At 34.8% G+C, this 264,330-nt stretch overlaps 52 protein-coding genes, 4 long non-coding RNA genes, 1 other non-coding gene and 2 pseudogenes across 79 annotated transcripts in view; 32 read left to right on the top strand and 27 right to left on the bottom strand.

Annotated features, from left to right (window-relative positions):
• The window catches only part of LOC106354680 (gamma-glutamyl hydrolase 2), a 2,642-nt gene extending 717 nt beyond the window's left edge, over positions 1 to 1,925 (bottom strand). Inside the window, exons 1-7 of the mRNA XM_013794681.3 lie at positions 1,347 to 1,925; positions 1,180 to 1,266; positions 985 to 1,074; positions 714 to 808; positions 571 to 631; positions 300 to 389; positions 153 to 215 (exon numbers count right to left, since the gene is read on the bottom strand). Coding sequence (XP_013650135.2) covers positions 153 to 215; positions 300 to 389; positions 571 to 631; positions 714 to 808; positions 985 to 1,074; positions 1,180 to 1,266; positions 1,347 to 1,661 — 801 coding nt within the window. The 5' untranslated portion in view covers positions 1,662 to 1,925. The remainder of the gene's footprint in view (positions 1 to 152; positions 216 to 299; positions 390 to 570; positions 632 to 713; positions 809 to 984; positions 1,075 to 1,179; positions 1,267 to 1,346) is intronic.
• A 241-nt stretch (positions 1,926 to 2,166) lies between these two features.
• Positions 2,167 to 4,631, bottom strand: LOC106354681 (probable gamma-glutamyl hydrolase 3). Its single transcript, XM_013794682.3, has 10 exons — positions 4,234 to 4,631; positions 3,797 to 3,883; positions 3,616 to 3,705; positions 3,340 to 3,434; positions 3,191 to 3,251; positions 2,987 to 3,076; positions 2,846 to 2,908; positions 2,628 to 2,716; positions 2,464 to 2,556; positions 2,167 to 2,367 (listed from the first exon to the last, which is right to left on the bottom strand). Exons 1-10 carry the CDS (start codon positions 4,561 to 4,563, stop codon positions 2,334 to 2,336), a joined length of 1,032 nt encoding a protein of 343 aa, XP_013650136.2. The 5' UTR covers positions 4,564 to 4,631; the 3' UTR covers positions 2,167 to 2,333.
• Positions 4,632 to 4,809: 178 nt separating this feature from the next.
• Positions 4,810 to 7,433, bottom strand: LOC106354683 (neurofilament heavy polypeptide). 2 transcript variants are annotated; one of them, XM_013794686.3, is made up of 8 exons: positions 7,275 to 7,433; positions 6,895 to 6,950; positions 6,682 to 6,806; positions 6,380 to 6,539; positions 5,949 to 6,283; positions 5,371 to 5,805; positions 5,148 to 5,259; positions 4,810 to 5,045 (listed from the first exon to the last, which is right to left on the bottom strand). In XM_013794686.3, the coding sequence occupies exons 1-8, from the start codon at positions 7,341 to 7,343 to the stop codon at positions 4,913 to 4,915; spliced, it is 1,425 nt and encodes a 474-aa protein (XP_013650140.1). In that variant the 5' UTR covers positions 7,344 to 7,433; the 3' UTR covers positions 4,810 to 4,912. The 2 variants fall into 2 exon arrangements, with proteins under 2 accessions (XP_013650140.1, XP_013650139.1); XM_013794685.3 differs by having other exon boundaries at positions 5,371 to 5,808; positions 7,275 to 7,432.
• A 426-nt stretch (positions 7,434 to 7,859) lies between these two features.
• LOC106354685 (50S ribosomal protein L13, chloroplastic) lies at positions 7,860 to 9,222 on the bottom strand. The gene is made up of 4 exons (XM_013794687.2): positions 8,878 to 9,222; positions 8,535 to 8,720; positions 8,265 to 8,435; positions 7,860 to 8,165 (listed from the first exon to the last, which is right to left on the bottom strand). Exons 1-4 carry the CDS (start codon positions 9,124 to 9,126, stop codon positions 8,049 to 8,051), a joined length of 723 nt encoding a protein of 240 aa, XP_013650141.1. The 5' UTR covers positions 9,127 to 9,222; the 3' UTR covers positions 7,860 to 8,048.
• Positions 9,223 to 9,334: 112 nt separating this feature from the next.
• Positions 9,335 to 11,817, top strand: BNAA07G34270D (protein VTE6, chloroplastic). Its single transcript, XM_013794688.3, has 5 exons — positions 9,335 to 9,781; positions 10,510 to 10,763; positions 10,900 to 11,023; positions 11,263 to 11,367; positions 11,573 to 11,817. Exons 1-5 carry the CDS (start codon positions 9,380 to 9,382, stop codon positions 11,666 to 11,668), a joined length of 981 nt encoding a protein of 326 aa, XP_013650142.2. The 5' UTR covers positions 9,335 to 9,379; the 3' UTR covers positions 11,669 to 11,817.
• Positions 11,818 to 12,725: 908 nt separating this feature from the next.
• Positions 12,726 to 15,982, top strand: LOC106354687 (mechanosensitive ion channel protein 6-like). The gene is made up of 5 exons (XM_013794689.3): positions 12,726 to 14,655; positions 14,727 to 14,850; positions 14,918 to 15,211; positions 15,280 to 15,482; positions 15,553 to 15,982. Exons 1-5 carry the CDS (start codon positions 13,025 to 13,027, stop codon positions 15,860 to 15,862), a joined length of 2,562 nt encoding a protein of 853 aa, XP_013650143.2. The 5' UTR covers positions 12,726 to 13,024; the 3' UTR covers positions 15,863 to 15,982.
• A 28-nt stretch (positions 15,983 to 16,010) lies between these two features.
• Positions 16,011 to 17,470, bottom strand: LOC106354688 (B-box zinc finger protein 22). Its single transcript, XM_013794691.3, has 3 exons — positions 17,115 to 17,470; positions 16,493 to 16,924; positions 16,011 to 16,408 (listed from the first exon to the last, which is right to left on the bottom strand). Exons 1-3 carry the CDS (start codon positions 17,295 to 17,297, stop codon positions 16,145 to 16,147), a joined length of 879 nt encoding a protein of 292 aa, XP_013650145.2. The 5' UTR covers positions 17,298 to 17,470; the 3' UTR covers positions 16,011 to 16,144.
• Positions 17,183 to 17,947, top strand: LOC125576396. The gene is made up of 2 exons (XR_007314762.1): positions 17,183 to 17,424; positions 17,458 to 17,947. It is a non-coding gene; the product is annotated as an uncharacterized LOC125576396 (long non-coding RNA).
• Positions 17,948 to 18,095: 148 nt separating this feature from the next.
• LOC106354689 (NADH kinase-like) lies at positions 18,096 to 20,114 on the bottom strand. The gene is made up of 5 exons (XM_013794692.3): positions 19,811 to 20,114; positions 19,086 to 19,331; positions 18,910 to 18,990; positions 18,687 to 18,838; positions 18,096 to 18,605 (listed from the first exon to the last, which is right to left on the bottom strand). The coding sequence occupies exons 1-5, from the start codon at positions 19,901 to 19,903 to the stop codon at positions 18,224 to 18,226; spliced, it is 954 nt and encodes a 317-aa protein (XP_013650146.2). The 5' UTR covers positions 19,904 to 20,114; the 3' UTR covers positions 18,096 to 18,223.
• A 5,391-nt stretch (positions 20,115 to 25,505) lies between these two features.
• On the top strand, positions 25,506 to 33,758 carry LOC106354691 (alpha,alpha-trehalose-phosphate synthase [UDP-forming] 1). 2 transcript variants are annotated; one of them, XM_013794694.3, is made up of 16 exons: positions 25,506 to 25,759; positions 29,070 to 29,499; positions 29,576 to 29,673; positions 30,052 to 30,440; positions 30,526 to 30,640; positions 30,731 to 30,832; positions 30,910 to 31,060; positions 31,184 to 31,272; positions 31,488 to 31,536; positions 31,623 to 31,723; positions 31,800 to 31,987; positions 32,067 to 32,184; positions 32,259 to 32,435; positions 32,516 to 32,638; positions 32,715 to 32,802; positions 32,950 to 33,758. In XM_013794694.3, the coding sequence occupies exons 2-16, from the start codon at positions 29,124 to 29,126 to the stop codon at positions 33,636 to 33,638; spliced, it is 2,853 nt and encodes a 950-aa protein (XP_013650148.2). In that variant the 5' UTR covers positions 25,506 to 25,759; positions 29,070 to 29,123; the 3' UTR covers positions 33,639 to 33,758. The 2 variants fall into 2 exon arrangements, with proteins under 2 accessions (XP_013650148.2, XP_013650149.2); XM_013794695.3 differs by lacking the exon at positions 25,506 to 25,759 and adding an exon at positions 28,396 to 28,814.
• A 113-nt stretch (positions 33,759 to 33,871) lies between these two features.
• LOC106354693 (trifunctional UDP-glucose 4,6-dehydratase/UDP-4-keto-6-deoxy-D-glucose 3,5-epimerase/UDP-4-keto-L-rhamnose-reductase RHM1) lies at positions 33,872 to 36,762 on the bottom strand. Its single transcript, XM_048736388.1, has 3 exons — positions 36,631 to 36,762; positions 34,863 to 36,431; positions 33,872 to 34,508 (listed from the first exon to the last, which is right to left on the bottom strand). Exons 2-3 carry the CDS (start codon positions 36,429 to 36,431, stop codon positions 34,065 to 34,067), a joined length of 2,013 nt encoding a protein of 670 aa, XP_048592345.1. The 5' UTR covers positions 36,631 to 36,762; the 3' UTR covers positions 33,872 to 34,064.
• A 955-nt stretch (positions 36,763 to 37,717) lies between these two features.
• Positions 37,718 to 40,594, top strand: LOC125576394 (probable sodium/metabolite cotransporter BASS1, chloroplastic). Its single transcript, XM_048736389.1, has 7 exons — positions 37,718 to 38,507; positions 39,146 to 39,239; positions 39,327 to 39,360; positions 39,440 to 39,494; positions 39,780 to 39,863; positions 39,929 to 40,216; positions 40,293 to 40,594. Exons 1-7 carry the CDS (start codon positions 38,022 to 38,024, stop codon positions 40,443 to 40,445), a joined length of 1,194 nt encoding a protein of 397 aa, XP_048592346.1. The 5' UTR covers positions 37,718 to 38,021; the 3' UTR covers positions 40,446 to 40,594.
• LOC106354695 (protein SRG1-like) lies at positions 40,574 to 42,040 on the top strand. The gene is made up of 3 exons (XM_013794699.3): positions 40,574 to 40,986; positions 41,060 to 41,632; positions 41,704 to 42,040. Exons 1-3 carry the CDS (start codon positions 40,741 to 40,743, stop codon positions 41,959 to 41,961), a joined length of 1,077 nt encoding a protein of 358 aa, XP_013650153.2. The 5' UTR covers positions 40,574 to 40,740; the 3' UTR covers positions 41,962 to 42,040.
• Positions 42,041 to 42,636: 596 nt separating this feature from the next.
• Positions 42,637 to 44,471, top strand: LOC106357371 (receptor-like serine/threonine-protein kinase At1g78530). Its single transcript, XM_013797047.3, has 5 exons — positions 42,637 to 43,003; positions 43,068 to 43,412; positions 43,532 to 43,789; positions 43,877 to 44,010; positions 44,099 to 44,471. Exons 1-5 carry the CDS (start codon positions 42,868 to 42,870, stop codon positions 44,276 to 44,278), a joined length of 1,053 nt encoding a protein of 350 aa, XP_013652501.2. The 5' UTR covers positions 42,637 to 42,867; the 3' UTR covers positions 44,279 to 44,471.
• A 362-nt stretch (positions 44,472 to 44,833) lies between these two features.
• Positions 44,834 to 45,917, top strand: LOC106357372 (glucan endo-1,3-beta-glucosidase). The gene is made up of 4 exons (XM_013797048.3): positions 44,834 to 45,136; positions 45,232 to 45,260; positions 45,339 to 45,576; positions 45,686 to 45,917. Exons 1-4 carry the CDS (start codon positions 45,082 to 45,084, stop codon positions 45,715 to 45,717), a joined length of 354 nt encoding a protein of 117 aa, XP_013652502.2. The 5' UTR covers positions 44,834 to 45,081; the 3' UTR covers positions 45,718 to 45,917.
• Positions 45,918 to 46,170: 253 nt separating this feature from the next.
• LOC106354696 (solanesyl diphosphate synthase 1, chloroplastic) lies at positions 46,171 to 48,739 on the top strand. The gene is made up of 6 exons (XM_048736387.1): positions 46,171 to 46,664; positions 46,776 to 46,906; positions 46,988 to 47,115; positions 47,188 to 47,291; positions 47,374 to 47,501; positions 47,941 to 48,739. Exons 1-6 carry the CDS (start codon positions 46,448 to 46,450, stop codon positions 48,487 to 48,489), a joined length of 1,257 nt encoding a protein of 418 aa, XP_048592344.1. The 5' UTR covers positions 46,171 to 46,447; the 3' UTR covers positions 48,490 to 48,739.
• Positions 48,740 to 50,155: 1,416 nt separating this feature from the next.
• On the bottom strand, positions 50,156 to 53,966 carry LOC125576393 (F-box protein At1g80960-like). Of its 3 annotated transcripts, XM_048736386.1 has the most exons (5): positions 52,806 to 53,962; positions 51,491 to 51,687; positions 51,058 to 51,232; positions 50,792 to 50,965; positions 50,156 to 50,608 (listed from the first exon to the last, which is right to left on the bottom strand). In XM_048736386.1, the coding sequence occupies exons 1-5, from the start codon at positions 53,076 to 53,078 to the stop codon at positions 50,300 to 50,302; spliced, it is 1,128 nt and encodes a 375-aa protein (XP_048592343.1). In that variant the 5' UTR covers positions 53,079 to 53,962; the 3' UTR covers positions 50,156 to 50,299. The 3 variants fall into 3 exon arrangements, with proteins under 3 accessions (XP_048592343.1, XP_048592341.1, XP_048592340.1); XM_048736384.1 differs by having other exon boundaries at positions 50,156 to 50,557; positions 51,058 to 51,687; positions 52,806 to 53,966; XM_048736383.1 differs by having other exon boundaries at positions 51,058 to 51,687; positions 52,806 to 53,964.
• A 2,025-nt stretch (positions 53,967 to 55,991) lies between these two features.
• LOC125576392 lies at positions 55,992 to 57,077 on the bottom strand. The gene is made up of 2 exons (XR_007314761.1): positions 56,642 to 57,077; positions 55,992 to 56,504 (listed from the first exon to the last, which is right to left on the bottom strand). It is a non-coding gene; the product is annotated as an uncharacterized LOC125576392 (long non-coding RNA).
• Positions 57,078 to 57,596: 519 nt separating this feature from the next.
• On the top strand, positions 57,597 to 59,945 carry LOC106357374 (heme-binding protein 2). The gene is made up of 2 exons (XM_013797050.3): positions 57,597 to 57,899; positions 59,418 to 59,945. The coding sequence occupies exons 1-2, from the start codon at positions 57,637 to 57,639 to the stop codon at positions 59,815 to 59,817; spliced, it is 663 nt and encodes a 220-aa protein (XP_013652504.2). The 5' UTR covers positions 57,597 to 57,636; the 3' UTR covers positions 59,818 to 59,945.
• An 891-nt stretch (positions 59,946 to 60,836) lies between these two features.
• Positions 60,837 to 62,595, top strand: LOC106357376 (heme-binding protein 2). The gene is given in 2 exon segments (XM_013797051.3): positions 60,837 to 61,256; positions 61,485 to 62,595. Coding segments are annotated over 2 exon segments (705 nt in total). The 5' UTR covers positions 60,837 to 60,981; the 3' UTR covers positions 61,915 to 62,595.
• Positions 62,596 to 69,434: 6,839 nt separating this feature from the next.
• On the top strand, positions 69,435 to 73,573 carry LOC106357377 (gibberellin 2-beta-dioxygenase 1-like). Of its 2 annotated transcripts, none has more exons than XM_048735422.1 (3): positions 69,435 to 70,492; positions 70,628 to 70,991; positions 72,926 to 73,573. In XM_048735422.1, exons 1-3 carry the CDS (start codon positions 70,122 to 70,124, stop codon positions 73,193 to 73,195), a joined length of 1,005 nt encoding a protein of 334 aa, XP_048591379.1. In that variant the 5' UTR covers positions 69,435 to 70,121; the 3' UTR covers positions 73,196 to 73,573.
• Positions 73,574 to 75,138: 1,565 nt separating this feature from the next.
• On the top strand, positions 75,139 to 75,240 carry LOC125576837. Its single transcript, XR_007315261.1, has one exon. It is a non-coding gene; the product is annotated as a U6 spliceosomal RNA (small nuclear RNA).
• Positions 75,241 to 83,587: 8,347 nt separating this feature from the next.
• LOC106357378 (gibberellin 2-beta-dioxygenase 1-like) lies at positions 83,588 to 86,445 on the top strand. The gene is made up of 3 exons (XM_013797053.3): positions 83,588 to 85,127; positions 85,565 to 85,925; positions 86,048 to 86,445. The coding sequence occupies exons 1-3, from the start codon at positions 84,757 to 84,759 to the stop codon at positions 86,306 to 86,308; spliced, it is 993 nt and encodes a 330-aa protein (XP_013652507.2). The 5' UTR covers positions 83,588 to 84,756; the 3' UTR covers positions 86,309 to 86,445.
• A 2,133-nt stretch (positions 86,446 to 88,578) lies between these two features.
• LOC106354697 (E3 ubiquitin-protein ligase DA2-like) lies at positions 88,579 to 91,471 on the bottom strand. Of its 4 annotated transcripts, none has more exons than XM_013794702.3 (9): positions 91,146 to 91,471; positions 90,645 to 90,906; positions 90,510 to 90,561; positions 90,370 to 90,415; positions 90,182 to 90,263; positions 89,809 to 89,959; positions 89,618 to 89,714; positions 89,329 to 89,395; positions 88,579 to 89,248 (listed from the first exon to the last, which is right to left on the bottom strand). In XM_013794702.3, exons 2-9 carry the CDS (start codon positions 90,837 to 90,839, stop codon positions 88,715 to 88,717), a joined length of 1,224 nt encoding a protein of 407 aa, XP_013650156.1. In that variant the 5' UTR covers positions 90,840 to 90,906; positions 91,146 to 91,471; the 3' UTR covers positions 88,579 to 88,714. The 4 variants fall into 4 exon arrangements, with proteins under 4 accessions (XP_013650156.1, XP_022545008.1, XP_013650157.1 ...); XM_022689287.2 differs by having other exon boundaries at positions 90,645 to 90,871; XM_013794703.3 differs by having other exon boundaries at positions 90,645 to 90,868.
• Positions 91,472 to 94,218: 2,747 nt separating this feature from the next.
• On the bottom strand, positions 94,219 to 94,784 carry LOC106354699 (VQ motif-containing protein 10-like). Its single transcript, XM_022689288.2, has one exon. The coding sequence runs from the start codon at positions 94,602 to 94,604 to the stop codon at positions 94,290 to 94,292; it is 315 nt and encodes a 104-aa protein (XP_022545009.1). The 5' UTR covers positions 94,605 to 94,784; the 3' UTR covers positions 94,219 to 94,289.
• A 1,954-nt stretch (positions 94,785 to 96,738) lies between these two features.
• LOC106354698 (exopolygalacturonase) lies at positions 96,739 to 99,004 on the top strand. Its single transcript, XM_013794704.3, has 3 exons — positions 96,739 to 97,542; positions 97,629 to 98,456; positions 98,539 to 99,004. Exons 1-3 carry the CDS (start codon positions 97,396 to 97,398, stop codon positions 98,764 to 98,766), a joined length of 1,203 nt encoding a protein of 400 aa, XP_013650158.2. The 5' UTR covers positions 96,739 to 97,395; the 3' UTR covers positions 98,767 to 99,004.
• Positions 99,005 to 105,819: 6,815 nt separating this feature from the next.
• LOC106354700 (9-cis-epoxycarotenoid dioxygenase NCED9, chloroplastic) lies at positions 105,820 to 108,177 on the top strand. Its single transcript, XM_013794706.3, has one exon. It carries the CDS (start codon positions 105,835 to 105,837, stop codon positions 107,971 to 107,973), a length of 2,139 nt encoding a protein of 712 aa, XP_013650160.2. The 5' UTR covers positions 105,820 to 105,834; the 3' UTR covers positions 107,974 to 108,177.
• A 376-nt stretch (positions 108,178 to 108,553) lies between these two features.
• LOC106394861 lies at positions 108,554 to 110,940 on the bottom strand. Its single transcript, XR_007314760.1, has 4 exons — positions 110,753 to 110,940; positions 110,560 to 110,660; positions 109,574 to 109,980; positions 108,554 to 108,807 (listed from the first exon to the last, which is right to left on the bottom strand). It is a non-coding gene; the product is annotated as an uncharacterized LOC106394861 (long non-coding RNA).
• A 9,303-nt stretch (positions 110,941 to 120,243) lies between these two features.
• LOC106355627 lies at positions 120,244 to 120,947 on the bottom strand. The gene is made up of 2 exons (XM_013795539.1): positions 120,615 to 120,947; positions 120,244 to 120,534 (listed from the first exon to the last, which is right to left on the bottom strand). Exons 1-2 carry the CDS (start codon positions 120,945 to 120,947, stop codon positions 120,244 to 120,246), a joined length of 624 nt encoding a protein of 207 aa, XP_013650993.1.
• A 3,254-nt stretch (positions 120,948 to 124,201) lies between these two features.
• LOC106357380 (glutathione S-transferase U21-like) lies at positions 124,202 to 125,497 on the top strand. The gene is made up of 2 exons (XM_048736380.1): positions 124,202 to 124,616; positions 124,819 to 125,497. The coding sequence occupies exons 1-2, from the start codon at positions 124,296 to 124,298 to the stop codon at positions 125,161 to 125,163; spliced, it is 666 nt and encodes a 221-aa protein (XP_048592337.1). The 5' UTR covers positions 124,202 to 124,295; the 3' UTR covers positions 125,164 to 125,497.
• A 139-nt stretch (positions 125,498 to 125,636) lies between these two features.
• LOC125576391 (glutathione S-transferase U21-like) lies at positions 125,637 to 126,702 on the top strand. Its single transcript, XM_048736381.1, has 2 exons — positions 125,637 to 126,081; positions 126,238 to 126,702. Exons 1-2 carry the CDS (start codon positions 125,764 to 125,766, stop codon positions 126,580 to 126,582), a joined length of 663 nt encoding a protein of 220 aa, XP_048592338.1. The 5' UTR covers positions 125,637 to 125,763; the 3' UTR covers positions 126,583 to 126,702.
• Positions 126,703 to 126,888: 186 nt separating this feature from the next.
• Positions 126,889 to 128,326, top strand: LOC125576390 (glutathione S-transferase U22-like). The gene is made up of 2 exons (XM_048736379.1): positions 126,889 to 127,268; positions 127,759 to 128,326. Exons 1-2 carry the CDS (start codon positions 126,891 to 126,893, stop codon positions 128,098 to 128,100), a joined length of 720 nt encoding a protein of 239 aa, XP_048592336.1. The 5' UTR covers positions 126,889 to 126,890; the 3' UTR covers positions 128,101 to 128,326.
• Positions 128,327 to 129,904: 1,578 nt separating this feature from the next.
• On the top strand, positions 129,905 to 131,276 carry LOC106354701 (VQ motif-containing protein 9). Its single transcript, XM_013794707.3, has one exon. The coding sequence runs from the start codon at positions 130,131 to 130,133 to the stop codon at positions 131,019 to 131,021; it is 891 nt and encodes a 296-aa protein (XP_013650161.2). The 5' UTR covers positions 129,905 to 130,130; the 3' UTR covers positions 131,022 to 131,276.
• A 694-nt stretch (positions 131,277 to 131,970) lies between these two features.
• Positions 131,971 to 134,158, bottom strand: LOC106354702 (14-3-3-like protein GF14 omega). The gene is made up of 3 exons (XM_013794708.3): positions 133,515 to 134,158; positions 132,546 to 132,668; positions 131,971 to 132,445 (listed from the first exon to the last, which is right to left on the bottom strand). The coding sequence occupies exons 1-3, from the start codon at positions 133,992 to 133,994 to the stop codon at positions 132,266 to 132,268; spliced, it is 783 nt and encodes a 260-aa protein (XP_013650162.1). The 5' UTR covers positions 133,995 to 134,158; the 3' UTR covers positions 131,971 to 132,265.
• Positions 134,159 to 134,362: 204 nt separating this feature from the next.
• LOC106354704 lies at positions 134,363 to 137,354 on the top strand (annotated as a pseudogene).
• Positions 137,228 to 142,280, bottom strand: LOC106354703 (F-box protein At1g78280). The gene is made up of 16 exons (XM_013794709.2): positions 142,008 to 142,280; positions 141,798 to 141,908; positions 141,233 to 141,279; positions 140,996 to 141,138; positions 140,703 to 140,900; positions 140,430 to 140,629; positions 139,984 to 140,083; positions 139,319 to 139,900; positions 139,111 to 139,233; positions 138,959 to 139,039; positions 138,548 to 138,882; positions 138,259 to 138,477; positions 138,085 to 138,172; positions 137,849 to 138,011; positions 137,605 to 137,770; positions 137,228 to 137,508 (listed from the first exon to the last, which is right to left on the bottom strand). Exons 1-16 carry the CDS (start codon positions 142,148 to 142,150, stop codon positions 137,382 to 137,384), a joined length of 2,826 nt encoding a protein of 941 aa, XP_013650163.1. The 5' UTR covers positions 142,151 to 142,280; the 3' UTR covers positions 137,228 to 137,381.
• Positions 142,281 to 142,947: 667 nt separating this feature from the next.
• On the bottom strand, positions 142,948 to 145,555 carry LOC106354705 (phospho-2-dehydro-3-deoxyheptonate aldolase 1, chloroplastic). Its single transcript, XM_013794710.3, has 5 exons — positions 145,007 to 145,555; positions 144,661 to 144,938; positions 144,095 to 144,371; positions 143,725 to 143,970; positions 142,948 to 143,430 (listed from the first exon to the last, which is right to left on the bottom strand). Exons 1-5 carry the CDS (start codon positions 145,502 to 145,504, stop codon positions 143,173 to 143,175), a joined length of 1,557 nt encoding a protein of 518 aa, XP_013650164.2. The 5' UTR covers positions 145,505 to 145,555; the 3' UTR covers positions 142,948 to 143,172.
• A 733-nt stretch (positions 145,556 to 146,288) lies between these two features.
• Positions 146,289 to 149,636, bottom strand: LOC106354706 (RNA-binding protein 24). 2 transcript variants are annotated; one of them, XM_022689286.2, is made up of 7 exons: positions 148,983 to 149,636; positions 148,770 to 148,893; positions 148,301 to 148,421; positions 147,898 to 147,934; positions 147,305 to 147,593; positions 146,565 to 146,686; positions 146,289 to 146,485 (listed from the first exon to the last, which is right to left on the bottom strand). In XM_022689286.2, the coding sequence occupies exons 1-6, from the start codon at positions 149,166 to 149,168 to the stop codon at positions 146,586 to 146,588; spliced, it is 858 nt and encodes a 285-aa protein (XP_022545007.1). In that variant the 5' UTR covers positions 149,169 to 149,636; the 3' UTR covers positions 146,289 to 146,485; positions 146,565 to 146,585. The 2 variants fall into 2 exon arrangements, with proteins under 2 accessions (XP_022545007.1, XP_013650165.1); XM_013794711.3 differs by having other exon boundaries at positions 146,289 to 146,686; positions 148,983 to 149,630.
• An 8,794-nt stretch (positions 149,637 to 158,430) lies between these two features.
• Positions 158,431 to 162,118, top strand: LOC106354707 (probable pectin methyltransferase QUA2). 2 transcript variants are annotated; one of them, XM_048736378.1, is made up of 8 exons: positions 158,431 to 158,693; positions 158,876 to 159,495; positions 159,586 to 159,715; positions 160,037 to 160,277; positions 160,366 to 160,576; positions 160,657 to 160,835; positions 161,171 to 161,474; positions 161,554 to 162,118. In XM_048736378.1, exons 2-8 carry the CDS (start codon positions 158,885 to 158,887, stop codon positions 161,852 to 161,854), a joined length of 1,977 nt encoding a protein of 658 aa, XP_048592335.1. In that variant the 5' UTR covers positions 158,431 to 158,693; positions 158,876 to 158,884; the 3' UTR covers positions 161,855 to 162,118. The 2 variants fall into 2 exon arrangements, with proteins under 2 accessions (XP_048592335.1, XP_013650166.2); XM_013794712.3 differs by having other exon boundaries at positions 160,366 to 160,579; positions 160,660 to 160,835.
• A 247-nt stretch (positions 162,119 to 162,365) lies between these two features.
• On the bottom strand, positions 162,366 to 165,757 carry LOC106354708 (annotated as a pseudogene).
• Positions 165,758 to 169,830: 4,073 nt separating this feature from the next.
• LOC106357383 (14-3-3-like protein GF14 epsilon) lies at positions 169,831 to 172,659 on the top strand. Its single transcript, XM_048736377.1, has 5 exons — positions 169,831 to 170,454; positions 170,677 to 170,983; positions 171,069 to 171,156; positions 171,228 to 171,337; positions 171,437 to 172,659. The coding sequence occupies exons 1-5, from the start codon at positions 170,388 to 170,390 to the stop codon at positions 171,636 to 171,638; spliced, it is 774 nt and encodes a 257-aa protein (XP_048592334.1). The 5' UTR covers positions 169,831 to 170,387; the 3' UTR covers positions 171,639 to 172,659.
• On the bottom strand, positions 171,876 to 175,191 carry LOC125576389. 2 transcript variants are annotated; one of them, XR_007314759.1, is made up of 4 exons: positions 174,700 to 175,191; positions 174,531 to 174,581; positions 174,182 to 174,447; positions 171,876 to 174,103 (listed from the first exon to the last, which is right to left on the bottom strand). It is a non-coding gene; the product is annotated as an uncharacterized LOC125576389 (long non-coding RNA). The 2 variants fall into 2 exon arrangements; XR_007314758.1 differs by lacking the exon at positions 174,531 to 174,581 and having other exon boundaries at positions 174,700 to 175,172.
• Positions 175,192 to 175,806: 615 nt separating this feature from the next.
• Positions 175,807 to 177,860, top strand: LOC106354709 (uncharacterized hydrolase YugF). Its single transcript, XM_013794713.3, has 3 exons — positions 175,807 to 176,617; positions 177,327 to 177,419; positions 177,497 to 177,860. Exons 1-3 carry the CDS (start codon positions 175,985 to 175,987, stop codon positions 177,716 to 177,718), a joined length of 948 nt encoding a protein of 315 aa, XP_013650167.2. The 5' UTR covers positions 175,807 to 175,984; the 3' UTR covers positions 177,719 to 177,860.
• An 850-nt stretch (positions 177,861 to 178,710) lies between these two features.
• LOC106357384 (probable protein phosphatase 2C 17) lies at positions 178,711 to 180,483 on the bottom strand. The gene is made up of 4 exons (XM_048736376.1): positions 180,056 to 180,483; positions 179,656 to 179,889; positions 179,299 to 179,584; positions 178,711 to 179,207 (listed from the first exon to the last, which is right to left on the bottom strand). The coding sequence occupies exons 1-4, from the start codon at positions 180,089 to 180,091 to the stop codon at positions 178,915 to 178,917; spliced, it is 849 nt and encodes a 282-aa protein (XP_048592333.1). The 5' UTR covers positions 180,092 to 180,483; the 3' UTR covers positions 178,711 to 178,914.
• A 461-nt stretch (positions 180,484 to 180,944) lies between these two features.
• LOC106357385 (multifunctional methyltransferase subunit TRM112 homolog B) lies at positions 180,945 to 181,660 on the top strand. The gene has a single exon (XM_013797061.3). The coding sequence runs from the start codon at positions 181,199 to 181,201 to the stop codon at positions 181,562 to 181,564; it is 366 nt and encodes a 121-aa protein (XP_013652515.2). The 5' UTR covers positions 180,945 to 181,198; the 3' UTR covers positions 181,565 to 181,660.
• Positions 181,661 to 181,855: 195 nt separating this feature from the next.
• LOC106354710 (synaptonemal complex protein 1-like) lies at positions 181,856 to 187,383 on the top strand. Of its 2 annotated transcripts, none has more exons than XM_013794714.3 (18): positions 181,856 to 182,217; positions 182,299 to 182,348; positions 182,661 to 182,868; positions 182,959 to 183,084; positions 183,251 to 183,349; positions 183,786 to 184,462; positions 184,551 to 184,799; positions 184,881 to 185,009; positions 185,139 to 185,207; positions 185,288 to 185,398; positions 185,591 to 185,698; positions 185,777 to 185,887; positions 185,966 to 186,052; positions 186,152 to 186,247; positions 186,346 to 186,453; positions 186,529 to 186,612; positions 186,710 to 186,775; positions 187,023 to 187,383. In XM_013794714.3, exons 1-18 carry the CDS (start codon positions 182,079 to 182,081, stop codon positions 187,125 to 187,127), a joined length of 2,622 nt encoding a protein of 873 aa, XP_013650168.2. In that variant the 5' UTR covers positions 181,856 to 182,078; the 3' UTR covers positions 187,128 to 187,383. The 2 variants fall into 2 exon arrangements, with proteins under 2 accessions (XP_013650168.2, XP_048592332.1); XM_048736375.1 differs by having other exon boundaries at positions 182,299 to 182,428.
• An 860-nt stretch (positions 187,384 to 188,243) lies between these two features.
• Positions 188,244 to 189,271, bottom strand: LOC106354711. Its single transcript, XM_013794716.2, has 2 exons — positions 188,951 to 189,271; positions 188,244 to 188,837 (listed from the first exon to the last, which is right to left on the bottom strand). The coding sequence occupies exons 1-2, from the start codon at positions 189,167 to 189,169 to the stop codon at positions 188,397 to 188,399; spliced, it is 660 nt and encodes a 219-aa protein (XP_013650170.2). The 5' UTR covers positions 189,170 to 189,271; the 3' UTR covers positions 188,244 to 188,396.
• Positions 189,272 to 195,949: 6,678 nt separating this feature from the next.
• On the bottom strand, positions 195,950 to 199,374 carry LOC106423812 (putative pumilio homolog 7, chloroplastic). 2 transcript variants are annotated; one of them, XM_022689279.2, is made up of 6 exons: positions 198,613 to 199,374; positions 197,385 to 198,524; positions 197,134 to 197,296; positions 196,856 to 197,019; positions 196,414 to 196,669; positions 195,950 to 196,333 (listed from the first exon to the last, which is right to left on the bottom strand). In XM_022689279.2, the coding sequence occupies exons 2-6, from the start codon at positions 198,509 to 198,511 to the stop codon at positions 196,229 to 196,231; spliced, it is 1,815 nt and encodes a 604-aa protein (XP_022545000.1). In that variant the 5' UTR covers positions 198,512 to 198,524; positions 198,613 to 199,374; the 3' UTR covers positions 195,950 to 196,228. The 2 variants fall into 2 exon arrangements, with proteins under 2 accessions (XP_022545000.1, XP_013720027.1); XM_013864573.3 differs by having other exon boundaries at positions 198,621 to 199,374.
• A 222-nt stretch (positions 199,375 to 199,596) lies between these two features.
• On the top strand, positions 199,597 to 204,260 carry LOC106423822 (uncharacterized methyltransferase At1g78140, chloroplastic-like). Of its 5 annotated transcripts, none has more exons than XM_022689635.2 (9): positions 199,597 to 199,882; positions 199,990 to 200,087; positions 200,492 to 200,542; positions 200,619 to 200,700; positions 200,958 to 201,154; positions 201,227 to 201,338; positions 201,438 to 201,545; positions 201,650 to 201,789; positions 202,012 to 204,260. In XM_022689635.2, the coding sequence occupies exons 1-9, from the start codon at positions 199,754 to 199,756 to the stop codon at positions 202,070 to 202,072; spliced, it is 978 nt and encodes a 325-aa protein (XP_022545356.1). In that variant the 5' UTR covers positions 199,597 to 199,753; the 3' UTR covers positions 202,073 to 204,260. The 5 variants fall into 5 exon arrangements, with proteins under 5 accessions (XP_022545356.1, XP_022545355.1, XP_022545354.1 ...); XM_022689634.2 differs by having other exon boundaries at positions 199,614 to 199,915; XM_022689633.2 differs by having other exon boundaries at positions 199,640 to 199,882; positions 200,399 to 200,542.
• Positions 204,261 to 205,498: 1,238 nt separating this feature from the next.
• LOC106423831 (inactive TPR repeat-containing thioredoxin TTL3) lies at positions 205,499 to 208,474 on the top strand. 2 transcript variants are annotated; one of them, XM_013864592.3, is made up of 5 exons: positions 205,499 to 206,360; positions 206,468 to 206,663; positions 206,766 to 206,941; positions 207,579 to 207,912; positions 208,019 to 208,474. In XM_013864592.3, the coding sequence occupies exons 1-5, from the start codon at positions 205,678 to 205,680 to the stop codon at positions 208,187 to 208,189; spliced, it is 1,560 nt and encodes a 519-aa protein (XP_013720046.2). In that variant the 5' UTR covers positions 205,499 to 205,677; the 3' UTR covers positions 208,190 to 208,474. The 2 variants fall into 2 exon arrangements, with proteins under 2 accessions (XP_013720046.2, XP_013720052.2); XM_013864598.3 differs by having other exon boundaries at positions 205,573 to 206,360; positions 207,579 to 207,940.
• Positions 208,475 to 209,077: 603 nt separating this feature from the next.
• LOC106423847 lies at positions 209,078 to 210,726 on the bottom strand. Its single transcript, XM_013864610.3, has one exon. It carries the CDS (start codon positions 210,331 to 210,333, stop codon positions 209,371 to 209,373), a length of 963 nt encoding a protein of 320 aa, XP_013720064.1. The 5' UTR covers positions 210,334 to 210,726; the 3' UTR covers positions 209,078 to 209,370.
• A 3,703-nt stretch (positions 210,727 to 214,429) lies between these two features.
• Positions 214,430 to 216,964, top strand: LOC106357065. Of its 3 annotated transcripts, XM_048736372.1 has the most exons (6): positions 214,430 to 215,706; positions 215,783 to 215,899; positions 215,974 to 216,129; positions 216,220 to 216,334; positions 216,415 to 216,593; positions 216,666 to 216,964. In XM_048736372.1, the coding sequence occupies exons 3-6, from the start codon at positions 216,035 to 216,037 to the stop codon at positions 216,667 to 216,669; spliced, it is 393 nt and encodes a 130-aa protein (XP_048592329.1). In that variant the 5' UTR covers positions 214,430 to 215,706; positions 215,783 to 215,899; positions 215,974 to 216,034; the 3' UTR covers positions 216,670 to 216,964. The 3 variants fall into 3 exon arrangements, with proteins under 3 accessions (XP_048592329.1, XP_048592330.1, XP_048592328.1); XM_048736373.1 differs by having other exon boundaries at positions 215,783 to 216,129; XM_048736371.1 differs by having other exon boundaries at positions 214,430 to 215,899.
• A 3,217-nt stretch (positions 216,965 to 220,181) lies between these two features.
• Positions 220,182 to 221,529, bottom strand: LOC106400052 (F-box protein AUF1). The gene has a single exon (XM_013840471.3). The coding sequence runs from the start codon at positions 221,299 to 221,301 to the stop codon at positions 220,336 to 220,338; it is 966 nt and encodes a 321-aa protein (XP_013695925.2). The 5' UTR covers positions 221,302 to 221,529; the 3' UTR covers positions 220,182 to 220,335.
• Positions 221,530 to 228,020: 6,491 nt separating this feature from the next.
• Positions 228,021 to 234,459, bottom strand: LOC111198935 (B3 domain-containing protein REM9-like). Of its 3 annotated transcripts, none has more exons than XM_048736368.1 (5): positions 234,222 to 234,459; positions 229,419 to 233,892; positions 228,656 to 229,060; positions 228,291 to 228,585; positions 228,021 to 228,199 (listed from the first exon to the last, which is right to left on the bottom strand). In XM_048736368.1, exons 3-5 carry the CDS (start codon positions 229,058 to 229,060, stop codon positions 228,171 to 228,173), a joined length of 729 nt encoding a protein of 242 aa, XP_048592325.1. In that variant the 5' UTR covers positions 229,419 to 233,892; positions 234,222 to 234,459; the 3' UTR covers positions 228,021 to 228,170. The 3 variants fall into 3 exon arrangements, with proteins under 3 accessions (XP_048592325.1, XP_048592326.1, XP_048592324.1); XM_048736369.1 differs by having other exon boundaries at positions 229,419 to 233,682; positions 234,222 to 234,455; XM_048736367.1 differs by having other exon boundaries at positions 229,419 to 233,732; positions 234,222 to 234,451.
• A 220-nt stretch (positions 234,460 to 234,679) lies between these two features.
• Positions 234,680 to 235,703, top strand: LOC106449942. The gene is made up of 4 exons (XM_048736370.1): positions 234,680 to 234,919; positions 235,111 to 235,305; positions 235,391 to 235,528; positions 235,609 to 235,703. The coding sequence occupies exons 2-4, from the start codon at positions 235,111 to 235,113 to the stop codon at positions 235,687 to 235,689; spliced, it is 414 nt and encodes a 137-aa protein (XP_048592327.1). The 5' UTR covers positions 234,680 to 234,919; the 3' UTR covers positions 235,690 to 235,703.
• Positions 235,704 to 236,122: 419 nt separating this feature from the next.
• LOC106448628 (glutathione S-transferase T3-like) lies at positions 236,123 to 236,911 on the top strand. Its single transcript, XM_022718663.1, has one exon. It carries the CDS (start codon positions 236,123 to 236,125, stop codon positions 236,909 to 236,911), a length of 789 nt encoding a protein of 262 aa, XP_022574384.1.
• Positions 236,912 to 242,647: 5,736 nt separating this feature from the next.
• On the bottom strand, positions 242,648 to 245,746 carry LOC106423856 (trehalose-phosphate phosphatase B). Its single transcript, XM_013864614.3, has 11 exons — positions 245,187 to 245,746; positions 244,958 to 245,098; positions 244,797 to 244,868; positions 244,574 to 244,669; positions 244,421 to 244,477; positions 244,210 to 244,311; positions 243,667 to 243,744; positions 243,488 to 243,557; positions 243,324 to 243,394; positions 243,069 to 243,161; positions 242,648 to 242,974 (listed from the first exon to the last, which is right to left on the bottom strand). The coding sequence occupies exons 1-11, from the start codon at positions 245,481 to 245,483 to the stop codon at positions 242,915 to 242,917; spliced, it is 1,137 nt and encodes a 378-aa protein (XP_013720068.1). The 5' UTR covers positions 245,484 to 245,746; the 3' UTR covers positions 242,648 to 242,914.
• An 8,141-nt stretch (positions 245,747 to 253,887) lies between these two features.
• On the top strand, positions 253,888 to 256,514 carry LOC106400063 (endoplasmic reticulum-Golgi intermediate compartment protein 3-like). The gene is made up of 13 exons (XM_013840480.3): positions 253,888 to 254,136; positions 254,219 to 254,292; positions 254,363 to 254,446; positions 254,517 to 254,597; positions 254,674 to 254,754; positions 254,826 to 254,918; positions 255,142 to 255,321; positions 255,394 to 255,461; positions 255,539 to 255,590; positions 255,683 to 255,736; positions 255,846 to 255,938; positions 256,030 to 256,096; positions 256,221 to 256,514. The coding sequence occupies exons 1-13, from the start codon at positions 253,995 to 253,997 to the stop codon at positions 256,310 to 256,312; spliced, it is 1,161 nt and encodes a 386-aa protein (XP_013695934.1). The 5' UTR covers positions 253,888 to 253,994; the 3' UTR covers positions 256,313 to 256,514.
• Positions 256,515 to 258,881: 2,367 nt separating this feature from the next.
• LOC106400075 (ethylene-responsive transcription factor RAP2-4-like) lies at positions 258,882 to 260,663 on the bottom strand. The gene has a single exon (XM_013840490.2). The coding sequence runs from the start codon at positions 260,158 to 260,160 to the stop codon at positions 259,174 to 259,176; it is 987 nt and encodes a 328-aa protein (XP_013695944.1). The 5' UTR covers positions 260,161 to 260,663; the 3' UTR covers positions 258,882 to 259,173.
• Positions 260,664 to 264,330: the final 3,667 nt, after the last annotated feature.

Below are 264,330 nucleotides of genomic sequence, written 5' to 3'. Positions count from 1 at the left end.
TACGGAGCTTTTTCTTTTATAGAAGCTGTACAGCAATATACCATACAATTATAGGACAACGCAATGTCGCAATGGACCACAGTGATAGCTCAGTCTAGGCGCGAAAGGACTAAACGAGAGATGTAAATTAACTTGTGAGTATATATATATACCTCAGGATGCCACTGGAAGCCGGTTACGGGATATGTTTTCGATTGAACGGTTGAAACATAAGCCTGACAATATAAAAGTAGTTTGGTTCTATGAGGTCAGAATCTAGAATCTTAGATCTTTATGGGTTCTCAGGAACATAACAATACCTTGCGGTTGCCATCAAGGCATGTTGTGACGATCTTAAAGAAACGAGACAGAGCACTATTTCCTTCAAAGTTTTCTGGCGAGATACCAAACTGGGAAACATTTTCATGTCAGCAAAGGAGATGGAATGTAATAACTTTTCAAGAAAATTACGCAGAATGGATCAAAAGTGTAAGATGCTAACAACAATCAACCGCATATTTAAAGTCAAACTGATGTCTATAGAGAAGTCATAGTATACAGTGCCCCAGATTAGAGGTTGCAAGTTCTAACCTGATGGTTTTGCATAACCAAACAGTCTGTAGTGAGTTTTTTCAACAACTCTGGGGGAAATCTGCAATGTAAAACATTTGCAATGAATATTTTGTAAAACTTGGCTTATTAGAACTTATACATCATGAAAAATCTGTACGAACCTTTGGAATACGGTTCCTTGGGTGCTAACATTTTCAACGAACTGGAGACTTGATGCAGCATTCTTGGCATCAACTTTTTCAAAAATGTCTGTGTTCTGTTACAAAGACAAACGATTAGAGGCATTTTAAAAGGAGCACACAGATCTCAAACCGTACTACATTGTAGAAGATCCTAAATTCATGAAAGGGATAGCTTAAGTTCAAATAATCTACAACTACAAAAAGGATTCATCTTTATAGCTTAGAAAACACACATTAATTAATCAAACACCTGGCTTATGATCATTGTCAGCAGCTCGAATCCTAGACAAATGGCATACACAGGAAAATGCTCTCCACCATCATTTCTTTCCAAAGCTCTCTGTGAGGATGGATCATAGAGACATCAACAAGGTCATTATACTGGAGAACTAACTATATATGAAACAGCACTCAAAAGTAATCAACCAAAACTTTTACAGCTTACAGTGAATATCTTTTTGACCACATCAAAATACAATCCTTTTTTAGCCCAACCACCAGTGAAAATCACACCATTCACCAATTCAAGCTTCTGCACAACTCCAAAATGTTAATCCACCACCAAATATGATTTTCAATTCTTAAAACCTAATTAGAGCTTAAAAAAATAACCTTAAAGAGAAGCTCTTCGGGTTCGTTATAGATGAGAGGAATCACACGAGCTCCACCAGCTTCAGCCAATTTCACATACGACGCTGCGATGTACGACGCGTTCGTGTCGTTGTTCAACCTACCCGTCGCTCCGTCTCCGGGATGGGTCAGAATCCCGATAACCGGCTTGTAATTCAGGCTCGGATCCGGCGCGGAGCATACAGAATCGTCAACTCCGGTTTGACTAGGAAGGAGAATCGCCGCAGACTTCACCATCACGATGGTATCTTTGCACATGACGAAGAGTAGGAGCAGTGACCATACGAATCTCCACATCTCAAGAGGAGAAGAGGAAGGATGATCTGAAGAATCAAATGAGAGAAGATGATTTGAACAACGCTTTTGATCATATCATTCGCGAATCCAATCTCCACCGTCCACGTGTTGCGGATTATTATTAAATTATATTTTAAGCGATCCTCGTACTCTGGCCCATTAATCTCATTACTACAGACCCTTATTTAATGCTACATGGGCTTGCTCTCTTGGCCCAATACGTCACTCTGGTTTCATGGACCTTTTCCCCGTCGCCGTCGCCGTCGCCGACGCAAATAAACTATCGAAGACTGAAGAAAGTTCAGATCCTCTCCCGTTTTGGAAGATGTTGAAACGGGGGAATGGTCGGAGCGTAAGTTCGAGTTGCCTGAGCTGTGGAAGAGTGTGGTTGGACGCACCTTTGTACGGTTCGTTGGAGTGACGAGGAGTGACGAGATTGTAAGAGTCGACATCCAAGGAATGGAAGCGTTTATGGGTTTTCAGATATTCACTTTGCAAGATCATATAGAGGACGTGAGGCTTATGAAAGTGTAGAGGACGTCATGCTCAGCAAGCTTATGATGGAAGTGTTTCCATCTTCTCTTTTTAGAGACTATTCTTTGTTAGTAATAATACTTTTCTGTTCTTTTAATCTTATTGCTATAAAAGGGGATTTTTATCTTGGAAAACTAGCTAGGTGAAAATGTAAGCCTCGTCGTTACCGCTCCTGCAAAATCAACGAGAGGATGATTCAATAAATATAATCGTTTTTAAAATGTGTAAGAAGAATCTGAGTCCAATTGCGGAGTTAGTTGGCTTTTACCCTTTGTATCCAGAGTACACTAGCTTGTAGTTGTAGATGAGATTGCTTAGCACTTTCTCAGAAGATGGTCTGTTGAGTGACTTTCTAGCTTCACTGCACCAACATTCAGGTAAAAAAAATTTAAGCCAGAGCTACTGGATCTACGTTGAATAGATCAAATTTACCTGACTAGATAGTTAGCAGCGTGCTGAGTCACCTGGATTGCGTCCTCAGAGTGTGGAATTTCAGATGATCCCCACTCAAATGCATTTTTCTAATAAAGAGTATTCATTTGTAAGGATCTTTCTTATCAAAAAGCTGTGTACTACTAAGACGGTGAATAGACCATTTAACTTAGGGAAGAGTAGTAATGAAAAGTTCATTGGTGAGGTATAATAAGTACCTCTGGATGCCACTGGAAGGCAGTCACTGGGTATCTTTTTGATCGAATAGTTGAAACATAAGTCTAGAAAAAAAAAACTAATCAGGTTCTAGAATTTGTATAATCATATTGTTTATAGGAAGAAGATCTTAATTGACTAACCTTGCCGTCTCTATCAGCGCTGGTTGTAAGGATACTGAAGAAACTAGACAGAGAAGGGTTGGCTAGAAAGTTCTCTGGTGAGATACCAAACTGGAAACAATATTTCATTTCAGTAAAAGCAGACAGTAGGTAAATTATTCTAGAACAAGAAATCAGAAATGGCAAGAACAAATTGTATAACTGTATAGGTAAAAATATTCTAACCTGATGGTTTTGCAAAACCAAACAGTCTGTGCTGATTTTTTTCAACAGCTCTGAAGAAAATCTGCAAATGTGAAAACATTACAGTTAATATATAATATGTACTTTGGAACACTGAAAAGTAGAAGAAAGCTTAAGCTATTATAATGCACCTTTGGAAAACGGTTCCTTCGATGTTAACATTCTCAATGAATTGGAGACTTGATGCATAATACACTGAGTTAAACCTTTCAAGAATGTCTCGACTCTGTTAATCAAAATACATAAATCATTAGAAGTTCAGAACGGAAAATGTAGTAGAGGATCCCTCTCCGCTCAAGAACCTCTTTCTGTAAACTATATGCAGCAATGAATCAACGCATTTTCACTTAAAATCACCAGACGTGGAAGTTATAGCTCTGAGAAGCTGGAAAGGCAAAAAGAGACACCTGACTTATGATCATTGACAAAATCTCGAATCCGAGGCACATGGCGTATACAGGAAAATGCTCTCCGGCATCATTTTTCTCTAGAACTTTCTGTGAAAAACAGAGTACAACACAAACAAGAGAGGTCAAAGGAAAAGAAAAGAAAAAAGCTCTGCTGAGATGTTGAAGGATGAGAGCTTACACCGAAGATCTTTTGGACTATATCAAAATACAATCCTTCTTTAGCCCAGCCACCAGTGAATATCACACCATTGACCAGTTCTAGCTTCTAGTGGTTCCACAAAGTAATTATTTCAATAAGATGAATTAGTTTTGGAAATTAATCCAAAGTAGACTGTTAATAATAACTGCAATAAGAGAAACAACAACCTGATTCACCAGATTAGCTACGTCAAGAGATAAAAAAAAAATATATTTTCTGCAACTGAAAACGATTTTCATATTACAGTTAAATTACAAAAAACACAATAAGATTACGGCTAACTAATACTATTTTGAGTCATACAATTAAAATGGAATTATACAGGTATCAATAATGAAGCAGGCAAGCTCAAGTGGAACTAGTGATCACTGTTGGTTAATGATCCGGTTCAAGAGAGAGGTAGATGAGAGAGCGACCTGAAACAGCCTTTCTTGAGGCTCGTTGTAGATGAGCGGGATCACACGAGCTCCACCCGTCTCAGCGAACTTCACGTACGAAGCTGCGATATACGATACGTTCTTCTCGTAGTAGCTCAGAGAGTGATCATGAGGAGCGTCAAATGTGCCGACGCCAGGATGAGTCAGAATCCCGATGATCGGCTTGTCGTTCAGGTTCGGATCCGGAGCTGAGCACGTACGATCTCCGTGTTGACTCGGGAGGAGAATCAGCTGAGTCGACGCGGTAGCTTTAGCGACAGTGAGATCGTTACAAAACAACAGCGAGAGTAGTAGGAGCGGTCTCCACATTTCTCTGATGATAAAATTTTCGCAACGTCGATGAACGAATGGTTTAGCTTCTTTTCATTTTTTTTTGCATGTCAAATCAATTCATTTATGTGGTATTTTCGTATTGGGCTTTCCTTGGCTGTTAGAGTTGGCCCATTTATTACAACTACTGACGTGTAATTTCTTATTGGGCTTTAAACGAGCCCAATATGACGACAGGTGTATATGCTAACGATGACTCGGAACTCAGAAATGGAGGTCTCCAAATTAAAGAACTGGTTCAGAGTTTTTTTTTTAATGCAGAAACGAATTCAAGCATACAATCAGATGACACCAAGTTCTTGAGAAATACAAACAAAAGAGTTTTTATTTAGACTTTCTTCTTGAAGAAAGACATAATGTTCCCTTGCTTTGGATCTTTCACGTTCCCTCCTTTCTTGCTTCCTGTTTTTCCTCCTGCGTTTGCAGCTCCCATGGCCGGGCTCTTCTTCTGAACAACAGCCCTGAAACAATGGAACTCGGATGCTTTAGCATTGTTTCCACTGGATTCAAGAAAGTTATATTGATCTTATTACACATTGGCTATGTCATCCTCAGAAACATACCTGTTAACAGCAGCGTTTGCGCTTTTGCCATCATTTAACTTCTTACTTGTATCACTGTCTTCTTCTTTCTTCTTTGCGTTTGTTTCTGTATCCTCCCAGACTACCTCAGTTACTACATATGCAATCAAAAGAGATACATGTCAGAACTCGCACTTAGCCAACTCTTGGCGGAAAGAGATATTATTGAAAACGAGATATTAGATGCTTAAGCATGTGAGTATACCTTCTCTCCCACGCTCATCAATCCGCGTCTTCAACACTTTTTTCCTTTTCGGTGAACTAGGAGCATTAGTCACTCTTCCCTTTGAGGGATTAACTCCAGCTGCAGAAGCCATAGGTTTCTCTTCTTTTCTGACACCGGAAGTATCAGCAGAAGCAGTTTTTTGACAGTCTTCTTCTTCTCTGACCTCTGGTTCATCTGTTTTGGTCTCTCCAGATACACGTTTATCAGGATTTTCCGGACCTGAATCTTTGGTTTCTTCGCTATCTGGACCCGGATTAATCTTAGGACTGCTAGGAGATGCTAAGCTGATAACATCTTCACACTCTTCGTCAGAAAAATCAAATATCACCTTCCTTTTTCTGTTCCTGATACTGACATCTGGGGCCTCATCATCGCTGCCTCCCTTGCTCTTGACATCGTGAGAAGGCTTTTGAGCTTCTGCACCAATTACAGAACATTTCAAAGAGGAACAATACTAACTAAAACAGATACCTAAGGCCGGAATAATTGCAAACTCCACTTATATAAAACTTTGAAAAAAGAGAAACTGGAGTGAATAGATTAGAAAGAAAGTAAACCTGAGTTATCCTGTTTTTTGACCTCTATTGTTGCAGATTCATCTTCTGCTTTCACAGGCACACGGCCCCACATATTTTTCAACGAACCCCCTGTTCCAGTAACGCTCTTTTGGGCTTGACCGTTCTTTTTACTAGCGGGCACAGGAAGGGGCTTTTCTTTATCATCGGAGGATTTCGCAGGCTGTTTTTGAGCTGGAGCAGTAGTAACAGTTTCATTTTTAACCTTAGGGATTGAAGGCACTGTAGTTCTCACGCTTTCAGTTCCCGGGGCTGTAACATTTGCAGTAGCTCCCTCTATATTACGCTTAACAAAAGAATTAGAGATGCCACAAAACCTGGTACCAAAAAAAACATACATCTCCAGTTTCAGTGACAAGGCCGAGTCAACAGTACTGGAAGGTATTCACGTAATAACAAAAGGGTGTGTGTACCTGTTGTCTCTCAAGCAATTATCAGCGGCAGAAGGCTCCCTGAAGAGTTCTTCTGCTTGCACAAACTCACTGTTCCATATAGCTGCTGGCTCCATCGGAATACTAGCTTGAACACTGTATATAGAAACTGAATGAGTTCCATTGAACTCTTTCTCCACCTCTGCACAAAAGCAATGACAGGGAAGTCTCAAATCATCAGGTATTTTACATTCACAGATAAAGTTTAGTAGCTTATCAGAAAAGGTGGAAACAAGAAGGATAAAGCTACAAAATTCAAGAGAACTATGTGCAATGAATGTAACCTGCAAGTTTGGAACTAGATACAAGCCTTGTGCAATGATCAGAAGGTGTGTTCTTTAGCCACCCAGACACAATATAAACAACTTCAACTCCTTTCCCATTTTTCTCGACGAATTCCATAAGCAAGCTAATAACAAGAAGAGTCACGGCCAATAGATTAAAAAAAAAACAGATCTTTAAGTAGCCAAAATCTAGTGAAGTCAACAATGTAGTACCTCTTGGCAGTTTTTGATGAAATAGAGAAATTTCGACTCAGCCATTTGTAAGATACCTGAAGAAATTGAACTAATCAGCATTCATTATAACCCCTAACCGCTCAATTTGACATGACATAATCAATTATTAAAACCTTAATCAGTCAATTTTAAATAACACCTCCTGAATCTCTGAACCAGATTAGTTCAATGGTAAAGCCCTAACCCCCACTAATGAACAGCAAACTACAGATAGAAGCTTCGAAATTAAGCAATTAAACCATATATATACGCCGATGCAAAGATAGAGAAACGATTTTGACAAGTTTTGGAACCCAGTGAAATTGTAATCGGTAACATTGAGGAATCGAGGAATGGATTGAGAAATAGTCGGTAGTTACCACTTGAAGCTGATCGGAGACGAGAGACTCGAGTTCGTCGAGGATGTTTAGGGTTTCGGTGTGTGTCATCGTTCCTCTTCTCTTCTCTTTGATTTGTTATTTTTTCTCAGATTTGGGAGGTTTTTCTTCGAGGCGATGGCTGGTCTTTCCCGCCACATCTTTCGCGGTGCTTTTAAGAGAGAGAGAGAATCTTCGACGATGTGGGCCTGCGGCAGCGAGTTTGTTTGGCCCATTAGCCCATATATATCCACTTGCTATTTCTTTATTTTTTGTTTTCTTTTTTTTTTTTGAAAAAAATGTAAAAAAATTATTTATCTCAAAAACTTTGGTACAATGCCAAGTTGCCAACAATGGTTGTAGACTTTGATCTAGTGAACTCAAATTTTCCATAAACTAAAACATAGGTGACTATTATTTTCTATTATTTGTTTTCATCTTTCTTCAACTGAGGAAAATGAAAAAGTTTTCTTGCATATAGTGTGACCTTATTGAGAAAATTTGTTTAGAGAGTTAGCAGTGGAGGTGTTGCTTATGGTGTTTTGGAGTTTAAACTTGTTTCTGAGGAAGATAGTTAGCAGCAAAAACTAAATAAAAGATATCTCACATTACAAAGCTTTAAAAAGCATAGAGTTGACAGAAGCAAGCAATGGAAACAACAATCTGCAAAGTCTCCTCTGGTTTTGAGATGAGGAAACTACAGAGAAACTCAAGAAGAAAAAAACTCTATGCGCTTGGCGATAATGGCGAGCTTAGTAGAGATGTTCCATGGAGTTTCTATTTCTGCAGCTGTATTCTCTTGTCCCTGATGGGCAGATCAAGCGGCTTCTGTGCCTCATGAGGATGGTCTGGGCCTTTGTACACCTTCAGGTGATTGAACAGAGCTCTCCCAAGCTGCCGCAAAACGATCAAACCATATGAGAGTGAGTAAGTGTGAAAACTAGTAGTCAGATTATACAAATATCGCCACAAGGATTATTATGTATATCTAACCCGTCCCTTTGGAAGCATTCCACGAACAGCATGCTCAATGATTCTCTCTGGAATCCTCTGCTGCAACTGATCAAATGTTTCAACCGTCATACCGCCAGGTCGCCCTGAATGCCTCCTGTACAGCTTCTGGTTCCTCTTCTTTCCAGACACAGCTACTTTCTCAGCATTCACCTTTAACCAAATACACAAAAGAAGCAAACATAAGTTACATGAAAAAAAAACAAAAAACAAAGTGCTTCAACAACAAGTCTTGTTTCTCATTTCTCATACCACAATCACAAAGGCTCCCATGTCGACACTGGGAGTGTAGGAGGCAAGGTTCTTCCCACGGATGTGGTTAGCAATGGTTGACGCCAATCTACCGAGAATCTTGTCAGTTGCATCGACAACGTACCAAGGCTTGTCCGTGTTCACATGGTCTGAAGCCTTTGGGTACCATGTCGTGTTCCAAATGTCCTGTAAAAAACCAAAAGCTACACTTCAAAGTCTGTAACTTTAACATACCCCATTCTCAAACACTAAGTAAATAAGCAAAAGCTCCACACTTTACGAATCAAGACATCAATTTTTCAAATCCATTAGCTTATCTGATGCACTATACAAAGATTCTTACAGGGCCATTAGCTTCCTCTTCGTCGAACATCCACCGTTGATTCGCCGGAACAAGAGAAGTAGCAGTCTCCTGCTCAGCTTCGCACTTCACCTGCAATCCCCTCTTCGTGTTCGCGTAAATGCCGACTCGTGCCGACAGTTTCGAGATGGCAGTTAGAGAGAAGCCTAGAAACGGAGACCTTCTGTTACTTCCGGAGGGTTTCACCGAAGAAGGGAGTATAACCGTTGAAGACGAACAGAGAACCGCCATGTTTGTGTGTTCTATCTCCTCTCCTCTGCTGCTCTTTTGATTTCTCGGATAAGATTGGGTTTCTTCAGTTAATAATAACAGTGGTGGCAATAACTGTAAATAAAATCATTTCCAGGACTGGAAAGATAAATATAAACCGGGTTCATGATCCGACTCATTCGGAGCTCCGGATCCGACTCAAACCGCTTTTTTATTTATTTTTCCTTTATTTTTTTTTGCTGAGGTCTTCTCGAGCAAGCAAAGTGTGAATATCATGGCTTCGATTTCGTCAACTCCACTCTTAAATTCTACATCCCTTTCACCTCTCAGATTCTCGGGCCTTTCTTCTCCGTCTCCGTTCGCCGGATCCTGCCGATTTTTACACCGTAATTTGGGATCATCTCTATCGCCGACGGTGAACAGATCCGGCGGTGCTATTATGGCTGCGGCATCGATGCAGGGAGTGGTGACTGAGGCGATGAACCTGATCCAAACGACGTCGCCTACTTGGAAGTCCGCGGTGGCTAACAATGTGTTGATATTCGTTCTCGGGTCGCCGCTTCTCGTCACCGGATTGTCGGCTTCCGGGATCGCCGCGGCGTTCTTGCTCGGGACTTTGACTTGGAGGGCTTATGGGTCTGCTGGGTTCCTCTTAGTCGCTGCTTATTTTGTTTTGGTAAGTGCACTTGTTAATGTAACTTGATCGTATAGTGTCTTAGCTGCGTAGGGATTGTGAATTAGGGTTTCAAAGGCAGAGTCTTTACTCTTTATTGAAGTGACGCTGATCATCCTGTAGTGAGAGCTTTTGTTAATAGGCAGTGTATTGTCTCTGTTGATTGAAACCTGAGATTAAGGAGCTAAGTCCTCTGATCATGCTCAAAGGCGGAGTCTTTATTATTGGTTTTGAAGTGCATGAGACGTTGGAGATTCTTGTAGGGAGAGCTTTTGTAATAGGCAATGTTTTGTCTCTGTTGAATGAAACTTGAGATTATGGAGCTAGGTCGTGTAGGGATTGTGAATCAGGTTTCAAATGCATAATCTTGAATCTTTACTATCGGTTTTGAGAACGTGAAGGGTTGGAGACTTTGAGAATGTATTGAGATTAAGGAGCTAGGTCGTATAGGGTTTTTGAATCAGGTTTCAAAGGCATAGTTGAAGAAAATGTATCGAAGTATTGGAAACGTTTGGACGTCCTTCTAGAGCTTTTGTAGTAGTCAGTGTACTGTCTCCATAGACTGAAACTTGAGATTAAGGAGCTAGGTCGTCTGATCATGCTCAACATTAAGATGATTCGTCTCTACTCTGTAAATTTCCTTAAAGCTTTAGATTTTAGCCTCGTGTTTCACGGATAGAGAGCTGGAAAGAGAAACACTAAGTTGGTTTAGATGATTTACAATGTGACAGGGAACAGCGGCGACAAAGGTTAAGATGTCTGAGAAGGAAGCACAAGGTGTAGCCGAGAAGAAAAAAGGTAGAAGAGGACCACGCAGTGTGATTGGTTCAAGTGCTGCTGGTTGTGTCTGCGCTTTTCTTTCAATATATCAAGTGGGAGGATCAGCTTTTTCTCAGCTTTTCCGCCTTGGTTTCGTTTCCAGTTTCTGCACTAAAGTCTCCGACACCGTCTCCAGCGAGATAGGGAAAGCTTTTGGAAAAACTACGTGAGTCTGCTACTGCTATTCAACTATCACATCTGCTGTAACGGTTTGTTGTTACTTGGAACAAGTAACTTGCGATGGCACAGCTTGAATGTTCTGCATGCATTTCAACCTGTTACTAACTGGTGAAAGCTTGCAGGTATTTAGCCACAACATTTAAGATAGTACCAAGAGGAACCGAGGGAGCTATGAGTGTTGAAGGAACATTGGCTGGGCTTTTAGCATCATTTTTTCTTGCCTCTGTTGGATGTTTCCTGGGTCAGGTACTACTAGACGTTAGTTTATATTGTGGTTGAGGAATGTGAAAGTTTCTATGTTATTTTGCTAGATGAAGTAGAGAAACCATAAACCTGACTGCACTGGTAGTAAGATACTAGCTGATATATATAGTTGTCTGATTACAGAGTTTCAACTCCTTATCTTATATTCATTGAACATTTTACCGAGAATCAGTGTATAATTGCAAGTTTTCTTTTTACCCTTTTTGGTCTTCTGAGAACAGATAACTCCTCCAGAAGCAGCTGTGTGTGTACTAGCTTCCCAGATTGCCAACCTTGGAGAAAGCATAATAGGTGCATCTTTTCAAGACAAAGAAGGATTCAAATGGGTATATGCTCACTAAACTTCCTTTAATAGCTCTCGCTCTGTGTTGTTTATACTCAACGAAAGAAAATGATAGCAAGACTGATAGATTAACTGGTTTAAGTGGATAAACAGATTCCATTTTATAAGACTTTTTTGAGTTCTTGTCTTGTTGATGTTCTCTCCATTGGCTGTATTTTGTCTTATTGTGGTGCTATTTTTTTTTGTAGCTAAACAATGATGTAGTCAACGTGATAAACATAAGCTTGGGAAGCATCGTGGCGATATTGATGCAGCAGTTTATACTCCAGAACTGGGTCAAGTAAAACCTGACACAGTGGTCTCATGGGGGGGGTCTCAGTAAGGGTTTAGATTAACTGTTCTTTCTGGATAATAGATTTGAGCAATCGCATTTGTTCTATGATGTGTAAATACACTCTGTTATGTAACAATAGTCCCACAACATTTTAAACTCGATTCGCCTCTGATAGATTCTCCAGTAGATGAAAGAGGAGACTCAAATCCGGAAAACTTTATTGGTTATAAACACGCTAATAAATTCATTTTTTATGAAAACAACTGTAACAAAAAGACAAGACTAATGAAGACAAGAGACGTTGGTAAACAAAAATGAACAAAGAAGAGTCGTGATTCTCTAGAACACATTTCTTTTTGTCGTTTTCCGACGACCTACTTACTTACCCATCTCTCTTTTTGCCATATTGGTGCATAATGTCTATTACGTTACATAAAAAGATAACGTTTCTGGTGACCAACTTTCAAATGTAGAAGAAGACTCTAGAGAGAAAATCATAAGCATTGACTGTGATGTAGTAGCGATACTAAACCGTTACACTCGAGAGAGTTATAGAAAGAAACACGGAAGACCATTTTTACTTTGCGTTGATTCTACGAACCGGTGGTCCATAATTAAGATACGACAATGGCCCATGGGCCGTGACATCCAATACACAGATGACATTACCACACGCGCTTGCCAAACGCGTGAATAGTACCACCGCAAATCTAACTTTTTCTACCTCCAAGTCAAATCTCCAGCTTACCTCACATACTCGCTTGTGCAGACTCCGTTTGTAACTTTCTGGTTTCTGGAACTTTTCTCTTAAAATTTTTAATGAACCACTTTTTGAACTTAATGACACTATTAAATACTCACAGTATCGATCGTTCTCGGTGATTCATCATGCATATGATATGACGAATGTACATTCCAGACCGACCAAAGATGGAAACTATTAAATTTTATAAATATTCGGTAGAATCAAATAAAATATACTAACTGATTTTTACTATAGAAAATTACTAAAACTAACTTATATAGCGAGTGTAATAAAAAATCAAGTTCTTCTCGAACTTCGCAAAGTTTGGTGAAGAAAATCAAGAGACAGAGAGAAGATGTGTGTCGTCCAAAATTCAAAGTGATGATGACGTTCTTGTTGTGTGCTAGCGATTGGTCGCCACGCGTCATACCTTCTTAAATAACATCAATTTAATTTCCTTTATTATTATTATTACTTCTATCAGTCTATATGACCAGCTATGATCTGAAAAAAATAAAAAAGCGTTTTCTCTTCTTTAAGCTTTCACAGTTACCCAAAAGTGTTTTCTTCGTAATCCCTCTGGAGTAGTATACGCGTAACCCAAACTCGCTGGATTAAATCATGGCCGTTGATTCGACTGACCGGCGAGAAGTCATCCTCAAAATCAACGATCATCCCGATAACGCAACCACCACCAATGGAGCCTCCGGAGAGACTTCCGGCAAGATATGGAGAGACGGAAGTTACGATTTCTGGACCGACGGCCACGGCAACCTCCACAAAGGCATTAACCCCGGCGAAGGCGAGAGATCCTCCGCCGCGGCCTCCGAGGAAGGCAAAGACAACGAGCCGTTCGAGTTCCGCCGCGGCGGCGAGGATCCTCCGACGAAGCTCATCGGTCAGTTCCTCCACAAACAGCAAGCCTCCGGCGAGATTTCCCTCGACATGGACCTGAGCATGGACGAGCTTCAGAATCAGTCCAAAGGCTTAACTCCCGTCTCCGAATCTCCGGCGTCGGCGAGAGCTAACAACAACAACAACAGCCGCGACGGAGAAGTCGTCGTCAAGTGTAGCGGAGCCGCCGCCGCTCCGACTCAGAGAAGCTCCACGAACTTACTCAAGATGAGAACTAGGTCACGCCTCTCCGATCCGCCGACGCCGAAGCCTCCGCTGCCTCCTCCGACGGAGATGAAATCGGGGAGGATTCCGAGGTCAGGGCAGATGAAATCAGGTTTCTTCGGGAAAAGCCCTAGGAATCAAGGAGGGGAGGAGGAAGAAGACGATCCCTTCGCGGAGGAGGATCTACCTGAAGAGTATCGGAAGGATAAGCTCAGTTTATGGATTGTGTTGGAGTGGCTGAGTTTGATTCTGATCATCGCCGCGTTGGCTTGCACGCTCTCGATACGTTTCTTGCGCGACAAGGTAATATGGGAGCTTCATCTCTGGAAGTGGGAGACGATGGTGTTGGTGTTGATCTGCGGGAGGTTGGTTTCCAGCTGGATTGTGAAGATTGTTGTTTTCTTTGTGGAGAGAAACTTCCTTTTGAGGAAGAGGGTTTTGTATTTTGTTTACGGTGTTAGAAAGGCTGTGATGAATTGCTTATGGTTAGGGCTCGTGTTGCTTGCGTGGCACTTCTTGTTTGATGAGAAAGTAGCTGAAGCTGCTAATACTAAGGCGCTTCGTAAAGTGACGAAGATTATTGTTTGTTTGTTGGTTGGGTTCTTGTTATGGCTTGTGAAGACGTTGCTGGTGAAAGTTCTGGCGTCTTCGTTTCATATGAGTACTTACTTCGATAGGATTCAGGAGTCTTTGTTTACTCAGTACGTGATTGAGACGTTGTCTGGTCCTCCTTTGATTGAGATTCAGAGGAACGAGGAGGAGGAAGAGAGGATCAGCGTTGAGGTTAAGAAGTTTCAGAACCCTGGTGGTGGTGGTGTTGAGGCTCAGAAGAGTCCTACGGTGACGGCGGTTGAGAAGAGCCCGTTGCTGATATCTCGCGTTCTCGATGAGGGAGGTGGAGATAAGAAAGGGATTACGATTGATAGCTTGCATAAGCTGAATACTAAGAATGTTTCGGCGTGGAAGATGAAGAGGCTGATGAATATAATAAGGCATGGGTCGTTGACTACTTTGGATGAGCAGCTGCAGGATCCGAACTTTGAGGATGATAAAGGAAACCAGATTAGGAGTGAGTTTGAGGCTAAGCTTGCTGCTAGAAAGATCTTTCACAATGTCGCCAAGCCTGGATCGAAGTAAGTAAAATCAACATCCAAGGCCCTTGACCATATCACTTTGTAGATATTAACCATTAGCGATTGTTTAGGTTCATCTACCTGAAGGACATATCACGGTTTCTGCCAGAAGACGAAGCTTTGAAGACGTTAAGTCTCTTTGAAGGAGCAACTGAGACGAACCGGATCAGCAAATCATCTCTCAAAAACTGGGTGGTAAGTAAGTTTGGATGATGAGTTCACAATCTTTAACATTAATGAATCTAACCAAACGTTCTTCCAGGTGAATGCTTTCAGAGAGAGGAGAGCTCTTGCGTTGACACTAAACGACACAAAAACAGCAGTGAACAGGCTTCACAAGATGGTGAACATCGTAGTTGGGATCATCATAGTCATCATCTGGCTTATCATACTTGGCATCACTTCCACCAAGTTCCTAGTGGTCATGAGCTCGCAAGTCGTGGTTGTAGCGTTCATATTTGGAAACATGTGCAAGATAGTGTTCGAGTCTATCATCTACTTGTTCGTGATTCACCCCTTTGATGTAGGGGATAGATGTGAGATTGACGGAGTCCAGGTAAAACTAAATCAAAACCAGTAAACAAAACTTTATTCTCTTATTGATTCCTTTGTGTTTTACTCCAGATGGTTGTTGAAGAGATGAACATACTGACAACTGTGTTCTTGAGGTTTGACAACCAAAAAGTTGTGTACCCGAACAGTCTCCTCTGGACTAAATCCATTGGAAACTATTACCGTAGTCCAGACATGGGAGATGGAATCGAATTCTCCATCCACATTACTACTCCAGCTGAGAAAATCATGCTCATCAAGCAGAGAATCACAAGGTACATTGCATATTACACAAGTTCTATACATGAATACTTATATACTTATGACATTCATTTGCTGTGATAGTTACATTGAGGGGAAGAAGGATCATTGGTATCCAGCGCCAATGATAGTATTCAAAGACATGGAGTCGCTAAACAGCGTGAGGATTGCGGTCTGGCCAACGCATAGAATGAACCATCAAGACATGGGAGAGAAATGGGCTCGAAGATCTCAACTTGTTGAAGAGATAGCCAAGATCTGCAGAGAGCTTGACATTGAGTATCGGTTGTATCCTCTTGACATCAATGTCAAAACTTTGCCCACTCCTACTGGTTTGCCTGTTTCCGACCGTCTTCCACCTCACTGGGCTGCTCCTGGTTCCAGCAGCAAATGAACATTTTTTATAGATTTGGATCAAGAAGACCTGTGTTTTCTCATTTTAGTTCTTTTTTGTAATACGGATTTAGAATTTTAGCAAATGATCTACTTGATGATTACTCCACTTTTAATGTAATGTACTCTGCATAGTGTAGTATATAGTCTAACTCAAAATCATGTTTTTCCATTAGTATAACAAAGAACATTCAACATGGAGGCACAAGCCAACTACAACAGCACAAGTTTCCAAATCATTTTAATGGTTTCACATCCCTTGACAACACAGGCCGGTTCTTGGTTAGAATCGTCGCCGCCGTTTCCCAATCCTTTGGTTAGGAGATGAACCGGTGTAAAGAGTTGAAGAAGATATGTCCGGAACAAACACTGCTGAGTGGTGGTTAAAATGTTTAGGCCAGTTCAGACCAGAAGCTGTTGGTGGAGAATGAATCTGTGGAACAGCCCATGATGTCTCACCTCCCAAGCAGTTACTGCTATCTTCTCCATCTTCTCCAGACCGCATCATCGAAGAGCTGTCTGAATCTCCTCGTCTACTAGTATCCGCCTGCAACAAAAAATGGATTTACATAATACGAAACCAAAACAAAGATGATCACAATCTTTACTTGTTACACACTAGATAAACTACCTTAGATGATCCATTAATCTCCATGTACTCATAGCTCTGATCAAAGTCAGTTAATCTGAAAATCTCTTCTATTTGCCACTGAGGAATGCTCCCAGCCGCTGATCCACTGCTCGCAAAAGGAAGCTTCGTCGAAATGTGATCACTGACATTAGTTTCCTGTAAAACAACCTGCTGATGATGATGATCAAAGTCCATCTTCTGAGGCTCAGATGTTGGCAGAGTAACTTGCTTTGCCTCATTGGTTTTGTCATCATTGGATGGTGAAGGTTTTGTAGAAGGACCAGTGTCCGTACACTCAAGACCAACTCTGATTCCAGTGAGAAGAAACCGCTGGTGAGCTGAGACATGAGGATTCACAGTGTGGATTGCTACATCACACTTCCTACATAGCAAAGCTCTGTCTTGCAGACAGAAGAAGAATCCAGAAGCTTCCTGTCAACAAAACACAGTAGCAAAACCATGATCATGGCCTCTCTAAAACCTATAAAGTTTAAGACTTTCTCAAAGAAAAAAACACAATATAGAATCAAGAAATGTCATCAACAGTATAACCTATAAAGATCGAAACTTTTTGGAGAAAAAAGCTCAAAAAAATCAGATCAGAAAGAGATGATGAGCAGACCTGACAGATGTCGCATTTGGGTATGGAAGAGGACGAGACAGAGAGAGGGACTCTCTGGTGTTTTCCGGCGAGTTTATTAGCTGCGTGAACTTTCTCATCGCAAGCCCAACACAACGCAGCTTCATCCGCGCAGCATAGCACCGCCGCTTCCGCCGCCTCGCACACGTTACACTGAATCTTCATCCTTTTTTTTTTAATCTTTAGTTCATCCGAAAGAAGATTCAAATCTCGAGAAAACGTGATGGTTGAAAAATAGTATTAAGAAAGAGAAAGAAGTGGAGCATGTTCTGTCTCCTCAAAGCTTTGAGAGGTTTTTTTTTTTTTTGATCAAAAGCTTTGAGAGGTTTATGGTTTAAGCAACTCTTGTCTGAAGGAGGATCTTTTGTTTTCAGAAAAAAAATGAATTTTAAAATAAAATTCTGTCTGACTAATTATCTGTTCATTTGGATTCTAGATAAGTCATTAGTGGAAAATATCATTAAAATTAATAAAATAATAAATAGTGGCGGTTAGGAAGATTTCTTTTTCGATACAAAAGTATGAAGAAGAAGAAGAGGGTCTAAGTGCACCATTTATAAGTGGTGGGGTCAAACAGTAAATAAGAAGGTCTCAAGGGGGATATTTTTAGGCTCACATGAGTGATCCATAAGAATACACATAGGGTTTGACAAAAAAAAAAAAGAATACACATAGGAGTCTAATAACATGTGTCTTAATTGCAGGAGACCATCTCTGCTGTAGTCAAGCTGTCAATTAGTAAACCATGTCTGCATCAATTGAATTTTCTTTGATTCAAAACATCACATTATATAACATCAAGATTATATTAATACACGTAGAGAAATAATTAATCAATCATTATAAGGTCCCATTTAGAAAAAGATATTTCTCCAAAATTAACAATTTGCACGAGAAAAGTGATGCGTCTAATTCTCAACATTTATTTATATTCATGAGGATCATATACATCCACGTTCTTGGTTCAAGAAAGATAGCAACTTCAATTAAAACTTGTTCAAGCATCAAAGAATCAACGAATCCATATCTATAGACAAAGTGGGTCCAAAGTGTCTCTCAATGTACCAACTCTTAACTTTTTATGAACAAATCTAGTACCTTGATCTGACCTGACTAAACCCTTGAGACAAGGACACGTTTAAGACCGGCGCATCAGATGATATCTCGATCGTATCACCGAGCTGCACGTTGTATCGAACCTGACAACCGTCCATGTAGATGGTGCCGTGGTCTGAGTACCAGTTAACATCCATGGACTGATCCGGTTTGAAGGATGAATGCATTAGAGTGGCCCTTGAACCGGGAGAGATGGGCTCTCTAACCATAAACTGGAGATCACGAGACAACATTGGCATCACGAACCCACCTGCTGACAGCATTGCTGCAGTTGAGCCAGCTGCTGTGCAGACTCTTAGGCCGCTCGAGCGGCAGTTCACTGTCTTTTGACTGGTGTAGCCATCTTTGCTCTTTATCCTGTGAACATTGTAAGAAAGATTTGTTCATAGTGTTGGATCAAGCAAACTTAATTAATTTTTCATTCTAAGAACTTCTTACTTGAACGAGAACCTTGAAACCGCTGCAGGGCATGGGTGTGCGATCAAAACGTCATTAAGTGCGTGTGAGAGAAGAGGCTCTGTGTTTAACTTCACTGATATTCTCGATACTTTCGAAGGAACTATTCTGCCATACAAAATGTCATCCAGTACCTGTGAACAAGTAGCTGACTGTTTAAAACCAAATTTGCATAGGCATTGAGTGTTCTAAGGATCAAACTCACCTGTTCAAAGTTCTCAACTGTTGCGGCACAAAGATGACCAGTGCTTCTACTAGCGTCAAACTGATCGCTCAGCTCTTCCACCTATGGTTAAAACAAAACACTTAGCTTCCTTTCACATCATTTACTAAAAAACTAATTGCTATCAGGTAATATGGGAAAACTCAAAGCTAAAAGACCTCGAGAGCTTGTGTTGGGTCAGAATTGACTCCAAGAACAGGAACAGAATCGTCTAAGAAATGACTGGCGTGCAAGAGGGTGCCGTCTCCACCAACGGTGATGACCATATCAACATCACGAATGGGATTCGATACGTCATTGCGTGAAATGGGTTTCCATTCAACCGGCTTCTTATTAAGTATATCCTGACAAACGTTGATAGCATTCCTGTGTACTTTGCACCTGCTTTCTAGATACTTAAGAACCTAAACAACCAACAACAACCACAAAAACTGAGTCCATAACAATGTAAGAAGCCATGACAAGCATACCACAACAATAACAAAGATAGTTTCCAGGCGCATACGAAACCAAAGGCTAATCCTTTATTAGTAACTAATTTGCACACGTATGAATGAGTAAACACTGAAGATAACACAGTTACATTGCTACTCATCTAGTCTTCAGATTGACATATCGCACCATTAACAGAGGAGTTCAATGCCCACAGATAAAAATGGAAACTTTTCGCAATGCGGGTATGAAGGAAGCAGAAAGATTTCTACTTTTACATAAACTAGGAACACCCACACAAAAAAAGAGTTTCTTTTCATGAAATTATCAAACGTTTTGACCTTATTCTCTTGGGAATTTCGTCGAACACCTTCTATGCGAAACGAAAAAGGCATGATCTGGCTATAGAATTTCCAAAAATCTATATGAACCGCAGTGAGGAGAGTAATACCTGAGGGTTCTTGATGAGCGAGACACCTCCTGACTGAAGAAATGGGTACGGATCAATCGGTTTCAATAGAAGCAGAAGCTTCCTGATCGCCATTCTCCTTGAACTCAATCTCTTTATTTTTCTCTCTCTCTCTCTATATATATATATATAAAGCTTTCTGATTATCTCTTCGTCACTCTTTTATCTCTCTCTCTAATCGTCGGCGCCGCGCCCACCGGACTTGTGGCAAACCACGTCTAAGAAATGAAGAAGATGTTGATTGAGAGACCTCCGTAGACCCTCTGCTTGCTTTAGAGGCTCTTCAAAGATACGCCAAAAACTATTTGGGCCTAACACATTCTACCAAACTGGCCTAACTGAAAAATCGGCCCAACTATATTCTTAACCATCTGTCTTCTTATTATCCACCCTCCATACATCTATATGAATTCATGTTTTTTTATAAAATAAAAAAAAATCATGTTTTTTTACTAGAAGGTTATGACTTTTCCCAAACTGTGAACTATAACCATGCATTATGGTCTCTTTTCAACCTCTAACTTTTACATGCACATACCCATGACAAACATGATTCTCCATAACATTTTCAGGTCAAGACGAATGTCTTTGATGAACTTTGTATCCATAAATCAGAAGTTATATTCTTTTGATAATTCAAGGTGTAGACACTTTAAAACTTATAATCACTAGGGTAAAGAACTTCCACATGTATGAGCATTTTGAGAACTGATAAATTCAAGTTCGAATTAACACTTTAAAAACCAGCTTATTCGTGTATTCAAATATTTGAGTTTGGATATTGATTCAATGTAATTTATATACATTTTAGATTTTGAGAACATATCAGCCCATAAACGTTTGTTGGATATCTATTTTTTCAGATAACATACGCATAATATTGGTAATTTGGTGTACCGAAAACATAATAATTCAAAACGTGAAAATAGGCACGTACCGTGTCCAGTCCTACACTCCTAGCCGGTACTAGTCGGATCAAACTCGGTCCCAGCGTCTCGCCTATAAGGAACAATCCCTAGTAGGATCAGATCCTCAGAATCGAGTGGGCAGTCCTTTAAAGATTGTCCGGTCTAGAATCTGATCTTGAAGTGGGGTTTGTTTTGAAATCGTACCGGACCGGTTATACTCCACGTGTTTTATTTGGTGTGATAGTGGTGGTACCACGTATAGTAGTGGCGAACCGAACCTATGAATCTGACCTCGCAAAATCCAATTTCACGTGATTGTCTCTGATATGGCCATATTTAGTAAGCTACTGTACGTGATCTTTAATTGAACAACCTAAGACATCTCTTATAGCTTGTCCAAATATATATACTATAACATATATGGTTTGAATGCGACAAACAATAAATAATGTTCTAAGGTAAGAAAATCACCAAGCATAATACAGACAAACTATGGTGGATGATTGTACAAGAGTACACATGATACTTCCTAAGAAAGAAAAATAAATTATATGTGGCTTTACATACTATGCAATTTTTTATTTTTTTTTTGCGCGAGAAAGATAACTACAAACTTAACCACATGATGGTTGGCTAGTGGTCTTGAGGTAGTTAACACACCAATACGGACCCGGGTTCGAATATTCCCTGTGGCCACGGAATACTTTACGTCCTCCCCAAGTTTAAAGTTATCGCGGCGTTGGTGTCGGGTCCTTGGGTAATGGGTATTAGTACCGGCTGATTTCGGGCCAGGGAGATTAGATGGTTGGCAATCGAAAACCACATGCGGATTACGGGCCTTTAGACAAACGGAAACCACATGCGGATTATGGATCACCTTTGAACCTCCTATTAAAAAAAAAAAAAACTACAAACTCGATCTAATTTGTGTGTGCATGGACATATATACCACTCTGTCATATCCAATGGCAGAACTATATAGAAATTAGGGAGGTGACCTCAGTCAAGTTAATTAGTATGTTAGTTGATTTAATGTATATTTTCCTTAGTTTGATGAAATAATTATTTGTAATTATATCTTAAATAATCCCAATAAATATGTATCTAATATCTATTAATTCATAAGCTATTATCCTATTAGAAAATTACCTTTTTGACATCAAAACTGCAAATTAAATTACTGTATTGTATTAAAAACACACACACACAGCTGTAAAAATGTGATAAGATTCGACACACCAAATATCTTATAAGCTAATAAGTGTAATTGGCTCAACCGAATTTGCAATAAAAGCGGAAAATGTTCGCCTGCCAGAATTATTCGCCAGACCACTCAGTATTAAGTGTGTTTTCTTCCTATTAGTGGCGAAACTATATTTGTTCTCATGCTATGCTCAAGCGTTTTAGACTAGTGAGTTAGGTAACCCTATATAAGAATCTCAAATCAATTTACATTTGATTTAGTTCGTAGTGCTTGTGGATGATCTGTCTGATAAAAAATCGTCAGAAGCTGGCAAGCAATATCATCTTTTTGTTTTTTTTTTTTGTTTTTGGTAGAAAAGGAAGCGAAATAAAGTTGTAAGAACTAGAGTAATAATGTAAAAGCTAACACTACGTGCATGGAAAGATCATACTACAAACAGTGACCATTATCTAATCGTTTTTATCCTTTTTAGCGCGTGGTATGCAGTCTCCACAGCTATTGGTGGTGATTGTATTTGAATTTGGGTTTATAAAATCAGTTTGTAATGACATATATTATCTCTCTATCGCATAGTTATAACATATTAGTCCACATAATACAAATTAAAACTCAATTTTAAATAGGAGTCAAAAACAAAAAAGGCCACAACTTGCCATACCAGAATTTCTCTGTCACGTAGTTATATCAATATATATCCAAATAATACAAAACTCAATTTTAAATAAGAGTCAAAACAAAAAGGCTGAAGAAATTAACTAAATAAAATAATAAATTCAGGACAATTTCCTTAAATTCAAACCAAATTCATTTTGACAGAACCTAATGATTGCATATCAAAACATCATTTATCAAAAATAATTTTCAAACACTTAAAGCGTTTTCCAAGGGCAAAATCTGAACTAAAAGAAAACCAAATAATTAACTTCTTTTACTCTGGTCGTTATTTTTCTCCAGATTAAATTACAGATTTACTCTGATCATTATTAAAATAACATTTTGCCCATCCAAAGTTGAAACCAGAAAACAATTATCATTGTTTGAAAAATAAAAGTTGTCTATTTTCTAAAAACTGTTTATGTAACTACGACGAAACCACTGGCCAGTGGTCGTTTCTTAACTCTCTCAACTTTAAAAACAGTGGACTTAAAGCAAAAAAAAATTGTCGACGACCACAACTACAACAAAAAAGCCACATACAAAATGTTGATTAAGAAAATCAAATAAAAAAGTTTAGCGAAAAGTGATCCATGCGACCACGAAAAGCATATCTATAGTTTATTACATTTCCTAACTTCGAATCTATGAGAAAATAATTTCTAAGCACTTTACAAGTTGCAGCCTTTGTAAAATATTCGATGATTTATTGTATAGTATTTTAATTGACGATCTAAATCTTATTAATCTGGAATGGAATTTCTTCTGCGCTGTATGCTCCACTCACACACGTTGACGCGAGTCACGTAATCAGATTTTTTAAATAATATAAAAGGAATATATAAACCGTATAGTGTAAGATAATAATCACGTTAATAACAGGTTAGTGTTTATGCGGTGAGTCAGATGATGCCCATGAATTAAAAGTTATACGCTGACGTACGTAAAGGTCCTCGTCGTGGTCTCTCATGTGGCCCAATCAACTTATTCTGTTAACTTATCTAACGTCGACATATTAAAAAATTATATATGATTAATTAAGCTTTTGGAGAAAAGCAATTTATTTTACCAAAAAAAGGATATACTGTAACAATTTGCTGACATTTTAAAATATCGAGTTTACTTTATAGTTTTCAGGGATGTTGAAACCATAAAGTTTTGCTCAATTCTAGATTATAAATTGCCATAAAGTGTTAGACTTTCGATTTATAAAAACCTAAGATCCAAACCAAGTTTTAGATTATGGGTCTAATTGAGAAAATCTTCAACTTTTTTTTAACTGTAGTATTAAGATTGCAAATTTTTTATTATTTAAAGCTATAGATTTGAATACTATAGAGAATTTGTTTGTACGTTTTCTTAAAAAAGGTTTCATACTTTGTTTATAAATTTTCAGAAGCCAAAATATAATGACGTTTTAGGTTTTTCTCACTGCCAAATCAATATTATTAAAAGGAAAGGAGTCTTAAAAAATCTACATATAAAGTTGTTTGGACATTTTCATTTAACTCATTATTTGTTGGTCTTACCTTAAACTTAGACTAACAATATGTTACCATGTATTTCTCTAACAATAATTTATTCAATTCCTTTATTTATTCAAATATCACTCCTACATCTTAATCATTACTATTACTATATTTACCATTTTAACTTTTAATCATAAAAGCATTAAAACTAATGTTTTATATTATCATTTTTATCATATAATATATGATTTAAAGCAAGAGAAGTTACACGACATATATGTGTACATTCTAACTTCTTCTTTCTTTTATAATAACGTAATCATATCATATATAAACTTTCCTACTAAAATCTCATATTATATACTAAACTTTCAACCGTCTATAGTTTGATAGATATTTTCATATTTAAAAATGAGTTTTCTAAAAATATTTCATCAACCATGTTTTTGTACAATAACATTAAAAATCTATATCAAAAGGTTGTTGGACCCGATATGGACGTAGTGGGTCCACATTTGTTCGGGTATTTAGGATCCTAAGAAAATTCGAAATATCTAAAAAATCTGAAAAATATTTGAAACACAAGTACTTGAAACTCCAAACAAATAGCCAAAAAAATTCAAATACCTAAAAATTCAAAATCTTATTCAAAATCTGTCACTGAACTGAAAATACCCAAAATTTTATCCAAATACCTGAAATCAAAAACTATAATCGTAAACCAAAAATCTAAAAAAAATATCCATAATGCTGGAAACATATTCGAAATATCCAAATATACCTAATAAACACAACATATTTATGATCGGGTCTAGGATAGGACCCGGACTCAAACAAAGACATGCGGGTCCAAAAAAATCCCAAATAGGTTATCTTCTCTGGACCTGAACTAAACCTATATTTCTGGGTCGGTTCGGTTTTTTTTTATCCGGATATAATTTTCATGCGTAAAAGAAATTTACGTAAAAGTGTACATATAAAATATCAAATAAACTAATTCATAGATTATATAACCGTTAAAAATTGTATTTTCGATATAATAAGACTTTGTATTATAATATAATCCAAAAAACCCGCGCTTTCTAAGCGCGGGTCAAAATCTAGTAAAACTTTATTTTTACAACTTGGAATTTTATAGAGCATAATTGGAATATAATAAAATTAGATTTTTTTTTCTCAAAAAATATAGCAGTAAAATTTTTCTATAGCACTGATATTAGTTTTTTTTAAGAAACTGAATACTTTGACTTAGAAAACGAAATAATTTGTGGAACAGTAGTCAGCAAGAATAATAATTAAGATTTGATATCCTTACTTTTGGTTGTGGGTGAAAGTAGTCCTTTATTTTCTTTTAAATTTTGTTGGCTATCTTTTGGTTGAGGAAGAGAAATTACAAAAAAAAAACTATATATTAAAAAAAGGAATTTAAAAGGTGAAAAAAGGGAGAACAAATTCCCTCCAAATGATTGGGCCATAAACCATAGAAGGCTGCCCCTCCTCCTCCTCCTCCTTGCATACTCTCTCTATTTCTCTCTCTCTCAGCCAAACACACACACACACACACACTCTCCTACACAAACCTTTCACACGATCTCCATCGATCTCTGCTGGTGACTCCATCGCTTTCGTCTCTCTCTCTCTCTATCAACAAAGCTTTTGTTGCTTTCTCTGGCGGCTGCTTCCTTCCTCGATCTAGGTTAGTTTTTTTCCCTCGCTGATCTCATCTCATTACAAGCAGTTTCCGCTTACGTTATTTGACTTTGATGTGCTTAACCTAGTTTTTTCCCCTTAACAGTTGTTATTAGGGTTTCGTGGTTCTACATAACTGGTGATCATCGATTGATTTCTCATGATTTGTTTTTCGATCTTGTTTGTTTGATCTCTCGTCTCTGATTCTGATGAGATCTTTTAGTTGTTGATATGATTGGATTTATAGAGATTTACTCTGTTTCTTGAATCATGATTGAACTGAAATAAGCATAAGAGGAGTCAGCGCAAGTTTCTTGAATGTACCCTTCCGTTATCTGAACCATAAGTGATTGAAACTTGATGTGAAGTAGTTGGATTCTAGACATTCATGCTATGAAAACATCATCACTCATATAACTAAGAAAGTTATTGTGCCATATAACTAACTTATTGAAGTTGAAGTAGTCTTAAGATAAACTCGATAATATTATATTGGCTGGTGTCTTGTTTCCTGATTAAGGTGCTTTACAAAACCTTTAGTTTATTGAAAAGAACATAAATAGCATTTAAAAAATTCAAGGATGCTTTTCTTTTTGCAAGATCCAAAAAAGGATAATAATGATGATAATGATCTGTGTTGTTTGGTTCATGAGTTTAAAACTTTCTAATCTCAACTTCTAATTGGATAATATCTTCTTCTATATATGAACCCATCCATGACTAAAAAAACTCGTTTGCATGTACTCTCCTTTTCATATATCACTCCAATACTTAAAACAGACCATTTTAGAGGGAAATCATAAACTTTTTGTGTGCGTGATGAATGGTCCATCTTTTTCAACTTTGTTCTAAATTTAACACAATCTTTGGTGGGGTCCTTAGTGATTGTGGATTCCGTGTCTACTTGAATAAGTCACTGCTTTATGACTGCAGTCTTCACGGGAAAAAGCAATCTTAATGCATTTCTCATACCTGTATTCTAGTTTGAAAATGGTTGATATATACAGTGCCACTTGGTTACAGGATAGTCTTTAAACGTTAGTACAAGTGCAAGGTATGTGACAGATTCTTGTTTACTAGTCCTGGGGGTGTCTAGTGTTTTTTTTTGTTGGTTATTTCTCCTTTTATTTATCTCACTCACATGTTTTGTAGGGTTATACAACTTTAACTACTAGACTTTCAACTATATTTTTTTTTTTCAAATAATAGGACATATATACTGTACATATATCAATAGCCAAAGCAAAAGTGAGATCAGCAAAATCGTATAATTTTTTTAATCGTAAATATATGATGCTTAGATTTGCTGTCTTATTAGGTGGACCACCAGTTTGTTATACTTTCTTTATCCTTGGTTGCCTTTTGTTAAATATATGATGCTTAGATTTACCGACACATATTATTGGACGCATATCGTATGTTGTTATCCACGCACACACAATATAAACATATACTAAGTCGTCTTCTTCTTCTTCTACCATATTAAAGGAACATCGTGTCCTCATGCTTGTGTTGTTGGCTTGGGACATCATGTGACTTTCTTTTCTCCTTCCAAAGTCAATATATGAACAGTAGTAACACAGAAAAAAAACGAATAATGTTTTTTTTCTCTTATGTGTTCATTGTTTTCCATTGTGCATATCATTCAAATGTTTGACATTGTTATAACTATGCAAGAGAGTGTGCTGTAGAAAGTCAGGTGTCGATTTTACTCTTTTAATAGCCACACTTGGGGTCAGTGCTATGCAAAGAAAACACTTTCTGTCTTCTGACTTAAAGCATCTGATTCCTTTTTTTTTTTCTGGTGTTAAACTATGCAAGAGTTTTGCTTGAGAGTCCTCTCTCTTCTAAACATTTCTTGAAACATAGTTTTTTTATTTGGTTTCTTTTCCTCTTTTGCATAATTTTGATTTGACTTGTTACTGTTAGTGGTTCAAAACTAGACTGAATACGATATATGTGGGGTTTTATCTTTCAGACTGTCTGTGGCTACCAAGTCTAACTCTTTTTTTCCACACCCTATATCTAGAATTTCTAACCCAATGTATATTGGGTTAATAAGTCCATATATAAATATATATATATATATAAAAGTTACAAAAAATAAAATAAAATAACGCCATATATAAATGACTTCTTGGGTTAATAATACAAAATAATAATAAAAATATTTATTTCGTTCCACAAAAATAAATATTTTGAGATTTGTATGTATTCTACAAATACAAATTCTATATTTTTAATAAATGTTTTTGTTTGTTTATCTAAGTTACTAAATATAATACTATTTTTTTAGAAAAAAAATAGAATATTATAAATTATTTGATATCATAATTTTTTTTTACAATATATATGAATAAATTTTTTATAGTTTGTGAAACGAATTACTTACATAAATAAGCTTAAATAAAAAAGCTTGGTCAGGCGGAGGAGGAGCGGCTCTAGGATCCGGATAGGCGAAGGGACCCACAGAGCTATATGTAGGAGACGATTAATCCCTTCATTAATAATTACGTCATCTCATCTTTGAAAAAACCTAGTTCTTACGTCATCTCGTGATTGCTAAGTGTGTATGCGTGTGATCTTTCTTTGCTCTTCACCGGCGGTGTCAATATAATTGATTTAGTTCTTGGCGGATTATAGGAAGATTTTTCTAGACTTTATTTTATTTTTGGGTAATGAGTGGTGAAAAGAAGAGAAGATAGATTAAAGTCTTTGGTGTCTTTTTTCAGACAAGAATCTTTTTTGGTGTAATTAACACTTGCATGGCTGTGAAGACTCTGTGTAGTCTGTAAAGCTTACACGAGGATTTTGTTGCTCCCCTCTCTCTGTGATAATATCTCTCCCACCGTTCCCTTTCTAGCTTCTCACCATCTGTTTCTTTTGGCTCTATTTACTTACCATCTCTCTCGATGATAACGACTTGAAACCCACCTCAAGAAAGTTTTTTTTTATTATATATATATATCCTCAAATTAAGCCTTTTGTCTCGTGTATAAGGATCACTGGTCCTTTTTTCTTTTGAGTGGCTGTGAAGATGTGTGATTCATGTGCCCTTCCTGGTTAGTATTGTGTATTTTTTTTCCATGTTTCTTGCTTCTGTTTCCAAGTTCTTGGCCTTTCACAACCTTGTCTTCAGTGTTTGACACTATCTTGTGTTTGTTTTGTTCTTTGCCTTTTGCTATAACTTTAGAGATGCTTATTCCTTTGCCTGATGGCTTCTTTTACATTCAGTGTATGGTGAATTGACAGTGACATTTCAAGTCTTTTTCTTATTATGTTTTGGTTTCTTAATGTGGCCTAACAATATAATGCAGGTTACTCTCTGGATTGAAACTGAGCTTCTTTAGGTTCTGTTTTGGTGTGAGCGTATGCCTGGGAACAAGTACAACCTCAGTTCTTCTCACATCCCACTCTCTCGGACAGAACGGCTCTTGAGAGAAAGAGAGCTTAGAGAGAAGAGGAGGAGCAACCGTGCTCTCAACCCTAATGACAATCCTGACAACTCTGAGAACGACCTGCGTTTAGAAGGTGACAGTTCAAGGCAACAATATGTTGAGCAGTACCTGGAAGGTGCTGCTGCTGCTATGGCCCACGATGATGTGTGTGAGAGGCAAGAAGTAAGGCCTTACAACAGGCAACGGCTCCTTGTGGTGGCTAACAGGCTCCCTGTTTCTGCTGTGAGAAGAGGTGAAGATTCATGGTCTTTAGAGATCAGTGCTGGTGGTCTAGTTAGTGCTCTCCTAGGTAAGGGACTCACTTAGCATCATTCTTGAACCAAACATAAGGCTGATGACATTATAAAACTATGTCGTTTTTGAAGGTGTGAAGGAGTTTGAGGCCAGATGGATTGGATGGGCTGGTGTTAATGTGCCTGATGAGGTTGGTCAGAAGGCACTTACCAAAGCTTTAGCTGAGAAGGTAACATTGTAATCTCTTTTTTTTTACCAATAACTAGTTTCATTAAAATTAATTAATTTTAAAAATAATTTGTTTTCTTCTATTGATCAGCACATTTTTCATTCTATTTTATTTTATTGTTGAAATAGTGTGTAAAATTGTCTTATTGTTTTGTTGAAATAAAATTATCTTACATAAAGAGAGGATGAGAAGTAAACAAGAAAGTTTTCTTTATTGTTGAAATAGTGTGTAAAGTAGAATGAAAATACGGTGATTTATAGAAGAAAATAAATGTAATTTTAAATTAATAGTTTTAATTACTGATAAGCAAAAAAAATTAAGACAATGAGAATGATCTTGTGTATACTTAGGAGTCTTATGTTGTTTCAACTTTTGCAGAGGTGTATACCTGTGTTCCTTGATGAAGAGATTGTGCATCAGTACTACAACGGTTACTGCAACAACATCCTATGGCCTCTGTTTCACTACCTTGGACTTCCACAAGAAGACCGTCTTGCCACAACGAGAAGCTTCCAGTCTCAGTTCACTGCCTACAAGAAAGCAAACCAAATGTTTGCTGATGTTGTCAACGAGCATTATGAAGAAGGAGATGTCGTCTGGTGCCATGATTACCATCTCATGTTCCTTCCTAAATGTCTTAAAGAGTACAACAGTAAGATGAAAGTTGGATGGTTTCTCCACACACCGTTCCCTTCTTCTGAGATACACAGGACGCTTCCTTCAAGATCTGAGCTGCTTAGATCAGTTCTTGCTGCTGATTTAGTAGGGTAAAGTCTCTACTTGATGACTCTAGTTATTACTAGTGGTTATGAGAGATTAAATATCTATGTGTTGTTGTATATTTTTTTTCAGGTTTCATACGTATGACTATGCAAGACACTTTGTGAGTGCGTGCACTCGGATACTTGGGCTTGAAGGAACACCTGAGGGTGTTGAGGATCAAGGCAGGCTCACTCGAGTTGCAGCTGTATGTCCATTTCATTTAAATAACACCTTGTCCTTTTTGGAAGCCTTTGTCACAGTGTTTTTTTTTTTTCTTTTTGTGTTTGGGTTTCAGTTTCCAATAGGTATAGATTCTGAGAGGTTTATAAGAGCACTTGAAGTCCCTGACGTGATACAACACATGAAGGAGTTGAAAGAACGGTTTGCTGGCAGAAAGGTATGGTTTATGGAAGCTCTTCTGAGGCAAAGTCAATGGAAGTGTTACATAGTAATTTTTTATCCTTGTATTGACAGGTGATGTTAGGTGTTGATCGGCTTGATATGATCAAAGGGATTCCACAAAAGATTCTTGCGTTTGAAAAGTTTCTTGAGGAGAACGCAAGCTGGCGTGATAAAGTGGTGTTACTGCAAATTGCAGTGCCAACAAGAACAGATGTCTCTGAATGTAAGCTTTTCTTGATTTCTTGGACTCTGTCTTTGCATAGTAAATAGCTCTCCTCAAATGGAGTTGATTAGCTTCACTCATGAAACGTAGCTAATGGATGAACTTGTGGGTGTTTTGTTACAGATCAAAAACTCACAAGCCAAGTTCATGAGATTGTTGGACGCATTAATGGTCGTTTTGGGACACTGACTCAAGTTCCAATACATCACCTGGTCTGTTTTCTCCTCTACATGCTTTGTTAACGATCTTGTGTTTATACTGTTGAATGTTAGACTTCTACGGCTGTTAGTAGAGTGTTCTTGATGGTACCATGGATAATTAAAAGATTATCTGCATCATGCTATATATATTTGGTGTTCTAGATCTTATATAATTTGAACATGCAATTCTGAGATAATGCTGATAAAATTCTTATTGTTACTGTCAGGATCGTTCTCTGGACTTTTATGCTTTATGTGCACTTTATGCCGTCACAGGTAAATGGTCTATTTACTTGTTGGTATGGTTACAGTTTTGTATGGTTTGTTACTTTCTTTTCATCTGATTAGTTTCTTTTCATCAGATGTTGCACTTGTCACATCTCTGAGAGATGGGATGAACCTTGTCAGTTACGAGTTTGTTGCTTGCCAAGAGGCTAAAAAGGGCGTCCTCATTCTCAGTGAAGTAATAACTCTTAACAATGCTTTAATTTTAAGAGAACAAAGTTTTTTTTTTTTTAATGTTGCATTTTGTTATACAGTTTGCAGGAGCTGCACAGTCTCTAGGTGCTGGAGCCATTCTTGTGAATCCTTGGAACATTACAGAAGTTGCTGCCTCCATTGGTCAAGCCTTAAACATGTCACCTGAAGAAAGAGAGAAAAGACATCGCCATAACTTTCATCATGTCAAAACTCACACCGCTCAAGAATGGGCTGAAACTTTTGTGAGGTATATGCAAATCAAATAATGATCAATGAGATGATCCTTGTAAGCTATTGTAATGCTAACACTTTCAACAAATCTTCAGTGAACTAAATGATACTGTGATTGAGGCTCAACTAAGAATCAGCAAAGTCCCACCTGAGCTTCCACAGGATGATGCTATTCGCCGGTATTCGAAGTCCACCAACAGACTACTAATCCTGGTAACTTTTTATAGAAAACTAAGGTTCATGTTATGAGGTCACTTTCTCTTTGTAACATTGAAAAAACATTTCAGGGTTTCAATGCAACACTGACTGAGCCAGTGGATAACCAAGGGAGAAGAGGTGATCAGATAAAGGAGATGGATCTTAACTTACACCCAGAGCTAAAAGGACCGTTAAAGGCACTATGCAGTGATCCAAGTACAACTATAGTTGTCCTAAGCGGAAGCAGCAGAAGCGTTTTGGACAAAGTATGTATCTCTCTATTGTTCTTTCCTTTTCTTGTTGTAACACTTTCACTTACTGACTTGGTTCTTTACATTAAAATCAGAACTTTGGAGAGTATGATATGTGGTTGGCAGCAGAGAATGGGATGTTCCTAAGGCTTACAAATGGAGAGTGGATGACTACAATGCCAGAACACTTGAACATGGAATGGGTTGATAGCGTTAAGGTAATAAGATACCTTAGTCCAGACAAAACTTATTTAAACTCAATCTGAGTTCTGTTTTCTTTCTTTTTATTTATAGCATGTTTTCAAGTACTTCACTGAGAGAACACCAAGGTCACACTTTGAAACAAGAGATACTTCTCTTATATGGAACTACAAATATGCAGGTAACTACTACTCCTATTGGTTCTGCCTTACATTAATCATTCACATTGTTTTAAAAATCGGTATAATCAATAATTCTCTATAAAACATCTTATTTGATTTCTTGAACATTGATCATTCAACAAAGACTAACTCATTTCTCATTGCAGATATTGAATTTGGGAGGCTTCAAGCAAGAGACCTGTTACAACACTTATGGACAGGACCAATCTCTAATGCATCAGTCGATGTCGTCCAAGGAAGCCGCTCTGTTGAAGTCCGTGCGGTAGGCGTGACCAAGGGAGCTGCAATAGATCGCATTCTAGGAGAGATAGTGCATAGCAAGTCAATGACCACACCCATAGACTACGTCTTGTGCATTGGTCATTTCTTGGGGAAGGACGAAGATGTCTACACCTTCTTTGAACCAGAACTGCCATCAGACATCATCCCAGCCATCGCACGGTCCAGACCATCATCTGATAGTGGCGGAACCAGATCATCATCAGGAGGAGGAGACAGAAGACCGCCTTCAAAGTCAACACACCACAACAACAACAACAGCAAAAGCAGTTCAAAATCTTCCTCCTCTAACTCTAACCACCACAACAACAAGGCCTCTTCACAGAGATCTCTTCAGACAGCAAAAAGCGGTTCCAACAACCATAGCTTAGGGAACTCAAGACGTCCTTCGCCAGAGAAGATCTCATGGAACGTCCTTGACCTTAAAGGAGAGAACTACTTCTCTTGTGCGGTTGGTCGCACACGCACCAGTGCTAGATACCTCCTTGGCTCTCCTGATGATGTTGTTTGCTTCCTTGAGAAGCTCGCCGACACGCCAGCGCCTAACTCATCTTAGATTTCTAGACTGTCTGAACTGTGAGAGTTCTTGTAACCCCAATAAGTAACCATTACCAGACTCTTTTTTAGTGGTTTTGATTCTAATCTAATAAAGAGTAGATCAAGTGATGAAAAAAAATATATAGAATAATCGAACTATAACAAGAAACAATAAACAAAACATATAGAAGATATTATTAATGATTCTAATGAAGAATTTCAACCCTTTTCTCTCTTTCAAAACCAATGGTGTGTTGAATAAACAGTATGAATAAAAAAATAAATCTCTATTACATAGAATAATCAAACTATAACACACCCTTAAAGAAAAGCTAGTGATAGTAGTAAGGGTGATCAAACAATATAACAAGAAACAATAAACAAAACATATAGTAGATATTATTAGTGATTAATCTAATGAAGAATCACAACCCTTTTCTCTCATTCAAGTCTTCTTGTTTGGCTCAAACGCATACTTGATCAAAGACTCCTTGATGGAGAGTAGCTCAGGGAACTCTTTCTTGAGCTTAGAAGCATCCATCTCGTTGTTACTTCTTGGAGCCACAATGACTTTAGCTTGCTCCTCTAATGTGAAGTTTGCCCATTTGAACTCAGGGTTGATGTAGTCTCTGTACATCTCTAGGATCTCGTTGTGACTCACCACACCTGGATTTGTGAAGTTCCAGATCCCTTTCAAGTTTCTCTTGGCCATCTCGATGGAGATTGGTAAGAGCTCGTCCAACACTGTCATGCTGTTTGGGATGTTGACTACTTTGTTGTACCTTGAGATCTTGGTGATGAAGTTGCGCGGGTTGTTTAGATCTGAAGAGATTGGCATCCTTACCCTCAATGTGCATACGTTGTCATACTCCTTTAGCAGCTCCTCTACCTGCAAGCAAGACACATTCATAACAAAGAATTAACAAATATAAGAGTTTTGTGCTAAAAACCGGATTTGAGTAAAACCGGAAAACTTAGTCAAAACCGGCCAAACTCGCTAAAACTAGTTATTCGGTTCGATATTAGAACCCGGTTTTCTCAAATTCAAGTTAAAAAAAAATTAAAAAAAGTTGCAAATGTTAGAAAGATTTCATAAATATCATATTGTTTTTAATATCTATCTAAATAAATTAGTTTTCATAATATTTTTGTATTATTTTTGAAGTTTTTATTTTATTTTCATATCCAGTTGAACTTCATCATAAGAGACACATTCATGACAGAGCAAGAGAGAGTTAGTTACCATGGCTTTGGTTTTTGAGTAGAAGGAGCCAGTGAAGTTGGGAGTGTCTTCCTCCTTGAACCCAATCCCCGAACCTTCAGGATGCTTCTCATCATACTCAAATATACAACCAGTAGCGAAGTTCATCATGAGAAGCCCATGCTCTCTGCAGACATCAGCTAGAGTCAAAGTCCCAGCTACATTAGCACGGATAGTCTCTGTCTTGTGAGACTCACACCAGTCAACATTAGGTCTCCCAGTCACACCAGCCGAGTTGAAAACATGAGTCGGCTTAACACTCATAACATCCTGCAAAAGAGAAGCTCTATCCTCCAACCTCCCTTTCCCATACTCATAAGCAATCCCTTGCTTCTCACATAGCTTCCCAAGCAGACCACCAATCCATCCGGTTTTACCATATATCAAGAACTTGAGAGAAGGCTTCTGCGGCGTGCTGGTACTGCTCCTTGTGCTTGGAACCACCATGTGGGTTTGACTCGGCTTGTCAGACACCGAAGCTGCTGAAGAAATCTCATCTGATCCATCGAAATGTCGCCCACCGGGCATCATCAGCATCCTCGGATGAGGAAGCAAAGCTCCAGAGACATCACCCCACCACTCAGGGTTCTGAGTATACCAATCCATAGTCTTCTTTAACCCTTCCTCCCACGTAGTCCTCTCCGACCACCCCAGCTTCTTCAGCTTCTCATCGTCAAGAAAGTACCTCTGATCATTAAAAGGCCGGTTCTCAACAAACTTAATACTCGCCTCAGGGTCCATGCCAAAGAGCTTGCAAACATCTCTAGCCACATCGTTCACTCTCCTCTCCTTCTTAGTCCCAATGTTATAAACATGCCCAACCTCACCCTTGTGGAGAATCACCTCAAAGGCCTCAGCAACGTCCTCACAGTAAAGATAACTCCTCACGTTCGACCCATCTCCGTGAATCGGAAGAACCTTCCCTCCCATTGCCAGCAAAATAAACTTCGGAATCAGCTTCTCAGGAAACTGATTCGGCCCATAAACATTGTTCCCACGAGTAGTAATAACTGGCAAACCATAAGATCGCCCATACGCCATCACAAGCATCTCCGCGCCAGCCTTGGTCGCAGAGTAAGGGTTCGTGGGGAGAAGCTGAGAGGCCTCGTGGTTACCCACGAGCGCATCCTCGTCAGTCTCCCCGTAAACCTCGTCGGTACTCACGTGGATAAACCTCCGTACCTGGCCTGTCACCTTACAGGCCTCGAGGAGGACGTGGGTACCGTAGATGTTGTTCTTGGTGAACTCGAAGCTGTTGCCGAAGGAGTTGTCGACGTGGGTCTGAGCGGCGAAGTGCATGATGGTGTCGATGCCTTCGGTGATGAGGAGGTGGTTGACGAGGTCGGCGCTGGCGATGTCTCCTTTCACGAACTTGAAGCTGGGGGAGTTTTTCGAAGGGTTAAGGTTCTTGAGGTTGGAGCAGTAGTCGAGCTTGTCGAGGACCACGATCTTGTAGTGAGGGTAGGTTCGGATGAGCCTGTTCGCCACGTGGGAGGCGATGAAACCGGCGGCTCCGGTTATGAGAATGTTCTTGGGCGTGTAAGAAGCCATCTAGACAATAACAACAACAACAACAACAAAGAAACGGACTTTCATGCGTTATTACAATATAAAAACGAAACCTTAGATGTTAGATCCAGATCTAACTAAAAACATCAAAAGCTATAGAGAGTTTATGAAGGTTTAGATCTAATGACGGTGAGAGATAACTATATAAAGTAAGAAACTTTAGAAATGAAACGTTACATACCTCTCTGAGAAATTTTGGGATCTTTGTGACGATCAAAGACCACAGACAAGACTCATTTGAGAGGGAAGAAGAAGACTGGAGGAGTTGTTTATATACAGATTAAAGTTACGAAAATGCCCTCTGATTGCTCTGTTATTTACATAAGCGGGGTAGTATAGTAGGTTCACGGCTTGAGACGCGTGTTTTGAGATCGCGCGTTTGGTTAAGACATTAACTTCGCATGTTGTTAAGTTACTGCTAGTGTTAATTACTGATTGATTCTTGTCTTAATTTTTGATTTAGACAATCTGCTTTAATAATTAAAAAAATTGGATATAATATAAAATTATATATATTAAAAATAGCTTTTTATATTCATAAAATTTATATATCAAAATATTATTATTGACTATATATATATTAAATAAAGTTAACCAATTTTTTTTTAATTTTTATTAAAATAGTTTAAAAATCTAAAATTATATATAGTTATTTTTCCGATCTTATTTATACAAATTAATAAATTCACAACACAAATAGAAATGGTTTATGTTAATAATTTTTGGTGGTATAAATTACTAGTTGATTAGTCTCTATGTTTTAAAATAGTCTAGTTTTTAGAAGAAAAAAAAGTAATTTTAAAATAATTTTTATATTTTTTATTAGATAATAATGATACAATGTAAATTTTAAAAATTAATTGTATTAATTTCATATTGGCTCAAAATGGTAAGAAATAATTAATCAGAATATATATATATATATATATATAATTAAATTTAAAATGTTTTATTAATGTATGTGAAAGTTATCATTTTGAAACATATGGAATATAATCTAAATTTTGATTTAGACAATCTGAATTTAATTTGAAAAAAAATCTGAATTGGGATATAAATTTATGAGATAAGGACAATGCGTTTGCGTTTACGTCTGAGCTAGTAGTAGGTACCATTTTATATGGCTCTCAAAGTTTTGAAACTCTTATTAAATACGTTATACCAAAATAAGGACTGTTTCGTAATTTGACATGGCAATTGAATTCGTATTGATAGTAATACTAAATTTCGATATGCAATCATTCAATGCAGTAGCCCATATGCAGAGATCAATCAGATCACCGACACATTCAATTATGGTCACTTGTGACTGAATTAAACTAAGAGAATATACCAATTTTTATTTGATTTTATGTTGTTCGTTAAACATTTAAAGCGCGCTTATAATACGAAAGGGAACGATTTCTGCAAAACTAGTTTAAGCTGGGTACAGCAGAGAAATAAGTTTTACACAGGGACCATTTTTGTAAAAACCAAACGTGGTAAGATCACGTGATGGCACGTGAGTAGGTTTCTTCGTCTTCTTCGTTGCTCCGATCAGAGAATCGAATCGCCGACGACGGAGAAAAAAAAATGGCCTCCTCCGTGGTTTCTCTCTCTCTGACAACGCCATTGAAAGCGAACTCCTTTAGCAAGTACAATCTCACTCGGCTGCCTTCTCTACGTCGCATCTCTTGCTGCTCAACTCGCGAGTTTACTCTCAAATCGCGTTTGGCTCTTCCTGCTACGTGTAAGCAGCGGCGAAGCGTTGAGCTTTTGACTCGCTGCGGCGTTTCGTCGAACGACTTCCCCGCTGAGAAAGAGAAAAAGAGGAGCTTTGGGGAGTGGGTCGAGTTTCTGGGAGAGGCGGTGTCGACGGCGTTTCCGGTGTGGGTTTCTCTCGGGTGCTTGCTGGGGCTGGTGAAGCCGAGTGCTTTCAATTGGGTCACTCCTGATTTGACCATTATAGGTCTTACCATCACGATGCTGGGGATGGGGATGACTTTGACTCTCGATGATCTTCGCGGCGCGTTGAAGATGCCCAAAGAGCTCTTCGCCGGCTTTGTGTTGCAGTACTCGGTATGGTTTGTCTCTCGCAATGCTCTAATCATCATTGTCTCTTGATGGAATGTATAAGTTATAGAGAAAGATGAGATCTTTAAGGAACCAGTGTTGGTATCTGTTGATAGTTTTTGTTAGGTTTGGTAACATAATGTTGTTGAGTAGTTTGTGGCCTTGCTTTGAGGTCATAATCTTGGTGGTTCAAGTGAATTAATCAATGCATGATCCAGATTCTTGATGTTATGATTAACTCTTAGAGTTGCAGCTAGCTGTTTTTTTTTTGTAATTACCAGTTATTTGGGTTGAAATGGTAGTATTAGAGCTTGGATAAGGTCATAACTTGCTTTGGAATTGTGTTGCAGGTCATGCCATTATCATCATTGACCCTTGTTGGGAATCTATAAGTTATAGAAAAAGTTAGAATGGAAATAAGGAAAGATGAGATCTTTAAGGGACCAGTGTTGTTATTTGATAAACATAATCTCGTGGAGTAGTTTTTGACCTTGCTTGAGCTCATGATCTTGGTGGTTTAAGCGAGTTAATCAATGCATGATTGTGCTTGACCTAGCCTTTTTGTAATTACCACTTCTTTGTGTTGAAATGGTAGTACTAGAGCTTGGATAATGTCCATAACTTGCTGAGGAATCATGTTGCAGGTCATGCCATTATCAGCATTTCTAGTGAGCAAACTCTTGAACTTGCCATCACATTATGCAGCCGGTCTCATATTGGTTGGTTGCTGTCCAGGCGGTAAAAACCACTTTCTTTACTTGATTTGAGTTTTAGAACATTCTGATCCATTAATGATGTGCTCTGATGCTTTCTCATTTGTTTAAGGTACGGCAAGTAACATTGTCACTTACATTGCACGGTGCGTAAATTATTTTAATTTTGGTTCCATATGTTTCAGAACAACTGTGTAATCTGATTTTTTTTTGTTCACGTTATAGTGGGAATGTTGCACTATCGGTGTTGATGACAGCAGCTAGTACTCTTTCAGCTGTGGTTAGTTTCATCTGTTTTGCCATACTTCTTCTAGATTAAGGCATCATAAATACTCTCTCCGTAAATTTTTGTTTCGAAATAAGTTTTGTTTAGAATTTCAATGCAAAATTTATTAACATTATCCTCCAATTCCGATTGGTTGAAATATGTTTAGGTGTATAGGTAATGATATTTTTATTTTGAAAATATGCAAAATTAAATAGTTTCTTAATTTTTGTGCATGCATGATGACAAATTAAATGAAACTGAGGGAGTAATAATCTTTGTCTCCATGCCGTTTTCTAGATCATGACGCCGCTTCTTACAGCTAAGCTAGCCAAACAATACGTCGCAGTAGATGCTCTTGGATTAGTAAAGTCAACACTACAGGTTTGGTTGGTTCAAGCTAGTTTCTATGTTTGCAAGTTTGGATTAACTAGCCCTTCATGTCACAGGTGGTTCTTCTCCCAGTGTTGGCTGGTGCGTTTATGAACCAATACTTCCAAAGAGTGGTGAAGTTTGTTACTCCTCTCATGGCTCCAATCGCGGTTGGAACGGTCGCGATTCTCTGCGGGACTGCGATTGGTCAGAACGCCTCTGCCATACTCGCTTCAGGGAAACAAGTGGTCATGGCTTGTGTCCTTCTTCACCTCTCTGGATTTCTCTTTGGCTATCTGTTCTCGAGGTTACTCAGAATCGATGTGGCTTCGTCAAGAACTGTCTCTATCGAAGTTGGCATGCAGGTAAGGCACAGTTTGTGAGTAAACCAGCTGTCTATAACTGAATCTCAACTGAAGCTTTTTTTGTGTAATGGTGAAGAACTCGGTGCTTGGACTTGTTCTAGCGGCAGAGCATTTTGGGAACCCGCTCACTGCAGTACCGTGTGCTGTTTCTAGCGTCTGTCACTCCATCATCGGTAGCGTCTTGGCTGGTGTCTGGAGACGCAGTGCTCCAAAACAGCTTGAAGACTGAGTCAGGACCGGTTTAGTTAAGTTTGTTGAACAAAAAAGGTTTGGTCTTGTTGTAGACTTGTGAGTGATGCGCTTTTTTTGAAAAGGCTATTATGTAATAACAACACATGTTAAGGGTAATTTTGGAAATTTAAAGTCATCTTCTCCAAATCAATTTTCTTTTCCCTTCCTGTCTGACTTGACTTCAGTTTCTTTGTTTGGTTTCTTGCTGATAATTTGGTTGTTGGGTGGATCAAAAGTTCCAAGCTTTGTACCTTTGTTTCTTTGTTTTCGTTGCTTTGTGTGGTAGAAACTCTATGGAAGCAGAAGGAGAAACACAGTGGAGCTCTCTGCTAGTACCTTCTGTTCTAGAGATCGCCAAAGAGAACACTGTTCCTCCGAGGTACCTTCGTTCTGAACAAGACAAAACAGAGACTTTAGATGATTCTTGCCTAAGCTCAAAGCTCCCAGTTATCGACATGCAGCGCTTGTGTTCTGTTTCCGCCATGGATACCGAGCTAGAGAAGCTCGATCTCGCTTGCCAAGATTGGGGATTTTTCCAAGTAAAACTCTCTTTCTAGTTCTTGAATCTTTGTATTTATATTTAAACTCTCTCTCTTTACTTGAATCTTTCAGCTAGTCAACCATGGAATAGATTCTTCTTTTCTTGAAAAGTTAGAGACAGAGGCTCAAGACCTCTTCAACCTCCCCATGGAAGAGAAGAAGAAACTCTGGCAGAGAAGCGGCGAGTTCGAAGGGTTCGGACAAGTCAACATAGTCTCCGAGGATCAGAAACTTGACTGGGGAGACATGTTCATCCTCACTACTCAACCAATTCCATCGCGCAAACCTCACTTGTTCTCCAAGTTACCTCCTTCTTTCAGAGAAACTGTGGAGACTTACTCCTCTCAAGTGAAGAGCATAGCCAAGATCCTCTTTGAGAAAATGGCGTGTGTTCTTGAGGTCAAGCGCGAAGAGATGGAAGATTTGTTTGGAGATGTTTGGCAATCTATAAAGATCAACTACTATCCTCCATGTCCACAGCCGGATCGAGTCATCGGTTTGACTCCACATTCAGACGCTGCAGGTCTCACGATTCTATTGCAGGTGAATCAAGTGGAAGGGCTTCAGATCAAGAAAGATAACAAATGGGTTGTGGTGAAACCGCTTCAAGATGCTTTAGTTGTTAATGTTGGCGAGATCTTAGAGGTAAGAGATGCAACTTATAACTCCTAAGATGCTTTTGCTTTAGTTGTTAATGTTTTGTTTATTTGTTAAAGATTATAACGAATGGGAGATATAAAAGCATCGAGCATAGAGTGATGGTGAATGCAGAGAAAGAGAGGTTATCTGTTGCTATGTTTCACAGTCCGGGGAAGGAGACGGTGATTGGTCCGGCAAAAAGTCTTGTGGATAACCACCAGCAGGAACGTTTGTTCAAAAGTATGAGTACACAAGAGTTCTTTGATGCCTTCTTTGCTCGGAAGCTCAATGGAAAATCACACCTTGATCTTATGACTTTGGACCCCTCATCATAAAAGCCATGTTTCCAACTAAAACCATATAGATCTTTCTTACAAGTCTGTCTCATATTGTAATAAAGAGAATCTTCTTCTTCTTCCTCTTGTCATTGAGAATTATACAAACTAAGGTTTTAAAAATCAGGCAAATCAATTATAACCAAAACAATTCTCTTAAAATCTGAATTAAATAGCTCAATCGGTTTAAATTATCATAATTCAGTTTAAATCGGTCTAACAAGGTTAATGAAAATTCACAATTTTTTATTTCATTTTTTGTATATCTAAATTTTTATAATTCATCTAAATAATTTAATAATTAAACTCAAAAATCAAAATATTAAATATAATAACCAAATATACAATAATTAAACTAATAATTCGTTAATACCAATCCAATTTTTCGATAGACGTATACATTGATGCAAACACTCTCTAATTAAAGCTATTTTAAGCATATTGTAAAAGCTCAGAGTCAGGCTCAACTTGATGTTAAACATTACAATTTGCAATTATTTTACTGATCTTGTTTTAGATGCAGAGCACAAAGTCAACGACAAAAGCTAGATAATAGCTGGTAACATACCAATTTTCATGAGTGCTTTTATCACATTTTTCTACTTTTTTTTTTTTTTGCATAAAGTGTGTACATCACATTTAATGTTTTCAACAAAAGCGGATGTTCTTTTTTTTTTTTTTTTTTTTTTTTTTTGAAAAAAAGGCTAATAGAAACTCAGTTTTCATTTCATACGTAATAGTAACATTATGGATATAGTTCATATGTGGCTTCGAAATGCTGGTGACTGGTAAGGATAAAAAAAAGTTGTAAACCTACTTTCTTTTCTTGTGTCCATCTCCATAACCAACTTCTTGTTTTGTCTTCTTTATCTTTTCTTCATTCAAAGGGGTTTGTGAATAGAAACAATGGCTAATGCAAAGGAAACAACTCTTTACATAACAATCTCTGTAGTTGCTTTTGTCATTGGTAAGATCATAATAGCTCTTCTTCTCTACAAGAGATGGAAGAGAAAACATACAGTTCATGAAAATGGATTTCCAGGTAAAATCTAGCTTTGATTAATATAAATGGTTTCTATAGTGTTTTGATTTATGTAATTTTTCAGTTAAAGGAGGGAAGATGGTGATGTTTAGGTCACCATTACTAAACTCTGTTTCCTCAGACTTGTTTATGAAGAAGACACATAAGCTAAGTAACAAAGACATTCTTGGTTCTGGAGGATTTGGAACTGTTTACAGACTAACCATCAATGAGTCAACAGCTTTTGCTGTGAAGAGGCTAAACAGAGGAGACTCTGAGAGAGACGGAGGGTTTCATAGAGAGTTAGAATCAATGGCTGATATAAAACACAGAAACATTGTTACTCTCCATGGTTACTACACCTCTCCACACTTCAATCTCCTCATCTATGAGCTCATGCCTAATGGAAGCTTAGATTCTTATCTGCACGGTACGTTGAAAATGAGGAGGATCAAACACAAAAACGTGTATTAAATAGGGTTTCTTGAGTCACAAGTAACTTGTATTTTAGCTATTTCTTGAGCCACAAGTTTCTTTCTGTATCTGCAGGAAGAAAATCTGGAGATAGAAAGGTTTTGGATTGGGCGGCGAGATTAAAAATCGCGGTTGGAGCGGCTAGAGGGATTTCTTATCTTCATCATGATTGCATCCCTCATATTATCCATAGAGATATCAAATCTAGTAACATACTTCTTGATCATAACATGGAAGCTAGGGTTTCGGATTTCGGTTTAGCCACTTTGATGGAGCCAGACAAGACTCATGTCTCAACGTTTGTTGCTGGAACGTTTGGATACTTAGCTCCTGGTTTGTACAACAACTTAGATTTGTTGAGTTCATATCCTTCATAACAGAAACTTACAATTGGTTTTGTTCATGTGTGTTTCTAAACAGAGTATTTTGATACGGGTAAAGCGACAATGAAAGGAGATGTTTACAGCTTTGGAGTTGTTCTTCTTGAGCTTTTAACGGGAAGAAGACCAACAGATGATGAGTTTTTTGAAGAAGGAACAAAGCTTGTTACGTGGGTAAGAAGTTATTCTTCTGTTTTCATTGTTATAAAAGGTAAATTATTACTCTAGTTCGGTTCCTAAGGACGTCGTAATTTGTATGCAGGTAAAAGGAGTGGTAAGAGACCAAAGAGAAGAGGTGGTGGTAGATAACAGGTTAAGAGGATCACCGGTTCAAGAGATGAACGATGTGTTTGGTATAGCGATGATGTGTCTAGAACCGGAACCGGACGTTAGACCGACCATGACCGAGGTCGTCAAATTGCTTGAATACATTAGCCTTTAGAAATGTTCCTTTTTCTGATTCCTCTCTTCTGACCACAAGCTCGTGAGTGTATGTTTTTAAGAAACTTAGGTTCTTGATTGAACCAATAATATTTCAGTTCCAAAATAAAAGTTGCACTTCGAGATTCGCTTCTTTGATAAGTGGACTGGAAAGTTAAAACGTAATTTAAATATTACAAATCTATAATCTTTTTCCCCGAGGAATAAAGGATTATAAACAAAAGCATGTATATTATACATACATCATCTAAGTATTATACTAAGATGCTCGTACAAAGCGAGCATTGGATCTAAACATTACCCTAATTTACAGCTCAGCTCACGTTTTGATGTCTTGTTATTTATTTGACGGTGATCTCTTTTAGGTTATTCTCACACATTAAACCTTGTAGATGAACTTCTTGGAGGCTATTTTTTTAATTTAAATATAAAAATTTTGACAAAAAAGTTATATATAAATTTAAGGATATCAAACTATTTCTAGTGTAATAACTTATGGACATATCTTTTCTTTTTTTTGTGTGTTTTAAATGGCCAATTACAAAAGATGGAATATGATTCTTTAGGTTTAACTTTAAACCAAAACCGACATGATCTCTAACAATACGGTTTATACCGTCACTTTTGCTAAAACTCTTACTTTACTTGTAAGCAATTTGCTGGATTATTCACCTCAAAAGCGTGAAAACATAAACTAAAAAATCTCTTTCTTTATAAGAAAATTCATGACTGATCACTCGCTCATCATTTATATATACAAAAGATTTGTAGAAGAATTCTCACCCAGAAAAAAAATCAAACAACATGGCTAAAGCATGGATGTGCCTTTGCTTCCTCATCTTCTTCTACCTCTCGTCAGGTACTCAACGATCTTAGTTTACTTACTGAATCGTCTTACGTTACATGTCACTAGTTTTACTTAACAGTTTCATCTTGGTATTCTTTTCCTCACAGAAATAAACTTTATCAAAGTCAACGCAGAGGTATATGATTAGACTAGTTATCATTATAAGCTAACACAATGTTCGTTCTACTTACTCTAATGAGTTTTGTTGTAATAGATGAAGACTTGGTGTGTTGCTAAACCATCTTCGGATCAAGCAGCACTTCTAGATAACATAAACTACGCATGCTCTCATGTGGATTGTCGCGTTTTATCGAGTGGATGTCCATGTTACTCCCCCGGTAATCTTATAAACCATGCTTCTGTCGCCATGAATCTTTATTACCAAGCTAATGGAAGAAACTATTGGAACTGCAATTTCAAGAACTCTGGACTTATTGTCATAACCAATCCAAGTGAGTGGATGTCCATGTTACTGCATCTCTTTTTTCTTCTTCTTTCTAAAACAAATATTACAGAAAATGTTAGACTAAAATTTTCGTTCCCCCCCCTCCTTATTTTCAGGCTATGGAAACTGCTACTATGACTACAAATGAGCAAAAATCATAAGACTTCATACGTCTTTGTTACAAGAAATCAAAGGAGCATGCTTTACGAGTTTTTAATCTTAATTATCCAAAATTCAAATTTTTGATATTTCAAGTGTTAAATGTTTAGTTATTGAAAGTTTATCAGCATGCAAGTACACTTACCCATACGGTCAAGAAAGAGTTTAACGTAAGTTTTTTTTTCAGAATTTAATCATTCGCAAGACTTGAAAACAAAACAAAAAGAGAAAAAAAAGGAGTTAAAATTAATTTCAAAACTTTGGAGCCTGAAAACGTTAATAAGTATTAATACAAGGAGCTGAATATAAAAATAAAAGGATAATAATAATACGTGGCAAGATCTCAGCTTCAGATAAGATAAGTGGAGACGATGAACTCTGTTTCAATGGTTTCCCTCTTCTCTCCTCTTCGCCTTCTGGTATTGAACAAAAACGAATACAGTCGTCTCTCTCAAAATCTTCACTTCCACATGTGGGCTCGTTTCGTCCACTCGAATCTAATTAAACCACCCCACTTGTTTTATTTTATTTTTATAATATTAAAAAGTTTGTATTTTTTAATACTTTTCTGGTTGTAATTTTTCCATACACTCAAATCTCTCGGCGGAGAAAAAGAGTTAAGCTTCTTTTTTTCATGTGTTAAAGCTTCAACCTTTACACAAGAGCTTTGATAATCCTCAAGTCATTTAGAGCTTAACTTGATTCTGGGTTCTGCGAGAATGATGATGACATCGTGTCGGAATATAGACTTGGGTACGAGTGTGCTTGATCTGATCTCATGTGGCTGTGGTCGTCGTCAGTTTCCCAAAACTGTTTGTAAGATTGGTGTGACGAGAAGCTATGGCGGCGGCGGGAATCTGCTGTTTATCCGGCGTGACGTGGGGAGGAGCTGCAAAGCTGTGCCGACAAAACCCAAAGAGATTTCTTTGGTCAACGGTAAGAAGTCTAGAAGCTCATGTTCTTGTCTCAGTCTCACTTATTGTTATTACAAATATTGTCCCTTGTTCTGCTTTTTATGCTTTTTACGCTTATGATGATGTTGTGTAGGGATAGGTGAAGCTAAAACGGTGAGTTTTGATTTGAGGCAAGAGTCGTCATCAAAGCAGCCTATTTCATTGGTGAATCTGTTTGAGGTTGTAGCTGATGATCTTCAGATGTTGAATGATAATCTTTTATCGGTTAGTATCAGAATAAAACTCTTTCTTCTTATTGTTCTTTTTTGCACTGCTTGAGATCGAGTTGTTGCTTTCTTTTATTAGATAGTGGGTGCAGAGAATCCGGTTTTGATATCTGCAGCTGAGCAAATCTTCGGAGCTGGTGGTAAAAGGATGAGACCCGGTTTAGTGTTCCTTGTTTCACGAGCCACTGCAGAGCTAGCTGGCCTAAAGTAATAATCTACACACTTGTCTTTTGTGTTATGTATCTGTCTTATAGCATGGAATTGATTGTTTTGATGCAGGGAACTTACAACGGAACATAGGCGTTTAGGTGAGATCATTGAGATGATTCACACTGCAAGCTTGATACATGATGATGTGTTAGATGAGAGTGATATGCGCAGAGGTGAGTGAGTTTTCATTCATGTTTCATATGTTTCCTGGAACAATGTTTGGTTTTAGTTAAGTATCTCTGTGTAAAATGACAGGTAAGGAAACAGTTCATGAGCTTTTTGGCACGAGAGTAGCTGTATTAGCTGGTGATTTCATGTTTGCTCAAGCATCATGGTACTTAGCCAACCTCGAGAACCTGGAAGTTATCAAGCTCATAAGTCAGGTACTTGAGTACTCTAAAATAGGCCTGCTGTTTTGAACCGAACCAATTTTGGTTGGTTCGGTTCAATTCGGTATGTTAATAAAAAAAATTTGGTTTTTGGTTTGGTAATCGGTTAGTTTGGTTTCTCGAAAAAAATTTGTTAACCAATTTCAAACCGAACTAACCAAATTAACTAAAATTTTGAATCGAATTGACCTAACTAACCGAAATTAACTAAATTTTTAACCGAAATATAACAGAAACCAAAAATTTTGGTTAGTTTCGGTAAAAAATTTTAAAACCGAAATACCCGAATACTGTACCGAAATAAACTTTTTCTGGTTCAATTCGGTGAAATTCTGGTCAAACCGACCTACCTGAACCCGCAGGCCTACTCTAGAATGTTGTCACAGAGCATTGTGTTGTGAATCTCATTTCACTAACTTATCATTGTATCCAGGTGATCAAAGACTTTGCGAGCGGAGAGATAAAGCAAGCATCAAGTCTGTTCGACTGTGACGTTACACTCGAAGACTACTTGCTCAAGAGTTATTACAAGACAGCTTCGTTGGTAGCTGCAAGCACCAAAGGAGCTGCCATCTTCAGCAGAGTCGGTACCGATGTGACAGAGCAGATGTACCAGTTCGGGAAGAATCTTGGCCTCTCTTTCCAAGTGGTCGATGACATTTTGGACTTCACTCAGTCGTCAGAGCAGCTAGGGAAGCCAGCAGGGAGTGATTTGGCTAAAGGCAACTTAACCGCGCCTGTGATTTTCGCTCTGGAGAAGGAGCCGAGGCTGAGAGAGATCATAGAGTCTGAGTTCTGCGAGGAGGGTTCGCTGGAAGAAGGGATTGAGTTGGTGAGAGAAGGCGGTGGAATCAGAAGAGCGCAAGAGTTGGCTAGGGAGAAAGCTGATGAAGCTTTGAAGAATCTGCAGTGTTTGCCTCAGAGTGGCTTCAGGTCAGCTCTAGAAGAAATGGTGATGTTTAATCTTGAAAGAATCGATTAGTTAGAAGACATGATTATTATAGTACAGTAAAGCAATACAGAGATTTGTATCACATTAAAATAGTATTTGGCTGCAATACAGAGGCTGTGTTGGCAGCAATTGTTACTTGAATTTCAAAAAGTAGTAACACACTTGGAATCCAAGGAACCTCTTATTCTTCCTTGCTCATGATGTGCCATATTGTATATGACTATGTGAACTCCAACCATACTTCTTTTTGAATATGATTTGCCAAAACTTATGTTTTTTATTTGATGTATGTTACAATAACCTTAGCAACATCTTCTTGTAAAAGGTTTTAGACTCAAAGAAACCATGATGCTTAAAGAATTTGATCGTCTCACCGATGATTTGAAACCCCATGGACCCTGGTGGTTACTTGCCAGTGTAGTTAGGATCAGGATTTGACCATTGGTACAAGAAAAAAAAAATCAAGAATTGTTTTAAAAGTAAATATAAATTATAGTTTAAAACTTTAAAATTTTAGATATATTACTAAATTTAGAGTAATTTTTAAAAAGACATCAAATATATATATATAGAGCTATAAAATTTTAAAATTATTTTATTACATGCTAAATATACTTTTAATAATTTTTTTGAACATGACCCTTAACTAATTTGAGACGGTGCTGACCTCAACTGTTAAACTTTGCTATAGCTTTAGTTAAGATTCTATAGAGAAACCCCAAGCCATGGATTTTGTATTTGAATAGATTCTATGTATAGCATCTTAATACTTACTAGAGGAATTTTTTTTGGGTCAAAACTATAAAAAATTTTAAAAAAGAAATTCTTATAGATTTATTACATCTATATAAAATTGAACATGTTACGTTTTTGTTAATTCAATTAAATTAAATATAAACTAATATACTTCACTTAATAATTTAGAAAATATAATACTACTAATTCAATCAATTTATAAAACAGTAGTCAGGAAATATTTATAATTCGATCCAATCAAACTGTTATTATAAGCAGATAGATTTATTAGTTTATAAATTAAGTTTTGTGGTTAAATCTAAAGTTGTTTAAGTTTTTGTTCATTTTCTGCTTAATGTGATGGGACCTTTTCAGAATCTATTGCTTTCCAATAAAATCTTTAAGATACATAACGTAAAAAGGTTAGAGACTTTAAGAAGCGTTTCAGAAAATGTGATAGATGAAATTGCTGGCTCAAGTCATGGGGAAGAGAGGCGTTACGAATTTTGGTTTTTTATGGGTCACTTTTTATTGATGTAAAAAAAAGGTGACTTTTATTTCTTAATAGTTCTATAGAAAATCAATTAACGAAAAGTTTGTAACGTTTTCTAAGCCGTGAGTGTGAGTAAATGACTTCTAACCAGATGAGGCTTTTTTTGCTTTTTTATTTAATACATTAAAAATTAAAAAAAAAATGTAATGGAGCTATATATTCGATTTAGTATAGTGAAATACATGTAATATGTTATTTGTAGAACTTTCTTCTAATACAGAAATTTACTATACTATTACCTACTCTCTGGCCCTTACGATTACTGAATAAGTATATATGTACCCTAACTTAACCAATTAACAAGCACATAGGTTTTGTCAACTCATGATAGATAATCCCTTTTGACAAATCATATTGCGCAAGTCAAGAACTCAACAAGACAATAAGATAATAACCAACACTCAAATAAACTTCAAGTGAACTCAAATAACATCCCAAATATCTGAAACATAAGAAAAAAAAAAAAAGAGAAATACCAAAGCAATACTTGAAACGAGACTCGGAAGAGTTCTCTAGATATATAGCCAATGGCTAGATTCAAACAACAACTCATCAGAACATCACGATACGAAGGTTCTCGTGACCTTTTGGAAGCTCCTTCAGCCTGGCTATTGCCGCTTCAATCTCCAACTTGTTAGCTGGAGAAACCGTCGATGGTTTAATGATCATACACCTTGCTACCGTCCCTTGCATTATCATACGCGAGGCTAACGCAAACTCTTCATTTGAACCGCTAAAGTTAGACAACCATACAGTATATGCACAGAACTGAGCGCTGGGAAACGGTTTTGTATCTTCCCAAAACGCGTTCTGTGTATTTCCAATGGAAGACTCACTTTCTTTCCTAGCAGCATTGTTACTCTATATAACCAAAAAAAAAAATATATATATATATATATATATATATATATATATATATATATATATATATATATATATATATATATATATATATGTGTGTGTGTGTGTGTGTCACTCTCTAGATATATAGTGGCTAATTCTATATATGATCATGTTCTAATTTGAAACATAGGATGAACGTACCTTAAACAAAATCTCAACTTCTTGCATGTCTCCAGGCCATACAGCTAACACTTGTCTGAGCATCTCAACTTCTTTTGCATTAGTTAAGTCTACACTCACCGACATTGATGCAAACATTTTCATACAAACATTGGATCCGTTCATCATGATCTCATGTCCAATGCTTGCTTCCCCCTGACATTCATATATGTGTCAAAATTGTTAAGTATTGATACCATTTCTTTCTCTATCAAAATAGTACAATAGCATCCAAAAGAAATATATACCTGATAGGGGCATGATATATAATAGCTAGTGTGAGGAAAGACTTTTCCTGTAGCCCAATAGTTTCGATTAAAATGGAGTCTAGGGCTTGCAATGATGAAGTTCTCCATCTCACACGAGAGAGATCCAATGGAGATGATATCTAGGCTGGGTGAAGACACCTCAACGCCTTTTATCCTAGAACATGATAGATATAAGAACTTTAGGTTGTGGTTATCAATCTTCAGAATACCATATTTTCTGTGGCAAGTGATCTCTAGTGCAAGCACTTCGAGAGAAGTGCAAGCCACAAGGACTGCATTAAAGACTTCAACCTCAGAAGAGATACCAATCAGTTTGAGATTCTTTAAATTCCAGCAAACCAAGAAAGCATGTGGAGCTTTTAAGTTGTACTGGCTTAGCGAGAGAGATGTGAGGCGTGGATGAGAAAATGACCTAGGAGGCAAGTCAAGTGTGACATTGGATCTGTTGTTTGATTTCGAACCGGGAGAAAAGTTTTCAAGTGTGAGATCCTTGATGTGTTTCACATTAACCAGTGACTGAATCCAAAACTCCAACATCCCGTTTTCACATTGGCGTGAGTCATGGTAGATTGTGCATCTTTCCAAATGGCCACAGTGATCCTGTATAACCTACAAAGCCAAAGAATTTAAGACATTTTTTAATTCAATATCTTACAATTATATTGCAATAAATTTAACAAGAAAAATAACTCTTTAAATCTCATGAACAATACACTAGTTACCCTATATATACTGGACTTTGCAGAAAAGGGATAAGTGATTGTATACTACTGTACTTTAAGAATGCATATCAGATTATGAATCCACAATTTGAATTATGATAGATATTAGTGTATACCTTTCTGAATGCACGTATTACTTCTAGGTGTAAATGGCAATAGATCATGTTCTCTTAGGTTTACTATTCACTACAACACAAATGACTGGTGTGTCTCAAATATCTTGATCATATAATATAAAGAAAAAATATATTTTCAGTAAAAAAAAAATATGCTAATCTCTTATAAAACAATGAATTTCAAACAAAAGAATGTAATATATTGAGTGTGCCTTTTTTTTTTATAATGCAAGTGTTTATTCTATATGAAAAAAGCAAGAGATCATGTCTTCCTAGATTTCCTATTTATTACCATAAGAATTCAATAACATATATTAGATCTCAAATCTATTGATATTTTTTTAGAGAAACATAAATCTATTGATCATATAATTCAAAAATTAAATATTACGCGCGAAGATACACAGTCTAGATCTTTAGCAAAAGCGCGAAATTTAAAATAAAACTCAATATATCTGATGTACCATTTTGAATGCAAAAAGGCAAGAGATCATTTTCATCTAGATTTACTATTCACTACAATAACAACTCACTGATCTGTAATCATCAATCTCAAATCTAACGATTGTAAATTTAAAATTTAAAACTTTCGCGCGAAAAACCGTTAACTTCAATCTTTCAGAAAAATTCAAAATAAAATTCCACCAAACTTATTTGATATCTACAATAAGTAGAACCTCTCTTTCTCAAGTGATGTTATTTGACCTAGAGAAATGTATTCATAGGTTATAACAATCAACAAACAAGATCATCTCATGGGTTATCTTAAGTGTTCATAATATAGTTAGCACCAACCAACCTAGTCCATCAATCTTAAAACCAGATCTATTCATGTAATTTTTCTTCTTCTAAAACTTATGAAGGAAAATATTAAGGAAAAGAAATAGACTTTTGTCACTGAATTAGCAGCTTGATGAAAAACACCCGGCAAAAGAGTTGTGGTTTTTACGATCCTCCGCATGTCCAAACACAGACAAGGCGTCTTCTTCCACACATTCCCCCATCTTTTCGATAGAATACTAGTTTTAATGACTTCTTCCGTCGATGATTTTGATAAGATCTCAAGCAAGAGATCGTTTGAGAGTTTACTAATATAATCATCAGTATTGATCACCTCGACATGCACCATTTCTCCTTCTGTGGATGATATTGATTTATCCATTGATTGGACCACTAAGAAGCAGATGTGGTTTTGTGCATAAGATGGACACAAAACAAAGAGAGACTGATTCTTTATTTAAGAGACTCCTAGAGCATTTTTTTTATAGGTGACAAGAAATGTGATTTTTTCAACAAAGTGTTAAAAATGAGAAAAGAGAATAAAGGAGGAGAAACGTAACTTTCACACAATTTTAAGAAACAACTATGACATTTGTCATTCGCTGATTAGCATTATTGTTTATATTAAAAATTAATCACATATTAAAATTAATATAATTAATGATAAGAAACTCCAAATTTAGTGATGCTCTAACTATATAAAAGAAAAGAGAGATAAATATGTACGTTTGATGTAGTTAATGACAATGAGATAATCATAAAACAGATTAATTAGAGACAAAAAAAATCTAGCAGTGTTATTGTCCAGTAAAAATCCCATGATTTTTATCTTTTTATTGTTTTCATTTGCACAATATCTGCCATTTGAAATATGGAAATAAATAATTTTATCTTTTTTTTGGTATATTATGTACCCAAAAAGTATATTTGCAAAAAAATAAAAATTAGTTTCTTTAAAGTATATAGTATAAAATTATGTGAATGAAAAGTACTTTAGATGTTATACATATACACAATGAGAAAAATAAAACTTGGTTTCGAAAGAAATCAAAGGATATACTAATTTTGACTATATATTCTAAGAGATGATTTTTTACTTTTAATAAAGTTCAACTAAATAAAAATACTCAACTCGGGTTTGCAATTTAAATGTCGCATAATCTCTTTAGGATAAGTTTTGCCAAAGAATGATCAAGTGATATATCTAATGTAATAAAATGATAGCGAGAATGATCAAGTGTGTAAAATTATAAAGCATTTAGTGTGTTTATGTTTCCAATCATTTTCATAAACACATGAAGTTCACGCACGTACTCCATATTCAAACCTCTAAAATTACACATTCTTTTACAAATAAAAGAATGTTAAATCAATTCATCTCCAAAAACAGTTTTACAATAGATGTTGCTCTATTTTGAAATCTGCTATCTAAAACCAAATAAATTATGACAGACAGACGAAATCAGCATATGCTTTGTGATTCAAACCACATCCTCATCGCACCCTCATACCTTAATAATTACACATTCACACTGACACAGTGTGTATACGAAATCAGCATATGCTGATTTATTTATGAAGCTTTTAGTCATACACTAGAGCATGTTGCATTTACGTTTTTCTCCAAATAGATTATAATGTTCTTTAGTGAAATTTCTTTTCTCACAAGATAAGTCTCAAGCTAAAACTCTTCATCACTTCAGTTGAGTCCATTCTTTGATATTTTTTTCAAATATCGGACATTATTTAGTTGAATTAAGGTCACTTCCTATTTAGCAATTGAAAAGTTTTAAGGCTGTTCAATTTTACTAGCACTAAATTATTCATATTATCAGTGCCGGCTTAAGTGGGAATTAAACTGTGTGACCGTCTGAATCCAATCTGATATCTCTTATTTCTTGATAGTTAATAGTTGATTTTTAAAATATATGTAGTTTTACAAAAAATAATAATATAAAAGATATAAAAATATTTTATATGAATATTTTTTTCCTCACAAAATTTATTTTAAAAAAATAAATATATTTGTTAAAAACTTTTTATCAATATTAGTTATAAAGTCCCGAAATTTCTTTTTTATCGTGGAATCTATAAATTTATTGAGCTGTCCTACATATTTTTTTTTGGTATACATGCAACTTATAATTGTTCGTGGATATCACTATTGTTGCCTTATAAATATACTATATATAGTCAATTGGGGAATATGTTTTTTCAATTAAGGGATCTGTTTTACCCAAATCTTTAAAACGATTCTTGCCATCTGACTCCCATTATAGGTCAAACTTCTTCGAAGGTTATCTAGACAAAGATATTAGGGAAAATTGTTTTTTTAGAGCAAAAAAATGGTAACTATGTCCTTTTAGACTAATCTCTATTTTGTACCATTTTAGTCTATAATACCCTTTAATATTTTTGAAAATAAATTTTATAAATAGTCTTACAAACATAAAAAATTTAGAAAAATAGTAACTATTGATAAAATACCTATATGAATTTAGTGGTATTTTTTTCAGTTCTAAAAATTTTTTAATCATAATTTTCAGATTATGTTCTAAATAAAGTAGAAATGACATTCTACGAAGTAGAAAACAAAATCCACTTTTTTCACTGAATCTACAATGTTTAGAATACGTGATCTACATAAATAAGAGTATTCTAAAAATATTTAGAATACACATTCCGCGCGTAACCTACCGATCTAAAATCTGTAGAAATCAAAATCTACACATTAATATAAATCTAAAACACTTAGAAACCGACTTCTACAGATTTACTGTAAATCTAAAACAAGTAGAAATTGATTTCAAACATGATTACTATATTCTAAATTTAGTAGAATACATATTCTACGGATAATGATAATCAGTTCCAAAAATAATGGAACAAAATATTTGAAAAATATTTGAAAATATTTTGTTTCCATATTTGAAAATATTTTATTTCCATATTTGAAAAAAATCGAAAATGTTTTTTAGATAACATCTTAATAATAAATCATTATCAATGATGACATGAAAGATATGGTAGTCCAGTGGCTGGTTTAAGTTTGATTAGCGCCCAAACCCGAGTTTGAAGGTCTACTCTAGCATTTTTGTTCTTTTTTATCATTTAGTTAAATAAAAATCACTCTTATTTCGTTATAGGATGTTGTGTTTAGAATCTCAATTCGGAAAAGTATGAGTTTTGTTCAGAATGGATTTAGTTTATTGTTTCCGTTTGAAAGTTGTGTTCAAACAGGATATTCCATCAAAACCTAAAACCGGTCGAAGATCAATGAGTTCTGAAAACTGTCTTAACGGAAATGTGCTCTCTAGATTAATAAATCATTCGATGTGGATTACATAAGAATACAAAAGCCGGTAAAAAGTACTCTGGAGGATCAAGCTTTAAGCAAATGTTTCTCAGCCTCTCATTGTTTGAAAAAGAAACAAAACTGTTAAAAAGAAACCACATCAAAGTCAAAGTAGTTACTAAGATTTACATGGTCTTCCTCTTCTCCCACCGGTTGTCACCGGCAAAACTTTTCCATTACCAGAGCGGCCGCCGCGACCACGGCCACGTCCTCTGCCACGAGTGCTTTGTTTCTTGCCATTGGCTTCTTCTCCATCTTCACTATAGTCCGTGTCACTGCCTTGAGCTTCCTTCTCCTCGTCGTTGTTTTCTTTATCACTGTCTTATTCAGACCCAACGATATCTTTGGATGCAACTTAAAGCCTTGTTTTGACCACAGAGACAGGGTAGAGAGGCTACTGTGACACCAGTGAAGAATACAGCTCCAACAACATAAACCCTCGTTTTGTCAAGCCTGAAAAAGTAAAAACCCAAATATCATATAATTTTGGATTTTGAAACAAAACAAAGAACAATGAGACTATCATACAATTTTGGATTTTTGTTAATCAAAAGAACAAAACGAAATATCAAATAGAAGAGATGGCTTACCTTCAATTTTGACAGGAGAAGAAGAGATTCACGCCGGAGATGAAGAGTTTTTCCCACACATGAAATTAAACACCAGATTAGAACACAAAAAAAAAAAATCGAAGAAGAAGAGATGAAGAGCACACCATGAGAGGGAAACCAGAGAATACACTACATCAGAGAAGAGGAGCCGTTGTTAGGGGTGGTGGCGGGAGATTCAGTATTTGTTGTCGAAACCAAAAGAGGAAGAGAGAAAGAGGGGGAGAGTTCGTCGGGGTGGAGGGGATTAGGTTTAGATTGGGGATTTTTGTTTTAAGTTTAATGTTATTTAAATTATTATAATATCAAATATATCTAAATACAGTAGACTAATTTATTAACTGTAATAACGATTTTAAAATTAAAATTTTGATTTATTAATTTTTAGTTACGAATTTAAAATTAAAAATTTAAGGGTATTATTGCCATTTTGAAAATAATTAATCTAATGGGACATAAACTATATGAGATTAGTCTAATGGGACAATGTTATTATTTTTTTGCTCTAAAAAAACAATTTTCTCAAGATATTAATACCTTGTACTCTATTATTACCAGGGAAGAGGATCTAGGAATTTATTTTGATTGAGGCACATAATTATACAATCAACTAAAAACAATAAATATAGCATGAGAAAAACAATTAAAAATATAGAAAATAGGATTTTCTGTGTAATGATTACTAAATATTTTAGGCTTAACATTCACGTCCATGTACATTGTTTTTTCCAGGAGGTTGGCCGCCTTTTCCGGGATATTTTCTATAATTTCAATTCTATCTTTGTCATGTTTTTAGTGGATTGGTTATGTTATTTGTTATGCTCTCGGTGGACTAGGAGTCTAGGACACGTGCCACATCTATTATTGTCCTGCGTCCGCCCCTGATTATTACGCCCAAAAACGCATCTATAAATATTCATTACACAAGACATGTCAAATCGTATCTACAGAGAAACCAGATTATTCACTTTTAAACCATGGAAACCGGTTTAACCATCTTAAAGCTGTCGTTCTTCCTCGGCCTAGTCGTGGTTGTATCATGTTCTCAGGCTCCTGCACCGTGGAACCCATCTATGGGGATGCGTCCAGGAACGTGTGACCACTACGAGTGCCCAACCTACAAATTGGTACAAGCCGGATACGGGTACGAGATCCGCATGTATAACTCTGCGGTCTGGATGTCCACGGATCCCATAACCGCCCAATCCATGACCCAGGGCACCAAAACGGGTTTCCAACGGTAACTTACATTTTTCAATCTAATTTTCTTATAAGTCTGTACTAGAATTTTGATTTAAATAGAACTGTTGAATTAAAAATAAATTTATTCTGTTTTGTGTATAGACAAAAAAACGCAACAAAACTAAGTAAGATTTTGTTTGTTTACGGTTTTTACGTTTCATTAACGTAAAGCATGTGATGCTTTTTGTAACAAATATATGATGTTTTTTTTTTTTTGAACACAACATACTTTCATTCAATCTCAACTCGTTTGGTTACAATAAACAGAGGGAATAAACCATCCTCTTTGATTAAAATGATAAACTACAATCACAAAAGCAGATAAGTAGGATAGTTCTTCATGAGAAGATGACAGCGAATTCAAGACCAAGCTCAAATGCGTCGATAAAACCTTCACGACCCCTTCACGACCGGAAAACTGAGAAATAGTCACAAGTGACGTTAACATCCAATCTTCACCTCAGAGAATCGCCGAAACGAAACCCGTTGCATCTTCAGGTCCCAAACGAACCGCTACGCAAGATAGCAAAACGGATATAGATATGGATGGACACTTCCATTTAATGTTTGGAAGGGAAACACTCCTTAACAAGGAGGTAGTGGTTTGCTTCTCCAAGGAGAAGGCTGCTAGTGATGATGAAGTCGAACTCGATGAATCCACCGGCAAATGAGTGAATAATAAACTCTTCGCACAAGAGAGATAAGACCATATTTGCACATCTGTTTTGGTAAAGACCCCAAGGAGATAAGAAACCTGACCTCTTCGGAAAGATGACAGTACAGCGGTTGAAGTGCAGCGACGGGTGACTGGATGGGATACATTTGGTGAGTGGTGAGTCATCGGCTCAGGCCTCAGACCAACAGATGGAGAGATGAGACACAGCGTAGGAAGATAGCTAAAGCTTTTCCTATTTCGGTGCGGAGATGGCGGCGGATCTGGCTTGTGAGGCTCAACTTGGAGAGGATGAATGGCTTCAACCCCAACAAGGGGTGGGTATTCGTCGAGGGGGAGGTGAGCATAGCAGCACGATGACGGTGATGGAAAACGGGAACTGAAACCGGCGAGAATCTCGACGGGTTGAGGAATCCCCCATGAAAAGTCAGATCCGGTGGAACCAGATCTGTAATGAGACAGCCAAGATCTGCGACTCACAAGGACAAGCTTTCTACGGGGAGAAAACTTGGCGTGAGCAGAGATGTTGACAGAGACGGAGAACCAGGTCGGAGAGCTAACGTAAACGGTGGAAACGAAACGGAAACGAGAAAGATGAGAAGAGCTAAAACGGAGGACCCGACGCCGGCGGCCAGAGGGCTCACCGGCGTCGAGAGGCGGCGGCTGCAATCGAGTCTCGATACTCGTGTCTGGGAGCTCTAGGGCGAACTAGTCTCCAAGAAATCTTTCTCTTCTATATAACAAATATATGATGTTAGTATCCTAATTTATTATCTTAAATAAAAATTGATTTAATTTTTTTTTTGGGTGGTGGGGGGGGGGGGGGGGGGGGGGGGGTTACAGATTATTTCGTTACATACAAGGAGATAACAAAAGCAAGATAAAGATGAACATGACAGCTCCGGTTATCACACAAATAACACCTGGAGCAGAAATGTACATGTACACCGTCTCCTTCTACATCCCAAAGAAGAATCAACAAACCCCACCTTTGGCCGATGACCTTCACGTGCAGACATGGAAACCAACCTACGTAGCCGTAAGGCAGATTGGTGGGTATGTGACGGATGATCTAGCAATTAAAGAAGCTGTAGCTCTAATGGATAGCCTCAACGGCACTGAATGGAAGTTCCACATCGAGAAGAGCAAAGGAAAGCAGCCAGATTATTTTGTCGCCGATTATAACCCACCATTCCAGACCACTGCTAGAGTTAATGAGATTCTTGTTCCGTTTAACATGTAATGAGTTTACGCCCTCACAATCTAAATGCAATATGTATATATGCAATTGGATTAAGAGAGTTGTTTAAGAAGCTAGACTGTAATAGCTTTTGACTAAATCGGTTTAATTAATAAAAATTCTGGTTATTATTTTCATATTTATCATTTCCTGGCTAACAAGAAGTTTAGTAAGGTACCAAGGATTGGAAATAATAAAAAGCCGTAAATGAACCGAACAAAACTGTTCAAATCGAAATCGAATCGAGAATAACTGTTTATAAATCAATTATTGGTATTATTTTTGTTATAAAACTAAAATAAATCGAATGTAATACCAATTTTAATGTAATCGGATTGCATCAAACTAAACCGAATTAGGAATGTTTTGTTTGGTTTTATTTTCCATAAACCCAAAAAAAAATATATATATATCAGAACCGAAACCAACTACAAACCGGAATTCCACAAGAAAACGTGAAAATACAAAATAAAAAAGGGTATTTGAAAGGGCAATTGTCAATAATAGCACTTTTTGAAGTTTATGTCACAAAAATAGCACTAGAAGGAGAAAGTCACAAAAATGACATTCATTAAAGGGTAAAATATCCCTAATACCCTTGGTTTAAAATTAAATAAACTAACAAAAATAAATAAAAATAAATAAAATAAAAATAAAAAAAATAAATAAAATAAAAAAAAGAAATTTTTTTTATAGTTTCAGATTATATTTTTCAGATTCGAAATTTTTATAATTTTTTTTTGAAATTTTTTTTTCGAAATTTTTTTTTATTTTTTTTTTCAAATTTTCTTTTTATAAATTAAAAATACTTTTTGAAACTGTTTTTAAAATTTTTTATTTTTTATTTTAGTATTTATTTTTTATAAAATTTTAAACCCTAATTCCAAAACCCCACCCCCTTAACTCTAAACCCTAAGGTTTGGATTAATTAACCCAAGGGGTATAAGTGTATATTTACCTCTTTAATGAAACCTATTTTTGTGACTTTGAGCCTTGAGTGCTACTTTGGGAACAAAAACTTGGTTTGGTGCTATCCTAGTCTTTTTCTCTATTTGAAAGTTTCTGACATAACCTAAGCCTGACCGAAGATGAACCACATATAAAAAGACGTATCCGTGTGTCCATTATAAGTAAAGAAGAAAAGCACCAAATAAAAAATCCGCCGTCATGGAAGCAGCTCCGAGAATCTTCACGCTATCGTTCCTTCTCAGCCTCCTCTCCGCTAATCCTGACGTCATCGATTCTCGTTCCCGACCTAATCTCGCTCCTGGACAAGTTGGGAAGTTTCCACCGTCGTGTAACCGAATCGAGTGTCCGAGCTACGAGTTGGTCAACTCCGGTAACGGCTACGAGATTCGCCGTTACAATACTACCGTCTGGATTTCAACAGAACCCATTAAAGATGCCTCTCTCGTCAAAGCTACACGAACCAGTTTTAGCCAGTACGTTCATTTCGACTTCTGAAATGAAATTAGGGTTTTAAATTTATTTCATAAGGCAACTTAATTTTATTTAACGACTAGAAGGTTGTGAGCCTGAGAGTCCGTACAATATTTTTAGGCAAAGTTAAAGTAACTCTTCTTAGGAGAACAGACTCGAACCTTTTTTTTTTTTTGAACAGACTCGAAGTTATGATCCTTTATCGCTTTTTGATTGTGGTTTGTGGGCAGATTGTTCGGTTACATTCAAGGGAATAACGATTATAACCAGAAGATAGAGATGACAGCTCCGGTTATCGCTCAAGTCTCTCCGAGCAACGGTCCTTTATGCGAATCCTCCTTCACTGTATCATTCTAAGTTCCTAAACAAAACCAACCTGATCCAGCTCCGGCCAAGAACCTACATGTACAGAGATGGGACACGAGGTATGTTGCCGTGAAGCAATTCGGGGGATACGTGTCGGATGACAGTGTCGGAGAAGAAGCGGCGGAGCTGGAGGAGAGCCTAAAAGGTACCGTATGGGGCAAGGCAATTGCTAAAAGCCGAGAAGCAGGCGGCCTTGGATCGACTTCTGCTTACACTGTAGCGCAGTACAACTCACCGTTCGAGTTCTTGGGTCGGGTCAATGAGATTTGGTTGCCTTTTCAGATGGACAAATGAAAAAAAAAGCTCTTAATATCGTTTCTCGGTGAACAAGAATTATTTTAGTAAATTATGTTTTAATAAAAAAAAATGTTTTTCATGAATTATTTTCGTAAATTACGTACATTCTTTGGTAATAATTCTTAGACCATAATTAACCTCAGTCTCTTAACTTCGGTTAAAAAATGTAAGAGTCGTTTTTTAACCGAAAAGGACGACATTGGGGAACCACTCAACGACATTGTTGTTTGTGACTCGTCGGTTCCAGGACAGCAGGAAGTACCGAGTCTCGGTTTGGTAAAGAACGTAACGTTCTACAAACATTTTTCATGAATTATTTTTGTAATTTACGTATATTCTTTGGTAGTAATCCTTAGAGAACGACTGAACGTGTTTTTTTTTTGATAAGTATGTGAATTTCATTAGCAAAGTAATGAAACAATGTGATACAATCAGTTTTGATTAAATCAAAACCTAATAGAACTAAGCATACTAAACACAGCAAAATAGTCTGAGAGAACCTCAAAAAAAGGTAAAAAAGACCATCGAAAAGACAAAAGGTTCGATCAATATCTAATGGATGCGATCAAAGCTTAACTATATTTATGTAATCATCAACAGCCATTCGAGTTTCAGTTGATCCGAGTAGAGACTTTGTAACACCCCAAAACCCAAGTCCAAAAACTTTTTGTGGACAGGCCCGTTCTGCGGCCCATTTTGATTAAAACCCTAGGGTTCCTTGCCTCTCCTATAAAAGCAAGCCTCCATCCCTTAGTCTTCCATCACAAATTTAGAAGCGAAGCCCTGCAGAGAATTCCCGGAGATCGGAAACCCTAGCCGTCGCCTCCTTCTTTCTCTCTCCCTGCGCCGCCTCTCTCCTCCTTCTCTCTCTTCGCCGCGTCTCTTCTCTCTCTCTCTCCTCGCCGCGCCTCCTTCTCTCTCTCTCCCGGCCGCGTCTTTCTCTCCTCGCCGTGAGCAGCCGCGAGTGGTGGTGGTGGCCGCGCGGTGTCATAGATCTCAGATCCCGTTTCTCCTACCCCCTATTCTCAGATCCAGATCCAGATCTAGGCTAAGGTGAGGTGTTCTATTCCAGATCTTGTTCATGATCTTTTATACTGTTGAATGAGGAATTAGGATGGTTTAGATCCTGAGTGATGTTAGGTTGATAGATCATACTGCATAAGAACGCTCATACTGATTAAGGACAGTAAATGGATTGTTTGTGGTGATTGAATAATGAATAATTGATTGGTCGATGATCTATTCTTGTTTGTGGTTGAAAGCTAGGATGCTTAGAAAGAATTAAAAGTTAGGTTAATAGTAAACATTAACCGGTTGATTAGATGAATGATAGGTCATCCGTGAAATGGTTGTTTACTGAATTGAGTGTGACACCGAGAACGGGTGGCGTCTAGAAAGGAAAGTATGAAAGAGTCTAAAGAATAAGGAAAAGGAAAAGATAAGAAAAGGAAAGAAAATGAATGATTAGAAAAGTACCCGGGAAGGGTGGAATAAGTTACCCAAGAAGGGTGGGATAAAGTACCCGGGGAAGGGTGAAAAGAAATGAAACGCGGCGGCCGTAGCGTTCAAAAACGGTGGAGATGCGGGGCCATAGCATCGGATAAAAATGGCAGGGTAAGAATAGAGGCGCCGGTAAGATTGAGTCACGCCGAGTCTTGGCGGGAAGGGGTCGTAATACACTGCAAATGCGGTCCGTACCCGAGGAACTGGGCGACGGGCCTACCAGGGCAGGCGACTTCACAGGAAGCAGCAAGAAAAGGGGAGGAATGGTCCGATTGAGCTGTGTAGGTCATAAAGTTCTAGGATGATGGGAAGTCTTAAATAATAAACTGAATTCTATGATTGAGTGATGACTGAGTTCATTACAGTGCTTGATTGTGAAATGAAACTTAATAACTAGCTGATAGGTTGCACTGACTGAGTGTAGTGACTAGACGGTTCTCGTTTCGTATTGAGCCGTATAGAGGCTCATGGGAGAGACTGGTCTAGAATCGCCTCACTGAGTATTAGTACTCACCCCTCTTTTCCCTCTTCCATTTTTGCAGAACTATAAGTGGAAATGTCAACGGTAAGGAAGGAAATGCACCTGAAACTCATGGGACCAGAAACGGGACACACGGAGATGTCGGGAAAATAGACATGTGTGTCCTAAACTCCGCGCCCTGGAACCCCGGTTGGAAATAGAGAGGGGCGGGTGTTTCAGACTTGATACTGAAACCTGCATCAAGGAACAAAGATCAATAGAGATCACAGCCGGAGAACGGTCCGACGCACCGCGGTCCATCCTGAAGGCGACTCCAAAACGGAGAACAGGCGAAGCAGGGTTGGGAATGTCCTGGTCCAGCCATTACGCCTGATGAAGTCCACTCCAGACGCTGAAACACTCCAGAAGACGATAGTCGACTCCCTGTGAATCCAAACCGAAGAAAAGAAGCCAGCAGGTTAAGCACCGGTGAACGACATTGTTGTTTGTGACTCATCTGTTGCAGGGAGTACCGAGTCTCGGTTTGGTAGAGAACATTCTACAAGCAACCGTGTTTATTTTGTGGTGGAGTTTGTCGAAGATAACAACTAAAAAACTTGTAATTCAAATATTTCGTGTCAAAATTATATGTTCTTCGTGCTCATTAGTTCTAAGAGATTTGATTAAGATAACTATATAAATAATCAAATCCAAAATGTATATGATGTTACCATGAGAATGAGAGAAAGATGTATAGGTGTTTAAAAGAGAATTAAAATCTCATAGAGTTTTTCAAATTTTCTGAGGATGTCGTGAGTTTAACTTCAGATTAACATTTTATATATTCTGGATATGTTTGGATTAACTTCGTATATTAAATATCTAATGTCTTTTAATGCAATATCTTTTAGGATTTTTTATATATGGGATAGATTTGAGTTTTTTGTCTCGGATTTGAATTTGGATTATCAAGATATTATACTCAGTCTGCAGGCCACTTGATACGAACATGTCAGACTTTAGGGTCTACTAACTTGTGTACCATCTTCTTTAAGATTCGAATCATCTTTTTGTGGGACCAGCTTTTCATAGTGTACTCACTCACTGTACTGCATGAGTATATCACAAAGTTCCATGTAAACAATTTTTCTCAAAACTTATTTTCTTATGAAACAAAATATAATAGTTTTTAATTTTTTGAAAGAGAGTATATTGATCGTGGATTTTCTTTTTGAGAATCTTAGAATAAAAATCCATCTAAAGTTTTGCATCTTCAAGAAGCTAAAACAGGCCTAACTTCGGTTTTCTATGCTACGTTCGGTCATCCAAATAAAATAGTTGTAGAATGTTATAAAAGAAACTAACAACAGCTTTTTTGGTGAAACAAGAATAATTCAAAAATAAAAGAGAACCAATTTACATAAACTCATCATAGTCTTTGCGTTTTCGTTTTGCGAGTTTCATCTCTCTAACCAGTAGATCCAGTATCTTAAAATAGTTTGGAGTGAGTTAGAGATTGTGTTGTGGAATATTTTGTTTTTTTTTCTATTCAAATCAAACATGACCTGAGCTATCAATCTACGCAGAGTCTCCGGACAGTTGCTGTCCTTGCAGCCAATCAAGATGAGAAGGAAACTAAGTGGTGTTCTTGCATCCAATCGACGTGTCTTATTTTTACACATAAATTAAAGAGCGTAAAATCAAACAACAATGGATGGGATATTGAGTACATTTTTGGCCCGACATCATTCACATAATTGAAGCAACCGGACACCCAAAAAAGACGAAACAACTTGAAGCCAGCCTTAGATACTGTCCATATATATCTTTTCTGTAGTTTATCTTATGGGATTATCGACTCATCTACTGAATAAAGACTGGAACGAGATCTTATATCTTCTTTATCAATATTCGACGACATCCATTGACGATGTTTAGAGGATAACAAGAGAGAAAACAAAAACAATCTTGATCAATTATAAAATCAATAATGTTTGTTTTGTAGGAAGCCGGAAAATTTATAATTTACTTTAGTAGACGATGAGTTCGCCCTAGAAACTCTCTCAGACCCGCATCCCAAGGCGCCTCCGATGGATCTCCCCTGCTTCAGCCACGCTGCTCCTTCCTCCTCCCTTTGAAGCAGCCATGCTCCTCTCCATGGCTATGATGGTCACTACTCCTCCGTCATGTCTCCGGCCCCCTCCAGATCCGCCGCCGTCGTCGTGTTTGAACGTTCCGCTTGAAGGTCTCTCTCCCGTCATCCCTCCGGAACCACCAGACCCTCCAGACGTTACTCTCCTCCCGATGTTACTATCCTCACACCACTCCTCCGCTCACCATGTTCCCTTCCGGGCCGGATTTCACCACGCCGTCGCCGTTTCCTCTACACTTCCTCTCGTCGCTGTTGCGTTTCCTCTTGGTGTTAAAAACGCCAGAGCTTCTCAGCTCGAGGGAGGCCTCACCGGATCTGGTCGTTCTCACCTCTTCGATTATATGCATCGCCAGCCAGATCTAATACCTGCTAAGCCACCGCCTCCTGGACCAGTCACTACCGGACGTGAGACTAGCTCTCCGCTGCGTAGTCGTGCCTCTCCTATGCAATCACCGCAAGAAGCTCTCTCATCTGAAAATCCCGACTCTAGCTCGTTCATTCAAAGCTTGTTTGAGTCTGACGACTGGCAATTTGGCATTTGTTCGGCCAAACCTTCATGGTTCCTTCACGGTAATGCTGGAACTAGAAGCTCTTGTCTTAACTCATTGCTCATCGTTGCTTTAGAACTTCTCGTCAAGCCTCAATATATTTTCAATGTCGTGGATATAGTCATCTATTCATTACTGGATTCACATAGTCCATCTATTCTAGTCAATGCCAAATCAAGTCAGTTAGGACTTTGTTTTCTATACGGTCATGGAGCTTTTCACCAAAAGCTCTTGTCGGTCATCATTCCAACCGTTGCTTACAGGTGTATCAACGTCGTCTTCGACTATCAGTTCGCTTTAGGGAAAAAGATGAAGTTTCTCCATGAGACTCTTTATACCGCTGAGCTTGACTCGCTCCTTAAAAGCTCTATCTTTCAATGTTTTGTAATGTTGTTTAGTATTATCCCATCGTCGAGCATGGCTCCGGGATCTTCTAGTTTGATTGTAAACTTTGTTGCTCTTTGAGCTTTTATAATACAAGTTGTGACAAAAAAAAAAGTAGGAAGCCGGAAAACCGAATTGGTTGTACTCTTTGTATTCTTAATTTCTTATGCATTTACATAGCAAACCCTTGATACAGTATTATTTTGGTAATCTAACCACATGTAGTTTCGTAGACAAGCAATGTACAAAACCTTTTTCTGTTCTCTTAAATGGTTTATTTCTCGAAGTAAACGAACCGACATAAGAGCATCTCCAATGTAAAACTCCATTTTTTCCTTCAAAATGGAGTAAAAGTGAAAATTGAGTAAAATTGTTTCAACCCTTCTCCATTTCTCACTCCATAATGGAGTGATGAACAAACAAAAAAGAGATTACTCCATTTATGGAGTAAATTTTATTATGGAGTGAGATATGGAGTTGGATTGGAGCATTCCTTACTCCATATTCATTTTTATTCCATTTTAGAGGAAAAAATGGAGGAAAAAATGGAGTAGAGATGGAGATGCCCTAAGAGATATCTTGTGAACTACATAAGCTTATTTGTTATATGGCCCGTATATGTCGGTTTTTGTTCGATAACTATCCAATCACTTAACTCTTATTGGCTCAGTCCAATGGTCCAATGGTCCATAGATGATATTAATCGAATCCAATACAATTATTTAAGTTACTAGTCATTATTAAAGTAATGAAAAATCTAATAGTATTGTTTTTGGTAAAGAATCCAACATTATTATTAGTTCACATCAAACTTTAAAAGGGGTGGACATGCGAGGAACCTACCAGTGTAGAGGACCAATACGAAGCTGCGTTCGTCCGAATCTTTTTCTCTCAAACAGGATACTTGTTTCTCCTCTAATATCTTCCTACGTGGCATCTCATGTACCCTTCAACTTCATTTGTAGATATCTTAATTATTTATATACTAGCTTTCGTTTTTAATAATATATCCCCTAAAGTAAAAATTGTTTCATAATTTCGTTTTCTTATCCTGTACAAAACGTGTCATTATATTTCAAATGTTTTTCAACCCCACCAACAAAGTTAAAAAAACATTATTTTATAATCCAACCGAAAAGATGAGAGTCTACAAGAACAATATCATCAAATCTAGTTTTAGAGCGAGGCTGGTGAAAACAATACTAGAAGATGTGTTACAGAGAAATATTAGTGGAAAGTATAACACAGAAAAATGTCGGATACGAATAAATTATTTTAAAACAGATATTAGCATAGACATATAAATAACAAATAATTCCATAAATTATACACAAAATGAAAACGATTTATCTACAAATAAAAGTTAAGTTTAATACTCTTAAATGTATTTACAAACATCTGCAATATAGTTAATTCCCACCTTACATTACAATTTTGTCAATTTTGTTCAAGTTTTAAACTGGTTTTGAACTGACTATAGTATACTTTTTATATATATTGCGAAAGAAAAGGCTATACAAAATTATTGATCACATTTTTATTTAGGAAGATATTTTTTCTTTGGCATTTGCCCTCCGAGGCAATGACAACAGCTTTAAGGCATTTATACCAATTGAACCAACTAAGAACATGCTTATTGTAGATCTTTTAAGTTGGGTCTCTTATCATAATATAAGATACGGTCTCTAGATTTTAACTAAAAAAACTAAGAGATATCTCTTATATCTTTTATTTAAGAAATATCTCTTAGCCTTTTAGTTAAAAACTAAAAGACCGTATCTTATATTACGTTAAAAAATCCAATCTAAGAAACCTGTAATAAATATGTTCTATACTGGTTTTTTTGAGGTGTTCTCACAATTAAGAAAAATCATAAAAACATGAAAAGTAATGAGTAAAAACTCTGAACCTGTAGAGAAACTTAAACAACCTGTGTCATTTTGTTAATATGTCAACTCTCCAAAAATAAATACATTATTATGTAATTTGAATATTAATATACTATATTTTTTCTTTAGAACTCCTCACAGTTTCTACTGTTAATACTACTACTCTAATCTCTTAACAAGTTGACCCTAACAAAAAAAAATTGTTAGCCCTGAAGCACATGTAATAGTTATCAAACACGAAATGATGATGGAATAATCAGCTGACGTGCCATTTTTTTGTGATTAACTATTTTGTGTTATTAATCAAATTATTATCTAAAAAAACAATGCAGGAAAATAACACTACATGTTGTGTCTATTACCTATTTTCAGTATTCCAAGCTTAACAATACTTTAGACACCAGTATATAATATTTATGGACCACGAATCTAATTTTACATTGTTACCATTACTTATAAGCGTTTTATGCACAAATATTTTAACGTGTTATGTAAAGATATGTATTTTGTGGTGAAATTAAGAGAGAACCACTGGGATCCATTCCAAGCCATACCGTGCGCATCTTCTCTGAAATTGTCTGTCTTGTTTTGTTAGTGGAGACAAGTATCGAAACAATATCTCGAGATTTTAATTTCGTTATTCGTTACAAACATTGATATACATATATAACTTTAGTTAGTCTAGTGGTACGGTTTGAATGGAGAATAAGGGTCACTGGATATCGACGTTTGAGTTTTGATATGCAATTCACGAAAGAACAATTAAAATATATACAAATTATCGAGCGAATTTAGCGATAATATATGTCAGCCAGATAACAGTCATAAAATCTCTTTTTAGCAAACAAAAAAAACAGTCATATTGAATTCTTAAATGCCTTTCGTTCTCAAATATTTTATGTTGAAAAGGATATGTTTTATGCGTTTATCTCGAAACAAATTCCTTAAAAATAGATTACCTCTATGATAATAGCAACAAGAAAAAAAAAACTAGAAAATGACATGACGGAGGAGATAAATTACACTTTCAATATTTGTCCCGAAAATTAATTTTATTGATGTCGATACGAGATAAACTATTGAGTTTAATTATTAGCTTAAGTTTTGAAAAGTTTGATCGTATTCGTACGTCATTTAAAGCTTTTTTATCCTCTTCTCTCCTCTGCTTATATATACACACGTCCGAATAAATAATTCGATGTCTCATCCTTCAGAGCTACTAAAGTAACACCAGAAAAGGAAAACCTCTGAAACATACATTTATAGCAATGGCGTTATTGTCTAAACCGAACGAAAAAACAGAATCCGGGTTTTCTCCAATTCCGGTTATAGATATCTCCGACCCAGAGTCCAAACACGCCCTCGTCAAAGCCTGTGAAGACTTTGGGTTCTTCAAGGTGATCAACCATGGCGTTTCCTCGGAGCTAGTCTCTGTCTTGGAACACGAGGCCGTTGAGTTCTTCTCGTTGCCCGCGTCCGACAAAACCCAAGTCGCTGGTTATCCCTTTGGATACGGGAACAGGGAGATTGGTCGGAATGGTGACGTTGGTTGGGTTGAGTACTTGTTGATGAATGCTAATCTTGATTTCGGTTCACATTCATTCTTTCCCGGTCTCTTTAATAACCCAGAAACTTTCAGGTTGGATTGAACGTGGTTCTCTACTTTCTGGCTCGTTTTTGTTTGTTTGTTACCTTTATACTATAATGTAGTATTGTTATGTGACTCCCATCATTTTCACGTTTTAAAACTCACACTCCAAGTTTCGTTCTACAGAAATGCATTGTTAGAATACACAACATCAGTGAGGAAGATGACAAGCCATGTTTTGGAGATGATAACTGATGGGTTAGGAATCGAACCGAGGAACACCCTTAGCAAGCTTGTCTCTGATAAAAACACTGACTCTATATTCAGGCTTAATCACTATCCACCATGCCCTCATCATATCAACACCAATACTAATACCAATGGTGACAACAATGTGATCGGTTTTGGCGAACACACTGATCCTCAGATCATCTCTGTCTTAAGGTCTAACAACACTTCTGGTCTCCAAATCAATCTAGCTGACGGCTCCTGGATTTCTGTCCCTTCAGATCCTTCCTCATTCTTCTTCAACGTCGGCGACTCTCTCCAGGTTCGTCTCAGTCCTCAGCTACATTTTTTGCTTTATTACCTGGAGGAAGCTCAAGATGAATGTTTCACTGAATAAACCACCATAAGTTGGTCATACTTAGGCCATCTCACCTATTTTTTTCTCAAAAAATAAAAAAAAACCTATAAAATAAAATATGTTTCTTTTCAGTGTATTCTTCAATTTCTTTTAATATCCTACTAGATTTTGACCCGTGCAACCGCACGGGTGTTTATTTTCACTTATCTATACATAAATTATTGTTTTAGAATATAAGTGGTATATATTTTTAATGTTAATCATATACTTAAAATATTTATATAACTATTTCAAATACAATAATTTTATAATTTACATGTTATAATTAATTAATTTTTTAAACCTTATGTATTTACCACTTCTTATTATATATTTATTTTATTGTATTTGCATTTAGTTATTAAGCAAATTAATATATTCATGAGAAAATATATTTAAAAAATATTTTGTATTTAATTTATGCTAAATTCTGACCCGTATTTCAAAACTGGATTTCTTTTTAGCAATATTTTTATGCTTATTCATTTTAGTTAATTTATTATTGTATATATAAAAGTGTAAGATATGTTAATTTTTAGACATGTATTATATAGTTTGTTAATTTTAAGCCGTTCTATCATCATATTATATTTTAAATAAATAGTTTATATTTATGAAAATAAAATTTATAAATTTATCAATTGAATATAATTTTATCATATTTATTTTAGTATAATAATTATATTTTAACATGATCATGACTATAAAAGTAGATAAAATAGGATATAATTTATTTATTTTCATTTCTAAACGATAACTTAAAATACATTAAGTTATTGTTTAAATATTTTTACACAGATTTATTAGAATTTTTAAAATATAATATATAATATATTTAAAATAAAAATATATTATGATTAAAGTAGTTACAAAGATTTTATATTATTAAATTTAAAGAAATACATGTTAATTTTTATAGAAGTATTATATAGTTTGATAATGTTAACCCATCTTACCAACATATTATATTTTATTTTTGAACATAAATATTTTATAATTACGAAAGTAAAATATATAAATATATAAATTTAATACAATTTTATTATATTTAGCTCAATATAATAATTTTATTTTAATATGATTGATTATGACTATATAATACATAAAATATTATAGATTTTTTATTTTTCATTTTATATAACTGAATATATTAATGTATAATAATATTTTAAACTAATTTCAAAATTAGTGAAAATATTTAAATATAATTTTGAAAATGAAGATCTTGTAAAAGTCTTTTTAAACAGATTTGTTAGATTTTAAAATAAATATATTTATATTTAAAATGAAAAGATATCAAAAGATACTATGATTAAAATATTTTAAAAATTTTATTTATTATTATTTTGAATTAAAATGTACTATGAATTTCAATGAATATGTCTATTAGGTCTATTTTTTAAAAAATCACACATGAATAGGTTGTGACTTCTGTTTTAATATATAAGATTTTAATTTAAAACTAATATGTTTTATTTATAATAGTCGAAAATTGACTTCATTTACATAGATTTTTAATATTTGCCAAAAATTTAAAAGAGAATTTTAATAAAGACTATTATGTTAATAAAAACGTGAATTTATTTTTTATAAAACTGTATTTCTCTAAAAAAAAAGCATATTTTAGTTGTAGTTATAAGATTTAAAGTTAAAATGACTATTTTGGAGAAAAAACATTTATAGAGAAATGTTTTTCTATATATAGTAAACTCTATTTTAGAAATAAAAAAGGATGAATAAATATTTCTCTATTATAATATTTTGAAGTGAAAATAACAGATTTTTTTGCATGCTTGATATATTTTTCCGATATCTTAGACCAATAAATGTATGCTTTTGTTTTTGTGTTGATCATGCAGGTGTTGACAAATGGGAAGTTCAAAAGCGTGAAGCATAGGGTTTTAGCGAACAGCAGGAAATCTAGAGTTTCTATGATTTACTTTGCTGGACCTTCTTTGACTCAGAGAATCGCTCCCTTGAGTTGTCTTACTGACAATGAAGATGAGAGTTTGTACAAAGAGTTCACTTGGTCTGAATATAAGAACTATGCCTATCACTCTAGATTATCTGATAATAGGCTTCAACCATTTGAAAGGAAAGCAGTAAAGATATCTTTGAATTATTCATAAGTTTTGTTCGTGATTCGTAGGTTTTAAGTGTGACATATAATCTATATGCATGTGTTTAAGTTATCCAATAATTTAAAAACGTGACTGTTTTGGTTTCCTTCGATCAGCATCCCTATAAAAATTTATGATCCTTTTTTGTGTAACATATTTTTTTCCTAACATTTAACTAGATGAACTAAATATCTTTAAAATTTATCTTGAACTGCTATATGTAATTGTATCTATTCAAGATAATCTTGATAGCTATAATAACTCTATGGAAGTTTATATTTATATATAATTAAATTTAGTTTATAAATTTTATACTATTTATTCACTAAATTATTTATTTAATTACTAATTTTATTATTTTAAAAATTTATAAAATATGATGTTATTTATACTAAATTTAAGACTTTTTAATGTTTTGCAGAACAAATAGAATATATGGTTAAAAATACTAATTTTATGAGATATTTGAATACCAAATATATTAATATACCAAATATCCATGTTAAATTCATGATTACTATGGTTTCTTAGTTTAAAACCAGTCGACGACGAATAGATTAATTCAAATCCTTTATATATTAGTGTCGGTTTATTTAAACTTCTGTTTTAAGATTTCAACGCGTCCCATGTTGATGTCTCAACACTTTCTCAACAAAGAATATCTTCAAACACATTGGTTTTGTGATATCCATCTCCATGAATGTCAAGTTCCATGTACGTAACTAATTTGTTCTTCAAACATATTTCTTATAGTATGAAGAATACCTAGGTTTGAAAACTAGACAGACACTATATCTACTAATAATAGCAATCCTGATTAATTCCAAAGGTTGTGAATCCCACTTATATTGAAAAATTGTGTCTTTTGAAAAAAATATATAAAGGGTTGTGTCTTTTCAAAAAGTTCAATGTTGGAAGGTTGTGTCTTCTCTAAAAATTCATATAAGTATTCTTTTAAAAGTGAAAAGTTGTGATTATTCTTATAAGTATCTTATCAAAATAACTACATTTAAATTGGAAGAGTTGTGACTATTCAGATTGAAGAGTTGTGATTATTCAGATTGAAAAGTTGTGACTATTCAAATAGATTTTTAAAATCTATAAATAGTCTTTGACATGCATTTCTCATAGCAATCTCAGTTAATTCCAAAGATTGTGAATCCCACTTATGTTGAAAGATTTTGTCTTTTCTAAAACATGTCAAGAAGGGTTGTGACTTTTCAAAAAGTTCAATGTTGGAAGGTTGTGTCTTTTTTAAAAATTCAAATAAGTATTCTTTTAAAAGTGAAAAGTTGTGATTATTCTTATAAGTATCTTATCAAAACCGGTAACATTGGTATTGTGTTTGGAAATATTTTTTTTTTCTAATTGTGAATCTTGGAATAAATGTTTCTCAAAAAAAATCTTAGAGTAAACATCCATCTATAGTTCTGCGAAATATCCCCGAAAAACGCATCTTCAAGAAGCCCAAAATAAGCCCATTGTCGGTCTTCTATGCTATTTTAGGTCGTATTCTCTTTCCCAAATTGTTCGTTATTGTCTTTTTCTTGTTGCAAAATATTTTAAAATCATCAAAATGGAATTGGATCTCAATGTCGTATCTTACTTACACAGAAAGCAGAGAGTGTAAAAAAATAAAATATGAAATACATCATTCACATAATATTTTTTTTCATCATTCACATAACTGAAGCAACCAAACACCCCAAAAAATACCTTAAACCCAGCCTTAGATATTGTCCACATATCTGTTTCTGCAGATTTATTCTATAGAGTACAGACTGAAGAAAGATTGGAATGAGATCATATATTCCTCGACATCCATTCACGATGTTAAGAAAATAACAAGATAAAAAAACCATCTTGATCAATTATATATAAAGCAATGATGTTTTTTTGGTTAACTCTTGGTATTTTTATGCATTTATCTGCCCTTGATATCGTTGTGTGTTGTCTCTTCGGGACATTCGATAAAATTGGGACGATACACAGAAAATTAGCATGGCTCCTCCGTAAGGATGATACGAACAACTCAATAAATGGTCCAAATTATTTTTCCGGCCACTGAGAAATTTACATTCGGCATCGTTAGGGATAAGGAACCGATACGTGGACTGAAAACGTAGGTTGCTAACACGTGGCTATTCTGGATCCACTTCTATAGTTAGGATACCCCTGTATAATTAAATATATATATCTTTGTGTGTAACCTAAGTACCTAACCACATGTGTCGACAAAAAAACCCACATATAAAACTTTGGTTTGTTTTTTAATTGTAGTCATAAACCGTTCAGCTCTCCCAACGAACCAACATAATTGTTTTCTTGTGTTGTATATTGATATTTAAAATATGTGAATTTTTTTTAAAAAAAACTTTTTTTAAAAATAATTTTTCTTTATTATTTATTTAAATAATTATATTTATATATATATAGAGAGAGAGAAAAAAATCAATTTTTTTTGAAGTCCAAATTTCTTTTTAAATATCTTTAAAATTATTATTTTAAATTTGAAATCTTAATTATATATATTTTTAAATCCTAAATTTCACTTCCCAGAACACCACCTTCAAATATAAACCTAAGACTAAATTAACTAATTTAAGGGTTACAAGTGTATTGTACTTCTTTAGTGAAACATATTTTACTTATTTTGATCATTGTATGTTATGTTTGTAATAGAAAATTATTTAAAGCTATCCTAGAGTTTTTTTTTTTTTTGATATATGTGTAGTTTACTTAGATCATTTCTTGTCTATTATTTAAATATTTTGATTAGAGCATATTTAACCTATTTTTATTTTAGATATTTCTATAATACAGGAAATAGTTATATTTTTAAAGCATTTCTATACTATAAAGATACACAATGAAGCAAAAAAATTATCTCTATTTTTCATAATATAAAATTTTAAAATAAAAATGAGTGAAAATAATTATGTTGAAAATATATAATTAATTTTTTTCTCTAATGTGTTTCTATTATATAGAAGCATAAACACATTGAATCAAAAAGATTATTTCTATTTTTTATAATAGAGATTTATAAAGGCTACGAATGGTAACCCGCTTCCCGCCCCGCACCGCAGTTAACAGTAACAAAAATCTCTACATATACTATATATCTATATATACGTTTTTATAACTGTTAAAACCGCACCGTAGTTAAACCGCTTGTCCCGCACCGCTCAAACCTCAGTTACCATTCGGAGCCAAAGTAGAGAACTATTTGAGATAGTTTCACAACTCTGTAATAATAATGTTGTTTGTTGTGGTCCGTACATGTCTTTATCTTTTCGAGGGGCTATCAAATCACTTGAACATTTTCTGTATATTTATTTCTTTGAATTCAAAATAATTGATCTAAAAATGGAATTGAATTTATGTACTCCATTCATCAGTTTTAGACCTTGTTCGAAACTATGTTAGGCGCTAGTCGGATAGTAACTCCGAACCTAGCACCTAATAAAAAAATCGGAGATTACGCGGGAATTAATCGAAGCCTAATTTTAGAGTTTTATATAGTTTTATAGATATATATTAGATATTTTAAATATATCCAATGGTTTTCTGATTGCCTAGTGGTTAGATGTGCTTATTTATGTCCAATACACCCGGGTTCAAACCCAGAGCGGGGATGTTTTTGTTGTTTTTAACTTTAAAGCATTAATGAGGATAAAAAAGACATTTTGTATTCATCTTCTTCCTCGTGTGTTTCTGATCCAGACCTAACAATGGCGGCCGTTCTTTTTTTCCCTTTTTTTCATTGTTTGCTTCCATTTTCCTTTGTATTTTTACGTAAAATAGATAGATATACTAGAAAACTTTCAATTTTTAAGTTTAAATGAACGAAAACTGGAAATTTTAAGATTCCCGATTTTTTGTCTGATTAAGGTCAAATCGCAGTGGCCGGAGACCGACGAACGATTTTTCGGCGACTAAGCGGGCTTGGACGCCGCGTTTTTGAAAAGAGGTTTTAGACTAAAGTTAGGACTTACAAATACAAATGTGGATAGTAAATAATAAATATAATATTATTTCTTTCTAAAGTAATTTTCTATTTTTTCTCAACTTATATATCAAATTATTCAAGTTTTGGTCGAGAGTGAGGTTGGTCTTTGAAACAACTCTACTCGGTACAGTTTGAACTATACGGAAAATAATCTTTGAACTCTAGTTTCTTTTGCTAGAGAGTCAGCACAAACTTTTCATTTAAAAATATGTATGATGCTAAACTTTCTAAGCCACTCACGAAGGAATGGAAAAGAAAGAAGCTCGGATCTAAATGCAGACCAGTTAGCTCGATAAAACTAAATAAAACATTCAGTCTATGACCTCCAAAAATCTTGAGAAAATTGCATACAAATAAGTTTCCAAATGTAAAAAAAAAATAAAAAAAAATGTTGAAAACTTTACTAAACCGCTTACATCTCCCAAAATTGTAAGGCCATCCCTGTCGTTAGCCAAACTATGATGGATCCTTGATTCATCTATTTGGCATGTCGAGCTTTGGGTATCCATGGGGAAAGCTGAATGGATGCCTATACAAGGAGTGACTTATGCATGACTTTTCATCCTCGTTTATGACATTTTCTATTTTCCAGTTTTCCGTTTCAAAATAAACTAGATGTAATATATTGGCGAAGAAGATATTTTGTTTACTGAAAATTTTGTTTTTTAAAAGAAAAAAAAAATTTGTTTTTTTTTTTAATTTTCTAATTATACCAAGAGATCTAAGGGAAAGATAATGTGTTAAACCAGAATAAATTTAGAAAAAAAAACATATCCTAACATAAAGTTTGAAATAGAAAATGATGTGAGGTTAAAAATGCTTTCAATAATGTTAAAAAAAAAGCTTTCAATAATTCAGTCCACAAATAGTATTCAACTCCAATACAGTTATTATTGTTACTAGTGATTATACAATAATGGAAAATATAAGACCATCTTTATCCCTAACACTCTTTTAGGGGTCCTTAATGAATATTTAGTAATAAATTTAATCTTTAGTGGGCTTAATAACCTCTATTAAGAAACTCTCATTTTAAGCGGTCCAATGGGGGTTTCTTAATTAGGGATTCTTAATTTTTTTTTTTGTAAATATATTTATTAAACAAAACATATTAAAATATAACATTTTAAACATAAATTAAAAAAAAAACATGAAAATAAAGATTAGTACAATAATCGAGAATATTTTGAAGCAAACTTCCGAACTTGTTGTTATCTTCAGAACTCTCCAAATTTATGCCATATGTGTTCAACCAAATCAGCTTTCAGTTGTTGATGTTTATGTGGATCACGAATTTTACTTCGAACACCCATCATATTGGTAATATTTGAAGGGATATCTCTTTCCACATCGACATAGACATGTGAACTCCCGGTGTCTTCTCCTTGTTGGAACTCTGAAACATTAAGCAGAGAATATCCATCTCGCTCATCTTCTACAATCATATTATGGAGTATGATACATGCTCTCATAATATTTCCAATTTTGGCTTTGTCCCAAAAAAGTGCCGGGTTTTTAATAATGGCAAAGCGAGCTTGCAAGACTCCAAAAGCACGCTCGACATCTTTTCGGACAGCTTCTTGTTGTTTAGCAAATAAAACCGCTTTCGGTCCTTGTGGCTCCCGAATAGATTGGATAAAAGTAGCCCATTTTGGATAAATCCCATCAGTGAGATAGTAAGCCATATGATACTCCCTTCCATTGACCGAGTAAGTGACTTGCGGTGCTTTACCTTGTATTATGTCATCAAAAACAGGTGAGCGATCAAGAACATTGATATCATTTAAGGTACCTGGAGGTCCAAAAAACGCATGCCATATCCAGAGATCAAATGAAGCAACCGCCTCTAAAACAATTGTGGGTTTTCCCGAACCACGTGCATATTGCCCTTTCCAAGCGGTGGGACAATTCTTCCACTCCCAATGCATACAATCGATGCTCCCTATCATCCCGGGAAATCCACGGAACTCACCAGCATAAAGTAGACGTTGAAGATCGTCCGGTGTTGGTCTTCTTAGGTACTCATTGCCGAATAAGTATATTATTCCTTCGACAAAGTGTTCCACACATGACCGAGCAGTAGTTTCACCGAGTCGGAGGTATTCGTCAACAGCATCTGCCGCATTACCGTATGCCAAGACACGAATGGCTGCTGTACACTTTTGAAGTGGAGAGAGACTAAGACGGCCGAGAGCATCTTTTTTTTGTCGAAAGAATTCAACTTCATTGGAGAGTCGATCAACAATACGCATGAACAATGGCTTGTTCATTCTAAATCGCCGTCGGAATAGATTTTGAGGATATGTTGGGGTTTCACTGAAATAATCATCCCATAAACGTTTATCGCCTTCTTCACGATTTCTTTCGATGTGAACTCTTTTTTTCCTTTTTTTTTTGATGCTTCTTGATCACCATAATTAATGGCTAAATCTTCGAATGTTTGTGGGTTTCGTCGTTTCGATCGGTTTCGTCTCTCTACTTGTTGCAGAGAACACGAAAAAACAAAGAAACGAAGTGAGAGAAGAAAGAAAAAAAGAAAAGAAAAAAAATAAACTTTAATTGAGAGGCAGACACGTGGGTTTACAACCTCACATATATTCGATCACAAAACACTTCTATTAAGGACCGGTTATCCCTATTTTCTTTTCTTCTGATTTAATTTTAATCCACTTAATACCTAAGGACCTCGTTAATAACCTGCGTTAATGGTGGTCTAATACTGTTACTTTAGTAAACAACATAACATTATTAATAAGTTCACATCAAATTTAAAGGGATGATGGACATGCGAGGAACCTACCACATTGTAGACGACAAATACGAACTGTGTTCTTTCGAATCTTTTTTCCTTAAACAGAATTGCTTCCTACGTGGCATCTTATATACCAGTGTAAATATATATTTTTTATGATTGTAAACGTTTTTAATGGAAACTTCATTCGTAGATATATATTTGATATACTAGGTTTCGAATTTTTTTAGTTCAAAAAGAAAAGGTTTCGTATTTTAATAATATATCCCTTAAAGTAAAAGTTTGTTTAATCGATTGACTTTGTTATAGTATAAAAAATGTGTCATTATTTTTAAAATGTTTTTTCAGCTCAAACAACATATCTAATCCAACTGAAAAGATAGAGTCTACAAAACAATATCAGTATATCTATTAGTTTTAGAGCTAAACAGGTAAGAATAATAATAGCAGCTGTCTCATAAGAATTATTACTCAAAAATAAAACACAAAAAATGTTGGGAATAATTAAAAAAAAAATATTGATACATATAGTAGCATAAACATGTAACATACAATTTTATAAATAAAGATATACAGTGAAACCTTTATAAATTAATAATGTTGGGACTACACCAAAACTATAATTTTTTATTAATTTATAAAAATTATTAATTTATCGATATACTAATTGAACCAAAAACTTAATTTGAAATTATAAAATTATATTATTTTATAAAGATTTTTAGTGTATATTAATTTATAAAGTATTAATTTAAAGAGGTTATACTGTACATTCGCTTTCTGAAATAATGAGTCCAATGGTTGAATAATTGGACCATTCTGTTGGCCAACTAGGCATTGTAGGTTGATTAACAATGGTTGCCCCCACAAAAGTTAGTTAGCATTACGAGACGAATTATTTATTAGCGCACATAATCCATTTTATATCTTTTGTTGAATTTTATTTTCATGTTATCTTTTGTTTAACCTGTTGTTTGGTGAATCCTTTGGCACATGTTGCCTCTTTATCTTGTAATCTTTTCTCATGTGATGGATATTAAGTTTCTATAATCTAATGAAGCGGGTTGCCCAAAAAAGTATATAGTTTGAAGTATCTAAATAATATATAGCGACGTGGAGCAATAACGGACTCTAGAATGGCAGAAGACAACAAGGCATTGCTGATTCGTTGCCAGCGACACTGGCGCGTAAGTTTACTGTTAGTTCCATTAATAAAAGTATCATGTTTTGCGCACACAAAAAAAGTATCATGTTTTAGAAAAAATAAAGAAAAGTATCATGTCATGTCGTCAATCTACCATCACCAGGTCCAATATATATATATTATTCATCTGTTTTGATTTGGGGGCAATACTAAATGAATCGTATGATATAGACTCTAGAATATACCGCTTGTAATAGTTATCGATCGCGAATTGATGATGGTTGGTAACAATGCTGTGCGAAGGGTTTTAAGAGTGTTAGACAAATTTAAAAATAAACTTATTTACAAGTATAATAAAAATATTTTTTTAATATGATATATCATTTTCATCAGATACACAAGTTTCACTTTAAAAGAATAAATTTATTACGTAAATATGTTACATTACATCATAGAGGAAAAAATACATGAATTCAAAAGGTGAATTAGTCGACTCTATCGTAAAAATATTTTTTTAAAAATAAATTTAAACCACTAGTCTGAAAATTATTTTAAATTTTAGGGTCCTAAATCATATTAATCAGGATCTAAAATGAATATCTTTTTTCAATACACTGTAGGCACACCTCTGATTGTTAATCAACTTACGTGTTCTGCTCTGTATGTCACATGTTTAGTTTATATATTCAGCCATGACAACAAAATTTACAACATTTCAGATTTATGGACCACTGATTTGATTTTATATAGTTTTTGGTAAAATATTAAATTATGCCAGTTTCAATTTTATATAGTTACATCTATTTTATTAAGACAGAAACATTATATTAGACTTAACCTTTAATCATATAAACAACATTACACTACTAATTATCAACGGTAATTAAGTAAAACAACATTACACTACTAATTAATAAAACAAAGAATTTATCAACGGTAATTAAGTAAAACAACATTACACTACTAATTATGTTTCCAAACAATATAATGAATAAATCTATGTTCAAACGATATAAAACATTAAGTCTCATTTTTAATAATTTTCTTATTAAGCTTAATATAAATTATTTGATAAAATTAAAAATTGATTAAAACATTCAAATAATTTCTAAGAACTAACTTTTTGCAGGTCTAACTACTAAAATATTTAATTCCATATTAAAGTAAATTAATTAACACATTAGTCTATATGCATTTTTATATTTATGAAACACATTCATTTAAAAAACGAGTTTTATATAAAATTATATATTGTATAGAAATAAGATGTTCAAATCAATAACTCGACATTAATTAAAAAATTATATATCAGTTTTTAATAATAAAATACATAAATTTATAACAGTTCAAAAAAATTTGTAGTACGGGTTAAAATAAAATAAATAGTATTATATATGATTTTATATTTGCTATAAATATGAAGTAATTAAATATATAATGTCATCATATACACCAATTTTTTTTTTATCAAATTAGATTTTGTTTAAAAAATATAACCACAATTATAAAATGCGGATCAAAATCTAGTATAACTTATAGTATAGCTTATAAGCAGCAATTTATATACAAATATATCAACACGTTATGTAACGAGAATTTTTTTTTTTTGTGGTGACAGAGAGAAACACACGAAGCCATTCCAAGCTACACCGTGCGCGCAGCGCGCATCTTCTTTGAGATGTTTGCCTCGTTCGTTGGTGCCTGGTGGTGACACTGACAAGTATCAAAACAATATCCCGAAATGCTAATTAAGATCGTTATTCTTTTTCTTTTCTTTTTTGTAACTGAAGCTTTCAATTAAGATCGTATTCGTAAAAAGGAAAAAAAGATCTTACTCGTAAAAAAAAGGAAGATCGGTATTCGTTACAAACATTGACGGACATAAAAAGAGATTAGTTTAGTTAGTCTAGTTAGATTTATCGTACTGTTTGATTCGAGGACAAGGGTCGGTGCTGGATATGGACGTTTTGCGTTTTGTAGGTCAGATTAGTCAATTGGCAAACCCTAAAATATATATATATATTTTTTTTGAAACTTAAACCCTAGAATTATTATATGTTTAATTTATGAAAAACATTAAAAACGATACAAATTATTGATAAAACTAGTATGAATTTAGCGATCATATAGAAAGCTTAGAGCATCTCTAACCCAACCTAAAATCTTTAAATTTTGAGGTTTTGTGTCATTCCAACCGAACCTCAAATCATTAAATTTGAAGTTTTACTATTCACAACCTCAAAACTATCTTGTATTTTCTTTTTGGTCTTTATAGTTATTTCATTTCATAAATACATATACCAAACTTCATTTAGAATAACTTAAGTACACCAAAATAAAATAAAATAAGATACATATTACATAACAATAAAATAAAGTTCACACAATATAAAAATACATAAAATAAAATTCACACAAAATAAAAATACATAAACTAAGGAGGCTCATTTATCACTTCAGAATGCGTTAATTGAGCACATATGTGAGTATTACGGGAACAATGCTTGAGAATTTGGCATTTTATATGTAATTTTCTAAAATTTGTGTATGTGTGTTGTTATATTGTATATGAAATTTATATCATATTTTGTTATATAATATTGTAATATTGTGTGTTGTATAATATATTAAATGTATGTTTTATATGTATTTGTGAAGTTTTTATTATTATTAGTAACTTTTGTTAATGTCAACGATTATAATGCAAATAGTAAAGTTTTAAGGATTTTTTTGAAGATTCATGGTTGGAGTAACTACCCATCAAATCCTTATTTTGAGGTTTTGCTCCCTTTAAAATGAGGTATTGGATTGGAGATGTTCTTAGAATCATAAGAGTTCAGTCTTTCGCTCTCAAGTATTTTATGTTTCAGTTTCGATTAAATTACTTTAAAATACATTAGAACAATTTTACTGACAATATCTAATAAAAAATTGATGTAAAATTGGAGAAATTTATTTATTTGAGAATGTTGTAACTTGTAAGGCATTACTATTAGTGGTATCTCACAAAAGTATTTTATGCAAGCAAATAATTAGAAAATATGAAAGCGAAAGAATAATATATGAGAACTGTTTCTCATTCGAAAAACTTTTAAATAATGAGAGATTATTTCTCCATTTGTTATTTTCTTGATGTATATATTTTTAAAAAAATTTATGTACAATTATATAATCAAATAATATTTTAATTTTATATAATAAAGTTAACAACATATTTGTTCTATATCTTAAAATTTTCATTATATAACAAAATTAGTTTAAAATATTAATATTTGTATAATTTTAAATATATTATTATCAATGAAGAAGTTCTTAATTAATAATACGAACACAAAAAAAAGACAAAAAATGACATGATGGAAGAGCAATTTAGAAGTTTTTACTATTTAACAAAATGACAAATGAGTGACGCTATTACGAAATGTATCCCGAAAATTAATTTTATTGATGTCGATACATTAAAGAGAAAATAATTGAATTTATTAGCTTGAGTTTTGAATAGTTTGATCATATTCGTACGTCATTGCTAGCTTTTTTTATCCTCCCCTCTCCTCTGCTATATATAAACTCGTCCGAGTACATAACTCGATGTATCGTCCTTCAAAAGCTATTAGAAGTGACACCAGGAAAAAAAGAAAACTGTGAAACATACATTTATAGCAATGACTATATTGCCTAAACTGGTCGAAGAACTAAAATCGGGGTTTTCTCCAATCCCGGTTATAGATATCTCTGACCCAGAGTCCAAACACGCCCTGGTAAAAGCCTGTGAAGACTTTGGGTTCTTCAAGGTGATCAACCATGGAGTACCCTCGGAGCTAGTATCTGTTTTGGAACACGAGGCTGTCAAGTTCTTCTCATTGCCCACGTCCTACAAAAACCAAGTCACAGGTTGGCCCTTTGGATACGGGAACGGAAAGATTGGTCGGAATGGTGACGTTGGTTGGGTTGAGTACTTGTTGATGAATGTCAATCTTGATATCGGTTCGGATCCGTTCCTTCCGGGTCTCTTGAATAACCGAGAAACTATAAGGTTGGAATCAACGTTGTTGTTTTCTTATCCCTAATTGTTTAGTTAACACCTTTCATTGTTATACTATGTTTCTTCACCTGGTCCATGCTTCTGTCTTTTTGTTACGTTCATCACATTCGTAGTTTTGAGATGCCGTTGTCCTTAAAACTTCACGGGACATTTGTCTCGTATAGATAGATTGGTTTAACTTTTCAAAAAAAAAACTTAAAAAAATTTAAAAAACAATTTAATAACAATATTTTTTTACTTTGAAATATTATTATAGTATCTAAAGGATGGACATGCCCCTGATTATTAAAAACAATTTTATTAACGTTCAGTTGCGGCAGGCCACGATGCATGTTTATTTATATTAAGCTGTTCGAAACAGTTTTATTAACGTTCATTTTTTTCACCGTTTCTAGTTTAAAAACTCACGCCCAAGTTTCGTTATGCAGGAACGCAGTGTTGGAGTACACAACATCAGTGAGGAAAATGACATGTGATGTTTTGGAGATGATTACTGATGGGTTAGGGATCAAACCGAGGAACACACTTAGCAAGCTTGTCTCTGATCAAAACAGTGACTCGAAATTCAGACTTAATCATTATCCACCATGCCCTCTCATCCACGAAAATATCGATGGTGCATGCAACAATGTGATCATAGGTTTTGGAGAACACACTGATCCTCAAATCTTATCTGTCTTAAGGTCTAACAACACTTCTGGTTTCCAAATCAATCTAACTAATGGCTCCTGGATATCTGTCCCTTCAGATCCGTCCTCCTTCTTCTTCAACGTCTGCGACTCTCTCCAGGTTTGATGAATCTTTCAATAAGTAAACCACCATGAGTTGGTTAATACTTAATAGTTAAGTATATTTCTTTGATGCTTTAAACCAATAAGATCTAAACCTTTTTCTGTGTGCTTATCTTGCAGGTGTTAACAAATGGGAGGTTCAAGAGCGTGAAGCATAGGGTTTTAACGAACAGCATGAAATCTAGGTTTTCTATGATTTACTTTGCTGGACCTCCGTTGACTCAGAGAATCTCTCCATTGACTTGTCTTATGAACAATGAGGACGAGAGTTTGTACGAAGAGTTCACTTGGTCTGAGTATAAAAGCTCTGCCTACAACTCTAGGTTGTCTGATAATAGGCTTCAGCCATTTGAAAGGAAACTGTTTCCGTTGAATGATTGACAGGTTATGTTCGTGATAGGTTGGTCTAAGTGTGCCATATATTATAAATGTGTATCTTTTAAGTTAATGTTAATTCAATTATTGGAAACATGTTACTGTTGTATGTTTCCTAGGGTCAATATCCCATTTTAAAAAGATTCCGTCTGTTTTTCCAACATTTAACTAGGGGTAGATAAAACTTCTTCCAATTCAATCTGAGAAATTTAGATATAAGTCATTCAAATCCAATATAAACAATCAATATCCATTTAAAATATAACAAATTACAAAAACTAAATATTTGAAAACGAATATCCGATCTAATATAAATATATATACGAAATAATAATTATTAAAAGTTATATATAAATTATCTAACTATTTTTATCCTTATAAAATGTATAGTGTTTTGCAAAATTAAAATTTTAACTAATTTTTAAAAGTTATTTTTATTTATATTAAAATGTTATTGTTACAATTCTACGAACAAATTGAAATCTGGTGGTGACTGAACAAATGTGAAACATGTTAATTTAGATGAAACATAGAAAACTATTGAATACTTTCAACTTTAAATGTCTACCGTATGTGTCTACCTTTGCATTTAACTATCTGACAGAATAATAGGCTTATTTGGGAAATAACCAAAAAAAAAAATTAGATTTTTAGAGAGAGATAGAAAAAAAAAGAGATGGTGAAATTTTAGTTAGATAGTGAATTTTGGTTTTTTGTTTAGCCATTGAATGCAATTTCTCTAGAATAATTTAGAGTGGTGTTTGAAAGACAAAACTCTTGAGGCTCAAATATCTAACTATTTTTTATCTTTATAAAATTTATAGTATTTTCACTAAATTAATTTCTAACTAACTTTTCAAAGTCATTTTTATTTTATAATAAAATATTATTGTTTACATATTTTTAAATTTTAATTACTTTTTATTTTGTTTGGAACAAATGCGCGCGAATCATGTTAATTTAGATGAAACATAGAGAACTATTGAATACTTTCAACTCTAAATGTCTACTGTGTGTGTCTACATTTGCATTTAACTATCTGATAGAATAATTTAGAGTGTTGTTTGAAAGACAAAAATGTTGAGGCTTAAATATACAAGGTAATAGTCTACGTTGTTGGATCGAACATGAAAGATGTTACTACATTCTATGACTAACAACTTTATAACAGTAACAAAGATGTCGACAAAGACACTACAACCGAAAATCTCAATACTAAACGTGGACTGTGGTCCGAGAAGTCGATTTGGGTACCAAAATGAAATGTAGATAGCGTGTCGTTTACTGACAGGTTGCGCCATTCTTTTAAAGGAAAGTGACTCGTCAGTCGTCACTGTTTCAGTGTTTTGTCAAATTCACATGCAAAGGACCAACTTGGATAATATCTCCAACAGGCTGTTTTTTTTTTTTGGGTAAAAACAGGCTGTGTTTTTCTTCTTAACGTTCGTAACTAAAAGCTTTCTATAAACAACTTCAAACATCATAAGCTCTTTGATATTTTGTAGCGGATATACGACAAAATAACGATAGTTATTGAAAGTTTTTTTTTTGTGTGTTGTTCAAAAACAAAATTGAAAGTTTTTTTAAAATATTTGTCTTTATCAAAGTCAAAAGAAAATAAACTTCTGTCTTACACTGTTGCTTGGAATTGGTACTTGATTTCTCAGAAGAAGAAAAATATGAAAGAGATATCAAATCGAACCAGAAGGCCGTCCTCTGCTGGCGTGAGAGGCCAAAAAGTTAAGTAAAGATGATTGCAGACGAATCAGCAGATTTTGGCAATTTCGAAAGGTGAAGCAGCAACACAGTCACTGTATAAAATATTCATTTCGTCACTAGAAAGAAACCTCTAAATAAATTATACAAGCAGCGAAATGCTTTCTCCATTGACTCATTCATCTAAACAAACCCCTCCAAGTATCTGAGTTCTGGACATTGTGAAATTAGAGGCCCATTTAGTTCCTCTTTTGTACATCAAATAAAAGAACCCGTAGGAAGCTAAAAGACCAAACACACACACACGAGTTGCTCGGATCCGAGATGTTGCAAATTTTGAGAAATGGGTTTGTTGCTACTTGCTAGTCATAAATCCATAATCCACTGATTATCTTTATAATTTATTTATCTAAACACTAAAAGGCTTAAACCCTTCACACTACTTTGGTCAACTCTCAACAACTTTTGACTTTCTCTTCTCATTCTTTTACTATCAAAACAGGCAAACAAACAAGTGATCTTTACTTACTACTTGTCTATGACCAAACAACACCCACGTGAGTTCCCAACTCTTTCTATTAAATCTGAAAATTACTGTGTTTTTTTTTTTTCTTCTTTCCTATAGGAACAAACATTTATATGAATGAAGTGAAAATACACGCATTGAGTTTCCATTACTACTAGGCCCCTACTTACTTATTGCCAAGTAACTTCAGTTGGTGCACTTGTGGTGGTCGTGGCATGAACCTCCGCCAAAGACACAGCCATAGCCATCATCATCTGCTCCTCAAAACTCTCTGGAGCAATCACCAGAGGAGGAGGTGGTGGAAGAGGAAAGTTGTGGAAGCTCTCGCTGCCGTTCATGTAAGAAGAGCTGCTCCCCGTTTCTCCCATCTCGGTGTTGCCATGGTAATAATTATGCTGCTGATGATGATGCTGATGATGGTGGTGGTGGTGTTCAATGTCATCTGTCTCTTGTTCTATGTCGTAGTAACTGTCGCAGTTGCCAGGAAGCATACTGTACGAAGAAACGTTGACGTTGTGATTGTGATTGGAGGATTCACCAACCATTTGCTGGCGTTGTTCAGCAAGTGCAGAGATTGCACAAGGAAGTCCACCAGATGATGAAGACGGCGTTGCTGGTTCTGCATAACTATGATCTTCTTCTGATACATACTGCCTAAAAGGTGTCACTTCTCCACCACCTGAATCTCTCCGCATCCCTGTTTCCTGTTTAGACAAATGTGAAAAAAAGACATGAGAGTTGTAAAAAGTTGTCATCAGAGAAGTAACTAAACAGAAAATTCTACCTGCATGGAGAGCCATATTGCTTCCATGACCATCAACTCTTCAAGGTCAGCTTCAGCCTCTTCGTCCCTGAAGAGTTTCCACACAAATCAGAAGTCAGATGTCTGAAAATGAGATTAAACTGAAGCTGGAGAGAAAGATAACAAACTCTCACAACTTCTACTTGTAACATAAAATCACAAAGGTACTCATGCTCAAAACAAGACCAAGTCTAATAAGTAATAACACTACTACATGCATACAACTAATACATTACTCCATAGAAGAACTTAAAAAAGAAAAAGACAGAACCTGTTTCCTCGAGAACGGCGGGAGCGCTGTCTAGCAACTGAGACGTTCTGTGATGAAGAAGTTTCAGCGTCTTCCATGGGATCATTATAAGATATTGCTGCAAACCAACAAGGCACATAAAATGAAAGCCTGTCAAAAACCATATATGTTACTAATTAGGAGATTTAGCTGAAAGAAATAAAGAACCTTACCTGAAGCAGCAGAACCGTATTCCATTTCACCAGTCACTGCGCTTGTGCTAGAGGAAAAGGATGATTCCATACGTTTCTGCATCTTCTCTTCATCATCCTCCATTTCTTTCTGCCTCATCCTTATTTTCGCTTCTATTACCCTTTGCTCTTCCTACATAAAAAGGATACATTACATATTATTCAACCAAAGCTTTATAGACAAACACAATGTTCTAAAAATCAGTCTAGGCGGCGGCGCCATTCCATTAACCGATTTTTTTTTAAAATCGGTCTAAACGCCAGCCTAATCAATAATCCTCTCTAAAGAGCCTAACTGGCGTTTCTTGAAACATTGGAGAAACGTTTACTAATGAATAATTTATTTATATCTTACAACTTGTTCCATGCCCTTTTCCTCCTTGGTCTTTACTCCACGGTACTCAACAGCATAGTTTGGTGTTTTACAAAAAGGACACCTCAAAATGTCAAGGAGCACATAAAACAAAGAGACCCATTCATCCAAACTAATAATAAAAGACAAGTCCCTGAAAGTTAACACACAAGATCAAGTTCTAAGGATACTGAGTGGGCCGAGCTGAGTTAGGATTCTTCATTTGCAAAAAACACTCTGCAACCAAAATCAAAACAGATTGCAATAATGTCAAATCGCCATGTAAATAGCATAAAGAAGCTTAAAACAAGCTGATGAAATAAATGTTCACCTGTACAGATGCTTTTCATGCAACATCTTGATCTATTGAGGCTAGGATAGTACTAAAAAAAACAAACATAACTAAGTTAGGTCCACAACAATGTCACTAGAAATGCAGAGACTTGATAAAATTCACTCAACAAACCAGGAAGCAAATGGGGCATTCCTCGAGCTCGTGGCAGCTCTCATCATCCCCAGGATAGCAAGGAGCAAGCTTAGACTCAACAATGAGTTTCCTAAGCTTCTTAATGTCGACATCTGTATTCACATACAAGCCTTGTGGCTTTGTGTATCTTTCTTCCACCACTTGCCTCTTCCTCCCCACCAGCTTATTACCCATCTCTCTCACAAAATGTTCTAATCTTTCTCCTACTTTAAGGGCAGAGACTATAAAAAACAGTTCCTTTCTACAATATCACAATGGAGAGACTAATCTAAAGGTACATGCTTTAAAACAATCTTCACCATTAAAGAGAGAATCTTTATTTAACAAAACACTAATTTCTTCAAACCATTTTAAAGGAATTAAAAAAAGCCCTAAATTTCGAATTTTTCAATTAAAAAGTACTAATTTTCAGACAATTCAATGAATTTAAACAGAAAAGGAGAAGAAGCCCTAATAAATCTGAAAAAAAATTTAAAAAACCTGAAAACTTGGAGAGGAACCAACAAACTGCAGAAGAGACGAGATCGAGAAGATGGGTAAACGATAAGAGACACGATCAGAACTTTTACTCTGTGGAGAGAGACAGAAGCAAAGATACAGTGTTTGTGTGTGTTTCTTATTTATATGAAACAGAGAAGAAGAAATAAAACAGAGGATTTTAAGACGAAGAAGTTATGTATCTGAAAAAAATTGTACTTTCTTGTTTTGTTGGCTTTTATCCTCCCTTCCTCTTCGATTCTATTTTGACGGAAAATCTCAAGAGAGAGAGAGAGAGAAGCGAAAGGGAACAGAGAACGATGGAGTGAGAGACGAGCCAAAGAATCCTCTGTTTGTTTTTTTTTTTACCTATACGCGCTAACTACTTCGCGCGTAACGTGCAGTTTCTTTTGAAACGACGTCGTGCAGTTTAGTTTTTTTGGTTTGTTGACCGGGAAAAGGATTAGAATATACGAATCTTGAGAAGACGGTTTTGTCTTAAGCACCCGAGTTCGGTCTAAATAATCTTTGTCCGTTTTATCCGTTTCTTAATTGTACGTTTGTTTGTCGCGTTGTCGTAACTAAAATCTAATATTCCTAATTTAATTTCAAATTAAATAATCGATATGGAAAAATAAAGTTAGTATTATCTTTGACGGTATTATTTGTACGAGGATTTACATTTTTTTTTTTTTGCTAACAAGTACGAGGATTTACTTCTTTTTAAAATCGAATTATTGTTCAAAGTTTGGTGATGTTTTAAAATTAGCTTGGTCGGCGTTGGTGTTACGTTTGATTGATAAAATGTTCTCCATGACAAAACTGCTTAGGGGATTATATTAGTTTCTAATAAGTTTTTTAGAGATTATAGTTTTTTTTGACGTATAAATTTTCTAATAATCGTTGAATCAACCCCTATGATTAACAACAATATGAGACGGATAAAATCGTGTGTGTTTGGGATGATATAAAATAAATGGTTCAACAAACGCAAAACCGGTTAAGGTTGGTAAGAGAGGGTCAACAATGGGTTTTGTTGCTATTTGCCTCAACCATTTACGCATTTACACGACCCTCTTTTCATATATAAACACAAAAAGAGTAGTTCACATTATTTGGTTGTTGTGAACTATAACATGTTGGAATTTAAAAATTGTAAAAGCTTGTTCAAAGAATATTATGGTACCATGATCTTTAAAATTGTTTTATTGGTTTCTCTACACATGAAAAGTATACATTAAATATAATCGTCTGTATAAGTTTTAAACTCAAATTATAGAAATTCCATTTTAGCACATCAACAAACGCAACTCTTTTGGGCTTAATGGGCTATTAAACAACAAGCCTAAGCTGTAAGCCTGTAACCCCGTTCAATTTTTTTTTAAATGAGCCGTATTATAATTGATCAATTCATACTATCCTTTCCAAAATAAAATCTTCGCAACTGGACCTAATCTCAAGCGTGACGATCCACTTAAGGAGATGATTACCATTATTTTGGATGAAGCATATATTTGAATTTGAGAAGAAAAAGAAGAAGATTAAACTATGAGTAATTCTTGGGTTCACCCCCTAGGGTGAACCTCTAGGTTCACCAACCAATAATGTTTGATTATTTGATACTAGGTGTCTTGCCCGCATATGCGGGCTTAATCGTTTAACAAATATTTATTAGTTTATTTTTTATTAATTCAAAAACCATCATAATAACTTATTATTTATGTTTTCAAAAAAATTAAATCAAACATATATATATATATATGACAAAAATCTAATTAAATATGTATGTTTAATTAAAATTTATTAAAGATAACATTGACTTTAACCACTGAATTTATTATAATTGTTTTATAGTTTATTTTTAAATTTTATAATTGAAAAATATGTTTTAAGATAACAACACAATATATAAGACTTATCTTGTTTTTAAAAAAGTTAATATTATTAATAAAAATTCGTTTTTGGTTATATAATTAATTATATATAAAATTCATTAAGGGTATTATAGATATTAACCGCTCTAACTTTTAACGTGAGAGCTCGATTCCAAAAATTTACTTCGCAAATAATAGTATAATATAATAAATTAATTAAAATTTATTAAAGATAACATTGACTTTAACCACTGAATTTATTATAATTGTTTTATAGTTTATTTTTAAATTTTATAATTAAAAAATATATTTTAAGATAACAACACAATATATAAGACTTATCTTATTTTCCAAAAAGTTAATATTATTAATTAAAATTCGTTTTTGATTATATAATTAATTATTTAGAAAATTCATTAAGGGTATTATAGATATTAACCGCTCTAACTTTTAACGTGAGAGCTCGATTCCAAAAATTTACTTCGCAAATAATAGTATAGATTTGATATCTTTTAAAAAAGGAAACAACATTGAATTTCCAAATAAGATTATCTTTTTAAAATAAAACAATAAAAATACATAAAAATAGTTACAAAAAATAAATAAATAAATATTTTTAAGTCTTTAGCAAAATACTAAACCATATACCCTAAATCTTAAACCCTAAACCTTAAACTTTGGATAAACTCTAAACATTTGAAAATCTTAAACCCTAAATCATACATTAAAAACTAAATTTTAATAACACTAAACCCTAAATCCTAATCACTAAACCCTAAACCCTTGGGTAAACTTTGAACCCTTGGATAAATCATAAACTCTAGAGTTTAATTTTAAATATTTTTGATTTACAGTTTATGATTTATCCAAGAGTTCAGGGTTTATCCAAGGGTTTAGGGTTTAGTAATTAGGATTTAGGGTTTAGTGTTATTAAAATTTAGTTTTTAATGTATGATTTAGGGTTTAAGATTTTCAAACGTTTAGAGTTTATCCAAAGTTTAAGGTTTAGGGTTTAGGGTTTAAGATTTAGGGTATAGGGTTTAGTATTTTGCTAAAGACTTAAAAATATTTATTTATTTATTTTTTGTAACTATTTTTATGTATTTTTATTGTTTTATTTTAAAAAGATAATCTTATTTGGAAATTTAATGTTGTTTCCTTTTTTAAAAGATATCAAATATCAAATACTCAAACACTATTGGTTGGTGAACCTCTAGGGGGTGAACCCAATAATTACTCTTAAACTATTAACATAGAATTCAGTTTCAATGACTCAACTTTCAGACCATAGCTTATACAATTCCTCCATGGGAGGCATCTCCTTGAAAAACCTATCAAACTCCGTCGTCGTCTCCGCTCCTCCGCCGTCGTAGGGTCGTCTGGAATCTTCACCGATTCTGTTACCTCCACCGTAACAACGGTCGTCGGAAGTGGATGGACACTCGAAAGGACCGGCGGCGACTATGGCATCTTTACCTGTGAGTTCTTGAACAACATTTTTGAAGCTACGAGCATCTGTTTCAACGTACTGTGTGTTAATGAACACAACTTTCATTGGCTCCGACTTCATCTTTCCTCTCTCAGACATTATTAAATTGATCAATTTAAAGGAAAACAAAAACAAAATCTGAGAGTTATTAGTGTTGATGACGATGATGATCAATTAAGTTTTGGCTCTCCAGATGTTTGTGATTTTATATGCCTACTTGTTTGTAAATATATAGAGAGATATGTGAACCATAATCATATGACAAATCTATCTTTGTGGGGCGGGCACTGGAGTGAGTCAATTATTCAAAAACAAATTTATTATCCTATCCGGTCCTACATGAAATATAAATAACGAACTAGTTTAAAAAAAAAAATATTATGCCATGATGAATTCTCGTCCGATATATGTCATTTGTCGTAGTAGTTGAATTTCCTAATTATTTTATTGGTCGAACGATGTTTAGTGATTTTTATCTAGTTCTAGAAATGCTTACGATTGAGGGTTTTCTGACTATATGGACTTCAAATTTTTATACTGCTGTTATTTATAAATGAAATGACTAATACAAATTTTCTATAAGAGTTTAACAGCTACACTAGTCAAGAAACAATCTAACGAAAACAACAGAAAAGTGTGCATATAACTTAATCGGTCCAGACAAAAGTCTTGATTAGTATTGAAACATAGTATTAAATCCTTAAACGAAAAAGTTTTGTTGGGTGAATAGAATTAAGTATGTATAGTATATGTATATAGCATATTTACAAAATATGCATGAAAGGACAATCTATATCAAATACCAATCGTAATCACATGGCTTCCAGTTTTGCAAAAATACAAACTCTTTCATCGTTGAGACATATTGACCGTTAACATAACGCAGCAGTCCAGCACTCCAGCAGCCTTCACGGACCAAACATTTAATTTTCATATCACTATTACTATCTAAAAATATTAACTTTACCAGAAATCATATTTTTTAGTCGGGTCAAAGCACACCTTCTTTGATGAAACCATATAACATCACGAATGCAGCCTTAGAAAAAAAATTATAGAAATCTTAGAAAGTATTTGCACGTGTTTAGAATTTGCACGTTTCCATACACTATTTTGCCAAAACAAATTAAAATTTTCTTTGATAATTATGCTTCTAGAAAATATTAACTTATTAATTATAAAAATTAACTAATTATGTGTCTCAATGATTTTTTTTATATATTTACTGTTTTGGAACAAGAAAAAATAGTATATGAAACATAGCATAATGAGGTTAAATTATTATTTTTGAAAACTGGCCTTATAATGAAGGTAAATTACTATATAATTGTACTGGATCGAAATAATCCAAACTATTATGAGGTCACTTTTGATGATTATATGCACAACGCATCTTGAGTTTACCAATTCATAACTCGATAACCATAGACACCTTTGTAACAGAGATTATAAATTCCACGATGGCCCAAGAAGTCAAGGATAAGTTACATACGAATACGATGTTTCAGGGAGAGTTTCAACGTCCTCTATTCATTTCCCTTATATTTTTGACTCATATTCATTCGCCAAATTATTTTCGCAAAATGTAAATTTGTTACCGTTTGTACGGGTTGTACCTTTGCGATGACGCTAATTACGTGTATAACGATGCAAAAAACTAAACTGAGATATAACATATCCATTTTATCATTTTTCTTTCCTATTTAAAACCACTGCATGAATATATGGGATCATTTTTTCAGGACATTAATCAGTCAATTATTATTTCGACAGAAAAACATTATTATAGTTTTAATATCACAATTATCGTAATATATTTTCAGCAACCCATGAACATCAGTACATCAGCACATACAAAGGCAAAGTCAAGATTGGCTATACCAGATCAGAGTAAGAATTTGACTAAAAATCTTGACTAACCTGCATGTTTTCTTTTTGATTTGATCCCCTTTTAGGATTGTATTAAATACTTTGATAATTTTCACAAAAAAAAAATTAGATTGTTTCATTTATAAGCTTTTCATCAACATATTTTTAATATTTAAATATATTTAAATTAGATCATTAAAATTACAAAATATAACTACTCATAGATATATATGTGTGTTAAGAATATTCAAGATTTTTAAAAAAAAAAAAATCAGATGAAGAAATAATCTTTTTTTTCCTTTTCTATTATTTTTAATGTCCATTAAAACTAGTAATAGAGATGCAACAGTGATCAATGGATAACCATCGTCATATTTTGCTTTATAATTGAAAACAGATCCAAAGTAATGATTTTTGTTTACATCTAAACCATATTTCCCAAATTAAAGCATCCAAGCCCCAACACAACCAGCCCTATGATTCAATGTTTTGATGTCTTCAATTCCAATATTTAATACGTTGGGATATTTTTCCATTGTGCTAACATGTTTTTGGCAAGTGTTTTCCAAATTTGGCATGTTGTTTTATAAGCCGTAACTTAAATTCTTGCAAATTTGATATTTAATTTCAATCAACAATTAATCAACCAAGATTGGAACAATTTACCATATATATATACTGATATCTGTTTCAAAAAGGAAATTGCAAATAACTCATTATAGTGAATCATAAGCAAACATTAGAAAGAAATCAATTATTTGGTAGAGTTAAAGAAACAAATTAATTTGTATGGTTAATTTAGAAACAAATAAATTTGCATATAACTGAAATCAAGCCAGTCGTATATCTTCTAACCAAAATCCGGTAACGCAAATCAAGCCACTGATACAGCCAATTCTTACATTAGTATCTAGAGATCCACTGACCATTAGTAGTAGTATATAACCATCATCAAACTCTTTTATTTACATGTGTCAAAAGTCAAAGACCAACAAGTACCTTAAAGAACAAGAAGGAAGAAATGGCTAACACCGTTTGTTGTCTCACGTTAATTTTGTTCATCGCTTCTCTAGCAAGTGGCGTTTCAGCCGCTGCTTCCGCCGGAAGAATGATATTCGACGTCCGAAGCTACGGTGCTCGTGGTGACGGCAAAACAGATAACGCCATCGTACTAAATATTCTCATTTCTTAATTCAAAATTAGTGGATGGTATTGTTGATTAACTATTAACACTCGTTTGATTTATTGTTTTAGGCGTTTACAAGGGCGTGGAAAGATGCGTGCCAATGGAAAGGAAGCGCTAGAGTGTTCGTACCACTCGGAACGTTCTACCTCGGCGGTGTAACATTCGCGGGACCATGCCAAAATCGCATTAGTTTCATCATCAAAGGAACTTTGTTAGCACCTAAAGATGCTAACGCAATCAAACAAGACACGTGGATTATTTTCAGGTACGTAGACTATCTCACGGTCTCGGGCGGCGGCACTCTTGACGGCCAAGGAACCAGCGCGTGGCGACTCAACGACTGCACCAGAAACCCTAACTGCCGCCCTCTACCGATGAACATTGCTTTCCAGTTCGTGAGATTCTCGAGAATCAGCCGCATCAAATCTATCAACAGCAAAATGGGCCACCTCAACTTCTTCGCCGTGGAATATTTTGAGATTACACGTGTCAGTATTAGGGCTCCTGAAGATAGCCCTAACACCGACGGGATCAAGATTGGCTCGTCGCACCACATGAAGATTCACGACGTCTTCATTGGAACCGGCGACGACTGCATCGCGATCTTGTCAGGAACCACCAACTTGGATATCTATAGTGTCAAGTGCGGACCGGGTCATGGGATCAGCGTTGGAAGCCTTGGGAGGTTTAAAGATGAGAAGAGCGTTTATGAAATATCAGTTAGGGACTTGGTCTTTACCGGTACGAGCAATGGGGTTCGTATCAAGACATGGGCTCCTTCGGCGTCACGGAACACTGTTTCGAATTTTACTTTCCAGAATCTCCAGATGATCAATGTCGGAAACCCAATCATCATAGATCAACAGTACTGTCCAAACAACCAGTGTAGCAAAAATGTAACTTCCGCGACAAGAAACCATTTTTTTAGTTTTTTTATTCAAGATTATCTAATTTGTTTTTGTCTTTGTTTGCATGCAGTCTCATTCTCAGGTTCAGATAGAAAACGTGAAGTTCAATAACATTTGGGGGACTTCGACGGACAAAGTGGCCGTGAAGTTGCAATGTAGCCAGACGGCTCCTTGCAAAGACGTTGAGCTAGCCGGAATTAACTTGGTGCACCGTGGAATTGACGGTCCAGCCACCGCGTTGTGTGAGAATGTTTCTGGCTGGACTCGTGGCAAGATTTCACCTCCTTCTTGCATTTGATTGTCATTATTTTATTTTGTTATATTTTTCATTGTAACTTTTCTAGTTCTGTCAATTTCAATATGTAACACTTTGATTATGGCATTCGTGACCTTGAGAGTCAGAGAAATGGACTTCATCTTGTCTTCTCTAAAGCTTCTTTCCAACGCCGCTAAATCTGAATTGACAAACATTTATTTTCACCGAACTCAAGCAACAGTTTACTACCTTGGAATATAAAAGCCACCACTAATCAGGGTATGTGCCTTCAAGCTGCATCGACAAAACAGAGTATATCTGATGGGTAGATTATTTCAACACACAAACTTACACTAACTACTACTATAGTTTCAACATCCCATACCAAATATTTACACTAAGTAGTTACTACTATTTTTGAAACACAACTTTCATTAAAACTTAACTTCAAGGACTACAAAGGAAAGAGGGAATTAGACATCCTCTTGAAGACAAATCATAAACTAAAATGGAAAATGATATCAAACCGGATAAGTCTCCATATGAAGTTGACAGCGAATTCAAAACAAAGTCTGAATGCGTTGAAGAAGCTACAACAAAGTCGGATAGCTGAGAAATAGTCACAAGTGACGTTGAAGGACAACCCTCACCAACGAGAAAAACCGAAGTAGTCTCGATTGCACTTTCTGGCCCCGTACAGACCGCTACGCAAAGTAACAAACCGGTGAGTAAGTTGAAACAAGGACTCAGCAGAGAATCCGAGAGAGCATCTCCGTTCATAGAAGGGAGGCATAGTTGTGAAAAACTCTCTTCGTTTGAGGAGGATGATGAAACCCATACCAGAGTTGGTGAACCCGCATAAAAATTCTTCCAAAAGAGATGATATTGTAATAATCTCAGCTTATTGATCTCGAAGAATCCATCGAACATCTTTAACATGACCAAAAAGGCCATACCCACAACTATATATCGCATGTTTTGATTTGAAAATATGGGCTTTAGGTTCTTGGTAATCACCTTAATAGCTTCAAGAAAAGAATTGGGCCAGGCCCACTTAGGTACATATCTCTTTGGTTCTGAAGCAGTCGCCGGCAAAGTTCGAGACGTCGTTGATCGAAATTGAAGGTCGGAGATGGTGCAGTAGACGTCGACTGAGAGATAGATGGTACTCACCGGCGGAGAGACGAGCTCACCGGAGCAAGCTGAGTGACCATCGAACCCAGATGTAGAGAGAGACGTTCGGTGATGATATGCAGATCCTCCGTTGAGGAAGGGGCACGCAAGGGGAAATGGCAGCTCACTAGGAGGAGAGGAAGGTGAAGATCTTCCTATGAGATTCAGATCTGAGCTTGAGTTGCCTTGCACTCTGGAGCCATATGAGTAGAAAGGAGCGACATGCGGTAGTTTTGCTGTCTCACTTCCCGGAAATGGAAAGCAAGAGCTTGAGCGTTGAGAGCTTAGCTCCATGATAAGTTGAAGAACGTGGCTAAGGTCGACAGTATAGCTTTTCCGTCGACAGCTAGAGTGGAGTTCACCGGGAAACGTTCCCGTGAACCGGAGAACAACGGTGGCGAGAGAATCCTCTCGACTCATCGCTGGAGAGCAGACCGAGCAAGTAGGAAGAGCCGTCGGGAGGACTACATTGAAGACGAGGAGCCGAAGCTTATGTCTCCGACAAAGGCTCCGTCGGGTATCCCCTTCTTCGGTTTGCAAAAGGCTACGACTCCGTAGCATCTGAAATTTGAAGTGAGCAGCAAACAGTGGAATGAAGGCAGAAGACAGCGTCGGCGAGAGAGACCAGCGCCGGCGGGAAAACGCGTCGCCGGCGCCGGAAGACATTGAAATTCGGTGTACCTCGAGCCCCGTGCCTGGGAGCGTTTTTTTAATTGGTATCTATAAAATTTTAATTATAAGTAGTTACTACTATAGTTTCAAGTTTCAACACACAAACTTATAATATGACACAATGAAACTACCTCATGCTATATAAGGTTTTAACTGATAACTGATAAGTTTAACAGTTATTCATTAAAATACCTAGAAATTAAACACAGTGAAACCAACTTCTTACACTATAAGCTATGGTTTCAAGTTTCAACACAAATGTTTATTTTTCACACAAAAAAATATGTTTGATTTTTACTGTTTAATTTTTTGACAAAGAAGTTTCACTTTGTCTCGACTGCCGACGGAAAAAACAAAAACTTTTACACGACTAATTACCAAACAATTTTAAATGGAATATAGCTCCATTATTCTCTTTTCTTTGCTGCAAATTAATTAACGTGTACGTATCACATAATGTGTGAACCACATATTTGCTTTGCTTTTCAGTGCTTCACCCACCACTTTCTATACATTTTCTGTATTTTGCTATTTTCTATGTATTCAAAGTTAATTCAGGGTGGTTGTCAAAAAAAAAAGAGTTAATTCAGGGTGAATTATGTGAATACAAGTAATACTTAATCTACATATACATTCACCTTACATCACGTACAATCAGAACATATAAACTAATCTGATTGTAATTGGATACCTAACTGATTGTTTATCAGTTATATATATACGTGTAGTAACTGCAGCTAGGATCAAGTATATTTGATACCCTAATGACGAATATTTACATCAATTGCAAGGAGTATTAATGTTGACAACAAAATATACTAATGAATATTAGGATCAAAATTATTTTGCATGATATATAATGCATAATATTTACATTAATACTACAGAATATAGTTAGTTGTACCATTTTTATTCGCTTATACAGCATTGGTAACATTCGGATCGGTCCAATCCAATCATGAACTGGCTTGTACATATTATGGTTGGTTTGGAGGCACTGATAAGATTCTTTTTATTAAAAAAACTTTAACTTAGGGTTTTTGATTCTCGATTGTGAAAAAATGAAAAAAAAAAACATTTTAGTTTAATTAATAGCTAAAAGATTTTTGTAAATAATGTGGTTGAAGCAAGACAAAACTAGTCCAAAATTTTGTTGAAACCCAAACATAATTAATATATTTTTCCACAACATAACTAATATGATAAAATCATAATTTTATAACTTTTTTTTATTGACACTTAATTTTCAAACATACTAAACTGAATTTGTTTTTAGCGACTATTTGCGTATGTGTAATGTATTATTAATTTATGATCGTTCCATAAGGGGATCTTATAATTGTGAGTCCATCAGTCCATGTGAGTAGTTTCAACCTAGAAAGTGATGGACATTATCACCTATAGCACACATGAGAGAACGGGAATTTTCACGTTTTGAATTACACCACCCTCTCATGCCTAACGAGTATCTTTATGCATGGACCCATTACTCCTTTACTTGTCTCATCATATCTTAGTTACATACTAATCATATGCTAAAGTCATTTGTATTTGTACGTATCTGTATAGTTAGATTATGGTTATAGATGCAGCGCTCAGCTAGTACATATATTTAAAGCTACTAATTAATCATTGGACGAAGACCGACCAACATGTTACTTTAGTTATGCGATAATTTATTTCCATCAATGTGAATACAAATAATATATATAAACTATATTCAGTATCATCAACTGATTAAAGAGATCATATGAAACCATTTACGTATAGCATATGCTTAATCCAATAAATGAGGTAGACAGTGCCCTTCATTGATCAGAAGATCTGATACGTAGCCGACTTTTCATTTAAATAAGTTGCTAATTATGAAATTATTTGGTTTCTTGTATGATACACTTAATTATTGAATAGTTTAAACTATTTGTTAACTAAACTACTACGGTTTATGATCCGAACTCGATTATTATATCAAAAACATCGCTAGAACGCATGTCTCGGAGAATTTTATAATCTCAGTGAAAGCAATTTGCAGCCAAAGATCTGTGAGATCATAAAGGTTTTGGCAGTTTTTTCAGGTAAAGTCGGTTGGTCAAACTCTCGAATGCTTCCACAATTCCATGCTATAGGCCTATAGCCTATAGCCTATATGACATATTGATATAGTGTATATTAATTTGTATACACTCTTTTTGGTAGTGTATATTAATTTATATACACACTTTTTGGTAGTGTATTACAATAATATCTCCCTATCGATCCATGTATTTTTCATATGGGATACATGCTGCTTTTTGTACATGTTATCACATGATTGACATAGAAATTCGATTGCTATTATATAATTGGCAATTTAGTTTTATTAAAGCAGTCATTTCAAGCCAAAATCCATTATATAGTCTCAAATAAGTATATAATTTTGGGCATTATATCCAAAGTTTCTCAACAAGGTTTAGTAGGTTCAGATAAGTTAACAAATAACAAGCAACGACCATGTTACTCCTAATAATGGTCTTGCGAGCTAATCATAAAGTGAGTTTGTTGCTAGTTGAATTAATTAATGGTGATTGTTGGACCAACCGTATCCTACCTTTCAATGGATTTCAGTAAATTTATAGGCACTATTCATCTATATGACCAAGATTTTAAGTTATAATACTTTTTGTCATTTGTATATATTTGGTTTATGCATGTGCTGCTTCCATGTGGGCACATGAATTGGACTATATTGCATATTATATATACGTAACATATTGTAATTCTATACGATTAATTCTCATACATTATAGTTCAAACGTCAAACTCTTCTGGTTAGGGAAAACAATATATATATATATATATATATATATATATATATGTGGTTTATATATGCGTAATTTTCGAAGTATAGCCATAAAAAAACAATCCATTTTGGTGCTCGAGGTGGTAAGCATTACGACGCGTAATCTTTAAATTATAAGATAAAACTTTCGATTCAAAACCTGGTATCCATTTTTCTTCGATTACATTATATGTTTCTCCATAAAATTCACGAATCGAATATTTTATTTTCCAACTCAACTCCCTTATTACAATAGGGAGTTAAGCTTATAAATCTGTTGTGAAAATGGGGCATCTAATCATACATGATATTTGTAATTCAAATAAATCATTTTAGTTTAGATAAATTGAATTGATTTTATCTCCCATCTATCTCAATACAACTCACTACGAAATTAACTATAACTCTATAGGAGTTACCGACCACGGCAGAGTTCTATCCATGTATGAATAGTAAAACGTAGGCACAAAACCAATCTTGATGACCTCTTGAAGCTAATAAACCATTTGTTTGCACATTGTGTTTAACGAATTCACGTAATATTGTTATAATATTACTTTTGCACACAAATAATGTCATAATCTCACTTAAGCAAGCAAGCCGCGTGAGGCACATTATACCTTTTTTAAAGTATATTATTTAGTGACCAGAATGATGTTTGGGCACCATATTTATGTAATCTCCAGTAAGAACGCAAAGATTTCTACAAAAATTTAGTTATATTATTTGCTTAGATTTATGGAAGTTTCAAGTCACAAAATGGGGAAGATGCAACTTAAAGTTGGATGTGAAGGCAACACCGCGTCTTAATTAAAAAGCCAATCCCCACTTCCATTAGCCGTGAAACACCAAACCTTATGGCTTTTTTTTTTTTTTTTTTGGACAAACCTCATTTTTATAGAATCTTACTCTCCAAAAATGGAGAAAGTCTTCACAGAACATGAACATGATAACATAGCTATCATGGCCAAAGAAACAACTATTACAAGGAAGCAAATGCAACAAATAAAGATAGGGGCAAACACCATGCTTAAACAACCAATGACGTAAAGTAGTCCTCTAAACTCAACGACCATCAAGCTGAAAAGTGAGACGAAGCCTTGGGAATTAAAGACCACAAAGAGTGATATGCATCCCGAGATTGAAACAGCAGCAAGTGCACAATTAACAATCCTTAACATGGCTAAACAGCCTTTGATTAGAACTTCAGTATTTGAAGTATCTCTAATCTCTAACAGTGAACTCCCTGCACCAAAACCACATAAAGTAGTTGATGAAACTGGGAGAAAAACAAGCTCCATAATGAAAGAACTTGGATAATAGACGTCCGATAAAACCCGATCCACGGGATGAATGGAAATGTAGGACATTAATCCATCAAGCTGCCATAGCTGAACACAAAAGGACTTAAATACCACAAAGGTATAACTGCATAAAACAGTAAAAGGACTGCATACTGCAGTAGAAGGCCGCACCAACGCGAGATATATACACGAACCATGAGAAAATCCAAGATACCAAACCAAAGATATCAACACATCAGTGAAGCATAAGTTTGAGAATCTCTGAGATAAACCTGCAGGAAGTAAACGCTTGGAGGCAAAGCTTGTGTCACCAACTGACACAAGAGAGACAACACCAACACTGATCACAAAATCCATATTCAACAAAAGAGATTCTAGATCTGGAGATTTGGAAATCTTTTGAGAAAAGGTTAAGGATGTGTTGAAGAGCAGATGGAGCAGGAGATGGAAGGGTGAGTCAGGTGGATCTGGCGGTTCTGGAGGAGAGGGAGCTTCAAGCGGCAAGTGAAGAGGTGTACACGGCGGCGGATCGGCAAGAGGACGGAGCTGCGGTGGAAAAGACGGAAGACGGAGCCGCGGCGGAGGAGACGGACACATCAACGGAGCCATGAGAGTGGTGAGCTGCTTCAAAGGGTAGAAAGCTGAGGGACCAAGCTGAAACTGCAGGGAGAAGCCATGGAAGCGGCACCTAGGGAACTGGGCCAGAGAGAGTTTCCCCGATCTCTTTTTACCTTATGGCTTTTTTAATCTCTAAATATCCACATGTTTATTATATATATGCATGCTCATTTTTATGATGTCCAATTAATAACATATACATACATATTTATTTTCTAACTGAATGAAGATTCACGTAGGTTCGTCGAAAGAGTTAAGTTGAACACGAGATACTTTCATATTACCTCACACCTAAAGTTTTAGAAAGTGAAATTATAAAAATACTACAAGCACTTAGAAGTTAAAAACTAACGATTGCTATAATTTATAGGCGTAATTCATAAACAAGGAGTTAACATATAAAAATTTCGTTCTTTCATTTTTGTTGTTGAACTGATAAATTATTTGAACACCTGAATTTAATATACCCACAAAGATATAATCCTTAGTATATATGATTTGATGAATCTAATGTCTTAAAAACTTATGAAATTTCATTTGAATAAGGACAAATTAATATTAAACAAAAATCATATTTCTTTCTGTGACAAACAACCAGCAAAATCAGGATCATCAGATCATAAACACAAGACACATGTAAGAATGACAAAGCAAAGAGGCAATAGTACCCTTCTCTCTTCCTTGCATATATATATAAAACCTCATCTCCCTTGTTTTAGCAATATACTCACTCACATCTCTCTCTCTCTCTCTCTAGCACACAAACACAAAGAATATGGACAAAACACAAACTTGGTCTTGAAGAAAACCCCAAAACGCAGCGTTTTATCAGAAAAACCAAAGAATCAGTCGATCATGGCTTCTACTTCTACTACCTTACTTCCTTCTACTCCAACCCAGTTTCTTGATCGTTCTTTAAGACACAATCTTCAATCTCTATCATTCTCCTCTTCGCCAACACTCGGAAACAAGAAACTAAACCCCTGTTCTGTTTCCTCCTCCAACAACAAAACCTTCTCCATCTCGTCTTCTCTCCAGTCTCCGGCGACATATCAACCACCGTCTTGGAAGAAACTATGCAACGACGTCGCCTCCTTGATCACCAAAACAACGAGTCACAACCCGATACAGAGAACCGCCGCTACGATCTTAGACGCGGTGGAGAACGCCATGGTCTCCCACGAGCGCCGCCGTCATCCGCTCCCTAAAACGGCGGACCCCGCCGTGCAAATTGCCGGAAACTTCTTCCCGGTCCCGGAGCAGCCGGTTAAGCACAACCTTCCGGTGACGGGAACAGTGCCAGAGTGTATCCAAGGAGTCTACGTCAGAAACGGAGCTAATCCGCTTCACAAACCGATCTCCGGCCACCATTTATTCGACGGAGACGGTATGATTCACGCGGTCCGGTTTAATAACGGTTCGGTTAGTTATTCATGCCGGTTTACCGAAACAAACCGGTTTGTTCAAGAGCGAGAACTGGGCCGGTCTGTTTTCCCCAAAGCGATAGGAGAGCTTCACGGACACTTGGGGATCGCTAAGCTAATACTATTTAACGCACGTGGGCTATTCGGTTTACTCGACCCGACCCAAGGACTCGGCGTGGCTAACGCCGGTTTAGTCTATTTCAACGGTCATCTCTTAGCAATGTCCGAAGACGATTTACCGTACCACGTAAAAGTCACCCAAACCGGAGATTTAGAAACCTCGGGCCGGTACGATTTCGACGGTCAGCTAAAATCGACAATGATCGCCCACCCGAAACTCGACCCGGAAACCCGCGAGCTATTCGCTCTCAGCTACGACGTCGTTTCGAAGCCTTACTTAAAATACTTCAGATTCTCATCGGACGGTCAAAAATCCCCCGACGTCGAGATCCCGCTCGACCAACCGACAATGATCCACGACTTCGCGATCACCGAGAACTTCGTCGTGGTCCCCGACCAGCAAGTGGTGTTCAGGCTACCGGAGATGATCCGCGGCGGCTCCCCGGTGGTTTACGACAAAAACAAGAAATCAAGATTCGGTGTTTTGGACAAATACGCTGAAGACGCTTCGTCGATGCGGTGGATCGAAGTGGAAGACTGCTTCTGTTTCCATCTCTGGAACGCTTGGGAAGAGGCGGAGACAGACGAGGTTGTCGTGATCGGGTCATGCATGACGCCACCCGACTCGATATTCAACGAACACGACGAAACACTTCAGAGTGTTTTGTCGGAGATAAGACTAAACCTGAGAACAGGGGAGTCCACGCGTCGGCCGGTTATCTCCGAGGAATTAAATCTCGAAGCCGGTATGGTAAACCGGAATCTTTTAGGTAGGAAAACCCGGTTTGCGTACCTTGCTTTAACCGAACCGTGGCCTAAAGTGTCCGGTTTCGCGAAAGTGGACTTATCGACAGGAGAGGTTCAGAAATATATATACGGTGACGGGAAATATGGAGGAGAGCCTCTGTTTATGCCAGAGGGTTCCAGTTACGCCGGAGAGGGCGGTGGTTACGTTATGGTGTTTGTTCACGACGAGGAGAATGTGAGATCTGAACTACAAATCATAAATGCAGGTAGTCTGAAGCTTGAAGCTACGGTTACGCTTCCATCGAGAGTTCCTTATGGTTTCCACGGAACTTTTATCAGTAATGAAGATTTATTGAAGCAAGCTTTGTGTTAATCTCAGATTAACATTTTAGGTTTTTTAAGAAAATATTATAAATGTTATATAGTCTATGAGAATTGTTGCCTGAGGGATTGTTGTGCATTAGTCCCCGGGGTCGAATCTCTTGATTTTTTTTTTGTGTGGATGTGTATAATTAATATTTAAACCAATTAGAGAATTAATTACAAGCTGAAGCTGACACAAAAGAGTTGAATGACATTTGAGTATAAATTTGAGCATAATTTACCCAAGAAGATGATTATGGTTATGAAATAATTAAAAGGTGGGGAACATTGTTTTGTGCAGACCGACTAAAATGATTTATAAAAAGTTTGTGTAATTATGTGATATTATAAACTAAGAAAATATCAGGTAAAATAGTGTGTTATTTAGCAAAATGGCAATTTTGTACTATGCCTTAAACATGCATGCAGTGCATGGCAGGCCTACTCTTATTTCTCTGTTCATCAATACTATTAAAACAGAAGGCCCTTTTTTGAGACACCCTTCTGTTTCAATAATATTTACAAGATTGTGCCACTGAAATATTTTAAGCTATGTTTTTAATTTAATTCTGTATTTTTGCCGAAATTTCTTTTATTTAAACAGCAAAAAATCTTTTTATTTATAAAACAACACCTACTTTTAATGTGGAGAAGTCTTCCTATCGAAACAACATAACGTATCATTACATATCAACTGCTATGATTAAAAAAAACTTCAACTGCTATAACCCACTATAACACACTGATTTTCTTTTCTTAGACAGTATATGTACCAAATCGTTGTATATTGATAATAATGTTCCATCGATACCGAAGCTTCAACGTTTAACTTTTTTTCTGCAAGCTTCCAAATAAAAACAATACATTTTGTTAATATTATTGTATCAACCAATCATCACTTCCAATCAATGTTTTGGTTACAAACGATTGCACTAGAAAACATACAAGTTGCATTATTCGAAATCATGAATATCTAACATTTTAATAGTATAGATTCGTTTTTGTATATTTGTAAGCTTTCATTTTTATATTTACTGTTAGATACAAATGAACCCATAAAACCAAAATCCTTTTTTATACTTTATATTTTAAAAATATTTTGTTAATCAACAACGAAGTATATGCCAAGTAAAAAATCAATCCGCAATCTTCCAATTTCAAACTCGAAATATAAAACCACGAAATTCAAAAAAAAAAGTTAAACTCCAATATCAATAAAAGTTTCAAATTATTAAGTTAATCAATAACTAAGTATATGCCAAGTAATATTCTTTATTCACCAATTACCAATTAGTAACTAAACCTTAAACATACTGCCGAAATATCCTCCCTCCTAACGAGGTTTATGCCAAATAAAACTATTCACTTAGTTTAGTAACAGAATATATCTTATTATTCACCTACCGATACATACTCTCTCCTAACTAAAATATTCCAAAGTGATTTAAATTGTTATTATGTGATTGAAAAACACAATAAAAATAATCCGAATATTCTAACAGAACCTATCTATTCATAGCTATATATACTACGAAGGTCAAACAGTCATCCACACAAACAGAATTTCTTTTTGGTTTACGAGAATGAAAGGAATGCAGAAAATTTTGTACCTTTTAGAGTTGAAACCTTACAGAACCAACTGGTACATCCAAGTGAAAGCAATCCACACCTGGAAGAAATTCAACCCAAAATTTGGTGAACTGGAATCATTTTCAGTGACAAGAAGGTTAACTGAACAAATACATAGACTAATTAATCATATTGTTTCGTAAACCTCTTGATTTTAAAGACTTTAACGTGTCTTATGTCTTTGTATTGCAGGGTGAAAAAATCAACGTAACATATAAACAAAGCTATTTGATAGGTTTGGGGAGTAAATGATGTGTTGGTGAGTGGAGACTATTGCGAACTTTTCTGTAAGTGCAACATCTGACCAAAAAGAATACTTATCTTTAGTTTTTGATACTTAATTCTTTCTCTGTCTTAGTTGTCTTGAAGCAAAGTTAAGAGAGAGATCCTATTGAACAATTAACAAAAGTTTCGTTAGAAAATAACATATAGAGTCACTGAAGAAGAAAATACTAAAAGCTCAAAATGATAATGAAGGACGGTATGTTATATATAGGAGAATACTAGCATGTACTGTGCGAGACTTTATGCTTGCTCTATATGAAAGTATTTTTATCCAAATAATTATATTCTTATGAAATAAGATCCTATATAAACAGCAATTTCATTAGAAAATATGTACTATATCATTGAAAGCATCGCCATCATATATTCTCAATCTAAACATAATGATTAGACTAAACAATATAATTTTCTTTTTCAGAATAAAATCAACCCGAAGGAAAATTTTTCATAACACATCATTGCTTTTGTTGTTCTACCAAAAAATAAATCAAACAATAGCTCTACTACTCTTTTCCGAACAAACATAATAATAACTACCTTTTCTTATGTCTTTATAGTCTTTTTTTACATAATAAGTTCTTCAGTTCACAATTTTTGTCATACATCTCAAAATTACGAACTTATTAAAAGAAGAAACCAAATTTGTAATTTATTTTAAACCATTTCTATATCTAAACCTTACTCTCATGTTGTCCGATCTAAAAAATTCCTTCGTTATCTGAAGTTAACACAAGCTGCCTAACGGATCTGGACCGATCGATAATACTATTTTGTTAACACGATCTGGTATATTTTGCATGTCAATACATAAACCGATTAATAGGTTGAACCAAAATTTAAGAAACTAGAAATCTTTAAACTAAACAAAAACTTACCGATTGTGAGGTGGATGAATGTTTGAATGATCTCTATCTTGGAAGATTTGCTTCCTAAAACGATCGTCAATTCTAGATTTGGAGGATTGATGAAGACGAGCTGTCGGCGGAGATCCCGACTTCCATTTTTTCTTGGTTAAATTGAACAGTCAGTAAACAATTTGGTCTTTTTTATTCAAAGCTAATGTAGATATTTTATGTATTTGGACCATATTTAATTGTTATCGGAAGCCCACTTTAATCATTTTAAAATTGTTTTATTAAATTGACTTCTTTGCTTAGTCCATTTTGACTTTATTATATAGTTTGGAGTTTGGAAAATCACATTATTTAAAAATATTTGATTTTCTTTGATTTTCTATTAAAAATGGTAACTGATTTTGAATATATTTAAACTAAAAATAAAATCAAACAAAATAGGATATATTTCAACAATCAATATATTTAAGATCTTCCAAATCTTAACAATTATTACATAATTTTAAGCGCCACTTAAATATTTTCCATTATTTCCGATAGCCTTATATACATATTATATATATATATATATATATATATTTACTAACCTACATTAACTATTTGTCTAATTTTATTTAAGTATATTCTTGCAAATCAATATTATTAAACTAAGATCGATAATTGGACCATAATTAATAGCAATTTTTTAATTAATATCAACTTTCTTACATTATTAAAAGTAATATTCAATTTACTATTTCCAAGGAAACAAACCAATATCTATCCGACTCTCATAATAAAATAAAAACTAGGAAATAAACATCCAAATATATTTTGACTATTTAAAAAATACACATCCTTAAACCAAAGAAACCGTTTATCCATATATATTTTGATTATTTGAAAATATATTGTTCAGAATCGGCTTATATTGGTTCGGGTTCAGATATATCTGAAATTAAATAAAAGTTTTAAAGCAATAATATAAGAAATCAATACTATTAAAACAGAAGGCCCTTTTTTGAGGCCACCTTGAAGTTTTAAAGTATTTACAACTCCATGCCACTGAAATATTTTTAACCTATGATTTTCATTAAATGTTTCTATTTTTCCAGAAATTGCAGATATTAACCATCTAAAAGATTTTATTCTTTAGAATCTTTTTCCACTTCTTTAGTTAATTTACCATCTAAAAGATTTTAATATATTTTCTTTAAATGAATATATCTGATTTTTTAAATCTATACGTTTAAGAAAAGTGTGCAATTTGAGAAAGTTTAAAGCTACGTAGATGGTGACTAGGGTTTAAGAAAATTGTGCAATTTTGGTTTAAGGAAAGTGTTTGATATGTTGTTAAAAAATATGTTTTTCCTTAATCATAGTAAATTAGTTTTAATTTAATAACATAAGAAAATTGTGTCTTATTTTATTTGAATTCTATCAATTTAAAATTATACATTACATAAAAATATAGCTACATATTTTCACTATATCAAAACAATATTGCACATGTTGAAGTTAAATCTCCCGTGAAATAGATAAACATTGATGATTTGATATGTTAATATAACACGAAACAAATCCCGCGCTTTCAAAGCGCGGGTCAAAATCTAGTTTTTCTTGTTTTCTTCCAATTATTAACTTTTTTTCTTGTTTTGTTGCAGATTGTCACCTAGTTACAAACTTACAATTGAAATGTTGTTTTTCTTTCTTATTAGTAGACCGGTAAAAGAATTAAAGTGTATCATGAAAATGTTGAAGCACCTTCGATTGTTAGTGTGACATCTAGCTGTTTGTTTTCATAGGCAAAATATTGCAAACGATGTTCTTGAATCGGCTAAACAACGATTTTTTGTTGGAGGTCAAACAAAGAAAATACAATGTATACATGGATTTATTTCAAAAACAAAAATGCCAAAAAAATGGATTATTTGATGGATTACGTCATTTATAGATTTACCTTGATGTTGTTGCGCTATCTAAGTTTAGCATGCTGGATACATCTCATACTTTTGACTTGTATTAAAAGAATACTTAATGGTATTTTCATTGTTACAAAAAAAAAATGGTATTTTCCATTTTCACTAAAAACATTTTTTCTTACGATCTTTTGTTCTACTCTTATTGGTTCTAATGTAGGCGTACGTCAACACTGACATTTGACACAGGCCAATCGATTGATTCTTCTCTTTGAACATGTATTACATCTCATAGCCACTCTTTTTATTGGGCATATTTAAATTCATTATCTATAGTATTTCATATCTACAAACTATGCCTATAGATTGGATTGGGTTCAGATTCTGTTATGGATGTTTAACCAGTCCGTAAACCATCTATTTATTGCATATCCGATTCGTACAAATCGAAATCATAATAAAAAAATTAGTCGAACAAACCTATCAACAATATCATACATATGTATTGCATATATTTTTTTTTTATGAAATGTTAAATTTATTGATCAACTTTTAAAAAGATATTATGTACATCTATAAGGCTTTTACTAACTGAAACCTTATTAAAGAATCAACAAATTTGGAAAACGTATGAAAAAAGTATAGATCACTCCTTTGCAAAAGCTCCAAGTCCGTAGGTCACTCGCGGTGGGGATGAGCTTCAAACCATCTGCACATAATTCCTTTCAGCTTCGGCTTGAGGAAATAATGGGTAGATGATAACCTGTTCCGGACTGCCTTATCAATCAGCTTTGCTAGTTGCTCCACAGACTTTGCTCGGTTACTATGCTTCCTATCATTTCGCTCTATCCAGATGAAGTAAACGGAAACCTGAAAGACAAGTCGCAGGAGTATGAACGTGAGCCGGTCATACGTTCCATTCTGCAGACGCTCAAGCGTGGTGTCCCAGTCCGGGTCGGGGTCGATACCAAACAGATTTCCAACAACCTTCAGCCAGAGAGTAAATGTAAATGGGCAAGTAAAGAAGAGATAGTCTCTTGTCTCATCTGGCTCACCACAGTAAAGACATCTTTGCGGTTGACCCCACTGGCTTGTACGGTGGCCTGTCGACAGTCTATCACGAATTGCAAGTCAGGTGATAAAAGCATATCTCGGAACTCCTTGTGAGAACCATACTATCTTGCTCCACTGAACTCTACTTCTTGAACTTCTGATTTGGTGCCGAGAATACGCTGATGTTGTCTCGGAATTTGACGCTTTAAAGATATTATACTCCGTAATATATCATGCATAAGAAAATTCAGTAACGACTTTGTAGATATAGAAGCTAAATGCCACGGTGTACAGACTGTGAGCTCATTCGATGCTTCTAGATATCGTAGAGAGAGAGTTCTAGATACATGTTCTAACAATTTAGAAATGGAAATATCTATTGTTCCTATCTATTCTTCTCCATTTGTGTGTGTTTCTTTGTTTGGTCAACTATGTATGTATCATGTTATGATACTATACGTGTCCTCAGATATCGAAGGCAACGCAAGCAAATCTAGGTTACTTCTCACCCTATTTTCTTCTTCATGAAATTGTATATGTATTTATAATTCAATTATTCACATTATCAAACATGATCGGTGTGAAGTCCAATATTTTCGGAAAAGCGCACACACACACTTTTGCTAATCTGTGTATATTTGGCTCCCCAAATTTAGCCAAACTGGTTTGTTAGTGTTACTTGTAATATAGTTAGCTATACATATTAGGAACAGAAGAAACAAAGTTTAGTTTGGCCGTAGGAGTATTGAAAGGGCAGGTATGGTTTGTTCCAAGTTTGTTGGGGGTCCTGAACGCGTTTTGGTCTGACGCCTATGTGTCCTGACGTTTGTTTCTTTTTAATTAAGAAAACTTCCTTGCAGCTATTACATTATCATAATAATACTAAGATCGAATTGAGTACTATTTAAAAGTTTTTACAATGAATAAATAACACTCTGGCAAAAGAGGTGGACTTTGTGATATATTTATATAAATTTATAGATGAATATTTGAGAATAGTGATATAAAACTTATTTAAACGCCAAACACGATACTATTCAGAAAAGGCGTTTCAAATGTGTTCATGAAATATTAAATTTTATAATTATAAATATAGACTTATATTTAACTACATTGTAAGTTTTAAAGGTCGGGCATGAAATTTTTGAAGTAGGACTTAAGTTTTTTTTTGTGATAAATTTTTTTTGGTTAACGTTATGATCGGATATATGGTCCAGTAAAATCAATGGTGCAAAATGCGTTTTCCATGTCAAATACTTACTATTTGCAATATCGCTGAGTAGGTAAGGGGACATGATTTTCTTGTATGTGTCTTCGTGAAATTTGTATCCATAAACTAATAAATCAAGGGGAACAGTTTTCCTCATTGCAGGAATAAGTTTTGTCTTTTCCAATTGAAGAAGAAAACATAAAAATAAAGTTAACTATTACAAATGATGAGACTTAACATTAACAACCTTCCCTGAGCTGCTTTAACAACCTCACAACCATAGCATTGCGAATTGAACTATGGTAACAAACTTCAAAAATTAAGACGGAAGAGATGTTGATTTTTTTGTTACAAACACTACAAGAATTCATTGAAATAGCTACGGAATGGCAAAGCCATTTCCGTAACCAATATTGTTAGCTACAAGGGCTACGGCTGTGGCCGGGAGGACGTAATCTAGTTAACGAGGACCATGGTTAAACACGATGATACTGGCTGCTCCTGTTTGTACAGCCATCCTAGCTGCAGACAAAGAAAGTAACACACACATGAAACTAGTGAAGAAATGAAGATATAGTTTTATGTTAGAGTAAATTAGCTCAATATCCAAAAAGAAGTGAGATACCATAGAGTTGTGGGAAAATGGTGATGATGGGGGGAAAAAAATTGGGGGGAAATAGGGTATAGAGTGCAAATAGGGTATATGTTGAGTGTAGGGAATACAAATTCTCTTTATGTTATTGAGCTTAGGGTTTTGCTCACCGTCTTCAGCTGTGAGCACACCTTTCACCAGAAGTGGCAGGTTTGTGATTTTCTGAAGCCATTTCACATCCTATATCATGTATCGCAAAGAGATCAATCACAGAATTTTTTTTTTTTTTTTTTTTTTATTGATTTGAATTTTGCTTTACCTTCCAGCTCAAGGTACGATCAATTTGTCCAGCTACGTAGGATGCAAGTCCTGAGTCATTTGCCTGAAAAATACACCATTATAATGTTTAGGAAAGTGCAAAATCATTTTGTAAATTACATATATGATCAAAGATCGATGTTAATACCATATCCATCTTGCCTAGGTCAAGACCTTCAAAATTCTTCGAAGTCAAGTAAGGTGGCTAGGTCCTGTTCTTAATATCAGATTCTCTGTGACTAAGCCTTGGTGTATCAACAGTGAGAGCTATTGCTTTAAATCCAGCACTCTCAGCTCTTCTCACAAGCTGAGCAACCACATTCATGAGCGAGTAATTATAACGTGCCATGGAGCTTACATATAGTTGGAAAAATCTGATTCCGGGTCCTGTTGAACCAACCTCTTCAACGCTGGAAGTAGCCCATGAAGATAGTGTCTGCAACAAGAGCTTTGTGATGCTGCAACCTTCTTGTTAATGAAAGGAGAAGAAAGGTTCAGAGACAAACCATGATAGTTCCAGGCTTCCAGCAGCAGAGGCAGCTCTAGCCGTAGCATACTCACATGAACATTACAATAATGTCATAGACGAGATACCAGCATGCTCTGGCCTCTGTGTTGGATTACTTACCTTCTGGATGCGCCATCTTCGGCATAGCAGTTGGTGCAACCATAGTGGACATAGATATCTTGAACCCCAAGACTGTTGTAGCATATCGATCTTGCTTAATTCCGAGGCCGAAACCTTCATTACAATAGATAGAGACAAGGTTTTGTTTGGTCAGAGAACAAGACCATGTTTGCTTCTCGAGACGAATCCGGTTTACACGAAGATTCCGGTTCTCATCCACAACGGTAAACCGGTCTGTGGAACAAGAGCCTGTTGTCACTTCATACGTACTCACCAAAAACATTGTATGTTTCCTCTCAGCAGATAGCATTGTCTTTTAGTCCACCAAACACATATCGAATGTTATATAACATAGACCGATTATTGTAGTAGGGGGCCATGTTTCAATCATGAAAGTAGCTAGTGGCCCAAACATAAGAAGGAATTTATTTTTTGTTGCTAAATAAAAGTAAAAAAAAAAACAACTATAAATTATTGAATTTGTTGGGTTTATTGAATTTGTTGGGTTCTCAACTACTCTTGGGATGACAACTTAAGCACTATCTAACAACTCTTACATGTTGATTCTAACATAAAAGATGCAAAGGGTGATGACGCATGGAACTGACCCAAGAAAGATAGTGCGTTTAAGACTTAAAAAATTTTATGCTCAGTTCGCACACTTTGAGGCTTTGAGTGAAAACTAATTAAGAACATTAGCAATGGTGTGAAAATCTATACTATATTAAAAGTTGCATATCGTGAGCAATTAGGCTGTCCACATCATCAAAAATAATCGACCAATCAGCTCATTTCGTTTTTACACATCAGATGGGCTTCAGTCACATCTAGGCTTCACGTTTTTCTTTCATTTACAGTGGGCTGTGTACGACAAACATTTACTTTCATAGTATCTATAATAATATATAATAACTCTACCACATGATATCTATATATACTATATTAAAAGTTGCATATCGTGAGCAATTAGGCTGTCCACATCATCAAAAATAATCGACCAATCAGCTCATTTCGTTTTTACACATCAAATGGGCTTCAGTCACATCTAGGCTTCACGTTTTTCTTTCATTTACAGTGGGCTGTGTACGACAAACATTTACTTTCATAGTATCTATAATAATATATAATAACTCTACCACATGATACTTATGTAATATTGACTGTGACATATCTACAAACCTATGCATATTGTAAATTGACTGCATTTAATATAATACAAATATTCTAATGTAGTCTGATAATTTGATATCATCTTTCTTCTTTCTGTCAAAATTATTTGTTTATGTTAACATCAAATAACTATGTTGGAGAAATATGTGATGTGATATGATTATAGTGTAAATCTATACACTACAAAACCGTATAGTATCAAAACTATAGAATATAATATATTACGTAATTCTTGAATAACTAGAATCTAAAGTTGTTATCACTTAAACTTATACCGAACCAAGATAGTTAAAAGTATACACAATTTTATTTTTATATACTTGCAAAAATAAGAAAAAAATCAAATTATTTTTAATAATATTAACCTAATTAAATCTTAAAAGCAATGTGAAACAATTCGAAAGACTTATATTTTTAAAAAAGGATTTCAAAATCGTTGTTGTACACGTCTATGCTTAAAATAATTACTCTTATGAATATATTTTCAGTCTATTAATGGTTATATGTGCAAATGCAACTTGACACCCATTAACATTTATTTTAAAATTTAAAATCACAAATATAAAATCGTACATAAGTTTAGAAATATATTTACAAATTTAAATAAAGGCAATAAATAATGATTTTATAGAAAGAACTGTATTTTAGTATTTTTTTTTAATTAATGATTCCAAACATCTATCATAAAAGTAATTTATACATGTGTATTGATTTTATAAAAAGAACTGTATTTTAGTTATTTTTTTATTTACTACATATAATAGAAGCTGGAGTTCTCATATATTATTAAAAAGTTAACTAACTATACTATTAGAAGTTTTGTAGGTATGACAACTATAATATCGTATGAATTTCTTCTTCTTTGTATGAATGATAGGTGTTTTGCTTGCACTCGCGGGCCTAATAATTTTCAAATAGTATATACATATATTATCAATTCAAAAACCATTAAAATAAATTATTTTTATTTTTAAGAAATATTTAATAATTAGCTAAATACTAATTTTTAATATATGATAAACTTTTTTAAATAATTTTCTGCACTATCTATTACTGTATTAATTTTTTTTTTAAACTCACATATTATGAATACATTATTTATTAACCGTCTATAGATATTTTACAAAGTTCTCTGAGTGGCTTCTCAAAGTCGGAGAAGGTCGTCCAGAATCAGGACAAGAAGATGAGGATGATGCCTACCATGACCAAATGATAATCGTCGACAATTCATTGGTCCAAAAGACTAAGGATGAGTCATTAAAACAAGTTCTCGATTCTGCGTTTGGTGATGTCAACAAAATAAAGGCCTCCCAGAGTTCCTACACTGATAAAGCTATACTTACACCCTGAAATGATACATTCGATGAAATCAATGCATATACAATCTCCAAAACCGACGGGGAGTCAAGAGACTACTACAGTTACGATAGCTTTGAGGTTTCGGAAACTCAATCTAATCAAAATGATACTTTATACGCGATTGAGTATCTCAATTCCATGGAGTTTCCAGGATTGCCTTCTCATAAACTCACTCTCAAAGTTGGGGCCCCGATAATGCTTCCGCGAAACATAAATCATAAAAAATGATTATGTAATGGTACCCGTATGATCCTAACCCATATAGGCGAAAGAATGCTTAAGGCAAATATAATATCTGGCTCACACATTGGAAAAGAAGTTTTTATCCCAAGAATTGTCCTCTTGCATGGTGAAACAAAGCTACCGTTTACTTTACGTCAACGACAATTCCCTATCAGATTGTGTTATGCAATGACTATCAACAAAAGCCAGGGGCAAAGCTTAAAAGAGGTTATCATAGATCTACCTAGACCGGTCTTCGCACATGGTCAACTCTATGCGGCCCTCTCACATGTAACAAGCAAAGCAGGACTAAAAATCATCAAAGGCGAAGACTCACACAAACAAAAAGTGAAGAACATAGTCTACAAAGAAATTTTCAACCGCCTTTGTTCATATGACAGTAAGTAAAATTTAAACTCAGAATCTCATTGAAAGTTTCTTTAGGGGTTATCTATCTAATAATTCACATTTATCTCCTATGCAGTACTCGAGCTATCAACAGAAATGAATCAGTGTTAAAACTCATTCCCTTATGATGAATATCTCGCTACTTTCAAGTACGTCTCCCTATTCTATTAGTTAAGTAAATTGATTCATGTTACTAAGTTATGTTCATTGATTTATTTCAAAATAAATTTCAGGCTCTCTAACTGAAGAAATTCTCATCACATCTGCCACCCTCTCCGTAAAAAATTATACCATTTTATTTATAATTTCTGCTTCTTTGTTTTAAGACTTTAGCATTTGCTCTTAATCTAACAATACTAAAAGGAAGATATCAAGACTTCTAAGCGCGTCCACGTCACCAAAAAAAATCAGCCAATAATATTGCAACAATCATCCATGTCATCCGTCATCTTCGATTTATTTTGTTTTGGGCTTCGTTTGTTTTGGCCTGTTTGTTCTGTATCTTATAGCCCACTTCGTACTGCAACTGATTACATCGTAACTCTAACTTCGTTCTTCTTTTACCTTTCGACTTCCACATCTTCTATTACTCTTCTCTCCAAACCGTTTCAACGAGTAACTTCACATTTCTCTAATCAAACCTTTGATGTTGATTTAGAAACCACTTCCTGATTCCAACACACGAAGGAGGTGGTTCAGCCCTTCAGCTATCAACACGTGTTTACTGCTCTCCACCGTTGAGATTCTTGAAATCACGGCTACAACCTTCTCCTTCATGCTCAAACTACACGAATCGAGCAACCGAACCTGAACGAGAACAACACCTTGAACTATGGATATCATCACGTTCTTATCATCTTCCCGAAGCAAAGATTCAATCGCCGAGTTCTTCGACTTCGGTTCACCGATCTGTAATCGGATAACTAGATTCCTCGCCGCAGCTTCCTTCTTTGACGAAATCGAAACGATTTCGTTGAGAAGACTGCTTTTTCGATTTCGTTGAGAAGACTGCTTTTGATCAGAACATCAGCGTCCTTCACGTGGCGATCGAGTCGAGCCATGACCGAGTCGACGTCGCTCTGCGTATTGAGATTTCTCTCAGATAAACTCGGACCCTCGCACCTAGCCGCGACGGAGGAGGCGTTGTGGAGCGTCTCTCGAGCGGAGAGGAGGAGATCCAGAGCTAGCTGGTTGGAAGAAGAAGAGGCGGGAATATCAGAGAGGTGAGTGTTGAGATCGGCGAGTTTGACGCGGATCGAGGACCATTTGGATTTGAAGCTGAGAAGGTTTGGGATGCGGTCGAGGATAGAGGAGATGAGCTCCGTTAAGCTACAGTCACCATCGTTATCCAACGGCATTGGAGAGAGAGAGAGAGAGAGAGAGCTGAATTTGGCCTGACAGGTAAAAGTAAAACCAACATCATGCCTTTTATGTTTTTTCTCTTTACAGATTCTGAATTTTGTTTGTGTATGTTTCCATTTACAGTTTATGTTCTCTCTTCGGGTTTCATTTGCCATAATGGCGACTCATTGATTTCTCTTGCTAGAAACATCAAGGGAAAGCCCTTTTAGATTCTTATGTTCATATCATACTTACCTCTCTTTCTCAGATATCATCAGCAAAATATTAGAGACATTGGACTACTTGGACAACCTCAGCAAAAGGGAGCTTCTGACAGGACAAGGTGACACAACAACCTTTGAATCTGAGTTGAGGATCATGCAAACATTGATGGTGAAGAACAAGTATTGTCGGTTAATTCATATAAAAATGTTACTTTTGATTTCAGATGGACCAGACTTACCTTGGAAGTAGTTCTTAACGATGGACAACAAAAAACATATGTTATTGGAAAAGAAGGACTTCCAGATACGGTAAAGAATCATACAACGTTTTGTTTCTTTTCATTAGTAAGATATAAGTTTGTTTGATAATACAATTGTTTCTTATTAATTTCGAACCTGGTTGGTTGGTTACAAGCGATTAGTTTTGTATATATGTGTTTGGTTGAGGTTCCATTGTTTATTTTGATGGAGAGCTTTTGGCAAAGTTTGTATTTTTAATTCATGAATTTGTTTTTAGTTTATGATCTTATTTATGGTTGATACAGACTACGGGTTTCTTTCTTTTTGGTAAAACAGCTTCCCAGACTTGAGATCAATGTATTGTTTTACTATATCCATGTATGTATTTTGGAGATTTCCTTTAGATCATTCACTATGGTTTTAAACTGTGTTTACATGTTATTTTTTTGGATCAGAAAGAATTTGCTCAAAGGTTTGAGAGAGTAAGGTCTCTGGATCTACATCATACAGAACCATGGTAATTTAAGCATTTCACTTTTCTCTCATGCAGCTTAGTTGTAGTGACTGAAAGAAAAAAATATGACCATTTGGTATCCTTAATTTTGTGGAGTAGCACCACTTTCATTGTTTTATAACTTTACCTTTAGTTTCTGCTACTCAGGATGGAAACTGCTATCACATTATTTTGCAGGTTTCTAACTAGCAAGTTTCTTCTGGAATTTTGTGTATTTGGAACTACGGACATATGTGGGTGAATAATTTTATTTTGTTTATCTGTTTTCATATGCACATGGTAACCAAACGTGCAATTGAAAGATTATTTTCTTTATGTATTCTATGAGGTTCACAGACTTCTCATAGATTTGTAGGATGCTTTTTATGTTTTATGGACCTTAGTATAATTTGGATCTTGCTTGATAATCCTCAGGTGATTGCTAAGTCTTTTGAGGTGGCCGAATTACTAAGTATCTGATCTTTCTTTCTTCTGTTTTAGTAAAAATGTTTTAGTTTTATTACCTTTTTGCTGTATGTTTTATTTTTTCATTAATATCACATGCTAATAGAGTTTCAACATACAGAAGTAATGGCCACATTTTCAAATTTTGTAGGAATCTGATAAATAGTAAATTATTAACGATACAAGATTTTGTTTGTGTCACTGTGATACTTCTTTTGTCTGAACCAACGACATGAAAATGGCTTCAAGAACAAAAAAAACACCAGCCAAAAGGTGTTAATTGTCCAACCAATAAAAAACAGAAAATCAGTTAAGTTAATGGTAAAACAAGTGGATATTTGTTGCTACCGTTTAGGATATTTCTCAATCCCAACTACATACCACAAAAGAATCATTCCCAAAAACCTAAGATGAAGACGTGATTTAGTCATCGATGGTTCTAAAGTGTTACTCGGTGCAAGATGATTTAAGATATCTAATATTCTTAAGATTTATATGTTCATATAAATCTATCTCACTTCCTTTTTGTCCTCAGAAACCGTGCTCTAAGAACCCGTTCGAATATTTTTACATATCGGGTCAAATTATGGTATTTTTTATTTTAGTTTTGTTATTTTGGAATGGGTTCAGATATTTAGAATTAGACAAAAAAAATTAAATTCTTCATTCCTCAAATTTTTGTACTAAAATTTTTACCATTAACTTAACTGATTTGCTGTTTTTTATTGGTTGGACAATTAACAGATTTGGAGATAAAATTTTAAAATTGAAAAATGCTTGACATGCATTTCAAGTGAGAAGTAAATCATTTTGTCCGTAATTATATTCATATTATCTTTTTTTTTGTCAACTTTTTTTTTGTCAACAATATTCATATTATCTAATTTCTGAACCATATACAACATAAATATAAATATTTTGAATAATATAAGAGAACTAAATTAGAAGGGTTAAGTATACATAATCTTCGAATATCTATTCGGGTTTGAATATTATCTATTCAGATACGGATATCCAGTCTCTCCTAACTTAATATCCATTTGGGTATTTTGCCACTTCAGTCGGATTTTCGGTTTGAATTTTTCGAATCAGATTCAGGTATGAATTCAGATATTAGATAAAATGTCCATGCCTAATCCGCGCGTAGCGCGGAAAAACGATCTAGTAATAATAATAACTTTACTCTGCTTCTAAACATGATTTATAACAAACTTAAATATTAAAACTGATCTACCAGCTGTTTTTAAATTTACATTACTGCTTCCTATGTCAATTAAAATAAACATTGTATCATTAAGTTCTAATAGCCATCGATAATACCTTTTTTTTCATTCAATGATTATTTTAATCCAAACACTATTTTATATTAAAACATGATTTACACAAAAATATATTAAACTAATATAATATTCTATTTTAATATTTTCATAGAAAATAACCCGGGCGTAGCCCGGGAACTGCCCTAATCTCTTTAAAATGAAAATAATATTATTTATTGATATCTTACTTATTTTAAGTAATTCAATAAATAAGGTGGGTTTTTTTTGTCATAAGAATTTTGAAATAAGAAACTCTTTTGCTCGCTCATATTTTTTATTATTTTTTATTTTAATAGTGAAAAACTATCAATAATGATATCTAAGTTATCTTTTTATAGTTACAATGAAAAAAATAGTTCATAAAAATAGAAAAAGTTGATCCATCACCAAAACTTTTGCAACCTTGATTTATCAGTCTGCATTTTCTTTTTCAAATGATACTTATAAAACTATTCTGTAAATATATGTATGATTTTTGCTGACCAGCTGCATATCAAAACGAGACACTATCACATGGCACTTACATATCTTAACACGCCACTAGCAGTATTATATAATATACGAGACAACTAATGAAAGAAATAAAACAAAAACCACTCTCTTTGAGCTTCATCGATCGCAACAATGGGGGATGAAGTAATTCTTCTCAACTTCTGGCCAAGTATGTTTGGAATGAGAACGACGATTGCGTTGGAAGAGAAAGGAGTCAAGTACGAGTATAGAGAAGAAGAGGATGTGATCAACAACAAAACTCCCTTGCTTCTTGAGATGAATCCGGTTCACAAGAAAATCCCGGTTCTCATACACAACGGTAAACCGGTCTGCGAATCTATCATACAAGTTCAGTACATCGACGAGATCTGGCCCGACAAGAACCCATTCCTCCCTAAAGATCCTTACCAGAGAGCTCAAGCTTTATTTTGGGCTGATTTCATCGAGAAGAAGGTAAATATTCACATTGGTCTCAAATTTTAAAGAGTTATTATATACAAAGGTCGTATGATTTCCAAATTTTAGAAAAATATTTTATTAAAATTAACTTTAAAATGTTTATATCCCCATAAATCTCAATCCGATCATGCTTCTAGGATTTTGCTTGTAACTCGTTTATGTGAGTATGTAATGTTGCTTGTGCCACACGGAACAGTTGTGTGTATGTGGGAGGAGGGTTTGGACAACGAGAGGTGAGGAGCTAGAAGCAGCCAATAAGGAGTTTCTTGAACTACTCAAGATTCTTCAGACAGAGCTTGGAGATAAACCTTACTTTGGTGGTAATAAATTCGGGTTTGTAGACATTGTCCTGATTGGATTCTATTGTTGGTTTCCTGCATACGAGAAGTTTGGTAACTATAGCATGGAATCAGAGTGTTCGGAACTGATGGCTTGGGGTAAAAGGTGCATGCAGAGAGAGAGTGTAGCTAAGTCTTTGCCTGATCCAGAGAGAGTAATTGGATACGTTTTACATCTTAAGAAGCTATTTGGGCTCGAGTAAGATAGAAATCTATTTTTTTTGGGTCAAAAAGATAGAAATCTATTTAATTGCATTTTCTGTTCTGTTTAGCTCTCTTGTGTGTGTTGTGTTTTCTTGTTCCTAATAAAGCAGAGAGTCTCTAAAGTAAGATGATTTGTTTCTGTTGAATTAGATGTTTGATCTCAATTCTTAGAACACTGTAATGTTTTGTGACCTGCCCCATGTTCCATGTAGTCTGAATGCACCACTACAGTATTAATATACGATATATTATAAAGTTACTACAAACTAATGAAACAAATTATATAAAAGAGAAATTAGGTAAGCTGTCAACAATATCATCTATATCAACAAAATGTCCATTATTATTTTTATTTTTTTTTTGTCAGCAACAACACAGTCTCATATAAAATATGTCCATTATTTTTAAAGTACAAAAAATGGATGATTGGTAGAGAACCTGCGAAAAAGCAACTCAATTTATTTTCTTAAACCATTTAAGGTTTAATAAAGTTTGAATAATACATGCTACCCTTTTAACCAACCCAACTCCTCCTACCACCTTCACCACACATTTGAAAAAAGAGAAATAGAGACTAGGAAGCTGCACAGATCTCAAAGATGGCTGAAGAGGTGATCCTTCTGAATTTCTGGCCGAGTATGTTCGGGATGAGGACTATGATTGCGTTGAAGGAGAAAGAAGTGAAGTATGAGCACAGAGAAGAAGATCTGATCAACAACAAGAGTGGCTTGCTTCTAGAGATGAATCCTATTTACAAGAAGATACCTGTTCTCATCCACAATGGTAAACCAATCTGTGAATCTGTCATACAGGTTCAGTACATAGACGAGATCTGGTCAGACAAGAACCCGTTACTTCCTAAAGATCCTTACCAGAGATCTCAAGCCTTGTTTTGGGCTGACTTCATTGACAAGAAGGTAACAACAATCTTTTCTAAGTCCAGAAAAAAATGAATTCTCAAAAAAAATTAATGGTTATTAAACGAAATACATATTTTGAAAAGTTTTTATTTGTTAGATTCTAGGGCTTTTTGCTTGTTACTCATAGGATGTTGCTTGTGCTGCAAGGAACAGTTGTATGTTTGTGGGAGAAAGACTTGGGCAACAAAGGGTGAGGAGCTAGAAGAAGCCAAAAAGGAGTTCATTGGAATACTAAAGACTCTTCAATCTGAGCTTGGAGATAAACCTTACTTTGGTGGCGATAGATTTGGGTTTTTAGACATTGTCCTGATTGGATTCTACAGCTGGTTTCCAGCGTACCAGAAGTTTGGTAACTTCAGCATCGAACCAGAGTGTTCTAAACTGATGGATTGGGGCAAGAGGTGTATGGAGAGGGAGAGCGTAGCTACTTCCTTGCCTGATCCTGAGAGAGTTGGTGGATTCATTTTACAACTTAAGAAGCTATATGGGATCGAGTAAGACAAGATCGTATCTCTGTTGTGGTTCAGCTCTTTTGTTGTGTTGTGTGTTTCTAATAATGTTGTTTTAAAACTCAGATGCTTTGTTTGCTTCTTTAAATCTTAACTTCAACGTTGACTTCTTTGAGATCTTGCAGATCCTTGATCATAAGTAAAATGACGTGAGCAGTGGCGTAAGCATTTTCTAAAACCTATTATAAAATTACAATTCTTGTTGAATTCAATAACATTATTTGAAAAAAAACAAAAAACATTATCTCTACAACAGCGAATAGCTTGCAAACATATTGAAGAAGAAGAATATATAAAATGATGAGAAATGGTCACAAAACATTTAGTCTGAAGTTTTTGATCATACAAGACTTGGCAACAATGGCTGATGAAGTGATCCTTCTAGATTACTGGGCGAGCCCATTTGGTATGAGAGCTAGGATCGCTCTGAGAGAGAAAGGAGTCAAGTTTGAGTGTAGAGAAGAGAATCTGAGAGACAAGAGTCCCTTGCTTCTCCAGATGAATCCGGTTCACACGAAGATCCCGGTTCTGATACATAACGGTAAACCGGTCTGTGAATCCATGAACGTGGTTCAGTACATCGACGAGGTTTGGCCAGAAAAAAACGCTATCCTCCCTTCTGATCCATACCAGAGAGCCCAAGCCAGGTTCTGGATCGATTTCATTGATACCAAGGTACAAAAATCCCTAGGACCCGTTACTTGTAGACTCATCATAGCTTCAAACTTTCAATGTTAGGTTAAGGTGTATATTTTCATTTTATTTTTATATTTAAATAGAATTTGCAATTTTCTCGATATACTAATATACAACAATTTTAATATTGTTTATGAAATTTACAACAATAAACATATGTTAGATAATAATTATTTTGAAATTTTGAAATTTCATATTAACGATTAATTTTAGTAAAACTATATTTGAATATAGTCAAATTGTTTTTTTTAATGATAACATTGGCTAATATTATTATTACTATACATTTCAATAAATTAATAAATATTCACCAATCATTGAAGATTAAATTTTAATACGATTTATATTTTATATATATATGATATTAGAAAAAAAACATAAAAAAATATTGTTATAATTTTGCTTATAGCTTTTAAAAACGTTGAACCGGCATTAATTGGTTAAACTCTTTGGAAACTGGATGATGCAGGTGTACGAGCCAGCTGACAAGATCTGGTCTACAACAGGCGGGGTACAAGAGACGGCCAAGAAAGACTTTATTGAAGCACTCAGGATCCTTGAAGCTGAGCTTGGAGATAAACCCTACTTTGGTGGAGATAACTTTGGATTCGTAGATATTGCCATGACTGGTTATTACAGCTGGTTCGAACCATTTGAGAAGTGCGCTAACTTCAGCATCGAATCAGAGTGTCCAACACTGATGGCTTCAGCCAAGAGGTGTTTGCAGAGAGAAAGCGTGGTTAACTCCATCCCTAACCCTGACGAGCTCTTTGCCTTAGCCCTTAAACTTAGGAAGGAGTATGGTGTCTGAATCTTCCAAATTTCACATTTGGTTTGTGGATTGATTCCACCTCACGTTTGTCTCTTTCCAACAAAGAATAATGGTTTCTTGCCATTCAAGAAAATTTGATAGTTGGGCTGAGCACGTCAAGTTTAGGTTAGCCTTTTGGTTTTGGGCTTGTGACAACTCATGACCCAAATTATAAGGCTTTGTTGTTCGTAACGGCTATCAATAACAAGAATCCTTCTGGTTCAAACAAACGGTGACTTGTCGACCACTACCACACAAAAAAAAAAACGTAATATATTGCATTCCTCGTGTCTCTATCATTATAATTTGAAGTTCAAACCAATTATCGTTTCGGAAAATAATAAATAAAACCATTTTTTACGTTAATGTCATTGAAGGCAAATATATTGTCAAACAAAGAGTACAAAAAAGAAGAAAAAAGAAAGATGAGGCCACGGAGCAGGGGAAGAGAGTACGTTACTACGTTTGTTTACATGGGGACTTGTACTATGATGCTTTAAATTATACTAATGAACCCCACATTTATGTGTTTGCCTTTATCCAATTACCTTTTTTTTTGTTCTACGATATCCACTTTGAAATAAATAGTGCACAAAAGCTTTATTCAACAAATAAACCAAAACAAACAATAGTTTTAAATTTCTTCATTCACATTAGCACACAACAATAATTTGAAAATCGATCAGCAGGAAGAAAATTAATCAACGGGATTGATCGGGTCAAACAATCTCATATATATCCAGAACAATGTAACATATTCCATGCATTACTATTTACGACTATGTACTTAGCAAAACAAAAATGTAAAAGATGAATGTGCTCTTATCCAAACTCCTCGGAAATATTAAAAAACTCCGCACAGTAATTACTGAAATAGCCAAATAGGTAATATTCCTGAAAAACTTAGAAAACTTATTAATATTTTCGATATAACGTTTCGAATTAAAAATAATTTAATTTATTGATTAATACGTTTCAGTTTACACATATATATACTTCCTGCGTAAGCTAACAGATACAGGCTTTACCTGTGCAAGAATATTTCAAACAATTTTTTTGTTCCAAAAAATATTTTTTAAACATAAAATTACGAATATTTCAAACATACTTGTCCTCCAAAAAGGATATTTCGCCAAACTAATGTCAGTAACTGCTAATCAGATATGTTGACAAAGAAAAATACTAATCAGATATAGAACCCAATTTTATCCCGGTTACATGTTAATCACTACTGCTAAGTACTAATCAGGCAAACATTAACAGTGTAACTAAACTTTGAGAGGCAAATTTGGAAAGAAAAAAACAAAAGGGCTAAAAGTCACGTGATAGCTGTCTGTCTCGTGCTAATCAGCCGTTAGATAAGTCGCATGCTGACTTGGATTGAGAGATTTCAGGTAGGGTGTGAAGTAGGGGATAAAACTCATGATTAAAGGCTGTACGAATGTCGTTTTCGGTAAATACTTTAGAGCCTTTTGACCAAAATGGGCGTTGAATAACCCGACCCGTTAACCCGAAACACTTGTATTATATTATTATTCATCCATTGCCTATTGGCCCATACACTGAAATAATTTTGTTTTTTAAATATAGTTTTTTTTCTAGTAAAATTATTTATTACTAGATTAATTTTCCAATTTTTGTTTGGATTTATATAATGTAGTTAAATGCTTGATTTATTTAAACAAATTACAATTGGACTAGAATAGAATATTTGTAGGTACATGTTCATTCATATAACAACACCCATTAAATATTTTGAAAGAGAATCCATAGATGCATACAGACAAATGATTTCCTTTTCATCTTATTCTAGAAAAATCCAATTAGAGAGCCTTAAGAGTCGTATAGCCTAATATCATATGCTTTTATAAACCAATTTGTTTTTCTTTTATAAATGTTAATATTAAAGAAAAAAACATTGTCTTCTCCATTATCTCTCTACCAAATCTGGAAGAGAAATAACAATAACGAAAAACGAAGAAGCTTATAATTAGAGAGAAGGATTCTGTTTTTTGTTGTTGTTGTTGTATATGATGATGGACAAGAGCTGTAACTCCTCCGGCGACTCAGCCTCCGTGACGAGTAGTACCGGCAACAATCATCACCTAAGGCAACTCAACAAGCTTTCTCATAAGATATCAAAACCAACATCAACCTCCTCCTCTTCCATCTCCGCCGCCGTGAATCAAGAAACTGATCACCAATTTCCTCCTCCGCCGCCGCCGCAACAGCAACCGCAGCATCAGATTAATCACGGCAATCTCCACCAGCACCAGCCACCTGTATACAACATCAACAAAAACGACTTCAGAGACGTGGTCCAAAAACTCACCGGCTCGCCGGCTCACGAGCGGATCTCCGCTCCGCCGCAGCAGCCGGTTCACCACCCCAAGGCGCAGCAGAGCTCGCGTCTCCACAGGATCCGTCCTCCTCCGCTGGCGCACGTTATCAACCGCCCTCCCGGCTTGTTAAACAACGCCGCGCTCGTCCCTCCTCCTAGCTGGAGCGGCGGATTCGTCGTCCCTAGACCGACGGCGCCGCTCTCTCCTCTCCCGCCGCTTCCTCCGGTCCACGCGGCGGCGGAATCGCCGGTGTCGTCGTACATGCGGTACCTTCAGAACTCGATGCTCGCGATGGATTCGAATCGGAGGGAGTTCTCTGGCTTGTCGCCTTTAGCTCCGTTGGTGTCGCCTCGATGGTATCAGCAGCAGCAGGAAAACGCTCCGCCGCCGCTAAACAGCGGTCGTCCTCCTCCTCCGGGAACAGTCTCGCAAGCTCCGCCGCAATCGTTGGGGTGTTTAAGTTCGCCTAAATCGCCGTACGGATTGCTATCGCCGAGCTTGCTTTTATCGCCGACGTCAGGTCAGTTAGGGTTTCCGGCATCGCCGACGACGGTACCGCCGCTTCCTAGCCCTAAATAGAAGAAGGGTCACTGATCAGAAGATTATGGAAAAACGGCGTCGTTTTGATCGCGCGACGAGAAGATTCACTTTGTTCTTTTTGTACATCATTAGTGGTGGATGAATTGTTTTCCTTCTTTTTTTTAAAGAAAAACTTGAATTACTTTTAAATCATGTTTTTTACTTTCTTGTATTCCCATGTTTGTTCATGTTAGAAGAAACAAAGATTAGGAAAAAAAAGGAAAGGAATACACTTTTGCAACTCTTTGTTGATCATATCTCTTCTTCTTATTAGATCAAATTGCATTAGCCATGTTCGTTTCTTCAACGCTGACTCCAGCGGTTGCGTCAAAAAATTAAGCTTTCAATGACAGAAACACACGCCACCGGTGAAGCACGATTCACTGATTTTCAGTCGCGGCGACAACTACTAGCTAATATCACAGACGCGGAAGAAATCAGCGTCTAAGTTTCTGCGTCTCCGACAATGTATTAGTGACTGCTTTGGGTTTTCTGCGTCTACGGCTTTGTTATTTTTGTCTCCGTCACAGAGCTTTTTTTTGACGCAGCCGCCGCCGGAAGCGGCTATGAAACGAACAGGGCTATTTCATAAACTTCTTGTTTTCTGATTCTCTATTCAAATCGAATGTTGGTTGATTCGTTCGTTGGTAGAAAAACTGTATTCGATAGTGGATAGCTATGCTATACCAATCACTTCACTGTTCCTTTGGTTGAATTTTTTTTGCGCCGATAAGCTTTAATTTTCCGTTGAAACTTCAACTCCGACTTGTATGAGAGTTCCTTTTTATTATTGTACACTAACGAGTGTGTACATAAATAGTCATTTTGAAAGTTGTTTTCACATGATCAAATTAGATAATTCATAAAGTAATACGCTTTAGACGGTCCAATAATCAATTAGCCACATTTTTAACAAAACTATCTACGCACAAGATTAGAGAGAGACAGCAAGCCTTTAATGATCTTCAAATTGATAAGAAAACACAAAGCAGGTTTACAGCAGACATTGAAATGGGATAACACAAACCAAGACAAAAAAAAATAAAAAGACAGAACAAAAAAAGAAAAGAAAATCAAGCAAAGAGATAAAAGATGATTGATGGTTCGACTCGCCAGAAATATGATGAATGAATAAAAAAGCCTTTTGGAGATAAAGCTAATTTGGCAAGCGAACGAACGACATCTTAAGGAAACATATGGACGAAACCCCTAGAAACTTAGCAGTTCAATCAAAAAGATTGTTACTACTGTTCCTCAGTCGGCTTTGGAGCTGATGATTCTTTGATCTCCTCCCCAGCATCATCATCCTGCATGTCGGATGTCCAGAGAGTGAGGTTGTCACGGAGAAGCTGCATGATCAAGGTGCTGTCTTTGTACGACTCTTCACCTAGAGTGTCCAACTCTGCTATCGCTTCATCAAAAGCCTTGATTTGATGATAACAACACATCAACGCCAAGAAATAAACAAACAGTTAAAAATCAACATCGCTAAGGCAAGTGTTTGATTATAGAGAGGTCAAATACCTGTTTGGCGAGGCTGCAGGCACGATCAGGAGAGTTAAGGATCTCGTAGTAGAACACAGAGAAGTTCAATGCCAGACCAAGACGGATCGGGTGAGTTGGAGCTAGCTCTGCATTTGCAATATCCTGTAAAAGAAAGTCATCACAACATATAACAAAAACATTTCTCAAAAATCTTTGATCACACCAATTACTCTACACTAGACCTAGACATTCGATTTTGGTTTAATTATTTTGTTTTTTGTTTTTGTTTTTTTAATTTATTTTGGATACAGAGATGCATAAACTGTATATATGAACCGTTCAGTTATTTATATATATCATCACGAATCACAGCTTAGATCTGTAACATAGTCAACCTCAAAGATCTTGTTCATCCCAATTACTATACACTAGGCCTAGACATTCAATTTTCGATTCAATTTTTTTTTTTTTGATTTAGAGATATAAGAACCGTTCAGCTATTTATACATAGTTATAAATCCAAGAATCACAGCTTAAACCAAGTCAATTACTCTACACTAGACCTATACATTCGGTTTTTGGTTCAGTTTTTTTAGTTTCTAAGTTCTTTCGAATATAGAGATATAAGAACCGTTTTAGTTTCTAAGTTCTTTCAGATATAAGAACCGTTTGGCTAATTATACACAGCTATAAATCCAAGAATCACAGCTTAGATCTGAAACCAAAGCAAGCTCAAAAATCTTGTCCATGCCAATTACTATACATTAGGCCTAGACATTCTATTCATTTTAAATTATTATTTCTTTCGGATATAGAAATAGAAGAACCGTTCGGCTATTTATACATAGCTATAAATCCAAGAATCACAGCTCAAAAAACAAATTACTCTACACAAGGCTTACACATTCGTTTTTTTTCGTTATTTCGGATATAAAAATATAGGAATCGTTCGGTTATTTATAATCAACAAATCTAATCAACAAATCACAGCATAGATCTGAGATTTACCTGAGCAGCCTTGTAAGCAGAGAGAGTATTCTCAGCAGCATCCTTCCTCTCCTGACCAGTCTTAAACTCAGCCAAGTACCTATGGTAATCCCCTTTCATCTTCAGATAAAACACCTTCGAATCACCCGAACCAGCCGCGGGGACGAGCCTATCGTCAAGCAGCTTGAGGATCCCGTCGCAGATCCCGGAGAGCTCCGTCTCGATCTTCGCCCTGTAGTCTCGGATCGCCTTGACGTGGTCGTCGTTGCCGCGGCTCTCCTCCTTCTGCTCGATCGAGGAGATGATTCGCCACGATGCGCGGCGCGCGCCGATCACGTTTTTGTACGCGACGGAGAGGAGGTTTCGCTCCTCGACGGTGAGCTCGTCGCCGTCGATGGCTGCGGAGACTTTCTCCATGAACTCCACCATCTCCTCGTAGCGCTCGGCTTGCTCCGCGAGCTTGGCCATGTACACGTACTCCTCACGCGCCGAAACCGCCATTTTTTTAGAGATCTGAGATCTGATTGTTTCTTTGAGGAGAGACGATGAATGAATGAATGAATGAATGAGTCTGTGTTGTTTAATGAGGGGGAACGCGATAAATGCGTTTTTAGAGGACGAGAGTGAAATCTGGAACCGAGATTGAATGTGGGCCGTTGGATTCGTTTCTGCTCTAATGCGGGAGGTCCCTGCTTTTTAAAAGGCTTTGTTTGAATTCTCTACCTCATTTTTTTTTACCGAAAAAATATACAAACAAAACTTGTATTTCATATGTTTACGAATAATATTTTTATATGTATTAATAAATTATATTTTGATTATAAATAATTATTTTCAAAAATTGTATATCAGTATTCAGTAGTAAGTAGAAATTATATATTCAGTTGCCCTTTGTTCTGGGCTTTTAGCTTTATGTTTAATGTTTTTTAGGTTGTTTGGGCTTGACCCATTAATAAAATAATAATAGATGGAAAAAAAAAAAGTGTAGAAATTGTATATTAATATATGGATTATTTTCCTCCACCCTATGGAATCACTGTGATATTGTGGGTTATGAGGTTGATAGAAATGATACAATAATGGAAGCAAGTTGGGTTAGCAAAAGATTGGAGACAGCTCATAGGAGGAGGAACACATGTGTTGTGAGCATGTCAGGGGGGGATCCAAAGGACTCTTTCTTGTCCAACTCATCTTTTCACGTTTTAAATTTAGTTTGCATAGTATTTCATGACGAATACTTCTATAAATCTATAGATTTTAATACACTACTACATAAGCGATTTCCACGAGATTTTCTTGAAATAATTTATTTGCTAGTTGTGATGATGTTTTGAAATAATAGTGTTCTGTAATCGAGTTCAAGTCAATGGTGTTTGGATTGCCTCACCCTAATCTCTCTTATTAAAACTAGACACGGTTTACTCGACAGCTCTTTGTGTGAGTGAATTTCCTAAAATAGAATAAGATTGGTTTTGTCCTTCACAGTTTGTTTATTATATATTCATCCAATACTTATCCATGAACCATGCATGATTATGTTCTTTCATATCTTACTTTCTTAAGTTGTTTCAACTTTATTTGTTTTTTTTTATGGAACATTGTGTTGATAATGGCTTTGGACAACCGAATATAGAGTTAATGTGATAGTATACGTTTCATGCCTCGGAAGAAAGCATGCTTGACAAGTCGGCATGGTTAAACGCTAGACGCGTCTCTTTACGCGATGACATCTAATACTTTGTTAGTGTTTCTCCAGTCTCTCACAAGGAATGCGTTGCACGTTACAAGTAATACATAGGCTTGATCTACTTGTTAAAATTTTACTCTGAATTTAACATTAATAGAATAGATATAAGACTTTTTTGGAGAGAAATAATAGTTGGAAATCTAAATACCACCACATTTGTCACGTGTCAAGTTCTCCATCGATCCTTAGTCACATAAACATACAAAATGAAGTCAGAAGCAGATTCCCAAGAAGATCAAATCACTTCCTAAAATTCCGTTGAAAGTACCTCCAAATGTTAGTTCCTTGCTGTTTAAGTATTTGGCAAGATATTCTCTCTTTAATTGGTTCTTCTGTGTTCTGAACAAGAACAGATAAGCTCTGTCTGTCTCGATTCCTCATCCCTCTCTCACATTATCTTATAGTTAGACACGTGGGTTTAATTTCTTTGTCTTTTTATTTAATAATATTGAGAAAATATATCATTTATAGAAACAGAGAAGCTATACTTATGTAGTTGTGTGTGTGTGTTGCAGAGTATGGAGAGGTATGATATAGTGAAGGATATAGGGTCTGGTAACTTCGGAGTAGCGAAGCTGGTCCGTGACAAGTTTTCAAAAGAGCTTTTCGCTGTTAAGTTCATCGAGAGAGGTCAAAAGGTCTTTCTCTCCTTTTACTCTCGTCCCACACTCTAATATGTGAGCTAGTTCAAAGGAGTATGCTAGTTCATAGGAGTATGCTTTAATAATAATATTAAGTTTTTCTGTCTTGTGTGTTATGAAGATTGATGAACATGTACAAAGAGAGATCATGAACCATAGGTCACTCAACCATCCCAATATAATAAGATTCAAGGAGGTATACACAATAACAATGTGTTATTTTCTTCTGTTGATTAATCTAATATTAATTCTCCATAAATTACATATTTATTATGAAAAAAATAGGTCTTATTGACGGCAACACATTTGGCTATAGTAATGGAATACGCCGCCGGAGGAGAACTCTTTGAAAGAATCTGCAGCTCCGGAAGATTCAGTGAAGACGAGGTCACTATTATATCATTATAAGCCATTATTTAATAATTAAAACATTGTTTAAGATAATGATTATGATTTTCTTTCAGGCAAGGTTTTTCTTTCAGCAACTGATCTCAGGAGTTAGTTACTGTCATAGCCTTGTAAGAGAATCACTTCAGTTACTGTCACAATCTTGCTTTGTCTTCTTTTTTTTTTGCAATGAAACTAAAACTTTTGTTTTCTTTATAAGCAAATTTGCCATAGAGATCTAAAGCTAGAGAACACACTCTTGGATGGAAGTGCAGCGCCACGTGTAAAGATATGCGATTTTGGATACTCAAAATCAGGAGTTCTTCACTCGCAACCAAAGACAACGGTAGGAACACCAGCTTACATTGCACCTGAAGTGCTTTCGGCAAAGTCGCTGATGTTTGGTCTTGTGGAGTCACGTTGTATGTAATGCTCGTTGGTGCTTACCCTTTTGAAGACCCTTCTGACCCTAAAGACTTCCGTAAAACCATGGGTCGGATTCTGAGGGCTCACTACTCTGTTCCTGACTACGTTTCAGATGAATGCAAACATCTTCTCTCTCGGATATTCATTGCTAACCCTGAGAAGGTAGACGTTGTTACTATCTCGTTTTCACATTTTCATTTGAAAGATGATTAATGTGTGTAATTGGGAGTGCAGAGGATAACAATGGAGGAGATCAAGAATCATTATTGGTTTCTCAAGAATTTGCCGGTGATGTCAGAAAGATCACCGAGGATGAACGATCAGCCGTCTCAGACAGAGGAAGAGATAGTGTGGATCATCCAGGAAGCTCGGAAGCCGATCGCCGGAGCTTCTGGACTCTCCGGTGCTGGTGGCTCAGGTGGAAGCAGCAGTGGTGCAGTTGGAAGTAGTATGGATCTTGATGACTTAGATATTGATTACGACGATATCGACACTGGTGATTTCGTTTTGTGACCATTTTTTTTCCAGTTACATTACCAAAACAAAGAGATTTCATTACAGCTTTCTTCTACACACAAACGTGATTATAAAGTTCTTTACAGCTTTGATTTATTTTAAACACAGTGGTTCAATGTCATAATTTAAAATTATATTTAAAAATATAAATTATTGGTTGGAAAGAGATCATCAGTACGAGTTAAGAAAACTCCAAGCAGTGAGCTCAACTTGTTCCCATGATTCAGCTGTTCGAAGTTCGTCCCAGATACTGAACATTGCACCCAACACATTATCTTCATGTAATATACAATAACACCTGCAAACCACCAATCAACAGTTACATTCCCATTTATATATATATACAACACAAGAAAAGCTTGAATGCTGAATTTTATTATGTTTATGAACTTACATTGTGCGGTAGGAAGGAGACAGCACTTTCTTCCTCATACTGTCTGCTGCTGCCGACTTACTTCTGATTAAAGGAAGGCCGTAGCTTTCTAGAAGCTTCTTGAAAAGATCAGTGTCCCCTCTAAACACGTCCAAGTGTATTGGTATCAAGTCGAAGATGGGATCCCCTGCAATTTTCCTTACTCTTTCAGTAAACTATCCAAATTTGCAGTTTTGATCCTATTCAGATTATAGATTTAGGATACCTATGGATAAATCGCTGAAGTCAAGAATATGACCGGGACGCCATGAACTGTGTTGACCATCTACTGAATCATCATCTGCGTATGGTTCCATGTGGATGTTGTCGTCCATGACGTCCGAGTGTATCCAGGTGCATGGCTTGGTTTCATCTCCAGCATCTGTGTCCTATGATCCACAAAAAAGGTTATGTTAATAAGGAGGTTGACTCTTGAAGCAACAGCTAGATAAGAGAAGTAACCTTGAAAACATGAAGCAAGTCTACAAAGAACTCATCAGGAATGTATTCGTCTATTTTGTTCATCAGAGCCTTAGGAATAGGATTTCCCCTGAAAGATTTGAACGAAGATATCTCACCAACATTGAGCTTTTTAAGACCAAAATCAAATGGAAACAGAGTCATTAGAAGTAATACCAGTTTTCCAGACGATTAGTGACGTCCTTCTTCTTATGGCACAGATCATCAACGAAGACTTTCCATTCTGGTGGAATCTTCAACTCTTCATGACCTTCATTTGCATTCAATAACTCAGGACGTGTGACTGGCGGATATGGCAGTTGATGAAGGTTTCGTAGCTGTTGTCCCAGAAAGGTAGCCAGGTTCTGAGCGTCGCTCCACGTCAGGTCATCTCTTCTGCAACAACAGCTTCAAGTTAATGATCATGCTTTTGGTTTAAAGATGGAGAAAGAAAGAAAGCACTCACAATTGGGCAAATATCTTCCCTTTGCATCTCTGTGTTATAATATACGGCCAAACATGTGAACTCAATGAACCAAAAGAATCGGGTGCTGGTGGCTTCCCCTTGTTTCTTTGTTGAAGTAGCGTTTTGTTCCAAATACCAAATGGGAATTCGCTGTTCAACATTGATGCATCGAAATTGAGACTGGAGCTAGTGAGAATGTCTGGGATTCTCTTCCCATCCCAAGGGACAACTTTGTAAGATCCGTTTTCGAAGTAGAGAATCCCGCTTGCTATAACCTCAGGGATATGGCTTTTCAAAGAAGAATTAGCCCGGCCAAGAATGTCATAAAACTCAAGCTGCAAAGAGTTTACAATTGTAACAGATGCACAAGCGATGCTAACATTATTCATTATTGTATAAAGATTTACTTACCTCAGTGCCAAGACCATACATAGACTGTTCCAGCCCTCCTTCCACAAAGAGTTTTACCGCATAGTCGGAAAACAGATAAACCTAATAGAAAAATAATAAGAGAATAAGAACAAATAGGTGAGAAGGTTTTCTAAGAGAGATAGTTAACTCACAGGATTGCTGCCAGTTCCGACTGGAAGCTTTTCATCTTCCGTAACAGACGGCAAGTTGTGGAAGGTGCATACTTCCTCTAGACATCGCAACCATTTCTCAGCGTTTAAAGCAATGCATGCTCCCTAATATGAAAGAACAAAGAAATGATGATGCAGAGAACTTATAAAGATATCTAAAGCTTCATCATAGTAGGAAACTATGAATCACCTTCCATATAAGATTCCTCAACTCCGGCTTGAGAACCCAAAGCTTAGATAGCCAGCCTCTCATTTCTCGTTGACCTACAGAGTTTCCCATAGACCACGGGAAGTTGTAATGGTCTCTTTCTTTATCAAGAAACTTCGACAAGAAATCGATATCATAAGAGAATCCATTCTTCCACATATTGTATCTCTTTGAGACTCCATTGGCATCCTCTTCGTGGTTCTCAGTCTCTTCCTCTCCGTTCATCCGTACCCTCTTCTCTTTCCTGGTGAGATCAGAATAGCTCAAAGTACTGTCGTCCTCACCGTGTGTTTCTTCTTCCTCCATCTCTTCGGAATTTTCATCATCAACAGCAAGAAGCCCAGCACGACACACCCCTTTGTGCTGATACCCAGGCGCCATGTCCAAACACACGAACCCAAAGTTTTCTTTGTTCACAAAATTCTGGGTGACAGCCACTGTTGGTTCAAGATTGAGGATGCAGTGCCACCAACCACTTGGAACATAAATCGTTTCGCCAGCTAGTAGTGTGCACTCAATCGGTTTGTCTTCGTCGGCTAGGAGTGGATAATAGTCTAACCACCACTGTGCATTGATCGAAAACTATTATCAGGATAACAGTAAAGATGAAACGAGAATGTTAGTACTTGAAAAGTTCGGCAATATACCTGCAGAGATGAGGGGGTGTCGATGCTGACGTCACCATCATCTTCATTTACATGGACTGTAACACCTAGAGGCACTTTTCCAGGGGGATACAACGCCCACCTATTTAAGCATACAATGAGATCATCCTCAATAGAAAAAAGAGAAGAGTAACGTCCAACAAAGTGCAAGGACTAGCGAGCTAGGTCACAGTCCCTTGGACCTATGAGACCTGATAACTACAAGTGTCTATTATCCTTCTAAGATAAAATCATGAAAACTTAGAAAACGATTAACTAAATGCAATATTTGATTAAAGTTCAAACAACAAACTTGGATGCTCCTGTTCAGTTCTACATTAATCTTCTAAATTGTATGTAGGGCTCTAATATGTCTAGTTGTCTACTACCAAACGAGTCTGCTAACAATTATAGAATAAAATATATATTCAAGTAAAAAAGGTGTTCACCTTTTCCGACCGCAAAGCAGGGTGTTCCAGGCGCTGGTAAGAGCTGGATCGACATGCCAAGATGCACCAGACCTCTCCGGACCAACTATAAGCCATCTGTATGGCGGACGGTTCTCTTTATCCAAGATCTCAAACCAATCTTCTTGAAACAAATAAGGCACGCTATAGTCTTTCAATAACTCGGGAGCAGCTTCTCCAAACTACACAAAATGTTGAATCCTTAAGAATATTTTCATTTCACTGATGTGTGAAGAAAGCTTTATATAAATGTACCCTGTCATCGAAAACATAAAGAGGATCTTCATCCCTCTGGGTTTTCATATACGAGATGTAGTCCTTGAACTTCATAGAAATCTTGTTGGGACTCCTCTGAGAGATTCTAAATGGGACTTCACCATATTTCTCTGACAACTGGTCGATTGTCCATGTCTTACTGGCTGGCCAAGAATCAGCAAGGCCAGAGAGCAAAACCTAAACCATAGACAGGAGCACAATGTTATCAGGACACAACCTTGCACGGATTTAAAGAAAAACTAGATCAGTAAATAAAATGATTGGAGGCATACAGGTTTCTTAGCGTCGTATTCCTTGGTGAACTCATCCAAGGAGATGTCTCTCCTACGTTCAACATTCCCATCATCAAAAGAGAAGCCGTCAAGAGATGCATTACACCTATAGAATCGTTTATACAAGTACAACGAATTGAATCCTGCACCATGAGTAGAGAGAACCACCATGATCATATTAGCAAGAGAATAGAAATAAAAAACGACTACTTTATGAATCAACAACAAAGACTCTACCATCAAAATGCAAAGGCTTCCTATCATTATCTTGAGTAACTCCTTCTCTGTATATCAGAAAAAACAACCAATCATTACAATATCTAAAGCCAATTCGAATGTTTCATTGAAAATAATAATAATTATTATTTTATTAATCTGGGTATCTCGAGAGCCTAAGGTCTAGACTAATCTGCAAAGGGAGATGCAGAGTGTCCAAGAGCCTATGGAAGGTTCAATTCGAATGTTTCATTGAAATAATAATTATTATTATTTGATTAATCTGGGGTATCCTGAGAGCCTATGGAAAGTCCAGACTAATCTGCAAAGGGAGGTGCAAAGTGTCCAAGAGCCTATGGAAGGTTCTTTCCATTCGAATGTTTCATTGAAAAAAAATATTATTATTATTATTTGATTAATCTTGCGTATCCCGAGAGCCTATGGAAGGTCCAGACTAATCCGCAAGGAGAGATACAGAGTGTAAATGAGAAATGTAACTCAGTTCCGTGCAGCAGGTGAATCGAACTGAAACGTGTCATCCCAGCCCCGTCCCCTTACCACCCGGACAAATTCAAAAGGTACTTACAGATGCAATGTGGTATTTTTCCAGGAGCCTTTATAGTCAAGAGGACCTTTTGCTCTCCTAAGGCACAAGCTCATCCACAGAGGCTCTTCGTTGCACAAAATGTACATAACACTACACATTCAAAAATTCGAATTCATCTCTACCTTAGCTCTTCAATTTTCTGATTATATATTGAAATCGATTCATAGAGTCTCAATCTAGAAAGAAAACCTGCTGACGCAAGCGAGGTGAGCGATGTCTCGAGGAGCAAGGTACTCGAGGAGAACGCATATCGTCTCGTCTGGGAGCACGCTGAGGCTGCCGAGCGCCTCCGGTCGCCGATCTCTCTGTCGAAACGCCGCCGTTTCGTCCATTTTGGTGCCTAATTCTCTCGTCGCGGTGGCGCGTGGTGATATGATTGGAGTCACCGTTGGTAAAATGACTTTCGCACGTTGTAACGCGTTTAATGGTATTCGAGAGTTTGGAATACGGTGTCGTTTTGGGCGAACGAATCTGATAAGAAGGGGAACAACATCGCGTTTAGCTTACGCGAAAATCGTTTTGTAATGGGATAAACGCGGTTCTTTTCCTTCCTTCCAGAAGAAACGAGAAAACGGCACGTAGTCTTTGGTTAATAAAGAACAGGAAACAACGCGTAGTGTCAATACTGGGCTAAAGCCCAAATCTGGATGGAGTGAGATTCCAAAATGAGCTTGTGATGTATAAAATTATGATCCACTAGATTTAGGTTAAGAGTAGCTGTAGACATTTTGTTGATGTAGCTGAATCTACTCTAACTGTAGAAATTAAATGAAAAAAATAAATGAAGTTCATACCACAATTTTTTTTTGCTTTAAAAAAATGAGAGAATTGGTAAAATAACCAGAACAAAAACAAAATTAGATTTTTAGAGCGAATGTAGAAAAAGATAGGAAAAAAAAAGAGAGAATGGAGGTTTTTTTTTTTTGGTTACACGGTGCAATTTCTTTTTAAAAAAAAGGTTTTTCAGTTATTTTTTTATTGTGGTTTTAGAAACTAGTCAAAACATGATTAGTAGTAATTTATATGGTCGTAAGTAAATACTAAATAGAACTTAAAGGTAAAACCATTCGGTACTTTTGGTACAGCCCGACCAGTCTCACCCATAATTTCCAAACCACTCATGTGCAACTGTGTTTAACCTTCATTCATTGATAATGACAATTATCTTATTTGAACAAGAGAAAAAAAAACTGATGCAGTATCCGAAATACAACGATACAATCATGTATATAGTACATGCACTTAGGCAATGAAACTATTGTTTCTGGACGTAAAAGATAGAACAGACTAAAACGTGTCACGTAACCATAAGGTAGAGATAATAGTCATGTAAAATGTTTAGCTTCCCCGATTACTAGACAGCAAAAGCTTGTTGGGACTTGATCCGTCTCTTTCTGAGCCGTTCGGCAATGAGGAAGGAGAGCTCAAGGGACTGCGACGCATTGAGACGTGGGTCACAGTGCGTGTGGTAACGCGAACCTAAGTCGTCAAAGGTCACTGTGCGGGACCCACCGATACACTCGGTCACGTTCTGACCTGTCATCTCCAAGTGAATACCTCCTGGATGACTTCCTTCTTGGTCGTGCACGTCGAAGAACGCTCTCACTTCAGCCTATTAGATAGATTCATTACCAAACATTTTAATAATACTTCTTGATTCATAAAACATGTATGATTCTTTTTTCTCTAACCACCTAACTTATGTTTCACCTAACTTTATCAACATTTCGTTATCTTACCTAACACAATGGCAACATTAATAGTTTATGATGTAACGGTATCAATCACATCTTTTGCAATAAGAAAGAAACTAAATGGTCACTCTCAATTTTTTTTCTGGTAAAAATGTTTAATTGGTCAGTCTCGTGTTAAAACACTAGTATAAACTTAATCAAGTGAAACGTACCAGGATGGAGTCAAAAGGACGTGTCTTGAGACCACAAGGAGCCTTAATGGTGTTACCGTGCATAGGATCACTAACCCATGTCACAATCTGTCCAGCCCCACGAACCGCTCTAATTAGATGAGGAAGTTTCACACGCATATTCTCTGCACCCATTCTTGTGATTATAGTTATCCTCCCGGGTTTATTATCAGGGTTCAGAATCTCAATCAGCTTCACCAGCTCGGCCGGGTCCATCTTGTTACTCACCTACACAACCATCCACAAAAAAACAATAAATATGGGTCTAGAAAAAGCAAGTTATTATTCATAAATCTTTTATCAAAAAAAGAAGAAGTTATTATTCACAGTTCATTAGATGATGTGCACATACTTTAATACCGAGTGGGTTTGCAATGCCTCTAAGGAACTCGACATGGGCGCCATCAAGCTGTCTGGTACGCTCTCCAACCCATACCATATGGGCAGAACAATCATAGTAGAGACCAGAGGTAGAGTCTAGTCTAGTCAGTGATTGTTCGTAAGGCAAGAGCAAACACTCATGAGATGTCCAAAAATCAGTTGTTTGCATTATAGGATGATCAAGCGTGAGCCCAGCAGCGTGCATGAAACCAAGTGCCTCATCAACCCGGTTAGCAAGTTCACGGTACCTAACCCAAAAAGGAACACACTCAAATAAACACATAGAACTTGAACTTAACATATATATATATAGTCTGTTATGTCTAACACCAACATGACCAGTCCTGAGATTTTAGGACTATAGACAATTTATAAAGAAACTTATTTTAAAAAAAAATTAAAAATAATTTTGGGGTTCTAAATTCATATAAATTACTCCATCTTTTAAAATTTTAGGGTCATAGGACAATGTTTCACTTGCCTATAATCAGGACCAATCCTAGACTTGCTAGAGACAAAAGCAGGCTTAAGTTTTACCTGTCTCCTTGCTCACTATGCTCAGCAAAATCAAGATTCCACTGAGTAACTCTCTGCATAGCAGCGTATCCACCAGTGGCAAAGGCTCTAAGCAGATTCAAAGTAGCTGCAGATTGACAATAGGCACTGACCATCCTCTGTGGATCAGGGATCCTTGACTTGGCATCAAAGGCATCTCCATTAATGTTGTCTCCTCTGTAACTCGGCAGCTTCACACCGTCTCTCTCCTCAAACGAGTCTGATCTCGGCTTAGCAAACTGACCCGCCATTCTTCCAACCTAAACCAATAATTAATTCGCCTAATCATCTAATTACCGTTTAATTTATGTATCTAAAACCGGTTTACCTTGATAACCGGAACCTGACCGCCAAACATCAAAACCGCACCCATCTGGAGAATGATCCTGAACGTGTCACGGATGTTGTTAGCGTTGAACTCCTTGAAGCTCTCGGCGCAATCACCTCCTTGTAACAGAAACGCTTCTCCCATGGCGGCTTGGCCTAGCCTCTCTTCGAGCAGCCTAGCTTCGCCGGCGAACACGATCGGCGGGAAGGCTTCGATCGTCTTGAGAACCGAGTCCAGCTCCTTCTGATCCGGGTACTCCGGCTGCTGCAGCGCGGTCTTCGCCTTCCACGTCTCCGGAGACCATTTAGATTTACTCAAACTAACCCCGACGGGGTTCTTCACCGCCTGAGTCTTTGACGTAATGGATTCATTCTTGGGATCTATACCGGCGGAGATTCGTAGGAATGCCGGTCTAGAGGCGGAGGAGGAGAACGGTTGACGGTGGCGGATCGCCGGTTTGGTAGATGGGAGATTCAAGCCGCCGTACATGAGTGCCATTGTTTTGTCGTTTTGGTTAAAGAGAGACAGGACGTGTTTATATTTATATACCTGAGGAAGAGTTTTGAGTTGACGTCATCACATTGTGAAGGGCTTTTGAGTTCGGTAAGTACGAGAGCTTAAGTGGGTCCAGTGGTAGGTAGACTGTTTCTTTAAAGGGTATTTTTGCAATATAGTTTAATACGCCGTCGCCATAGATTTTCAATTCTATATGTAACGCTAACTGTTGGAGAAAGAGATATTCGGCCACGCAAAGATGGAAAAAAACGTTACAGTTGTTTAAAAAACTCATTTACACAAGATTTTTTGTATTTATATAACTCTAGAAAACGTGTACTACTCACCTCTCATTCTCTCTTCTTTTTATAACATTCGCTCGTGACACAATACCGCCACCGTCTCACTGTCATTGTCACCTTCTCATGAGTATAACGAGCTACAAAACATGGTTATGCTCCGGAAGACTAGGGCTACTGCACTCATCGTGTGTATCCTTGACGGATATCGAGATGGGCTTCACATTATTGGGCCTTATGTATCCGAAGCTCCGTTGGAATTGAAAAGCTCACTATAGGTCCATTAGTTTCCTAAAATGCCACTCAGTATCCATTGTGGCATTGTGCTGGCATTGAATGAAATTAACTCAAATGTTATAAATTAACAATTTCAAAAGATATACATAATTGCAATGATTCATAACTTTTTTGTTTCTCACTTGGGTTACATAATTTGGAACTCCAAAAAAACTGAGGGGATATAAAGGAGTAAAAAAAAGATAAAGGAGAAAGCAAGAATATGAATCATATAGCATAAAGTTGAAATTATTAGAATGGAAAATAACGAAAAAGAAGAACATGAAGGACACGGTTTGTATAGATTCCTTCAGAAAAATATGGAGATAAATACTATGACAAGAGTCTTATAAAGAGATAGACAGTCTTGACTCTTGGGTCGTCTTCTTGGGGCTCAAGTCACATAGCTCTGGTTGAGAAATAAATGAATTAGGTGTTTGTAATTTCAGGTGCAGCGAAGAGAGAGATAAAAAATGTGAAGATTGTACAAATTGGGAAAACGCAAGAGATCAAGAAGAAATTGGTTCTTTATTGTTGCCCGTTGTGATTTCAGGTGCAGCAGCTGTTGTTGCCTCGCCTTCTGCTAGTACTTGTTCTGGTGGTTCAGATTCTGGAGAAGAAAAAAAACTATTGATTAAAAATATATACTGATGAATTAAACTAGATAGTAGTTACAGTTTAGTCTGATTCATATGAAAGTTTTTCAGCTTTTTCTATAGAATAGTGTATTTGATCGTTAAATTGATTAGAAACTAATTGCATGATCACTGTTGGCATAAAACACAAAACACACACAGTCCAAAACATATATGTGTGTGTAGAGATGTTGACAGTGTATGTTGGCTTCACTGGCATGGAGACCAAATTGACAGATGATGGAGAAGAGACACATATACCAATATATTGAAAATAGACAGCTCATTCCACATGCATCCTTGATTGGCTCTTCTCTCCAATCATTCACTCTCCTTTTCTTTTCTATTTCTTCACATAAATGGTTGAAACCCATATCCCTATTTTTTTACTTATAATGTGCATAGTTACATTTGTTTCTTTGTGAAATATTTAGACAAGTTGACTATGTTTAGATGTTTATACCCTTTCTAAAAATTAAACTAATTAGCAATGGATATATTAGTCCATGTTACTTATATTTCATGTCACTTTTTAAATCATCTTTTATTTCAAATGCAGGATTCGTAAACAACAAAAGAAGGTAAGTACGCACCAGTGAAAGAAGATAGTGGTCCTTGGAGTGGAGGTGCAAAAGAAGAATTGGATGGGTAAACGAGGAAAGGAGAAGTAAACCGTTGATGATGATGTTGTTGAGGGTTATATGGTTGAGGAAGATGATGATGATGTTGGTATGGCACTCTAGGAGCTTGAAGAGAATAGCCGTAATAGTAAGGAGAAGGCATGATGGCTGCTGATGATGATGGTGATGTGGCTCCTCCTCCATATAGCTGTTGCTGCTGCTGATAGTATTGTGCTTGTTGCAACTGTGTGTTGTACAGTGCCTGTAGAATGTGTATATACGATCACCATAATCATAAGCAATGTCTATGTGTGGTTCAAAAAGAAAAGCAATGTCTATGTTTACAACACAATACATGTGCTCATGTTTTCATGCATTATGTAAGTGGTCGACATGCGCAAGATACGTTGTACGTAAAATCACATTATTAATTTCATATCTTGCACTTCATGATTACATTCAATTTTGCTTTAGATATATATATGCATATATTGGGCATGTGTATGTCAGCATATATACGTGTTGTATGTGTCATACAAATGTAGGGGAGAGAAAGAGAAACTGACTTGGTGGTATCCAAACTGATCAGGGTTATAGGTGTACCTGAAAAAACGAATAGTTAAATGAATAAAAAATTATAGAAGCAAAAAATAATCTAGTTGTTTATTTATTGTTTTTGAAATATATTTTTACTACAGAGAACATCTTATAATCAGCATTTTCCTATAGTATTACCTCAATTATATATACATTGATGCAGGGCTTTCTATCTACATATATTTATGTTTTGATATTTACAGCCTGACAACAAGTGGCTCGATTGATGCATTAAATTGTCTCCAACCATTTCTATCTCAATGGACCATCATCTCCTTATCTATGCAAAACATTTATAATTGATCTCTCCTAAACTGAATACACGAGCTTCACAATAATTGGAGCCAGTGGAAATATATATATATAGCTCACCCATAGGACGGGTACATGAGCTGGTGGCCAGCTGCAGCCGGTGGCAGTGGTGAAGCCATCCCAGTATAGGCTGATGGTCCTCCACTTTGGTACTGACTCGGACTTCCTGTTTGTCCTCGACCTATAGTGAAAGAGAACACAAAATAAAATAAAAATCTATTATGGAACTTTTACATTAGTACTTTATGATTCAAAATTAGCAATTCTATGATGTGTTTTCTAATAATTTTTAAAAATGTTGGTATCCTCAAAACATCATTGAACAATGTACTTATTCTATAACTCCAACGATTACAGCTAATCTCGTTAACGTTACACGATAAAAGACAACAAGAACAAGATAAAATATTCTCTTGATAACGTACCAACCCATTTTAATATTATTATCAAATATTAAAGATAATCCTCCACCTCCGGAATGAACAAAAAATATAGATTTACGGTTATAGTTTTAAGTTTATAAACAAACCTCGAGGTGGCGATGGTCGAGGCCGTCCAAAAGAAGCAATGTTACAATTTGCTTTTCTTCCGTCGATCACCGGGTTTGGCTCAGCCACGGCTCTCGTCGCAGAGTCCGCCTCTCGAAACGTGACCTAAATAACGATTGGAAAAATACAAAAAATAATAATTATTTAAATAGAGTTCTTGAGTCTAAGAAAGTTAGAGAAAACCAAGAGCTTACGAAACCGTAGCCTTTAGATTTGCCAGTATTTTTATCGGTGATGATGACTGCTTCAAGAATCTCTCCGAATTGATCGAAGTAACGACGCATCTCTTCGGTGGGAGTTTCCCATGCTAATCCTCCAACAAAGACTTTGGTGTAAGTCGTGTCTCCGAACGGTGATCGGTAATAGCTAGTTTGAGACATTTGTTTCAAATAGTTATTAGAATTTAATAACAAATAATATGGTGTTTTCCGATGATGATGTTGATCATACAGCACCAACAAAACAAATAAATTTGAAAAAATAAATTTAATATGGAAAGAAATGAAGAGGAATAGAAAAGAAAGGAAAGGGATTTGCAGTGGACAGAGTTGGCTTCTTTATATCATCAAATGATGTTTTTGATTGGGCAAAGAGAAGTGAGACCAATCAAAAGGTTGCAATCCGCAACCCTTGATCCAGTGTCGTATTGGGTCCGACCCTACGCAAACAGAGAGGGAGAGAGAGAGAGAGAGATGTAGAGAGAGAAGGAACAAGATTGTTTTGAGATGTTAGAATTGGGATTGGAGGGTTTTGTAAGAAGAAGGAAAAAGATGTGACAAGGCAGCACTTGAGTATGTCTTGGCTGTCTAATTTGCCAGGTTTTATCATTATAGCTCCTCCACAACTTTCCTTCTCTATTATATAATTAGATACCACTTCTTTTCTATTATAGCGACGTTCTTCTTGCGTATTTGATCATTTTAATATAGTTTTAATTCTCTATTAACTATGCTAAATCTCAAAATAACAAGGTACTTATTGCTTACCAGATAGTGTAATTGATTATTTCTGTTAATGTTTAACTAGTTTAATCAATTTGTAGATTTTAAAGAATCTCAATTCTTTTTATGATAATATTAGTAAACTAATAATGTTCATACTGAGTTTACATTATCATACCAGGATTTAAAAGGAAATAAAAGATACAATATGATTATGTAGTTATTTTATATATGTCGTTAAGATATTAGGTGATTAGGGAAATATCTATGATAATATTCCTTAAATCACTAAAGTACATTTAATAATATGCGGATCATGTCAAATTACAGTTGTTTAATACAGTATTTTGTTTTTATCTTTTCCCATGTTCTCTTTTGAGTTGGTCTCTTGTTCTCTTCCTCCTGCTCGTCTCTGTAGGTTTCGTGTAGCACAATTCTACTGATGATCAAGTTCTTCACACTAAAATTAGTATATACTATTTGTACAATATTAATTTAAATGCATTTGTATATAGAAAATATTGAATAATGGAACTTATTCCTTATACTCACATGCTAACATGTACTTAACCTTCTCTTTAATCATCAGCTTACTGGAAAGCTATGAACAGACGAACAAGAACAGTCTGGATTTTAGAATTACATTCTTTCTGTTCCTTATATCTTTTTCATACAATTCTGTAGTTCTAAAGTCTCTGATTTAATTACAATATAATTATGGGGCATAATTCCTGATCCTATCATCTGATTTAGGTATATATTTATAAAAAACGACATGCATAGCTAACTGACAACCCGATGTTATTATTTAAATAAACTATATTAGCTGCTGCACTCATTCATATTGTCAAATTGATGTGGAGTGTATGTGTTGTTTGTGTATCAAATATCAAGTATTTATTTAGTGACTAAGCCAAACAGATTTTGTAATGAGTTTTCATGATTAGTGGAAGTCCATTATTCTTTCCACCAAACCATGAGTAGAAATAAATAAAAATATTGACGAAGAGGCTCTTGACTTTTGGGTAGATCACTTTGACGATTTCTCATCCTCAATGTTTACGACTTTGGAACTACAATTATAAATCAGAAAGATCATGTTGTCATCCTCCTTATTTAATCATCCAAATTTAGTGTCTAGTGCAATATTTAACTTATTCCATCATATATGCGGTTTCAAGCGACGTTAGTCGTTGGTGTATAATCCAAATTTCGTATTCTTAGATTATATGAGACGACTCTTGCTAATAAAAAACAGTTATATTGGACGCTCTTGCTAAATTGTTATTATTCTCTCTTTATATTCTCTTAGCATACCTTCATGATATTAGATATATGTATATATATATATATATAATTATTTTAAAATTTTAACGTACATAGATGGAATATTATACACTAATACACTAATACTTCTAAGCATTGAGATTTCTCCTGTTTTTTAGTTATCTGAATTTTGTATGTTAGGTCTTTCTTTTTTTGTTACACATTGTGGATTGTTTCTTTTTATTTGACCTATATGCAATGCATATAGCTAAAACTAAAAGACATATACATGCTGTAAAGGACTACATCATGAGATGAGCTCATTGCAGAGCATCTTTCATAGACACACGTACGCACGACCATCCTTGTTCATCATCATCTTTTTAAATCCACATCTTTGGTTTTATTTTCTGAACTAAGTCCACCTTATATATTAGAATGTTATAGTTTTATCCTTACATATAATACAACTCGAAATTTACTATCTGCATATCCAATCCCTTATAATTCATATGTGTCTATGTGAACTGTTTTTTTACACGATAATGAGGAATAAGGATAGTTGTGGTGGAGCCAGGAAACGTGGCAAATAGGAGAGACAGTTGGAAGAAAGTTTGGAAAGAGCTGTAAGAAGAAATTGGAGAGATTCTATGAACTGTCAGCTCCTTCCACGAGGACTTCCTGTCACACTTACCTGCTCTCAAATAGGTTGTCTGAAATACAAAATTTGCAAATAGTGGTAATCAGTGATTTAAATTTAAATTTTATTTCAACAATTATTGTTTTTGGTTCTTTTAGAAACATGCTGCATTGCTGCTGTGTTCACATTATATTTATACCATATTACTGGTGGTATTTTATTAAAAGCCATTTTAATTCTTATTTTGACTCAGTTCCAAAAAGAGCATGAGAATAAGACATAAAGTTTAGTTTTGAGTGACAAGGCATCTGGGGTGGTGGCGCAGTTGGCTAGCGCGTAGGTCTCATAGCTACTGAGTGATCCTGAGGTCCAGAGTTCGAGCCTCTCTCACCCCATTTTCTTTTATGTCAAATCCATTATCCATATGTTTTGAGAAAATTTGTGTAGTTTTCTCAGAGTCTCCATTAGATTCCTTATCAATACAACTGGCCCAAAACTAGTCATCAAAACCATATATATTGTATTTTCTAGTTTTAGCCTTTGGTAAGCCCATCAGGTTCGACTGCTTCCCCCCCTCCCTCCCCTCCCCTCTTCATTAACGACGAAGTGGGTCATTGGTCATGTCATGGTCATGAATGCATCACGAAGCAATTATTCGAGAGGATAAGTTAGTACAATGATGAAAAAAAACTAAAACATTAGGATATTGGTACCCATCTATATCATTTGAAAAGATCCACATATCATCACTTGAAAACTCCACGATATGGTGTATACTTTATATAAAGCTCATTCGTAATTACTTATCCCTTCAATTCTCTCACATGTTCCCTAAGTTCCGTTCGTATAAGTTCGTCCCTACAACTACAAATACACATTCATAGGGATGGCATCACATCAGTAACGTTTAAATTCATTAATCGCTGATTTTCCTTATGCAGTCTGTTCTTTTTTTTATTCAGTTATAGTTTAAAGATATTTTTTGAGTCGCTCAAAAGCTCTTCTTGAGTGTTGAACAATAAATAATGATTGGGTTGTGCAAAGAAAAGAAAAGGCTTTGATTTATATAGAGATCCACATGCAATGGCATGTGTGCACATGATAAACTTAAGAGCGACTGAGACTGTGTGGCAATGCCATTTTTAATATTTTGACGTGAAAGAGAAAGGGATAGGATAGAACCCCACCAGTGTTAAAGGAATTCACATGGAATTTCTCGTTAATTAATTATCTTTGTTACTATTCATTTCATAACTATTCCTTGAGGAATTTTGCAAAAGCACCTTTTTCTTTGATTTATCATATTTGTTCCTTCTCTATGCCATTTATCATCTACTATGATTGATGCCTTACATCGTTTTCCTACGACAATAAATCAATCAATCTTTTTTTTGAAAAAGAAATCAAGTGTTTTTTTTTGTAGTTTAGCATATTTGAATTAGCATTATGTCTTTTAGCAGATCAATATTACTTTGTGATTATTAGCTATGATAAATTGTTTTCATTTCATAAGCATCCCTTGGATTATTTAGCAAAGCTCTCTTTGTTTGTTTTTTTAACACCAAATGCTTATATTAAATTAAGGGTCTAATCGGCTAAGTTGGTTATAATAGGAGATCTTCGACCATAAACTGATAAACGAAAATAAGTAAAACATGACGAAAGATAGATGTGACTAAAAAGAGAAAATACTCATAGAAAAGCTTCGCTTGTATTCTTAAAGTCTGCATTCGAAAAACACAAAGAGGTCAAAATGATGTTGAAGAACTCAACCCATGAATTTTGATAGCAAAACGTCCAAAAACCTTCGTAGAAAATTACAGATTCGGTGAGAGGGTCACAATATCGATTCTGTGAAAAACCGTCAATGCTTGAAACGGCACAATGTTTATGTTTTTGTCTTACATCGAACAACTTATTACAGTCTACAAAGGAATAAATTGTTCAAGTGGATTAGAGTGGACAAAATTATTTTTATTGCTTGAAAATTTTATTCCTTCAAAAACTGTAATATCACGTGACGGTAATATGTTTATTTAATTTTTTCATTTTTTTGGTTAAACGTTATTTTCTTTTATTTAGAACTACATCGAAATCACAGCTCCATTGATTTTACAGCCTATATATAATACAAAGAGTGGTGGATTTGGTAGCACTTAAGGCCAAATTAGTTGAGCAAAATTAGGTCTAACTTTCTGTTAGGAAATTTTCTAATTGGCAAAATAAGATATCCACATCTATAAATTTGAAAAATGCAGAATATCTTTATGCAATTGGAATTTCATTTTTTGTTGGCATCCAATGAATATATATATATACACACATACTTAAATATTCCCTCTGTATCACTTTAAATGGTGTTTAAGAATTTTTATTTTATTTTATAATGTTATTTAAAATTTATGACCGATTAGAAAATGCTGTATTTTTTATTGGTTGAATTAATTTTATTTAATATTGCTTTTATATAACCAAGATAAATTATATAAATTTTTTTATTTTTTTAATTTTTGTACAAAAAACTTAAACACTACTTAAAATGATATGGAATGAGTACGAATATAACTTCACCGACTGAGTATTTTCATTTTCACCCTTCACTCGTTATGTCCGGCCGGTTTGGCTTCTTCGCGTCATGGACTAATGGAATTAAGAAGTGAGTTGTCACTGTGATTTATGATTATACATACATTAACAATGTGGGCAGTTCTCAAAAAAACAAAAAACAATGTGGGTTTGTTTTGTTTATATAAATCGATGCTGTGAGAAAGGAAAGAAAAGAAAAACAGCATTTTCGTGTAAGTATATTTATACTGTTTCATGCATCTTTTTACGAGGTAATAATAAACCTGGGACGTGCATGTATGTAATAATCATAAATGTGGACAATTTATGACAACTCTGCAAAGTGGTGCAAGCCAAGACAAAATGACCCATGCATACCTTGTGTCAACTAGATCTGCCGTCAGTCCGTCACACAGACAGGAATACCTATGTAACTATGAGTATATCACATTATACAAAGCAAGTTTTCATGTAGTGTAAATATATCCCAGATTAGTGAATAGTAGTAATGAAAATGTATGTAGTACAGTTATTAGTTATTACTAATAACGAGTAAAAAAGCGTATAGTGAGGTTAGGAAATAGGGCACTGACATCAATGGAAGGACCTCCACATTAACCTATAGTATATCAAAACTTCTAGGTCCAGTATATAAAATAATTAATAATTAGTAAAGTTGCTTCAAGTCAAATTTCAAGTAGAGATCCACAACACGGCTAGCTAATGCGGAACGTTTGACTATGGTTTGTGGCTGGTCGTAAAGAGAATAATAGCTGCACGAGTTAGTCGTAAGCGATATCCAAAGAACCGAGACAAAACGCTATATTGCCTCAGCCCTAGCAGCAGAAGCGTTAGCGTTACTTGCAGGCCTTTCAAAGGTTGCTTTCTCTGGCATCAAAGACGTGATCTGTTTATCGGATTCAAAAAGTCTTATTGATATAATCACAGGAAACAAGGCTGTGGTTGCTATTAGAGGGATACTCCATGACATTGGCGTGTTGAGTGCTTCCTTCAACTCTATCTCGTTTCGATTTATTTTTCGTGTTTGTAATGAACCGGCTGATAGGCTGGCAAAAAATGCTTTGTTTTAGCTCTCTAACAGTCTTTCTGAGATTGCTAGTACTGATGAACTTTAGTTGCTTAAATGAATGAATGAAGGTTTGAACAAAAAAAAAAAAAAAAGGCAAACCCAATTAAAGGATATAAATAATAATAATTTTCTGTCCAAGATATCAACCACTAGCTAGGTAAGTCAGTTGTACACTTTCTTGGATTTTAACGATAAAATGAGAAAAAAAATGTTATATATGCATTGGTCTAATCTTGTAAGTTTGTGCAAATTGACCATATATGTCAAATGTGTGATTCGTGAGTACTTCCAGACTTTTATTAAAGTTGTCACTAAACTTCTGTAAAATTTCTTCAATTTTTTACAGTAAATTATATATATATTTTGATTACTTTTGAAATGTTTTTCTATTTCTCTCTATATCTAAAGTCATCATAGGAAAAGCTATAAAACCATTGGGTTACACTTTATTCACTTTACATGGAAACCAATATTATTTCCAAAAGACAAACATGCGATAAATAAGCCATTTTTACGTTAGAATTTGTCAGTTTGTAAATAACTGGCCAACATTAGTCCTTAAAATTTTCTACAATCATCAGACCAAAGATGCTTTACTATATGAGTAGGGAAGACGACGTCTTGTGCAATATTCCTTGATATACATCGGATTGCACAAAGTTCATATATAGTAGTATAGTACCATGTCGGTGTGTCTATTCCATATTAATACTACAATTCATCCGTGAAGCACAGAAAGTCGCATGTGACGACTTGTAACAAATAATCTCTTTATCTTCTTTTTGGATCATACCAACAAAGGTTCGTCTTTTTTTTGGTGTAAATGTTAAAATTTATACCAGTTTTCTGTTTTTTAAGGTTTACAATGTTGTGAAGCACAACTTATTACAAAGACACAAAAACACAAGAAAAAACAAAGAGAGAGGGAGAGAGAGTAGAGAGAAAAAAATTTATACCAGTTTTCTGTTTTTTTAAGGTTTACAAGGTTCGTCTTTTGTTGAAAAGGGATAAATTATATTTTCTTAGTTTTGAAAAAAATAAGGATTGAGCAAATATCGACCTGCCGGTGGATAATAACAGCATACGCTCTTTGATATAAATCAACGATATCCCCATGTTGCTTCTTATTTATCAAAGATATGACTCTTGTCGCATTTGTTCAGTTTCAATACTTTGACCTATCGCTAGAAGAACACGCGTACGTTCCAATTACATTGTATTTGACACGATTATCACGTTGTTTTAGATCCATACATACACAAACAAAATCTGATTAACTACAAGTTGACAATAGAGACTACCAGACACGATGTGAATACGCCGGGATATATTTTTCATACATCTCACGTCGCATAATAACCAGATATAAATCGGTAATTTTCAAAGCTCGTCGGTAGAAGTAGAACCCACTTCAATTCTGATTTATTTATTTTTTGTTCTTTTCCTCTTTTGTTTTATTTTGCATGCGGCGTACAATGGAATGAATATTGTCAAAAAGAAGAAGAAAGAATTGATATGTAATAAATAATCGCATAATTTATATCTAAATTAATCAAGTACAAAGGGGACATGGCTGAACAGCACATGTGATCCAGCAGATTAACCGATCCGTGAAGTTTTTTCTTTTTTTTTCTGTCACGGTCCGCTACACACAAGAGCTCGAATACCGTGCAAGCTAACTTATCCTATTACCCAAGCATCTCTGCTTCGACGATTAAAATATATGTAATCCTCTGTAAAAGGCGTACGGTTACAAACACCATCAAATCTACACACGTCGGAAATTATAAGCTACCGACATATCACCGCGTTTATGTGGGACCCACGTTTCTGAGTTATACTTATACCCAAAAAACTCCAAATATTTTGATACTTTTGTTATGCATTGATCCAATAAATTCTTTTCATACACAAAACTAGTAATATCATTCACTTACGCGCCAATACTTCTATAATGTAAACTACGTACTACACACTACAATATGATGTCATAGGATATACGGCAAAACGATCGAGCCGACCTACCGATAGTGCAATTATTATGTAATTATCCAAGAAGTGACAAATATGTACTAAACATATCAACATGCACCCTCTTGGCCTCTTCCACTTAGATTACGTACGTACATGAGTTATCAAACTTCGCATGAGTAGAAAATAAGTAATCTTGATATGCATGGTGATGTACGTCTCGAGATTTCGAATTGTTTTTTGGATAAAAAGAGATTTCGAATTGTTTTAAATAGATTTCTGAAGAAGAAGCAAAAGAAGAAATTTTAGCGAGCTCTGTCTTGTATTACCCCAAACTTGAAACTTATCGTGGTTGTCCGTTGGCGTGTACAAGCGGGCAACTGGTCTCCTACTAATGCGTTTGATAATAAATGAACGTGATTTTTTTTTGGTAAAAAATAAATGTGATTTTTGTAAGACTCTTTTATTTTATTTTTCGCAAAAATTAATTTTCGAATAAGAAGCCATATCATTTTTTTCCACTAATAATAAGAAAGCCATATCTATGTTGAAAAACGAAAACCAAATCGAAGACATTACCATTTGTTATCTAGGCCAAATTTCTGATCGCGAGGTAACTGGAAAAGAAAAAGATAATGCTGAGGCAAACTGGTATAGTCTTATCTAAACTCTGATTCTGAAGAAGCCAAGAAGTGACTCCTTTCGAAACTTGGCCTAAAACCGGCCAATTATTTGTTTTAGCATAGAACTGATCATGTGTTTTTTCTTTTGTCGTCCATATAAATTCTAAACAATCCAAAAGTCTGAAGGACAAATGATGAAGTCCAAAAATGAAAAACGTACAATTAATATATTTTACTACTTGGTATTTTTAACCGAAGATTATATAACAGAACAGAGCGAGTAGTTATATCTTAGGATAATTTATATTATTATTATCATTAAGAATATTCTAACTTTTAATTTGTCAGCTACTCTATAGTATTAAACATCTGTAATGTTCCAGTCGAATTACTGAAAATTGAATTTGAAGGAGCCAATAAATATATTTGGCTTGTATGCACCGCCAATGTTTTCATAGGAAGAGGGAGAAATATCCAAAAAATAAAAATAGTTAATTTTTTTTAAATTAGTACTAAATAATTAAAGAGTAAATTAGACATGTACCAATGGGAAGCTTCTCTTCTTTTTCCCTTAAATACAGAGAAAGATTTTGCTTTATTTATTCAACGATCTCTCTCTCTCTCTCCAGTGTAAAGTTTCCATTTTTTCAATCTCTCTTGCCTACATTGGAAAGTATTTAATCGAGATAAAATTCTCATTCTTATTCAATTCTCACGAGAAAGAAAGCTTTGTCCCAGAGATTGGATCCATTCACCACGACGCTTACTGCGAGCTTCACTCTCAGTAGATAGAGACTCATTGGCTAAAGGTCTCTTCTTTCTATCGATTTTAGCCTTTCTTGCTTTCTGGGTTTCATCAATTTGATCCATAAAACATGGATCTCGCTCTTATTACCCATAAAGTTCGAATCTTTATTCGTAAATGATCTTCTGGGCTTATCAAAGTCTCTCCCTTTAAGCTCAAAGTTACTTTCTTTTTTATGTTTTGCAGTAATCTTCAATGCCAATGCCACTGCAACGTGGCACCTCAGGAGGAGGAGCACGAGTTTCCGACGTTCTCAGAGACAACTCTCAGATGAAAGACAAAACAGGAGACAACACCTCCACCTTGAGGTTTCCTTTCGCTTTCTTCTTTACCGACAAGGCTGCTGATCCTTACACGTCAAGGAACAACAAGCAGAGGTTGATGCTTCTGTTTGTTAAAACCACTTTGGCTCTTATCGTCCTTCTTGCTCTCGCTGGCTCCTTCTGGTGGACCATCTCTATCTCCACGAGCTCTTCTAGTGGTCATGTGTATCAACGCAGCCACAGCTACAGGAGGTTACAGGAGCAGCTTGTTTCAGACTTGTTGGATATTGGAGACATCTCTGTAGGTCCCACTAGGTGGAAAGAGCTGGAGTATTGTGATGTAGACTCTGAGAGCTATGTTCCTTGCTTTAATGTCTCTGAGAGTCTCGATCGGTTTTGTGGGTCGAGAGAGGGCTGTTTGGTTTTGCCACCTGTGGATTATAAGGTTCCACTGAGGTGGCCAACGGGTAAAGATGTGATATGGTTTCGTAATGTGAAGATCACTGCTGATGAAGTGTTGACTTCTGGTAGTATAAACAAGAGGTGAGTGATTTGCTTCTTTGGTTCATCTCTTGCTAAAAGCTGAGTATGTTTGATGAGATTGCTGAGGTTTGGTTTTGTTTAAATTTGCAGGATGATGATGTTGGATGATGATCAAGTATCTTTCCGTTCTGCATCTCCTATGTTTGATGAGATTGAAGACTATTCCCATCAGATTGCTCAGATGATTGGGATTAAGAATGATAACTTCATTGAAGCTGGTGTAAGTCACACTCACTCAAATATAGGTCCAGTGTTAAAAAAAAAAATCGCTAGGTGGTGATTAGGCGTGTTATAGAGGATTATTGTTTAGGCAGATTTTTTTAACCCTTTAAAAATCGGTTTGAAAAACTTAAAGATAGGTCCAATGTTAAAAAAATAAAGCTAGGAGGTGATTAGGCATCTTATAGAGGATTATTGTTTAGGCGAATTTTTTGAACCCTTTAAAAAAATCAGTTTGAAAAAATCGTTTCACTGATTGGTTCATCTTTTATCTCTATCTCTCAGATCAGCTTCTTATATGCTGTTTAATTTTTGTTTTCAGGTGAGAACTATATTGGATATTGGATGTGGTTACGGTAGCTTTGGAGCGCATCTACTCTCCAAGCACCTCTTAACAATGTGCATAGCAAACTATGAAGCCTCCGGTAGCCAAGTTCAGCTAACACTAGAGAGAGGTCTCCCTGCAATGATTGCTTCCTTTGTATCAAAACAGTTGCCATATCCTTCTCTTTCCTTTGATATGTTGCATTGCTCAAGCTGCGGCATTGATTGGGACCAGAAAGGTAAAAAAAAAACATTTTGATGACACTAAAAAAAACGATGGAGGGAGCTGTGGTCTTAATGTTTAAGTTTATAATCCGCTGTGTGCAGAGGGGCTTTTTCTTGTGGAAATTGATAGAGTTTTGAAGCCAGGAGGTTACTTTGTTTGGACATCTCCGCTCACTAACGCTCGTAGCAAAGAGGATGTTAAGAGATGGAACTTTGTTCATGATTTTGCTGAGAGTATCTGTTGGACTCTTTTGTCTCAGCAAGACAAGACTGTTGTCTGGAAGAAAACAACCAAAACAAAATGTTACAGTTCTCGGTTAGTGACACACACTTACACACACACCATACTCTATCCAGAATCTTAAGTCTTCTTACATTAGATGTTGTAATAAACAGGAAGCCTGGGGTGGGTCCTTCTGTGTGTAACAAAGGGCACGAGGCTGAGTCTCCTTATTACAAGCCGCTTCAGATGTGTCTTGGTGGAACAAGGAGCAAGAGGTGGATCCCCATTGAAGGCAGAACAAGATGGCCTAGCCGGTCTCACATGAATAAGACTGAGCTTTCACTATATGGTTAGTCTCCTTAGTTAACATCAATGTTCTAAAAATCGGTCCTAACCGAAACAATTTTCATTTATACGATTCAAATCGGTTTAAATCGTCAAATCGATATAAATCAGTCTAAACCTCTTAAATTAATCAATAGTGTTAGTACAAATCCACAAATTTGTCTAATTTCTTTTGTTTTTATATTTCTAATTCATTGAAATGTTCTTATAATAAAAGCCAAAAACTAAAATATTTTATAGAAATGTTTAGCTATTTCTTAAACATTTTAACATTTACCTTCTGAATCCATATTTTCTGGAGCCTTTTGTTTTCTCATATGGTTTAGTTGGTTGGTTCAGGTCTTCACCCGGAGGAGGTTGGAGAAGATGCTGAGAACTGGAAAGCAACAGTCATAGAATACTGGTCTCTCTTGTCTCCTCTCATATTCTCTGATCACCCCAAGAGACCAGGCGATGAAGATCCTTCACCGCCTTATAACATGCTGAGAAACGTTTTGGATATGAACGCTCAGTTCGGTGGTCTCAACTCCGCGTTGCTGGAAGCAAAGAAAACGGTCTGGGTCATGAACGTTGTCCCTACAGCTGGACCTAACCACCTCCCAATGATCCTTGACCGTGGCTTTGTCGGCGTCTTACACGACTGGTGAGCCATCCATCATTGGATTCTTATATTCACTACAGAAACATAGTTTCTCAACATTGTCTTGTAATAATAACTTCAGGTGTGAGGCGTTCCCGAGTTATCCAAGAACATATGATCTTGTCCACGCAGACAATCTTTTGTCTCTCCAGACAAGTCAGCACCGGAGCTCATGCTCGCTTCTGAACATATTCACAGAGATTGATAGATTACTTCGTCCAGAGGGATGGGTGATAATCCGTGACACGGCACAGCTGGTGGAAACGGCTAGAGCTTTGACAACGCAGTTGAAGTGGGAGGCTAGAGTCATAGAGGTTGAAAGCAGCAGTGAACAGAGACTCCTCATCTGCCAAAAACCTTTCACCAAGCGACAATCAATCTAAAACAATGAAGGACATAGTAGACACACGTTTTCTCCATTTTTTATTACTTTTGTTCAAAAGTATCACAGTGTAGAACCAGTCATCAAACTCTGGTGGCTATACGGGGAAGAAGAAGAAAGGAGAAAGACGCCAGGGGACGTAAGACCACTGGTGAAAGTTTCATGAGTTCCCCATTTTATAGAATCTAGATTTATTATATACAGTGAAAAGAATATGTACCAACATTTGTGAAGATTTTATAAAATAATTGTATTTCATTTTCAATATTTCTTTTACTGATGGAACATAAACTTTTAAGTCTGCGAATATTCTTCTCAATATTTTATTAAAGAAATTTAAGTTTTAGAAATAGTTTTTCCCGTGCTATAAAAAACTCGTTAGCTATGAAAACTCAAAGTTTATTCAATATAAAAACTGAATACAATTCTAAACTTGAACGTTTATTTATGATAAATAACTAACCTATAAAATCCTAATCTAATCAAAATAGAAACCATTAAAATATAGAAAATACTAATTAAAAAATTATCCTAATATATTTTTCAAATATCTTGTTGCATCAGTTACCCAATAGCCAATTCAATACCAAAAGTTTCAAAGGAAACACATTATTGGAACCATTCTGTTAAAAAGAATGAAGATGAAAATATATGGCTTATGTTTAAGCTGAAAAGGGTGAAGGCTACTTGAAGATTTCAATGTGATGGTGTCTCTGCATATGAAGTTTTCTTCAGCTGGTGTTGGCTTCTGCCTTTGGAACCACGTCCCTTTCCTTTGTGATGATGGGAGCTAGGGGAAGGTGATCCCACAACTCTCTTGGCGGATGTTCTTTTGCGTCTGTGGTGCAGAGAATCTCCACCACCAAAAGCAGCTTTCGCGACGCTGTCTTTAAGCACTTCCCTGGCTCTCTGCGGTTTAATGAGCTGCTTGTTGAGATAAACTAGCTTAGGGAGCAAGCTGGAGACGGTCTTGCGCAGCACATCTTCGCCTACATTGCTCTGAATCGGGTTTCCAAGGATGTTGAGAGCGACGAGAGAGTTGTAGTTGGCAACTAGCTGGCCTATTGCTTTGGTTGTTGCGATCTTGTTGAAGCTAAGATCGAGAACAATGAGTTTTAACAGTCTGTGTAAGCCTTCTACGTTGCTGATCTTGTTCCCAGCTAGGTATAGTTCTTTGATCAGTGTACAGTTTGATAAACCTGAGGAGTTAGCTTAAAGTTAAGACAGGAACCAAACAAGCAACTGTACAGTTCTGTGTAATGACTGCAATCTTTACCTTGTCCAATGCGAGAAATACGATTGTAACTGAGATCAAGCACTCTTAAGCGTGTCAGTTCTCTCAGTCCTTCGATTACACTGATCTTGTTCTTGGATAGGTTCAACGCATGAAGGCCCTTTGGAAGCGATGCAGGAGTAATTTGAACTGTAATTAATAGAACATTGTCTATTTAACCACACACACATATAGTTGAGACCAGAGGCATGGGTAACCGTGAACCAGACCAAAGTTTACAAATAACCGAATAGTTTCTATATTTCTATAATAAAAAACTGAACCGAGAATAGAATGGATAACCAAATATATATAATACAATTTATAATTAAAAAATATTAATTATATTTAGTTTTAAAATTACCAAATACTTTAAAGATACTATTCGTAACCGAAACACCAAAAAAAAACCTCAAATATTGTTTATCTGAAATATTTAAAATTATCTGAATCATTCAAAAGAACCAAATAAACCAAACAGTTTTATTCAAAATATTTAGATTTATCTGAATTATCCGATAACCAGTTCAAAGAAACAGAAAAATCTGATTTTAAACCCGAATGGTTTGAATTAGAAAAAAAAACGAATTGTCTGAATTAACCAGAAAACTAGAACCGAATTTAAACCAAAAAATTGTCGGATATTAGCCGGTTCCTACAATTGTTACTCGAACCGAATCGGAAATCGAAAGAACCCAACCAATCAAATTTTTATAAATAACCGAACGGTTTTTATATTTCTAAAATCGAAAAACCAAAAACCAAAAGAACTGAACCGAAATCGAAAACCGAACTCCCATGCCTAGCTGAGACTATCTACAAGCTTACCTATGAAGTTGTTGGATAAATCAATGGACTTGAGGCTGGTGAAATGTGAGATGCTTGGGACAGCTTTCAAGCCTATGCTCGAGATGTGAGCCATGCTTGAGGATTTGCTCAGGGACTGGATTAAGCTGTTTGCATGCACTATGGCCTCTGAGTCATTTACATTTCCTGAGGGTGATCTCACCATCTTAGAAGAAGCCATGAAGCTGGGCTTGTCCTCTTCCTCGTTTACTGGAATCACTGTGTCTACATCTAGTCCTCTTACCCACTCATCCACTCGTTTCATCGAAGAGGACTCCGCAGAGAACGCTACCCACTGATTCTTATGACATTGGTGGTTGTTTGCAGAATCTTGATGGCTAGTTTGGCTTTGCTCAGCAAAGTCAGAGGTGTAACCAGACTGGTGATTGTTGCCTGAAGACTTTAGGGAGACAAGGTGTTTGTGAAGGTTCCTATGACTCCAGAGGAACAGTTTCCACCATAGCCTCCTGCTTCCTGAGGGAAGTATCTGCATTGATGAATGTTTCTTGAGCATCACTCCATCTGCACTTCTATGTGACCTAACTGACTTGGTCTCGAAGCTATCTCTCTGGTCATGGAAAGCACGAGGATCAGCACCGTTAAACTTGCTGAGAGTTGAGCACGATCGTTTGAGCTTAGGTGAAGCCACCCAAGACGTGGCTCTACCTAAGCCAGGATCGCTGACGTGGCCGCTTTCTTCATTATCATGTTCATTTTCAGAACAGTCTGTCACTTCCTTACCTAGCTCCTTACTTGTCGGAGACGCAACCGCTTGTTCTTGAACTTGGAATTTAGGAGGTGACTCACGGTGAGTTGAGTCGTTCTCATCGCGTTCATCTTCACCATCATATGAGTCTTGCTCGGTAGGGCTGTTGTCCTTGTGATCAATGAACTTGTGGTGGATCACGTTGGTGTTAGGCTCATCCTTCTCTAGAGGCTTCACTGGCTCTTCACGTCTGATCTGAAGGATTCTTTGTGTTCTTGGTGGCAGAGTAGGTTTTGGATTCCTCTGTTTAGGTCAACAAATGAACTATTGTATTAGATTCCTACTAAACTTCCGACTTTAATTAGCAGTAAATGAATTGATTCCAAAATAAACATGGATCTTAAACTAATTAGCTATAAATGAATTGATTCCAACATACACATGGATAACTTTAACATCAAATACCATATTCAGTTTAAGTTAATCATGACTTCTTAACTTAAAATCTATTAACGAGTCCTAATCTTTATATATTAGTTTTTTTATTTATTTAATTATCTATGTGGAACATTCATTCATCGACAAATGGAAACATCTCAAACATAAATAACTTGCCTGAAAAATTCACAAGAACACCACAAACAAACACAAAGTCACCTGAAAATTTTCACGAGAACACCACAAAGTCCAACAGAGGCCATAGAAGGAATTAACTTACCTTGTTTTTCTTTTTACCGATCAATCCAGCAAAGCAGTTGAACATCTTTATGTTCTTGTCGGAGATTAAAGCTTAACCGTAATCTACTGGAAGCTTGGAAAGCACCAAACCGATAAATAAAAAGGGATAAATGACGCCGGAAAAAGAGGAGGCAGTTCTTGAGCCGACCACCGCCGAAACCGCTGATGTGTCGGCCAGAGTTTCTGAAATCTCGCCGTACTTTGTTTTTAGATTATCTTGTACCAATACAAAACGATGACAGCCACTAAACCAAAACAGAGAGAAGAGAAGAAGAAGAACTCTTATGAAAAGGACGAGTTTTACAGAGCATGCAGGAGAGCCACATGTAACTATATTCTATGGTTTGTTTATATCGCTTCGGTCTTAAAGACATATAAAAGTTGTGTGTACGTATTTAGTATATCATTCTTTACTACAAAAAGGATAGGCTTATTCCTAGTAATTAGTTACTGTATTTCTTCTTTTTTTTGTTAACAAATATAATTCAAGATGCATATAATGTTAGATAGCTACAAAATTATGCGAGGAATCCGCGGCTAAGACACGGTGTCAATGATTTTAATTTTCTTATTATATTATTTCCACAAAGTATAATAGAATAACATTCCCATCGCGTTCATGAAACAAAGATTAGTTAGTGACTGAAAAATTAATAAAATATAAATATATGATATATTTTAATCGATAGTGCGAAATTCTTTTCGTCATCAAAAATATTTCACAACACATTATGATTACAATTGTAGTGAGCAAATTTGTAATCCAGTTATGTAAATTGAATTCTTAACTTTTAGCTATTATAGCTGCATATCATTGCACCACACAAATTTTTATTATATTTTGTTGCAATATTTTAAAATATTCCCATATATATTTATTTGTTGAAGTTTGAAAGATTTAAAATAAATGCTATTGGATTCTTAGTGTATAGTTATGTACCAAAATCCAAACTACTATCCCAAAATTATGAATGTCTTTCAAACTCGATCATACACAATATACTTTCAGATGTATAAATACTACTATAAAAAACGAACTATTAAATGTTGAGATCGTGTTTTTCTTTCTAAAAGCTCTAAAGAAAAGACAAGCAACATTAGCCAGAGCTTTTATTTAGAAAACGAAAAAGAAAAGACAAAACGACTGAAAGACAGTAAGAGAACGTAAGCATCAGGTCCGGTAGTTGCGTCGGGTAGCCGCAAGTAACGGCGTCCATCCAATCGCCGGTGAACTTCTCTCTTGGGATTCAATACTATCCGTCCATGGCAGATATTTACAGGTCCTACCATCATACGTGCAGCTGTACGTTGGACCCAGTGATGAAGTTGCTATGTCTCATTAAGTAGAAGACTACATCCAACTAATGGTCCCTCGTGTCACATGCTTTAAAACACTCAAATCATTCAAGCAAAAACAAACACTCTCATGACCAGGGGCGAATCCAGGTTATTAATTAAGTGGGTGCACTATTGATTACAACATGTAAAAAGTCACAAGGTGGTTTCGAACTCGGGTTTGGTATGGGTGCACAACACCACTTTTCCACCTGCTCTAACTAAATTTTTATGTTTTTCTATATGAATATTACATTATAAATAAATATTATGGGTGCACAGGCCCCCATAGTGGGTAACCTGGCTTCGCCCCTGCTCATGACACATGCATATGAGTGATATAGCAGTTGAAAATATTGTCTCATAACGTTATTTCGACAAAGAAAACAAATATTTTTTTGAAGGTGATATTATATTGGTGAATAACCAAACAATATACAATCCTATAGTACTTGACTCTATCTTCTTCTTTTTTTGCTAAAACTGACGCTATCATTGATATTGATGCATAACATGTATGGCAATTTCTGAATTAGTATGGTCGATTGAAAAAATAACGACATATATTTTGGTAATTTCTTTAATTGATGCTTACCTCGTAGAAAATAACGTTAACGTTGGTTTTCTGTTTCTAGAAAGTTATTACTCCTAACGTTTTATATTGTAAGCACTAGCTATTGTCTACTATTTCATCATGGGTTTTCTAGTTTCTCCCTAAGTTGTTTCATAGGGATGAGATGTTATCTATCATGATATGTTCATGCAAGCTTTATCTCGCTATAGGGTTTCATCATCCTATCTTGTAAACTTTTAATCTTTTTTAATTTGAAAGCCCTTTTCTCAAAAAAAAAAAAAAAAAAAAAAAAACGTTTTATATTGTAAATAGTTTAAAAAAAAAATTATGTTTCAAAATGTAAATAGTTTTTTATATTTCTAGATAATTTTTACATTTATTAGATATAGTGTGATCAATGAAACAAAATAAACATGTTTATGATTGTTAAATCATATCTAATCTATATATTAAATAATTTTTTTTAAAGAAATAATAACTTTTTTAATTTTTGTGTGTTTTAGGTAAAACTACCCCTTTTTTAATAACAGGTAAAACTACCTACATTAGAAAAAACAGAGGGAGTATTTTTGTTTAAAGGTTCCCTTTTACTTTCTTTTGAGAAAACGTGAAACTTGCCACACATTAAGCATCACACAATCTCGACAAATTTATTATTTCGAAACAAATCCCTACCGGTTATATGCAAATACACAAAGTGTACGTAAGCGACATGGAAAAGTTTATAAACATGTTGTCCTTGTTTTATATACGTGTCGTGTAAAATTACGTAAACCATAGTAAAGAATATATCCAATAGACGTTTGTTCTGTTATCTCCAAAAATATATATAATCGGTTTTGGAGAAATGACGCTGTATATTACAAAACTAAATGAATGGGTCCAACGAAAGATATATATATGTACTTGTTGTGAGCTATATACGACGGTCGATAGGCCCCATCGATTTATTTTGGAGTGTCAAAGATTTCAGAGTGATAATTTTAATATCAATAAATAAGATAGTTATTGCCGAAAATAATAATACAATAAAAAAAAACGTTGTATAAGTTATATCAAAGGTGAGTAGATCTAAGATTGGATCCGGCGATCGGCCGGCGCGTGAGCGTGCGTGCCGTCGCCGGACCCCCTCGAGTTACTATAGAAGTACTTGGCTCTCGTTCTCCTACGTCTCCTCTACCCTCTGCCTTGCATGAGCTCTGTTATAGGTCCCACCCGTGGTGGATCTGTCGATGGAGTAAAGGCGCAGACGTGTGGAGAGTGGGTGCGAGGAAGCTTGGCGCCTGGTCCGTGGTGGTTTTGTTTCCGGGAGGTGGAGGCTACTACAGCTCCATCGCCGCCGGCTCGTGTCTCCGGGGGGTGAAGGCTTAGTCAGCTTCGCCGTCGTCGGTTCTGTATCCGGGGTGCGAAGGGTTCTTCAACCTTGCATCGCCGGCTGTTGGTGGTCCAGTTCTTTGGATCGGTTTGTGGATTCTCTTGGTGTTTCGTGTGGGTTACTAGGTTTCGAGTTGTGGTTCTCAAGTGGTTGTCGTCGTTCGTTAAGCGGATGAGATCTCGATTGGATCGAAGCAACTCTCCGGAACGAAGATAAGGCGTTGAAGAAAGGTGTTGGTTTCGACGGAGGCTCTTCGGTCTTCTGAGCTCCGTCGTACGAGTTTTGCGGTGAGGCGGACCCGGCGATGTTCTCAAGCGGTGACGGTTGAGTGGAGACGGAAGAGATGCGTGTCGCTCCGACGACTCTGATCATTACACGTATCCGGTCTCCTCGACACGTGGACCAGCCGAAGTCGTCGGGTTTCTCCTTCTCGAGGCTGGGTTTGGGTCTCAGGCCCATTGGTTGGCCCGTAGTTTGGTTTTTGTTTACTTTTGGATTTGTAGTTCTTTGGGCTTTGGCCTTGTAGTTGGGCCTGGCCCTATCTTCTTCAATATTAAAAAGATTGACGGGAAAAAAAAAAAGTTATATCAAAGGTGTTAAGCTAATGGCTGATAGTGTGATAAAAGGGTATCGATATCAATCTTACATAGCAGTTGGTATCCCCCATTGGCTTAGCCACTTGTTTTAGTTTTAAGCCTCTGTTTCTTATAATTTGTATGTATGTAATCATCACATTTGACCACTTTTTGGTATTATAATGAAATTCAGTGTGAAAAAAGAAGAAGTTATAGTGTGTATCCCAGAGTGACAAGAAGTCGTTTAACCGAGAGGGCTTGCAATTGTAATGGGGTCGTCCTGAAGCGTTTATTGATTTCTTCCTACTGGGTCGTATACTTAGGCTTGCAAAAGATTCATCTTGGACTGCAAGCATATGGGCTTCTCTCCTCCACCTACGTATAATGTTGGTTATATCACTATCTTATTTTATGCTTATGTTTATAAAAGCATAATTATAAAGTTGAATTTACATCCTACTTTAAAACGTTGTTAATTATATATATATATATATATATAAACTTATAAAATAACAATATTTAGTATATATTATAGTAAATTAATTTAAATATAATTAGTAAGAAGTTGGATATATAGTAGATTCTAGTCAATATAAATTTAATTTTAATGAAATCATGGATACTAATCAATCTACTAAGTTAATTTTATAAATATTTGTGAAGATAAGACCCTTATAAATCTTGATAATGTCTCATATTTATATATAGTTATAAACTATATACATGTTCATCTAGTGAAACATATCCAACCTGTAACATTCAATTATATTTATTTGGAAAGATATATATGTTTTTATCTTAAATCTTTCATTTATATTTATCTTCTTATCCTCATCCTAAATGTTTCCTTTTGTTTAAAATCAATTTTTTTAATTTTTCCATTTTACAAATTGTTTTGTCATTTCCTTTCTTACAAATTTAATAATATCTTTTTGTGTTGTAGTTTATGATATATATAAATAGACCTGCTTTGACGTACGATTGGGTTCAGTAATCCATACTTATCTCCATAATCCCTTCTCTTCATAGTTTCAACTCTCAACTAATCTGACATCGATCATCCCTTTTCACATTAATAAAAAAATACAGAGAAACTGGTGGAGATAAAAACTATGGAAAACGAGAGAGGGAAGTTGATTTACCTGGCTACGCTTGCTTACCTAGCTAAAAGATATGACGGTATAATATCACATAGTTGCGTTTTAAACTAGACTTGCGTCGTTACACTAGTTGATCCTGATCTAAACCAGTATATCAGGACAATTTTCGATGGTTAATGACCAAACTGGTTTATATGTTTTCATGTGGTCGTCCGGTGAATAGTTATATAATTTGTGGTATAGGAAAACATATTACTTATGTTTACAAATCACATGATTACAAACTTATGTTACGTGGCAGATATGACGAAATCGATGAGAAAAGTATGCGAGTATGAAATAGAGCTAACTGACGTAGAGAGAGAACTACTAGCAATTGGCTACAAAAATGTGATGACGACTAAGAGAGCATCATTGAGAGCATTATCTTCCATTGGAGAAAAGGAAGACTCCAAAGGAAACAAGCAAAACGTGAAATTGATTAATAAAAAACTAGAGATAGTTAAACATGAGTTTTTCAGTGTTTGTAATGACATTTTGTCTCTCATTGATTCTCATCTCATTCCATCAACTACCAATGTTGAGTCAACCGTTTATTACTACGCAATGTGAGTTACATCCCATCATCATAATCAATATCATTATCGTCACCGTCATTGTTTTTTCTTGTTTATTGTGTTTCTTGGTATGTAGGAAAGCAAATTATTTTCGATATATGGCAGAGTTTGGTTCTGATGCTGAACGTCAAGGAGCTGCAGATAATTCTCTCGAGGCATATAAGGTCATCTTTCAGTCTTTTTTATCTCTTATATTTTGTTTGTTGTTAATTAAAGGGCATGTATATACTTGTAGATTGCAATGGAAATGGCAGAGGGGGGTTTATCACCAACGAATTTGGTTAGACTTGGCTTGGCTTTGAACTTCTCGATTTTCAACTATGTGATCCTTAAATCTACTGAAAGGTATGCATGTACTGTATTACTGTACAGACATTTAATAATTGTTTAATGTTTTAGAACGTTAGATAATAAAAGTTTTTAAGTGTTTGAAAATATATACAGTGCGTGTAAGTTGGCTAAAAAGGCTTACGACGAAGCAATCTCTGAACTTGACGGTGCTGACAAACAGTCGTACGAAGATACCACGTTTATAGTAGATATACTTCGAGATAATCTTTCCGTGTGGACAGGAGGTAGTAACATAGAGATAACAGAGTTTTTTTTATGGCCTAGTGGGTTAGCTTTCCTATTGATATACTATTGATACTAATCAATATAGTGAATTTTTACAGAAGTGAACACTGATACCCCGCAAAACAAGGAATAGATCGTGTTTTTGAGACGACGAGGGTAAGCGGTTGGCCGTGGAACTATATCTCCTATAAAATCTAATATTGACTGATAATAAAATAGCTCTGGCTAAAGGCTTTTGTTATGGTTTTAGTTGGGTTCAAAATGTGTAATACTAATTAAATCCATTTCTCTCCTCATTTAAAAGATGTTAAACTAATAATGCATTGTTTTTTTTTTTTTTTTTGAAACACATACTTATATTAAATAGGCCAACCAGATTAGGTGAGTGCCATAACTACAACTGCATCAGACAAGGCTGATTTTGCAAGGTTATCAGCAGCGACATTTCGCAAAGGAGGAATCCATCGGAAGAAAATAAAATCAAAGGAAGCTAAACAAGAGTGGATGTCAGCCACAATGCTATAAAGCTCTGAAATTGGTGAAACAGAGTTCACCGCTTGGACCAGTTGAAGTGAATCCGATTCACAGCAAATGTTAGAAATCTCCATTCTCTTGCATTGGAGGATAGCCTCACGGAGCGCTAAACCTTCTGCAGAGAGAGGGGATCTGACGGAAGACTCCGTTGCAGAGGAAGAGATAGTCCTGTTGAGATAAGAAATAGTCCAGCCGAGTCCAGCTGTCTTCATGTCTTCTTTCCAGGCTGCATCAGATCGGATAATTGCACAATTCATGGGTAGTTTTGGACTTGGTTTTGAGAATTTGGGCAGAGCTTTTGTTTTCCTTTGGCATGCTTCCCATTCCTTAGCGGCCCCAATGGCTCTGGTACCTGTATCTATTGCAGAGATTTCTCTGTTTTCAAAGCAGAGGATGTTCCTGGAAATCCAAAGCTGCCATAAAATCCAAGGTGCTAAACATCCTGTCGAAATACCAATTGGTGGGAGACAGGTTCTAGCGTAATAATGCATTGTTTATTTAATATATTTCTTTGAGAAAAAGAAATTCTGATAAAGGAGAGTCTTTGATAAACAATATGACTAGCCGTTTTAATATCTCTTTCTTCGTCTTAATTCAACCATGTTGTATTCCATCCGAATAAATATAGTCAGCGGTCCATTGATTAATTTAATCGGCGTAGAAATGAAGGATCTTTTTATCGAACATATATATTCCGTATAAATGAAAAGATGTAGTCAGGGACGTGCACGAATCAGATATCCAGATTTTTTAGATGTATTTGGATTTGTTTCCTATGTCAGAAATATTTAATTTTTTATTTGTTTTGTTTTGGAAAAACATGGATATTTAATAAATTGGATATCCAAAAAATAAATAGCTATTTACGGATATATACTTACGGATATCTCAATCGTTTTGATTAATACAAATAATTTTAAAATTTTGATATAAAGTTGTTTTATAAAATATTCGTTTGCATAACATATAAAATAAAAATTAAAAGAAGAAGTAAAACTACATATTTTTAAAAATTTAAATTTGTTAACAATTATAATAAGATAAAACTTAAGAGAAAAGTTAAAATTGTCATATTTGTTCTCTCTTTTTTATGTAATACTTTAATATAAATAATAATGTGAATATAAATTTGTCAAATTAATAATAATTATATAAATATATACATTTAAAACTCTAAATATAATTCAAGATATATATGTATTTATATATTGTCGGAGCGGACATTCGCTTTCCAAAATTTTAATATTTGTGATTTGTTTCGTTTTTAAGAGTTATTAATTTTTATTATCTCTTTTGCTTCAAAAGTTTATACATATCTAAATTTTTTGGATCGAATCGAGATAAATAACAAATCAAATTAAATTTAACGGATAAATACATATTATTAATTACTTGATACATGCAAACTACATCGAAATTAATGAACTTAGCTACCAACATATCTACCAATTTGGATTTAATGGGTTGTCATTGTCACGTGTCACAAGAGCTAATTAAAATAAGATTTAGCTATATAACCATATTATTAGCATTGCTTAATGAAAATGTGGATGGTGCTTGGAATTCTAGTACACAGAAGTGTGGTATAAGATGTATTTTATTCTTTGACAAAATGAGAAGGGACCATTTGTATTCTTAGAGCACCTCCATTGGTTAGAGTCTTTAATGGGTTCTTAAAATTATTTTATTTATTAGTTGTGTACTTTAAATAGTTTAGAACCCTTGATATTGTAATTAGTTTTGAGAAGGTCCAATGGGAGAACCTCTATGAGGTTCTTAATTTATTTTTTTTTAAAGAAATTAAACCAATTGGTAAAATGAAAGTGTTTTAGATTTTACAAGTATTTGAGAAGACAAACAAAAACTAATACACGAGAAAAAAAAGTTTTAAACCATTTGAAACAAAGTGATAAAGAAGAAGCCAAGTTCTTTGTTGTAGTTTGCAAAACTTACCCTCCATATGAGTATGGACCCGACTGATACCAAACCATGATCTCTTGCCTGTTTATGAATTAAACTAAGACATGAGTATGACATCGGCCACCAAGAGAATCAGAAGACCTCAAAATGTGAGCTTACCGAGAAAATACTTTCATAACCATAAAATCTGTCTGAAGAAACCATTCCCAAGCTGCTTTCCCCTGTCTCTCGCCTCTGATCAAAATCTACAAAAGCATATTCTGGAACAGAAGATACAAAAGGAGGAAGTGTGAAACCGGCATGATCAGATCTTGCAGGAGGAGGATTCCTAGCAGAGACACTGCCTCTATCTCCTAAAACATCCTCTCTAAGTCTTAGAACAACCTGAATGAGAGATCTCTCACACTGCTGACTTCACCAGATACCTAAGGATTACAAGAGATTTCGAAGTTGAATATAAAGCAAAAGAAGGAGAAAAGATTTGAACTTTGCTAAAGATCATAATAACCTCAACAAGATCATCGTTATTCCCTTTCGAGATACGGATATCATCAGGAGACTTGAATAACAAACAAACACACAACAAAAGACAATATAAAAACAACACTTTACAAAACAATGATCATGGACACAAATTGCAATGTGAGATTTCCACAGAAACTGAATAAAGGTCGTACCTTTTCAGTTGGAATGTGAGATTCCACGAACACTTTTCTAAGACGCGGCCGGTTAATCTCCTCGTCGTCCGTCTCTGAAACGCCGTCGTTTTGATCGAAAAGGAGATCCTTCTGCGTTTACACAAGCAAACGAGAACTCTTCTTCCTCTCCTGCTTCCTCTTCCTATGGAATCTTCGAGTTTACTCCAAGATCTCTCGAGTTTTCGAATTTCTTCACCCTCTTCTGAAAATCCCAGCTTCTTGGTGAAATCCTCGCTCAACTTCATGGACATCTCCATTAAGCGTTCATCGTCGATGGTTTTCGCCGGCGGCAAAGAAGGAAAAGCAATTAAGGGTTGGTCGAATAGGATTTTGCCACGTAAGGGTTCCTTACCGATCCTAAAAAGCCCAGTTTAAGACGCGGTCCTTTCTTTTTTTTGCCTTTTTCATTTATTTTTTTTCTACTTTTGGTTGAAACTCTCCTTAAGGATCCCCCGATGGAGGTGGTCTTACGTTTTTCAAATTAAGAACGGTAATATTCTAGAAAAAATATAATTTTATTTTTTTCTAGGATATTGATAGATGTAGACTTTTTCATGATGACAAAGAAAAGACTCTTTCTTATACCAAATTTGACGAAGCATTTTTTTGGTTTTTGTCTATTTCACAAGTTGTAAACTTATTGAGAGTCTTCAATTCTTGGTCGCCAGTCTATTAACTTATTTGGATTTATGGAATTTAATTTCAAACCTACACACTGTCGCAACTTTATGTTCACATTTAAGATTACCACGTGCGCCTCGATTTCAGATGCAAAGATTTTCATAAAATTTCTGCCATTTTCTTGTTGCCGTATAAAAAGATTTGATTGTATAGCCTAATGCATATAGTATTATTATGTACTGAGGTAAGTAGGTAACACAACGCATATTGTACAGATTCTACATTCGTATTCCTTTCTATCGAAGATAGAATTAGAGAAGATAAATAAATAAACTGATTCTTGTAAAAACATTTATTTTCTTACTAATAAATAATTGATAATTTGTTGATCAATGTTACATGCAAACTGCAAACCACAAACTTAAAAAAAAAACTGGCTTCAAGTGATGTGACTCAATAGTTTTAAAAGAAAAGTAGAAAACATATTTCAATATAAGCCTCCTGAAGTATATAAATATTAAATTTCTGATGGTTGGCAATAAATCCCCAACCAATACCAGAGAACCAAACACAACACACACCACAATATATTCTACTCAAAATTTTTAGAAGCTTCACAATTTAAACTCTCTTTTTTTTTGTAATGACAGGTTGCTTCAGCTTCTCTGAAGTAATAGAACGGGCTTACAAATACGGGTTCAAAAGATCCGGTTTACGACCCGTAACCATCGACTTGAAAGACGGAACCGTGGTCCATTTCTGGGTATCCAAGACCCGAGACGAATCCAAACCCAACCTCCTCCTCATCCACGGGCTCGGAGCTTCTGCCATCTGGCAATGGTACGACGTCGCACGACGCCTCTCTCCTCATTTCAACCTCTTCATCCCCGACCTCGTTTTCTTCGGCGGATCCTCCACGACCCGACCCGAAAGATCCGACGTTTTCCAGGCCCAGACGCTTATGCGGGCCTTAGAGGCCCAGTCCGTGAAACGTTTCAGCCTCGTCGGCCTTAGCTACGGCGGGTTCGTCGGTTACCGAATGGCGTCGATGTACGGAGACGCCGTGGAGAAGGTGGTGATATGCTGCGCCGCCGTGTGCGTGGAAGAGAAGGACATGAGGGACGGCGTTTTCTCCGTGTCGGATCTTGATGAAGCTTCCAAGATTCTCGTGCCGGAGTCTGTGAAGAAGCTACGGGAACTTATCGGTTACATCTTCTACAAGCCGGCGTTGGCGAGACTGGTTCCTCCTTGTCTGCTCCATGATTTCATCGAACATGTGAGCTACTTTCTTCTTTTAGCTTGTTCATCCAATGATATCGCGACATGTGTTTACCTGTCTTAATGCATTTTAGCTTCCTCTAAACAAATATAGATCAGAAAAAGGTGAGAAAAAAAGTTTTTAAAATGATGAAAATCTAGCAAATGGGAAAAATAGTTTTTAATAAGTGAAAAGAAATATTTGAAAGATTCTAACTGTTTGTAGATAAGATATTAAATTGTCCACTCGAAGTTCTAGAGAGACCTTCTCTAGCTGGAATTTTTTTTCTGTTTAATTTCACTTTTCGGTTTTTAATTTTATTCACTTTTTAAACATGGCAGTTCATTGGTTTTTTTTTTTTTTGATCCACGTATGGTGGTACTTCATTGTGGTACTTGTTATGGCAGTTCTTTTGCAGAGTACTTGTTCTACCGACACAACAAGAGCATGTTATTAATTCTATCCACTATATTTTGTCAAAAATTTCTAGTAGATTATACATATATATTTAAGTATGTATACATCCATATTATTTACTAGATTTCATTTATAATGCAATTTTCAGACCTTTTTATTGACATTTGTTTGGTACTTTATTGTGTACTTCTTATGGCAGTTCTTTTGTAACTCTGCGCACAACAAGAACAACTTATTCTTTTTGTTTTACCTTTTATATTTACTGAAAAGTTTATTAATTTGTATAAAAATGTACATGAAACAAAAACAGGCATTGACCAGAGATAATTTAAAAGAAAAGAGGGAGATGGTCAAAGACATACCAAAAGATAGAATAGTCTCAGAGATTCCAAAACTCACACAGGTTCATCCCTCTTCTTGAAATTCCTCGTTAATCACTCTCACTAATCGTAATTAATAATTTTTAAATTATGAATGCAGCCAACTTTGATTATATGGGGAGAGCATGATCACGTGTTTCCACTGGAGATGGGATACAGACTTAAGAAGCACTTAGGAGATAATGGGAAGCTTGTTGTCATCAAAAGAACTGGTCATATCTTTAATTTTGAAAAACCTAAAACTTATGTTAAACATCTGAAGTCTTTTCTTATGCAGACTAAACAACCGGTTCCTGTCTCTAACGGATCTGTTAAGTCTTAAACATATGTATTATTTTCATATCTTGTAACGATTATTAACGCATGTAGCAGCTAGTGTTTTTCTATTAGATGTAGAAAGTGTTTGATTCCTAAACCGAACATTTATCTGGTATTTAATTTCGTATTACGATAATTTACGCTCACTTTTTATGAGATTTAGTTAGTTGGCCATAAGAAAAAGTTTCCACAAGTGTGCTTATTTTCTATAATCAAAATAATAATATTTCCTTTGTTATTTTCACTGTTTTCTTGTTTTTTTTGAACAAACTGTTTCTTGCTTTTGAAATGAGATGATTGTAAATGTTGGAAGAAGAAGGTGGATGTACCAAAGAGAAGGACAATAATTGCAGAGACGAAGCTCTGCAAGTAATAAAAGCCCTCTTGTGATGGTGAATTAATATTTGCCTCCAGAACAAAGCTAACAAGAATGGATCTTGCTGCTGAAAGAAGAGGCATATCTTTCTTCCTTATGCATAACAAAGCTCATAATCCAATAAAAATATTAAACGAGAACATAGAACTATTGACGTTGGATCATAAACTCTTGTGATTGATTGTATAAGATGTTTGCGTAGCATTTGGTATTATATAGAGGCGGTCTCTAGCTTCTTGCTTCGAAAACCCTAGTTTACGTAGTAGGTTATAAAACATACTTCTTTTCTGAAAGCCTCATGGGCCTATATTTAGGCCTTTTATAAAAGCCTTGTAAAATTGTAAGCCTACTGATGTCGAATGCATATGGAATGATTGATTTTTTTTCAGTTATATTATATGGTATTGGTTCGACAGGAAGCCGGATTCCGGGTTTAAACGGTTTTTTTTTTTGGATTTTACCAAATTTTTAAATAGTGGATTTTGCCAAAAACTCAAACCGGATTATATATTGGGTCACCAGATTTACCGGTTCGACCACGGATCCGGTCGGATTTCAAAACACTATTTATACCATATGGAAGGAAATGTATAAAAAATGTATCAAAGAAAAATAGAGTATCAAATAGATCAGTTATTCATTATTCCAAGAAAATATCTTCAAGACTAAATTATTAATCAAATTTCTATTTTGTTTTTTTATATGATAAGATGTCATCTGGTTTGTCAAACTAAACTCCTAACATTTTGAGACTGCAAACATACCAAGAATCAGAACAAACTGAGCCGGACCCAAACAAGGATCACATAAGCTGAATCTATCATCTATTTAAACCGGACAACAATGCAAGATATGTCATCTTTACTGTTTCTTTTCAATGCTTCAACAACTAGTTGTTTAGCCGCTTTCTTTGGATCTTTAAAGTTCAAAGCTATGTCAACTGCTTCTTGGTTTGACATCACCTTTGAAATACCGTCACTAGCCAGAATAAGAATCTCTGTGTGACTATCGATTTTGACATCCTTAATGTCAGGCTCTCTATTCATAAACGCTTTGAGGTCCTTATCACCAAAGGTACGAGACACAGCTAATATACCATTCACTCGAGCAACATCACCTGCTCAAACTCACAAACATGAGAATTATCATCACTATTATTTAATAATAGCTATAATATAGTAATCAAAATATAAAAATTAAAGATTAACCTGGCCTGTTGGTTACAAATCCACCTTTACTCTCGATCATACTCCTTTCAGCATCAGTATTAGGATCATGATCAACACTTATCTGCGTTGCTTTACCTCTACGAGACACAATGGCTCTTGAGTCACCCACATTAGCTATCCACAGAACTTTTCCATTTATCAAAATAGCAGTCACTGCGGTTGAACCACCACTCCATAAATCCGAACTAGTATCAGACAAAATCGCTTTGTCTGTATTCTCATAAGCTTTTGCAATCGTTCTTCGAGGATCAACCAAGAACTCTCCCTAGAAAACGTTAACACAATGTAACTAATAATGATATCACAAAAGTAAACAACAATCTTTTGTGAACTTACATCTTTAAGGATGTTGGAGAAGAGATGTTTCTGCAAATATGCAGCTACTTGATCACCTTTATGACCATCAAAGATTGCAAATAAACCCAGTTCATTGCCTTCGACGTTGATGAGCTTAGCAACATGATAATCCTCCATTGGATGCTTAGCTTTCCCCTTCATTAAACTATATCCAAACTTGATTTCTCCATCGGGTTTTCCTTTACCAGAACGAGATTTTTGTCCTAGTACAATCTAGCATTAAGATGACGTAATCAGACAGAACATAATCATGTTCCACCAGTTTGCCCGTACAAAAAGATTCGTATAAGCAAATATAAAATTTCGAAAAATAACACTTCAAGGTAACGATTAATTACTAGTAGATAAAAAAACAGAAAAGAGGACTTTGCTTGTTTACTTGTGTATCAGAACGAGAGCAGCAGATCCTTTTCATCAGGAACCTAAAGAGGAGGAAGATAAAGCAAGATCGAGGAAAGAAATGAGTGTAACCAAACTCTCTTTAATTTGCAACCTGAAAAGATGAAGAAGCCTTCGCTCTACTTCGATAATGTCGTTTTCTTTATATCCACTTAAAATAACTCAATCTGGTTATTCTGTAAATTAAACTCATATGATATGTTTATTTTATAACTCTTTTTGCATGGTTTTTTTTATTTTTGGAAAAATATATAAATATTTCCACAAAAGGAAGTATATAGTCTATTCTTTTTCTTTTGATTTTATTTCCATTTATTTTCTGTATTGATAACTATGCAATAATTACAATTTGACAAATTAAGCTTATGTGTGTGTTGTGTGTCAAATTATGACAACTTATAATGAGACTTACATGTAATCTAGATAAACAAATGGTATCTACAACATATATATATCTCTATGGATTAGTTGTTTACTATTTTTAGAGCACAGAAGAAATTTCAAGCTCTCAACATGAAATGACTAAGACTAAAAGAAAGAGTAGAAAAAAGTGAACTTAAAATGTTATTTCTGTTCTTTAAAACAATGATAGATGTCAATTTGTATATAACTTTATATTATTTTTTTATTTTTAAGTACACCACAAAATAATAAAAATCTTAAATTGACTAGATGTTCTTGCTTTTTTTTTCCCCCTTCTGAAGTTACATTTGAATATTGAAGATAATCAGTCAAGATACATACACTAGCCCCAACTCGAAAACATAGGGGAGTGAACCCAAAGATGTTCTTACTCTTTTGTGGTTTATTTCTAGCAGATTTGTTTCTTATATATCACATATATTCTTTACCTTTCCGGGAAAACTATTTTTATACAATATTTTTTGAGATCATATATAAGTTACACAATAGAACATTTCTGATTATACAATTGATACTAAGTTATGGACCTATGGTACTAATGGACTTACAACCTTTATTAACATTTTCATTTCTAGATATGGGCCTTAAATGGATAAAGCCCATTTACACAACTAGATTCTAGCTAAACCAGACCTTTTCGTCAGTCATCGACCACCACGAACATCGCCGCAGAGAGAGAGAAAGCGAGAGACGAAAAAACATGAGGTTGATAGTGCACAACATGTTGACTTGCAACATCAAGGGAGTGATCAACAAGTTCCCTCTCCGGATCGAAGCCGAGAAGGTGATCAAGAAGGAGGTCGATTTCAACCCTGACTTTCTCAGACACATGTTGGCCAAGATCGAGTGGAAGGCTCTTGTGGACGGTGCACGTTCCATGGGGTACACCGAGCTTCCTGATCACGCACCGGCGCTAGAATCCGACGAACCGTTCCTCAGGAAGTTTCACCACGCGTTGCTCGAGCTTAATCTCGAGGAAGGATCCCTCGTATGCCAAGAAAGTGGTAGAAAGTTTCCAGTCGAGAAAAGAGTCCCAAACATGCTTCTCCACGAGGACGAAGTTTGAAAAGTAGAATTAAACTATTATTGCATTGTGTTAATGGATAAATGCTCTTGAAAATCTATATCTTCTTGTCATTCTACTTTAAGCACCATCTTCATACATTCCTAGCCAAAGTAACTTACTGAATCTTATAGCTAAAGCACTATCTTCATACCGGTTTGCTTTCTCCGGTAACCGGTACAATGCACAACAGACTCAGACTCTGAGCATTCAAAGAAGGAAGAGTAAACGCATGGTGGTTTGGTTCAAGAAACAAGCCACCGGAAGAAGTCACATTTGGATAATGAAGAATGAAAAATTCATAGACGAGAGCCTAATTGAGTGGTTATTCGACCGGTTGTCTCGGTATGGGGGCCTCTGTGGTTTTATTTAATTCCTTATTAAACCGGTATGCTGACGTCAGCAAATCCGCGTATGGGGTATAAATACCGGACGTGACGTTACTTTATTTTCTGTTACATCTCAATCTCACACGAGAAAGAGAGAGGAGAAAGGGCGGGAGAAAAGCGATTTCGAAATGCAGAAGCTAGGGTTTCCGGCGATGAAGAGCTTGGATCAGATGCGATCGGCGGGGAGGAACCTCGCCTTCTCCTCGCGTCAACAACCTCACGATTCCGTCTCTTCCGGAAACTTCTCGAATCTCAAGTCTACGGCAGGTTCGGCTCGATTCGACGATTTCGTTCCGATAGTTTCTCTCGTTTTGACGATTCGCGATGTCTCCGTTTCTGTTTTTGCAGAGAAACTGGTGAAGGAGCAGGCATCGATGAAATCCGATCTCGAATTGGCGGTATTTCGAATGCTATCCTGTTTTCTTCTTACGTTCTGCGTCTTTTACAAACTTTAGAGTTTGATCGATGTGATTAAGAGGTATGTATGGTGGTGTTGATACGATTGTGCGTTTCTAGTTCGTAGTTTTGAGCCGATGTGAGCAGGAAGACGTAGATCTCTCTTATCCGAGAGAACATCTTGCATAGGGATTGATAGATTCGAATAATTTCTATATTTCTCCAGAAATGCATCTGAACGGAATTTGATATGATATATTGCGAGAAATGTATTTGATTTGACTTTGATAGATACTATTTTTCTTTGAATCCAGAACTCTAAGCTGAGAAAGTCGATGGATCATATACTTGCTTTAGAGGAGAAGCTGCAGAACGCTTTCAACGAGAATGCTAAGCTCAGGGTAATGCAAAAGGAGGATGAAAAGCTTTGGAGAGGGATGGAGTCCAAGTTTTCTTCGACGAAGACTCTCTGTGATCAGCTTACTGAGACTCTGCAACACTTGGCTTCCCAGGTTCAAGAAGGTAATAAATGATAGATGCACATTGCGAGTTGAACTCTTGAAAGTACTTATGGTTTGTTGCTTTATCTGTTTTTCCAAATTGTTTCAACAGCTGAGAAGGATAAAGAGCTTTTTGAGTCCAAGTTCTCTACTAGTGCGGAAGTAATTGACTCTTTAAAGCAGCAAATGGAAGACCTGTCTTCAAGATTGGGCGCTGCTGAAGAAAACATCAAAAGCCGTAAGTTGTTGGTTTGTTTTAAACATGTGTTGTTGATTTGTTTCACGGGAAAACCTTTTAGTTCGCAAATGATTGAGTTGCTATAACATGGTTTACCAAAATTTCTCTATGGTTCTTTTGTTGAAGATTTTTATACATAGTAGTAACACTGAAGTTAAACATGCAGGGGAGAAGGAACTAGAGGAGCTCAAACTTGAGAAAGAGCAGACAGAGAACTCTTATCTGAATGAACAGTGTAGAACCGCCAATCTCTTAAAGGAGAAAGGTGAATTTCATATTCTTTTAGCTTCACAAACCACAATGTCACATGCATTATATCACATGTTTAATCTGGTTTGATAACTTAAACATGTACGCACACTCCAAGTAGGTCGAAAAAACTCAATGCCTGAAGTGTGTTCACTATTTAAATGGAAATAGGATAGCGAGTTCTTATTTAAAGGAACGCACACTTCTGTGATGAAAAGTCTCGGTATGTATTGGATCTTGACTACACCTCTCTGAGCGTGTTGTATACTTGTATATTAACTTGATCACAAGATTTTTTCTAGATTACGGGATAAGAATTGTATTTAATGTTGCAAGAAAGATATACACTACATACAGGAAGCTAGAATTCTCTTCTTTTTTTGGACGTGCCACAGCTACATGATAGTATTGGTATTTGAATTAAAGATTCTTGTCTTTCTTCTTTGTGGCAGATGCTACGATAGTGAACTCTGAAGCAGCTATAGCTGAAGCGAAACTCGACATTGAGAATTTAAACCTCCAACTTGAGAAGGTGCTTGTTGCGTTAACATCAAAGGAAGATGAGGCCAAATACCTTGTTGGAGTCAAGGAGAAGCTAGAACGAGACAAGATGGATATTCAGCTTAGTGCTGATAATCTATCTGAGAAACTGATCAACTCAGACCAGGAGGTCAAGAAGCTCGAGGGATTTGTACACTCTTTGGCAACCGAATTGGCTGAATTGAACAAGAAGAACTTGGCCTTCGTGGAGAACTTTGATAAGCTAAATGGTTTATATGGCACTCACCTTATGTTGCTCCAGAAGGATAGAGATATTGCTTCTGATCGTGCTCAAAGATTATATAATCAACTCCAAGGAGAGTTCTCGACTGTAACCGTCCAAAAAGAAGCTCTGCAGTCATCAGCCAACGAGTTGTATGCACAAAAAGAGGAACTGAAGAAAGCTAAAGAGTCACTGGTCTCTCAACTTGGCGAGGAACGCTGCTCCGCAAAGCAGGCAATTGAAAAACTAGAGTCTGAAGCAAAATGTCTGGTTTCAACAAATTCTGAGACAGAAGCAGTATTATCGGAGCTGAAAGAGGAATTAGTAGCATTGTCTGAAAATCTGAGGGCCTCAGAGAATAAGACGGTAGATATATCTTCCATCTCTTTGTGCAGTCTCTATCAAATTATCAACGCATAGTCTAAATGCTTAAATCTTTTCATGTATCTCGCAGCAAGAATTGTTGTTAAAGCTTTCGACATCAGAGACTGAAAGCAAAGAGAACTATGAGAAGCTGCAGGCTGATGCACAGAGAAAGGCTGAAGAAATTGAGATTTTGCAGAAGGAGAGCGAGAGCAATCAGCTGCGTGTGGAATCATTCTTGAAAGAGGTGAACCAGCTCCAAAGCGTTATTGAAGAGAAAGAGCTTCTTATCAATCAATGCAAGGAAAATGAGAAGAAGCTGGACCAGAAAACAACAGAGGTTTGCGAAGATGTCTATTGGTTAACACTTTATGAGTATTATCCACCTTTTAGTACTCATCGAATATGAGCTCCATTGCAGGACAAGGAGCTACTGGCAGCTGCTGAAACTAAGCTTCTAGAGGCGAAGAAGCAATATGATCTTATGCTGGAAAATAAACAGATGGAATTATCTAGGCACTTGAAGGAGTTATCTCAGAGGAATGACCAGGTATATCTGGATCACTTTCTCTATATATATGCTTGAATCGTATGCAGAGGATTTACTTAGAGCCCTTAATTGAATCCAAATATATTACACCCAAACAATTGACGTATAAGCTACTCTGATGCCGTTTAGGCGATTAATGAAATCCGGAGGAAATATGATGAGGAGAAACATGAGATTATTAAAGCTGAAAAGGAAAAGGTATATGCTGACAATCTTTTATTGCAATCGACAGAGCAATTATTGATCATGGTTTTGAGGTGCTTTTGGTTCTGATTCAGGTTGAGAAGGTTATCAGAGAGCTATCCACTAAATATGATAAAGAAATTTCTGACTGTAAAGCCGAATCAAAGCACCAATTGCTGACCATTCAAGAGGATCATGCTTCTCTGGTATAGTAATCTTCACTTAAACCTGATATTTCTGAACATCAGCAAGCATAAATAAGAATATACATGTGTTTAGTAGCAGAAGATGCACATATAAGAACCAAAGTCCCTTTTCTCTTGCCTCTCTGTTTGTAAATTTGATACTGAGCAGGTTTTCAAATAGCAGACAATCTGATAAACCTTCATGTTCTGCAGATATTCACTATTCGCGAGGAACATGGAAATAAGGAGTTCAACCTCAAAGCCAAGCACGATGAGGAACTGAGACAAGCTCAGATTCAGGCCGAAACTGAATTGAAAGAGGTACCAACTGACACAATTTGATAGTTTCGTAGGAATATGGAGACTCTGGTATTTAAGTGATTTAATGCTATCATGCAGAGGATAACAACAATCAGGAACGAGCATGATGCTCAACTGAAAGCATTTAAGTGTCAGTACGAAGATGATTGCAAGAAGCTGCAAGACGAGTTAGATCTTCAGAGATCAAAAGTTAGTGTTTATCAGATTCATTATAGGATGCACCTTTTAAGGTTAAAACGTACTGACGTAGATGAATTATCGTTGCAGGAAGAGAGGCAAAGAGCTTTGTTGCAGATGCAGTGGAGGGTGATGAGTGACAAAGCTCCAGAAGAGCAAGAAGTGAGCTCTAGGAAGGTTAGACCACAAATCATTTTGATCCACTGAAATAATACTTTACCTTTGAAAAAAACACAAACATTTACTAATTTCGAGTACTTAATTATCATCTTGCAGGAATACTCAGTCTCATCTGTCAAAGTGAGAGGCTCTCGTCCTCCTATTAGCAGAAAAAGCCAGCATACAACAGTGATGCTTGATGAAGATGAACAGGTAGGAAATAAAACACCATATTTTTTGTACCTTGTTTCTGCTTTTGTCAAAGTCTGCACGTATAATGTATACAATCCTCTCTCATGGATGAAATGCAGGATTCTCCTTTTGTAAAGGAAGCAGAAACACCTGGGACAAAGATGCTAAAGAAAGTTGAAAATACAAATACAAGAATAATAATGAGCAGCCAAAAGCAACATAGCAAGGTAAAAACATTGATAACTACATTTGACATCAGCTCCAACCTCATCATCTGTTTTTCTCTGGGTTCAACTTGGCAGGTTACTCGTCGTGAACATGAAGCTGAAGCGAAGGATGGGAGGACCACTAAGCGAAGGAAAACAAAAGGCACAGTCATGTTTGAGGTAACCTATTCTGCGCAGCCAGTTACCCTCAGATATTCAGATATATTTCAACAGCCATCTTCTTTGAGTTGAGATTCACCTTTTGTTATGGCTACAGGAGCCACAGAGGCGAACGACCCGGTTTACACCAAGAGCTAAGACCACCCCAAGAAGTATCGCTAAGGTAAAAGATAGATCCGCTAAATATTTGGAAATGTATAAATACCACCCAAAATAAACTAGTGCTGAAGCAGGGTTGGTTAACTATCACTCAAGTAAACTAGTCTCTTGCTTTCTATTGACTGCCCTTTCAGTACTAGAACATATATTTCAAGAGTTGAAGAAGAGAACATTAATATGAGTGGTAATTGTTAAGGCTAGGTTTGTACAGTGAAACAATTTAACGCAGTGAATGTCTTGGACATGTGCAGGTGGCAGCCATAAGCAGCCATCCACCACGGTCTGCAAACATTGGAGATCTGTTTTCAGAAGGCTCTCTCAACCCTTACGCTGATGATCCATATGCATTTGACTGAGTTTGAATCTACGCAACAAAGCTCGGACCATTAAAATCGTGTCCCCTCATACTACTCTTAAACTCTTCTTTGCTACACTATGACGAAGTTAAATAAATGCTGCTCCTCACACCCTTTGTACAGACAAACGTGTGTTTTACTTTTACCTATTGCATCAAACTTTCTCATTTGTTAAATTGGGTGTGTGCAAGGTTGTGAATGTTGAAGAACTTGTCACTAGTTTCCGAAATACAAAACCGTATCTTTGATAGTTACTCTTCTACGTTCCCAAAAACAAACGCAGCTAACTTTTTGTTGAATTTGAGCAGTTCACGCTATAAAAAGCAATCGAAATCTTATCAAGCAATCTCTTTATGTTTCCTTTGGAGGGAATTCTTGTTTGAAGATCTGCACTAGTTTTATCTTCTAAGCGGCAACAGTCATGCGTTATGATTCACAATTCACAAACTATGGTTGTTTTGATCATTAATCTGGAATTTCGTCAGAGGAGTTTATGGTATGAGTTTGTAAATGTTAAACATTTTTAAGCTAGGAGAAGAATTAAGCAAAATGATTTCCCAATAACCAAGCCACAATTATTTACCGCCAATACTATAATGACAGATTATGTTTTTCAACGTAGCTACATTTTCAAAACCTTATTACATCACACCACTAATCTTCGTCTGGTGTTTATACGTCAGGTTGCATCTTGGTATTGTTCCCCCTCCCCCCAACCTGTTAACAATATATGGCTTCTTCTTCTCCAGTTTATCACTAGTTCTTGTGGTAAAATATTCCCTTACCTGAATCTCTCTCTCTCTGATCATATTAGTTATACGATATGTTTAAGCTTTTAAGTAAATACATCTTATCATCTTCTATTTATAATCCATATATTTGATTTCAAGACTTGTCAATAGTTTTACAAAAAGGCATCGTGGCCTGCTGCTACTGAACCATGATCTTGACTTATAACAGCTTTTTAAATAATCTTTTTTTTTAATCCTTCCGTGATATTATCGATAGTGACAACACTCAGAAGTTACCTTGACAAACTCTGGCATATCATTCCGTGTACGTGTTATCTCAAGTACAATTCAATGCAAATACTAATAGGTTGAGAGATCTAAACCATGAACTAAGATATGGAATATTCTTCGTAGAAAGCATAAAATAAAACTTTTGGTACTTGGGAGTGTGTATATACATAACTTTCTCCTTTATCTAGTCTCTTGATCGTTCATATTATTCCGTACAAATTTCATAGATCCAGTAACCCTGAAGAGACTAACACAGAAGCCTAAGCAAATTTGATGGTTTAAACAGTTTAGTAGAGCTGTGATCATGTGGGTGCATGAACTTGCAGTTGGGACAAACAGGAGTTGATGTGCACAACATAACCAGCATGTGGCATTTCATGCACACTTTTGTTACCATCTCTTGCTCCTTGTGATCATCATCATCACCACCTTCAAACGCAAGCCATGACAACGATCGGTTTGGTCCTGTCCCAGTCGTGGTCTTCTTACTAGGGCTTGTCAAATTCTTACCCTTCGACGATGACACGGTTTCCTTGTGATTTGAGGATTCCTCTATTTTCGTTGTGGTATTTGTTGGTGAATAAGAAGGTGAGAGGTTCAGCTCAAGGTCTAGGCTCATCTTTGGTCGCTCAACAAGCAGTGAATCTTTGGGGTATGTCCTTTGATCCTCAGATGTTTTGGAATAGCCCTGAAAACATAAAAAAAAATCATGTTTTAGATGCATGTTTATGTGCATATAACATATATATTGACAATTACAAAAAAAAAAAAAAAACTGAACACATATATGAATATATATACCTTAGTTTCTGTGGTTAGAGTGTGGAGTTGAAGTTCAAAATCAAAGGTAACTGATCTCATCATCTCTGAGTTTGATCGTTCACTGAACATGGTGCTCTGAAGTTTTCCCAGTGATTGATCGTCTTGTTTGATCTTCTTGAATGAATTGTGAAACTCTTCTCCATAGGTTGTAAAATCCCTCTTTCTGGAGAAAAGGGTTCCTTCTTGTCGAGAAACCATTTAGCCTCAGTCTTTATTTCCACTGAGTAATTTATGCTTACAAGGGAAGTTTAAACTCTCTCTGATCTTATGAGGAAATGAGCAGATAGACTTGAAAAGTATGTAAAGGTCGTCTCTATTTATATACATGTAGGAAAATCTTCAGGGGAGTTATTGTCTCCACCGGTTCATATGGAGTAATTGAATTAGATACCAATATAAGAATTTATTAATGGTTGATAAATTAGATACTCTTGAATATAAAAAAAAAATATAAATATTTAGAATTTTCAAAGATTTACTAGGCAATAAACGTGATCTGCCGACTGCTGCATCTTAATTTGGATTTTTGGAGGAATAAAAAAAAAGAGGGAAGTAATGTGAAGTATGATGTGTGAGTTCCAAGTTGGGTGTCTTCAATAACTCCAACCAGTCTCATTTAAATGCTTAGATGTGAAGTGCTAACCGATTTCTCTTTCTGATTTTCCCTTTCTCCTCTACCACCACCACCATTATCATCTTATTGTCATCACAAATCATCTTTAATTACTTCATGTTCTTTGATATATTGTTAAAATCTAAAAAGGATGAAACAGATTGTTGGTGAAGTCATATGGATGTATATTTGTATCATGAATGTATGCATGGTGATAAGAATGGTGTATATGAAGGAAGAAGAGTTTGGAAAAATGGAGAGGTCAATAAATGGAGAGACAATAAAGACAATTAAAGATGGGAGAAGGGGAGGTTGATGAATTGATGAATGCCGATGCAACTTTAATACTCACATTAACTCCAACTCCCATTTTTGGATATATAACACAAAATATACACATTACTAACCAACCTCCCTCACACAACTTTATTATAGTTCTATTTTTATTACAAACAATTTAAAATAGCCTCCTATGTTCATATCCCAAGTCAGATTTATGAAATGGAATTTACTGGATATTTTCTAGTCTTTGGATGTCTCCGGATTATATAATCATGCGCTCCGTGTCATGGGAAATTGTTTAATATGATTAAATAGTGTATTTATAAATTATAACTAACATAATAAATGTTTTAATATTTATACACTTCTTTACCTTATGAAGTTTGTTATTTACCTCATGCGGCATGCTTGCACTTATAGACATGTTAAGTCTTTGAACTAATACACCAAGTTGACCCCAAAAGAAAACAAAAACAATTTCAATAACTAAAGCTTTCAACGGCCTCCTATTACATGTCAAGTCATGAGCTTGGCTTCCTCGTTTATATTTCGGCTGTTTTGGCTAGTTTCCTCATAATTTCTTTTTTTCTTTCTTTGTAGTACAGAAGTTTCCTCATAAATTCCCAACTCCTATATTTTTATTCTTAATTTGAAACGATACATTTTTGGTGTGTTAAGTTGCAAACGTAGTGTAGATATTTCTGTGTATGTTTTGCATAGAATATAAACATAGCTTACTATTTTCTACAAGGTAACTAAAATTCCTCTCTTAGTAGTACCCGATCAGTAGCACTAATTACACCCTCAATAAACAAACAAAAAGCACCTAACTAAGTCACATTTGTCAACCGAAGTACCTTTGTGAATCACTTTACCGCTAATGAAGTTGATAACTGCGGGATATTGAAAAAAAAAACTGTTAAACCCAAAGAAGGATGTCTAAAATGGTGTTTTCGAATGGCTACTCAGAATATGAATAATGTCGAATTATACCTAAACGATAAGTTGCAGTGTTGCACACGATGTCTATAGCTCGATCTACTTATAACTCAAATCTCACTCATAGGAAAAATATCGAGATATACATGTATATTTTGTTTAGTTTTTTTTACATGATCATGTAACCCGTAAGCCATAAGTTCCTTTTAGGGTAACGGTGATCGTGCATGTCAAACTATGAACCGGAACGCATAAGCCATATTTTCTTTTAGGGTTTCATATATTGATTGTCTTTAACGTTGTGAACTAAATTACACTGAGTGTGTTTTTAGAAGACATCATGGGTGCAACTGGATTGTATTTTCTTTGGAATAAAATCTTTTTGAATGCTTAATTCTTTTCATTCGATATAGGTTGTTGTATAACTAGAAAAATGAATAGATGAATTGAAAGGAATAATTATTAATAGAATTTTTGATATAGTAGTATCTATATATATATTGCAAAATAAAAAATTTAATAAAATACCATTGGTAAAAAATACTAAACTCGAGTAAAATAATAATTGTCATTCATTTTTTTTGCATCTGTTATATAATTTTGATGATACTTTAACTAGTAATAGACCAATAGATCAATACACAAATATAAATAGAATTGAAGAGACCGGTCTATGGACATCTACAATGTAACACTATTTTTTTCCTATATTACAGTAATTCTATTTTGGAATGAAATATATAGAGAAAAGTAGTGTTTCATGTCTAAAACCTTTAAAGTTTAAACTCATGCATAAAAACAAATCGTGAAATATATAAAATATAAATTTTACATTAATATAGAAAATATTACAGTAAAAATAACGTACAATAAATTTTCAAAGTATGGGAGAACCAGCTTTTAAAGCTTCCAACATCCGATCCTCCATGCATGCAACTACAATGAATTAAGATCCATGTCTCTTCTCTTCAATTTAATTCGTACTATAAACTTTATTTCATAAATTAAAATATACTTTTTATGAAAATTGTATGAAAGCTACAACGAATTATGGATAACCTAATAAACCTACACGGTTAGATGGAATCATAATTCTAAGTCTCTCAGTTAATATAATTATTTTCTGACATAAATTAGTTGCTATTTCCTGGTGGAAGAATTAAATAGTCAGTACTTGTCTACCCGTTTCCATTAAATAATTGTGAACCGATTATAAATGCGGAATTCAAGTATATGCATTGAAGTATATATCTACTTGTCAATTTAACATAAATTTTATCATACATCTATGATCTATCAAACCATATGAATTACGAATGCGTCAGCTTACTGAAAAACATACTAGTTCGTTTAACAAAATTTTCATATGGTAACAAAATTAACAGAATTTTCATATGTAAATTACCAAAAAAAAATATGTATTTTTCTTTTCTATTCGTAAGAATCGTTCATTTTTTTTACATATATTAAAATAAAATATAATGCATATTCCAATTTTTATATTTTTCCATGTAAACTTAACAACAACAAAAATATTTTTTGGGTGTGAAATGTAAAATATTAAAAATAAAACAAATAAATAATAACCTAAACGTCCTAAACATTTTTAAAAAATTTTGATTACTAACCTAAACGTCCTAAACATATAAATCTAAACACTTTTATAAGAAATAGGGTTTTACAAATTACAAGAATCAGTTATGGCATGCTGTCATAACGCCCAGGGTTTTGTGTATGCGGATGGTTCCATGCAAAATGTCACAATATTTTTTTACGTCCGCATAGATCAAAGACTTCTACGTGCGGCTTTTGAGTTTTGACCCTTTTGTTCTACTTTAAGTCGTCTGGACTCTAACGATGATGTTATATCCTGTTATACGTTCGGTTTATGTTGAACATTAATGTATGATATAGTCAACACCATATAATAAAAACATCTAATGTAAAGTTAATACGAGTAAACAATTAATTTGTTTGAAAACAAATTGCATGTGACGATGAACATTAAATAGGGTATATGTTCTTATTGATTACGGTTGATTTGCCCAAGAATTAGGTTTGAGAAGATGTGTTGATAATTTGAAATAAATGCATCACCCATAAATTATGTCAAATAAATTATAAATGCAAATGGAAATATATTTGAGTTCCAGAAGAACGTAGATATGCTATATATAATCATATAGACTATTTGTAATCATCCTCGTTATTGGATTATATTTATAAAAGGCAGGCACACTATATAATAGGGCTACAGAAAAGTTATCAGACAAAAAATTATGTGTCTTGATTTAAACGAATTGAAAATTAGGTATATAAGGAGTACTAGTATATAATAACGCAAACATACTCCGATACCCTTTCCTCTTTGTAAATTTGATTTTACATTTTACATTGTTTTAGTTCGAGGAATTTAATTGGATTAGTGCTTTTTTTCTTTCTTTTGGGATACACGCCTGATCGTGCATGGTTTATTATTAATGTGAATGATAGGGATTGGGGAGATTTTTCGTTGGGATAGGGGAGAGTTAAGAGACTTAAAATGGGCTAAACCTATTTCAACGGATTCGTCTAAATTTTATCCCCTCAGAGTATATTTCCAAAAAAAACTTTTGCAAGATTTTATATTTGAAATTTCAAAATATTATTCTCCAAAAGCAAAACTTCAAATTTAACTTCAAACTATTTGTAATTTACACTATGATATTTATATTTGTCATAATTAATATAAATCCATAGAATTTTTATAAATAACTAGCACATATATAAAAGTACTACGGTAATATCAATCAATAATTTTTTACACTAAATATAAAATTATAAATAGAAATACATAATTAAATATTAAAGTACAAGTAAAATATCACATCATTCCATAACATTATTTCCGTAATGCTCCATCTTCGGTTACACAAAGTTTGTCTAGACAATTTTTAGAGGCTCTGAAGCAAATTTATTAAACTATTAGTGTTATTGTAATATTTAAATTTTGTGCAATAATTATGTCTTTGTGTATCTTGTTAAAAAGTTTTTTTATTAATTTTTTTTTTGCAATATTCTTGTTGTCTTATTTTAGTTTTCAAATATTCTAAATCTTATTTTAATACTCCATATGTTCCTAAAAATAGGATGTTTTACATAATTTTGATGTTTTAATATATACGATGTTTTCATTTTTCTAGGTAACTTTTACTTTAATAAAAAATGTGTACCCAATCATATTTTAGTAGTCTATTTGTAATTGGTTGAAAACTATAAATTTTATAGTTTTAATGATATTTTGTAATTGATTGAATACTATAAATTTTTATGTGTAAAATTTGAATTTATAAAAATAAATTTGAAATATTTATGATTTACAAAAATATTTCTCGTTTTAAAGATTAAAATGATAAATGAGAAAATACTTAAGAATTATAAATATGATGTATAATTAATTATAAGATTAAAACGAGAAATGATAAAATACTTAAGAATTAGAAATATGATGTGTAATTAATTATAATGACCAAAATATAAATAAAAACGATGAAATTTCAAATTTGGAGTTTTGAGTAGTGAAACTTCATAATTGAAGTTTCGCTCCTTAAAATTCTATTTGAAATTTTGAAGTTCATTTTTGGAGAGTAAAAAACTCTATAATTGAGGTTATAGAGTTTCTAGGTAACCATAACATTTGTTAATTGGCAGTTTTTCTGTAATGCCTTTTTATTTTGTTTTCCACAACTGATTTTTAAAGACTGGAAAGCCAATGAAAGTGTTGAGAAGGCAATTGAGTTAATGAGAATTAAATTATGACTGGGCAAGGTACAGACATCCAACTTAGGCTGGAATGGATTAATCATATCTAGACATAAACAAAGCCCATATAAGCGTTGAAAGCAAACAGAGAAGCAATTAGTTGATGTGTTTCAAATATCCTCTTTTCAAATTTTTCATAATCTCTCTTTTGGTAGCAAACAATACTATTGGACGTGGTAAACGGCAAGCAATTAGTGGATGTATACACAAGGACATGCGTTATTGAGTGGCTGACAACAGTATAAGCTTTCCATGTAAGTCCGGTGGACAAAATCGATCTCCTTGCATGCTATTCTCTCACCATCATCATAAACATTTAATTTACTGTGAAGAATGGCTTAACAAGGTTCTTAAGATAGGATTATTGTAATTTATGAACATGGCTAAAAGTTCGGGTTTGTGAGTCAGTGACTGTACAGTTCAGAGATGTTACGATTATGCTTAGGAAGGTTTTAAATATATATTTTTTTGAAAAAAAGTTAAATCTAAATCTATTAAAGACACATATCTAATATCTGGAGGGATGTGCAACCCATGAATAGACTCTCTTCTAGATATTTCGAAATCAATATATCTATATCCATGCAGTCACAAATGAAACTAATAATTTCGCACGAGAAGGGAGTCGATTTCTAGCATAGACCAACATGGCAACTCCTCCTCTAGGAAACCACTTAACCACCGCAATATGGTTGGTTTTAAACATTTTAGTACCCCGTGTTTTCTATCAGAACCAATCAAACAACAATCTATAAACTTAATTTCATCGCTGGAAGAAAATATTTTCTTGGTTATTTTCCTTCTTTTTTCTGAAGGAGATGAATATTAATGTTTTGAAGAAGAAGAGATATACCAAAGAGAAGGATGATATTTGCAGAGAGTGAAATAAACTGCAAATAATAAAATCCCTCTCATGACGGTGGATTGATATTTGCCACGAGAACAAAGCTAACAAGAATGGATCTTGCTGCTGAAAGAAGTGGCATATGTTTCATTGTTTCTTCTACCAACAAATCAAACCTCAAGCTAACATATAAAATAAAAACAAAAACCCGTTTTCTTATCTATCTGTTATGTGAAGCAATCTAAACGAGAACTAGTCATCTTAGATTTCGAGAACCATTTGAAAATAGAGAAAAAAAAAAACGCTTACAATGATTGATGGAATAGCATTGGTGTATATATAGATATAGAGGCGCCCACAAGTTTCGTGCTTCCAAAACCCTAATGCTCAGTATAACGGTTTAGAAGCCATAATGGACTTATTTAATAAAGCCCATCTAACATGGAAGCTTAAGCCAATATGAATGGCTCCGAACAGTGAATAGTGAACTTTTACAAAATTGATACAAATAAGAATTTATTGAGAATTTATTCAAAGACTAAACCGGGTTAAGAAACACGGTTTGTTACAACATGAAATAGCAGAGACAAGACAAAAAAACAACAAAAGAAACAACAGAACAATACAATAGAAACAAAGAAAACAACAATGAGAGCTCTTAATCTCTGGATCCAAGATCACACTCTATCCAGAGATTATTATTCATAAGAACGAACAAAGCTTGATGAGTAAGAACAACAACAGACTCTTGAAATTACAGACTCAGCAGCATACCCTTTCACTTCTTCAGTAGATTCCTCGAGAAAATCCTCTTGCAATATGGATTATTACGCAGAATCGAATGTGGCCTTATCACTTCCACTAGTGAAGCATGGAGTGGACCCTGTTGAAATGTTTAATTCCGGTTTAAGTTGGTTTAAACCAAACCAAACCAAAAATAAAATTAATCAACTTGATTGGTACCTTTGTGGCGGCAAGAGCCGCTTGGATGACGAAGTTGGCGTAAGGGTCTTGAAGAAGGTGATCAAAGTGAGGAACAGAGACAAGCTCACGCACTATCTGTGGACGACTCTCTGGACAATGCATGAGACATCTTTCCACCATGTGGCTACTGAACTTCTGCATGGATAGCTGAACGTAATGCCCTTTTAACTGAGCCAACATCATAGCTACCGCTGATGGAATCCTCAGTTCTATAACGAACTGCACTGCGTAGTTCCTGAAAAAAAAAAAAAATTGATCTATAAATATTTGAAGGTTAATCTTAGTAAAAAACAATTTTTCGACAATATAGGGACACGGAACTAGGTATAATAGTTCTTTAAAATTTGGAGACTAAGGCGAATGTTTTATCTGGTTGTTGTATATAGAACCGGTCATATGTGTGTGTGACTATCATGTTTACCCAAAGGGGTCTTGAGCAAGAAGGAGACTGTTTCTAGAGATCTCAGCGATCAGCTTCTCTCTTTGTTGCCTCATTGAATAAGCAATGCATTTTTGGAGCACACAACAACCATGTCGATGTGTTGCAATCTCAGTACAGAACTTTGTCGCTGCATCAAAGATAAACTGTCCAAACGAAAAAAAAAACATTTAACCTAATGTGGTATGAACATAAATAATTAACAAGATTCGACAAAAAAAATAATTAACAAGAAGATAGTGGAGTTAATTTATTCCAACCTTGTTATCTTCAGTGCCAAGGCACTGCAAGCAACGTTGAATAACATGGTTTCCATTTAAATCCTTGATCAAATCAAGAAAACCAGGTCTCAACGCAGATTTCACCATAGAAACTTGCTTTCCTGTTCTGATAGTTTCCACTAATCTCTGAACAACTCGAGTACTTCAAAACAAAAAAAAAAAAAAAAACAAGATTTAAAACATTATCCTTAAAAATCAAAACATCATGTAATAATAATATTTTTAATTACCCGTATGCGTTGAGAGATATCCTGATAAGTTGACCAGGCTCAGCAGTAGCCACAAGCACGATCTGCGTCCTCTGCTCCTCAGTACAAACATCTAGAAGCTTCTGCATCAAGTAATTCCCAAAAGGATCCATCATAAGCTCAACGACATGAGAGATCACTTCATTGAATATTATCATGGCGTCAACAGGAGTTCCTTCATCGAATATCCTCTGCAAGAATCTACATCCGTGTTGGTCTTTAGCCATCAAGTAGACATATCCTTGAATGTCACACACGTTAGGTAGACTCGTGTGACATATCTCTGTAGGATCAGACATCAATCCTCGAGTAACACCGATTCTCTGAGGTTCCATGAAGAAACTCTCATCAGAGGTAAATGGTTCGGAGACTTTAGAAGCCTGAGCTCCTTGGCAGAACAATGGCAACATGTCTGATGATGTTGTTGTTGGTGTTCTGTAGTAAGCTGAGTGTACTCTTGTTAACCCTCCTCCAAGATTCATACCTAACCCTAACATCTCCTGACCGTTGATGTAAGGACTGTTGCTGGTTGGGTAGCTAGGCCATCCAAATTGACGAGAGTTGGCTATGGAATCTTGAGTTTGATGACCAAACATGTCTCTCTTGTCTTCGGTTTGGTCGTTGTTGAACCACGTGTCAAATGGCTCCTTTTGCGTGTGGAAAAACCCACCGTTGTTCCTCGGCTCATAGTGTGAGAAATAGAGTGGATCTAGAGATGAGCCAGTGTGATTCGTCTCAAGAAAGGATGCGAGAGGATCTTCTTGGACGACATCTTCTTTGATTTTCATACGGTAGAGATCGTTGCACAGACCAAAATCATCACCGTTAACACTCTTGTCATGGTGATGGTAAGTGAACGGAGGAGAGGAGTGATTGTAGTTAGGGATAAGTCCGTTAAACGGAGGAGAGGCAGAGCTATCGTCGGAGGAATAGAATCCGTTAGAGAAGGAGCTCGAGAGTGAAAAATCCGACGATGAGTTGAAAGAGAATCTGTTGTTGCTGGGAGAGAAGTCTCCATGAACGTAGTTTGGACGGGGAAGACTTTGGTTAGGAGAATGAGACGGTGTTCTTAGAGGAGATGAAGATTCTCGAAACTCACCCATCTTCATTTATATACTGATTCTACAAAACAACAAGAAGACAAAACAGAGATAAATATAAACAAAGGAGAAAAGACAATAGAGAGCATAAGCTAGTTTGGTTTCTTTACAGTTAAACCTGTTGTTTAGGCCATTGAAAGGAAAGTGGAGGCTCAATATCACACAGTGAATAGAGAGAATGGTAGAATAAAGGGAGTAACGTTTTCTGTTTTTTTTTGCTGTGTTTTTTTCTCTAACAACTTTGGATCACAGTAATTTTCAAATAAATAAATAAGATCTCGTAGATATCTGTTTGATTTACTATTTTTGACATTATACTCTTTTTGATTTTGTAGTGTAAGACTAAATCAACAAATTCAGATTTAGACTAAATCTTCAAATATTATCGTTATCATTTGAACCGGTAAACTTTCTTAAATTTCTTTATACTTTATTTAATTCAATTGCAAAAGTAGTAAATTATTTTTGAGCCACTTTTAAATATTTATATGAGCTATACACATAAAGGAAGTATATGTGGTAAATACTAAAATTATAAATGTGATGTAGAATAGTAGATTTTACCAGTTACATACTAAAATAATAATATATGTGTTAATCTTTCAAAATCTTTGTTAAAGTTTTTGCTATATCATTTATTAGTCATAATATATGTACTTATTTTAAATTGGACAAGACAAAAGTATTCTTTTCCAGAAAAAAAAAGAAATCCACTTCAAGAAATTACGAAACTTAATCGTAGGGTATATTTTTAGTATATTCTATTTAAGGCATTAATCTAAATTATTATCCACAATCTGTGAATTGTGATCCTATTTTTTTGCAACTAAATTTTAAATGAGATCATTTGTTTACTTTACACGATAACACGTATTAGAGAGAAATAAACGGAGAAAACAAAAATGAAAACTTTTTTTACTGAGTAATATAAATGGATTAATAGGTTGACAAAAAAACAAAATATAATGGGTTGATTAATAAAATACTTGAGCGTAAATTGTGTGATTAAAAAAAAAGAATTCTGCGATAAAAGGGTTTAAACTGAATTTTATTGATAAAATATTGGGCTTTGTTTTAAAGTCCATACTCAAAAACAAAGCAAAAGTCTTGTCTCTTCCGACAAGTTTCAGAACTCATTCACGAGTTTAATGTGTTTTATACTCTTTGTCGCAATATTTGATTCACGAGTTTTTCGTGATTTTATTTTCCTTTTAAACGGAGCTTCGTGCTCAATAGGCAGCCTCCTGAATAATGCCGAGGACTATTGTTTCCGGTAGACTTTCACCGGCGGCTCTCCCCATCGGTTTATCAGTCTCACGCTTGCTTTCCGTCAAGTACGCCGCTCAGAGACTCCCTGTTTCCGTTCTCATATCAGCTCGTGTATGTTCTTTTGCCGTCGAGACAAAGTCGAGTGTATGGTTTTGTTCTTCGTTATTTTGTTTGATGGTCACGATTTGCAGCTGATACAATGTGATTGGCGTGTGCAGGTGGATTATGTAGTCGAGAAAGAAAAAAAGAAGATTCTAGCTTGTCCCATCTGTTATAACTCCTTAGCAGCATTGATCAGTCAACCCCATGAATCAGCGTGAGTCCTCACTCTTCACTAATGTGAATGCTTATGTTTCTTGATTGTCAAGTTAGACCATGTTTTGTGTTTGTACCTTTTCGCTACATTTTGGTTAATCTATAAATAAATTAGGGTTGAAAAGTTTAAGTGAGTGCTCATGTTTATTGATTTTCAAGTTAAAAAAGTTATATTTTTTGTACTTTTGGTACATTTTGATTAATCAAAAAATTAGGGCTGACAAGTTAAGTGAATGATCATGTATGTTTCTTGACTCTCAAGTTAAAGAAGCTTTGTAAATTTTTTTTTTTTAATTTGTTTACGCCCTACAGAGAATATCCTGCCTCTGGTACTCACTTACAATGCAAATACTGTAAAAAGAGTTACTCAGCTAATGAGACGCATCTTGATTTGACTGTGGCTAGTGGAACCAAGCAATACACTGAACCACTGCCTCTTTCAATCGAGTTGTACAGGTAGATGATGAAATGCTTTATCCTCTATGGTATCTTCTAACTAACCGAGACTCTTTGGCCTTGTTTGATTTTATAGGAATCCATTAGTCTCTTTCCTTTACGAGAGAGGTTGGCGTCAGAATTTCATGTGGGGTGGTTTTCCAGGACCAGAGAAAGAGGTCACCACGGTTCTTTATCTATGTGTTATATGTTCTTAATCTAGTCAGGGCATGACCGGACCTGTAGGCTGTAGACTATAAATATTTTCAGGTTAATTATAAAAACAAAAAAAAATATTTTGATAATTGATGTTATACGGTTTGTGTATAATAGCTCTTTAAAATGTGGAGATAAATGCGAATGTTTCATTCGGTTGTGCTAAGAAGCAATTGTGACCAGAGGCAATAATAACACTGTGTTACATTGTATTCCACAGTTTGAAATGGCTGGTGAATACTTGAAGCATGTTTTGGGAGGCAATATCATTGACGCCAGTTGTGGAAGCGGCTTGTTCTCGAGATTATTTGCTAAGAGTGAGCATTTTGCTATGGTATACGCCCTTGATTACTCGGAGAATATGCTGCGACAGTGCTACGAGTTCTTGAAACAGGAAGCTAACTTAATTGACAAAAAGTTTGTTACTTACACCTTTTTATTCCATTATTCTCTAAATATTAAGTAACAAGATGTGTTGTTTTTTTCCAGGATCGTTGTACTGGCTCGAGCAGATATAGCTAGACTCCCTTTTCTTTCTGGTTCAGTTGACGCTGTCCATGCTGGTGCTGCGTTACATTGCTGGCCTTCACCATCTTCAGCTGTAATTTTAGCTAAACATTTAGTTTAAAACCTTTTTCAGAAAAAAACACATTTAGTTTAAAACCACATACAATGTTGATGTTCTCTTGGGAACTTTTAGGTTGCTGAGATAAGCCGTGTTCTTAGACCTGGAGGAGTATTTGTTGCCACCACGTTCATCTATGATGGCCTTTTCCGTTTTGTCCCGTTCTTGAAGGAGCTTCGCCAGGTGTGTATATATGTTACTTTTAAGCGTTCAAAATATTCAGTTGATGTTTTGCCTCGTTGGTGTGGTCGTTGGCTAATTATGCATTCTGGTGATGCAAATGATAGGAAATAATGAGATATTCAGGTTCTCACATGTTTCTGAGCGAACGTGAGCTGGAAGATCTTTGCAAATCATGTGGACTCGTTGGTTTCACTTGTGTTAGAAACGGGCTATTTATAATGCTCTCAGCCACAAAACCCACCAGATAAGCTCACCCTTTTATGAAGAGCTTTAGTCCTTGAATGTATACACAATCTTTCTGTAGTTGAAAATTTGGTATATAGTTACCAGTTTGCCATTATTAACATTGTAAAGAAGTGACATAGTACATTGTAACCTGTGTTTTAAAGCATTTTGCAAATTTATTATCTACTACTGGCGCTTGTATAATTGATTTTTTTTTCTGAACATGGGCCTAATCTACCACTTGCTGGTGTTTGAAACAAGTCTTATATTTCAAGTTCCAACGACTGAAAGAGTTTTCATGAGTAAGCAACGGTCCGTGTTTGGTAAAGACTTGGGATTGGAGCTAAAATCCTGAAGTGAAGAAATTTCCAAAAAGAGTAAGTCTTCTTCTTTTGTTCCTTTTTTCCTTCTAAGGCAAGCATATGTTGTAGTCCCAATGTGCCTTTGGATCATGTGCCTTTATCATTCTAATACATTTTCCACACGAGTCAGTAGTGATCAATAGTATTTTATTTTACTATCAAATAGCAAAATCAATTCTTAACATTTTTTTGTATAAACTTAAGTAATACAGTAGAAAGCCAATTGATCAACATGACGACAGCTGATAAATTATGAATGTTTTACTCAATATTTGAGGTTTTTAATTTTAAAACCTTTCATCACGATACAATCTGATATAAAATGAATTATGCATGTTCACGTCGTTTTAAATTTGCTTCTCCGATGCATGTATGAGTACGAACTAATATCAAATTCCAGTATTTCGGATATTTATAAGAAATGATCGCCTTTCCGCATTTTTAATCTTTAACCCAAAGGCAGCGCGCGTCGTTATTTTATTCCGTTCACTAGGTCCACACGCCATAAATTCAATCATATTGTTTGCCATCTTTTACATTATTTTTTGACTATGATTTGCTATTTACGGTGTCGGTACAATTCCATGATACGAACAAAACCCATTGTTTTACAAATAAAAGTACATGCCAATTTTGTTACCAACCAGGCATTTTTCTTTAACGTAACCTCAAACTAAATTCAGCCGATCAAATAACTGAATAGTGGCAGTTTTTTCTGCATGTGTAAAACTTCTAAAAGTGAAAAAAATTACTTGCCATACTTTTGCGTTAAACAAGTTACTGCTAATTTTTTTTTTTTTTATCATCCGTCATCTACATGTGCACAAATGAATTATACAATTAATGAGGTATAAATGTATTAAACATATACAGTATATAACCGCAATCATCAAATCACTTATTTTCTTTTGTTTCATCATGCCTTTATTTTATTTTTTTGACTAATATTCATCATGCCTTTCTTAGAAACTATAATATACTTATAATCGGAATAAGACGCCCTAGATGTATATCTTATCAAATCTGCAATGATCACGGGGCTGCATATAAAAGAATTTATGCACTTTGAGTACAGTAGAGGTTTATCAAAAGACTTTCCTTACTGTATATATATTGGTTTGCGTACTTTATTTTATATTTTCCTTTAGGTATATTTTACGTATGGATCTTTTTGTTTTCGTCTTTAAGGCATACTCAAAAATATGCGACTCAGTGTACAATATGGTTGGATGAGGGATAAAACTACAACATGCTTGAATACCACCAAGAGCCATATATGATATATATAATTATATTATACATTTATATGTCGCCATGCCTACCAATTGTTGGTACATATCGTGGGTCAATCAGACTATTCATTTACCTAACTTCAGTAATATATAACGTTGGGAAAAAGTCATTTGATAGAATCATAGAACTAGAAGCATTGATCAATCTACAAAAGGTGTCACAAGACACAATGCATGATTATATGCACATATATATCCTAACTTCCGAATATCAGTAGCAGAACTGCCGTCTCAAAACAAAACTATTAGTAAGTAGTCCTATAAAATTTATCCAGCTTTTCGTTATTTGTGACCATGTATTATAATGGGGCATGTTCTTTTTTTTCACAGAATTTTTAATTAAATCGAAATTTAGACTAGTCGTAAGGTCCATATATCGCCACAGTGATGTATAGTATGCTTGTTCTTAAAGGAAAGATATCTTCAAATTAGAATGATTATTTCGATTTTTATAAGTTATCATTCGTCAGTTTTTGACTACTTTTTTGGTATTTGTGTTGAAATGTTTTGAAAAAGAGAGAATCTATTTACGTGGCTTATTTTTGGCTTATTATAACTTTGTTCATAGCTTTATATCCTTCTTCGTTTTTAAGTAGAAATCTTCTTAGCACGAGTTTTTATAGTTGTCGGCAAGCAAAAGCACATTCATTCCATGCATTGTTCCAAAATTTCATATACTGGAAGAGCAAATTAAACAAAAATACGCTCAGCATACAAATTTGCTGATACGATATCTTGTCTGAAAACATCTATCAATGATTTAAATCTGATCCAGTTTCTAGTCATAAATATATAGACGAAGCCTCTATTTGTGCTCTAGCTTCTCTTAACTGTGAGATGTTAGTCAAATCTGTAACAAAAAGTTTGAGGTATACGTGTTAGTGGAAGGACAAAAATGAAGAAAGAGTGGTCAAAGCCAAATTAAACATACAACAAACAGAGAAAGCTGCCTAATGCGACAGAAGGTCCCCGACAAAGCCGGCACCGACTCGCACGAACGTACACAACGACAATGTATACTCTATCTTCCACACGAACACAATAATATATGTTAAAACTGTACTTATATATATATCAAAACGAATTAGCATTTACCACTCCTAAATTATAATATTTAGTTTATAATATTTCTTAGCACAAGTCGCTGTTTTGAAAAGAAGCTCCCATTTATGATATTTAACGGTTTGAGCAGATTTTCAGCAAATTTCATTCACCAATCCCTTTGAGTGGATTTGGTTGTTATTAAAACAAACAAAACCTTGAGATTAAAAAATAATAATAGAAAGAAAAAGAAGGCATACAGTTTGGTGGTTGTTATCGAATAATTATTGTGGAATCAGTCACCCACCATATTATTGTGAAAACTTTGGCGTTTAAGAAAATACACTTATTTATTCCACTAATTACTTTTATAAAGCACTATTAAACTTTGACCCTTTGGTTCTTTACTTTTTGATTAGTTTGTTAGTGTAATACAGGCTAATGCCATTACCATAAGTTAGATAAAAATGATAATATATAGATGTGACTTCAAAATTGTAACAAATATAATTATTATAAGTAAGAAGGTAATAAAAAAATAAGAAGACACAATTTCTGAAAATTGAAACAGAACAATAAAAAAACTATAAATCTTCTATTTTGCAACGATCAAAATATGAGATAAATTAATATAAATTGGAACATAACAATAACAAAACTATAAAATTATCTGGCAACCAATAACATAATTTTGACTTTAGTGTTAATCACTTGTTATTGCATTTATCCATTTTATCCAACTAAAGGGTTTAATTTTCATTGTATTAATCATTAGCCCAAATGTCGACAAAATAATGATAACAAAAGCTATTTTAATCTTTTACTAGGCTCCAAATACATTTGAACAATCTATTGCATTTTTCGTCTTTATCCATTAAGACAATAAACAATCAACATGGGGTCAGTCCAATACAGTGTTCCTATCACTATTTCAGAAACGAATGTCTTAAAGAATCGACCCCATAAAATCAAATTAAAATCTTATTTTTGGATTTTAGAAAACAAAAGCAAGATTTTTTGTGTTAGAGCAAAAGGCAGACAAACCAAAAATAAAAATAAAGTTGGTTTCTTGTAAAGAACTCAATAGTAACTCTCGTGTTAGACTTATATAAATACATTAAACAGCTTTCATCTTCAACTTACTCCTCTGTTTCATCGAACTCTCTTCACAGTTCTTTTTACCTTCTTCAAAGATTTCAATATTTTCTTAAAATGGCTAAAGCTAAGAAAATCTCCACGGATCAGAGATTGGGTTGTGAGAGTCTCCTTGGCTGCATTTTCCAGAGTTGGAGCCCTCGCCGCCGGAAACCCTCTTTACCGGAGAAAGATCACAAAGCAAAAGATTACTTGCCTCCCAAGTCAACCACCATTACTAACCCTAAAATCATTCCAAGAAAATCAACCGATTCTTTGGCTCAGACAAAGAGACCAGATCCACTGAAGACCAAACCGGACGAAAGTAACGCAAGAAAATCATCAGATTCCGCCAGAAAATCTTTGTCCTCGGCTTCACCGAGAATAGAGAGCAAGAGGTTTTCACCTAACGGCGTGATGGGAAACATCATCGTGAAACCACAGCCCGCCGCTAAATCTCCTGACGTGTCACAGACAAGAAGTCGGTGGGAGGGCAAAACTGTAAATTACAGACATGATCCGGAGACACTGAAGAGAATGGGAAACGAAGAGTATTGTCGTGGAAGGTTCGGAGAAGCTCTTGTGTTTTACGAGAGAGCTATCTTAGCTGACCCTAAAACGCCGACGTATTGGTCTAACAAATCTGCTGCTTTGATCAGTCTTGGTCGTCTTTTAGAAGCTTCCGATGCATGCGAAGAAGCTTTAAGGCTTAACCCTAGTTATGAGAGAGCTCATCAGAGACTTGCTTCCCTCCAACTCAGGTAGAGTCTTCTCCACTCTGTTCTTTTTGCTTTATTACTTACCTGGTCCTTGTATTTACGATTATTTATTATCTTGTTTATACCCTAAATTGTATTCTTTTAACTAGATTGGGTGAGGTTGAAAAAGCGTTGTCTCACTATAACCAAGCTGGAAAATACACAGAGACAAAACATATAGAACAAGTTGAAGATGTTATAAAATGCTTAAAGAGGTGCGAGGAAGCTAGGAGATCAAAGGAATGGAATGTTGTATTGAAGGAGACTTGTTTTGTTATATCATATGGAGCAGATTCTTCTCCTCGGGTTAGCTTTCTTTCTTGTTCATTTCATATCGAATGTTTCTGTATTAACAATGAGCCAAAAGCTGTATTAGCTTTAATTAAACCGATGATTGTAAACCTGAAGGTCTATGCACTCCAAACTGAGGCATTATTGCATCTTCAGCGACAAGAAGAAGCGAATGATGTGTACCAGAAAGCAACAAAACGCTTAGACATCGATTGTTTCATAAAGATTTTCGGTCTTTCCATTACTTCTTACATCTTAATGGTCGGAGCTCAGGTCTACATTGCAGCAAGAAGGTCAGTCGTACTACTAACACACCATATGCCCTGCCGTTTATTTCATTTCTTTTTCAAAGAGAAGAAGATGCAATTACACATATTAAGAAGGGTGCATCACCGTTGTTCCATCTCCTTTAAATAACAAAAAAACTTTATAAATGAATATTCAATAAATTAATAAACTTATTTTGTTTTAAATTAGACAGATTCAATATATCGATGATAAAATAAAATAAATTCTAAAAACATATATAATCAAAAAGTTGTATTAATGTCATAAAATCATAGTTAATGTATTTAGGTTATGTTTTATATATTATATTTTACAGTTGTAATAAAATTAATGAATTTTATCGTTTTCACCATTCCTGATCTGTATATTATTTTATTTTGGATTAAATTATGTTTTAAGTTATTTTACATCGACTTTTCTTGTAAGGTTATTTGATAAATTAATAAACTTCCATGATTCTGATATTATTAATTTATTTTAAAAATTACAGTATCAAATAAGAAAGGGCCAGCATAACAAAAGCACTGGTCAAAAATATACAATTACAAAGTGGTTCTTTTGTCTTATTAATTAACAAACTCGACGTTTCTATACTTCTAGTACGTGAAGGGAGACTCTTATGTTGTTTCCTTTTATGGGCAGATTTGAAGATGCAGTGACGGCGTCAAGGCAAGCTGCTCGACTGGATCCGAGCAACGTAGAAGTAAACGCAGTGGCTAGAAAAGCGAGGGCGGTTGCTGCGGCGAGACTCACCGGGAATTTACTATTCAACGCGTCCAAATTCGAAGCGGCTTGCGTGGTTTACACGGAAGGACTCGAGAAAGAGCCTTGCAATGCTCTCTTGCTCTGTAACAGAGCGGCCTCAAGATTCAAGCTTGGTCTATTCGAGAAAGCCATTGAAGATAGCACACTAGCTCTCAATCTTCAGCCATCGTACCGGAAGGCGAGGCGGCGCAGGGCGGATTCTTATGCGAAGGTACGTAAAAAGATCAGTTAAAGAACCGGTATAAACCGGTCCAAACTACGACTGAATTTTCATATCAATATGGAATGTAATGGATGTTTATTTGGTTTACTTGTAGTTGGAGAAATGGCAACACGCGATTCAAGATTATGAGTTGTTGATGATGGAGACACCTGAGGACGAGGAGACTAGAAGAGTCTTGGCTGACGCAAATGTCCGGTTTAGGAAACATATTGGTGGAGATGTCCGGTTTAAAGAAATCGGCTCGGATTTAGTAGTTTTAAATTGATATGGGATATTTGGGGTTGAATAAGCTGAATTGTATAGTTTTGAGAGATTTTTTCTTTAAAACGATTTGGTTGTGTCTGCTTGTTTGTTTGCCTTGTTTTGCTAAATTAGGGTCACACTATTATCTGATCATTTTCTTATTTTAGGGTTTTTGTGTGTGTGTGTGTGTGTGTGTTTACCCTAAAAGTTTTGTATCAAACGAATATACCAAAACCTCATCACATACGGGAACATTTCCTCTAATCTTTCTTTTTTTTAACAAACTCAATATTACAGTTTTGATCTTTGAAGCTTGGGTTATAGACTAGAAACGGCATATCTCATTGACTAGCTAGAGGTTTTAAACCAAACCATGCAAAGTGAAAGGAATTAGACAAGACATCTTATAAAATAAAATTCACTAGCGTGCCGTATGAGAATTATTCTTATTGTGAGAGTTATTTTCACAATACTATTTTGTCTATTGACATTTGACAATGATCATTTATAGGTTTGTTTCTTGTTATGCGCTTCTCCATAAAATCGAGGAAACTCTTACATAGTAGGCTGATGTCTTATTCAGTTACTATCAGGCAGAAGAGAACTAACCTGTGTGTTATTGATCGCTATGTTCAACGTGTGTGTGTGACATTCAATCTGGTTATATATCTCCATCCAGAAACCATGAGTTATTATTATATGTTTAAGTTTACTATATGATACAAACATAAAAACGGAGTTATTGTCTGTTGTAAAAGGACGGTGCATATATTGAAATGTATGTTTTCATCTGAATTTTATCTTATGATTTACGTATCACATATTTCATTTATCAAACTCCTCAGTGGTTTACAAATACACACATAACATATCGGGAACATATATGCTCAAACTTCAAACACAACAAAAATACAGAAAAAAAATTATCTATTAAGCATATTTGTGTCAAATAAAAGCCATGTACATATATTTACGTTACGTTACAAACGTCGTGATGAAAAAACACACACTGAAACAAAGTAAAAGTAAATCTTTTGAGATACTCAACAGAGTAACCCTAGAAACTCAATAAACCAAGAGAAAAAAAAAGTGAAAACAAGTACCAAAATTAATAAACAAATAATCAAAATAATAGTATAAAAAAATCTTAATCATATCTTTAAAATACGATGATTAATAAGTGAGAAATAGATCTGGTAAAAATTAGCTTTTCCAGCTTCGACACCGAGACAGAGGATCTTGAACTCCTCCGACAACCCAAGTCTCCTTAGCAATGTCCGAAGAGAGTCTGTAATAATCAGTATCGTATCTCATCAACACTAGTTCCGTATTCTCCTCCTCCATCAGTGATCTCAAATCCTTCTTACTCTTCTTCTTCACACTCATCTCTTCTTCCTCTGTTTTCACTTGCACTCTCTCTTCTAACCAACTCTTCGCTGGAGCCGACCTACACCTCGTCAGCAAAAGCGCGTTCGGCGGCGGAACCGCCGGTTCCGCGTCTGCGTTTTCATCAACGACGCACTTCTTGTCGTTCTTGTCTTCGTCGTTGGTGCTCTCTTCCTCTTCTAAAACCATAAACCATTTGGAGAAAACAGTCTTAGTATTCTCCTCTTCTTCTTCTTGTTCTTGTTCATCGTCTTCCTCGTCTTCGCTAGTGATGACATCAGCATGTCTGAAATCACCAAAACATCTGAAATCGAACTTGACGTTCCTTAAACAAGTCAAGAAACCCATCACGTCTTTCTTCAACCCAAGAAACTTGCTCTGCGACTTGTTGCTATGTATCCTCTCTATCTCCTCCATCACTGACCGCCAGTTCTTTCCTCTCCCGCCGCATTTTCTCGGCCGGACTTTGATCTGACCGGCGCACGTGACTTTAGGTGAAGTGGGCTCAGCTATCTCGTCGTTACCCATGTTCTTACCACTTGCTTGTTTAGCCCACAAAGCAGGACTCTTATGCCCTCCTCCTCCGCCGCCGTTTGAGAGTTTGCTGAGCTGGCGACGGTGGTGTGGACGACGGTTGGTGGAGATGGAAGGGCGAGATGGGCTGCAAATGGGTTTATGTGTAAGAGCTAAGTGGGTTCTTGAAGGGAAACAAACCAACAAGTCTGCAGAGTAACCAGAAGAAGAAGAAGATCCTCTGTTTCCTTCTCTTCCTTTGATCATTGTCTTTTTAATTTTATTCTCTGTTTTTTTTTTTTTTGGTGTTTGTTTTTTTTTTGGATCGATCTCGCAATGGAAGTGTTCAGCTTTTTTATGTTTGGTTTTATAAAACTCTTCTTTTTTTCTTTTTAGGCTTTGAAATTCTTGTGACAGCTTTTACATGTTTTTGCTTTTGTGTGAAAAAACTCTCTTTTTGTTGGAACTCTTTTCACAACAAAAAGTTAAAAGTTAAAAAAAAAAATCGGTGGTGCACTACCAACTGTCTTTGTAAAATTGGTGGATAAATATGAAGAAGCAGAAGAAGAATAAGAAGATGTGTAGGGGTCAAATGAGTGAAATTGGTTTATAACCACTTTATTCCAACTTAAACAAGAAGCTTCTTGACTGAATCATTTACTTTCAACATTCAATGGTCTTCACCACTTCTTCTTATTATTCATACACTAGGTTAAGACCCGCGCCTTGCGCGGAATGAATATTATATATATATTATTTTTAAGTATTATATATTTTTTACAAATTATGAAATAATAAATAATTAAAAATTTAGTAACTATTATGTATATAATTAAATTAGTACAAATACTTAAATAAATTGTATTAATCCACACAAACACTTTTTTCTATTCTATATGATATAAAATTAAGTATAAATGATATTAACATAGATATATAGTACATTTTTAATATTGACATTTGTTAAAAAATATTTTAGACTCATATTATTTTTGATCATTTGTATTTAGTTATAACAAATTTTTTAAATCAATGATAACAATAAAACATTTGTGGGATGTTTAATAGTTTTAGTAATTTATAATTTTAAAAACATTCAATGCAAAGTTTAAAATCTAAATATTAAGTTGTTAATAATTGTTCAAAATGTTTATCAAAAAAATTCAAAGCAAATTCAAAATTAAAATACTTATTTATTTTATATGGTATATAATTTTTTTTAAAAAAAATATTAATATACATATATATATATAATATTTATTAAATGAGATTTCCTACTTATGTAATTTCGTAATCATTTGTATCTTGTTATAACATAAATTTTAAACCATGGATCAAAAAAAATTTAATGTGAGATTTTTAACAACTTTAGTCATTTATATTCGTTTTTAAAAATTCAAAATATAACATATAGGAAAAAATCTAAATTTTTATTATATAATTAATGTGGTTGTTTAATTTATTTTAATAAGTTAAAATTTAAAAAAAAATGATAGAGAATAGACTAATTTTTATCAAATCTTTAAGTGTCATATATACTTTAGCCATATTAGGTAATTCCGTGATTTTGATTTAAGGAAACAATGAAGAACATTTATGATTAATTTATGGTTAGTTTAATAAAAAACTTATTATATATGTATATGGACCAACATATTTTTCTAAAAATTTTAAGAGTGATTGTGGTGATGACATGTGGTTACAAAAATATGTTGTAATGCTTCTCTTTTAATATATAGGGGATATTTATTAATCATTTCACTTTGAGATTTATCCCATTATCATACTGATGAGTTTGTATTCATATAGTGAACAAATATGACATCAATATTTGGTCACTATAAACCCATGTACCACCAGTCTAGATTTTACCTCTATAAGCTTGATTACAAAGACAGAATGCATTGGTCATAGTTCCTATGTTTATCGATAAGTCGATCCACAATCAAATTTCAAAGGTTTTTTATTCTAGTCCGGTTTTATATAAACATCTTATGTGTGTGTACAAATATATTCATTTTTCATCTAATTTATTCACACAAAAAAAGAAGAAGAGAATAACATGTGAATGTGACAAGGGTGATGATGGGTTATAGTCGAATGCTCCAATATATTAAAGTTGGAAAACTTTCGTGGGCTTTACTTTTGCAATCTCAATATATAATCATAATATTATTATATGAATAAGAAAAAGAAAGACAATGGTATAGAGGAAATAAAGGAAAAGATCGTTAGGCACGAGGCTTGCTTCTTAATCCAATGGTACTCACAAGTTGTGTGGTCACATTTCCCTTTGTTGTTGTTATCTTCAACCACACACTCATCGATTCTCATTTGCCATCTCTTAGTTTAAACTACCATCCAACTAGATCACCAAACTAAAACACCAAATGAATGTGAATTTCAGAAGTGCAAACTCTTTTTAGGGATGTGAATGATGTGATATGAGAATGATGTGATAAAGAATTGAAATAGTGTATGATAAAAGTATTTCGACATGGAAAATGAATGATTTGATATAAGTGTTTCAAAATTAGAAAAATATTATTGCAGATGCAAATATTTGGAAAAGTTTTTTAAAACTGTGGTTCTCTTCAAAGAGTTTTATTTCTCTAATATTCTGCAATTTCATAGTTCAAATAATCACAGTGCTAATGGTAAGTAACAAATTAAACTTCAGCTTCAAACACAATATTTTGATTTATTGCCATGCTTCCCACACAATTTGTTTATCCTTCTTTACTATAACTGAAAGAGGTGCAGCTCTGGTTCCGGCTTTAATTTTAGTATGGTTCCAGCATTTTTCATTAAACTCTTCCTCTAATCGTCATTTCATAGCCCAACTAAAACATATATAGCATGGATATTTTGGACGTTTGGTAGGAGAACTATTGTGTGTGAAACTTGATGAATTGTTGCGAGTTCTTATAGATCATTAGACAATAATACACATTTGAGAACATGTATAAGAATAATAATACACTTTTTGTCTTACTAGTAATCATGAAACTCAATTGTTACTACTATAATTTACATGAAATGGGTAAATAGGCATGCCGGTTCCCCACTTTCACTCTAGTTCACTTACATTTTACCAATGATGCGCTTTTTGCGTTGATCCCTTTATCAGTACATATTTCTTGGAATGATAAATATGCATTTGGACCAACAATCACATGACAATAACTATCATGCCCCAGCAATCAAATAGACTGAAGATGAAATGAAAAGTTAGGTATGTGTTATCATGTTAAGTTGCATCACACATAGAGGTAGGCCATTAGCACTAGAAATAAAGCTTTATTTAATAGTTAAGCAACACTTCCTTCATACATAAATTGTGTAAAGGAACATATATTGTTTTAAAACTAATTTCCAAACAAAAAAAACTTATGTAAAGATAAAGATAGTGTTTGATTTAGTTGTGCTCTTGAGAGCGACAACATTGAGAAAGCATGTGGGTAGGCGCCATTGGCACTAACAGCCCCATTCGAAAAAAGTTAGGCATTTCACATCTTACCCCTTTTAACAAATTTAGTCTTTTAGTTTTCTTTCTCAAATCACAATCAAACATATACTTTAAGTATAGATAAATTGTATAAGTATGTCGTAAACATAAGCTTAATTGCGACAAAATCCATGACAAATGTGGCAAAAGGAAGCCTGATAAATATGAAAATTGTATTGCCTAACACTTTTAACTTGCAATCAAAGTTTTGGATTGAAGCATCATTCATACCTATAGGCTATGGTTGATTCACTCTCTAATCAAACTTTTATATATGTGAAATTTATTCTGATATCATCTATAGGACCACCTTTTATTTATAACAGGAGATTAAATTATGGTTTAATTTTAATGTTAAGAATTATATGAGTGACCTAATCAAATAACAATCTGTTTGATCATGATAGTGACAATACCACCCAATGGCTACAAAGGCTTAGTATATTAAACTATGTGTTGGTTATGATATCTATTCAATTCTTTATATATACTTTGTTTTGTTCACGAAAATTCGATAAGGATATTGAAAAGTCGAAGTACAGCTCATAAACTTAACCTTGAAAGAGATCAGCATCGATTAGATTATTAGTTTATACTTGCTTTTCTCTAGGAGCGATCTTAACGGGCCTTATAATGGGCTTAAACTGGGATCCAATAGAATTCAATCTCGACTCTCATTGCTTAATTATTAATTGCTTGGTTTAATCAATACAATACTAAAAGGAGAATAAGGGCTCCTCTCATGCTTCCACGTCACCTTTTTTATTCCACGTCTGATGGGCTGATGGGCTAGCTTATTTTTTTTTCGTTATGCTTGGACCGTAAGCCCGTAGCTTTAGAGAAACGAGAGAGACGCATCGATCCATCCATAACCCTACCTTCTTCTCTCTCGCGCAAGACTGCGATCTCCCTCCGAGCCCTTTCATCTTCTTCCGTTTCCTTCTCAATCAATGATGATTGAAGTTATGTTGCTCGGTTTTATTGGTTTGGTTATAAAAGAAATTTGGTTATCTAACCAATCTCTGCGTCTTTTGTCTTTTAATTAGTTAGGGTTTTGTTGGTTTTCGTTCTTTGCCTCTTCTTCTACATCGTTGTCTCTCTCAACTTTGTCTGCAAACACAATTTTTTTCTTTCAACTCCTCACCTTCATTAAAGCTCAACGAGGTTCAACACATCCTTCTAAATTCCCTTGATTATTGTGATTGTCATTCGACACGGAGGAACCGACCTCCTCCGCCTTCGCTTCATCTCCATGTTCAAGGTAAGGACAACCACATCACCGTGCTCTACTTCGACACGGATGTACCGATCCCCTCCGACTCATGATGAATCCCGTGCTCAACCATCTTTTCTATGGATTTCTTCAAATCCAAGTACATATCTTCTGGTTCTTTGGTATATATTTTAATTTTCTTCGAGTCTTTGTGATGATTTAATTGATTTTCCATGAAATCATTTGTGGTTAAAGAGGAGGATGAGACGCTTCGTGGAGGTGGCTAAGGGTCGTTGGCATTTTTACCTTTGTTAACGGTGGTGGAAGCTCCAGAAGATAATGTTATAGGGGTTTGTTGATATGATGAGAAGTAGCTCTTTATCTAGAGCCTTCAATCTGTTTTTTTTTTCCAATCAGTAGGAAGAAAGGAGGCTGCAAAGCTTTAGAAAAGTACTTTCAAATAATTGTAATGACGGAGGCAATGTACAGGAGTCTAACTTTATTTGCATAGAGTAAATTTTATTAAAATTGATCTGATTGGAGAATGGATTTGGTCGTGATGGTGAGAATGTTTGGATTTGAATTTGAATTTGCATTCAGCTTCCTGAGTGTATAATTGAACATTAGGAGTTTTTTTCGTATTGGTTTTATTGATAGTATGATCTTGCTGATGATTATGGTTTGTTGTTCTCTCCACAGACAGCTGTTAGTGCTTTATATTCTCAGCTCAAAGAGCTCCAGAAGAAGGATGCAGACATGAAGGAGCGTGACAAAATGTTGTACTCAAAGGTATTTCCTTTTCTTTGCAGGAAAACAGATCATGTATCTTTTAGATCCCCTTTTTGGTTTTATAGTTATCCCCCTTCCAAATATATGAAGCAGTTTATATCACAAATGCAGGGGGACACTGATTCTACGAGTAAGTTAATTGGTTATTGTATGTGTGTTCATGCATTCATATACTTAAGCTATCTGAACACTGTATATTTATATAGGTTGGTCGCTAGAGACACTGATCTTCCATTGGCAGCAACACTGCTGAAAGCATATGCAAAGGTTGAGCCTCTGACAATAGCTGAGCTCAATTATTTATTATCACTGCTCCATCCCAGGTAAAATAACTAGCTGTCTTAATTTGTAGATGTTAATGGTATGGCTCTGTTTGATTCTGATATCCAACATGTAGGACATTGACATCATATGTACCGGGAGAGTTGCTCGCGTTGACATGGACAAAGGGTGGTGTTATGCTGCATGCTCCAAATGCAGTAAAACTGCAGCACACTGTCTCCGCTATTGCGTTTGTGCAATGCGACAATGCTCATGCTGTCGGGACTTTCCGGTACGCCTACAGTTTATATATATTTCTCTCCGTACGTATACTCATGCGTGTCAATACTTTGTCTTTGCCTTTGTTATGCTTTTTCCTTAGCTATCGCGTGGAGACGGCCATTGCTGATGGTACTGCTGAAGGTACATTCTTTCGTTTTGATGGTGTAGTGACGAAATTACATAGCCTCAGAGCAAGTGAAGCTGGTCAAATGCTGGTAAGATACACGTCTGTCTCCTTATGTGTTTATCATCTACCAAGTACTAACACATCTACAAAACTTCCTGTGCCAAATAGGCTGAAGGAGTAAACCCTGAGGACTTTAAGATGCCTCCATTTACTACCCATATAGAAGCAAAGACATACACTTTCCAATTCAGTGTTAGTACATATAACTTCACAGCAATCAGACATTCACCATCACGCTCATTCTCGATGAACGTGACCGTGTGCCAGTCCCTGACGTTGTCGACAACGTAAGTATAATGAGTATTATGTTGTTTCGCTATTTACATTTAAATGTATGTATGACCATCTGGTTGGAACAGATAGGTAATGATGATGGGGACGACATGCCAGATGGCAATCCAATTCCTGTTAAGGTGGAAACTGGAGGGAGCAGTGGTGAGGCAGCGTTCAATGCTGATACAGATCCAGTTGGTGTGTGCAGAAGAAGACGGCCAACTCATCTTCTGAGGTGGTTAAGAAGACGTGTGTGGCTTGAGATAGACTAGAAAGAACTATAAACACACTACTCAAAATTTAAATAATGCTTATGCATCTTCATTTCCTTTCGCGTATTGGTTAACTATGTTTTTGTCTTTCTCCAATTTTTGGGTACTATATTTGTCAAACAATCTTCCTAATATGAGTTATCTACCTATTAACTTTCCACTACAAATTTATTTTTACTTATACATTTGTTTTAAACCTTTTGATTCAAAATGTGAGAAAATAATATTTTTTTGTTAAAATTTCCCAGATTAGATTTATTAGCTAACATGTTATTTTTTTAAAAAATTATATGTTTATCAGTGTTTTAAAAACCGGACCGGCCGGTTGAACTGGTTGGACCGTGATTCACTCTTCTAACCGGTTCCGAGTTTGGCTAAGAACCGGATTTAAGTTGAACCGGCACCAAACTCGCTAAAACCGGTGATCCGGTTCAATACTAAAACTCAGTTTTCTCAAATTTAAGTTTATAATAAAAAAAAATTGTAATTTCTTAAGAAAAAAATCATAAAACTTCATATTATATTTTAATATCTGTCTAAATAAATTAGTTTACATTATCTTTACATTTTATTTTCATTTATAAAAATAATTATGTATTATGCTATATATTTAGTTACTTAATTTAAAAGTAAATTAAATTTTTAAATCCCGGTTGAATCGGTCCGACCATTGACCCAGATATAATGCCGAGTTAGTGTCCGGCTTGGTTTTAAAAATATTGTATTTATTTAAACCATTAAATTTTAAAATTATTATTTATTGGTGTTGGAGTATAGTTAATGATTATTTTATTTTTATCGCATTAATGCATTGGTTTTATTATAAACCTTAATCTTGATTGGAGCCTGAATAGTATGATAACAAGTAAATATTAAAAGTATAAAGTTTAATTCTTAGGGCTCATGTTTTATACAATCGTTAATTTACCTTATAATACATGTTATCATCGTTAAAAGCTATAATGCCATCTACTAAACTTAATAGTTAAAACCCGTATAATATGAGCCGCAAAGTTGAACATGATATCAAACTATGAGATTTATGCATATCCTGTTGTTGTAATGTCTGACTGTATTTCCTTACGTATTATCAACCATACGTTAAGACTGATGAAAACCAGCTCATCGAACTGCCTGATGCAAACAAATCAGACTATACAGTTATTGTTTCAGATTATATATTTTAAAATATTTTTAGTTATAATGAATAAGTTATTCTTTTATATCGTATAAAACATTAATTTTAAGGAAAATTGTATAACAAAAAAGAAAAAATAAATTATTTTATGAAAAAATATATAAATGAGACCGAAATAACTTTATTTTACTTATTATTTATAACACCACTGAATTTAAAAAAAACCGTAAACTAAATATTTATAATTCAAAATTATTATAATGACTCGACATCATATAATTTCTAAAATAAATATTAAAATAATTAGTTAGATTAATTGTGAAATAATTGTGAAATATTTATGAAAATAAATGCGATTTTTAATTAAAATTAATTAAACATTTTAAAGTACAGTTACTATTATAAGTTTATTTATTCATAAAAATCATGTGTTTTCTTCATTTTATCATAAAAATACCTACCAAATTATAATGCAAACTTCACTTCTAACCTAAGATACTTCATATAAGTTTATAGGTGTTCAGTCTATGGCTAATATTTTCACATGCAAAAAGGGGTTAAGCCGAGTGCTGAATATACATGCCCATACACTTAAGACCCATAGATTAGAGCAACTTATAATTAACCAACATATTAAGGATTACTAATTATATAAAAAATACTATAAAAACCCCACATACACCTCAAACATAACTCTTACAACTTCTAATATTATAGACCATAAACCTCAAAATATACTGCTCTTGCAAAAACGAACATAAAATACACAATGGAAATATACGAATGCCAATCCCAATCATTTTCTCGCAAATGCACTTAAACATGTGAATTTGAATCTTAGTTGATGTCTCAAGCATATATAATCATGTAGTCATGACAGTCAAAAATTATAGTATGGGTGAATTATATTTCCTTATTAATACACATATAGTTTGTCACCCATAAAGTCTGGGTGATGCGATCATCCAAATAGTCACAATTATCATATTTCAAAACCACGAAAGAAAAACACAATCTAAAAGAGAGAGCACATCAACGCAGCTTGCATAATAGATACTTAAAAGAAAATATACAATTAAAACTGAGCTCAGAAAAAAAAAACAGAAAAAAAAGAGAGCACACCAACACAACTTGCATAGTTGGAGAGGACGGATACTACAAGAATAAATGTAGATCCACTAAGAGACTACCATGTCTACTCTGTTTTTTTTTTTCATGCAATTTTAATCAAGACCAGTTAAGATAAACATAGTTTTCAACTTGAAGAGTGGCATAGAGGTTGAGACATAATTTTCATTACGAGAAGATGAAAGCATATACCGACCGAGCTATTCACACTAACAAGAGTTTGTTTTTAAGATAATATTGGCTTTTTAACATGTTTTTGCATACTCATTGCATAATTATACACATTTGCAAGGCATCGCCAATCTTATATTATACTCTAAATTTTATGTAGCGTTTCCAAATCTATAGAGTGATGGTCCGGTTTATATGATTTAAAGTCTAATTTTTGGGTGGTGTTTAAAAAAATGTGGATTAGTTTGGTTTGTGTTAGTTGGATTAGCTGAAACTTAAGAATATTGACTATTCATCACTTTCCGTTAATTTTAATAATAAATAAACAACAAAGAGTAAGGGGTTGATTGGTTGTTCTGTAGTTTTTGTTTTTACTTTAGAAAATAAGCTGTGAATTGTTTTGCTATATATTTATTTTTAAAGCACTAAATAAAATCTTTAGAAAAGTTGATTTTGAAAACTAATATATTATTTTTTTGAAAAAATAGTTTATACTGTATCTTTAATTTTAAAAGCTAAAATATGATTGTTTAAAAAAAAAACAATTTTAGAAAAAATTGGATGTTTAAAACATTTACCACCATTACCAATCAACCCCTCAGTTTATTCATTTCAAATTCGTTGGATAACATAATAAATTAACTTGCGTATTATTACTTATATTTTTGTTAGTCAATTTTAAATAATATATATACATGCTTTTATAAAAAAATAAACAAACTAAAATTAATTAAAAATTATAAGAATAAATTTACCCGGGCGTAGCCCGGGGGCAAAGACCCTAGTTCCATATAATACCCACACCATCATAAACCTCGTGATTCTTCAGACAAAAAGGGAATCTTACATAATAAAATACAACTGTTTGTTTGTACTAATACCGAAACAACGCATTTAATGTGGTAATCATATTCTATTAATGTAATAATTCGAGTTTGACCAAACTCGTACGCCATCAAGTACAGATGGCTTCGTACGGTGTTGTCGGTATACACTATACATAAAAAGGCCAAACAAACAAAAGCCCATTGGGCCTTTTCATCAACTCTAGAAGGAATTCATCTCTAACACATTTCTCCTACGCTTAAGCAACGCCGTAACGGCTTCTCCGTACATACAATCGGCGGCGAACGCCTCCGTCGCCAGCTCAGCATCATTATCATCGGAACTCACGCCGCTCGGCCTTACGACCACGAGCGTCGCGGCCTCGAGACAGATCCCGCTCTTCAGCTTCAGCATCGGCGCGTGTCTCATACTCATCCTCACGTTAGGCACCTCCGTGCGATCCCTCACGCGCTCTACTCCCAAGCCTTTCTCGTCCACACGCGCCTCCGCCTCCCTGTACTCTTTCATCCCCGCCGCGCTCATCACCACCGTCCCTTCCTCGTCTCTGTCGCGCACGGTTAGTCTCTCCATCTCCTTGTGCTCCTTCACCAAGTCTCCCATCAGGTGGTGGCGCGTCGAGGCCGCCATCAGCGCGTTGATCGTCCACACCACGCGCGTCTTTAAACCGCAGACGAACTCCGAATCGGTCTCCACGGCGTTGACCGGAGATTCCGTTGCCGATGCGTTGACCGTCGCCGATCGGAAAGCGACGATGACGGAGCTCTTGAGAGTTTCTCCGAACTCCGCCTTCCACTTGACGGCGGCGCCTTTCTCGAGATTGGCGTCGCCGCCGTATAGCTCCACGTCCAGGTTCCGGATCCGATTAAATCCGGCGAGAATCTGAGCCGGAGATTTAGGAGTCTCGGCCGGTTTAGCGGATCTGGAGAAGATCGGGAGGATGGATTTGAAGATCGAACGGAAGAAGCTAGCCACCGGAGAATTAACCTCCGGCTCCGGCTCGGCGGCGCCGAGGATCTGATCGAGCTGGAGAAGGAGCGAGTCTGACTGAGCAGCGAGCGAGTTGAATCGTTTCGAGACGGAACGACATCGTATCAGCGTTTTGACGTCAGCGACTTTGTTCAAAATGTCGATGACCACATGATTAGGAATCGCATCAAAAGCGTCCATGATTATCTTTTTTTTAAACCTTCGGGCGGAGCTAGAGAGTCTTCTCACTTTCTTTCTCTCTGTCTTTCTTTCTCTTCTGTTCTGGAGTTGAAGAGATTCTTGTCTTAAATAAGGAAAAAACACATAAGGCGATATGATATTGATATTTTAATTACCGGCATGTGGGACCATTATTGTTGCCGTCGGTATATGATATTTAATCAATAAAGAACAATAAGTACAGCTTTTCTGAATTTGATTGGTGGGTTGGTATTAAATTAGCAGACATCAACGATTGAGATGCTCTCTATCAGGCGACATGGTCCTTGATCGACGGTTGAAAGCTACTTTAACATTTTTATTAAATTCCGGTCCATACTGGGGGAAATAATTGATAAAAAAAAAACTTAATTTGGTTGGATCCATAGATTTAAGGCTTATTTGCTAAATATTCAAAAAAAAAAAGTGAAATTAGATTTTTAGAGAAAGAATAGAGAGAGATATGAAGAGAAAGTAGGAAATAAAATGTGTGTTTAGTTAGTTAGTGAATTTTGATTTATTTTTGTCTATTAGATGTAATTTCTCTAGATTTAATTCCTTTTTCTTTAAAGAAAACCGTGATCATATATAAATGATTAATCATTCAGTTGATATTTTAACAATATTCTCCATATTTTGTTTCTTTTATTGTGATATACAATAAACTTTCTTCAAAGTCTCATATTTTTATTGTCAATCAACAATAACATATATTCTACTATGTTATACATTTTTCTTGGGTTAATATTGACAGTAGATATTATCATTGTGTCACCATTATTAAAATAATTCTGCGTATTGTCATAGTGTCTTCATCATATTTTGAGTATTTTATTTTATACTGAAAGTGTATTCACCATATTTTTAAAACTCGAATGGTGACAACGTTAATACAGAAAGTATAACCATTAACCATTGTATGTATCCTGGTTGATTTATCGTTCATGTATTTGCAAAAAGAAAATGTATTTTATAGAGGATGAGACAAATAATTAAATAGATGTAATAGACGGAAAATATGGTCTTTGAAGTAATAACGACTTAAAACTGTATATATTCTGAAACACCAAGTATAGTAGTTGAGTGATAAAGATTGAAGAGTGTAAAATTCTAGATCCACATGCTTCGCCTTTCAAGAGACTCCGAATCATTGGAGAGATCGGATAGTTTGATTCCAAAGAGTTGGTCCAAAACAAAAAGGTGCCATAAAACCTATATTTGACTACAACAAAGTTGTTAAAAAAAAAAAAAAGACTACTTCAACAACTAAAGAAAAAAAGACAAAATTGCTGTTTTTTTTTGCGTTTACAATTAAAAATAAATTTCACAAAATCTAATTATAAGGCTGGATATATAACCAGATGTTTATATGTGCGTCTAAGTTTTAATGTTTGTCGAAAAGAAGTTCTAACGTTTAGGTTTAGTAATATTGGTATAGAAAATATATTTTTAGTTTAATAAAGTTTATAATGCATTTATCAACATAAACAAACAATAACAGAAACCTAAATGTTTACAAAACCCGTGTGCACAAGGATTACCATCGTTCACAGACTCCCGTTGCGTATGTACGGAAAGGTCAGCTGCACCCGTGTTCATCAGGATCTCTCTCTTTTAGCATTGATGAACGAGGGAACACAAAAAAAAAAAAATTCTGTTGTGTTGATATTTTTGTATCTCTGTCTTTTTCGAGATTCAAAACTTCTATCAAGTTTATTTTTAATATATTTTTAGATGCAACTATTCTGTTATGTGAATGTAAATATATTATCAACATGTATGTACACGGATCTAACTTTAACGATGCCACCACGTTCGTAATATTATCACAAACCACTAGACAGTATGGTGTAGATATATCCCCTATATATTATTTGAGAAGCATTGCAACATTTTTTTGTAGCCACATGTCATCACTAGAATGATTCTTAGAATCCTTAGAGAAATATGTTGGTCCATCTAAATATATAATAAGCTTTTTATTAAACCACAAATGTGCTTCATTATTTCCTTAAATAAGATTACGGAATTACCTAATGTGGCTAAAGTATATATGACAATTAATGATTTTGAATAATAAAGATTTGATAAAAATAAGTGTGTATTATAATTATATTAGTTTAATTTTAAGCTATTAAAATAAATTAAACAATCATAGTAACTATATAATAAAAATTTTAAAAATTATTTATATATTATATTTTGAATTTTTAAAAATGAGTATAAATTACTAAAACTATTAAAAGTTTCACATTCAAATTTTATGATCTATGATTTAAAACTTTTGTTATGACTTGATACAAATAATTAAAAAATAATATAAGAAGAAAATCTCATTTAATAAGTATCAAAAATAAAAAATATATAAATGTATGTATCATTTTAAATTAAACTATATGCCATATAAAAATATAAAAATATCTTAATTTTGAAATTTATTTTGAACATTTTTTTGATAAAAAATTTGAAAAATATTGACAACTTAATTTTTTAAAATATTATAAATTACTTAAACCATTAATCTCACAGTGAAAATTTTGTTATCACTAATTTAGACTTTTTGCTATAACAGATACAAATGATAAAAAAAATATGAGCAAAAAGCATTATCTAATAAATATTAATATTAAAATATATCATATATATGTTACTATCATTTAAATTTAATTATATATCATATCAAATAGAAAAAATAATTTTTCAATTTATAAAATTTATTTATATGTTTGCACCAATTTAATTATATAAGTAGTAGATAATGACTTTTTAATTATTCAATATATATTTATTATTTCATAATATGTTATAAACATATAATATATAAAATAATTTATATATATAATGTTTATCCCGCGCAAGGTGCGGATCTTAACCTAGTAATATACTAAATTTTATTTTCAAATATAAATTATAAATTTGTTTTATCATTGCTTTAATATGCAAAAGCTCGAGTGGGCGTAAGATTAAGTTGGGACAGGTTGTATAACTGCATCTTTTTGTCTTCTGAATTAATGCATGAATATGGGAGTTGTTGTGGCATATCTTGTCACACGTTCTTCCAAGGAGATCCATACATCATACACTATCTTGTGGCTGTGTAGAAATGTCTTACTCATGAGTTATGAGTCATGACAATAGTTTAGAATATGGTTAAGCGGTCATCGAGTTAGTATTACGTACTTTCGCAATATTCGTAGCCTTGAAAAGAATAGTCGTTTGGATTGTAAACGGCTATATCTACCGTTGCTAGAAATTCCGGTTCGAAGTGCAAAGTGAAGATCAACACACGAAAATCGTTGATTCTTGTAATCTTGTCTCCCCTTTACAATTGCAAAAAAAAAATTATAGTCTTTGAAATGGTCAAATCAATTTTTGTTATATATTTAAAAAAGAATAAGATGAGAATCAAATGGCACGGGAAAAATGTCAGTTCCAAAATTTACGCGATTGCCAAAAACACATCTTTCTGGGATAAGTGAACAAGAGGTAGGGTTCAACTTCCAACATTTATCTTTTGTCTCCTTTTCTCCTACTTTGTCTTTATTGATTGATTGTTACAAACAACTTGACACTATCTTCCAAATAATCTACGTAAATTAATAGTGTCCGCCTTAAAAACATATGTTAACAATTCTTTTCCCTTATACATCTATCTTGCTCTACGACAACCATGAGTGAGTGAACCTGTAGAATTTAAAACCAGAGATTCTTCCAACTAGAGAATAACCATCAAATGTTATACCAAATGGTTTGTTCAAACTATTTATTTTAAAAGATTGGCAAGCCAATGGTATATCCGTATATGCTATGTACTATGAAAATACGAAATTGTGTAACGCTACAACTTTTATATAAACTAGTATATGCTCATATCAATAATTTATAGGAAGTGGATACTCATTATTCTAACTTAAATTTTTGGGGACAAGTGGACAACTCAGCCGTGACAATGACTAAACAATAGTTTTTAAAAGATCTTAATCATTTGCTTATTCAATATCATTATTGACTATTTTATTCATTTTATTAGAATTGCACAGCTAAGCTACTAATTTAAAATGAAACTAGATTTTGACCCGCACGCCCGTGCAGGTGTATTTTTTTTAAAAAAAATATGATGCTATTTGATTTTTGTGTCACTATTTAGGGTTGAGCAAAAAACTCGAATTTGAAGAATTGAACCGATCTCAATCCGAATAAGTAGTACTAAATCCGAACCGAAATTGATTAAATATCCGAATTATTCAAAATTTTGGTATTTGAAGAACTAAAATCTAATCCGATCCGAACCGAAGTATTTTGGATATCCAAAATAGATTTATATACTTATATATATTAATTATTTTTAGATTTTATATATATAAAAACATCCAGAATATATATGATACTTTTAAGTTTGCTTAAATGCTTAAAAATATATACAAATAATCAAATGTAAATATCTTAAATAGTTAAAATATACTCAAAACTCTAAAAATATTTAAATCATTATTAATTCTCTATCCAAATATTTAAACCAAACCTATTTAAATTGATTATCCAAATCCGAACCAAATTCTCAAAGATCTGAAATGAACACGAAATCCCAAAAAGACCTAAAAACGAACCCGAACGCTCACCCTAATCACTATTATATATCCTATATGTGTCATCATAGGTTACAAAATATGTGTTCTCATATAATTAATCGTATTTTATACGTACCATCAAATAAGTTTTCTTATAATTAATAATATTTTATACGTACAATCATATAAATAATCACATAAATAATATTTTAAAATTTAATGTGAAATATAAAAACCATAATTTAAGTTGGTGTTTGAAATTGGGCTTTGTATTGTATTTTTCTTATATATAATTTGAATTTTTTTTTATAATAGTTATTGGAAAATATGTTAGTAAAAATCAAATTTTGAATATATGTTTATTTTTGAATGAATTTTTGATACAAATCAATTTTAAATTATTATTTTGATTTGAATATATATATATATCAAGTAACATAGACTCATTACTTTTTAATATAATGTAATGGATTTCTAATTTTTTAGTAGCATAAGCCCATTATTTTTTTTTCTAACTTACTGCTATCCATGTTTCCAAACAGTACTATTTTTTAACTACTATCTATATTGCCAAACAATCTCAATGTGTAATTCAACTTTAATAATATAGACTAGGTTAAGACCCGCGCCTTGCGCGGGATAAACATTATATATATAAATTATTTTCTATATTATATGTTTATAACATATTATGAAATAATAAATATATATTGAGTAATTAAAAAGTCATTATCTACTACTTATATAATTAAATTAGTGCAAACATATAAATAAATTTTATAAATCGAAAAAAATATTTTTTCTATTTGATATGATATATAGTTAAATTTAAATGATAGTAACATATATATGGTATAATTTTAATATTAATATTTATTTATTAGATGATGCTTTTTGCTCATATTTTTTTATCATTTGTATCTGTTATAGCAAAAAGTCTAACTTAGTGATAACAAAATTTTCACTGTGGGATTAATGGTTTAAGTAATTTATAATATTTTAAAAAATTAAGTTGTCAATATTTTTTCAAATTTTTTTATCAAAAAAATGTTCAAAGTAAATTTCAAAATTAAGATATTTATGTATTTTTATATGACATATAGTTTAAGATAAAATGATACATATATTTATATATCTTTTATTTTTGATACTTATTAAATGAGACTTTTAACTTATATTATTTTTTAATTATTTGTATCATGTCATAACAAAAGTTTTAAATCATAGATCACAAAATTTGAATGTAAAACTTTTAACAGTTTTAGTAATTTATATTCGTTTTTAAAAATTGAAAATGTAATATATAAATAGTTTTTTTAATTTTTATTATATAATTACTATGATTGTTTAATTTATTTTAATAGCTTAAAATTAAACAAATATAATTATAATACACACTTATTTTTATCAAATCTTTATTATTTAAAATCATTAATTGTCATATATACTTTAGCCACATTAGGCAATTCCGTAATCTTATTTAAGGAAATAATGAAGTACATTAATTATGTATTTATTATGATTTAATAAAAAGCTTATTATATATTTAGGTGGACCAACCTATTTCTCTAAGGATTTTAAGAATCATTCTAGTGATGACACGTGGCTACAAAAACATGTTGCAATGCTTCTCAAATAATATATAGGGGATATGATAAATTTTATATATTAACGCCAAGTCGCCAGTTGGAATAGTGGTTTAGGTATCCCTTTAAATAGTGTTGCAATAAAAAAACGTATACACTTAGAGCATGAGCATTGGTGAACTCCACTTTGGGGTTCACCAAATTTTTTTAATATTTTTTTGTGGACCCATGAACAGTTATGAACCCGAATTTGTAGTTTTCTGCATTAGTGAACCCGAAGAAAAAGTTCATAGGAATAAAATAATAATATTTTTTTTTAAAAAAAAAATTAAAATTATTCAGAATACATGAATAAAATATTAAAATATATTATAAAATTTATGAAAACATTTTATTTAACCTATGTTTTAGTTTTAGAGTTTAAGTTTTGGTTTGTGTTTTCAAATGTAGAAAAGCTATGTTTTAAAATTTTATGTTGTTTCTTAACTTAAATTCAATTCATAGAAACATTTTGTTCGATGATCAGTCTACGCATTCAACAAAGGAATTAAGTTCGAGAATGTTTAACTTAGGATAAAAGTTCACATAGAAAAACCATTCAAGTTTTACAAACCGAAATACATAAGTTGATAAGTTGCTAATGAAACAAAAAGAAACAAGTTAAGATGATAGAGAGGAAAGACCGCAAAAGAGCCATCTAATTTCGTGAGGTAGAAGCAATGCTACCTGTAGAAGAAGAGAACACAAGTTAAAGCATAAGCAAAGTAGTAACATTGAAGATATAGACAACACAAACAAGTCAAATGAGAAGACTTACCATCGATTCTGCTGAAGTGCTTGATCAGTAGTTCAGTACACTCCTTCCTTTCCGGACATACACACAGTAATGGAGTTGTCGTCCCGTCTCCAACCACGTTGAACACAAACAAATCTCCGTTGGTGCATCTGTTATCACGACAGAACTTTCTCCACCCTCTGCTGATGTAATATGCGCCGTCTGATTCGCTAAATCCGAAGCGCGCAGTCCATGACTTTCCCTCCTTGTTGACAAGTTTGACCTCTTTGCATTGTTGGTTCAAAGCACCACACCTCATAGCTTCCACAGGAAGAAACTACAAACACATACATAACATCAGCCAAGAAGCAGTACTAGAAACAAACAAATAACTAAATTTTACGAACCATTTTGTCGTCCTTTTGATTTGTAGGAGTAACCTCAGCCAAGAAGCAGTAGTCGTATGAGAAAGTAGGAGCATCATCCGCGTGAGGATGTGTATACTGAATCTCACAACAGCTAGGACCAAAAGGAGTCACATGAAAGACCATGTCTCCTTCGTGTTTGAAGATGACAATGTCACCGATTCGAAGATCATGTGCTTCGGTGAACTCTTTCCAACCTTTGGTGAGTGTCCTGCCTTCTCGGATCACCTCCCAAATTTGATCTGAAGCGTCCGCTCTTAGCTTCCACGGTTTATTGATCTCAGCCCCTTGTATGTGTTTTGAGTAGAAGTCAAGTGGTATTGCGACGCCACTTTGAAAACCAGGAAGAAGAGGCTTGAAGAAATGAGGTTCTCGGGGAGTTTCCATCTGCAACAATCGAGTTTTAAACAAACCGTGAACCCTCAATCGCAATTATTAGCACACATTAACGACAGATTATTAGCACACATTACCACAATTGAACTCCCATATCGATTAAGAACCCTAAATAAAAAACCCCAAAATCGATTTTAAATCACACAAATCGCAAATCCCTTTCGAACATTCAGAGAAACGAACCCTACATGAAACGACCATGACGATTTACAGCAATTATTCGAAACCCAGACTTCGATTTACATCCCTAACGCGAAAGCCCCAATTTTGAATTGAAATCCGAGAAAACGGTTTCGAGTTTCCACCACAAAATCGAACCAATTCAACCCTCAATCTACTCGATACTCACCTGAGCAAGTGGAGAAGACACTCCGTCGTCGATTAGAACGAGAAAACCTCCGGGAGACGAAGTCGCACGAAATATCGCCTCTCAGAAAAAAACCCTAGCTTTTTGGTGGAGAAGAACAAATGAGGCGATACACGTCGAACCCCAACTTTCCTCCTCCTCTACGCGCTTTCGTTCAGCAAATCAACACCCGACGCGTGGCTTGAACCCGCTTCATACGGTATCACTCGCAAGGCCCGGTTCATCAAAACGAACCCATTTTTTATTTTCTTTTATTCATCGGTCCCTTAGAACTCGAGCCCATGAACCTAACTAAAACCCCTACTGCGCATGGTCTTAGGCTTTGGAGTTGGATAGAGTACATAAGGGAGTTTGGATTTTGCGATGAGTGTTTATTACGTGTAATAACATTATTATATACATATGTATGTCTGGAGTTTAGGATTTGTTGGTATAAAAAACAAGAATATGCTGTAAATTCGTGTTAGCTCCGTCACATTATCATCCTTTTTGCTTATAGAAATATGATAGCTTATCCCCTTGATTCTATCAAGAGAAACCATAAATTTTGATCAACATTTTTGGAAACCTACCAGCTTTATATTAGTGGCACCAAGATCAACCATATTGAGCCTAGACTTCTAGTACACACAATTCATTGATCATTTGCTTCATTTCAGTTGTAAATATCATACTTATAAAAAAATCTAAAACACGCCAACATTACTTATTGTTTTAAGCTTAACATGTTAAAATTGTTTCCGTTTTGTAAAAGAAAATCACCAAAATGGTCGTAAAATATACATACAGCAGTTTTCTTACGTGTGTTTCAGACACATAAAATGTCAAAGAAACAAATAGAAACTCTTTTATGTCTAACACAATTCTTACTCACTGCAAAAAAGAAGAAGAAATCTTATTAAAATTTGCTTAAACCACACAAATAAACAAAAACTGGAACCTATCCGTTTCTTCGAATTCTCTTTTGGGCTACACTCATTATGGACTATAAGGCCCATTGTCTCGAACAACACGGCCGCATTAGAATACACTACCCAGTGTTGTTCAAAAGGCCGATTTATATACCAATATTGATTACTTTGTTGGGCCCATTGGATTATGCACAAGACCCGATAATTAATTTGGCTTGTAATGATTGGTTGAAATGTAAATATAGGAATGTAGCTGTAGAATTTAGGTTAGTTTGTAGTTTTTATTGTTGTAGCTTTATATTTTTTTGCTGTAAAAAAATACTACAATTCCTAAAGCACTTTAAAAGTTGTTTTAATAAAAAAAATAAAACATGAACAAACAAAAAAAGAAGGCTGTAGATGTTGTAGCAAAGTTTAACTTTAAAATTAAAGCTACATCATTATTGGTTAGGATTAGTGGTTTAAAAATAAATAAAGCTAAAGTCTTAAGTTAAAGTCCAACCAATCATCAAAGCCCAACCAATCATCACCGACGTATCAAAGAAATTTTACTTTTAAAAATAAAAATGTATAAAATAAAGTATGTTGTGCAAGTTTTATCAGTTCAGTGATTGACCAAAGAGTTCTATACTGAAAGTATGAGATCCAGTTTTCATAAAATAAGATTTCTACAAATTAATACATGATATAAGTAAATATATTTTCAAGATTTGTGCGCAGATAAAATTCTAAATACTGTGAATTTTACGTAGTAAAATTTTCTGTTCAATTTCTTTTTATAATTATTCTAAGAAATTGTAATAAAAATATTAAAATATGCAGAAATTGTGTAAACGAGTTTTAATTGCTAACTTCTTTTGTATCTTTATTGTTTTCCTTGGTGGTTACACTCAGCTTCCGGTCAGACCCATTTCAATAGTAAATTAGGTTATGTGCCAAGAAAAATTGAAGCATTTAAAAAAAAAAAAAAAACTGGGACATTTTTCCTTAAGTGAAATTTTTTTGAATCTTTATTTGGGATTCAATTTTTAAAAAATTGTAATGGGCCATGCGAAAATATGTTCTCAGCACATGCACAGAGCCGGGCATGCTTCTATAATATAGACATGAAATAATATATATATATATATATATATTAGTTAGTTACCCCATTATATGTTATATATATATTAGAATTGTTAGTTGGAATCTAAGAACATATCTTGAGTGCTAATATAACAATAACCACTAGAACAATTTAAAAGATCTAAAAGCAACTAACCCTATAACCCTAGCTTTGGCTTCTACAAATATACAGTTGTATCCTTTCTCCAATATCTCATAATGCGATAAGATTATAAAAATAGTACAGAAAACCTGAAAGTGGATAATTATTGGAACGAAACTAAATTTGCTCCCCAGACGAAGATCACTTGATCACATGATCTGAAATCATAATCGTCCAATTAATTTAAACTTAAAAGCAATGTATACTACACACATTTCCTCTAAGCCTACAAAATGGGAGAAGTAAACAGAGAATGAAGAGAGGAGGGGACCATTAAAGTGACACGTATATGCTTAGAAACATGAATTATTGCAAAACTTAATGAGCTAATAATGAGAATCTAACTAATGGTCCCCGTTACCTTTTTAAGATGCTTGTTAGCTTTAATTGGTCCCTATAGCTTTGTGATATCTCATTTTCTTTGACATGATGGGATTTAAGCTGTAATTAGGGAATATATGTGTGCATACATAGATTATGAAACTTAATATTTATGCATTAAGCATATCCAATACTTTTTAATTAACAATTACTAAATGGATGGTGTTAGTTAAGCATAAAACAGTGAACATGCTTGTTAGTTGGCACTGATCGAAGAAATAGGATATAGGAATCATTCAAAATCAGTATAAGCATCAAGAAAGACTAATAACGTCGTACAAGTACCTCCAAAAATTAACAAGACAAAACAAAAATGTTACATATTTAATATGTTACATATAACTATAATATAATTTAGATCGTCTCAACCATTGCTGGGAATATATATACACTTTTTTTTTTTGAAACACTGGGAATCTATATACACATATATAGGATTTGGAGATTTTAATTGGTCTCAACAAAATGAAATATCATAGTAGTTGTTGATCTGGGACACAGAGCCAGAGAATAACACATGAACCCCATTGTTCGTGTGCGTAGTTTAGTGACTCAGTGATAGCTGTCCATAGAAAGCAAACTATGTTTGCTCTCTTTTTCTTTTCGTATGTATTTCCTTTAATCATATTATTCATTTTTTGTTGTCAACATCCAAATCATCTATTTATAAATATATGGAGTCTTTCACATTTCTCATTCTTATTGGTTAATGATACAATGTATCTCGTTTGCTATGTGCCTATATCTAGCTTCCCGTCGTTATCGGGATGAATAGATCTTTCACGAAAAGTTTTGTAAAACACGTCATCGAATGATTCTTGCGCTGAAAACAAGAAGTTATAAATACAAAATGTAATGTACATATTAATACAAATATACTGAGTTTCTTTTATAAAAGGTTTTCAGAAAATAAACTGTCTGTTTCATACAAAATGTATTGTTTATTAGGTTCAGTTAGGTGAAACCAGATTTTGGGGAAAAAAAGAAACTAAATTTTGGAAGATTTGATATATCTGGGTCTGGTCCTATATATTTTTGGTCACTTATAAAAAACATAAATTAATAGTCATATTTATAAAAAAAACAGGTAGAAGCTACCATATAGTTAAACTGGCAAATAGAGTTGATCCCAATAATTGGAGGAAATCGTACTAATTAGTTTTTTTACTTTCTTTCTTTTCAAGTTGGATCACCAATGATGGGGTTTCTTCTTTAAATAATATCTCAAATAATTATATGTATATGGTTAATATAAGTGAAGATACACACACTTAGAGCATCATTAACCCAAAAACCCATTTTGGGTCTCTTAATCATTTTTAAGTATTAAATGTTATTTAAGAAATTTAGTTAAGAAACACCAACAATTTTGTGCTCCAATGGGAGTCTCTTATTTAAGGGTTCTTAAAAAAAAAAAAACAAGAACACATATGAAGGAAGAACATGAGAAGAAGAAAGAAGAACAAACATATGAAAACATCAACGAAGACAATCCAAGTTATTATCAAACATTCATTCATATTCATAGACAGAGAGTGATGAAAGGGGGAAGAAAGAAACTGACTTCAAGGATGGATTTGCAGTGAGGGCACTTGAAGCAAGACGTGTGAAAAGGGACACCATCAGCTGGATTTGCTTCCGGAATCTGAGCTTGGCTTACTGTCTTTGATGGGTTTCCTACCAGTCACTACATCAAAGAGAGTCGAGAGATCGTTGATGAGACTGAATAGCTGTTTCCTGCAAATTGAAAACATGCGTTTATTATGGACATAAAGCTCCATGAATGGAAAAATACACAGTGAAAGAGATATGAGAGAAGCTACAGAGAGCAACCAACGATCACTATGGACAGCAACAAGAGAGAGCCAATCTTTCCCAATCACAAGAAAACCAAACTCTGCAACACCATGCTACACATTGAGAGACTCGTTCTTACAGAAAAATAATGCAAACACCACCGTGCACACTTCATACAGAGAATCATTCTTAAAGCAAAAACACCAACAAAACTCTAGAGATTAGAAAGATAAGCAATGCAGAGACACTACCATACCCTTTTATGTAACTACTTCCACTGTGCTCACAACATAAACAAACTTCACTATTCAGACTGAACACAACAAAACAGAACCAGAGAATCATAAAGACAACGAGACCCAGAATCCAGAGTCAATATAGATCAAAATTAAACAAATTGGGATGATGCAAAAGTGCAAAAGTGATTACCTTTAACAGGATCACCATCGAACCCGCTTTCACTACCCGAAGCTCTCTCCTTTGTAGCTTCATCGCGACTCTTCAAAGTGAACCAAACAGGAAGTTGACCCGATACACAGAACCTATCGCCGCCCTCGATCTCTCCCGTCTCAGATTTTCGAAAAGTTTGAATCTTTTCGCCCGATTCACGTTTCCGTCGAGGAGATATCACGACAAAGAGGCAGAATCGTCGAGGAATGAGAGAGAGAGAGAAACAGACACGAGCAATGACCAACACGTGTCCCATTAGAGACGTTTCTTCTGCCTCTTGATTAAGCGACGTTCCTTGTTTAATTACATATTTATCTTTTTCTTTAAATCCTAAAAACATTAAGACCATGCGCATCAGGAGCTCATGAGGGGGTCGTGGGCTCGAGTTCTTAGGCCCGTTTGATTTAAAAAAAAGGAAAAATGGGTTTTAATCGTTGAACCGGGCCTTACGCTTGAACCCGTAAGAGGCGGGTTCAAGCCACGCGTCGGGCGGTGAGTGGCTTCTCCTTTCCGCGTCGAAGAGGAAGAAAGGAGGGGATACGCGTGAACCAGTTCATTTCTCTCATCAGTGAAAAAAGCTAGGGTTTTTTCTCTCCGAGGCGATAATCGACGCCGTGGCTTCTCCGTCGTTATTTCTCCATCAAATCGAATCCGCTTTCTCTTCTCCACACTCTTAGGTCAGTATTGTGTAGATTGACGGTGTGGTAGCGTAGATTTTGTGTGCGATAGGGATTTCCGATGGGGTGATTTTAAATCGATTTGGGGATTTTATTTTTTAGGGTTTTTAATCGTTATGGGAGTTCGATTGAGGGTTCAGTTACTCATATTCTTCCCTAATTATGTGCTAATAATTTGATTTCTGTCACAGATGGATCCGGCAGAGGAGAGAAGACATTCAAAGAGGCAACAGGATCACATAAACATGCTAGGGTTCGTCAGCGATTCAGAGTACGGGATTCCCAAAAGGTGTCCATGTGGTGGGAGAATCATCGATGAGGTACGCCGGAAGGACGAGTACGACTCTCTTCCGGGGAAGCGGTTCTTCACATGCAAGAACTACGAGGTAAGTTTGATCTTAAACGCTTTGATTATCGTTTATGGGTTTGCAAATTGTAGAGTGTCTGATATTTGTTTTTGGTGTAACCAAGGCTGATGGATTCCACTATCGTCAGCCTTGGGTGATAGGTGTGCAGGAGGAGATCGAAAGGTTGACTAAGCGGGTGGTGGAGGCTGAAGAAGTGATGTTGGGGTCGTCGAATCTCTGTAAACTGATCGACAGACTGGAGGTTAGTGATAACACATTTTCAATACTTGTGTGGTATGTTTTGCGTGACTAACACTTTTTGTTTGATGTTTACATGTCCAGGATCAGGTTAAAATGCTCTCTGAGCAGGTAGATGACCTCACAGTTCAGGTTGCTACGTTGGAGAAGGTCTGCTTCGAATGAAACCGAAGGTAAGACTGAACCCCACTTTAGATGTAGTTCGAAAATGGCTGTTACAAATTGTTGATTGGTATAACCAGTTTAGCAATTTAATAAGTTAACTAAAAGTGATGAAAGCTTAAATGATAACTACTACAATAACTACAACTCCAACTAGAACTCTAACTACAACTTTTAAAAATCTGTAATTAATTTTTTGTTGGTTGTTGGTTGCTGTGAACTCTCAATAGATTGTACTTAGGTGTAGTTAATATTTTCCAGTGAGTTGATGTGTATTCACTGCGGTTTGTGAAGTACTTGTGGTAGGTAGAGTTTGATTAATTCTTCTGTTTTAGTTAATTATCTCAAATGAAAGCAAAAACTAGTTTATAAAACATAGCAAATCCACAACTAAAAACACACAAACATTGAAACAACAAACCAAACCCAAAAGAAAATGGATCCTTTCTCCTACAACTCTCCCGGGTTTGTGAACCTTTTAGCTTCGCAGAGCAGTCCCCCACAGGACGTGGACTCTGCTGAGGCAGTTGGTAACGCACCCGGGTTAGTTAAACCTGCAGAAAGAAGAAAGTGGGTTGTCAAAGAAGACCTTGTGCTCATTAGCGCTTGGTTGAACACGAGCAAGGATCCCATAGTCGCTAATGAGCAGAAGGCAGGGGCGTTTTGGAAGAGGATAGAGGAGTATTTTAACTCAAGCCCTCAGCTCATTGGCGCCGTTCCTAGAGAATGGAGTCAATGTAAGCAGAGGTGGGGAAGGGTGAATGAGCAGGTGTGCAAGTTCGTTGGTTGCCATGAAGCCGCTTTGAAGGAGCAGACCAGCGGGCAAAATGAGAATGATGTCATGAAAGCTGCACATGACATCTTCTTCAATGACTTTAATGTCAAGTTCGCACTTGAACATTGCTGGAGGGAGCTGAGATTTGATCAGAAATGGAGGTCACACGCGTTGTCGAAAGTTGGTGGAAAGGAGAAGAGGAAGGAAGCATGTCCGGAGGTGGTGGGTGACGATGAAGAGGTGAGGCCTCCTGGTGTAAAGGCGAGCAAAGCAGCCAAGCGCAAGAAACACGGGAATGAAGCAGCTTATGATCAAATAGAAACCATGCTAGCTCTGAAAAATAACATTTCTAAACAAAAGATCCTTGATCGTCTCATTGGCAAAAATGAGGAGACTCTTTCTGATCAAGAAAAATCCCTTAAGTTTAAACTAATTGGTGAAATGCTTTGAGTTGGTTAGTGCCTTGTATTGGTGCTTTGTTTATGTTGATTTGCTTAGCGTGATCGGATGGAATGTTTACGTTGCTTAGCTTAACTTGAATCGATGCTTAAAATGAAATATTGATTGGGTTTTATTTTCTTTCGCAGGTCAGAGAGTGCAGGTCACGGGTTGGAGTGAAGGTGTTGGAGTTGATCAGTCGGTAAAGTTTGAAGCCTAGTTTTTTTTTTTAATGTTGCGGGTAGTTGGACTGTAGTCCATCTTTGGTCACGGGAAAGTGTAGTGTTTTGTTTCTTGCTACACTTTTTTCATTCACGGATTGACTTAGTATGTTTTGTGTCAGTCACAACTTGATTCACGGATTATGTATTATCGTTTCAAACTCTCTATATATGTTTGCATTGTATCATTATATGAAATAGCACTTCTCTCACTTATTACTCTCTATCAAGTTGATTCTCTTATAGCACTTCTCTTTGTATTGACTGAGATAAGAATGTTTAGTTGTAAATGGTAAAAAGTCGAGATCATTCAACTGATTCCCATTTAGTACCAGTTCTGAAGGAAGCCGACACATTCAAGTGATTCCCATCTCGCTGCAAGCCGACACATTCAAGTGATTCCCACAACAAGGTATAATATACAACTTAGTAAAGATTATGAAAATAAAAGATTATGAAAATAAAAGATTATAGAGTAATAATGATAGAGTAATGTATAAAATAGATTATAGAGTAATAATGCTAGAGTAATGTATTAATTATGACAACTTTTATTATTAATAAGAAAACTTTTGTCATGTTAGGAAAATAAACACCAATGTCTTCCTCATCAAGTGATGAAGTTGATGAAGCTTTAGAAGAAATTGTCGACCAAGTAGTTGATAATTTCTTCGACTCAGTGATTCATGCTCATCCCAACAAGCCGACGAGAAGAGCTTATATCGAAAGACATCGGGAACAAGGACACAATCAACTATGGAACGATTATTTCACGGAAAATCCTACATACCCACCGGAAATGTTTAGGAGGCGTTTTCGAATGAACAAGCCATTGTTCCTTCGCATTGTCGAACGTCTAACTAATGAAGTTCCATACTTTCAGCAAAGACGAAATGCTTGCGGAAGGAACGGGCTTTCTGCACTTCAAAAGTGTACGGCAGCTATACGTATGCTGGCATATGGTCAATCGGGAGATACATATGACGAATATCTCCGACTTGGTGACAGTACATCACGTTTATGTTTAGAAAATTTCACTAATGCAATAATTGATTTGTTTGGAGATGAGTATCTACGAAGCCCTACACCTGAGGATCTTCAACGATTACTCGATGTCGGAGAGGTACGCGGGTTTCCAGGGATGATAGGCAGCATCGATTGTATGCATTGGGAGTGGAAAAACTGCCCAACAGCTTGGAAAGGTCAGTACACACGTGGTTCAGGAAAGCCGACAATTGTCTTAGAAGCCGTGGCATCACAGGATCTTTGGATATGGCACGCTTTTTTCGGATTACCAGGTACCCTCAACGATATCAATGTTCTTGATCGGTCACCAGTTTTTGATGACATCTTACAAGGTCGAGCACCTAAAGTGAAGTTCAAGGTCAACAACCACACTTATCGTATGGCCTACTACCTTACGGACGGAATTTATCCAAAATGGGCAACATTTATCCAATCCATCCCACTTCCTCAAGGTCCTAAAGCTGAGCTATTTGCTGAACGTCAAGAATCCACCAGAAAAGATGTCGAACGGGCTTTTGGAGTATTGCAATCGAGGTTTGCAATTGTTAAAAACCCAGCTCTACTATGGGACAAGGAAAAGATAGGAAAGATTATGAGAACTTGTGTCATATTGCACAATATGATAGTAGAGAACGAACGACACGGATACGCTCAAATTGATACATCTGAGTTCGAGTCAGGAGAGTCAAGCAGAAGTTCGAGGGTGCAACGGAGAGAAAGTATTCATGGCGGTGATATGTTAGGCATTCGCAGAGAAGTCCGAGATAAAGAGAAGCATGATCGTTTGAAAGCGGATTTAATGGAAAATATATGGCAAAAGTTTGGTAATGAAGATTAATAATGTTTTTATGTTCTTCTATTTCTCAATTTATGTAATCTACTCTTATGTATTGAATAAAAAGTTTTAAAATATTTATAATATATTTTAATATTTTATTTATGTATTCTCAATAATTTGAAATTTTCTTTTTTTTTATTTATATTATTATTTTATTCCTATGAACTCCTTCTTCGGGTTCACTAATGCAGAAAACAACAAATACAGGTTCATAACTATTTATGGCCCCACAAAAAAATATTAAAAAAATTGGGTGAACCCCAAAGGGGGGTTCACCAATGCTCATGCTCTAACAACCCCGATAAGAAACCCGGTTAATGCTGCTCTTAGCAGCTTTAGCTTCTTTACACGTATCAAGTTATCGAGTCATGTCTTCTCTTGGAATGGAAGCATGTTGGTTGTCCCATGCACTTTAAGTTCAAATATATCTAACACATTAGAAAAGAAAGGATTAGTGCAAAATAACAATAGTATGTAGCAACCCCTTTCTCAAAAAAAAAACAATAGTATATAGCATATATAGCTTTATATGTTTATTTTACATAAATTCAACCACTTTAAGTGGATTCCAACTCCTCATTCAACCTAAGTAGTGTTACTTTATAGCGGTTTTCCTTTTCACCACCTAACATTGAAAAATAACTCACCGTTCCATATACACACATAATACATTATAATAGGACAAATGTTTTTTTTTTTTGCAACTGAGTAGGACAAATGTTTTTCGTTTAAATAATGGAAAGTTTCTTCAAAGTAGAAAACAAAAGAGACCTCACTTTCACAAGATTCCTTCGTATGCCTTTTAATTTATTTTTAACATATATACACAATTGTTAAATTATCTTACGACGTATTTGTAATAATACTCAAACATCACGTAGTGTAAGAAATCGTAGTTTTAACACATTGCTTATCTAACTATGTCACTTTATCACTAAATATATAATAAATTTGCACGCTATGTTGATATTGATGTTTGTGCGATAGTATAATAACATATGGCCACATAAAAAAAACTGTCTTTTTAGAAAAAAAGAAATAAATTGCATATCTACTAACAAAAAAGTATGAACCCAGGCCAGAAGTATTTTCCAATATTTGTTTTGGGAAATTAAGTATTATTTCTCACTTGTTGAACTTGCTTCCATGGCTTAACAGCAAGCCCTAAGGACTGATAGTGTAATTTATTTATTATAGATGAATTGATATAGTTTTTTTTGCTTAAAAACATGGTCGGCCCTGAGATTTTAGGGACCTATGAAAATATTTTATGTAAAAAATATTTTATCAGTTTAGGAGTCAAAAAAGATTATTTTTGGAGGTTTATATCTATATAATTTTTAAAAAAATTTTTGGGAATTTGCTGCAAATGTTTCACATAGTATTGTTCAGGGCTGGTTCTACTTAAAAGATAAATTGATATAGTTATGATGACTTAAATGCACAATTTTTAAACAAGTTAGTGTTGCTAATTAAAATCTCGTGGCTTTAATTAATTATCTCAGATATCTGGAGACGATTAGTTCATTACAAAAGTGTTACAATGAAACAAAATTTGTCTTAGTAATTTGCATGTTCTTGATCTGCATGCAACTTGTACTTTATACTTCATCCCCCTGCATTGTGCAAAAATAGTCTTTATTTATGACTTCTTATCGCATTGTCCAGATCGTTCAACAACTTACTTACAAGTTACATGTTTATGTTATTCAGTTCTCTTTTTTTTTTGTGTTGTGCAGTTCTCATCTAAAAGTAATTGGATAACTACTGACCCATGCATCGTACGCTCATAGCTATCATAATCTATCATGGATATCTTTATACTGATATTATCATGAATATATCTTGAGATGTTAATTAAAATATATATCGGACTTCGGTTTAACTAGAGCTCCATTGCATGCAATACCCTTTGAAATCACGTGTTTGTTTAATTGATAGGGAAAGGGAGTTTTTTTCTGTCAATATTCGTACTAGTCTATTACATTTCCAGTTGCTAATGTTACAATGTCTAATTAAAATAGTTGTATTCAACGAAAACTATTTATATATAGTCTTAATCAACATGACACCTTATCATGTTAAAAATGACAGTATTATCAACAATTTTATTAGTTTTGGCTTGTGATTCTTGATTTAGATCAGGGATCTTTTTATATGTTTGTCTACAACAATATTGTTTAAAAAATTATTAAATATTTTTAGTTAATGAGTGAGTGTCCATGTGTGTAAGCGGAGCAAGGATGAGCCTGACAATATATTTATTCCTCTGTCAACATATATATTTGGATACATACATATATTTCAGAAATTATACATATTCTTTTATATATTGATACCGATGGTAGTGGAAGTTAAATGTACTCAATTTTTTTTCTTTTAAATGTTCTCAATTTATATAGATGTATTTCATATATGTATATATGCACACATGAATGAGTAACGAAATTACGAAAAATTGAAACTCCACACAGATGTAGATACAACAAAAGTCGTCCAAACTAATATTCATTTTGTTGGGAGATGATTGCTGCGTCAAATTTCCCTTGTTTTTCTTCTCAGTTCCCACACCTCAATCCCAACAGTCCAAAATCCCTAACCAGTTAATGAGCTTACTATATATGGATACAGTTGTGAATGATAAATGGCTTTTTTTTTATTATAGGTCCTTGAGCAGACCCCACGTTAGCTTTTGATACTTCAAAATATAGAGAGAGTTAAGCCATCTATCATTTTAAAAACTCAAGTTGGTAATCCGACATATATATACAGTAAACTCTAATACTATTTTGGTATTTCATGAATTTGTTGGGTTTATGGTAGTGTGTTCCTTCTGACACCCAAATTCATAGCTATGATTGGTTTAAAATGGAGTAAAGTGGTGAAAAAATAAAAGTAAGAAAAATGCGAGCGCCAATGAGAGTAATAAAAGGAAGAAAAGAGAGTATAAATTGTAATAAGAAATAATATGAAAAAGCAGAATAAAAGTTTACTTTCATTGTAACAAGTGAGATTATTTACTCCATTTTCACTCGTATTCAGCTTAAAGTGACTGAAATACTTTTTAACCACATTTTTCTTGATTAGTAAACATTAAGCTGAAAATAAAGTAAAATAAGTTTACTGTAAAACATTTACTCTAAAATGACTATCCAGTCACACTCATAGTATTATATTTGCATTCTACTTTTTAGTATTTATCAAATTAATAGACAATATCGCTTTTCTTTCACTGCAAAATAGTACTTTCCATCGTATTTAATACTACTTTCCTAAAAAGTTATTTAAACTTAATTTTAATGATTTTATATCTTACTTACAATACTTAGTTGTATGCATATGTATTCATGATGTGTTAAAAATGCATATGTATTCATGTGATTTAAATGATTTAAATGATGAATGAATTAGTAAAAGAGAAATACTCTTATACTAAAGAAAGTTTTTGTTCAAAAATTAGTATACAAAGTGGAAGATCACCAAAATATCTTTAATAAAAATTAAAATAGTGTATTTGAGTTTGAGTTTAATGATTAAAATTTAGGGTTTAGTATTTAAGAGGTGGAATTAACATTATGGGATTAAACAGTAAAAAAACAGCAAAACAAAATGTTTGCTAAAGAGCAATTAAAAGATGTTGAATTAGTTATGCGAGGGTGAAAAACGAAGAAGATAAATGAGTGGAAATGATATTAATTGTGTTTTCTTCATTTTCTGAATCATTACACGAAATTTACAATTTCTCGATCGATGTAGAAAAGTAAAGATGCTTCTGGCCAAGACACCTCTCTAGGTAAAGTTCCAAAAAAACACCCTCTAGGAATCTAGTACTAGTACTAGTTTTTAGAAGGATGTCTATATATACCGATTATTTTCTCCTCAAGATTTATAAAATAAACTCAGGTGTTATTAATGTTGCATGTTTGTTTTTCAAGCTTCCCCTACTGTCTTCCTCTTCCACTCTACTAAACGCCTCAGAAACTCATTAACCTGCAAATAAAATGGGTTCCCTTAATAAATAATTACCAATCTAATTATAGTAGTTTCAAATATTTCATCAAAGGGGTAAGACTAATTAATTTACCTGAGAAGGGTCTTGGAGAGAGTAAGAGGCATTGGTTTCCTTTGGAACTTTTGAGACTAGAATCCCAAAACCTTGTCCCCGCTCACGTAAAACCTATCGATTTATATGGTTAATTTAATTTTTTTTTTGACATCTATGGTTAATTTAATTACTATGTCAATATCAGTCGAACTGCAGAATAAAAGTAATTCTTAAACCTAAAATTAATAGTAGTTGATGGTACGTAAACGTGTTAATAACTAAATGTCACCATACCTTAAACGCATCTTCGTCGGTACGGTCATCTCCAATATACACAGGAACAACATCTTCCGACTTTTCAAACCCTATTTTAATCAGACCAAAATATAAAGAATAAGCAGATATAACATATCCCCCTCAATAAATAGATATTATCAATGTGAGTTCTCTTCTCTCACCTAATGATTTTAGCAAAAAATTGAGAGCCTGGCCCTTGTCCCATTTGATCGTAGGACGGATTTCAAGCACCTGGTTTTACAAGGAAGTAGATTAGTGATGGTTATTCTATTATTATTCAACATAAATATGCATATTTAGAACTGGTTTAACAAAGAAATAGATTAGCGATCAATTTTACCTTTCTACCTTGGGTTAGTTTCAGCTGTGGATAATCAATTAGAACTGATTTTACTTGTTCGGCTAATCCGGTCCATCTCTGTTAGAAACAAATAATGTACATAAACAAATAATTATTAGACACTTTATGGAAAGTAGCGTTGCTGGTAAATATCAGTAATGCGGTGCCCACGATAACTATAATTATATAATACTGCTGGTGCTTGTTTTTTTTAACTGCAGAGTGAAGTACATAATTCATTTTTCAAGAAATAAGACTGTTCTCTTTTCACTGCTTTTTGATCCTAAAAATGCCTCGTATATTCGTGACAAAAAAATGCCTCGTATATTATTTAACAATTGCTTTTTTTTTTGCGCAACACAATTGCTTTTATTTTATTTTTTTTTGTCGACAGATTGCTTTTATTTTCTCTCAAAAAAGAGAGAAGTAAGACTGTTAAGTTTTTAATGTATTTTAGGTAAAAAAAAATAGCATTAAGCAATTTGGACTATTGTTCAAAGAAGAGAAAAGTCTTGTTGTTTTAATCATCGTTTTTGTTCTTACTTTCTCATCAACACGTCGAAAGTGTACGGACAGACAAAACTTGTTGTTCTCCACCATAGCCCCAGGGATCCATTTTGTCTTTTCCTCTAATATCTTATACACCTGAAATTATATATAGGCAACGGTTAATATTTTAATTACTGTTTAGCTTTCACTCTCCTTAATTCGATTATTTGTGTGAAGGGAAATAAAAAACAATCTCAAAATGCACCTTCTCGATCATGGGTACAAATTCACGAGCAGGTTGAAACAGCACTCCTTGATTACTCTGTGACCATTTCACACCAAAAGAAAGAAATAAGTATTTTTAAAATCAAATCGATATTTTTATTGTGTATCAATATTTTCTGCATTGTTTTCTCACCTCGCCACCATAAGCATATTCGCTGGTCGGGCCTTCAATGTCCATGCCATGGCTTCCAGCGTAGTAAATCTCATTGAGTTTGACAAAACCACGAACCTGAAAATTAATACATAGTTAATGTTAATATATAAACTTTGTCAAAAAATACATTAATAATAGAGTATTATATGCATTTTGAAAATATATTAAACCGTAGTTAAAAAATAGTAAAAATGTAATGTACCTTATCAATGGATCTTCCAGTGACTATAGCAGTTGGGAAGTTTAGAGCCACATTTTTTACAACTTCTCGCATCTGTAAAAAGTTGAAATTTATTATTAAAATCCAAAAATAATTATTAAACCACAAAAATAATTTAATTAACCATGGAACAGAATAAAAACCTCATGTGTTATGTAAGCTTTGTCAGGATCTTCAACTATGGGAGAGAGCGTCCCATCGTAATCAAGAAACATAACAATTTGTTTCCCTTTTGCAGCATTCACAATCTCATCAAACATATTTAAAGCCGATGGAAATCGAACCTAAACAAAGAAAAACGAAACCACAATGAGATACCAAAATCTTGAAATGGGTAATCTAGATTCATGGTATACATATAAGTTAACGTACGATCCAAGATGTTTTATGGTCGTTGTCTGACACAGAGTCACGTGAAGAGGATCTGAGACGTGTAGGAGAAGAATCACGCATGGAATCGACCCAAGATGCAATCTTACCAGCACCAAGATTGTTCTTGTTGATGTTGTTGCTGTTTTTATCGGCTGCTTCGAGAAGCTCCAAGAACTTATGACGAGGAAAGGTAAAGTAAGTGGGAGGAGAAGAGAACAGGGGAGAGTTAGAGACAGTGACGGTTTTCGAACCCAAGATGGCTTTTCTGTCGGAGACGATGACATTCTGGTTCATCATATTTCTCACAAGTGTTGAGAACGAGAGGCGAGGCAGAGGTTAATAGAGATGTAAAGAGAACGAGAGAGTGTGAGGTGGAGGAAATGGGGAGGAGAAGAAGAGAAATTTATAAGGAGAAGTGTTGAGAAGAAGAGTTTATGTAATGAGAGAAAAGAATTGGAAAAAACTTCATCTATCATTTGTGGCTCCCTATGTACCTTTTTGGCCACATTATGCTCCTCTCTCTTTCTCTGTTTTTCAGCCTTTTAATTCTCTTTTTAAAACTCATTGTTAAATAATTATTTAAGTTTTATTTTCAGGAATCAGCTTTTTTTGTTTTAATGCGAGCTATGTTATGAAGCTGCTTGATTAATTCTATTAGTTAGATTTACTTGAGTGTTGTTTTGGTCAAAAATAGATTATTGATTTAGCTTAATAGCAAGTAGCTAGTCAGTTAAAACTAAAAGTTTCCATTGTAATACGCTGCAAAAACTGATTATGGCCAGTATATAGTTACATGGGTAGATAAACGGTTTGATACCAAAAATAAGGAAAAAGGATAAAGAGGTTAGGCTTGTGTGGAAATGAATCTATTGGAATGGTCAGTTTATATGTTCTTTTAAAAATATTTTATTTTCCAAGTGTTTTGTGTTTTGAATATGAAGTCTTAGGGTAAAATATAATTCAGTGAATGTAATGACTCAAAAACGGCTGGAAATGTTTTATATTATGGAATCACTAACCTTATGCATTCAAGATTATACTCAATTCCTAGAATACACACCACCGTATTAATAAATCCAAAAACTTGATCAAAAACTATATCTCTACATAATCTCGGCAAATCATATCCGATTTATATTCGTAAATTTAACAATCACGAAAAGGTTAAACTTCACCGAAAGCCATTTCAACACACTGAAAGACTTGTTTTAGATTTTTAACCTCTCGGTGACCACTTCATAATGTAATACTTCTTCTTTAAAAATAATGTATATTCTAAAGTTTTTATACTTATTAAGAAAAAGCGTAAACTTTAACAATAAATAGATTGTTTTCCGTGTTTAATTATTTCTTATGATTTTTAACCAATAAAACTTCAGTAAACATAATTAATATTTTTGAAATTTACAATTTTTCATTATTACATACATTGAAAAAAGTAAAATATGAATCTTTTAGAAACAAAACATTTTCTAAAACATGGATCATTCTAAAACGGATGAAGTATATATTATATATGCACACATCTGTCCTCATCAAACATATATGAATATGTAATACAATTACACAATAAATGTGTCTATATCGGAATTAATAGAAAAGATGACATAATACAATTTTCTCTTATGAACTTTGGTTTGTTCTTCATTTAAAACTTGTTTTTGATGGGAGATTAAGAGGTCAAGTATTATAAGAGCATCTCCAAAAATACTCTCTATTTTAAAGTTTTGAAAACACTATATTTGAAATGTCAAGGTGTTTTTCTCCAAAAACAAAACTTCAAATTTAATTACAAAACTATTTTAATTTACGCTATAGTCCTCATATTTGTCATAATTAATATAAATCCATAAAACTTTCATAAATAACTATCACATATATAAAAATACTACAATAATATTAATTAATAAAATCTTACACTAAAATATAAATTATAAATAGATATACATGTTTAAATATTAAAGTACAAGTAAAATATCACATTATTCCATAAAATTATTTATGTAATGCTCCATCTTCAATTACACAAAATTTGTTAGGACAATATTTTAGAGGTTCCAGAGCAAATTTACTAGACTTTTAGTGTTGTTGTAATATTTCAAATTTGTGTAATAATTATTTCTTCATGTATCTTTTTTTAAAAAAATTTATTAAGTTTCTTTTGTAATATTCTTGTTGTCTAATTACAGTTTTAAATATTATAAGTTTTATTTTAAAATGTTTATTTAATTTATCTGTAAAATTTGAATTTATAAAATAAATTTAAAATATTGATAATATACAGAAGTTTTAAAGATTAAAACGAGAAATGAGAAAATACTTAAGAATCATAAATATGATGTGTAATTAATTATAAGGACCAACATGCAAATAATAATATAAAAATTTAAATTTAGAGTTTTGAGTAGTAAAATTTTGTATTCAAATACGAAGTTCACTCCTTAAAACTATAAACTTGAAGTTTTTAAAGTTTTTTTGGAAAACAAAAAAATATATTTGAAATTATATAGTTTCTTTTAGAGATGCTCTAAGAGAATGAAATCAGAATATTTCATCCTGAAAAATAACAAATGCTATTGTAATATATATTTTAGGGGTAAATATATACTAGATCGAATTATTTAGGTTCCATTAAGTCTATTTCTGTTTTTAGTATACGTTTGGTTTTGGTTTTGTATGGAAAAGCAACACAATTCACTAATTAAAGACGCAGTAAATAAAATGAGCACACATAGTATGAAAGTATATATATAGCTTGCATGTATATATGGGTTAAATTATATAGTAATGCAACCAAGGATATGGCTATGACAAATTAAGGTTTAAATGTTGTCGTACGGTCTTAGCCATCACATTATAATATATAACCTGCAAAAACCATAGCACACAGATGCGTTGGTTAACCAAACTAGAGGAGATGAAAATTCTTGTTTTGGGCACTTTAATAGGAACTTTTAAACATCTTTTAAAGTATAACTAAACCCCGGAAAGCAAAAAGAAATAGAGCGAATATATGTACTAGAATGGTGAACGCCCACAGGAACAAAAACGATCGCACCCAAATCTATCTAACAATTTTGCGGTATTCAGCCAAAACTATTAGCTATAAACTCTACAGTTTTGTCATGTAATAAAAACCATATAATAAAATTCAAGTGCATAACTTTTCTCTTTCATTGGTTCTCATTGCAGATGCATGCTCATGTTCGCATTCTACGTACGGCTCCACTCATTATATACAAAGTAATACTATACGCGACGGTTGTTGTACTGCCTTTTAAATCATCATTAAATTACGTGTAATTGATGTTTGAATATAGTTTCATAACTAAAGACGACAACATGGGTCAACATTCTTGACTTTTGTTACTTGAGAATCCACAAAGGGCACGAAACTAGAAGCCCTTTACATTTCCTGTTCCGACGGGGACAATAACCTAAGTATTTTATTAATTTTATTTTAATAAGTTAATTGTTCCATTGTATTTTAGTTAATTTGTACACATAAACACAGTCACGAACACATGGACTGGAAGTTTCCGATCCTTTTCGTGCTGCTACCAAGACGTTGTGCGGTGTGGTTTGATTTATTTTACTTTATATTTGGCGGCGGTTAGAGAAAAGCTAACTTCGGCATAGTTGGGTTCATGAACTAAATCACCATAACCTAAAAGTTCATTGTAAATAGATCCATTTACCAAATTATATTTCCGACACGATATATATAATTTTCGATTTATATGTGTGTCGCCTTTTAAATATACCATTAATTTTCTATGAATAGTTCCATGTCCCTCTAAGAAAAAATATGTTTCCAAAATCAATATTGTAAGCTGAACTGATACTAAAAAGTCTGAGACTTGGTGATCGAATAATAAATGGATTAGTTTGAGACGCTAACACATTTCAAACTCGATACACATGTTGCTTAAAATTAAGTTACAATTCAGAAATGCTTACACATATATGGATTCGTGCTTACAACCTATTTACATACATAGAAAAATCGTCTATTAGTAGAAATTGCGTTAATAAGGATGTATACAACATTATACTCCATATATTTCATAATATAAAATTTTATATTTTAGAAAATTAGGAATTTTACTTTTATTTAGTATCACTAAAATATAATTTAAAAGTTTTTAACCAATCATTAAAATTACTGTAAATTATAATTAGTTCAATAGTTTTCAATAAAGTCAAAACTAACAGAGAAATGTTAAAACATTTTATATGTTAAAACATTTTATATGTTAAAACATCAAAGGTCTTTAAGCATCATATATTATGAATCAGAGTGAATAATGTAAAACTTGAACCATGATTAATTTTGTTTGTTAAACTGTTAATACCATTAGTCTTTTAAAAAAAAAACATGATTCTTTTTGTGAAAATGAGAAAGTTTATGTTAATATTTTCAACATATATTGTTAATGGTAGACATTCGAAATGAACTTATGAACTTACAATGTAGGTTCTCTTAACATGAATTTTTTTGTTAATTATTTAAGCAATCTTAATTGGATTCTGATATATATGTATGAACAAGTACTAGAACATAACAAACATTATAAGAATAATAGGTAGACACGTAAATACATCAGAACTTACAAGTTTTATTATAAAATGAGTGAAAATTAGGAGAACTGCATTGAGATTATGAGCAGTGTTGTTTGTTAATTAGTTTTTTTTGGTAAACAGTTTGTTAATTAGTTAGATTTGGAATGGTACATTATGAACACAGAACACTAACAAGGATTACGTGTATGGTTTGCCAATTAATAGAGATTACAATATACAAGCGTTTGAGTTTATCAAACGTTTATATTGTTTCAAAATTTAGGATTTTCATTGGAATTAGATTCAAATGGAAAAAACTTAGGCTGCTAAACCATTTGTGAAGAAATATAATTAATTTAAGGTGTAAGTTGATTAATTCATTTTTATTTATGAGATTTTAAATTTAGTCGGGGTCCCCATTTCACAACGAGGACTTGGAATATATTTCCCATTAAGGAAGACTTCTGTTTTTCCAAAAAGAATTGCTCGCATGGTCGACGCAGCCATGCAGGGTGGGCCTTTCTCTTCTATAACTCATTTTGATAATTGATAAAAAGATAATATATATAATTATTTCCTAGTTTACTTTGTGGTTTTACTCTATGTTTTCCATTTTCACAAATTAATAGTAACTATGTTTTCAAAAGAAAAATTCCATAAGAATGGATTATATACATTTCAAATAATAGATGAACTGGGTTTTTTTAAACATTTTATTGGTCCCCACCGAGTCACAATAGTGAAACCACTGTTTTGATTATAACTAACTCACTGCCTTTTATTGTTTTTTTATTTAAGATTTTATTCTTCTCTTCCAAGCTTTTTAGCAGTTACAAGCCGGCTCGGTTCTTTACATGTTTAAAAGGGGAATTATATTTAATATATCATGCATAATGAATTTGGTAAATTGCCTAAACTTTCTAGACTTGGGAGAGATCTATGGATTAAGCGATGCCTTTAATTTTAGACTTTTCACTGTTAAATCTCAAGTCAAGTTCAGAAAATTGGATTGGGAGAGTGACTTGTTCTAATATTGTAGTTGATAGAATCAAAATCTCTCTTTTTTTAATCGATTCCATTGATTCATTATCTAGAAAAATATACGAATATTATCGAAAAATAACTCTCTGATTCTCACGGTTATAACCAAATTTTAATGTAAACATGCGATGATTTTGTTGTATCAGATTCGATTAAATACAATACTAGTTCTTTTTTATTCTGCTTACAAATGCAAAACATGATTAACTCTCAAATTTCAGCAAATGCACTGCTACGATGTTTTGATAGCAACAATATTTAAGTTTCTCTAAATTAGCCAAGGTATTCACATTTTTTTAATTACTAGATTGTAAATCAGTATTTGGCTCATCTCCTACTATATACTCCCCGATGCTATCAAAAGAAAATTATTATAGAAGAAAAAAAACACTGAAGGTTTGTTGGTCCCTTCGATGGAGCATAGAGTCACATTCCAACCGTCTTGCCCCCAAGAGTTAAAGGAGCTCATTTGTATATTGTTCTTTCTTCCATGATCAATTCAATGTTAGTTCGATCGGTTGGTTAAAAATATATAATATCATCATTTAAAATGATATAGTGGTATCAATAATTAATATGTATTTGAGTAATGTGAACAATATTCGACACAAATCTTTTTACTTTGCTGGTAAACAACACCAAAAAACAACAATAAAATGTAAAAATTCAGATTTATTAATTTTATGTAATGTGAAGCAAACTTTGATCCAAATTGGAAAACACAACACAATTCGGGAAAATTGGGATTTTCAACATATATCGACAATTCAAAATTATGAAGTATAGCATGATGAAAACCGCTGAATTTTACTATCGCCGCGTTCGAGATGCTATTATGCGTTTATGTATGCCGCCAACTTTGAGTTTTTTTTTTTGGTAATCAAACATACAAAGCCAACTTTGAGTTCACCATCAATTACAAGGTTTAGTCTAAATACATGCATAGTAGCATACGATCAAATATTTTTAAACAACCAATTGAAATTTGTTGGGTAGAAAAGCAAAAGCGTTTCTGCACGTATAGATTGTTATTAATATTGTTAATATTCAACTAATTCATGCATGTATTAACTGTATGAATAGCTATATACTCTTTGACTAATAGTGGCCGGTTATATAGGAAATATGTACTAATTTATCAATATAATTATTTTACGTTAATTGATATGTTGCATGCACACAATTGAGTATTTTATTTGAGTAAGAAAATTAGAAAAACAAAATGTAAAGACATGTGAAGACACATGTAATTGGTTTGGTACATAATTTTTTTTTATGAAAGATATAATTAACTATTAGAGTTAGGTCTGAATAGTGTTGCCAACTTATGACTTAAACCGACATGGAAACCCTTCTAGTGTTTTAGTGAATCGAGTACAACTCTAAACCACTATTGATATTTTCTGTTACTAAATACTTTTCGATTTATGTCACTTGTCCAACATACTGTATTTCTGAGTATGCATGTAACATTTCCAATTACTTTTCAGTTTTTAACGTACATACTGGTTTCTAATTTTTTTTAATTGTGCTATTAGCTGTGTATATATTGTGTAACATGTTAGAAGTGTCTATACAGTACGTATAAGAGGTGTGAACCATGGTGACTTAACAATACCAAACAGAAAACTTTTCCGAATGCACCCACCATTGTATTGATTCTGTCTTATATAATATTTTTGGAATGTATGGTATTATTCAAAATCACGATTTAAGGTGATGAAGTTTCTACACAAAAACTGTCACGTCCCGAAACATTTTTTATTTCTTAGCCTCGTCCCAAGAAAACTGTTGTGCAATATATATAAAAAAGACATCAAATCGTGAAGGTGAATCGCAATACGAAAGAGTATTCACATATCATATTTGTTTATTCGATACTTTATAACTACAAATCTTATATTGCCAATATTTTTTGTTGTATATGCAGGTTCCCAATATCTGCCACGAACGGGTCGTTTTTGCTATGCTTATTTAAATGAGAATATCCGATAGGCAATCGTACTTTGAGTTCTTCTGTGGGGAGGCAAACAAATATATTATCCTTCCCATAAATTATACAGTTGTTGACAAAAAAATAGTTGGGATAGATTAATTAGCTTATCAAATTTTCGATTTATTAATTAGTGGATACATTTGTCCATATTACGGAACACACTAAGCTCTTTGTCATACCTAATTAAATTTTTATCCTTACTACAAAAGTCTATCATGTAACGTCAAAATCTTCACCAAATACTTTGATAGGTTACTTTATAAAAAGTCCATAAATTATCAACTATTTTGTTAATCTGGACTCCTTTTTTCTATAGTAGTGTATATATATATATATATATATAACTTAAAAAAAAAAGAATATATAACTTAACTTTTGAGGAGAACTCACTCATCCTTTTTAAAATGCATGAATCCACATAACTTTATCAAACGTAGACAAGATGTGATAAGTTCATTAAGGAGGGACTCTTTTTTACTCTTTTACGTAGATTGGAGTTCATGTGCTCATATGTTCTACAAATCTTTGGCTTATGAAAGAAGAAGACATTTTACTTTGAATAAATAGGGAAAGACTAACGAGTAGTAAAGCTGAAAGATTAATGGAAAAAGGCTTGGGATCCGCTGACTTGTTTGTTACTTTTGCCCAATAATTAAGGGGTTTCAATGCTAATTTCGTTAGGACCACAATAAGCCCACTTAAAGCCCATCTTAGGACCCACTAAAACATATTTTGCGTTGTGAAACATCGGCCTTGTGATGATACATCTCAGGACCCACAATAAGCCCACTTAAAGCCCAAATATTATTTTTATTTTTCCCTCGGTACAAACCGAGTTTAGTGGACCAGACAACGATTAAAATACACCTTCCATTTAAATTGCATTTTAGATTTATTCACAAAAATTAATAAAATAATTAATTTTATATATTTATTAAATAAAAATATCATTACTAATACATTTTAAGGTATTAAGGTAACAAAACGGGAAGATGGGCCTTTAAGATAATTATGCTTAAATTCTATTATCTGGCTAATAATAGCACATAAGCCCATTAATCTCAGAAGTATTAAAAAAAAAATGTACATAAAAAGCATACATACCACACCATACCATATACGAATACGACGCTCGTATTTAAACAATATAAAATAAATATTCACTAGATCGTGAAAAAAGCCAAAGCCTTGTTGTGTTGGTGGTGGCAATGGCTGGCGTGATGAACAGATTGAAGAACTTGGACGCTTACCCCAAGATCAACGACGACTTCTACAGCCGCACTCTCTCCGGCGGCTTGATCACGCTTGCTTCCTCCCTCGTCATGCTCATCCTCTTCTTCTCCGAGCTTCGTAAGCTTCTTTCTTTTTTTTTTTTCATTCAAATCTCAGTTTTGTGACAGTACCCATGAATAAAGTTTGAATCTTTGGTCAGGACTTTATCTCCATCCCGTTACTGAGTCTCAGCTCCGTGTTGATACATCAAGAGGAGAGAAGCTACGCATCAATGTTAGTAGACTTTTAGATTGAAAGTTTCCATCTTTGGAAAGATGACTTTCTATTTTTGTTTAATTTGCAGTTTGATGTGACATTCCCTGCTCTTGCTTGTTCCATTATAAGCCTTGATTCGATGGATATTAGCGGAGAGAAGCATCTAGATGTGGTATGTTGTTTTGTTTAGTTTAGTTTTTTTAATAAAAAGTCATTGATGTGTTTAGTTATTTGAGATGTAGAGACATGATATATCTAAGAGGAGGTTAGATGCTTATGGGAATGTTATTGAGACGAGACAAGATGGGATTGGTCATACAAAGGTTAGAAGTCTTTTTAAGGATTGGGAAAGATTTCGTTTTTTTTTAATTATGTGATTTTTTTGTTTGGTTCTTTTAGATTGAAAATCCATTGCAAAAACATGGTGGGAGGCTAGAGCATAATGAAACTTATTGTGGTTCTTGTTATGGAGCTGAAGCTGTAAGTTTCCTACCTCTCTTTGCTTATGGTATATTCGGAATCTAATTTTCTGGTTGTTAATGCTTTTGCAGTCAGATGATGAGTGTTGTAACTCTTGTGAGGAAGTTCGGGAAGCTTATAGAAAGAAAGGTTGGGCCATGACAGACCCTGATATCATTGACCAGGTGTGGTGACTTTGCTTTCGTAATGTATAGGTGGTAACTAGGCGCTTTGTAGAGGACTAGCGACTAGACTAGACGGATTATTGATTTATTTTATATATATTCTAGATGATCCAGTTGTAATGATATGGTAAGTAGACGCTTTGTAGAGAACTGGCGGCTACTATGGATTATTGATTTATTTTAGAGATATTCTAGATGATATGTATGTGTTTGTTGGTGTCAGTGTAAAAGAGAAGGTTTTGTGCAAAGGGTTAAGGAGGAGGAAGGTGAAGGTTGTAACATATTCGGTTTCTTGGAAGTTAATAAAGTGGCTGGGAGTTTTCATTTCGTTCCTGGGAAAACCTTCCGTCAATCAGGCTTTCATTTACAAGATCTGTTAGTGTTCCAAGGAGATAGTTACAATGTAAGTAGTGAATAACCATTTTGAGTTTATAACTTTTGTTATTATGATGTGTCTGACCCATTGTTGCATTAGATAAGCCACAAGGTGAACAGCCTGACCTTTGGTGAACGTTTCCCTGGTGTAGTGAATCCCTTAGATGGGTAAACAAACCCCTCTTCTTGTGACTCAGTTTTACAAAATCATCTTATCTTTCTGAAATTTATTCTTGGTTTCTTAGTGTGCAGTGGACTCAGGAGACATTGAATGGCATGTATCAGTATTTCATCAAGGTTTGTCTCTACACAGCCATCTCCACGTTTTGTTATGTTGGGATGATTATAGATTTGATTGGTGTTTCTGTTTGTTTAACTTTGGATTGCAGGTTGTACCTACCGAGTACACAGATGTTAGAGGCCATGTTATTCAGTCAAACCAGGTTAGGAAACTACCTCTCAGATCAGAGCCTCTCACTTGGCTGTAATATTATCTGACTTTTGTAGTAATATTATCTAAGAATTGAGTTTTGTGGTTTGGTACTTTTGCAGTTCTCTGTGACAGAGCACTTCGAGAAAACGGAAGCAGGACGCACGCAGTCACTGCCTGGTGTTTTCTTTTTCTACGATCTTTCTCCAATTAAGGTATCTCGGAATCAGACACTGGTGTGTGTGAATACTTGTGTTATTAGTTTATCCTCATTTCTAACATTTTACTTTTGAGTGTTGTTGTCAGGTGATTTTTACAGAGCAGCATGTGGAGTTCTTGCACTTCCTCACCAATGTTTGCGCTATTGTAGGAGGTGTGATTGATCTCTCTCTCTCTCTCTCTCTATCTCTATCTCTTATTCAATCAAATGTACTTTCTTTATACATGTTAGAATCATTAAACGTAACGAATGTTGGTTTATTGTTTGTAAACTGTAGGCATTTTCACGGTTTCCGGAATCATTGATTCATTTGTATATCATGGACAACGGGCGATAAAGAAAAAGATGGAGATTGGTAAATTTGGCTGAGTTAAATGCAGAACCATTGTATAAGGATCAAGAGGAGCAGCTCAAGAAGCTCCAAGAGTGTTGTAAGATTAATTTTGAATAGAGTTACAGAAACTAATGCTTTTTTTTTTTCATTCAAAGTCATGATTACCACTTTTTAAAATGTTCATAGTTGACTATGTTTCTATTATTTAATACTGAAATATATTGGTTTCAAACACAATCATTGAGTTGTTTGTCTAAAGTTGAAATCTAAATAAGGATGGGTATCTACTAGAATGGATACAACTACTCAGATTGGTACTAGTTTTTATTCAACACTACACGTTAAGGGTAAGAGCATCTTATACATACACTTTAATTTGGGCTGAGAATCCCATTTGAAAATCTTCAGTGATGGTGCTCTAATAATAATGGTGTTAGAGAATTGAATGCAATGTTTTAAAAGTTCAACTACTTTTTGTACAAAACATGGTTGGGGAAATGCATGTGAAAGAGAAGAGAAATGGAGTGTGAACATAATCTTTGGTGGGCTCCTTTGTTGTTGTGTTTCTTTCAAACTTTCCAACTTTATGCTTTCCTTTGCGTAATTTGGAATTCTCCTCTTATAATATTTCTACTTGTAATATACTTAATGCTAAGAGAATGCATAGATTCTTCTGTAGATTATTTGAAATATTTACAGAGAATAAACTTTTAGAAAAAATACATGAACAAACGTTCAAATTTGGTTGACGTGCCATCGCATAAACGATATGAGATTAATGTTCTTGTTCATAATGATAGTTTGAAAACTGTGTATTATAGTTTTCTTTTCATTACAAATAAACCTAAGATTTACAAAAAAAAATAAAAAATTTACATTTTTGCATGGTTGAGTAAAATAAGAAAATGAATTCAATATGATATCGATATAGTTTGAATATTTAACTTTAGTTTATAGATAACTATTAACTATTATATTATTCGATTTTAGATTATATCTTGAGATTTTCTTTGATTCTTTACGTCCGTATGAAAAAAAAATTAAACACAGTTCTGAATACTTGATAGTACCAACATATTAGTCCAAAACTCTCGTGCTCTGTTACAATATCACTTGCACCCATTTTCTTCTTCTTTTTTTGGTGTTTTCCTTTTATTTCTTCGAGTCACCCACCCACTGGTGTACTGGCAGAAATTCATATCTAACTTTTTATAAAAATGTGTGATGAGGATTCGATCATTTTATCTGCCGACTTTGTCTTTTTCTACTTCACTATAGTTCGAATTATTGGTTTTCTTGAATGTAATAACAATAAGTGAATAAAATGATAGAAGATGCTGCACGAAAGTTGCGGCATGGCCGGTCACATCTAGCAACACGCGAAGCTTCACCACTTGTGAATTGTAACGGATAAGAATCATACATAGTTGACATTGATTTCTACTTACAAAGTTCATCTCCAACGGGACAAACTCCAAAAAACGAAACGTGGAAGGTGGTGAATTATACGTTATGTGGATGTTGTAGATTCCATTCCGCATATAAACAATTGTCAAACATGCAAGAATACGTTAATAGCATAATCAAACCGTTGCGCTACCTATTATATGCAAACTACATACTTCGTTGAATAATTCTTCAAAAGTTTTCCTAGTTGACAAGTCTGCGGTTTTAACACTTCTTGCCAACATTAGTGGATTTGTATATATTGAGGATGTAAAATATGAATGGGAACTTTCGTACCAGTTCGACTAATATGATTTATTTGTGGGTGATAACAAAAACCACTAGCCAACATCAAACATACATTTAGATTTATCTTCGTCGATTGTGAGCTAAGCGGACGAAACATCGTGAATTTGTTTTTTAGTCAATATTATTTTAGTACACTTGTTATATGTTTCAGTAAAAACTGCTTTTGAATCGTAGTGAAAGCATTAGCACAAAAAATCCTTTAGCGTTAGTTTTTGAGCGAAAGACTTTTTCATTTTCAAATTTAACTAAAACAGAAGTAGTTGGCGACCCAGCTGACATTTTGAATCATATAAGCAACAAACCGAATCTCTTTAAAAAAAAAACTAAATCACATATTCAGTCATTTACTCAAACATCGCACGATTTGTCTAACATGTTACTGACTTTGAAAGACGAGTATGTAAATAAGGGTTATGGGAATGAATTCATTTTTTGTTCAGAAAAGAAGGGAATGATTTCATTTTACTAGAAAATTAAACTAAAAATATTGCATTAAGATAAATATTGATGAGAAACATCCCACATCGGATATATAAGAATTAATCTACTACTATATAAAGGGTTAGGGCCAATCCACTCATTGCCAATTGGTTTTAAGTTAGAAGCCCATAATAAACATGAATCTAACATGGTATCAGAGCCAAGATCCTAATAAGTTAAACCCCTAATTAATATTAATCCTACCCGACCGGGTATATAGATCGTAATTGACTCGCTCGACCGAGTATAACTGTCTTAAAAAAAGTGATATGTATCCCACATTGGAAAATCAATGGGACATTAAGTAATATATAAAGGATTATGGTCAATCCACTAATTACCAATTGGTTTTGAGTTGGAAGCCCATAATAAACCCGAATCTAACAATAAAGAAAACGAAGCTAGAAATTACATCAAAAAAGAAAATTACATAAAACGAAATCTGTGGCATGGTCGAAGCATGACAAAAAACCGCAGCTGGACCGACACAGAGGACTGATACAAACACAATATTAACATTCGAGATTTTACCCACTAATCATCATAAACATAATTACTCTATGAGCCTCTCCATGTAATTTCCAAAAACTCCATTACAGGCGGCTCCTAAAATTCCTATTTTACCCCTATTCTTACCAGACCAAACTATTACACGAACTGATCAAGACAGGATCGAATCCCAATCTATCTCGTACGACGGATACTTCTCCAACGAGAACGTCTCGTTCCACTGCGGCGGCTCCTCAGTGTCGGCGAACGTTAAGTCCGACAACGGCGAAGAACCGGCGGACTCAACGAACTCCGTCACCGGCGTAGATTCATCGACCGAGTTAGAGTTATCCTCCGCCTTGACTTTCTCCGGCGATGAAACCGTCTTCGAGGCACGTTTCTTCGATGCTTTTGTCGTCGTTTTGCCGTTTTTCTCCGCCTCCGCCATGCTCTGGCATATAGCTTCGAGCTTGGCGTCGACGGTGGAGTGAAGCGGTTTGTACTCGCCGAACTCGCCTCCGATGTGGGACCCATTGTGACGCAGGTTAGGGAAGTTAAGCCGGGCGAAATCGCCGCGCAGCTTATACGCCGCCTTGTCGTAGGCCAACGCAGCTTCCTCCGCCGTGTCGAACGTCCCAAGCCAGAGACGGGTACGGTTCCTCGGCAAACGGATCTCCGCCACCCATTTCCCCCAGTGACGCTGCCTCACGCCTCTGTACAGCTTCGTCGGCTTGGCCGGAGCACCGTAGGCGAAACAAGATCCGGTGGCACCGGTCTGCTTCATCAGTAACGGCTTAGGGCTGAGAAGGTTCGAGAAGGTGTTGTTGTGGCTCTGATGGTGCATGGGAGGAAGAGGATGAGCTTGGCTGGAAAAGAGGTGGTTGAGCCCGGTTAATGACCCGGTTTGGTGAAGATCCGACCCGTAAGTAAACGGTTGGGTCATGAACGTTGAATAGTCTTCCGGGTAGTAAGCGGGGAAGGTAGGTAGAGAAGGAGGAAACGCAGACGCTGCGGGTTGAATAAACGCAGACGCGGGATAAGGAGAAGAATTGGAAACGCTATTTATATAAGGTACAAGCGCTTCCATGAGTTCACCACCACCAAACGAATCTGGCTGTTGAAACGTTATGCTATTGTACATATTCATAGCAGCTTCCATTATGATTTTAATTTTTTAAAAGAGAAATAAAATTGAATCTGAAAATATACACCTGATTCTTATCAAAAGTAAAGAACAGGGTTTTTTCAAGAAGATTCAAGAAAATAAAAATGGATCGAAAAGGTTTGAAATAAGCAACCTTGTTTAGATCCAAGAGGAGGGAACAAAAAATAACCCTCGACTAAATCTATGAAAAATAAAAATAAAACTTCAGAAGACAAATCTTTCAATTAAATGTGCAGATAAAAAAAACACAGTTTCATAAGCTTGAATTTTCGTATGAATAATCAATTAAAATCATTCAAACATAAATAAACCCGGAAACCGATTTTTCTTTTTGAAATAAGCAGGATCAAATGAGAAAAACAATGGCAATTTTTAGCTAACAATTTTTTTTTTTGTGGGGGAGGACACTCAGTTTTTTGTAGTGAATTTACTCTCAGCCTCACCGATGGATGCTCTACCCTCAGCAGCTTGGCTCTCGTTATATAGTGGATGTTGCTTCCTCACACTATTTTTTATTTTTTATTCGTATTATCTTCGTTTTATGCATTTTACTATTTTCGATATTTCCCACTTTCCAGAAAAATAATATCCTGGAGAAAATATAAGACTAAAATAAAACTTTGTAACCCACCGAGACTTCTGGTTAAAGTTACCGCATACCGTGAACAGAATAATTACTAAAGAATTCGCAAGCTGAATCTTTTTTTTTTTTGTCAACCAAACTGAAGCTTCGAATGGTGATGATCGTCCCGGTGATCATCGTCCCGTCCCGTTCCGTCCCGCTCCGCTCTTCAGTTAACAGTAACAACATATATTATATATTTATATATTTTTATAACTGTTAAAACCACACCGCAATTGAATCGTTTATCCCGCACCGCTCAAACCGCAGTCACCATTCAAAAACCGAATCATTTAAAAACAAAAAATAATAAATTCCCTAAAAATTACTATTAGAATAAAATTTCGATAACTTTTTACATTTCTTATGTTTTGCTATATTTTGAAAACGTGAAAATAACACTATACCATAAATCATTGATTTGACATTGTATACTATTCATGAAAAGAAACTTTTGCAATTTGCATAAAGAATTATTTTGTTTTTGCCGTAAACTTTACGGTGGTGTACATGTACAGTAAAGGTCGTTGATTAATTTTGAAAGTGCTATTTGGTGGAAAAAAAAAACCTTAAACAAATGCTATGATATGATTTATCAAAAAATTCCAACGTGGTCATGATTTATATTAGCAGTCTAAATTAAATTCCAACGTGGTCATGATTTATATTAGCAGTCTAAATTAATCTCTTAATTTTCACGAGCAGATATATAACTTTATAATAACCTTCTAATATCTAATTTTTCGATTGAATTCGAAGATCGAATACAGGTAAATTTGTTTTACGTAGCATGTGAGCTGTAGAGAAATGACATGCAGCCAATGATGGATGACGCGTTAATATTAGTAATTTTTGTCTGATTACTCTTCGAAGACACGTGTCGCATTACCATTTGTGAAATGCTTAGTCGATAGTCATACCTGTTTTTGTTGACCTTTCTGGGCTTGTGTTCGCAGTTCACTGTCCGCACTCCGCAGCTTAGTTACCGGCTTTGACCTACTGGTAAGACTGATATTAATCATACCAACTGATATTAACCCGTTTGAAGCTTGAAAACTTTTATGTTAAACATCTGATACTCAAATAACCTTATATTATATTTTCTGTTAACATGATTGATTAGTAGCTTTGCAATCTTAATTTGCTCATACCGCGGTAGATCGAATATGTATTTATCTTTTATTCAACATGCAGTTTTGTGAAGGTAAGAGAAAATAATGGTGCTTTGACAATAAATAATTGGTTGGTAATAATGATAAGGAAGAGATAAGAATAAGGTGGTGAGTGACGGCAGAGGGGCTGCTTTCAAAACAGTTTTGATATTCTTATCAATGGATCACCTACTTGCTCCTCACCCTTCTCTATTTTATTACATTCCTATTAGTGGAGATAGAGAGAGACAATTGTTTAAGAACAAAACTTACTCTTGGTTCAAAGTCAACTATCTGAGAACTCTTTTACAAAAAAAAAACTATTTGAGAACTTAGCAAGCAATCAATATATAAACTAGACTACAAACAATAATTTCGTAGATATAATGCAAAACATTAAATTATATCTGTGATGTGTTGATTCATCTGCGGGCGTGAGTTCTTTCATTGAGATTAATTTACAATAGAATTTCCGATTTCTGACTCTGTAGCATTAACTTGTAATCACCACGAATTGTCTACGGAACTAGCCAAACAAAATGTGGTTCAAAATTCAAATATAGATGCCGTATTATAAATAATAAATGGAATTAAGAATAATATCATAAGACGCCGATCGTGATATAGATTAACATCACTATATATTGAATTTTTAAAGTTTTTGGTTTAGTCGCATGCAATAATCATGATGGTTATAATGGGTGGTTTAGACTTTAATTAGTTGATATAAAAAACTTCAAAAATATTAAGAAGTCTCTAGAGCGTTAGAAATGGATTGGCGGAGAACTCAACCATTATCATCGCTATATTATATCACCAATTTTATATTACATTCCTCCATTTTCTAGCAAAAGTCTGAACCTTTCGCCATCTTATCTTGTTGTGTATTACTGTATTTTATTCCTAGCCGCATTTTTCCGAACAACTCGAGTTTATCGAATCGCTACGTATATCCAAGCTCTGATACAAATCCCTGACCACACGAAAAAAAAAGACTAAGATAAACTCGTGCAATATTGTCCGTGGTTAACATTTTGAATGTACTTAGAATACGATTAATTACCTGGGCGGACAGTTTTATCTTGGTCAAGGATCATGCTGATAAAATGCATGCACGATATACGCGATACGTAATGTCTAGCTAGTAATTTGCATTGCATCATTACCAAGTACATGCTTATATTTACGCTTACGCAAACTTTAGAAAATTATCTCCTACTCCATATTGAAGTACACGAGAAAAATAAAACAACACTTGTGTTAAAAAATTGAGAAACTAGCTAATGACCTCTATAATATACTTGTATATAAGTTATATTGTTAGTTGACAAAAAAAAGTTATACTTATTTGTATACTATTAAAAGTCAGCATGGAAGACGCGAGGCGAAGTGTGGGACGCATGTGGGAAGCACGTGGTCTTTGAACATGTGAGCGGTTTGCGGCGGAAGAAGCTTGAGATTCACGGTGGACTAAAACAGCGGCGGATCTGCGCGCCAAATAAGTATGCAGCTTTTATAATAGTGAGCATAAATGCTAAGCAATCCTCGTGATAAAATGGAAGCAAGATTTGAGGCTGCTTAAGAAAATGGTTGAATGGGCTAATGGCATCGAATATACTGTCTGAATGGTCAACTGCATAATGCTCCCTCTAATCTAATTAGTTGGCAGCTTCTTAAATGCACATGTTCATGTGTGAGACAAAATGTTTCAGTTTTCTTATTTTTCCGTGACCCATAGTTTCATCTAACTAATTGCATACATCTGTGATATAATTAATTATTCACGACTATATGCACTTTCAAGTTTCACGGGCTCTTACATTTTGTTTTGTTCAATAACTCGACTTTCCATAATCCTTTAAATGATCTGTACTACACGGTATTCTTCTTAGTCTTAACTCTTACGCAGTCTCGAATAATACGCAGCACGTACATATCAGGAAACATGCCACACTGTAATGAAATTATGTTATCTAAAATACTGGAGAATAATATTTCATACTAACCTAGCCTTCAGTCAAAAAAATATTTCATATTAACCTCAACACTAAAGCCAACACAAAAGACATCATAACATTTTGTCAAAAAAAAAATGTTACGAAGTCTGTTTTTTCTTTGACAAAAAAAAAAAAGACATCGTAACATTTTGGGCGAGTACAAAAGTATATAAATAACATTTTATGACACATCAGATTCATCCACACACATGAGAATTAATACTCTTTATGTATCTGTTAAATTAAGAGATCCTAACCACGTAATACACGGAATAGCTTAAAAAGATCCTTCGTAATACACGCGACAGCTTTCGTCGACCTCGAAGTTCCAAAATATAATTTAAGAAGAAAACTATAGGAATATAGGATAAAAGTAAAAAAAAGGTAGTAGAAT

This window comes from Brassica napus, chromosome A7 (assembly GCF_020379485.1).
Source record: "Brassica napus cultivar Da-Ae chromosome A7, Da-Ae, whole genome shotgun sequence".
NCBI lineage: Eukaryota > Viridiplantae > Streptophyta > Magnoliopsida > Brassicales > Brassicaceae > Brassica > Brassica napus.
This window is presented reverse-complemented; position numbering and strand designations above follow the sequence as displayed.

What these genes read in the sequence shown, in the direction of transcription:
- LOC106354681 (XM_013794682.3), bottom strand. Translation starts at nt 4,563, where the DNA reads ATGTGGAGACCGCTCCTACTACTCTCGCTGTTGTTTTGTAACGATCTC. An exon ending in TGTCAATGATCATAAGTCAG is followed by an intron (nt 3,435 to 3,615) that starts GTGTCTCTTTTT and finishes TTTGATTAACAG; the next exon opens with AGTCGAGACATTCTTGAAAG. An exon ending in GTGTACTCTGGATACAAAGG is followed by an intron (nt 2,368 to 2,463) that starts GTAAAAGCCAAC and finishes TTGATTTTGCAG; the next exon opens with GAGCGGTAACGACGAGGCTT.
- LOC106354683 (XM_013794685.3), bottom strand. Translation starts at nt 7,343, where the DNA reads ATGACACACACCGAAACCCTAAACATCCTCGACGAACTCGAGTCTCTC. An exon ending in CAAAAAACAGGATAACTCAG is followed by an intron (nt 5,809 to 5,948) that starts GTTTACTTTCTT and finishes TAATTGGTGCAG; the next exon opens with AAGCTCAAAAGCCTTCTCAC. An exon ending in TGATGAGCGTGGGAGAGAAG is followed by an intron (nt 5,260 to 5,370) that starts GTATACTCACAT and finishes TTGCATATGTAG; the next exon opens with TAACTGAGGTAGTCTGGGAG.
- LOC106354685 (XM_013794687.2), bottom strand. Translation starts at nt 9,126, where the DNA reads ATGGCGGTTCTCTGTTCGTCTTCAACGGTTATACTCCCTTCTTCGGTG. An exon ending in TGGGAGCCTTTGTGATTGTG is followed by an intron (nt 8,436 to 8,534) that starts GTATGAGAAATG and finishes ATTTGGTTAAAG; the next exon opens with GTGAATGCTGAGAAAGTAGC. An exon ending in GAATGCTTCCAAAGGGACGG is followed by an intron (nt 8,166 to 8,264) that starts GTTAGATATACA and finishes GTTTTGCGGCAG; the next exon opens with CTTGGGAGAGCTCTGTTCAA.
- BNAA07G34270D (XM_013794688.3), top strand. Translation starts at nt 9,380, where the DNA reads ATGGCTTCGATTTCGTCAACTCCACTCTTAAATTCTACATCCCTTTCA. An exon ending in AAAGCTTTTGGAAAAACTAC is followed by an intron (nt 10,764 to 10,899) that starts GTGAGTCTGCTA and finishes GAAAGCTTGCAG; the next exon opens with GTATTTAGCCACAACATTTA. An exon ending in TTGGATGTTTCCTGGGTCAG is followed by an intron (nt 11,024 to 11,262) that starts GTACTACTAGAC and finishes TTCTGAGAACAG; the next exon opens with ATAACTCCTCCAGAAGCAGC.
- LOC106354687 (XM_013794689.3), top strand. Translation starts at nt 13,025, where the DNA reads ATGGCCGTTGATTCGACTGACCGGCGAGAAGTCATCCTCAAAATCAAC. An exon ending in GTCGCCAAGCCTGGATCGAA is followed by an intron (nt 14,656 to 14,726) that starts GTAAGTAAAATC and finishes GCGATTGTTTAG; the next exon opens with GTTCATCTACCTGAAGGACA. An exon ending in CATCTCTCAAAAACTGGGTG is followed by an intron (nt 14,851 to 14,917) that starts GTAAGTAAGTTT and finishes ACGTTCTTCCAG; the next exon opens with GTGAATGCTTTCAGAGAGAG.
- LOC106354688 (XM_013794691.3), bottom strand. Translation starts at nt 17,297, where the DNA reads ATGAAGATTCAGTGTAACGTGTGCGAGGCGGCGGAAGCGGCGGTGCTA. An exon ending in CCAAATGCGACATCTGTCAG is followed by an intron (nt 16,925 to 17,114) that starts GTCTGCTCATCA and finishes TTTTGTTGACAG; the next exon opens with GAAGCTTCTGGATTCTTCTT. An exon ending in AGATTAATGGATCATCTAAG is followed by an intron (nt 16,409 to 16,492) that starts GTAGTTTATCTA and finishes TTTTTGTTGCAG; the next exon opens with GCGGATACTAGTAGACGAGG.
- LOC106354689 (XM_013794692.3), bottom strand. Translation starts at nt 19,903, where the DNA reads ATGGCGATCAGGAAGCTTCTGCTTCTATTGAAACCGATTGATCCGTAC. An exon ending in CAGTTGAGAACTTTGAACAG is followed by an intron (nt 18,839 to 18,909) that starts GTGAGTTTGATC and finishes ACTTGTTCACAG; the next exon opens with GTACTGGATGACATTTTGTA. An exon ending in GTTTCAAGGTTCTCGTTCAA is followed by an intron (nt 18,606 to 18,686) that starts GTAAGAAGTTCT and finishes CAATGTTCACAG; the next exon opens with GATAAAGAGCAAAGATGGCT.
- LOC106354691 (XM_013794694.3), top strand. Translation starts at nt 29,124, where the DNA reads ATGCCTGGGAACAAGTACAACCTCAGTTCTTCTCACATCCCACTCTCT. An exon ending in CCAACAGACTACTAATCCTG is followed by an intron (nt 32,185 to 32,258) that starts GTAACTTTTTAT and finishes AAAACATTTCAG; the next exon opens with GGTTTCAATGCAACACTGAC. An exon ending in GCAGAAGCGTTTTGGACAAA is followed by an intron (nt 32,436 to 32,515) that starts GTATGTATCTCT and finishes CATTAAAATCAG; the next exon opens with AACTTTGGAGAGTATGATAT.
- LOC106354693 (XM_048736388.1), bottom strand. Translation starts at nt 36,431, where the DNA reads ATGGCTTCTTACACGCCCAAGAACATTCTCATAACCGGAGCCGCCGGT. An exon ending in ACTCAAAAACCAAAGCCATG is followed by an intron (nt 34,509 to 34,862) that starts GTAACTAACTCT and finishes TCTTGCTTGCAG; the next exon opens with GTAGAGGAGCTGCTAAAGGA.
- LOC125576394 (XM_048736389.1), top strand. Translation starts at nt 38,022, where the DNA reads ATGGCCTCCTCCGTGGTTTCTCTCTCTCTGACAACGCCATTGAAAGCG. An exon ending in CTAGTACTCTTTCAGCTGTG is followed by an intron (nt 39,495 to 39,779) that starts GTTAGTTTCATC and finishes GCCGTTTTCTAG; the next exon opens with ATCATGACGCCGCTTCTTAC. An exon ending in TAGTAAAGTCAACACTACAG is followed by an intron (nt 39,864 to 39,928) that starts GTTTGGTTGGTT and finishes TTCATGTCACAG; the next exon opens with GTGGTTCTTCTCCCAGTGTT.
- LOC106354695 (XM_013794699.3), top strand. Translation starts at nt 40,741, where the DNA reads ATGGAAGCAGAAGGAGAAACACAGTGGAGCTCTCTGCTAGTACCTTCT. An exon ending in AAGATTGGGGATTTTTCCAA is followed by an intron (nt 40,987 to 41,059) that starts GTAAAACTCTCT and finishes TGAATCTTTCAG; the next exon opens with CTAGTCAACCATGGAATAGA. An exon ending in ATGTTGGCGAGATCTTAGAG is followed by an intron (nt 41,633 to 41,703) that starts GTAAGAGATGCA and finishes TATTTGTTAAAG; the next exon opens with ATTATAACGAATGGGAGATA.
- LOC106357371 (XM_013797047.3), top strand. Translation starts at nt 42,868, where the DNA reads ATGGCTAATGCAAAGGAAACAACTCTTTACATAACAATCTCTGTAGTT. An exon ending in CTTAGATTCTTATCTGCACG is followed by an intron (nt 43,413 to 43,531) that starts GTACGTTGAAAA and finishes CTGTATCTGCAG; the next exon opens with GAAGAAAATCTGGAGATAGA. An exon ending in GAACAAAGCTTGTTACGTGG is followed by an intron (nt 44,011 to 44,098) that starts GTAAGAAGTTAT and finishes ATTTGTATGCAG; the next exon opens with GTAAAAGGAGTGGTAAGAGA.
- LOC106357372 (XM_013797048.3), top strand. Translation starts at nt 45,082, where the DNA reads ATGGCTAAAGCATGGATGTGCCTTTGCTTCCTCATCTTCTTCTACCTC. An exon ending in CTTCTTCTACCTCTCGTCAG is followed by an intron (nt 45,137 to 45,231) that starts GTACTCAACGAT and finishes TTTTCCTCACAG; the next exon opens with AAATAAACTTTATCAAAGTC. An exon ending in TTATCAAAGTCAACGCAGAG is followed by an intron (nt 45,261 to 45,338) that starts GTATATGATTAG and finishes TTGTTGTAATAG; the next exon opens with ATGAAGACTTGGTGTGTTGC.
- LOC106354696 (XM_048736387.1), top strand. Translation starts at nt 46,448, where the DNA reads ATGATGATGACATCGTGTCGGAATATAGACTTGGGTACGAGTGTGCTT. An exon ending in AGAGATTTCTTTGGTCAACG is followed by an intron (nt 46,665 to 46,775) that starts GTAAGAAGTCTA and finishes GATGTTGTGTAG; the next exon opens with GGATAGGTGAAGCTAAAACG. An exon ending in TGAGAGTGATATGCGCAGAG is followed by an intron (nt 47,292 to 47,373) that starts GTGAGTGAGTTT and finishes GTAAAATGACAG; the next exon opens with GTAAGGAAACAGTTCATGAG.
- LOC125576393 (XM_048736383.1), bottom strand. Translation starts at nt 53,078, where the DNA reads ATGGATAAATCAATATCATCCACAGAAGGAGAAATGGTGCATGTCGAG. An exon ending in CTGCTAATTCAGTGACAAAA is followed by an intron (nt 51,688 to 52,805) that starts GTCTATTTCTTT and finishes TTGGCTTTGTAG; the next exon opens with GTTATACAGGATCACTGTGG. An exon ending in ATATATCATGCCCCTATCAG is followed by an intron (nt 50,966 to 51,057) that starts GTATATATTTCT and finishes TATGAATGTCAG; the next exon opens with GGGGAAGCAAGCATTGGACA.
- LOC106357374 (XM_013797050.3), top strand. Translation starts at nt 57,637, where the DNA reads ATGGAAACCGGTTTAACCATCTTAAAGCTGTCGTTCTTCCTCGGCCTA. An exon ending in ACCAAAACGGGTTTCCAACG is followed by an intron (nt 57,900 to 59,417) that starts GTAACTTACATT and finishes GGGGGGTTACAG; the next exon opens with ATTATTTCGTTACATACAAG.
- LOC106357377 (XM_048735422.1), top strand. Translation starts at nt 70,122, where the DNA reads ATGGCGTTATTGTCTAAACCGAACGAAAAAACAGAATCCGGGTTTTCT. An exon ending in AATAACCCAGAAACTTTCAG is followed by an intron (nt 70,493 to 70,627) that starts GTTGGATTGAAC and finishes TTCGTTCTACAG; the next exon opens with AAATGCATTGTTAGAATACA. An exon ending in ACGTCGGCGACTCTCTCCAG is followed by an intron (nt 70,992 to 72,925) that starts GTTCGTCTCAGT and finishes TTGATCATGCAG; the next exon opens with GTGTTGACAAATGGGAAGTT.
- LOC106357378 (XM_013797053.3), top strand. Translation starts at nt 84,757, where the DNA reads ATGACTATATTGCCTAAACTGGTCGAAGAACTAAAATCGGGGTTTTCT. An exon ending in AATAACCGAGAAACTATAAG is followed by an intron (nt 85,128 to 85,564) that starts GTTGGAATCAAC and finishes TTCGTTATGCAG; the next exon opens with GAACGCAGTGTTGGAGTACA. An exon ending in ACGTCTGCGACTCTCTCCAG is followed by an intron (nt 85,926 to 86,047) that starts GTTTGATGAATC and finishes CTTATCTTGCAG; the next exon opens with GTGTTAACAAATGGGAGGTT.
- LOC106354697 (XM_013794701.3), bottom strand. Translation starts at nt 90,839, where the DNA reads ATGGGTAATAAGCTGGTGGGGAGGAAGAGGCAAGTGGTGGAAGAAAGA. An exon ending in AATGCCCCATTTGCTTCCTG is followed by an intron (nt 90,562 to 90,644) that starts GTTTGTTGAGTG and finishes TGTTTTTTTTAG; the next exon opens with TACTATCCTAGCCTCAATAG. An exon ending in AAAAGGGCATGGAACAAGTT is followed by an intron (nt 89,960 to 90,181) that starts GTAAGATATAAA and finishes CTTTTTATGTAG; the next exon opens with GAAGAGCAAAGGGTAATAGA.
- LOC106354699 (XM_022689288.2), bottom strand. Translation starts at nt 94,604, where the DNA reads ATGTCTGAGAGAGGAAAGATGAAGTCGGAGCCAATGAAAGTTGTGTTC.
- LOC106354698 (XM_013794704.3), top strand. Translation starts at nt 97,396, where the DNA reads ATGGCTAACACCGTTTGTTGTCTCACGTTAATTTTGTTCATCGCTTCT. An exon ending in GCAAAACAGATAACGCCATC is followed by an intron (nt 97,543 to 97,628) that starts GTACTAAATATT and finishes TTATTGTTTTAG; the next exon opens with GCGTTTACAAGGGCGTGGAA. An exon ending in ACAACCAGTGTAGCAAAAAT is followed by an intron (nt 98,457 to 98,538) that starts GTAACTTCCGCG and finishes GTTTGCATGCAG; the next exon opens with TCTCATTCTCAGGTTCAGAT.
- LOC106354700 (XM_013794706.3), top strand. Translation starts at nt 105,835, where the DNA reads ATGAAATTTCATTTGAATAAGGACAAATTAATATTAAACAAAAATCAT.
- LOC106355627 (XM_013795539.1), bottom strand. Translation starts at nt 120,947, where the DNA reads ATGCCGTTGGATAACGATGGTGACTGTAGCTTAACGGAGCTCATCTCC. An exon ending in GCCACGTGAAGGACGCTGAT is followed by an intron (nt 120,535 to 120,614) that starts GTTCTGATCAAA and finishes TCGTCAAAGAAG; the next exon opens with GAAGCTGCGGCGAGGAATCT.
- LOC106357380 (XM_048736380.1), top strand. Translation starts at nt 124,296, where the DNA reads ATGGGGGATGAAGTAATTCTTCTCAACTTCTGGCCAAGTATGTTTGGA. An exon ending in CTGATTTCATCGAGAAGAAG is followed by an intron (nt 124,617 to 124,818) that starts GTAAATATTCAC and finishes CACACGGAACAG; the next exon opens with TTGTGTGTATGTGGGAGGAG.
- LOC125576391 (XM_048736381.1), top strand. Translation starts at nt 125,764, where the DNA reads ATGGCTGAAGAGGTGATCCTTCTGAATTTCTGGCCGAGTATGTTCGGG. An exon ending in CTGACTTCATTGACAAGAAG is followed by an intron (nt 126,082 to 126,237) that starts GTAACAACAATC and finishes TGCAAGGAACAG; the next exon opens with TTGTATGTTTGTGGGAGAAA.
- LOC125576390 (XM_048736379.1), top strand. Translation starts at nt 126,891, where the DNA reads ATGATGAGAAATGGTCACAAAACATTTAGTCTGAAGTTTTTGATCATA. An exon ending in TCGATTTCATTGATACCAAG is followed by an intron (nt 127,269 to 127,758) that starts GTACAAAAATCC and finishes TGGATGATGCAG; the next exon opens with GTGTACGAGCCAGCTGACAA.
- LOC106354701 (XM_013794707.3), top strand. Translation starts at nt 130,131, where the DNA reads ATGATGATGGACAAGAGCTGTAACTCCTCCGGCGACTCAGCCTCCGTG.
- LOC106354702 (XM_013794708.3), bottom strand. Translation starts at nt 133,994, where the DNA reads ATGGCGGTTTCGGCGCGTGAGGAGTACGTGTACATGGCCAAGCTCGCG. An exon ending in CTGCTTACAAGGCTGCTCAG is followed by an intron (nt 132,669 to 133,514) that starts GTAAATCTCAGA and finishes TTTCTTTTACAG; the next exon opens with GATATTGCAAATGCAGAGCT. An exon ending in CCTGCAGCCTCGCCAAACAG is followed by an intron (nt 132,446 to 132,545) that starts GTATTTGACCTC and finishes CATCAAATCAAG; the next exon opens with GCTTTTGATGAAGCGATAGC.
- LOC106354703 (XM_013794709.2), bottom strand. Translation starts at nt 142,150, where the DNA reads ATGGACGAAACGGCGGCGTTTCGACAGAGAGATCGGCGACCGGAGGCG. An exon ending in TGAGGAATCTTATATGGAAG is followed by an intron (nt 139,234 to 139,318) that starts GTGATTCATAGT and finishes CTTTCATATTAG; the next exon opens with GGAGCATGCATTGCTTTAAA. An exon ending in GGGAAGATATTTGCCCAATT is followed by an intron (nt 138,478 to 138,547) that starts GTGAGTGCTTTC and finishes CTGTTGTTGCAG; the next exon opens with AAGAGATGACCTGACGTGGA.
- LOC106354705 (XM_013794710.3), bottom strand. Translation starts at nt 145,504, where the DNA reads ATGGCACTCATGTACGGCGGCTTGAATCTCCCATCTACCAAACCGGCG. An exon ending in CAAACCCACTCGGTATTAAA is followed by an intron (nt 143,971 to 144,094) that starts GTATGTGCACAT and finishes ATGGTTGTGTAG; the next exon opens with GTGAGTAACAAGATGGACCC. An exon ending in GTCCTTTTGACTCCATCCTG is followed by an intron (nt 143,431 to 143,724) that starts GTACGTTTCACT and finishes TCTATCTAATAG; the next exon opens with GCTGAAGTGAGAGCGTTCTT.
- LOC106354706 (XM_022689286.2), bottom strand. Translation starts at nt 149,168, where the DNA reads ATGTCTCAAACTAGCTATTACCGATCACCGTTCGGAGACACGACTTAC. An exon ending in AATCTAAAGGCTACGGTTTC is followed by an intron (nt 148,894 to 148,982) that starts GTAAGCTCTTGG and finishes ATCGTTATTTAG; the next exon opens with GTCACGTTTCGAGAGGCGGA. An exon ending in ACCACTATCTTCTTTCACTG is followed by an intron (nt 146,687 to 147,304) that starts GTGCGTACTTAC and finishes TTTCTTCTCCAG; the next exon opens with AATCTGAACCACCAGAACAA.
- LOC106354707 (XM_048736378.1), top strand. Translation starts at nt 158,885, where the DNA reads ATGCCAATGCCACTGCAACGTGGCACCTCAGGAGGAGGAGCACGAGTT. An exon ending in TCTGGTAGTATAAACAAGAG is followed by an intron (nt 159,496 to 159,585) that starts GTGAGTGATTTG and finishes TTAAATTTGCAG; the next exon opens with GATGATGATGTTGGATGATG. An exon ending in GACTGAGCTTTCACTATATG is followed by an intron (nt 160,836 to 161,170) that starts GTTAGTCTCCTT and finishes TGGTTGGTTCAG; the next exon opens with GTCTTCACCCGGAGGAGGTT.
- LOC106357383 (XM_048736377.1), top strand. Translation starts at nt 170,388, where the DNA reads ATGGAAAACGAGAGAGGGAAGTTGATTTACCTGGCTACGCTTGCTTAC. An exon ending in ATTCTCTCGAGGCATATAAG is followed by an intron (nt 171,157 to 171,227) that starts GTCATCTTTCAG and finishes ATATACTTGTAG; the next exon opens with ATTGCAATGGAAATGGCAGA. An exon ending in ATCCTTAAATCTACTGAAAG is followed by an intron (nt 171,338 to 171,436) that starts GTATGCATGTAC and finishes AAATATATACAG; the next exon opens with TGCGTGTAAGTTGGCTAAAA.
- LOC106354709 (XM_013794713.3), top strand. Translation starts at nt 175,985, where the DNA reads ATGACAGGTTGCTTCAGCTTCTCTGAAGTAATAGAACGGGCTTACAAA. An exon ending in TCCATGATTTCATCGAACAT is followed by an intron (nt 176,618 to 177,326) that starts GTGAGCTACTTT and finishes AAACAAAAACAG; the next exon opens with GCATTGACCAGAGATAATTT. An exon ending in AGATTCCAAAACTCACACAG is followed by an intron (nt 177,420 to 177,496) that starts GTTCATCCCTCT and finishes TTATGAATGCAG; the next exon opens with CCAACTTTGATTATATGGGG.
- LOC106357384 (XM_048736376.1), bottom strand. Translation starts at nt 180,091, where the DNA reads ATGAAAAGGATCTGCTGCTCTCGTTCTGATACACAA. An exon ending in TCTCCAACATCCTTAAAGAT is followed by an intron (nt 179,585 to 179,655) that starts GTAAGTTCACAA and finishes AACGTTTTCTAG; the next exon opens with GGAGAGTTCTTGGTTGATCC. An exon ending in ATTTGTAACCAACAGGCCAG is followed by an intron (nt 179,208 to 179,298) that starts GTTAATCTTTAA and finishes GAGTTTGAGCAG; the next exon opens with GTGATGTTGCTCGAGTGAAT.
- LOC106357385 (XM_013797061.3), top strand. Translation starts at nt 181,199, where the DNA reads ATGAGGTTGATAGTGCACAACATGTTGACTTGCAACATCAAGGGAGTG.
- LOC106354710 (XM_013794714.3), top strand. Translation starts at nt 182,079, where the DNA reads ATGCAGAAGCTAGGGTTTCCGGCGATGAAGAGCTTGGATCAGATGCGA. An exon ending in GAATCTCAAGTCTACGGCAG is followed by an intron (nt 182,218 to 182,298) that starts GTTCGGCTCGAT and finishes CTGTTTTTGCAG; the next exon opens with AGAAACTGGTGAAGGAGCAG. An exon ending in CCCCAAGAAGTATCGCTAAG is followed by an intron (nt 186,776 to 187,022) that starts GTAAAAGATAGA and finishes GGACATGTGCAG; the next exon opens with GTGGCAGCCATAAGCAGCCA.
- LOC106354711 (XM_013794716.2), bottom strand. Translation starts at nt 189,169, where the DNA reads ATGGTTTCTCGACAAGAAGGAACCCTTTTCTCCAGAAAGAGGGATTTT. An exon ending in CTCTAACCACAGAAACTAAG is followed by an intron (nt 188,838 to 188,950) that starts GTATATATATTC and finishes TTATGTTTTCAG; the next exon opens with GGCTATTCCAAAACATCTGA.
- LOC106423812 (XM_022689279.2), bottom strand. Translation starts at nt 198,511, where the DNA reads ATGAAGATGGGTGAGTTTCGAGAATCTTCATCTCCTCTAAGAACACCG. An exon ending in ATATCTCTCAACGCATACGG is followed by an intron (nt 197,297 to 197,384) that starts GTAATTAAAAAT and finishes TTTGTTTTGAAG; the next exon opens with TACTCGAGTTGTTCAGAGAT. An exon ending in TTGGCACTGAAGATAACAAG is followed by an intron (nt 197,020 to 197,133) that starts GTTGGAATAAAT and finishes TCGTTTGGACAG; the next exon opens with TTTATCTTTGATGCAGCGAC.
- LOC106423822 (XM_013864580.3), top strand. Translation starts at nt 199,754, where the DNA reads ATGCCGAGGACTATTGTTTCCGGTAGACTTTCACCGGCGGCTCTCCCC. An exon ending in AGTCAACCCCATGAATCAGC is followed by an intron (nt 200,088 to 200,398) that starts GTGAGTCCTCAC and finishes TACGCCCTACAG; the next exon opens with AGAATATCCTGCCTCTGGTA. An exon ending in CTTTCAATCGAGTTGTACAG is followed by an intron (nt 200,543 to 200,618) that starts GTAGATGATGAA and finishes TTGATTTTATAG; the next exon opens with GAATCCATTAGTCTCTTTCC.
- LOC106423831 (XM_013864592.3), top strand. Translation starts at nt 205,678, where the DNA reads ATGGCTAAAGCTAAGAAAATCTCCACGGATCAGAGATTGGGTTGTGAG. An exon ending in GTCTACATTGCAGCAAGAAG is followed by an intron (nt 206,942 to 207,578) that starts GTCAGTCGTACT and finishes TTTTATGGGCAG; the next exon opens with ATTTGAAGATGCAGTGACGG. An exon ending in GGGCGGATTCTTATGCGAAG is followed by an intron (nt 207,913 to 208,018) that starts GTACGTAAAAAG and finishes GTTTACTTGTAG; the next exon opens with TTGGAGAAATGGCAACACGC.
- LOC106423847 (XM_013864610.3), bottom strand. Translation starts at nt 210,333, where the DNA reads ATGATCAAAGGAAGAGAAGGAAACAGAGGATCTTCTTCTTCTTCTGGT.
- LOC106357065 (XM_048736371.1), top strand. Translation starts at nt 215,544, where the DNA reads ATGAAGGAGCGTGACAAAATGTTGTACTCAAAGGTATTTCCTTTTCTT. An exon ending in TTATCACTGCTCCATCCCAG is followed by an intron (nt 215,900 to 215,973) that starts GTAAAATAACTA and finishes TCCAACATGTAG; the next exon opens with GACATTGACATCATATGTAC. An exon ending in GTGAAGCTGGTCAAATGCTG is followed by an intron (nt 216,335 to 216,414) that starts GTAAGATACACG and finishes TGTGCCAAATAG; the next exon opens with GCTGAAGGAGTAAACCCTGA.
- LOC106400052 (XM_013840471.3), bottom strand. Translation starts at nt 221,301, where the DNA reads ATGGACGCTTTTGATGCGATTCCTAATCATGTGGTCATCGACATTTTG.
- LOC111198935 (XM_048736368.1), bottom strand. Translation starts at nt 229,060, where the DNA reads ATGGAAACTCCCCGAGAACCTCATTTCTTCAAGCCTCTTCTTCCTGGT. An exon ending in ATCAAAAGGACGACAAAATG is followed by an intron (nt 228,586 to 228,655) that starts GTTCGTAAAATT and finishes ATGTGTTTGTAG; the next exon opens with TTTCTTCCTGTGGAAGCTAT. An exon ending in GCACTTCAGCAGAATCGATG is followed by an intron (nt 228,200 to 228,290) that starts GTAAGTCTTCTC and finishes CTTCTTCTACAG; the next exon opens with GTAGCATTGCTTCTACCTCA.
- LOC106449942 (XM_048736370.1), top strand. Translation starts at nt 235,111, where the DNA reads ATGGATCCGGCAGAGGAGAGAAGACATTCAAAGAGGCAACAGGATCAC. An exon ending in TCACATGCAAGAACTACGAG is followed by an intron (nt 235,306 to 235,390) that starts GTAAGTTTGATC and finishes GGTGTAACCAAG; the next exon opens with GCTGATGGATTCCACTATCG. An exon ending in AACTGATCGACAGACTGGAG is followed by an intron (nt 235,529 to 235,608) that starts GTTAGTGATAAC and finishes TTACATGTCCAG; the next exon opens with GATCAGGTTAAAATGCTCTC.
- LOC106448628 (XM_022718663.1), top strand. Translation starts at nt 236,123, where the DNA reads ATGGATCCTTTCTCCTACAACTCTCCCGGGTTTGTGAACCTTTTAGCT.
- LOC106423856 (XM_013864614.3), bottom strand. Translation starts at nt 245,483, where the DNA reads ATGATGAACCAGAATGTCATCGTCTCCGACAGAAAAGCCATCTTGGGT. An exon ending in TTCGACGTGTTGATGAGAAA is followed by an intron (nt 243,745 to 244,209) that starts GTAAGAACAAAA and finishes TGTTTCTAACAG; the next exon opens with AGATGGACCGGATTAGCCGA. An exon ending in CCGACGAAGATGCGTTTAAG is followed by an intron (nt 243,162 to 243,323) that starts GTATGGTGACAT and finishes ATAAATCGATAG; the next exon opens with GTTTTACGTGAGCGGGGACA.
- LOC106400063 (XM_013840480.3), top strand. Translation starts at nt 253,995, where the DNA reads ATGGCTGGCGTGATGAACAGATTGAAGAACTTGGACGCTTACCCCAAG. An exon ending in ACCCTGATATCATTGACCAG is followed by an intron (nt 254,919 to 255,141) that starts GTGTGGTGACTT and finishes TGTTGGTGTCAG; the next exon opens with TGTAAAAGAGAAGGTTTTGT. An exon ending in TGTTTGCGCTATTGTAGGAG is followed by an intron (nt 256,097 to 256,220) that starts GTGTGATTGATC and finishes TGTAAACTGTAG; the next exon opens with GCATTTTCACGGTTTCCGGA.
- LOC106400075 (XM_013840490.2), bottom strand. Translation starts at nt 260,160, where the DNA reads ATGGAAGCTGCTATGAATATGTACAATAGCATAACGTTTCAACAGCCA.